Source organism: Diabrotica undecimpunctata, chromosome 7, assembly GCF_040954645.1.
Source record: "Diabrotica undecimpunctata isolate CICGRU chromosome 7, icDiaUnde3, whole genome shotgun sequence".
Classification (NCBI taxonomy): Eukaryota; Metazoa; Arthropoda; class Insecta; order Coleoptera; family Chrysomelidae; genus Diabrotica; species Diabrotica undecimpunctata.
The window spans coordinates 148177890-148466247 of NC_092809.1; the positions used below are offsets into that span (position 1 = coordinate 148177890).

General features: G+C 33.2%; 5 protein-coding genes across 7 annotated transcripts; 2 read left to right on the forward strand and 3 right to left on the reverse strand.

The window, feature by feature from the left end:
* Positions 1-19939: 19939 nt before the first annotated feature.
* On the reverse strand, positions 19940-80234 carry LOC140446023 (uncharacterized). The gene is made up of 6 exons (XM_072538525.1): positions 80089-80234; positions 73922-74074; positions 73723-73862; positions 67374-67568; positions 34397-34598; positions 19940-25335 (listed from the first exon to the last, which is right to left on the reverse strand). Exons 1-6 carry the CDS (start codon positions 80111-80113, stop codon positions 24440-24442), a joined length of 1611 nt encoding a protein of 536 aa, XP_072394626.1. The 5' UTR covers positions 80114-80234; the 3' UTR covers positions 19940-24439.
* A 4882-nt stretch (positions 80235-85116) lies between these two features.
* Positions 85117-175009, forward strand: S6kII (Ribosomal protein S6 kinase II). The gene is made up of 13 exons (XM_072538526.1): positions 85117-85287; positions 116157-116240; positions 137989-138126; positions 143287-143472; positions 143544-143747; positions 147352-147587; positions 150698-150916; positions 155842-156037; positions 161127-161297; positions 162666-162842; positions 165038-165259; positions 166899-167102; positions 174563-175009. The coding sequence occupies exons 1-13, from the start codon at positions 85234-85236 to the stop codon at positions 174713-174715; spliced, it is 2244 nt and encodes a 747-aa protein (XP_072394627.1). The 5' UTR covers positions 85117-85233; the 3' UTR covers positions 174716-175009.
* Positions 175010-196074: 21065 nt separating this feature from the next.
* On the reverse strand, positions 196075-197031 carry LOC140446666 (matrilysin-like). The gene has a single exon (XM_072539258.1). The coding sequence runs from the start codon at positions 197029-197031 to the stop codon at positions 196075-196077; it is 957 nt and encodes a 318-aa protein (XP_072395359.1).
* Positions 197032-220510: 23479 nt separating this feature from the next.
* On the forward strand, positions 220511-259732 carry LOC140446667 (uncharacterized). The gene is made up of 8 exons (XM_072539259.1): positions 220511-220642; positions 232596-233388; positions 238005-238722; positions 242062-242376; positions 243248-243445; positions 250199-250205; positions 250979-251771; positions 258930-259732. Exons 2-8 carry the CDS (start codon positions 232609-232611, stop codon positions 259647-259649), a joined length of 3531 nt encoding a protein of 1176 aa, XP_072395360.1. The 5' UTR covers positions 220511-220642; positions 232596-232608; the 3' UTR covers positions 259650-259732.
* A 5816-nt stretch (positions 259733-265548) lies between these two features.
* LOC140446025 (uncharacterized) lies at positions 265549-277644 on the reverse strand. Of its 3 annotated transcripts, none has more exons than XM_072538528.1 (3): positions 277521-277644; positions 269292-270062; positions 265549-266512 (listed from the first exon to the last, which is right to left on the reverse strand). In XM_072538528.1, the coding sequence occupies exons 2-3, from the start codon at positions 270054-270056 to the stop codon at positions 265754-265756; spliced, it is 1524 nt and encodes a 507-aa protein (XP_072394629.1). In that variant the 5' UTR covers positions 270057-270062; positions 277521-277644; the 3' UTR covers positions 265549-265753. The 3 variants fall into 3 exon arrangements, with proteins under 3 accessions (XP_072394629.1, XP_072394628.1, XP_072394630.1); XM_072538527.1 differs by lacking the exon at positions 277521-277644 and adding an exon at positions 277084-277240; XM_072538529.1 differs by lacking the exon at positions 277521-277644 and adding an exon at positions 276931-277031.
* Positions 277645-288358: the final 10714 nt, after the last annotated feature.

Consider the following 288358-nt stretch of genomic DNA (forward strand, 5'->3'; position numbering starts at 1 on the left):
TGTCGCAATATGGGGACATTCTTTGCCACACAGAAGTGAGATCGCTGAGTAAGGGTAAAGTTTTGGAACGTTTCTTCAGTATTCGACATGAGATTACTCTTTTTTGGCTACAAAGGATAAAGAGTTTCCTGATATTCATAATTTTAGTTGGTGGCTTAAAGTAGCGTTTCTCACTGATACAATGAGCATTATGAATGAAACATTGACCAAATTGCAAGGAGACTACAATAACATTGTAACTAAAATGATGAGTATTGTGTTTTCACTGGAGCAGAAGCTGAATACGTATATTGAAGAATTGGCAAATGAAGATTATTCCAGCTTTCCTTCGGTTAAAGCACTGTTTGATGAAAATCCAGATGAAAGTCAAGAGATTTCTACTGAAGTTGTTAGCAGACCTAAAGGATGAAATGTCTGTGAGGTTTAGTGACTTCAGGACGTTCCAAGAACCATTTCGCCTGGTGGAAAATAACAACAGCAAATGTAGCTCATCTTTCTATTTTTGGATAGGGAGCTAGGGATTTGAGAAATGAGTTAATTGATCTTCAGAATGATAGAGCTTAAAAGTATTTTTGAAGAAAAAAAGAAGGAAAAAGCTCACCATAAATTTTGGGAAGCAGTTGAAAATGACAAATTTCCTAACTTAATTGACTGTGCTCAGAAAATTTTATGTATTTTTGCAGCTACATAATATGTCTGTGACTCTACATTCAGTAAGGTGAAGTTCATAAAAAAACAAGTACATATCTAGACTAACTAGTGAGAACGTTGAAAACATTTTGAGAATTTCAGTTTCTTCTCAACCTGCTAACATAGATGCCATTCTAGAGAGCTGTGAAAGATTTCGCCCGTCAATTTCAAAGAATTAGCAAATTCAGGACTTGACATTCCTGGAGTCAAGTAAAAGACGTTTTCCTACTTTTTACATGCAAAACAGTCCATATAATTTATAATTATATTGTTTTTACGTAACTTGTAATAAACTTATGTTATAGTCATATAGTTTTAAAGTTATTTGGTTATTTCATACCACCACTTGTACTTGCGGCCCCGAGGAAAATTTAATTCAAACTATTAGGCTCTCAAAGAAATCCTAATGAGGATCCCTGGTATATAGGGTTGTTTCGTTTTTTTATGGTACACCCATTCCAGAACATGATCTCCATTTCTTCAGTACCTCACTCAGGTAGATTTTAAAGAGTGGTGGAGATACACTGCAGCTTTGTCTTACTCCCATATTTACCCTAAAATTGAACTGAACTGGTTGTTAATTTCTATTTTTGATCCAAGTGCGTTGTCGATGTATTGCTTTCATAAGTGTAATATTAATAGATGAGTTTCCCAGTACTTGACATAGCCTACATAAAGAAGAAAACGTTGGCAGGTACGAGAGGGCGACAATGCAAATGCAAGTGAAATGAGATGAGTGTCGACTGAGGTGTAGACGGACGGCGACAAACAGCAGACGGACAGCTCATCGCGGCTCTGCACTCCACTTGGATGCGACTCCAGCGAAGAGGCTGAAACAACGACGGTCAGAAGGTATGTATGTATACGTAGGAAGGAAAATATCTGGTTAGACAGAGGCAGACGTGGTGGTCGCATGAGTGCGAGAGACAAAAGCTGGTGTGTGATGACGAGCGAGTGTGAATCGGACAAAAGAAGGACATCGCGGAGAAGTTATGTTCTAACGGACAATCCCAACCCGATGCCCTAGTATGAGAGGAATGGGGTTTAGCTCGTCCCAGCCACAACGGAGTTACGGAGGGCAGGGAGGTCCGACCCAGAGCTAAGTTGGTCGAAGTGATTCTGAAAGGGTTTTTAGTTTTAGATAGCCAGCACTGTCACAGTGATAAAAAAAAGTCTACATAGGGGTATTTTATCATAAGTTTTCGTCTAGTCCACAAATAATAGATGAGTTGGTCTATCCCTAATTCTTCTTTTTTCACTTAGTTGCGTTAAAGTATAAATGTGGTCGATGCAAAATCGTCCAACTCAAAATCCACTTTACTATTCCAGTTCAAGAGGTCGATATTCGTTTTCGACTAGGATTTTCATAACTTTTCCGTACAATCTACTGAGAGTGCTGGTAACTGAGATTCAGCGGTATTTTTTGCAGTATATCTTATCCCCTTTTTTATAGATCGGTGTAATCAATCCTTCTTTCCAGCTTTTAGATATATTATCTCCATTTAGGTATCTATTAAAACGTTCTGTCAGCATATTAACAAGAATTGGGGTTGCATTTTTCTAAAGTTTATCGATAATTCCTTCTATTCATACACTCTTTTATTTTTCATGGTTTTTATGTTTGGGAGTTAGATAGTCTCCGATGTTTATTTCTGGTCCATGGATTTGGTATCTTCCGAGTGTTTGTTGGAGATATTCAGGTATGGACTCTTGTAGGTCTTTTGTGTAAGTAGTAACTTCCAAATACATTGATGGTTCGTAGTTTTGTTGTATTTATGTCATCCTTCCTTAGATTTCGTATGAATCTCCGAAGACTTGCTTTCACTTCCATGTTTGGTTTTATGTCTTATAACCATTCTTTAAAATTTCTTTTTTGATTGCGGTATTGGTTTTTGTCGTCTACTTCTTGGTGGGTAAGCCATTTGACAGGTGACTTACTTGGCCTCGATGTTATAGCCATTAGTAATGTTTTGAGTGAAGTTGTGATCTTTCTGTGCTATGACGATGTATATCTAACCTGCTATTATCTCTTTAGTATTGGTATATTCTTATTGCTAACTTCTTACTCTCTTTCAGCATTGGTAACCAGACCTTGCCACTTACACTTCATTTAGTAAGATGAAGACTGCTTCTTTGATTTTCCCCTCCGTATCTTTCATGACTACTTATGTATCTTTTCATTGGACTCTGTTCTCATTATCCCAGGCATGTTTGCATACTTGGTATTTGTCAAAGTCTCTGTTTTTAATGTATAATTCATCTCTCCTATGTGTTGTTGGGTTTGGTTTTTGGAAAGAATAGATCTCAGTGAGCATTTCTGGATCGATGCATTTTCATTGGAGCAAGTGTTTTAGGCTCTATCTTATATAGTGATTTGATAATCACCTTTTGGATATTTATGTTGTCGTTTGAGTGTAAAATTTAAATATTAGTGTTGATGTGGTTTGGTTTTATGTATACTAGGTTGCCTATTATGTGTCTTCTTTTGTGATTACCAGGACAAGAAAAGGAAGTGAATTATTGTTTTCTTGTTCCATTGTGAATTTGATTGATTTTTCGTTATGGTTGATGTCCACCAGAAATTGATTCAATGTTTCTGGTACATGAGGACAAATGAAGAACACATCATCTACATATCTCCACTATACTGTGGGTTTTTGGTCATGTTTGTACACAATATTTTTTTCAAATTCATCCATGAATATATCTGCTAATAATCGAGATCATGAAGAGTCCATGGCTAATTCAAAGTCTTGGTTTATAAAATTCGTTGTCTAATGGAAAATAGGTGTTGTCAGTGCATAATGTTAATAACTGCATTAAGTATAGCTGATACATTATAAGTATAGCTGAGAAAAACGTCAAAACAAATGTAAAATGTAATTCTCATTACATGCCACAAGAAAAAAAGTTTCATCAATAATCGTATAATGAAGTTAGGGCAAAAACATTATTAGTTCAGCTGTCAGATATTTAATCTCTAAAAATGAGACGAACAAAAAACTTTGCCACTTCTACCCCCGGACTTCAAAAAAGAAATGATCTTTTTCCTGTGGGGGGGTTTTGGTTGGGCCTTTGAATCCTTGGTTTGAGTACTTAAAATTTGTGAGTAAGAGTGTCGGAATAGTGACCTGGGGAGGGGGTGTTTAACCGCTAAAACTCTCCCTGGATGCGCCACTGGCCTATTAACAACAATTAAAATGGGTTTAAAGGTAAAGGGTGCAGCTTTCGTTTTGTATTATGCCGGAAATGAAGTATGTTTCTGTAAAGCTGTTGAAAATAAATAAACGTTGCGCGATTTTTGCAATTTTTTACGATTCTCATAACATTCATAAAATTTATCAGTTCCTTTTGATGATACTAAAGAAAAAGGAATAGTCAATGGAGTAGCATTAAACAATATAAGATATCCTGACGACACTTAGCGGCGACTTTGGGAGAATCTGCAACAACTAGTCGAACAATTGCATTTTCTTGTTAGTCAGTTAGTTAACAGTTAGTCTTAAAATAAAACTAAAGAAAATCAAATTTAAGGTGATAAGTTAATTATCGTCTTCTTGTTCGTAAACTTTACATTTAAAAACCAATTCATATAATAATAATAATCTAAAATGCCTTCCTGCTGGAATTTAAAAAGTTGTATTTTTTATATAAATTAAAACTCCAGTAAGATTGAAATACAATTTTGACATTTATTTATTTTAATATATAAAAAATAGCAATATTTTAAGAAATACAGTATTGACACATACATACTTCTTCTCATATCGCCGTCTCCTTTCGAAGGTTGGCGATGCAAATGGCAATTGTAGCTTTGGAAACTGCTGCGCGAAAGATCTCTGCGGATGAGCGGTCGAACCATCTCCTCAGGTCTTTCAGCCACGAGTTCTGGCGTCTTCCTACTGATCTTTTGCCCTCTACTTTTCCTTCCAGTATAACTTGAAGTAATTCATATCTTTCGCCTCTCAACACATGGCCCAAGTATTGCATTTTCCTCTCTTTGATTATTTTTAGTAATTCTTTTTGTTTACACATGCGACGAAGTACCTCAACATATTAGTAACTCTTTGTAACACATACATACAATTGACAATAAGTTCTTTTTCAAAATTTGCAATTAAAATATGCTTCCAATCTGTGTATCAATTTTTATGTATAAATCGAAAAACTTCTTTTCACATCAACAGAAGTTATTGGAGCATTTTTAAAATTGTTTTTGTTGGAAGCAGTAGTTCAAGATTTGGTACAGGATTACCTTGATAAACTTTCGCAACTTTTTCCAAAATAGAAAATCCTGAGTTTTTGTTTAAACCATATTGCAGTTTAATTCCTACAGGTATGCATACGATTCCTTTAACCATAAGAAAAGATTCCTTAACATGATTAATCAAATCGTTTGATTCACAAAGAGTTAAATTTTATTTTATAAGTTTTTGAAGTTATACTTCTATACGCGCATTCGACGTTGGAAATTTGTTCGGGAGTGAATCGGCAAAATCACTACATATGTAAGATATAGGTAAGAAAGAGACAGAAGATATATTTTCTCTCTCGAGGATAAAAATTGGCCTTTTGTAAATATATTTAATATTTATTAATATTAATATTATTTTTTTATTAATATTATTATCATGGTAAATTAAAAATATGCGTAAGTAAGTTATGTATATTGTCATTTTTAAATACTTGAATGAATATTGCATTTTAATTTGTATTGTATTATTGTATTGAATTATGTTGCAGTGTATTGTATTGTATTTTTACAATAATAACAAAATAAATAATGAATTTTACTGCAGAGTATGTGTAAATTTTTTTTGCATTCTACTCCTTTTATACATATATGAAAATAAAAATATACATTTTCATCAAAATATTGATTCAATCCTTCATTTACTATACTCCTATTACAGGTCAAATGTTGTTGTTTATATACAGCAAACGATGCACCATACACCCATGATACTATAACCAAAGAATATATAAGCGTCTATATTCTTTGCTATAATAAACAAGATACGCTCACTTGCCGTTCTAATTTTAATCGACTTTGCGCATGACGTCATAGCGAGATAAAGCTTTTGTGTGTATCTTATTTTAACGATGCATCATATGGCAACGTTGTTCCATTACTGTAATGAACAACTTCGAAACTTAAACTGTTAACGGTAAGTATACCTCGATGCCATATCTTACACTAAGAAGTCATAACTAGTTACTTTCTGTGAAACCGTCATTTGAAAATTAATAAGTAATTTATAAAATTATAGTGTATTTTTATGTATGAGAGAGTAATAAAACAATAAATTATGTATGCAAATCCCTAAACTGTTGATACGGGTGACTCAATGAAAAACAGATATTTGTCAACAAGTTTACAGAAGTATATAGGAAAACAATTTTAAATTGAGTATGACCACCAGGTATAAAGGTTGGAGCAGAATAGAATACAATAGTTGTGAGGTTTACTAATCCCTAAATAAGGTTGCCAGTGTCGGAGTGATGGAGGTTAACAGGTACTAATGAATTTGCAAGAAATGTAAGATGTTTATTTTATTGGTTATATATAACCAATAAAAGTTTAATAAGTACCTACCTATTTGCAAAATAAAGTTTAATTCTTTAGATAAAATAAAACGTTTTATTTTATCTGTTTGCAAAATAAAGTTTAATTCTTTGCCTATTTGCAAAATAAAGTTTAATTCTTTAGATAAAATAAAACGTTTTATTTTATCTGAAATGAGTGCATTCCACGAAGTAAGGGTTTCAACAATCAAACATTTAATTCTTTAATTCCAGGAATCTACGACAGTAATGACTAGATAATTACCTTCTAAACTTATTCCACAGAAAATGTGATAGTGTGTTTTTCCATTTTGTATATAGGAAGGTCCAAGTGGCGTATTCAAAATTCTTAACAGTTCACTAAAAGTAGGTACTTCAGTTGCAAGGTGCAGTTTATTGTGTATACTAGTGTTATGGAAAATTTGGAAGTGCCGTGTAAACGCCGAAAAATTGGTCCTCTAACAGTTAATGAAAAAACATCAATATTTAATTGTTTTAAATCATTTACAGACAAACGTTTATGTGAAAGTGTTGATGAGACCGTTGAGTTAGTTAGCAGTACACTTGGTGTTGGGAAATCTACGATTTACAGAGTTATTAAAGAAGAGAAATGTGGTAGTTTTCAAATGCCACGTAATGCTCCAGGGAAACCAAAATTTCAAATAGAATATCATTTTAAAGAAGGACTTCGACGGAAAGTGCATGAATTCTTCTTTAGACAAGAATTTCCAACATTGGATAAAGTTCTTGTCTCAGTTCGAGATGATAAGGATTACCCAGAAATGAGTCGAAGTACGTTATGGAAACTTTTAAAAGAAATAGGCTTCCGCTGGAAAAAGAATCCCAGAAAGTCTATTTTATTAGAAAGAAGCGATATTGTCATATGGAGAAGACATTTTCTAAGAACCATAAAGGAAATGAGAAACCAAAAAAGAAAAATATTTTATCTTGATGAAACATGGATCAACGAGGGTCATACACCAAATAAATTTTGGCAGGATGAAACTGTTACAAGTCAAAGGCACGCTTTTGTAAATAACTTATCTACTGGTTTAAACCCACCATCAGGAAAGGGACGCAGGCTGATAATAGTACACATTGGCAGTTCAGACGGTTTTGTTGAAGGTGGTTTATTAACTTTTGAATCAACTCGTACCGGTGACTACCATGAAGACATGAACGCTGATGTCTTTCAAGAATGGTTCGAACAAATGATAGATCTTCCTAAGAACTGTGTAATAGTAATGGATAATGCAAGTTATCACTCCAGACTTATAGAAGGACTGCCCACAACCAAGTGGTTAAAAAAAGACTTGCAGAATTGGCTGAGTTCAAAAAATATTACGTATCATCCCGGATCTATAAGAAAGGAACTTTATTCGTTGTGTGCCCTTCATAAAGAAAAATTTAAAAAATACGAAATTGATGAAATTGCCAAAAATCGTGGAATGACAGTACTTAGATCCCCACCATATCATTGTGAATTAAACCCGATTGAACTGGTATGGGCACAGATAAAGAGTGAAGTTTCAAGAAAAAATACCACTTTTAAAATTCATGATGTTAAACAGTTGTTTTTGGAGGCCGTAAATAATGTAAAACCTGAAAACTGGGAAAAGGCAGTAAATCACACTATTAAAGAAGAGGAAAAAATGTGGAAGCTGGACAATATTACTGATAAAATGATCGAGCCAGTTATTATAAATCTTGGTTCTGAAAGTTCATCTTCTGAATCTGATTTGGATTTGTAACAAGTAGCTGTAAGTTTTATATTAATATTTTTATTCATCTATTTAACATACCTTAGACGGTTTTAAAAACTCTTTTTCTCTTTTGTAATTTTTAAAAATTAAAAAAAAATGTGAATTTTTTAAAACCCTTTTTAATGTAGGCCAGTCAGTTCTAATATAGTGTGTGATAAAAGAGGTCACTTTTGTTTACATACACATAACACTTTATAACACTGAAATAATTAATTTATTTTTTACAATTATTCAAAGTAATTTTTCAATTAATCTTGAGCACGCCCATGGAGTGGTCGGAGCTACCAGTTAAAATTATGCTAATTACTCTCTCGTTCATAAAAATAAACTATAATTAAAGAAATATATGAATCTACGATTTGATTGTGTAAACATAAACTAAATATAAAAGGCCGGTAAAATGTAAAGAATTTGAACCATAAAGGAAAAGCGGGTCATACTTGAGACAATATCATTTAGACATTTATTTTACAATCTTTGTGATTTTTCTCTTGCGGATATTGTAATTATCTTTAATATTTTTATTTACAATTCGTATTTTAAAATACATTTTACATCTAAAAAAAGTAATTTTACATCTTTGCTAACATTTACATATGTTGCAGCTTCTATTAAGTTTTTTAAATATTTTTTTGTTATTTTTAATGTGTCGCCATTATAACTAAGAAAAATGTGTTCCAGTTAACTACATTTAGTTACAAATTCCAGTGTTGGTTTGAGTAAACCACCCTCAGAAACGTGGTTTACCCAAGTAAACGATTCATCGTTAGCGTCCGGAATATATCCAAGTATTTCTTTTTTTTTGTAACTTAAATGTAATGAAACCGGCTAAGTTTTCCAATCCATCCCATTCCAGGTCTTTTATATTCGAATTAAGAAAATCTTGATGACTGTCAATTAAATCTTCAGAGTTAATTTCTGTTTCACCGCTAGAAAGGTTTAGCGAGGACGCGAGGAAAAGATCTCTTCAGTGACAATTTCATAATTAATTATACTATTAGTAGTAATATTCCATTGTTTGTCAGGCAATCTCAGTAGTTTTTCTTTTAAACAATATTCAGCTTCTGTAAAATGTTTTGATCATATTCTCGCGGTTTCTACATTAAATTTGTCTCGCTGAAAACACTTGAAGACCCATACTTTACGCATTTGTTTGTCTCTAGGAAACACAAAAAACGACACTTCGAAAAAGTTCTACTTTTTTTTATTATAATTGTTTAAACAACCCACCACTGCACAATACATTATGGCAACCAAATAATTAGTCTTCTTTATAAAGTAGCTACAGGTAGTCGAGAGGAACTTGCGTACGATAAATAAATTAGTTGATATTAACACAGTAAACTGAATGTTTTCACCACAAAATTTATATAACAATATAATATACAAAGTCTTTACTACATCAATGAATAAATAAAAATATCATTCACTACGTTTTGAAGCACACAAGATAGCAACATTTAACTTGGCATTATTAAAGTTGTTCGGGCTTACGCCACAGGTGTGCGAGAGAGATGCAAGAACATGCGCGTTGACTTATCTTGTTAGTTATAGTATCATGCCATATACCTATATACCTCATTCTGTTTCTCTCTTACCTATAGTATTACATATGTAATGATTGTGCAGATTGGCTCCCATATAAATTTATAACGGCGAACGCGTGTATAAAAGTATAACTTCTACCGGCAGTCCCACTGGACTGCCACACCCGTTTTTTTATGCCCTCAACAAGAAATTTAAAATTAAAGCTTATGTATGACATATTTGAAGGATTTGACAGATATTCGAGAGCTGCTGAAGTGGAATCTGTTAGTTCTGTTAGAAACATATTCAGAATAAAAAATGCTTCTTGTAATCAAGTGCCCCATCACGTGATAATAGGTCTTTTTCTTATTTTTATTTAGACACGACTCCTGTCTGTTTTTCAATCTGCCTCCAGTAAGTTATCGTTCCATCGTTTACTTGGTCTCCCTACTGATCGTCTTCCTATTGGGAAACCGTCTCTTGCCATCTTTACTACTCTATTTAATGTCATTCGGTCACATTCTTCTCTTATATTTCTTATCCAGTTCTTGATGTTCTACACCTTGCATCTACGTCGTATATCTGTACTTCTAGCTCTGTCCCATAGTGTCTTACCATAAATTTTTTTAAGTGTTTTCATCTCTGCTGTTTCTAACATCCTTTTTGTCATCTCTGTGTCAGGTCTTGTTTCTGCCGCGTATATCATTATTGGTCTGATGACTATTTTGTAAATTCTGCCGTAAATAAATTAGGTGCAAAAAATACCCACAGTGGGCATATATTTTTTGAGTATTACCTATTATTTGTCTTAAAACCTTTTACCTTGTAATTAATTTTCACTTCATGATCTAGTGAGTTGACTGGTATCAACCGTATGATTTATCAACCTTTTTTTCGAGCAGAAATGTGTATGTTCCCTTAACGTGAAGTCCTCGTAACATTTCTAAAAATCCTCACATTTTTAAAATTTAGTATTTTCAACACGTAATCTAAAAGGTTATTAGACCTTGATATGTGGCTAGTTTCTACTACTTTTAAGATGTAAGCATTTAACACATTTTCAGTTTAACACTCAAAATTTTACCTTTTTGTAATAATTAAGTTAACGTGGAAATACTTACTTTCTAGGTTTTCACTGATGATGGTTTAATAGTGCCGAAATCGTTCTAAAACGTTTAATCCTTTTGGATAAAAGTAAAAAAATAAACCTTGTAAATAACAGGTTAACTTGTGTACTGCAACGGCATGACTCATAGCTCTTGTTAAAATCCATTACCTCTACCATTTAACATCAGAAGTTTTTACTTCATTGTAAGTATTTTAAGACTATGGTATACAGCCGACCACTGGAATTTTCCCTTTAACTTCGATATATCACCTCTAAATATTTAACCCTAAGGAAACCGGCATATACGTAGGCAAGTTTGTTTTATAAAAGGTGGTAGTTACAGTTTTGGTAATTGACAGTTGGAATCCATTGTCGATTAGCCAAGTAGTCAATAATTGACTACTATTCTATTATTTACGTTGATAATATTTTCACAGGAATCGATACTGTATAAAAGCTTACAGCCATTCGAAAAAACCAACTTCAACTATTTCATCTAACTATATGCCTATATTTATAAAACTTTTCATCACGCAGGTATTTTAGTATAAATATACATAGATATTCCGCGAAAAAATAATGCAAGCTAAAACTATTTTAACGCCGGACAGTAAAATCAATCTGAAACAGATCTTCCTGAACCTTCTTCAGTGATAAAAAAGGATGTCAGCAATACAACAACCAACAAGATAGCTTTGGATGAGCATTATAACACGTAAAGTAAAATAATGCAATAGTTAAAACATAACACAATCAACTCAAAATGCCGCTGTTAAAAATTTTGGAGTAACTAATGTGTTCACATAAATTTTTACCAGTATCCCATTATAACTAACAAATAATAGTATTTTCTCTTCGGCATCGTTTAGTTCAAAAGTATTGGAAACAATTTAGCCAACACGTTGAAAACAAAAAGTTATAACTAGACTAGGGCGTTTTTTTTTTGGGTGGTCTATTTTATTATATCGAATATATGTTCGGAATTGATTTACTTTAACTATTTCATTCCTATATAAAATTACTAATAACCGAGTAAAATACTACCCTTAGCTTGTGTTCCATGCTGGTGCCCCTACGTGCATGATTCTGAATAAACTCCACTCTAAAGGATAAACTTCTTACTAACGACTAACGCAGTTCCAATGCTGTTCATTATTTATAATTAGCTACTATTATTCTTGTAGGATTAGGACTTGAGCCAAGGGTCAAATAATAGATCAGGTAAATTCCATAAAATATTTGGGAACAAATATCAATAGTCAGTGTAATCCAAAAAAAGAAATCCTATCAAGAATCGAACAAGCAAGGAAAACATTTATGAGCATTAAAACATTTTTTACAAGATCAGACCTTAGTCTACAGCTTAGAATCCGAATGATCAGATGTTACGTTTTTTCTATCTTACTGTATGGCTGTGAAAGTTGGACAATGGACTCTGAAATAGAAAAAAGAATAGATGCCTTTGAGATGTATATATACAGACGAATGTTGAGGATTCCATGGGTACAAAGAGTTACTAATGTTGAGGTACTTCGTCGCATGTGTAAACAAAAAGAATTACTAAGAATAATCAAAGAGAGGAAAATGCAATACTTGGGTCATGTGCTGAGAGGCGAAAGATATGAATTACTTCAAGTTATACTGGAAGGAAAAGTACAGGGCAAAAGATCAGTAGGAAGACGCCAGAACTCGTGGCTGAAAGACCTGAGGAGATGGTTCGACCGCTCATCCGCAAATCTACCATTTGGATCGCCAACCTTCGAAAGGAGACGGCGCAATGAGAAGATTCTTGTATTATGAGGCAATATTTGCAATTATTAATTAATAGTACAATATTATGTTTTTTTAGTAACAATTCTTCAATTTTTTTACTAACAATTAATGTTCAAATTGTTGTATTTCGAAACTGTTCAAATAGTATGTAGGTACCTACTTACCTCTGTTTTTCTAACAACTTCTCGATAATTATCAGTTTATGGTTGCAGCAACTGGTGTTTACATATCATAAATCTATTATCCACTACGTATTATTATAGTATAATTACTTTAAATGTAATATAACAATTTTGAACTCATCATGTGCATGGGATACTTGTACGTATTTTAATAACTTGTCTGTTGCGGCTATCTATCTCAGATGACACCCCATGAAATAAGACAGTTTAAATTCAGGTCCGTTAAATTTTTAGGATAGGGAACTGTTTTATGGTTGATATGGGGTGTAAGCCTTATAGAGGTACTCAGTATATTTATAGGAAGGAACGGTTCCTTTTACCAGGTCGCAGACTATACACATGGAAATAGCCAATGCTATTCATTATTTATAATCAGCTATTATCATTGCATTAGAGGCAATATTTGAAATTTATAGTTCTTTTAGCAACAATTCTTATTAACGTTCAAACATTCTTCATTACATACTTCAATTGTTGTATTTCGAAGCTGTTATAATAATTATGTACCTACTCACCTCTATTATTCTAACAATTTCGATAATTATCAATTTATGGTTGCAGCAACTGGTGTTTCTTGTATTTACATATCATAAATATGTTATCCACTACTTATTATTAGAGTATAATTACTCAAATGTAGTATAAAAATTTTTTATTTTATAAATAACTTTTTTGTTCCGGCTCTCTCAGATGACGCCCTATGAAGTATGACAGTTCAAATCCAGGTTCGTTAAATTCTTATAATAGGGAACTAAGTGTTGTTTTACTATAAGTATATCATAATTAATGGTTTTATGGGGTTATAGAGGTACATAGTATATTTATAGGAAGGAAAGGCTCGTTTTACCAGCTCGCAGACTATACGCATAAAAATAGCGAAAGAAGTTGCAAATTAAAATATCCTACTATAATAATTAACAACAAAATAATAATAGAATGCATGATCAGATCCTACAATGGATATCCGTCAGATTTCTTAGTGCAGAATTGCAGATATATTTGTCAATCAGCCAGGAAGCGTGTCAGTAGCTGAGAAAGGGTGGGTATATAGTCAGTATATATATAGTTTTCTCAGAGTTATAAGTACATTATGTGTTAGAAGTATACAGGTGCCTTTGTATTTACCGATATATTGCTTTTGTTAAATATTGTTTAATTAAATAAAAATGGAAAAACCTAGTACTAGCAGGGAGAGTATAAATGTAAAAATTTCTCGCAAACAGTTTGGACTTGAAGCTAAAAGAATAGTGTCTAATGTGTAAGAGTATTTGAGAAAAATATTGTCTCAGGCGGAGGCAACAAGTCGTGAATGTATAACAGGAGTATCGTCATCCACTGTTTACAGAATTGCCCCTCAAAAACAACGCTCGGGTGAAGTTCAGGTCGCACAGACACACCTACGAGGTCGAAAACCAATTAAATTTAATGAACATAACAATTTAGAAATAAGACGAACAGTTCATTTTTACAGTTTTTATTTTAATAAATAAATTCCTAATCAATGCTGAACCTACTGTTAACAATGTGTGTTAAAGATATCTGCGTCATCTTTATGGACAATGCATCATACTGTAGTCGCCGGAGTGAACAAATTCCCACTTCAAACAGCCGAAAGGCTGAAATGCAAAAATGGCCCCCAGAAAAAATATTCCGTACTATGAAAATGAAGTTAGGGTAGAGTTGATATTGTTTAATGAAACAACATGGCCCTAATTATATCGATTACGTAGTGGATGGAATGGCTCGTGGTATTACTGTTTTAAGACTTCCACCATATCACTGCGAATTGAACCCGATTGAGCTAATCTGGGCACAAACAAAGGGTTATGAGGCACGTCCATCGAGCAAAAAGACAGAAGAGGGAATGTAAAGGTAGTGGGGGCAAAAATATTGTTAGACGGGAAGTGCCATTTTGAGAGGCCACATTAAACAAGGAAAGAGTCTCTTTCCTTGTTTAAGAAATCAAATTTAGTTGTCTAAGACACATTCTGAAAAATATTTTGTAGCTACTGTTTTATGACCTTATAAAAAAACATGAAATATTTTCGTAATTAAAGCAATCATTATATTAAAATTTTCAAACTTTGTACTACATAATTCCATTAGATAAATTAGTACCCCTACACCACTGTATGATTATTGTGAAGTGTTGTAAAATTTAAATTTGGCGCCTTTGCATTTCCGGATATATCCGCCATATTAAGAGGCCACTTGTATGAATTTTTTTCTCCTTTTCATAACGATTAGATTCCCTCTGTTGCCTTTTTGCTGGATGAACACGTCATAATGTAACTTTTAAAATTGAAGATGTGAAGCCTCTGCTAAATACTACTGTTGATGAGGTTACGCCATTAGTATGGCAGAATGCTATTTCCAATGTACGGAAGGTCGAAAAACTAATGTGGAAGTTAGAAGTTCATGTTGATACTATAATCGAACCCGTAGTGATTACGTTAACAGGCGATAACAGGAGTGATAGTGGAAGTAATGATAATCTTCCTTAAATAGACATACTAAGCTGTGAAAATTATTAAATGTAAGTACTAATAGAAGCCAAAAATATAATATATTATTAGTTCTCATGAAGCGAAGATTCTATAATTAGTGAATAGTAATATGATCTATTATTTCTACTATAAGCATGTCTTGGTGATTTCCAGGTGCCTTTGTGTATATATTTCCGAGCTAAGTTTTTTATTGACGCTTGTAAAACGAAATTATTTGCTTCGTTGCAGCAATGTGCTGATTAATCTGTTCTTACTTTATTTTGCTGTGTGCCATGTACCATGACTAATTCCACTATTAAATAAACAAACTCTGTTATTTGACACTCAACACAATACATGTATAACTTCTTGTAGATGTACCTATAACTTCTTCCAAATAAACACGTTTTGACATGTTTTTAGAAGACATTATGTACATACAGACCAAAACCAGCATCTGCGGTTGCTAGTAATTTTTCTATTGATAAACTAAATAATTGAATATCCTTCGGAAATAAAAAGAATATACTAATTTGAGTATCTTTAGGTATATAGTCGACTTCCGATCAGTCGAAACATAATTACTGTGAATGGGAACTTATTTTATCAACTAGATATGAGGCGTTGAGAACCAGAGCGGACAATGCTGTTGAAACATTAAATGGAGAAAACTAAGAATAACAAAAATTGGTATTTTAAAGAATTTTTTGTGGCTTACATAAAAGTGTTAAATTTTTTTAGTATGAAGCACTAGCAATAGTAGTGGGTATTTTGTAACGGATTGTCCAAGAAAATGTGTTTTTTTTTGTAATTTACAAAAATATTGTGGGTTGATCCGCTTTGGTATTTAGAAAATCTTCCATGCATGTAGAATAGTCCTATTAAAAAGAGACATAACTATGGAATAGCTTTATTGTTAGTTACGTAGAAATACAAAAGTATATAAATTTAATCCAAATCATCTCCTCGCAGTGAAATTTCGCCCTGAACAGTATCGGAGCATTTGAGATCTTTATAAAAGCCATGATAGACCGGTGGAATAAACTCGGTCAATTGCAACAGGTCTTTTTTTGCTGGAGTTATAACATTTCCATCAGGATATAAAATTGGTAATCTAGCCTTCAAACGATCCTTTGGTATATTCCTTTTTTTAATATTAAATTTTTGAAGTTGATGAAGATCACTTACACCATATTTAAAATAAATAATACAAGGATCATCTTTTTTTTAAACTAATGCTGTGAATTTTTAACCTCTCGACTTTCGTTACATCCAAGAGACTTTTCTATGTGCAGTATGTTTTTGCAAATTAGTTGTTAAAAAGAAATTTTCGGACCCAATTTCTATTACATGAAAAGGATTTATTCTTCACGAGGTGGAAATTACATTGATCCAATCTTTAGGATGAAAAATGTTGGGGTGATTTTTTTTATTTTTCTCGATTAGACCGAAGTCACGGTCACATGACATAAAGGAATGTCCACTAACTAAAAAGTTATGCTTTATTTCTAACTAGAAAGTCATCCGATTGCACCATATGAGTACACAGTAAAGCCATTTTAATATTTCTATTTTGACCACCGCAGCCATCGGAATACATGATTACTTTCTTGCTTCTAACATAATTTTTAATATAATGGATAAGACAGGAGTCGTCTTCCTGAGCTCCTCTAGACGTAACGGATTCATTCCATACATACATCGTAACTTCTCCAGACTAGATTGTGGACGCCCAGACAATACGTCCACAATTGCCTTTTATAATATGTTATTTCTGTCGATAACACTGGGGTGGGCAGTGTCTTCATCAAATCAAAGTGGTGTCGTCCTTATCTGTTATAAGTTTAGAATCTTGTACCATTGATTCTTTTAGCTGTTCTGCTTTTTTCAAGTGAAGCTCTTTTTTTCTTTGCAAGTTGTTTTCGTTGGTTTGTATTTGTCTTTCTACTAAATCGCATTTTCTACAAAAATCAACAATCGGAGCAGGAAAGTGTAAATCAAACTTTGTATTGAAAATGTTTCGAAATATGAACTCGGAAACAGGATCCTTTGTTGATTTCTTGTATTCATTAAAAGGAATACGAATGTTTAAATCAGGAGATAAATATTTTCTTTGTTTTGTGTCGTGCGAAATATATGATATGTATTTTTTCAATAAAATCACAAACTGCTTTAACAGTTTCGGGTGGGGTTTTATTAGCAGGCGGATGTCTTCCACATTGAGCTGTTGGTGGAATTAGATTGTTTTTTCTTCAACGTTCGATCAAGTTTACCATCGCTGACGTCCAGTACTTGCTTAAATAATATTTTGATGTCGTTGCCTTCATTGTTAGGTAAATAGTAATGTCGTGTGAAATTCTTGGATTTTCTCAAAACTTTATTATTTGAATAGTGACGTGCAACTCCTACTACTTTTACTTGCGAAAAAATAAATGCACTTTGCAAGTCGGTACTGGCAAGACCATAAAACTTTTTATTGATCTGTTCTTGACTTTCGGTGTTCAACAGCTTATGTCAATTTAGTTTGCAGCATGAATTTACTGGAGTATGTATTATGTTCGGAACAATCTTACCTTTAGTGCTTGTGTACTCTTTTCCGCTCGCCCGTAAAAACTTACGTTTGTTTTTCTTCCAGTTATTCTCGCAGCGTATGCGTTTCTTTGATTTTGGCTTGTCTTTCAGCTGTTCTGGACTTACATGTTGGGAGCTTATTTTAATATCACTTGCAGACTCCAACTCTGAAGGCACATATTCGTCCAAACTACCATTATCTTGGTAGTGTAAGGGTTCACTGTCAGAAAGTCACTGACAATTTAAAGGTTAAACTGGTATTCCCAGAAACCAAAGCGGACCATGCCATATAGTCCAGTCTGGCTCGCAAGTATTGTTGTCTTAAACAAAATGGACCATCCTAATATATGCTGCCATCTGTTGTAGAGTAGAGGAAATTCATATGGTCCACTCTGGAATTGAAGGAAAGTAAATGTTGGGTTTAAAACCAAACTGTTCTAAAATTTCACAATTTTGTGGGATGCTCCGTTCTGGTTCTCAACGCCTCATATAATGTATTATTTTTATTATTATAAGCAGAAATATAATATTCTACTGTTAAAATGTTAGGTGACTGCAAGGAAACACATTTTCTTACCCGCCGCCAATGATCGAATTCAAAATTTCCTAGAATTCATGAAGCGCAAGCGATTTCGGCTACATTTGACCACTTACGGCTGATTTTTGATTTATAGTTTCATTTCATATTTACCAGACTTTAGAATATTACCGATATTTCTTATTCTGTCCTTTTATGATTATTGGTTTTTTCCTCATTTATTGGCGGGTACATATTTGTTGATTCAATTGAAAAAGTAATAAACATTTCTTTGAAATTATATGTAAGAGGGACAGTTAAATCCAAATAATCTGCGTAGACCACGCTTTGAGATGATTTATTAAAAATATTTCCCAATTGTCTAATTTGGCGTCTCTTACCACTTTCTACAGGAGTGTATTAAAAAAAAAGAACACACCAACCCATTTTCCTGTTGTAGTCCGAGATGCGCTTCAAATCTTTGTAAATGTTCTCCATATATTTGTATTTTACACACAACTGTGTACATTGAAAGCCTCACCAGTCCAATTAGTTTGTCGGGAATATTAAATTCGCTTCATATTCTAGTATGATAAGCTGATCTAATATTAAATAAAAAATAAATTTAAAAACAGTAGAGAAATTGTTTATTTAAATTTTTCATTGCACATTATAGAAATTTGCTTTGGAATATTTACGAAAACTTTAAATTGTGTACAAATTTTGAGGTATAATGGCTAGGATAATTTTTTTATGGCATTTAACATAAGAAAAAATTCTAGCTGAAAAGTGAAAGCTCTTTTACCCAATGATACATTAGAAGAGACAATAAAATTTCTTAACAAAAGGGTTTGTATATACATACAGATCGTGCGGTTCATTTTATATATATTTCGTTAATTTTTTTAATAAAGCCTGATTCTGCAATATGCAATTCAAAAATTTAAGAGGCTCAACTTAATCAAATAATTTTTATTTAAATCTTTTTTACAAAATCAACAGGTTTTTCTGTACAATTAAACATTTCCATTGAAAATAATGTATACATATTTACATAATCTTTGGTTCAGTCTTGTCACTCTTAAATTTCTGAAATTAAGTTTCTAGATGTCACCTTTCAAAAAAAAAACTGAACAGATAATTTTAGGTAAATGTACCATTTCATTTAAATATTGTTCTAGCATTTCCGATCAAAATTCTGATAATGAAAACAAAAACTAATATCTTGATTGACCCAAGAAACATGCAGAGATTGTTAATTGGATGTTTTTTTTTTTTCATTATATTTATATAATAAAACAGTGAATTTGTGTAATAAAAAAAAATCATTAAGCATTGCTCATCCAAATTTTTACAATGTATTCAATCAATAAGCACGTTTTTACACTATAACGAAACTCTAAAAACAATAGAGTTGGACGTGTAAACAACATGTGAATTGTAAATTCTGTTTTAATTTGACAAATTACTGGTACATTCCCGAGTGTAAATAATATATAAATGCAAAGATTTAAAGGCATATTCAAATCTTCCATTTAACAAAAATTCAACAATCTTTTGAAAACCCAAAATATCTGTCCATTTACATTTGTATGATTGGCTATTAAAACAATATGCCTTCATTAGCAATAGAAGAATAATAGGTACGTGTCTACTTATAACATAAAATAAATAAAGTAAACATCTTATTTACATAATTACATTAATTTCGAGTTGATTTGTACGTGTCTAATGAAGATAATATTTTAAACATTCAGTTATTTGAACAACGAAGTTAACAATATATCCTAGAATACTTATTTATTCCTCATACAAATTATACAAAAATCAACAGTAATCTTTGATAAAAACCAAAACTATAGAAAATGTATAATACTAAAATATCTATAATTCCTAGGCTTTTGGCATCAATAACACGCTGTCAACATCGTTTAGTTGCAGATAACAACCGTCAAAAATGTCCTTGGTTAACCTACTTAGTCCAAAAATTAAGATAGACGATTATCTATACTGGTGAAGCATTTTAGGTTATTTACTTTCACGAAATCGGTTTGCTTTTCTCAGGTCGACGTGGAATTATGACCACCATAAAATAATACAGTCTTTGTAAACAAAAACAACGATGCATAGTAACAGATCTAAGTCAACGGTTAAAAAATTTAAAAATTAATTAACACCAAAGTAGGTACTTTCTGTTAAACATTCTTAAATATTAACACAAACAACCGTCTTAACCTGATCGCACGGCCATCTATTTGCATTACTTATTGCAATACACTGCTTTATAGTGTATAAATAATTTAGTGCTTTACATTAGTGGCCACAATTCTGGAAACTTTACAAAAATTATTGTTTTTCCAGCAAAACTCGTCTTATGATTGTGATTTATATAGTTTATCAATACAATTACATTTTTGTTTTGTTGTCTTATATTTCTGCTTAATATTTTATGTATTTCTCACTCTATAATAATTTACGTAATTATTTGATAAATATAAAAACGGATTCCAGCGAAACCCCGGAAATTCGAGATGACAACATCGGCAATATTATATCGCATCAGAGTTTCGCTAGTCAGTCAACGATGAGTGGCGTTATTTTGTCGTCCAATTGGAAGCGTTTAGTAACAAAGTTTCGTGCGACTTCCAATGTTATTAGTGACTAAGGACATTTTTTTAATTGCCGCGAGAGGAACACATCGTGTCGATTCAATGAAAATGGCTTACAGAAACCCAAAACGTGTTAGCTGGTCACCAGGAAAGTGATTACTTTGGTCACAAACGTGTTGACATTGACGTGTAAGGACATTGGTGATCATCATGGCCCATTTGACTCTATCTGTAGCCTTCTGGAAAGTTCTATTGACGTTTTCCCACTCCATTGTCTTAGATTCTTCAGCCAGGACGCGCGTCTTCTCCCCGGTCCTTTTTTGCCTTCCACTTTCCCTTGTATGACCAGCCGCATCAATTCGTATTTCTCGTTTTACCCTGCATAAAGACTTTTATACATATCGAGAAATAGCAAACAAATTGGGTGGTGGCGCCACAAAATCAAGTGTGCTGAAAGTTTGTAAACGTTATCATAACACTGGAACGACAGAATCAGCAAAAAGAACAGGTAGAAAACCGAAATTTAGTCAATACGATGAGCGCAGACGATACCGCCTGTCTTAAGAAGATCGTCATATATCCGCAAAAGACATTAATGCTATTGTCAAATCAAATGGCGTACAAGAAGACAGAAGGAAAATGGAGTAAGGTAATTTGGAGCAATATGTAGCAGTAATATGAAGCATACTGTGAGTGTCAAGGTATGGTCAATATTATTGCAAAAAATATCAGGAAGAAATGCTGCAAGCCAAACTACTGCCAACTATCAGAGATTTGTTTGAAGGGGATGCTCAACATTGTATCTTCCAGTAGGTTCGAGCGCTTTGTGTGCGCTATTATTCAAACCTGGTTTAGAGTTATTACACCAGAAGATTTGGCTCGTTTATTAGATTAAAGATTATCCCAGCAAATACTAATTTTCTTCATAACTATTCTGCTATTTTTTTTAAATATATTTACTAACGGCTGGTGTTTGATTAATTTTTAAATTTTTAACAAAACTAAATCGTTTGTAAAGTTTTCAAAAATTTTGGCCACTAGTATATATTCTGGTCCAAAGTTATATGAGAGCCGTGATTTGATTCCAATAAACAAGACAATAATATTGCTTGCGAAGCACAGTTTTCCAACTATTATAGAATAGACATGTACCTATCGAAATTTAGCATACAACAGTCAACAAATACCACAGTAACAATTATTTCATTAGCGTAGAGTTCAATTAGATCTCACTGAAAATATTTGGATTTGCCATTGTAAGTAAGAAACCATTTTCCACTGTAAGTAAGAAATGGAGTTTTAAAAAAGATACAAATATAAATCGTCTTATATTTCACATATTAACAACCTTCATATATGCAGCATTCAACTAATTGTTATTTATATATATATATATATATATATATATATATATATATATATATATATATATATATATATATATATATATATATATATATAAATGATCACTGATGTTTCCTAACCTAAGTAAATCCACGAAGCAACATTGCTGCTCTCCTACAATAGTTTTTTTCTTAGTCTGAAGATTTCAAAAAGACTAATGAAAACTCGTCAATTATAACTATTTTTATATTATCATTTTTCATAAATAATTGTTACTATGACTGTTGTTCAACAGCAACCTAATCTATAATCGATTTGACGAAAGTTTAAAATATCAACATATCCTCAGTATTACTACGTTAAAGATGAAATAAGGTATATCAAATCATTAATGAGCCTCAAATAAAACAATGACAATGTAAAATTGTTGCAAAATTCGATCTTTACTAAAGATTTATTTGTTTAATTTACTATTCATTAATAGTTGTTCAAAGAATTGCTACAATTTTCTGATGATAATATATTTACTAGCGCTGTCACTGCGCATGGACGCGGTGTTTGGGAGAGTATTTTATTGAGTTTGAGGTTATGTCAAAATAGCCGATTACAATCAACCGAGAAAATCACGTCACAACAATAATTAATTACTGGGAATAGAAAATTACTCACCAACGAATAACGTGAACCTTTATGTACTCAGAGGGAGTAGATTTTCTATTTTTATTTGTAAAAAAGTTAAATTTATGTGATTGTTTTTGTAAATGAACGATTACGGGAAAGTTACATTAAACATCAATCAAAAAAGGAAGATGGTATAGATGAAAATATAAATGCAGATCTGGACTCAACTGTACAAAATCAGATTACGTGGACTTTATTGACCTAACCAGTAAAATTTTGAATTTTGCAAGACTAGAAAAACTACTGATGGAAAGACCAGAAAAATGTTCCAATATATTTTTCCCAATGCAGATAAGTTTTTTAAATTGATTCTAGATGAAACAAATCAACATTCCGAAGCAATATACTTTGCTACATGTGATTAATAGTCTCGAATAGTAAGATAAAAGCCAATTGTTTCTGAATTCCATACCTTTCTAGGGTTACTGATCTACATAGGAATTTGGGCAAAAGTCGAATGTATGACTATTTGCAGATTAAGAGTTGGTCAAATGTTCTCCCGCAGTGTAAGTCAGTTTTGATTATTCTTAGAGCACTACATTCTGCTCGAAATCCTGCTGAAGTTGAAGAGCTCCAAGAAAGACTCTGTATCGGCGTAACAATGCTTTTGTGGCGAAAGAAATTTTTACACAGTTTATTGAGAACATAAGACAATAATATCGGATTAAGCTATACGTTACAACCGAATGTAATGGTGTGGTTTTACATATCCATGTATCCACATGATCAGATTATTAGTTAATTGGAAAATGCACCACTGCATTACACAATAAAGTGGAAACTAGAAAAGATAAAAATTAATTATGCCATTACGTCAATCGATAAGATTTCAAGCAATTTTTACAACGGATATTATGTATTTGATATATTCTAGAGACACACTTAAGGAATGCGAAAAATATTTGATATATTCTCGAGAGACACTGAAAGATAGAAGAAATACTGTATATGAGTGTACTAAATGCTTTGGGAAATCTAATCTCTTCATTCGGGCGAGCCCCTTTCTTATACATATAACAAAATTTTTGGCCAATTAAAAATAATAAAGTGATATATGGTTGAAATTTTTTTTTTAATTTTTTAACTGTTGGTCCTTTGTCTAGTGTTGTGTAAATGTATTATTTAATGTTTATGACATTCACCAAATTGTTGTATAGCCTATAATTTTGACGAAATCCCCCTGAAGATGCTCTAGGATCGAAAGTACTTGGACAAGATTTAATAAAAAACTGTGCTCGATATCTGCCTTTTATTTGGTTAAAGTTTAAAAATAATTTATTTATTAATTAGTATTTTAATAGGAAGTTTAAATTGATGTTGTGAAATTGTCCTTATTTCATCTTAATCATAATAAATACATACAATGATATATATTTGCCATTTTTGATATAAGCCACTGATTAAAATTTTAATTTTCTTACACTAATGAAGGATTAACTTCAAGTAAAACAAATTTATGAACATTTTTACAATAGCGTAACATCTAGATACCTATCTGCAAATAAATATAGCGACGACGCGGCACTAACAAATCTCTTTAAAACCTTAACAACCCCACCCATAAAAATAACAAACTGAAACATCAGTCTTACTAAGTTAAATATTAATAAATTAAAATATAATTTAAACTTTAAATATCTTTACTATTTTGTTAACCGATCTATTGCATATTGGACACCTCTTGATGGTGTGCAGAGTACGTTTCGCACATTTATAACAACAGCACTGATGACCGATGTTTGTATGTAAGAAGATACTGTCTTTTGGAGCTACATTACACATAATACAAAGTTCAGACGAAGACTGTACACTTTCAAAACTATTACTAACCTGTGAACTAATTTCAGAATTACTCTGACTACTTTCCGGAGACTTAGTCCTTGTTAAACACTCAGAACTATAACCTGAAGTTTTACTGCTTTCTTCAGAAGTCGATAGGGCTTTGTCTGAGAAGGATAAAGTTGTCGTTTGACTTAAAGATGCGCATGTATTTGTCGATGCTTGGCTTAGCGATATGTCATCGTGCGATGATTGACCCAAAAATGACAATTTATTGTCCGTTAGCGATAAACCATCGTGTGATGATTGACTAAAAGATGACAATTTATTGTCCGTTAGCGATAAACCATCGTGTGATGATTGACTAAAAGATGACAATTTATTGTCCGTTAGCGATAAACCATCGTGCGATGATTGACTCAAAGATGATAATTTATTGTCTATTTGTGTTTGAATTGACGAGATATCATCGTACGATGTTTGATTTAACGATGACAATTTACTTTCGGTTTGTGAAGAAGTAGAAATTTCCGTTATCCATTGACATGTACCACTTTTAGCTGAGTTTCTGCTTGACGGACGCGAACCGCGAGATTTGGGACAGGTATATTTACGTTTTTTAATTTCATAATCGGAAACACTGCTTTCTGATGCTTGTCGCTTACGTCGTAACTCTCGTTCATACTCCTTTGGCGCGCTGTCCTTCTTTAAGATATCTTTTACATCAGACAACGACGTACCTGTAGGCGAAACAAAATTTACAGTGATGTGATAGACAAACATTTCTCTTATCCTTACATATACATATGATGAAATATAACACATATGGTCCCATTTTCCAATAATATTCCAAATTATTTAGCTTTGATGGTAATGTGTGCTAAGTATCCTTTGACTATTCCGTATAAAAGAGTTTACACCTACTTGAACATTTATTCAGACTGACTTTAAAAAATCAACTTCAATATCCAGAACTTTATTTAAAAATGATATAATTTCCATTGTTTGATCACTTGTTTAGTTTTCGATTTCAATATTAATTGATTTGAATGTAATAACTTGTTTAGTATGAATTAATATTCATTAAATTTATAATTCTCTTAACTAAAGTTCAATTCTTAAATAAAATATTATATTAAATAATTTTTTAACTCCTACATAATATGTCGACAATGATTGTATTGTAATAGGTTCAAATATAATGTAATCTAATTATCAGTTTACCAATATATCCAGTTTTGTAAATAGGAAGACAATTAAAGACTAGGGTGCACTATAGCTGGTTGAAGTTAATATGTGATTTTGGGACCAAATATGAAAGACAGGAATAAACATAATTTGTTTAGTCATAAACTGAGATTTTTAAAACTAAATGACTTGTTATTTAGAAGTTAACAGTCAGAAAACTTAAATATTTAATATTTAAATTGGGTTATTGGTTTATTATCAAAGTTAGAAAATTGCATAAACCGGCCAAGTCCTGGCCTGACTGATTCTTGTACCACATTTTCGCTAATATTCGATATAAATTGTTGATATTAAAAAAAGAGACATTATTCTTCAAAATGGAGTAAGTGCTGATATTTTTATCTACTAACTGAATATACACATATCAGCCCAATCTGTAGGAAAAAAAACGTGCATTAAATAGGAATAACCTCCAAGTACATGCAACTCCAAATTGTTGGTTATAATTTTTTTAGTAAGTTAGCAATAGTTTATGCAAAATTAAGGATTGAAGGTCCAAAAATGTCAATTTTTCTCCATCTTTAATTTTTGAAATAACTTTTGTAAAAATTCTTTATTTATCCAAAAAGCATTATATATTGCAGCTCTTTCATTCCAAATCGAATGACACTTCGTAAGATCCGATCGGTCAATTCCTTTTCGAGATAAGTTTGAATGTGTATAAATAAAAATTCTTACTGTTTATAAATTTTGTAGGACCAGAACTTTTTTTTTAATAGAGATCTAATTCTAATCGGACTCTTTTCTCGGTCGATTATATTTTTAAGTAGGAATAAAAATATTTGCTCAAAAAAATCTTTCAACCCCTTATTGCTTTGAACTAGTGGTATCTTTTGAGTTATAAATTAATTAAGCTGCGGCGGTCCCCATACAGTACACATATTTTTAACTTATTGGTTCTTATAGCTGAAGTCAAGAAAAATATTTAAAAAAAAAGTATTTTACTTAGGTTCATCATCATCATGGCTCATTCACTCCTGGCGGAGTGTTTGCCGCCCTTTTGGGCTCTCTGATTCATTTATTGCGGAGAATGAGTCCGCTGTTGTTTTTTTTTATTATTATAGCAACGTGTGTGACTTGGCCCTGTCTACAATTTTCCTCCATTCTTTCCGGTCCTTACAGCGCTCTTTCCAATTGTAGATTCTCAGCTTCTTTATGTCTCGTAAGACTTGATCTCTCCATCTTGTTTTGGGTCTCCCCTTTGGTTTCTTTGTTGTTGGTCTCCATCCAGTTATTCGCTTTAGCGTAGAGTAGCAGCAAAGTGTATTGCATCTATTGTTGACTTACCTTCTCTGAATCCATGTTGGTATTCACCTATTTTTGTTCTAGTTTCTTTTTCTATTCTTTGTCTGATCAAATTAGTTAATATTTTGTACATTGTATTTAATAACGTGATTCCCCTGTAGTTAGTGCATTTCGTCTTGTCGCCTTTTTTAGGGATTGGTGTTATCAGACCACAATTCCAGTCGTTCGGCATGTGTTCTTCTTCCCATATTCGTTCTATTAGGTTGTGGATTCTGTGGGCTAGTTCCTCTCCCCCTTTCTTGAAGAACTCATTTATAATGTCGTCTGGTCCTGCTGCTTTCCTTGTCTTTAATCTGTTTATGGTCGCCAATACTTCGCTGTATGAGGGAGGCTTTGATTGTTCTCCATTCCTATTTTCTGCTTCTTCTTCATTTTCTGCGTTTTCAGCATCGTCTTTCTTTTTAAACAGTTCTCTATAGTGTGTTTCCCATTCCATTTTTCCAATATTTGTCGGTATCTCTTTTTTTCTCTGTGATTTTATGTATTTGTATAGTCTTGCATTGTCATTACTATTGGCATTGTCATTTCTTCTTTTTTGTTTTGCAGCATTTGTCTGACTCTTTCTTCTTCTCTTTATAGTGGAGGAGATCTTCTTGTTTCCCTGTGGCCACCCACCTGTGTCTTGCTTTGTCCTTGTCTTTACTAGCTTGCTCGCATTCTTCATCGTACCAATCCTTTCTTTTATTGTCTTCCATTAGTCCTATCGTCTCCTCTGCTGTTGTTAAGATACCATCTTTTATGTCTTCCCATGTTTTATCTATGTTCGATGGTTTTAGAACTAGTAATTTTTCTTCCAATTTAGTACAGAATTTTCTGTTTGCATTATCTGTATTTAGTTTCGACCGATTCCACCTCTTTCTTTTCTTTCTGTCGTTTTTATCTTTAAGTATCTTCAATTTCATGTCGCATATCACCAAAATGTGATCCGAATCAGCATTGGCTCCCCTGTAAGACCTTACATTCTGTAAAATTGTAAATTGTTCTCCATTTTTTTGAGATTAGGATGTGGTCTATTTGGTTTCCATCTGTTGTTCCAGGTATTAGCCACGTTACTTTGTGCTCTTTTTTGTGCTTTAATTGAGTGCTAATACTAAAAGTATTGGTTGCTGCTGTTAGATTACATATTCTGCTGCCATTGTTATTCTTATTTTGATGGATCGTTTCTTTTCCTGCGATTTCTCTGTTCGTGTCTTCTTTCCCTATCTTTGCGTTGAAGTCTCCTAACAGGATTAGTATGTCGTTCTATTCTTATTTTTCTATTTTTGTTTTTGCCTTATTTTGTTTTGTTTTTGCGTCTTTTCTTACAAAACAGTTTCATGTCCGTATTCATTGCCAACTCCGTTATACTGTCGCCGTCTTTTGTTAGTTTTTTGACGCCATTTTCATCAATTTCCTCTTGGATCTATATTATCAGATATGGGAGATCTGTCGTTTATTGTCCTAGCGTTACCCTTCTACTCTTCAGGTTTCTTCCAGTAATTTACATCTATGCCTTCTAGTTGCTCCAGTGAGAACGGTTCACCATACCATAAATACATAGTTCACATTAAAGCATTTTTAAGTCTTCTTCTTGATGTGCCTATCCGTTACGAATGTTGGCGATCATCATGGCAATCTTTATCTTATCTGCAGCATCGCGAAAAAGCTGCACAGATGTTGTATTGAACCAGATTCTGAGGTTCTTTAACTAAGATTTCTTCTTCCTGGACCTCGTTTTCCAAATATTTCTCCTTGCAGGATGGCTTGAAGGAGAGCATATCTGGATTCATTTAGCATCATACGTCCGAAGAATTGTAACTTTCGAGATTTGATAGTGGTCAGTACCTCTCGGTTCTTATTCATTCTTCTGAGGACCTCCTCATTTGTGACTCGGTCAGTCCACGGGATCTTAAGTATTCTCCGATATAGCCACATCTCAAATGCTTCCAGTTTGCTGCACATATCTTCGTTCAAGGTCCATGATCAACACCATAAAAAAGGACAGAGAAGACGTAGCATCGCAGAATTCTGAGTTTTGTATCAAGAGAGAGGTTGTGACTCTTGAAGAAAGCCCCCATCCGATTGAAGGTGGATCTAGCTTTTCCGATGCGTGCTCTAATCTCCTGGTTGTTGGTCCAATCTTCATTTATTATGGTGCCGAGGTAGTTGTAGTGCGTCACTCTTTCTACAGGGGATTGGTTGACGTAGAGTTGACCTTATGTTATCCTTTTTTTGCTAATTATCATAAGCTTTGTCTTCTTAACGTTTATATTGAGTCCATAGTGTTGACCGTAATACGTGATTTTGTTCATAAGAACTTGTAGGTCTTCTAAGTTGTCCGCAAAAACTATGGCGTCATCTGCATATCTGATGTTGTTTAGCCGGTAACCATTTAGTAGAATACCTTTTTCAGTTTCGTGCAAAGCTTCGATACATATTCTTTCAGAGTACAGATTAAAGATTAGAGGAGACAAAATACAGCCTTACCTCACTCAACGCATGATTTTTACATAGTCAGTGTGTTTACCTTCAACTCTGAGATTTGCTGTCTGATTCCAGTAAAGATTTCTAATTATTTTCAGATCTTGGTTATTAATTCCTGCTTTTTTTAATATTTGCATCATCTTGGCGTGATGTACTCGATCAAACGCTTTCTCGTAATCAAACAGACATGTGTATACGTTGCAGTTGACGTCTCTGCATCTCTGGAATGAGACTTGTACTGAGAACAAAGTCTCTCTAGTACCAACAGCATTTGTGAACCCAAACTTCTTCTTCTTCTTCTTCTTCATGTGCCTTGTCCGTTCCGAACGTTGGCAATCAACATGGCTATTCTGAATCTGAATAGTTCAGCAGATGACAATCCGAACCATTGCCGCAAGTTTTGGAGCCACGAATGTCTTCTCCTCCCTGGACCCCTTCTGCTGTCTATTTTCCCTTGAACGATCAGTTGTAGTACTCTATATTTATTATGTCTGATCCCAAACTGGTCGGGGAAATTTGACTTTCACACAGATTGTAGATTCTCTTTAGGAACAATTTTTTACGTACCTTCATAATATTGTACCCAAAAATGTTGATTTCATATAATAAAAATAATCAAAAAACACCATTTTTTACACCTTAGAAGTGCCATAAAAAATGGCACAGTTTGGAGTTGCAAACATTTGAAGGTTAGGTTAGGTTAAGAATGACCAGGCATTGCCCTTTATAGCGCTGTGCTGGTTTCAGAAATTCACTAATTAATGCCTAAAATCATTCATTTTTGTCCCTACATCTTGGACTACATGTTTTATGACTAATGATCACAAATGAAGCTTATACATACCTACATCATTTACGGATGTTGGATACTAATAAAAAGTGTCGTCCACACCTTTAAGTAGAATAAAAGACAAGAATATTGTGTCAGCATTTGAGGAAAATTGCGAAGCTGACATTACAATATATTATTTATATTTTATTCACACAAACAAATCTAGTATTTTAAAACTTTAAGTGCAAAAACTTAAGCGGATGACCTTCAAACCGGATAACCTTCATGACCGGCAAAGAAACTCAAATAGAATTCAAAATTCAATTTCCAGAATTTAAAAATTCTACAATTTTTTTTGGTTTCTTTAAATTTTTTGACTTGACCGGTCTATGCAATCATCTCTAAATTTTTAGTGTTTTATATATAATTAATATATTCAGTATAAATATTTTGATTATTTGCAGATTAGTTTTTCTAACAGAACGTGAATGTATACCTAAAAAATTGGTAAAAAGTTGAATTAAAGCGATTTTTAAAATGACGAATAATGATTATTAAAAACACATTGAAAACTATTTTTAAGTCAGATTTGTCACATAATTCAAATAAAATATTATTGTTTTGACTGTATAGAAATAGTTTTCACTGTTGAAAAACATGGAGGAAGAAAAATTATGAAATACAAGATTTCATAATTTTAAATAATGTTGAAGAAATCTTTGATAAGAAATCCACAGGAAACGTTTACTAACCTATATGTATTTTTGTTTTCTCCTTCTTACCTTTTGTATAACCAAGTTTTTTCCAGCACAAAAACATCCGTATGTCAGTTAAAACGTTCCTGTTTGTTTTTCTTTTCATTCCGCCAATACTTTAAATAAAATAAAAATTTGCACACACGATAAGATCTCGTTTGTCGAAATCATATTGGTATTTTCAGTTTCATCGTTAGTTTTAGGTAAGAATAATTTGTTCAAACTATCTCAATCCACAGCTATACATTACGTTTATCTGCTTGCAGTTAAATATATCGTTGATTAAGATATTATACCAAATGGTGTTCCGTTAATTTTATTTCTCCACGACCGTCAGTGATTTTATAGTTCCAAAATAATTTTTACAAGAGAACTCTAAATAAAGTAGTAGAACCCTAATCCTAATAAGGTTGACCACAATTGATAATTGGTATGATTTATTTTTGTAACAAAGGAAGACTGATAAATGCTTAAGTGTAAAATTCAATCATTAAATTTACAGAAGTAATGTAATGGTATATGCTACAGAAGAACCTCGACACAACACGAAAAATTAATAGCAATAGAGAAATGAATAGAATAGCAAATCTGACTTTAGTCTAAGAAGGTTAATGAAATGGAAGAGAAACCTAAATTCACAAATGCATAAGCTAAATCGATATATTATATTTTCATTACGTAATCAAAGCAACAAAACATACTGCATGTTATACAATTTAAAATAGACGATTTTGCTAGTAATCAATTTCCTTTCATCTGTGCAAATTTTTGCTTAATTTTAAGTTTGGTATTTCTTCAGTGTTGAAAACAAATTATCAAATATAATGGTTTTTCGGTACGGCATGCTCTGACATTTTCTAAATTATTTCATTTCTCATAAAAATAAATTAGTCAATCAGCTTCTTTGATTCGCAATATACTGATAAATACAATAAAGTCAATTTTCTGAAGCTGTTTTCTTGCGATACTTTCCGTTTTATTGGAATTATTTACAAATGTACTTAAGTACATGTAATATGTACTTAATATACAGGGTGTTTCAAAAGGTATGTTATAAATTAAATCACGCATTCCGGGGACAAAAATAAATTGATTGAATCCAACTTACCTTAGTACAAAAGTGTATACAAAAAAAGTTACAGCCCTTTGAAGTTACAAAATAAAAATACAACAAAATCTGAGCGCACAGAAAAATTTTAAGGGGGGTGTGCAGCCCTAAATCCCCCCAAACTTTTGAGTACGTTCAAATCAAATGAATTTTGTGGCATCATGAGTTTAACACATTATTTTTAAAACTTTTTTGCCTCTTATCACTTTTTCAAAAAACCAGTTTTTTCCTAGTTGGCCATAAAATTACAATTAGTTTCTACGGATACAATAATTACAAACAGTTCCATCAATAATAGTCAATAATTTGAAGCTATCATTTATTGCGTGAATAAAATTAATATTAAAAATTTTGATATTACAATGGCCTACACATTTCAGGAAATTGCAGGTATGCATTTAACTTTGGGTAAGTTGGATCAGATTAAATTATGATTTCAATAAACTATCGGGAATATCGTAGGTGAATGTCAAGGAAATAGTGCAGCAGCCGCAAGGCGTTATGCAGAAAAATACCCCAATCGAAATACACCCGATAGATGAGTATTTCTGACCATTGATCGTCATTTACGGGAAACGTGTACATTCCAACCGCAAGTTGCTGGCAATAGTGGTCGTCCAATAATGAATGCAACTGATGAAGATATTTTAGAAATCATCGAAGAAGTCCCTGAAACAAGTACAAGGGTTATAGCTGCTCAACTAAATGTTCCTCACGTAAGGGTTTGGAGGCGTTTGAAGGATCAGCTGCTTAAACCCTATCAGTTAACAACGGTTCAAGAGTTATTGGTTGAAGATTATCCTAAAATGATTGGATTTTGCGATTGGTTGTTAATGGAAAACACTCGAAATGTTAATTTTATTAGAAATATTTTGTTTACCGACGAGGCTACCTTCAGTAGAAATGGAATAACAAACCATCACAACGAGCACATTTGGGCCGACGAAAATCCTCACGTCAAAAAAACGACTCATCACCAAAGGACTTTCAAAGTTAATGTTTGGGTAGGAATTGTGGAAAACAATCTAATAGGCCCAGTATTTCTTCCCAACAATTTAAATTGTGATAATTATTTGCAGTTCTTGGCAAACGATTTACAAGACTATTTGGAAGAAGTGAAGATTGCAATAAGGCAAAATATGTGGTTTCTACAAGATGGCGCTCCACCGCATTACAGTAATGAAGTCTGGGAATACCTTTGCAGGCAATATAGTGGTCGGTGTATTGGAAGGGGTCGTGACGCACCTACTTCTTGGTCACCCAGAAGTTCAGGTTTAACCCCATGGACGTTTCCTTTTGGGGGTTTATGAAAGAGAAAGTGTATTCTGTAACAATATAGGACGAACAACAATTGAGGGTTAGAATAATTGAAGCTGCAAATCAATTTCATCAGAAAAATATGATTTTTCAGCGCATTCGGTTTTTCTTATTAAAACGATACCGAATGTGTATTGAAGAAAATGGAGGTCATTTTGAACATTTATTGTAATATCATATTTATAGAGGTTATAGACATTTTTTGTACTTGTTAATTCATTTAAGCCATTGATTTAGTTGCACGTAATTTTTTAAAGGTTAGTGAAAAGGGCCGGGAAGGAAAAAACTCAATAAAAATTGTTTTTTGAAAAAAATAATAAGAGGCAAAAAAGTTTTAAAAATAATGTGTTAAACTAATGATGCCACAAAATTCATTTGATTTGAAAGTACTCAAAAGTTTGGGGGTATTTAGAGCTGCACAGCTCCCTTAAAATTTTTCTGTGCGCTTAGATTTTGTTGTTTTTCTTTGTATGAAAAATGCTTTCAGAACAAGAAAGTAACGTGTCCATTTTTATTACAAAATGTCAAGTAGTTTAGGAGATAATGCAAAAAAACAATTTTTATTTTGTAACTTCAAAGGGCTGTAACTTTTTTTGTGTACTTTTGTACTAAGGTAAGTTGGATTCAATCAATTTATTTTTGTCCCCGGAATGCGTGATTTAATTTATGACAAACCTTTTTGAAACACCCTGTAGTAATAATACATTTGTAGTTAATTCCCAAAAAAATATCAAATAGTTAAAGACCTTAGTTATTCAATAGCAATATGTCCGAGGACGTACCGAAAAATGCATACCATCACCACATGCAATAAAAATATGTATAAAATTTACCTTGTTTTAAATGTATGTCCGGCACGATGATTTGTCCCAAATCCAGCGGAGGGCACTCCTGACTTGACCCAACACCAGAATCCTGAGACGATAATCCACTAAGGCAAAATCGTAAAGTATCTAGTTTCACCGGCGGTTCAGTAGCTTTCTTTCTCTGCTTGCGATTCCCCCTTGGTCGTGGAGGGTACATTTTTTTCCGGTCCTTTTAACATAAAAACAATGTTGAAAATCATATTTTTTTAACAAGAGCTGCTAAATACGGATTTTTTCTTTCAGGGTAAGACACATCAATAAATACTTGGAAATAATATATTAATCGTGATTTAGATATCTTCTATGAAATAATTAGTTCTCGTTAAGCAATAATTATATAGAATCGTTGTTCCTAAATTTGAACGTGTCAGTTTCAGGCATTCTTACTAATCGTGATCTTAATTGAGGATAAAATCGTTAACATATTACGTTTTATCTACTTTGTTGTACGGGATGGAAAGTTAGATATAAAAGATAGAACAAATCAAGAAGTTGGAACCATTGGAAATGTGGTGCTATAGACGGACGCTCAAAATAGTGTGGATTCAAAGAGTGCACATTGCCGAAGTGCTGAGTGTCAAAACGAGTGTCATTAAAACAATTAAATTGGTATACCTGGGCCGTATTATTGGGGGTGAGAAGTATGAAATGCTAAGACTTCTCATGCAAGGAAAGATCAAGGGTAAAAGAAACGTTGACCGAAGGAGGATTTCTTCAGTAGCTGCAACGGATAGCTATCATGATAACTAAGCTCCGAAAGGAAAAGGAACCACAAGAATTTTTACGCACAGTACGTAACTGAGGTACGTTATAAAATTACGTAGCCGTTAATTATTTGTTACAAAGTGTAGTAATCGATAAATAGGAAAAATACTATAAAAAAAGAAACTGCTATATATAAATACAAATTAATCCTATAAGATCTCGTTCACACGAGAGATAAAAAGGTTTTGCGTTAAAGTTGAAATGTGTGTGTGAGAGAGGAGGTTTGGCATTTATAAAAATCGTTTGCCACAGAAAAATTAAAACTTGATATGTTTCGTCATGAGCGTTTTAAAATCACTTCTATTATTTTTCGATTTTCGCTGCAGAAGGACGATACTGAACTTTGTTCATTTAAAATGTCTAGTGCCTGAAGGCGAACAAATGAATATGATTCCAAACAAACGGACAACTACTAATGGCATTTGTATAAAGGTAAGCGCGCACTTGTCCGGACCGGTCGGAACCGCAACGACGATCCGCAATTTAATATTTTTTGTATTCAAACGAATCAGCGCACATGATAAATGTTCTATTTCTTTTGTGAGATCAGATTTAAGTTCTTGATATTTTTCGTAACGCATTCCAAAGTATTGATAAAATTTGTGTTGATCAATTAAATCAAGAAAGAAAATAGCAAATTCAGTTTCTGTGTTTCGCTTTTTACAAATTTTCATGTATCCATTTATTACGCTTCCTTTTTGGAAGTTTATTTTGTTATTCCTCTTTCTCGCACAACAAACTAACAATAATAATTTTTAGATTTATCTTTCATCAAATATATAAATCGACTGGCTGTGCTGCTGTGATTTTGTCAATAAATGCGCTTTAATCATCAGTTGGCGCGGTATCCCTTCGTGAGTCCTGGCCTGCCTCAAAACGTTCTTCCATCCTTCCCTGTCTAGTGTCTGCCTTCTCCATCTCCTTACTCCATTCTTCCTTAGATTGTCCTGCACATCGTCCAGATATATGAGTTTAGGTCGCCCCCTTCTTCTTCCGGTCGGTCTATTTAGCACGGTTATTTTAGCAGGATCACTTTAGTCCCTCCGCATAACGTGGCCCACCAATCATAGATGGTTTCACCAATAACTGCATCACCAAAAATGCTCTTTATATCATTTAATGCCGGGTTGTAACGATTTGAAACCTTATACGAATCACCATTTAACTGTGTACCAACGTATGTATTTATAAGTACCGGCTAAAATAAGGGACGAAAAAAAAGATCGTATAAGATCTTTATCCTATCGCACAATCTCGATAGGTAAAGACAATTTGATAAGGATAGAGATAGAAGCGGTATTCCGTTTCAATAATGCATTGGCTTCGATTATGCGTACATAAGCTTAAGAAATAGCCATAGAGGTATGTGAATTCAAGATTACTTTGCTTAACACTTTAGATTGCTGCAATGGTTCCATACCATAAAAAAATCTAGGTCTCAATAGACAGAATTCGGTGTAAAAGATCGATAATTGATACTGTTGACACTATTGACTGAAAAAAATGATTTTATTTTAATTGTAATAAAACATATTAATAATATATCTAAATTGACTACAGCACACAGACTCTAAAGGTGCCGGTGAGGAATAGCATATTTGATATTATTATAGTCGGTATCTAACAGAGAAAGTATTCGAAAAAAAAAAAACGGGAAGTGGTACTCCAGGAGTGACCGAGGAGGGGAAGCATAGCTTTCTTATCGTCTACGCACGAAGCGATGGATTTTAATTTAATTTTAATTGATTTCAATTCAATTCGTTCCAGTTCGATTCCATTCGATTTAATTTTATTAAAATTTTATTTTATTCGATTAAATTCCATTCAATTCGATTCAATTCTATTCCATTCGATTCGATTTTATTCCTTTCGATTCGATTCGATACCATTTCCATTCGATTTCATTCCATTAGATTATTATTTTATCAATACGCATGGGACTGCGTTTATCTCTCACCTTGACCGTGTATCTTGCCAACTCTTCACGTGTATTATAAATTTGTCTCGCCAATTACCTTTGGGAAAGCCTTAAGTGCTTGGCCCACTAAACTAATTAGGTGGCGATCTTCGCAGCGACAAACATTCTGCTTCTTTGGAATTGAGAGTAAGATTGATTTCAGTTAATCTGATAATATTTTCCCAGTATTTTGAATGTTTTGTATAGTTTGTACAGGTGGTTAATGAATAAAGAGTTCAACTATTTTCACAATTACGTCATCTTGTCCAACAACCGTATTATTTTTTTAATTTAAGATCGCATACTCCCCTTCTGTGGTTCAGTTAGAAAAGATTTAGTATATTTGTTTGCCAGAGTTTGAATAATTCTTTGTGATCTTTAATGGTGTTGATGATTTTTATTATATTTGGGAAGTTTTTTTCTTGAATATGTTTTATTTGTATTTTTTATGGAAGTTGAAATAATTGGGTTTCGAAATATTAGTTGTTACTGCTTCGTCGTAGTTTTGAATTATGCATTTATTTTTGGTATTATTTTCTTTTTAACTGGTTTATTTTTTTGTATTCTTTTTCATTATGTTTTACATTTCTTCTTCCTTCCGCCATGTCTAGAATTTCTTTTTTCATCCAGCTAAACAATTAATTATATGTTAAATAAATAGAGAAACAAATCATATAATATGAGTGATCCTAGTTGGAAGAGATTTATTTTTTTTTGTTGAATTATCAGAAAATTAAACAGAAGTAACTGCTCTATAGCTACAAATAAATCGTATAAAACAGTTATTCTAAAGCTTTGATAAATTTTTATAACATTCAGAGTATCTTTAAAAACACAACGAATATTAAATAGGTAAAAAGTGGTAACTAACTGTTATAATGTATAATCTATAGTATAATATATATATATATATATATATATATATATATATATATATATATATATATATATATATATATATATATGGGTGTTCCTCCACTATTTGGAAATTTTCTGTACAAAACAGTCCCCTAAAGCAAATTTTATTAAATGGGAATGTTTGTTAATTAAATGAAGGGCAGAACAAGATTTGTATTTCTGGAACATACCAGGGGACTGTGTTTTGAGGTTCATTTATTTAAATATTCCATTATTAAATTACTAATATGCCGTGACGTGCCAAGAATACCTAATAATAAAGAGTTATTGATACAAAAAACTCAAAAATATTAATATTTATTACATAAAATTAGATTGGGACAGGGATTTTTCATTTAGTGGAGAATTACCCATATATAGTATCGTATAACAATTAAAAATTATTTAAATATTTAAATTAAGTAAAAATTAAACAATCAATTAATTGTGAATTAACTGTACCAAGGTAAGGTAACCGCTAAATAATTAAGAATAAATCGTCTAAATTGTAAAATCGAATAGATCCTGGATCCAAATGTAATTATTGTTTTTCTTTTGCCTTTTTGCTCAGGTCTCATAGAGCTAAACTGGAATAACTGCTCCTAGGTTAAACTTAGTTAAATAACTAAGTAAATTCTAAATTAAACTGTTAACAGTTAAAAAAGAACAGTAACCGTAAAATATTTAGGAAAAAATCCTATAAAACAATTATTGAGCTTAAGGTTAATGTATTAAAATTAAATGGGAAACCATCAGCATCAAAATCCGAGTTATTCACCCTCCATTGAAATATCCCCTACAAATGCAGGTGACAACCTAAAAAATCGATGCATGTGAAACCCAAAACAAGAATAGACTTGATATTTCCTAGAACACAATTTAAAAAAATATATAAATATCTTGTGACAGTTTTAGACATAATTCTTTCATTGTTTTGTTCCGTAACGGAATTGTAAAGAGTGATTCATTTAGAGGTACTTTTTTTGGTGGGGATTTTATTGGAGATCGTGCATGAATACTGTCAAACTGACATTTCGCTTTTGTTCAGTATTGTTTGACATTTCATGATGGCCCGGCACAGCGTCTAGAAATTATTAAGTTGTATTTTGAAAATGGGAGTTCCGTGAGGAATGTGTTTCGTAGGCTTAAAGCAATTTATGGTCTACATAATCGGCCTACCGAACGTACAATTCGCTTTACGATTAGTAAGTTTGAAACCCAGTTTTCATTGTTGGATAACACGCGACCAAATAGACCACATTCAGCACATACTGAAGAAAATATAGCGTTGGTAACGGATAGTGTACTCGAAAATAATGAAGAATCGATTCGTCGCCATTCTCAACAGCTTGGCTTGTTATATGCAACAACTTGGCGTATTTTACGTAAGGATCTTGGTTTAAAAGCATACAAAATTCAATTAGTGCAAGAGCTGAAGCCGACCGACCTTCCGAGTGGTCACCGTTTCAGTCGATGGTCTCTTGATAAGCTATCAGAAGATCCACTGTTTTCGAGAAAAATTTTGTTTTCAGATTAGGCCCATTTTTTGCTTAATGGGTACGTTAATAAACAAAATGCCCCTATTTGGGGTGATGAACAACCAAAAGAGGTTCAAGAGTTGTCATTACACCCTAAAAAAACAACTGTTTGGTGGGGTTTATGGGCTGTTGGCTGTTGGTGAGCTGGGAATTGTTGGTCCATATTTCTTTAAAACAGGCCGGCCAGAATGTTACTGTGAATGGAGACCGATATCGTGCCATGATAACGGACTATTTGGTACCTGAAATTTAAGATCGTGGTCTAGGCGACATTTGGTTCCAACAATATTGCGTTACTTGCCATACAGCTCATGAAAGCATGGCTTTACTGCGAGAACGATTCGGTGAACAAATTATTTCACGCTTTGGACCAGTGTGGCCGCCTAAATCCTGTGACATCGCACCTCTAGACTCTTTCTTTTGGGGCTACCTAAAGTCCAAAGTCTACATGAATAAATCAGATACGATTGAGGCAATTGGAGGCCAATATTACTCGAATCATTGGTGAAATATCAATCGAAATGCTGGAACGAATCATCGAGAATTGGAACTTCAGAATGAACCAACTTAATCGTAGTCATGGCCAACATTTATAAGAAGTAATTGTAAAGAATGGTTCTTTTGTATGATAATAAATATTTTCAAATAAAATTTATTTTTTTCATTGTTTATTCTTTTTGAAAAAAAAAAGTACCTCTAAATGAATCACCCTTTATAAACATACGTCAGCGAATATTGAAGGAATATCCGACAAAGAAAAATGGAATAATCAAACAGATATCTAAGCATTTATTGGATTTTATTATAGATAAAAATAAGAAACAACGACTCAAAAGAGAAAGTGTCTCTAATTTTATAATTTTAAAAGATATAAAACAACACATTTTTGTCGTATATTTAACAATACGAGGGTGTTATGTATTTTTTGCCTGCTAAAATATGTAGGATAAGTTAGAAATTCCACACCTGTCTCATAATATTGTACAACCAGTATGATCGAGTATGATTTTTTGGTATGGAATATCGTGGATTTCTCAACATGTGGCCCAAGTATGACTTCTTTAATTTACGGTGTTTACAAGTTGTCTATATGACTGCTCTTCCCAATACTTCTAATGCTCCAACTTCAGTCCTAGTCTGTTTTCACGGTGATGTACATCGGTTAGCCAAAAAAAGTACCGAATAAACTCTACACAAAATAGAATTAGGAGGAGAAAGTGGCAACAGCATTGTGCTTGTTAGCCTCACCATTTGAAAAGAAGGGAAAAAATGTTGACTGAAGAAATTATTCGTTGATCGTGTGAACTATTGTGAAACGAAGTTACTCAATGTCATTGACCGCAGAACGCTATGTTGGTCGTGTTTTCATACTTCGCATTCATTCAGCAGGTGTTATTGGGCTGTTTTCTGCGCACTTCGGTTCGCGTATTGGACCGTCGAATTTCAATACGAAGTCGGACCACGATTTTATGTCATATGCCTTTTTGTATACTGAAAATGTCATGAGATGAGCAAAAAAAAGGAAATTTAGAGTTAAACCAGGGTGCGTTTTTCTGAAAATCGAATTTTCCTAATTTTCAGCAACTTTTCCATGGTAAAATTTGTCATTTTAGCGACCTGTCTTTATTTTACAGATAACTTATTGTGAAAACCAACAAACTTTCAAATTGCATGGAGGAGAAAATCACGGACATTGACTTAAAAACATTACATTTTTATGTCATAATTAACACCAGTAGCCTTTGTGCCAAATATTAAAAAAAAAAAGAATCAATGCTCCTGTATCGATTCATAAAATAGCATAAGGGAGAAAAAAATTTGTTTTTCAAAAGAAAATTCAATTTTCACGAAAAGTTCCCCAGGAAACCACAGTTTTCACATATTTTACTCCCTTGATTATATCTTTCAGTACTCTCAAAGGCATAAGGCAAAAATCGTAGACGAGCTTCGTCGGAAATCCGACGATCTATATAGAGCAATACTGGTACCCCACAAAACGGAGACTATTTCTGTAAATATCAATAAATTCAGAGATTCCTTTACTGTTCATTACGGAAGGCGTGCAGTAGGTACTCAAGGTCAAGCGCTGACCGAGGAAAGTTTTGATCCGGATCCGACTTCCGAATCCTCTATTCACTCTCCCACACTGTCACCAGTCGGACGTTGGACCTTCGAATCGTCCCCGTCCCTATAAATGTTTAATCCAGCAAGCCCACTCACCCACGGTTCAAATTCGGAGGTTGGACCACAAGTCGGACTATATATCGGAACGTGAATGCCCCTCTTTAAATTCTTTAACGCGGTTTAATGTTTAAATATAACAATATTGATACACAAATGGCATATAGAGAAGTAACATTAAAATATGAAAACCACTATGTCTATCCGATCATTCTTGTACAGTATGTTTCAATGCTTTTTATGTTTGTTAAAAAAATTAAACGCACGTGAACCAAGAAAATCTCCACGATCAATTTAGTCATATACCGCAAGAAAAATAGGTCTAATATGAAGAAACCTGGAAGTAACAATACATATTAATATGAACGAAAATTGTTAATTGATAAAATGTAGCTTATAAAAAATCAACGAGATTGTTTTGTTAATTTTTGCTCTAAGCTCTACTACATAGTTATAATTCATTGAAGGAGAAAACTCAACATAGAATATCAGAAAAACGGTCAATTTTATTAGAAAAATTATGTATGATAAAAATAGGGTCAATTTCTATTTTTTTTTTCGTGAGAAAAACAACAATACTACCTTTACTATCTCTACCCTAATTGCAATTAAACGCTATCCATTTGAAATTGACTTTACTTAAGCATCAGTAATAGATCCAAAAGTTTTGAACAATCCCTTTTCCAAATAAGTATAAAGCTATCGAAGATACGTAATATTTTCTATATTATAACAAAAAGTTTATTTTACAGAAAATACTGTTATATAGCCAATTTTGGACACTTCGGCATGGAATAGATCTGAAATTATAGCGATTAATTCAAAAATTTCATCGATGCCTGATGATGGAAATCTGAGGTTATAGAATATTTTTACTGGGATACAGTGGGCTAAGTTTAAGATTAATTTATGGATATTGAAAGAAAATCAGTAACAAACGCTTAAAACATGAAAAGCACTGGAAAAGTTATTAACAAATGCTTGCAAGAGAATGCAGATACAATAAAAATTTCTCATAAACATAACAGCAACACGGGAATCCCAAGTAATATATTTATTGACACCGTGCTCACGTACGGTGCACACGTATATGAGTTCACAACTTCACAAATAAAAATTTCGACAAAAAAATCAGGAAAACAGAGTAGCCTTATGATAACGCATAAACCTTTTTAGCACTACAAAAATGTAAGGTGATAATTATCATGGTTTAATCGTGTAATTTCTCTGATACCGTCCTTCCTAATTGATGATGAAGCGCATTTTTGTGTTTCTATACATACGATACCCCTGGTATATAAAAGGAGTATCTGGGGTATACCATACCCCAGGTACTCCTTTTATTTCTATAAAGTCGAAAGTAGATGAAATAGCGCCTTCTGGCGTCTAGTAGTATTTTACCTTTCCAGGGAATACAGAATAAGAACAGAAAGAAAAGTTGGAAAACAGCCCTGCAGTGGTACGGGCATGGAACAAGAATGCCAGAGCACAGGAGGCAGGTGGCCGAAAATAATATGGGTTTGGGACCCGCCGGGAAGAAGACGGAGAAGAAAACATAGGAAATGATATGATAGATAAAGACCTCAGAGAAGGTGACTAGAGTTTTATGGAGGACAAAAACGACAAACTCATAATGGGAAAGCCGAAGAAGAGAGAAGAAGAAGAAATGTCATCTTTTATATGAAGCAAATCTGAATTAAACAAAATATTAAACGTGATGTTAATTTGAACGAAAATTTTTCTCGACCATTATAGCTATCGATGCATATGAATGCATCCTTGAATCATTACCTACTTGTAAATTTGTATGTAACCAAATTTAGACACAGTCATTGTAAGCAAATATATGATAACAAGTTTAAGTACCTGATACGGTTATTATTGGAATAATTAACAAAACAACAGTGTAATAATTATCTATGTGTACAAAAACAAGCCAAAACTTGTCTGTGCTTGTTAATAAACGAAATATTTCCCGTGACTCTTAACAATAGAAACTGTAATGAATGGACAACGCATCCATGTGTTTATCGTAGGGTGAATCACTTTACTGGGGAACGTAAATTATTCTTTTATACTATTATATACAGTATAAAGAGCAATTTAGATCGAATCGACAAAAATAATCTGAAAACTAAGGACTATAACGCTATAACATACATATGTTGTTATAACCGCTAAAATTGAGAGACAAAATTGAAATAAAGTAAATAAAAATAATTCTAAAGGATACTGGGTTAACTTTAAATTTATTATATTCTTCATATTTTGATTCATATCTAATTTTTAAAAATTATATTAATTAAAATATCTTCAGGATTAGTTTCTGTATCGGAGCGCCGGTAAGGTTAGGTTATGTTTAAATTTGAAGTAAAAAAAAAAAAGAAAAACAAAATTTAAAACAACAATTATTGTTATTATAGGCGAGCGACGAACCTCCAAAAACATGACTACGACTAACTCGTACCAAAACGGTACCAAGCAAATTTGGTACCAAAATGTTCGTAATATAAATTTGCAAAATTTTTCTTGATCAAATTTTTTGATTGGAATGGTAGAACATGTACTTAAATAAAATTAATTTGTAGTACCAATTTTTCATTAGAAAAAAAAATCAGACGAGTAGCAAACGATTTTTTTCAAAAAATCGCCATTTTGTATATAGTCAAAACTAAGGATTCCAATATATCTTACTTTTTGCCGAATTGTTCATAGTATATTTTGTCATACTGCGAGTTAAATATGTATTTCATTAAAATTATAAGATAAATAAATTTTTTTTGGTACCAAATTTACCCGGTAACCAAAGTTATCTGTTTATCAACTACTAAGCACTTAGTATAATAGTATAGCACGAAATAGTACATGTGATTATATAATAATAATTAGTAATAACATCTTGGGCTGACCCGGCCAGTCAGACAGTACTTACATGACATATAATGTTCCTGTTAAAACCATATTAATAATATATACAAATATGAAAAAATTGACCCAATTATCATTCAGAATTAGCAAAAATAAATAAGATATTAAACGAAAAAAATTTAAAAAATTCATATTAACCCGGCGTCTCCCAGGTGAAAAATGTGTGTATAATAACCCAAGTGAGGTATTATTGACCCCATTTAAAATTAATTGGAAAAACTGAACAAATATTTCGAACACGAATTTATTTTTTTAAATATCTTATTTGAATATCTAAGTTTTCATAACAAAAACACTAAATACATAAAAAAATCACAAACAAAAGATAATGATACAAAATAAGAGATTTTCCAAAAAAGTTTTTTCAAAAGGTTCAAATAAAAATATAAAAAAGCAGGGCATTGGATATCCAAGTTTGAAAAAAGTTAGGAGTCCCGGAACTGGATACATTCATCGCAAATGCGATGAAGGTGATCTGAACAATAAAAATTTTGGCATTGATCGCACGTTTGTTTAGTTTTCCGGTCAGATTTTCTGGAACACTTTTGACACCGTCCACGTCCCGTACGTTGCTTTTTCGGTGGAGCTTGGTCACTTTCTCCCAAAACTATTGTGGATCGTAAATATTTTGTAAGTCGCGGATTACTTGGCGTAACTAATGCTAATCCCAGACCTTCCAGGAATATACGACGTTTCTTTGAATAGTCACTAGTGTTTGTTCTGTAAATTACCTGGCTGTTGATTCCAGCTGTGTCCATTAGTGAAAAAAATATTCTTAGTGGCCACCTTCTACAATTTCGAGCTACACTGTAACTTCCTGTCAAATCATCCACCTATCAATCCGTCCTTTTGTAAAGTTATAGAAACTTTTTATTTCTGGTAAAAGTTTCTCGCCGGTAGATTTATCTATTTCATCATCGTGATGAAGTGATGATAATAAAATCACGTTTTTCCAATTTTTTGGTACAAAGGATACCATAGTTATGTGTTCCTGAAATCCAAATACCGAGGACTGTGGTTGTCTGTTCTTAATCTGTATAAATTCTGGGGGAATCTCTCGCTTGTTTTTCCTCATAGTTCCTACTGAAGTTAAACTATGTCGTTCACGCAAAATTTTCACAAGTTCGTAAGAGGTATACCAATTATCGAAAGTGATATTTCGATTTTTACCAGAAATTGTTGCTATCAGTCTTTGGACAATATCAATACGTTTATTGCTTATTTGGTACGGCCCATCTGGCTGGGTCCCTGCATAAATTTCCATTCTACTATGGACTGGAGTCTACTAGGGCCTGAATTTTTATCCCGTATTTCGCGGGCTTGTCCGGAATAAACTGAAGGAATGAGCAACGCCCACGAAAAGACTCTAACTTCTCGTCAATAGTCAAGTACTGTCTTGGTGAGTAAGCTTGTTGACAATTTGCGACAAATTTTCCAAAAACTGCCCTAATAGGAGCCAACTTATCAGACTGTTACCTTTCTTGTCGATTGTCTACATTATCGAAACGTAAGCACTACAATAAAAATGTAAATCTATTGGGTACCATCACTGAACAAAATATATTGATTCCTGTACCATTTGTTCGCCAAAGGTCTTTTAGATTACGATGACCATTTCTATATACACCCGCTAGGTAGAGGAGGCCAAATAATGCCTTTATTCCAACAATATTGGTCCTGCTACAATATGCTTTATCTTTGTAGGCTAACGCTTTTTTATCTATCAATACATTGGTGCAGACCGTGATACCTTCAAGCATTTCTTCATAAAAAAAGAAGCCAGCAATCTAAAAGAGTCTTAGCGTTTTTAGCATATGGTTTGGATCCTGGTAAGTTCGAAATTATGTTCTCTGCCCTCGTTCTAACTGCTTTATTAGTATGGTGTTTTCTCCATTTTGTTTTGGAAATCCTACCTAAATAATAAGGATATTTTTTATCTTCTTTTCGCTTATTTTCAGATTCCAATACTTCTAGTTCCTCAATTTCTTTATTTTGTTCACCATCAGACTGATTACTTATGTGATCAATTTCGTTTTTATCGTCGGAGTCCATAATTTCGTACTCATCTTCTTCGAGTTCCTGCCAAAGTGCCAATAGTTTGGCTTGTTCTTTTTCGTAATTCATTCTAGAGAAAAAAGTTTGTATGTACAACAAATAACGCCACGAATTAAGATTGTCTTAGTTACCTTGCGAATTAAAATTGTGTCTTCGTCACCCAGGTGGGGTCTAATCGGATTGCAGAACACTGTACTCACTTTGACGATCAACTTACAACTGAAATTGGTTCAGAATACCCAACGGCAACATGTTTTAGGAAGCTGTAGGCAACCAATAAAACAGCCGTGTATTAACCATAGAATTATGCTAGTTCTAAGTGTGTTGGGGGTACCATTGGACCCCACCTGGGTGACGCCGGGTTAAATATATTTATGAATACATTTCAAACAATAAATATAGATATTTTTAAATCTTGAATATATTGCCTGTGTGAAGAAGACTTACTCACAATCAATTTGCTATGCACCTTCAGGTCACCTTCGGTACATGTAGTAGTACATGTACCGTTGGTACCGGTACCGGTACATATAGTACATACAGTAATAAATAACACACATTTTCCTCTTCAATAAATATAAATAACTTTTAAATAATATAACACATCACATTTAATTTTCAACAAACAATTTACACAATACCTACATTCCTAGTCTAGTTGTTAACATCTTTTCGCCTCACGAACTTTCCCTTTATTTGTTAAATAGTTGCAGTAAAACCGATGATCACCTGTCAGCAGGTTACCATAACAGTTTTTTAACTGTTTTCTCAAACATTTAATAATAATCCTTGTATCGGCATGTAAGTAATATTTATTTATTTAATTTCAGTTTTACTAGATCGTTTTTCACTTAATTTTTAAATTCATATTTAATAATCACACACATAAAATATTGGCATAATTGCTGTATATTCTGTACCAGACAGCACCCTAATATGGGTTATCATATTTTCAGCATTTAGTTTACCATGTACCGTTGTCCTGAAGATGCATAGCAAATTATAGTATGCGAAACCGGTCGTTGGTGGTAAAATAAATTGATTGTGTGTAAGTCGTATTCCTATTTCTTTTTACCTGTAGATATTTTTATATGGGATTAACCCCCAATCGATTGTAAAGCCGGGATCTCACGGAACGTGAGCAGCGCTCTTCGTCGGTTCACGTCGGCGGAGAGAAATAGAAAATACATAATGTTGAAAAGAAAAGAGAGCACAGTTGACCCGCCACGTTACTGTGAAATTAATAAATATTTACTTTTTAATAAATTCACTCGACTTACCCCAAAATGTGATCGGACCATTCCGATGGAGCGTGTCCCCTCGAGTATCAAGTTTAGTCTGTTGTACACCACCAGTGTTAAAAATTTTAATAAGTGGGGTAATTTATACAATGATAAAAAATTCAGCACAATTTCGTCACACCTTTCCATAGTAAATTAAAATTACCAAAACACTGACCGTACCAGCCCCTAACTACGTCGGAAGGGTAACTACCAACTGTGCATCAGCTTCCAACCTTCCTTTGAATTGTGTCGATTTACCGACAAATGACGAGACTATCCGCGCCGACCATAAAGCGACAATTCTATCCTATTCCACGGATCGTAAACCACCAATATTGAGCTTAAATTTTGTCCTTTTCTATTATTTTCTATTTCCCTTCGAAAACTGTGAACCGATGAAGAACACCGCTCCACGTTCGGTAGCATCCCAGCTAAATTACATTTTATATTTGCTTTGATGTTTCGATTTCCAATCCGGAAAACTAAAGTCTAAAGAAAACAAACTTACACCAATACGTATTTAAATTATCATTCAAATCGCAACATAAATATCAAAAAGGAAATCGTCAAATCACTATATGATAAGGGCCAAAAATACCTGCTCCAACGTAAATGCACTTCAGGAAGAAACAAACCTGCTAATAGCGATTTTAATAAAAGAAAAAAATGATTATTTATTGCCACTCGTAAACAAAGAACTCCAGAAGATTAATAAAATGAAAAAAAAAAAAACATCAAAAACGATCCAGAAATGACCAGAAGAAATTTGGAGAGGACAGCAATGTCATATATAAAAGTCTTAAAATGACTAACTTTAAATATAAATAAATATTGGATGTAATGAATATAATGTTGAAAAGTTGTCAATTGTACAAACCCATCCAATAAAATTTCGAAAATCATTTCGAAATCATTTATTACGAAGTTTCCATGGCGGATTACGAGAAAATTATAGAATAGATTCGGATTACATTTACAGAAAACGTTCAACAAAAATTGGTGTGTCAACATATATGTTAACCATAAAGAATAAGTGATAAATAATATTTCCATTACATTTACAAAACAATCAATAAACATTAGGGCAGATATATAGAAGTACAGAAATTAATAGAAGAATTAGTTTAAATTGCCAATTGTTTATTATAAAGTAATATTTTGAAGTTTTGAGAAAAATACACGAAGCGAACTAATGGAATTCTTAATTCAACTCTAAATAATGAATAATCTTGTGTACACAATCTTCACTGGTTTATAATCTAGTGTTAATTTATTTTTATTTATCTTTCATTGAACTCGATTTCTCTTTACCAATATGTCCAAAATTCTAAGATTCTCCTTTTATCTAAACCAACTCGAAATTGAACTAGGTTTTCATGATACCAAATATTTTTTTTAATAATCATCCGAAAAATTCAAGCATTTTAACCTCAGGGGAGATTTTGCTTTGTGATTTTATTTATTTAGCACATGGCTTACATCACATAATAGATTATTCAATTTACATTCATGGGTTACACAAATTATATATTTTATTGACATTTCGGTTTCCATTAAGAAGTCTTTAGGGTTGCCTGTGTATGCCCTGCATGGACAGTCTTGTACTATTTAGTTGACAGTCTGTCTCGAAGAGCCACTATCACACGAAGCTGAGGGAAGTTTACTCTATCTGTAGAGGAAGCCGTAGCATCTTCAGCAGTTTGTATCGATTCAATTAAGTGTTGCCCAAATCTTGCGGGACGATCAAATCCGTCAGGTTATCTGTGATGTCCAGTACACTATGGTAGGGCAGAACTATTTTATATTCCGACTCTTCTTTCCATAGGATATTTAAGTCAAAATTGGATCGATACAGCATTTGAGCAGATTTCAGGTGAGGTAACCTGGAATAGAGTCTGTATCCAAGGGTATGGAAAATGTCTTTGTGAACTAGAAGTTAACGATTATCCATAATTTTGTTGTATTCTTTAACCCATGTATGTTCCCAGCGTAGATTGAGCGGAACGATGTTACTAAGGATAGATAGCCACATTGTGGGGGTGGGCATAATTGTGCCTGTTATCATACTCATTGTACAGTTTAGATGATTGTCGATCAGGTGGATTTGCTTGCTATTCAACCACACCTGTGCACAGTATTCTGCCATTGGATAGATAAGGTCAAGAGCGGAGAATCTTAAGGTTATGTTGTGGACCCCATCCAGTACAGCAGAGTTTCTATAATATGTTGTTGTGTTTTTAGTTGCTTTGTGGTAAAAAATTTCAACAAAATTGTTTTTTATGACATATTCAACCACTTAGTTATTACTAAAATTACCATTTTATACAATGTTCATATAGCACATACATGAACCTTCATATTCGTTGAGTATATTATAGTTCTATAAAGTTTCTGGTACTTTTGATGCTACGTGTACAGTAAAAGCTACTTTAATATTCTACATAATTTCTTCGAAATCGTTGGTTTTTGTGAAATCGATATAAATTGGTTTTGATTTTAGAGTCTATTTTGTACAAACTCCTCTATAATACTATCTTTTAGTTAGGTAATTGTTATTTACACAAACTCTAAATTAATTAGAGATATGAGCTTAATTTCTTTTTCTCTTTTATCACATGGATGTTAGCAATCACATTGGTGTTGATAGCTTCTCGTCGTTACCGCCCACTATGCAATATTCTTCAATCACGATGTCCTTTGATGTCCCTAAGTTCGCTTGTCTTGCAAAATTACATGAAGTCATTGCACATCACATGCTCTAAGCTTGATATCTTTTTGACTTTTTGATTTTCAAAGTGTGCAAAACATATGTCGTTAGGGGGTCCCTTACTAAACCTAAAGAGAATTTGGTAGGTATAAATAAGAGAAACAGGGTAACAAGCAAGTCTATTTTTAGGTTTGTCCTATTTGCTTCTTCGTTTTCTACCTGTTTTTTTTTTGTACATAATTATTTTTTATTGTCAATATTTATGTACATTAGATTAACGTTATTTTGCTACGCTTTTTCTCATATTATTTATTTTACAGTTTTACCCTGCGTCTCCAGATTTTATTGTTTCATTTATTACAATCATCGAGTTAGAATCTATGGAGAGGGCATCACGTGGCTAAAAACGACCTCACTTCGGCCATATTGTTAAGATTGTTTTGACACTTTTTACAGATCGTATGTGTTTGTTTACGTTTGTTGTTTTTCGAATATTTTTAGTTTTATAATACTTTTATAGAAACTGTAATAATATATTGTGATAGTGCATAATAATGGTTTCTTGTTCTCAACGTAGTTGTAGTAGCAGAAGCAATGTTAATAAAAAATCTTCAGGAATAACGTTCTACAGGTTAGTATAAAAATATGTAAAAAAAGTAATGGCCCGTACTTCAGAGAATAAATTAATAGTATTTGACTGTATTAATTTATCTTTATGTATGATATATCGTGTTTTTAGTGTTTACCGCGGGATAAATAAATCATAGTTTATTAAAAATGTATTGCATTTTTTTAGATTATGATTAAATCTTCTGAATAACTAGTCATATTTTTATAGTAGTTTTAATATTATTGAGTCCGGCCATGATCCCACCACCATATTGGTATCATCGTTAGCCACGCCTACCTACGCCGTTTTTAATACACACGTTAATATGCTCATAGCTTCTCCATAGATTCTAACTAGATGATTACAATGCAAATATTCATATTTTTCATGAAGACTCTTATGATTTACTTGTGTGTATCCATATCGTTTTTGTATCAATTGGCAAACGTTGTATTACCACGTTATTGGAGATTCCTTCATTTTCTGGTCTTTTCAAGCGTAATTTCGCATCATTCATCATTTTCTCCATTTATTTCTTCTTTTGCTGTTTCGTGTGATTATTTGATTAACCTTCTCAATTTCCTGTTTAAGGTCGCTTAGTTCCTTTTAGTGGCCTCTCTGTTCTTCTTTTGTATCTTTCACTATTTTTAATTTTTTAATTTGGCTATTTAGTGTTTGCATATTTGAATTATTTGGTGTAGTTTATTATCTTGATTGTGATTTTTGACTGGTGTTCACTTTTGCATTTGTTGAATACTCCTTCATGTTTATATGCGTATCTCTTCAGATATACAGTCATCCGAATCTTCCGATTTTGTTAGAAATAAAAAAAAAAGAATTCTCATTCCACCTGTACATTGGTGTTCTTGTTGTCAGCGATAAGATCACCTGTCCCACTCAACGCAGCTTTGCTTGCTTTTGCTGAAAACGATACTCTTAAGCAAAAATTAAGTTGTAGGTTATAGTTTCATTTTTTTTTAAGGAGAGCATAAAATTTAAATTAGTGGAGTGTTTATTAATAACCAATTTGGGTTAATTATTTTATAATTCTATTGTTATTCGGTTTGATTTGCGGAGTATAACTTACAGCTATTATTCACTGTACAGAGTTAAAGAGAAATCTTTTTATAACTTTATTTTTGCATATAAAATATTAAGTATCCATTACAGATTATAATCAATGTATAAAACATTTTAATATCTCTATTTAAATATCATATTTATTAATATTGTTCTCAAAACTTATTTAAATACATTATCAGAAATACATTCATTATTTAGATTTAATTAAAAAAGTGAAGAATGTTGGCAAAATTGGAATCTACATTCCCAATTGGATCAGACAGGTATTGGAATATCGGCAGTTGTGAAAGGAAGAAAATGCCATCACAATAAAATCAGATGAAACAAATCTTTGAAGAAACTACAATTAGTGTAATAAATAAAAACCATAACAAATATCAAATCGAACAATAAACAGTGGCCTCCAAGTTAGCAAACAGCAAAAGTCTTACTTACATCATCCTTGACTGCTCTACATCTGCGTTGGGAGATCAACGCGGCGTTATCAAACCTGATAAAACCGAAGATTTTACGACTTAATTTTCTATTTTCTTATGGTGCTTTCTAGGAACTTCATTTTTTTTCTACGCAGAATTTATCGCTGAATACTGCTGTACCATTTCCTCATTTGTAGCACATAACTTACCCAATGAAATGGTTGTTGAAATGGGAGTGTTTGATGCCATCTTTTTAAACGACCTGCTGTAGAAGACATTGACTTCTGCTGCTGCTGTTTTCTTATTTCCCTCTTGGCAATAAATTGTTTTTAAAGCATGGTTTGTTATGTTTATGTAAATATTTTATTCCCAATCCCGTTTTAATCCCCGTCTATATTTATATTATAGTTGAAGTTTTATTGCGCACATAATAAATGGAATTATATGGAACACATTTTTAGTACATTAGAAAAAAGTGATGGTTTAGAAAGTTCTGTATCATCACCTAACCTAAATGATATAATAGATATCATTTTTTTTTAGTCGATGAGACTGGTCAATAAATATGAATTTTTGTTTAGTCTAAAGTATTTTTTTTACAATATAGAAAAAATGGTGTCGCTGTAACGTACTAACCGGTTTGTTTGCCTTCAAGCGTAACACTGTCACAAGGTACAGGTCCAGAATTATTTTAAGCTGCTTAGATATCATTCCCATGAAATTTTTTGCATAATCACTTTGATGAGATACCCCAGGATAAGATTCATGAAAAATCCCATGCGAAAAGTAGCCCTAATTTAAACAATTTTTTCTATTAAATTGTAAAAATCAACTTTTGGTTCGAACAAAAAAGTCTCTTGCATTTTTTTCCCTTAAGTTGACCGTTTTCGAATTATAAACAATTTAAGGTACTATTATCGCCTAGAATTTTCAAAAAAATACATTTTTTGCATTTTTAGATTCCTTTCACCTTCAAAAATAACTCTAAAATATTATACAGAAATTTTATGTCAATCTGTCAATGTCAATGATCAAAACTTAATGCATTTTGTTTGTTTTGGTTTTCTCTATGATAGTTTACCCCAATTTGGCAAAACAAAAGGTCAATTTGTGAACAATTTTTTTAAATGTCCGCCATTTTGTTTTTTTTTTAGAATTTTCAATTTTTCTGGTAAATTATTACGTAAGGGCACTTCTTAAAACTTTTCTTTCTCGAATTTTATATTTCGCATTTGCTGTTCCAGAGATTAACTGTCCTCCATGGAGCAGTAAAATTTTTGGCGCCATCTTTAAAGTACAGGAACAACGAAAAATGTTTTATTAATAAAGTAAGATAAAAAAAAAAAACGTTGAAAATGTGTCATTTTTTAGCATTCTCGACGGTAATGTTACCTTAAACATTTTATGAAATCACCAAGTGCCTAAATTCAAGTTCAAATCTTCTTCTATCAGTTAGAGACGAAACTTTTGAGATGTAACATTGTTATTTAATTGTTGATGAAGTGCTTATGACAGATTAAAATAAGCGATATTGGGAGAGAATCCCAAAAAACACATGGAAAAATCTTCAATGATGTACCCTGTACAAAAAGAACAGAGGAACTGCTTTATATAGACAGAAAAAAATTGAGAACAGTAACATGAATGTTGACCGGGCATGCACCAGTTAGAGAATTCCTGAAGAAAATAGACATTAGCTGCAGATTGTGATAAGCAACTAGAAAGTATAAAGGTTGATTTAAAAATATTTCAAATTCATGAATCACTTTGTCTCATATTCAATCACGTATTAGGTTATATGTACATAACTTTTTCAATTTTGTAAAAAAATACTTTATACTATAGCATGAAATTTATATTTTTTGAGAAATCTCACAAAACTGCAAATACTTTGATACTTCCGATTAAACTTTTATTAATTTGGAAGAATATGAAAAAGCTTTAAAAAAAAGTGTTTCACATTATTCAACAATATTAAGGAGTATATTATGTATAACCTATTTTAAAATTTAATTGTGTGTCAAGCGATAATATCGTTTTCTATTCCGTATACAGTGAACGGCTAAATTATGGAATATTATCATTATTTCGAGAACCGTCGAGTTTTGAGGGAAATCCCGAAACAGGTCAATTTTTGTTATAAAATACCCATCTTATAACGTATATGGAGTAGGGATGACGTCACCGGTGTGGGTGTAGTGACATAACCGTTAATTTTTTAAATAGAAATTGGTATAATGCGACATTTCATTTGAAGGAGAATTTAATTCTCTATTTAACGACATTACATTTTTAACTAAATTATTTTTTTAAGGGTACAAAAACAATATTTTTTAATTTAAATTCAACTAAATTACAACTAATGATTTAATTCATAATGTACTTTAAAGTAACCAAATTATGCATAACAATTATTTTAAATTAAATGTTCGAAATGCCATCCATCGGTTTCTTGACAATATGCGAATCTACGGACACATTCATCAAGTACATTACGGATGACTTCTGGAATAATAATTAGACTCATGTCACGCCTAATTCTATCAAGTCCTGTAAGTTTTCGGGCCTATAGCCGTTCACTGTATAACTATTCATATTTCTTATAAAAACCGGCGCGGCGACTTAATCACATAAATTTTTCCGACAACTTTCATGGAAGGTTACTGTCAATAAAAAACGGATTTATATATAAAAAAAATATTCTTTCTTATATATCAAACTGTTTTTATCTAAAAATGTTTTTTTTTAATATTCATATGTTCTTTAAATTACTTCTCACGTCTAGCACGATTACTTTCTAGTTTAAAACATTGTGAGAATTAACACCCAGTTTCTTAGAACTAAATATTAAATTGTTTTGTATAAAAAAAAAACATTTAGCAATATTATGCATGGCGTATTAAAAGATTATATAATAGTTTTTTGTGTGTTAAAATTATCATAATCACCACATGTTAGTAGTTCTGTGACATTTTTTGCCATTAATGACATATAATGAAAGTTGCCAGAATTTTTTTTGTATCCTAGTCAGAACCCAGAATGCCAGAAGTAGCAAAAAAGGAAACCAATAAAATTGCTACAAAGTCGTGTTATTTTCCATGCCTGCTAGTATATTCAGAGCTACCAAGTTTTTACAATACTTACGAGAAGAAAAAAATTGGTCAACAGTATTTCATTGATTTTTATAATCTCCTATAAATCATAACCTTTGATATATTTTTAAATCAATAATTAGAAAGTGTGTCATACTCCTTGAGAGAGAAAAGTCACTGTTATAATAATATAAATAATAAATATATTGCGCGGCATAAGTTAGGGATATTGCTAATATAATAGTAATTGTACTACATTCTGCATCAATTATTTGTAAGTAAGCAATTAAAGAACCAGTTCGGGTTCACAAATGCTATGGGTACTAGAGAGGCTTTGTTCTCAGTACAAGTCTTATTCCAGAGATGTAGAGACGTCAACTGCGATGTATACGCATGTCTGGTTGCTTACGAGAAAGCGTTTGATCGAGTACAGCACGCCAAGATGATGCAAATACTAAAAGAAACAGGAATTACCAACCAAGATCTGAAAATAATTAGAAATCTTTACTGGAATCAGACAGCAAATCTCAGAGTTGAAGGTGAACGCACTGACTATGTGAAAATCATGCGTGGAGTGAGGCAAGGCTGTATTTTGTCTCCTCTAATCTTCAATACGTACTCTGAAAAAATATTTATCGAAGCTTTACACGAAATTGAAAAAGGTATTCTACTTAATGGTTACCGGTTAAACAACATCAGATATGCAGATGACATCATAGTATTTGCGGACAACTTTGAAGACCTACAAGTTCTTATGAACAAAATCACGTATTACAGTCAACAATATGGACTCAATATAAACGTTAAGAAGACAAAGCTTATGATAATTAGCAAGAAAAGGATAACAGAAGGTCAACTCTACGTCAACCAATCCCCTGTAGAAAGAGTAACGCACTACAACTACCTCGGCACCATAATACATGAAGAATGGACCAACAACCAGGAAATTAGAGCACGCATCGGAAAAGCTAGATCCACCTTCAATCGAATGGGAGCCTTCTTCAAGAGTCACAACCTCTCTCTTGAGACAAAAGTAAGAATGCTGCGATCCTTCTCTGTCCTTTTTTATGGTGTTAATTCGTGGACCTTGAACGAAGATATGTGCAGAAAACTGGAAGCATTTGAGATGTGGCCATATCGGAGAATGCTTAAGATCTCGTGGACTGACCGAGTCACAAATGAGGAGGTCCTCAGAAGAATGAATAAGAACCGAGAGGTACTGACCACCATCAAATCTCAAAAGTTACAGTTCTTCGGACATATTATGCGAAATGAATCCAGATATGCTCTCCTTCAAGCCATCCTGCAAGGAAAAATATTTGGAAAACGAGGTCCAGAAAGAAGAAGAGCATCTTGGTTAAAGAACCTCAGAATCTGGTTCAATACAACATCTGTGCAGCTTCTCTGCACTGCTGCAGATAAGATAAAGATTGCCATGATGATCGCCAACATTTGTAACGGATAGGCACATCAAGAAGAAGAATCAATTAAAAAAATTCAAGTATTGACAAAGCACATTTACAGCCATTTGAAAATGACCTTTGTTCTCTCAAAGGGGATAAACAAATAGAATTGTTTAAAAACTACTGGAGCGACATGAACCGAACTATAATAACTACATAAAAACTCACATTATGAAATGTGATTTAAATGTTTAATTTGCAATAACTTTTTTGTTTATAAACATTTTTCAATTCAAGAAAATCTCATTTTAAAGAGTAATTATTTTCAAGAAAGTAGTCAGTTGAAAGTTTTTTCACAATGTTGAAATGAATGAAAAAAGTCGCTTTTTTTCTTAAATTTCATGACGCAGTAAAAGTTTCGATAACCACGGGATAATAAGCCTTTTCTATTGACTTCTCCCAGATATTAGAGTTAAAAAATAGCATCCAGTAAATTTTCGATTTTTCAAGTGATTTTTCCGCTTCATTTCATAAACTAAAACCAACTTTATTTCTCTGAACAAAAAAAAAACAAAAGATTTGTTGTTTGTTAGTTGTTGACGAAGATAAGTGACTTAATTGACTGATACAGTTGTATAATTGTTGTATTATTGTTTAATCAGTAGCGCACCTAGAATTTGCCTCTGGGGGGGTTTTGGTTGGTCATCTAAATTTTTTTTTATGATGTTACCTCCATTTTGAGTCCTTAAAATGTGTAACAGTGTCGGAATAGGATTCTGGGGGGGGGGGGGTTTAACCCCACTGTGTTTAATATTTTGCTAATCCTAACTTATGCCTCATATGCAGTTTATATCACGTTTCTCTTCCATAAACGGCTATAATTTTATTTGGTGTTTTCTGGGAACTGGCATTATAATGATGTTTTGATTGAACTTGTTTGATTATTTTTCTAATCCCTTTGATCAATTTTAACAAATAAATTGTCAATGTCGGTTAGTGGCTCACGGTTCTCTAGGGATGGTTGAGACCTGTTAAATACAAACAAAAAAAACATACTAGTAGTCCAGTGTACCACAGTTTCCAGAATTCCATCAACATACACCGGTTTTCTTGAAATTTTAACAGTAGGTAATACCTTCACAATCAAAATCTACCCTATGCCGAAGTATGCTTTTATCCTGGGGGTGATATCCACCACAAATGGGTGTTAGGAACCTTTAAATAGAAAATATTCTTAAGAAACGATAGAAAAATACATTCTAAGCAAAGAATGTTTTATCGTTTTTTTTAAATCAATATTTCAAAAACTTTACGTTACTCATTCAAGATGAAAAGTACGTATTTAACGAAAAATGTTAAAAATTCAACATACAATGACAGTAAAACGGTAAATTTTACAGGAAAATGCATAGTACATTTTTAAAAGTACTTGAAAAAAGCATTAAAATGAGACTTTGTAGAACTCAGGGAGTTATGACGAAAATACGGTTGACTTCTATTTTTTATCAAATCAATTTACATTTTTGTATCAAAATTTACGTTTACATTTAAATTTAAATTTCAAAAATAACGTTTTTCTTTTCTTGTTTGATACAGAATCAAATCCCGGTATAACAATACGCATTCCGCAGCCCAACCGTAATAACAAACACGCGGACACAACCCTAGAAAAGAAATACGCAACAAAAATAAACTATAGCTATGCCACGCTCTGCATGATTCCACGCGACATGTCTGAACATGTACTAGCTCAGCAATAGTTTGGGGGCGGTAGGTCTATAATCTATAATCGAGAGATTGTGTCGCGCTCAAACAAAAAAAAAATCGATGAGATTTGAAAATCGCATTACTATCTACGGGTTTGCATAAGTCGAGGTATTACTGTAATATTAAAATGCCACAAGAAAACAATTCAGAACAATATTAGGATAGTGTGTATTACACTGAATTCACGAAAAAATAACTTATTTAAATTTAACTTGGTAAAAAGATAGCAGGATAATATAAATGATTTATCAAATTATATAAATATACTCGTAAATGATTTCTTCTTTTTTTTTAGTAAGGGATGATTTTTAATAGTTGGAAATTCGGAGTTAAAAAATATTTCGGTTAAACAATTAAAAAATTGCCAACTTAATATAAATAAAATATGTCAAATTCATTAAATTAATTTTTTTTTAGTGTTTACATTAACAAGGGAAGCTTTATTGGGGTTAAATATAAATAGTACCTTACAGAATCATACAACCTTAAGTCACCCTATAAATATTTTTCAAGTCATTAAATGCTTCAAGATAATATTTTATTTTTTTTGCAATAACGGGTAGATTTCACCCCTCAGAACAACAAACGCATACGGGCATCAGGTATATTTTGAAGTTAAGGGTAAATAGAGATTATACCATATTTTTACCCTGGTACACTGAAGTATAGCTATTCCGCCTAGTTTGATATTACTGTTGAATTGTGAATTAATGATATTTTTATTTAAATATTTATTTAATTTTTTCTTCATAAAAATATAAGTATCCAGTATCCAACAGATGGATTTTGTTAATAATAATGATAAGGAATTAATTTTCACCGGATTTTTATGCAGTTAAATGAACATACAAAACGAAATATTTTGTAAATCGTGAAACGAATGACACTTCCATCTCATGATAGATGACAAGTCTTTTTTGAATCAGGAATAATTTTCGCAAAAAGATATTTAATTAATAATGAACAAATTACCATGACTTACTACTACAACTTTCTAAAACTATTTTTTATAGAGCTTCAAAAAAACCTCCATGAGAAATTTAATATCACAAAAATGAATACCAAATTATAAATATTAGAATTAGGGATGACATCTAAAAACTTGGTAGCGCTGATATTAAATAAATTCTCTTACAAAAGTGTTACGAGTACAAAATATCTTGCAAAAAAATTGTAGGATGTAAAAAATATTAAAATGACAAAAATAATTTCTAAATTATACTAATTAATTAGTGTACATGTCAAGACCCTTTCGGGTTACACCACAAAACGTTTCCGGACTAACGTCTATCATCAGTGTATTATTACTTGGAATAAGTATTACCACTTTATTGAATGCAAAAGCAAAGGTTAAATTTTGACTAAGGTTGAAAAAGCAATGTGGTTAAATACTTACCATATATACATGAGTCAATCCACTAAATATCCCAGAAAAAAAACCTTGAAAAGTTACTAAATTTATTATATGTTACATTTTTGTTGAAAATATGTCTTGTTGTCCTGCATGGCAATGTAACACTCCCAATTGGGGCTGTTGCTGACCCTCAGATAATGATAATGATAAGTTCTAGATGGCAACTAATTAAAAGTTGTTGAGCGGATGCATGAAGAAAGCAGCCAATGTAACCTGTATGTGACACCAGCCAACAATGTGTTAAATGAATATGTTAAGAAATTTTAAAAGTGTTTAATCTATTGTTCCTTATCCTTATAACAGTAGCAAACATTAATATGTTTGGGTTGAAGTGTGGAATATACCCTGAAAATTATATTTAAACCTTGTGATGAAACTATTGTATGTTGATGAAAATGTTTGAATCTAGAGTAGCATCAATACATTTACCTAATGGGACAAGGATAAAAGAGATATTGATAAAGCCCTTTATGTTATAAATTAACATCTGGTACCCGGAAATTAGGAAGATGCATGTATGATGTTGAGTTATGAATTGACAAAGACAGCTGGTTGAACAATTTTGTGTATATATAGAGTTGGATGTAGAAACCTACTAAATAAAAGTATGGAAGAGTTATTTTGTAATATCGGGTTATTGTGTAATTTATCTTGAAATGTATGTTAGAAAATTGTATAATGATTATTGAGTTGGAATTGCATAAAGAAAATATTTGAGTTGTAAGTAGGCAAATATGCATACAAATACCTGCTGTATGTTTGTAATCAACATTTTGTACCTGAAAATTATATGGTAGGTATGTGTATGATGTGAAGATATTTATTGTTGATGATCGAGGATTAAACTATTTAATGTATGGATTGATTGAATATAGAAACCTAATAATGAGACAATTATAATTTAATGAGGAATATTTATTAGTTAATATATGGTAAGGTGAGATGTTGCTGAAGTATATATTTTGGATAGTAGTGAAATTGTATTATTACTGATGATGGACTTTTTAATCCGGAAACGGTCGGTGATGTAGCCCGAAAGGCTCTTTAATTATATACCTTTTACAAAGGATTTTTAAATAAAACTTTACCTACAGACCAAATCTAACAAAAAATGTCATCGAAATCATGTGATTATTTTAACAATATAATAGATATACGTTTTCACTGGATATAACGCCTTAAGAAGCAACAACACAAATGAGCATGAAACTAAAATATATAACCCTACACCCTCAAGCATCTCAAAACCACTTAAACCTATTATGTACTATAAAGCAAACAAAACAAACATCTGAAATATTAAATTAAATAAATTGAGAAATTGAAAAAAGCTAACGATTATCCTTTGATGTAATCAAATTTGGTATAGGAGTTTTTATAAAGCAGAACAAAACGAATAATGGAAGTAACAGAGTTAAAAATACTATCAAAGATAATCAGCAAAACTGAATAAATGCAAGATATTTCAAGTTACCACATGGGTACACAAAAAAAGAATAGAATGGAATAAACATATTGATTACCCCCTCACCCCACAAAGGTAATCTGTTGGTTATCTCTCTCACCACCCTACTACAAAGACAAGCTTCTTCTTCTTCTTCTTTTGGCATCATAACCCTGGATGGGTCTTTGCCTGTCTGGCTATGTCCTTCCATTCAGATCTCTCTTGTGCCCTTCTTCTCCATCGTCTTATGTTCATTGTTTTCAGGTCGTCTTCCACGTCATCCAACCATCTCGTTCTGGGCCTTCCTTTTTTTCGCCTTTTTATGGGCTTCCATTGTAACATTTTCTTTGTTGTTTTTGCATCGTTTTGTCTCTGCACATATCCCAGCCATGACAGTCTTTGACTTTTCACAAATCTTACAATGTCATAATCTTCATTTAACTCATTAACCTCGTCGTTTCTCCTGATTCTCCATGTGCCATCTTCCTCTTGTACCGGGCCATATACTTTCCTCAGTATTTTTCTCTCGAATGTCCTGAGTTGGGCTTCATCTTTTTTCGACATTACCCAAGTTTCACATCCATAGGTTACTACGGGTCTAATCAGTGTTCTGTAGATAGTCATTTTGGTTCTTTTGTCTAATAAAAATGTCTAACAAAGACAAGCACTTATAAATATAACAGGGGCCTTGAACAGTACAGGAACGGAATCTTTAGAAGCTATAACAGGTCCCCCTGCTAGAATTATATATTTCAGCGGTAGATTTTATGACCATACTGAGATTTAAAGCAAACAATACTTGGGGCCGAATTATGTATTGAATAAACACACAATATTACTGGGACTATACTTGAGGAATCCATCTTCATGATGAACTCAGTTATGACATCTGAACAAATCTTCTGAGAAGATTAACACAATTACACCATCTAGAAAACAAAAAGTCCCAAATATTAATGGGAACTTAATGTGGTTCACTGATGGGACCAAACTGCCCGTGGTATTGGCTCAGGAGTGTTTGCGCAGAAATGTAATTATACATCTTACCGCCTAGGTCAATACAGAACTTTGTTCCAGGTTGAAGTTTTTGCTTTGGTGGCCTAAATTGATGAAAAGTGAGGAACTGCAAAGATCTCCTAAACAATCTGGCAAAAGATAATAAAGTGTCTTTATTAAAGGTGCCAGGTCACGAAGGGGTGCATGGAAATGAACGAGCAGATTTGTCGGCAAAATAAGGCTCGAAAGAAACTCTTGTAGGGCCCGAACCTTTCTGTGGTACAAAAGTGCAAAACAAAAGAACAAGTTTTAGAAGCGGCTACTCATGGAATCATCAAAAGAAATGGAGAGCCACTCAAAGACCAATCCAGACTACAAAAATAATCAAGAATATTGATAAAAAAAAACTCTTTAACAATTTGATGAACCTCATGACATAAACGAGAGTTAAAAATGTTTAGAGATTAACGGGTCTCGTCTGAAATAAGAAGAAGAAGAAACATATTGATAGAATAGCGCAAAATAGAATAGTAAGAATATCTCTAGAGAGACTGATTGATTACAATTTTATCAAGGTCCCTACAAGTTTTGAACTTTTGGATATCTATACCTAGAGGCTAGTATTTATTTGAAAATGGGTTAGATTAAAATTAATATTCTAAAATATACTTTATAATAAATTATACAGAATAAGGAATAAAATACAATTATATCCAGACATATACTCATAGGGGAAGACCAGAAGCAATGAAATAAAGAATTACCTTCAGGTGTGATCAATCAACTACTGCCATGATCAATAACCGAAAAATTCTGAAATCCCAGAATGTGATTATATCCAAAATATAAGAACGATATTGTAAGATTCATAAATATGTAAATGATCATATCGTCGGTATACTGCGAAAACCAGGTAAATGTCGGAATACCGAAATCGAGAAAAAACGTTTTTAAAGTTTAGTTTTTTATTGTGAATTAAGTAGTCAGCTTGTTTTTGATATTAGGTGTTCTAGTGAAAGATGCATATATCTGAAATGATTTTCTATCATTAGTTTGAAAAAGTTGAGACACCTATCTGACATCTAAATAAATCAGTTACTGTTCAAATAACATATTTAACACAAATATAATAAACCAAGTATATTATTTTCCAGTTTTGTGATCGAGATATGAGGCTTTTACTAGTTAATAGCAATGTTTTAAGGTTATAGTAGATATTTATGACATTTAACTGGTTTTCCCTGAAAATTTTATTAACAGCTGTTTGTAGTTATAGTTATTATTTATATGAATGATAGGCAGTTTTATAGAAAAAACAAATTTATTTCAAATATAATAATAACAATACTATATATTATAATAATAAGAATATTATTATGAGGCTTCCTAGTCCGATTTGTCACTGAAAGCAGGCTCTGGCAAGATGTCTGATGTCTGTCACATCATTTCCCGTTTTCAAATTACGATACCACCCGTGATATTCCTCCAGTATCACTCCCTTATCACATAGCTGTACCAAATCTTTCTTTTTTGATATATTTATTGGCAAATGTGCATCATAAAGTCGCTTAAGTTCTTCAAGATTGCTTATATTAGTTGATAACTTGGCGTGCTTTTTTGTTGACTGCCGTTTAGTATCACCAAGGAAATAATTGAAGCTTATTGACATATCATAATTGAAATAGATTCTGTTTGTCTCTCCTTTGACGAATCTCATTCTTTTTATCTTCAACCACATTATTTTTTCGCCGTTTTGGTCTTTTGTACGGTTTTTAATTAAAGTGTGAGACAAATTTTTTGAGTCATAAAAGTCGTAGTATTTAAATTCTTTACATTTGTATGGTTCTATACATACTTTTTTATCATCAACCTTGATATTTTTAGTTCCTCTTGCATTTTGAAAAACAAACAAGTAATCTGGCATCCCATAGATAGATCTGTGTTTTTTAGCGGTTTCGATACTACTAATCATAGAGTCAACTCCATATAGGAATGTCCAGACTCTAAAAATTTGTGTAAGTAAGTATGCCATAATAGTAAGGCTGCAATATGCTGATTTCGATTCTGTCCTCCGCAGGTATCAGAAAGTAAACTTATTTCACTTACATATTCTGGAACACTTTTGATAAGTAGTGGACTATAATGCTTCCTATTTCAGAATTTCCTCGTCTACCGTTAATTTCTGACCAGGCAAAACAGTAAGCTGCATTTGGTAATGCGGCTTCATATAAACACAAATTGTAGACGCATAATTTTCGAGAATAATATAGTTGTCCAGTCAATCCACTTGGAATCTGTAGTACGGCCTGTAGATCGACAGTAATTGAAACAAAATCCCACTGTTCATTAGATCTTTTCTTATCATTTTGTTTTTTAAGATTACATACTTCTTTTCTTTTTTGATGTTCTCTGTAACTGTCTTTGATTCGATTTGTTAGTTCAATTAGCCCTATCATATTTATTACAAACTAAACATTTATCTTTTTTGGGAACAAAAAAGCTTAAATTATAGTCGTTAGAAAATATTATTCGATATGTAATTTCGCTAACACCTTCCAGTTTCTTCTATCCACAGTCATTATATAAAGTTGGTACATTTTTATTATACTTAAATTTTTGTCCAAATATCTACGCTTTCAACTTTGGCGAATATAATGTGGGCCCATGGTTGGAAAAGACTCAATATGAGCCTTCACGATTTTTCGGGGGTCACTGCTTGTTTTATTTGGCGGTGTATGTTTGCATGGCGTTGTCTTACAAAAAAATTTCTCACATACCTGTATGTCTTGACCATTCAAAGAAAAGTAACACTTTTTGGAAAATGCACGTGGTTTTTTTAAACATCAACAAACTGCAACGACTCTCTTTTGTGGCTCCATTTTAATACGTGCAATAAGACAATTTTTCTGGCCTATATATTCTAACTTCTAATAATCACGACATAGTCTTTGTCTGTAATCTTCGCTGAAATAACTGGCACATTTGTAAACGCACGCTGAACAATTAACTGGTTTTGGCAATTTTGCTGGTCTATTCTTTTTTTTTTATCTCATAAGGCAAACCCTTAGCACGCCTCCCTTTTGCGACATTTATTACCCATTCTTTGGAATTAGCTTTTCTATAACGTTTTAGTGGATGTACGTCTTTCCACTTTTTTCCTAGCCACAAATATAGAAGACAAGCAATTTTATTTAATAGTCTGCTTAATTTTAGCATAATCTTTTAACTTAACACCATTAAGATCATTTATGGTTTTAGCTTAGTAATCATTTCTAAATTTTATCTCAAACCGTTTTCAGGTAGAATGAAGTAAGTGTTACTTAAAGTTTTTTACTAGTCGATATGAAAGAGAAATTTTAATAAATCATACACGTAAAATATATTAAAGACACTTATCACCTTTTTACTGAATATGGTATACAGTAGTAGAAATATATTGTTGTACGGCATAATAATATATGTGGGCTTACTTTGTTTTACTTGCAACAGAACTTTAATTTTATGGAAGTAAGAAGCGATATATTGTTTTATTTGAAAACGAAAAATTGGTTAGGTGTAACTTATTTGTTTATTACATAAATTATCTGATGAATGGTAAGTCGTATCATTTATTGGGTTTTACCTGTATCTAGAGCGGAAAAAGCCGAGAATTTTGGTATACTTAACTCAATATTTCAAAATTTGTCATTTACCTGGTTTTCGCACTATACCGACGATATGTACATAATTGTAATATAATCACTTAGAAATAAAGATATTACTTTTAGAAAAAAAGGAAAATATGATTGTAGTTAAAAGAAAATTACATAACATTAGCAGAAACTGTACTAAACCATGCTTTTAATATTCTATAAGTTAGATATTTAGTTAGTTCTATAGCATACATAAAATCACAACCTTTACTTATTGGAAGCTGTAGTCTGCATATTTCTTATTTCATCATAATTATTTAACTAGATATATTACTCTTCGATAATTATTCAATTAGAAAATACAAAACAAGACAGCTGTTTATCTTACCAGTCAAAATCAGATTAATTAAAAAAAAAACAAAAAAAAATGTCTGCGTTTCCCACAAGTCCGATATAAAATATACTGATATATAATTTCTGAAAATTGTAGAATTATTTTTAAATCATGTCTAATAGTCTTACTAAAATGCCTCACAGTGATTGAATTTATTTCAATCATAGATTTTCTTGTATAATGTACCTATTAAATATTAATTTAAAAAATCTATCTAAAAATAATTTCACTTAGTAAAAATGTTCACTAAAAAATTGATGTGCCATTAAATATATATCTGTTAACATACTTACTTTTGAAATAATAGTAAACAGTAATTTAGTAACATAATAATTTGAGATTTATGAATATAAATCAAAATAAATTTTAAAAAATTAAATACCTGGAAACATTTTTCACAATATCTGAAGAGAGGATTGTCATTTATAGACTTGCATTGAATGCAAGTAGTAAATCCCAACCTAATTAGAGATGTATCAGCCAAGGAACTGTTATCAGATTCTTCACAATCCGTTATCCAAGTGTCAAGTGAAGAATCACACATAGCTTCAACTGCAGCAGCAAAAATAACTTGATCCTATAAAAATGAATGAATGAAATAAAACAAATGAATGAAACATGAATGAATGAATATAAGAAATTAGCATTAAGTAATATGGATAGTGATAAAGGACTTGCCCAAGATATAGTCATACATGCTACCCTTCAGCTAAACAGAGAGATGGTTTTGTAATAAAATTTCAGGTACTTCTTGTATTTTTTTTGGAAAATGAACACTAAATTTTTATATAGTCATCAAATAACTTTGACGCTATAGTCAAAACCATGTATAAAGACCGCTTTGGCAATTAATTCTGATAGCTTTATTAATAGTGGACCGAAGATGTGTTGTGTCAATCAGTGCTGCTCAACAAGTTTTCGGAATATCAGTGAACTAGAAGTGACGACTGCTTGTGGAACGCCATAAGATAAAGTAAAAATAAATATAAAACGCCACAAGATAAAGATTGAAAAAAAAAAGAATAAAACAAAATAGATAAAAAAAATAAAAAAGAGGGTTATAAAGAAATATTAAAAGTAAATATAAAATAAAAATATAGAAAAAACAATCACTAAGAGGATCTAAACCTCCGAGGTGTTAAATCGGATTTATGTCTTAGCTTAGTGAAAAAAAATATTACCATAAATGTATTTATTAGCATACTAAGTAAGTAAATATTTTTATTTGTAAGATGTATACACTATGTATTTCAGATGACGTATTTAATAACTAAATTATATTATACAGTAAAAGCCAAATAAAGTTGCGTGCACGTCACCAAGGTCGTAATTCTATTGTATGTGTGGCTACATTTCTATAGAAAAGTCTATGTTACTTTAGTTTGCTAAACAATCACTTCTAAAAATAACCCGATCAATAAAAAAACTTTTGTAACAAAATAATGTATATACAATATAGCTTTTTTGGATTTAGTAGACGTCCTTCATTGTAAAATGTTGTGTTAAAATGTTTAAGAAGAAACTACCAATTAATGACGGAGTATTAGTCACTACCAGAAATATTGTCATGTTGCCGCGTCGTTTGTTGAGTTTTCAATCAGTGTTCTGTGACTTTTGTACTCGTGGTATCATCGATTTTTGAGGTTATCTTGTGAAAAACATTTATTTATTTGTCAAAATGCCCAAACAGCTGAATAGTCGATGCAAAGAACTTGTGGCCTCATTAGTTAACTATTTTGAAGAAGAAAGGAATAATAATGGTCCTTTGTTACCCTTAAACGCTATGCAAGAGGTAATATGCGAATAAAATATTACTTTACTTTACAAAAATTTGTATTATTTTAGCGTGTAGCTACTGCTTTAAAAATCAGTGTAAGAACAGTAAGCAGCATATGTCAAATGCAGAAAAAAGGTGAACAGTTCGAATCACCAAAGAAAAAGCGTTGCACTAATAAACGAGTAACCAATACAACAACTTTAAATACAAGCTCTATTCGTGATACCATTTACAATATGTACCACAGAAGTAAGTATGATTATAACAAAAATAGACATTTAACATAATTTTATTTCTGTATGCTTTTAGAACAACACGTAACGGTTCAATCATTGTGATCCCAACTGAAAGATAAAGAATTATTTAATGGTAATACCAGTTCTTTAAAAATATTGCTCAAGGAACTTGGGTTTGAGTGGATGAAGGATAATCCACGACAAGGACTTATGGAATTACCTAACGTTGTTTGTAAAAGAGTACAATTCTTGAGAACTTATAAAGAACCCAAGGATGAAGGTATATACCAATTCGTATTTCTCGATGAAACTTGAATATTTCAAAATGGGATCATTGGTCACTCTTGACCAATCCTATACCTATACCTATCTTATTGTCATTTACTCAAAAAGGTAAATATATATAAGATTAGTATATAGATAGATATAGAATAAGATAGGTATTCTTGTCGTGTAAGCCGATCGTGACATCTCTGGGGGTTCTCGTCTTCGTGGTTATGTCTTCGGGTCGAAAATATATGTATAAATCGGTTCTTACATCTTATTTTGTTACAGCCAACTATTTACGGATTCACGGTTATTGATTAACAACATACATAGTTAACGATAATACGCGATTAACTTTGAATTCGTCTGGTGTGACTATTGGCTACGAGTAACTAGGATTACATATGTTTAATTACAATTAACGATTGACTAATGAACTATTATTATCGACCTTGATTCCTTGTCTAGCTACTTTTATGTTATATCAAGGCAATTGTTAGAAAAATAAGGTTCCATGAACACATATCACTGAAAAATGACTCATGTTATCTAAAAACTGTTATCCACAACGAAATATGTACTGCAGAAGTGATATTTGTGAAGATCCTATTACCATCAAATTCATCTTCTTCTTCAGCCTTAAGTAATCCAACTTTCGACATAGGCCTCCCCCAAATCAATCCAGCGTTTTCTATTTTGCGATACTTGCTTCCAGTTGTGTTCTCCGATCTTCTTAATATCATCAGCCCATCTCATTTGTGGTCTTCCTCTGCTTCTCTTTCCTACCCATGGTCTCCATTGTTGTATTTCGTGGTTCTATCTTTTATCCTTTAGTTGAGCATTGTGTCCTACGAAGCTCCATTTTAATTAGGCAGCATGTTCTCCTGCGTCCTTTAATTTGGTTTTGCTTCTAATCAATTTGTTTGTTTTTTTTGTCTATAAGTCTCACCCCGAGCATTGATCTTTCTATCGCTCTTTTGGTGAGTGTCCACGTCTGTGAACCATACGTGAGTATAGGGAGGATACACTGATCGTAAATTCTGGTTTTCAAATATTGTTCTATTTTAGTCCTTTTCAAGATTCAGCTCAGTTTTCCAAATTCTGCCTTGCTAACCTTATTCTTCTGGTAATTTCGGCAGTTTGATTTTCTTTGTTAACTTTCATTATCTGTCCCAGGTAGATGTATTCGCTTACTGTTTCTAAATTTATGTCGTTCAATGTTATTTCTCTAATGTTCTGTGTATTTGTCATTATTTTTGTTTTTTCCAAGTTCATCTTAAGACCTACTTTTTCCGAAGCTTGAAATCAAATTCATACTTGTCATCATATATTATGTTTTTGTTGAAGGTTAAAAATTAAATGATCCGTATTATTTAATATCTTAATAGGAATTACATAGTAGGTAAATCGTCATCAACAAAAATATTATTTAAAGCTACTATTATTATTATATTAAAATTATTATTCACTTTAAACCAATGTGCAAATGTAAACATCCCAGTAATATTAATAAATAAGACTGATTAAATGGTTTTTATTATTTAATTTTTAGTTTATTTAGTAATCTATTTATTAATTAGTTATTAGTATTTAGCATAGTATAGTAAACTGAATGAATACTATATTTAAAATGTCATTAACCATTCGCGGTAGGGGTGAATTTGTTTACAGGAAAGAACGGGTGGTGTCTAAGAGACAAACATTATGTATTTAAATATTTTACAACAAATGAAAACAAACAATTTTTTGTGATACAATTTCTATTGTCTACCTTCTCTTATAACATAAAACATATCAACATTTAGCAATTTTTCAACATAAACAAACAATTCTTTATTTGGAACTGATACAAGCAAACGTCAAAAAAACACAAAAATCGTAAATTTTTGGATATGTCTCTCAATCTTCAGAATTTTGTGTAACACAATATTGACACATTTGCAGTACATGTTCCAGTCAAAGCCATTTTTTGCAACAATATCTTGTTTTTCAATTTCGACAATATTAGCATCTTCCATGTTGTACACCGTCATTTGATTGTCGTGTGGCCACATCTGAACTCGTTAGACAAGTGCATGTTTTTCGCTAGAGAATTAATGTTTTCTTTAACTAAATCAAGACCAACATTTTTGAAATAAATGTTTTGTGCCAAATTTTCGACAGTATTGTTTGCGTTGTAAACTACATGCCCATTGATGCCGGTAATGTTTATTATGTTGTATAATATTATGTTTATTATATTTTTATTATTAATATTCTGCTGCTCCTGCTCACATTATAGGCAACTGATTTTTGATCAGCACAATCTACACAACCTTTTGTGATGTTATAAAATGTGATAATATTGGGTTAATTTTTTTCACTGTTTCGGAATCAATTCCATCATCTGTATGTAGGGAGGTGACAGCAAGAACCATTTTGCCTTTTTTTTTGGAATATGTGATACTAAGGTAATATTTTTCCCAAACCCAAACATTGAAGAATTTATTATTTGAAAAATTCCGGTAAAATATCTTTTCTGTTTTTTCTTATGGTAGCAACTAAAGTTATGTTATTGTCTTCTATAAGAATATGAACAAGAGGTATGGTGGTAAACCAATTATCAAATGTTTTGCGACCTGATCCTAATATTAAAGCACAAAAGCCTGAGTACCAAGTCTTCAGTTTTATTACTAATTGCGAAAGGTCCCCCTGGCTGCTTCCCTGCGTATATTTCTAAATTTGATATGTAAGATTTTCTTGAGTCATCATTGCAAATACCTTAATCCCATACTTGTTGCAGTTTTGTTTGGGATATAAACGCAAAATGAACATTTTCCCCTAAATGCATAGAGCATCTCATCTACTGTGACGTACTTTCCTAAGCTGTATTCCTACAATTACCAACAAATGTTTCCCACAGTTCTCGAATAGATGCCAAGTTATCAACATTGTTTCTTTAGTTGTGAGTGACGATATTGTCGAAACGTAGTGAATTAAGTAAAAAATGTCATTTTTATGTAAGAGATCACAGCCGCAAGTATGTCCACTTCCTTTCCGCCAGTTGACCAAAACTCCTTCCAGATATTGGCTTTAAAACTCCGACTAAAAGCAGCAAGCTAAAGATAACTTTCATTTCTGTTATATTCGTCAATTTGACGTCATAACAGTCTTTGTAACGAGGTACAACTGTAGAGATATAAATATTGGTATTTTCGACTATAATGTTATGTTCATCATGATCGTCAAAAAAAGATTGAAAAGTTTCTGTAGGTGTTCTAGCGTTTTCCACACTTTCTTTGGGACTAGGGAAATGTGAAATTATATTATGAATTTGAGTTTGTACTTGCTGATTTGGCACATCTTTATTCCATTTTGTGGTACCACCTTTTGTTGTATAATAAAGATGCCTATTAATACCTCTGCAGACGCTAGTGCTAGCCGAAATTTCTGGAGTATCTTCAAAATCTAACTCTTCTGTGTCACTTTCATGGTGTAATGTCTCATAGATGTCTGCTTCTTCGTCAGAAAAGCCTTTCTCTTCTAAATCATCATCCTCAGCTTCTACTTCATCATACAACTTCTGTAGTCTAACAATTTCTACTAAATAAGGATCCATTTTTGAAAGGAATAAAACTTTATACTTTCTAAAATAATTAAAAATTGTCTTAACAGAAGTTACAATACTAGTTTGAGTTAACATCTTCTTCCCGTGCCATATCAGAATTATCTGACGTTGGCGATTACCATTGCGAAGGCTTCTCGATCTTCTGCAATATGTTATCGTACCACTATCTTGAGTTAACGTACCGCTTCTCAATTCTGTAACTGCAAAGCTCAGGCAGTATCTCCTAGACACAAACTCCCAAACACTTGGAATCAAACTGTGGCCTCACGCAAATGCTACTGCATTGTAATTGATGCAGCTACACCCGTGCCTCAAAGGGTTAATAAAATAAATCTTATTGTGTCAATAAATTATATATAAAAATAAGCACTTAATTTGCTTTTAATAGAACAAAACCTAACATTCTTACTGAACATAAAAGATGGGAAATTAAATAATTTACTTTTCAAGTGATTAGAATTAAATATTAAAGTAATTGTTTGAGGCCCACTGATCATCACTTAATTGCATATCTGTTTCTAATATGGTTTTGACTTTATGAGTGACAAAAATAAAGCTATTTTTATATTAAATGCCTATCACCATACATCTGCATACTCCACCTACTAATGTTGTTGTGTATCTCTATAGAATAAGTATGGTAGATTAATGGTTTACTGATGTCTTATCTAACTCTGACTCACTTTTAATTTGACAAATATGTTGAGCTGATATGGCCCTAATCTCTCTCAACAATTTTACCCCACTTGCCATTTGCTATGGATTTTGATAAACTTCTCACTGAATTTATTAAACTACTTAAAAACTGAAAAATAATTATTTTAATAACTTGCAAGTTACTTACTTCTGAACCACTTGTAGACAAATCCAGTATATCATTTTCACTTCCAGATAGGCTAGCAACTTCATACTCAATCAAGTCATCATCATCGTCGTCATCATCTTCAGATCCGGAGTTAGTGTCAGTTGTATCTCTTGCAACATCTAAAATTAATTAATCAAACAACTAAGTATCTTCTACAGCAACAATTTCTGGAACATACCAGTTTCTTTTCCCTGAACACTATGAACACTCTCTGTATCCTCCTCTGAAGCTCTAGAACTTTCACTTGCGAGCCTGTAATAATAGTTCCTTGGTCTTTTCACCTCAATCTGCAAGTCTGCAGCTGTTTCACTCTTCCGCTTTCTCCATGACACTGAAAAATAAAATTTATGTTAGTGTTGCAAGTAATTAGTTCTCTTTTGTAGGTAACTATAAAATATATGATTATGCAAATTATTTAGGAATAATTTTAATGGGATTAAATATTAAGGAGATATCTACTAAACTGCAAAAGTTTTCAGTTACACTTTAAATATAAATCAGCTATTATATACACATATGTTATTGTTAATTATTGCCCTGATTATTCTATCTCAAGCTCTTCTATTTTTTCTTTACTCCTCTCTAACCACTTAGTTCTCCTCTCAGTCTCTAGTAAAAAAACACTTACAGCATACAAAACGTTTGCACTTCTTTTTTAATACTGATCTTGTAGTACTAAAATGTTATGATTATTGATGTTATGTTTTGTGGAATCAAAAATTTTGTAAAAATCGTAACATTTTATTTTGAGATTTTCACCACAAATGGTATTTCGAAAATAGCTTCCAATCTGAAGACCAAAACATCGTAAAACTCACAATTTTTAAATTGTGGTTAATTCAAAAATGTAGGTATAAAACATTTTTTAATATTAACATCACAATCAAACATAGTTTTTAAATCTTTTACTGTGAACTTTTTAACAAATACATATAATATTTAACAAAAGTTAAAAGAGATTTAAAAAATATGTGTGTAATTATCTAAATAAATAGGCAAAAACACTTATATTTTTGGTTTATAGTTTTAAATAAACTATAAAATGTCTGTTATTCAGAGCTTCATGGTTTCTGTTTGCAAGTTGTTTGTATAACATTGAATGTGAGTAAATTTTGACAGTACTGACTAGCTCAAGAATGAAAAGTTATATTGAGGTGCTGTACATTTTTACCTTGGGAGTATATGTTCCCCTTTCTGAGGGTAGAGATTATTAAATTGAAAATACCATACTCAGTGAATAAAGAAATTTTATGCAAACAATGTTTTATGAACATTTTTCTAGAATTAATGATTTTTAAGTAATTCATGACTGAATGTCTTGAATTTTCATCAAAAAATGCACATTTGGACAATTTCTCACAAATAACTCAAAATATTTTTACATCTTAAAGAAAACACAAAAATTAAGCTTCACAAATGCTTAATTAAGCTATCTACATAATTAAAGTAGATTGTTTTTTCTTTTTACTTTTTGTAGTTTAGATACCAAACAAATTATGCCTTATTAAAGGTAATTTTTTGTTCTCCATTAAATTAATTTGCACCTTCTTCTTCAGGTTTCTTATCCTACCTGAGGTTGGAAATTATCATCGCTATTTTAATTTTATTAGCCGCGCTTCTGAATAATTCTAATGAGCTGCAACCGAACCACTCTCTCAAATTTCTTAGCCAGGATATTTTGAGAAACAAGGGTTTCTCTTTCCTTGTATCTTCCCTTGCATAATTAACCTAAGTAATACATACTTCTCGACCCTCATTATATGACCCAGGTATTGAATCTTTCTAATTTTAACAGTTTTTATGACTTCACATTCTTTTTTCATTCTTTGTAACACCTTTATATTAGTTACTTTTTCAGTCCACTATATTCTGTGGATTCTCCTGTAGCACCACATCTCAAAGGAGTTTAATTTTTTGATTTCAGACTGTTTTATTGTCCACGCTTCCATGCTGTATAGTAAAGTAGAAAAATGTAACAACATAGCATTCTTGTGCAGATCTCTAGATTAGGGTTACAGTTGCAAAGTAAGTTCTTCAATTTTATGAACGTGTTTCTTGCCATTTCTATTCTAGATCTAATTTCTTCTGTTTGATCTCCATCTTCGGTTAGCCATGTTCCTAAATATTTATGTTGTTACTCTTTCGATCGTTGTATTATTGATGGTCGGGTTATCTACATTTTGTGGTTTTTTGAGAATATCATTGATTTCGTTTTCTTGATATTCATTTGCAGTCCGTACCTTTCACATGCATTGTATACATGTTGTATTATGTACTGTAGATCTTCCATGTCACTTGCAAATATGACTGTATCGACCGCACATCTAATATTATTAATGCTATTTCCGTTCACCAAAATACCTTCCACAATATCCAATAAAGCTTCTTCAAATATCACTTCACTGTAGACGTTAAATAAGAAGGGTGAAAGTATGCACCCTTGTCGAACTCCTCTAAGTTTACTTACTTCCTCTGTCAGTTCTCCTTCCGCCAGACATCGTTGTGTCAGAACATTGACTCCGAATAATGCTTCTCTAGTTCCTAGACCCTTTCTAAAACCCATCTGTGAATCACTTATTTCTTGTTCTAATTTCATGTGGATTCTGTATGTATGATTTTAAGGAAGGTTTTCAATGTGTGGCTCATTAATGCAATTGTCCAATAGTCATTGCAATCTTTAGCATTTGTGATTTTTGGAATTGTTACAAAAGTTGAGAGAAGCCATTCTTTGGGTATGTGTCCCGTCTTGTATATGGAGTTAAAAAGGTCTACCAAGACATCAATATTATCTTCAATAGTTCAATTGGTATATTATCGGGTCCTGGAGCTTTTCTACCTTTTGTGTGTTTTATGGCATAAATAACTTCCTCTTTCATTATCTCTGGTCCCGTGATTTCTCCATCAACTTCTAATTGTTCTACTTTTTGGTCATAAAATAGGTGTTCAATATATTCTTTCCATCTACGTAATTTGCCTTGCGTTTCAGTTATAATGGTACCATCTGCATTTGTTAATATCTTGATTGGTTTGTTATGATTTCCTGAAATCATTTCTTTAACCTTCTTATGAGTGTTGAAAGTGTCATACCTTGCCTCACATTCCTCAATTTCTTGACATTTAATGGACATCCATGTTTCCTTAGCTTGTTTTATTTTCTGTTTTATTTGTTTATTAATTTCTTGATATTTTCCGAAAACTAGTTTTTCTATAATAACATAAAAACTAAAAAAATATACACTTCTGGTCAAAAAAATTCAGAAACTTGCATTTTGTATGTTTTATTAAATTCTGTAAGTGTTAAGTAGTTTAAATGAGGAGGAAGTAAACATTAATAATAGAAATCGTTTATTTAAAACTCTAAAAAAGTAATAATAGGACAAATAAGTAACAAAAAAAAAGTACTAAGTGATGCAAAAAATTAACATTGTTCCAAAAATTAAACAAAAGAAAAAATAAAATTTTAATTGCCTACAGTTGGCTGTTCTTTAGGTTTAGTATCAGGTATTGCCTCCCATACATCTGTGGATGATTTCAATATGCCTAGGCATTTTGCAATAAGTTGCTGAATCTGTTCTTTTGGTATAGGTTCTCATTCTTCATTCAATGCTCTTTTAGCTCTTAAATTGTTTCTCTTTTTCATATTTTCCCTAAAATTTCCCATAAATGTTCTAATGGATTCATGTCAGGACTACAAACAGGCAAATCACACACTGGTATTTGGAGAGTATTTAGGTAGTCCATGACGATTCATGAATATGTGGACGCATATTATCCTTCATGAATAAGAAATTTCCCAAATGAAAGGACAAACACTGTTGTATGTATCTATGTGCTGTTAAGAGTTCCATGTTCCATGAAAATTAATTCGGTGCATCTGTTGAAAGAAATACCTAGCCATACCATAATACCCCCTCCGCCAAATGGTGATCTAGGTAAAACACAGTAAGATGCAAATCATTCTTTGGGTCTTCATATACTTTCGCGTCTGTCTGGAGATCGTAAGCAAAAACTGGACAGTTCAAAAATCATTACACAACACTCCATTACTAACAGTCCAGTCTGTGATCATTCATAAATCTCTTCCAGTTAGCTTGATGAGCTGCTGTTAATTTAGGGCATGCTAATGGCTTATGAGCACGAAAACCACTTTCATATGGGACTCTTCTTACAGTTTGTGCAGAAATATGAGTTCTTCAAGTTTCTAACAAAGGACTAGCGAAACTATTTGGCATTAAAGAGTGGTACTGTAAAGTGGAGGTTTTAAAAAACATTCATCACACTGATCTCTTCACCTTTTTCTGTCTGATCCTGGTCTGCTCGTATGTTCCCTAGTCTGATGTTAGTTTGTAGGAGCATCATGGAGGGTACTTTTATTCAACTGATATGCAATATAACATATACTGAGACCATCTTCATTTAATGCCACAACTTTGGCATTGTTTTCAGGAGTCATACTAACACAATTTGAAAAGACTAATGAACAGTGATTATTAGAGTTTAACAGAGTTTATTAGAATAAACCTGCAACTTATCGTAAATACAATAAAGATTGCAAAAAATCTGTAGCTAGTAGACAAGATAGAATATCATTTTTTGCCAAATGTCAAAATTTTGGTTCTATAGCGACGTGATCATTTAAAAATATTAAAAGAACAATTTTTATTCTTACGAATCAACATTTTTTTTTTGAATTTATTGTATAATTCTATTGCATTAAAACCACTACACAGTGACAAAATTAAAAAACATACAAAATGCAGGTATCTGGATTTTTTTACCAAGAGTGTATATTTATTTAAAATATGCAAAAATACAAAAATTTAGTTTTTCCTGAAATTTTTTTGAGGGATGAAAATTTAAGGTAATGCTATTAGATTAGAATTTGACTGGAGTGGGCCACCTATCCCCAGCAACTCCAAAAATTAGGGATTTGAAAAATATTGAAAACGCAGTCCTTTAGTACATATTTGCAATTACCACCAAATTGATAATTTTTGAACCAGCTGAAAAATTAAGGAAGGTATAAATGAAAAACTATTGACTTTTTGTAGTGAATTTTTTAGAGCACATATTTCCCCAATTTTGGAGGTATTTTATCCAGAATGTATAAATTTTGTATCTTAGTATAGACTTCTAATATAATTTGATATTTTTTTTGTTAGATTTTATAAAGAGTATCAGAAAGAATGGCTTTATAAAACTCTTTTTTAATTTCATATGCTAGGCAAATCTGCACATTTGAAAAATGATTTCTGACCTGTAAATTGAAATATCAATAAAGTATTTCCAATTGCTCAATTGTGGTTGATCCCTAATATACATTAATTACAAAAATAAAACACCAAATCAAATATTTTCATAACAATATTGAGATATGATATGTTGACAATTGAGAACATTTCTAATTTTTTTAACATTTTTAGAACTACTTGATTTGTCCACTTTATCAAAAAATGTAAAAATGTATTCTATCAGAAACAAATAACATGTCTAAGCAAGGGAGATGTAATTCCTAGTATCCCTTTATTCTTTATGACTATTAAAGGTAAACATTAAGAGAATTACCTTGATGAATTGTAAAATTGATACTTCTTTATTTTTAGCCTTGCTACAAAATCTGTTAATATTCTGCTTATTTATAAATATTTGGGGGACAGAAAAACAATAAATTCTGTTGGCACATACACAAATTCATCTTTTTAGGTATTATAATGTGCATTTACAGTATTATTAAATGGTTTTTTCTTTAAAAATGACTTATCTCTCAATCTATTAATCCTTTTCAACCATTTGATTTAATTTTTAAATACATTTAAAATCTATAAAATACATTGTAATGTTTGTTTATCAGTAGTTAAATTAAAGTCCAAATTTATTTTTGTTTTGTGTCATATAATAAAATTTAAAAAATTAATAAATGTTTACTGGTTACTTAAGACCACTCAACTATCAACTAAGAAATACATATACAAATAAAAACTAAAAAATAAATTTACAAATACAACACATTTTGCTCATTTAAATACCATGGGAGTTATTGACAGAATAAAATAAATGGTATTTTGTAACAAGTTGTCTCTGATAAGAGTGATACAAACTGGTGATACTATACTTGTGTCTCAGTTTGTAAACATTCTAAAATTAAGCCTAACATATTTCAGTGTATTTGCAATTTCTCGATTACTTTCAAATAAAATGTGGCTATATAACTAAAAGCATTCTATAATTTTCACGAGGTGTACCATCTAAGCAGCTGTAATATTACAAAAAGTTTACCCACCTCTAACCTAAGTATTCCTTTTTAAAATTAACCCTAATGATTGCTAGCAATTTTATTGAACTTACCATTACTTGTTACAGTTGCCGACATACTTATTTTGATACGAACACTCGAAAATAATTAAAAAATTCTGCCTTCTGTTCTAAATATTAAAGACCGACGCGACCAGACTTGTCTTCCACAATTCCACGAACATCGACGATAAACGAGAACGAGATACGCTCCGGAAATTCCTTACTGTCGATGTTGTCACGTCTTAATCGTAAATTCAGTAAGTTGGGGATAAATGTAAAAAACTATGTTTTTCATCTTTTTCAAAAAGCAATCTTTATTTTTAATTTTATATGTTTTCATTTTAGAATTGTCTTCAGCGCCTAAATAATAAATATCTTAAAAAATTAATATTCGATAATTTTACTTTAGTAGGTACGTAATATTCAGCTTAGAAAGATTAATGAAAGGGAAAATAGGAAAAATTTCGACATTCACATACCTTAAAATACCTTTTGTTTACTAAGCAATAATTAGAAATATATATTTATTTAATATAAGTATTCAGCAGTCAGAATGTAGGTGCTGCTAATATAAGCGTTTATAAGTTGTTAAATATTTTCTAAATTTAAAAGATATTTTTCAAAATAGTGTTTACCACTCTAAACCGTTTGTTAATGGGTACCAATCTAAACTTTTTACACAATATTTTATATGTAAATTGCTTTACTGATGTCTGGTAAGCATTAGATATTTATAAAATCATATATATCATATAGCATAATATAGGTATTATAATTACACATAATTTTATGTTTGTTCCCGATTTTGTTTAAGAATTATTGCTGTAGGTACACGGAAAGTAAGACAATCTGGCAACGTTACATGGGAGGTTGAGGTGTAGTATGTAGTAACAGTTGGTACTCGTACCGGACCTCAGAAATACCACTATAAGAAACCACAACATCTCAAAATTTATGCAACAATTTAAATCAGGGCCGCCCGAAATTAATTTTTTAGTAAACATTTAATAATACACCATATTATAATCTAAAATTTTATTTGGAAAAATAGAAAATGCCATTTAGGTGTATATATTTTAAAATGCTGATTTTGATTACATACCAAAATACAAGTTTCTGATTGGCAAACATGAATTTCCTTTAAATAGAGACGGATCTGCGATTTGTATACTCAAGTAGAGAGTGTTGAATAGAAGAATCTATTATGTAAAACGAATATTTGGAAAGCCAAATGAAGTAAAGTAATCGTTAATGAAAATAAGAAATACTCTATTTCATAAAATTTTCTATTTATATTACCTGACATCTGATTTGTATCTTCCTGTAAAATTTGTACCTATCATCTATCGGTGAACACGGAACATTTGTCGTGTTCTATGTCCACTTAATGGAGGCGATAGTAATACGCAGTTACGGATGAATTTACGAAAACTAGTTTCACTCCCTTTAGTTTGTTTTTGTAACTTACATGTACCTATGATAAATATACATTTATTTGCTCTATAGGTCTTGTAGGCCTCGGGCATACGTAAATGATTATCGTAATTAATTAACAAATAAAATTAATGAGTATGCTAAACATTTGTATTAAATTTATATTCAAACTAACCATGTGTCATTTGTATAACTAGTCTCTTTCTTCTTTTGGCGATTAGGCCTCTCAGTAAGATTAATTTACGCATCCTTCCATTATTAGTCATCTTAGTTTTTGTGTTTTATGTATGCCAGTAAAATAGGTTTCTTATACAGTTCTAGCAGCTTCTTGTTTTCCTCCGTCATCGTTAAATACCTAGATCAATTTCAATATTTTCCTTTCTTATCCTTCTCCATGTTTACATTATAACATTGCCTGGAGTAATTACTCTATAGATAGAGTAGCTCTGCTACGAATACTCGTTAAAGAAACAATGTATAGCTTCGGAACCGGATTGATACTATGAAGACGACCACGGCAAGAATTAATGACAAGCGAATAATATTAAAAAAACAGATTAGAATTAATACATGGAATATCAAATCGCTCAACTCAAGGGGCCAAGAAATAACAGCCCAAGTGCTGAAAGAGAATCAAATAGACATTTGAGTTCTACAGGAAACAAAAAAGGAAAAGAACAATCAAAATTAGGTGAAAATATACTAATTTACAGTTGAGTAGTAAAAGAAAACAGGACAAAACAAGGTATGGCCTTACTAATACACCAAAGGTACCAAAATCACATTAAAGAATGTCAATACATATCAAAAAGAATTGTAACAACAAAAATAAGAATGGAGAAGGAAGACCTGAATATCATCGGAGTATACAGCCCAGAAAATAACAAGCCTCAAAAACAAGGGAAAAGTTTTATGACGAATTACAACAAGTAGTAGATCAAGTCAGAGGGAAGATGGTGGATTTTTATATAAAATTGAGAAATTTTAACGCTCGAATAGGTAATCAAGCAATAATCAGAATTAATGAGATAAGAACTGATGATAAACTTCTGTACGAATAACGAACTTAGAATAAACAACACATTTTTTGACCACACAGACCAACATAAATAAAATATACATTTAATAACATCCGTGGACCAAGATATATTTTTTGTTATCTTGGGGTCCTATTATTTGTTCTACCGTTTCTATTATGCTGTTTTTTATGTTGTTCCATTGTATCTTCTCAGTTTCTGTCCTAATTCTTCAGTTGCTTTGTTGCTTTGTTTCTTGTGTTTTTAATTTATCTATATTTCATTTTTTTCTTTTTCTTTCCTTTTGCTATTAATAGTATATGATCAGTGTCCGCTTTTGCTCCTCTCTAAGATCTCACGTCTTGCAATGTTTGGGTCCATTTTTGCGAAATTAACATATGGTCTATTGATTGCCATCCGTTCTTCCCGGTATCATCTATCATCAACACTATCTTGTGTTCTCTTTTGTGTTTGTGTTTTGTACTGACTATATATGTATTTGTTACAGATGCTAGATTGCATATTTTTCCTCCATTACCATTTGTGCCTACATGTATTGTTACTTTGCTCTCTACATTTCGGTTATAATCTTCCCTTCCTACCTTTGCATTAGATGTCATTTCTGGGGATAAGAGTAAATCTTGAATATCTTGAATATGATATCTTTTACTTATTTGATAAGAGTACTTTATGAAAGAGTCTCCTCGATGTTAGAAGCAAAAATTAGACAATTTTAAGAAGCAAAATAATTTTAAGAGTTCTGGTAATGATTTTTGTTTGTACTGAAATAAAAAACATGGCTTTTATTTTACATTATTTCAGTGAAGTGGGAGCAGACATGACATAACCTATTCGGTTTCATACCCAAGTCAGTTTATGGATAAACCTACTAGTCAGTCTTAAAGTGCAATAAAAAATATATTGAGATATTTAAATGAAACTAAAACATGGCACTGAATCAGAGCATATTAAGGCCTAGGCAACATAGGCATTGCAATATTAAACAAATTAGATTTTTTGAAATCGCACTAATAACAAAATTATTACTCACTTAAATAATAAATGGAGTTTGATTGTACACAGATCGTTTTATAGATACCAAACTTTTTGTTTGCTATAATACCATCTTTAATAATTGATACTCTATAAAGTTTGGTAAAAGTTAATTTCTAATTTAAGTAGTATCAGTTACCTTAAAACCGTAATTATAAAGTGATTTATTAATGACTCTTTAACGACTCGTTAAGGACATACAACGAACTGATAAGAATTATTTCCGAGAATTTCTAGTCACTGGATTTCAAACGAGTTCGTAATTTAGTCTCATTATGTTGTCAACAAGAAAGGTGCTACCACGCGTATTAGAACTATTTTGTAGAATGGAGATGGTTAAGTGTAGTACGAGTAAACACAGATCAGATTGACACCAGAATCCAAAGGAATAGTTTATAATGTATTTAAATATATGCATATACTATTTCCTGAAGATAATCCAACCAGTATTAAACAACGTGTGAGTGAAGCTACTGGAGTATCTTACGTACAGTAGAAAGGATCATTCAACAAGCGAGTATGTTAACAAACGCAGAGTCAAATAATACACTAAAATTTCCAGCTACAACACTTGCTAAAGGGAAAGCAACCATGACAGACTTAAGGGAGTATGACAAACAGTTTATTAGAAATACCATTCATCGGTTTCATTAGAGTGAACGTTGTCGTGTATCATTGAAGCTTTTGAAGAAAAGGCTTGAAGAGGTGTACGAGTGGACTGGAAGTGTGAGTTCTCTCTACAGAATTGTGAAAGATATAGCCATAAGACCAGTTATGATGTACGGAATTAAATGTTGGACAGTTAAAAATAAAGAGGAACAACGAATACATGTGGCGGAAATGAGAATGTTTAGATGTATGAGTATAGTGACAAAAAGGATAAGATTAGGTATGAGTATTTATGGGGAAGTTTAGGGGTGGCACCAATTGTCGCCAAGATGAGAGAGCATGAGTTAAGATAGTTTGATCATGTTCAACTTTGAGATGTTAATCACCCAATACGAAGAATTGACGATCTGCGGGTTCCTGGAAGGAGTAGGACAGGAAGACTAAAAAAGACCTGGGGAGATACGCTTAGGCAGGATATGTCGGTAAAGGGGATTGTTATTGGCATGACCTAAGATAGAAACTTATAGAGAAACGTAATTAGGAAAGCTGAACTCGCATAGGAATAAAAGCAAAGAGAATGATGATGATGATTAACACTTAGCGCATATTATATCGACACAAATCAACACATTAACATTCACGGAGATAACCAAACAAAATTAATTAAAAAGCCAAATTTGTCTTGGAACTTGGATAGGCAGCATTTGGAAAAAGGATTGGAAAGGATGAAATTAACCAAACTGTTATTTTTACTTCGCTATATTTTTGCTAATACATATGTTATTTTTTATAGGAACTATCATTGTATTTTGTAACCAAATAAACGTCCAAAAAGTTATTTTGAGAAATATTTCAATACAGTTCTAAAACCTGATCCAATAAAAGATGGTATTTACCGTACGTCGGAGAAGTAGTTACTTCCATTTCTAATTTCCAATTCTAAACGTCACTTCCTACAGTAATAAATGTCAGTGTCAGTGAGAGACTTATTTTTTATGAATTTTCTGGCTTGTTCAGAATCAGAATCTTTCACATAACAACAGTGATGTGAAAAAATAATAAGTGTTTTAAATAAGAAACTACTATGCCGTTAGCAAATTCGGGTGAACCATGGCAAATTCATCACGCCGATTCAGAGGTAATTTGAAAAATATGTATTACTGGAGCTACCCTTTTTGTATAAACTCATCTTCAGTTTTATTTTGGTTTAAACGCACGCCTAGCATCAATTTTTTATGATTCTTTAACCGGTTTGTTCATTTTACAGCCTTTGGAGTATCCAGATCCCTAAGAATAGTGTCTGTACGTAAATTGTTTACGTTTTTTGCAACTTTTTGTAATCGCACCAAAAACATCATTTACTCTTGCTGCATGACATTTACTAAAGTATCATTTATATTGGACAAGTTTACTTGCTTTTAGCTAGCAAGAAAGGTACAATTTAAGTCAGTTTTGGCTGAAGGGGTGAATATACTCAAAAACTTTCCCCTGGTCAAGTAGATAAGTATTTGGCGAGTTTGCATTACCTGTTGCGCCTATTAGGCCTCAAAATATCCAAAACTATGACTATACTAATCTAATTTACCAAGCAGCTAATATGCCAGGAAGTAGCAAGAAAAATAATCCTAATAACCTTTCAACTAGAAATTATCTGCTGATGGAGTTGATTACATTATAGCATCTTGTGTATTTGTGGCTAGTACTGAGTAAATTCTTCCAATATAATTGTTCTTAAGTGTAATATAATAATATGAGCTTGAACTGGAGACCAGCTGAAATATATGTGTTTAGAAAAGCTTGAGAAATTTATGTGCTTTTATTTTCATTACTGGATTTAATTTACAATTGTTTAACAAGTAAATCCTTCAGTAGATAACCCCTACCTCTAAACAGATAATTTATATACTCTCATGCAATAAAGGTACACACATAATAATGTCTAGTAATATTTTACAATATATTTAATAATTTAAGCAACATTTATATTAATCCTTTGGTTGATGCTCCTTTTATACCCCCATGACTGTGCCCTGCAATTTTACTTAACTATTGTATTATTATTAACCATTATTTTGTATTTCTTTCTTAGTCTAGTTCATTTGTGGTGTTATTTTTAGGAATAAACACTGTAATAAAAACATTTTGAAACCTGGAGATACATGATTTGCCATTTTAGTTTTAATAGCTACTGTGGGCTAAAAATCTACTATGTAAGGACCCTACGCTTGTCACAGTAAATCCCAGATGTAAAAGGTTTTTGTGTCACACCAATCATTATCCCATATTATGCAGATAAACTCATTGGTATCATACCTAAAGGGGGTCATTGTATCAAACACATTGCTGACAAATTCCTGAGAAAAGTCTAAAGTAGGTGCAAGTTTGTGAATTAGTTTTGTTTTACTCTCTTTGAATTATCAATCTCTTGTAAATTCAACTATAAATCTTTTATTATCTTTGATGTCATTATCGTCAGTGGTGCTACAGCCGTAGTTGGGTCTCAACCTTCCCCAGTCTATTTTGCCAGTTGTTTCTGTTCATCGCCAACTGTTGCCAGTTTGCTGCGCTGATCTTTCTCACATGCTCATCCACATAATCCTTCCATCACAATCTTGGTCTAAGTCTATTCCTATTTCCTACTGCTGCCGCTAATAAGGTTCGTCTGGATGGGTAATTTTCATTTCATCTTGACACATATCCAGCCCATTTAAGCCAGTGAAGACTTACCCTGCAGGTTTCAAAGGTTTGTGTCAAATTGCCTTGTATTTGCACTCTGCAGAAAACTTTACTCATAGTTGTTTTTACAAGTCTTATTAATTAATGGGGTATGTTAAGTTTACTCATAGCTTCATATAATTTACATCTTAGGATACTATTGTACACTAACTTCAGTCCACAAAGAGATGAAAGATATCAATGTTAAATTCATTGGTTTTTTCTAAGATTTGACAGAGCACAAAAATCTGGTCAATTGTTGACCTACCTGGCCTAAAACCGCTTTGATATTCACTAAGGTGTTCTTCCACATACATACTTAAATGGCTGTACAGGGTATTGGAGAATATTTTGTATATTGTGTTCAGAAGAGTTATACCCCTATAATTTTTACATTCCAACAAATCTTCCTTTTTGTACAGTGGATATATGATTCCAGTGCACCATTCCTCTGGTATTTGTTTTTCTTCCCATACTTTGACTATTATGCTGTGAATTTGGTGCATAATGCTATGTTTGATGAGCTCTGCAGGGATACAGTCCAAGGAGGACTTGTTATTTTCCTTTTCAACATTGTGGGTGTTATTTTTTGGCCTTTGAGGTGACGCATCATTTTCCACTTTGGTACCAAGTAGTTCTTTGAAGTGCTCAACCCATCTGCTTTGTACTGTGTCACTGGTACTAACTATATGTCCATCTTTGTCCTTACACATCGTCAGCCATGGTTTGAATTATTTTCTTGTCTTCTTATTTATGATGTTATAGAACTTTCTAGTTTAATTTTTTCCCTTAAGTAATTGAAGCTCTTGCATGGTTTTCCAAGATCCTCTTTTTTTCTTCCATACACACTTTTTTGTCCTTCCTGAGTTCTTTGTATGTTTGCTCCTAATCTCGTGTTCTTCTTTGTTGCATTAGTTTTTCTTATATGCATATTTTTTTCTGTTAGTGATATCGTCACATTCATCTTCAAAGCAGCCATTGTGTGAAGTGGGTTTTTCTTGTCCTAGGACGTGATGTGTCACTTCTATAATTGTTCTTCTACATATATTCCATTGCTTGCTAGCTGTTAAATTCTCATCTATTACTAAATATATACATCCATTTGATTAGAGAAGTTACCTGGTTACTATTATGTTGTAATCTATTTGATTTTGTGTTGTTCCATCATGTGAAGTCCATGTTGTTTTATGGATATTCTTGTTATTGAAGTAGGTACTTCCAACGACCATGCCCTTTGCCCTTAGAAGCTGCAAATCCTATTATTTTATTTCTATTGTCGTTGGTGACGTCATGAGCACTTCATTTTCAGATTTCTTTTCCTATATTTGCATTAAGATCTCCAATTATGATCTTGATGTCGTTTCTGGAGCATTTGTCATATATGGTCTCTACTTTGTAATAGAAATGATCTTTGATCAATGTCTTCTATCTTGGATGTACTGGTTTGTATTTTCCACAATATTGTTAATTATCTTATCAGTAATAAATAGGTATATCACTTAAATTTTTTCCTCTATTTTCCAGTTTTTTAGAATTTGTTTTTGAGCCTGGCAAAATATCTATATGTTTTTAGCCTTGTTTTTAGACGAACAAAGTGCTTTACTTATTCAAATGCAGTAGAACTTCAATTAACTGTCATTTTTTGTTAACCATCAGTACTTACTGCAAAAACAAAATAAAAATTTATATCTGACTACACCTTTATTTCAAAATAATGGCCAAAGCCATTAAAATGGAGAAAAACTTAATAGGGACCCGCAATTTAAAGCTAGCATTAGATGGCTTCATAAATTAAAGATCCACCACAGAATTTATCAGCTTGACATCAGTGGATTAAACTTAGTGCAAGCAGTTTAGTTATTGATTCAGATATTATATACAAAAACCTTGATCATAAAAAATTTTAATATCAATGCTCTACCTGCCAATTAGTATTCCCAAAAGAGCAGTTGGATGGGTCAACTTATTTTTTGTGATTGGTTTTACAATTCTGAATAATCTTGAGTTTGTGCCTCATCTTAGAGCTCATTTGGCCAAAAAACATTTACCACAGAAATCATTATTGCTAATGAATAATACACTAACTCTGATTGTGAAATGAAAAGTGACTATGGCAAAATAAGAGGCCTCTTTGATCCAATGAATATAACTTCATTTGTACAACTTATGAACAAAGGCGTAATTAAAAATATGAAACACCATTATATGAATTATTTTATTGAAAGTATATTTTTATTGGATAATCAAAATCTGTAAATCCATTTGGGAAATCATAAACTATGAGGATGCTATATATGATGTGGCCAGTGCATGAATTTATCTTACAATGTCTAACCGAAAGAATGGATGGAATTAACTTGGTCTCAATGCAAAGCTAAAAAATTTGAGAAAATGGAAGCTGTCACTGTTGACGAAGTTATTTAGCATTATAATTGATTACCAAGCAGATCTGATGCCAGATGAAATAATGGGCAGATAGAATGTATGAATAGATTGGACAGAAGGTTCAAAATTGTAAGTGAAAATGAAGTTGTCACCAATGTAAGTGCCACAGAAAAAGAAGCTGGTGATTAAAGAAACTGATGATGTTAAGTGTTGAGTTAATGATGGAAAAGAAACTGTTAGCCACCCAGAGGCCCAAATAAAGTAGATAAATACCTCGTAAGTACATACAATAGTTTGAAAGTCAAGAAGAATGTAATTGGATGTAGAAGCAATATGGTTGCATTAAAAGCCTGTACACAGAAGAAAATGACAAACTAAATCATCCGGGTTTGGACTATCAATAATGAATCAAAAAATTAATAATTTCTCTCTTCTTTGTTGAGAGATTAGAGTCTACGTGTAGACTCTCTTTTCCGATGGTGGCGAAAATATATTCTCTCTTCTGACTTTGGCACTAAAGTCTCCTGCTATTATTTTGATGTCATTTTTTGGGCACTCATCGTACTCTCGGTCTAGTGCTTCATAGAACATGTCTTTTTCATCATCCTCTTTTTCTTCCGTTGGAGCATGGATGCTAATAATGCTAATATTAGCGAACTTCCCTTTAAGTCTTATTCGACATATCCTATAATCAATAGCTTCGAAATCGATTACACTATGTTTAACCTTGCTGCTTACAATAAATCCGGTATCAAATTCGTGTCGGGTAGGATCTCCACTGTAGTAAATATTGCAGTTATTTTTTTCCAGGATGCCTGAGCTAGTCCACCTCATTTCTTGTAAAGCAATGATATCTGCTTTGGCATTATTCATTTCTTGTATGAGCAGAGCCGTGTCTCCAGGCTGATAAAGGCTTCTTACGTTCCACGTGCAAAGTTTTAAATCATTATCCTTATTTCGTTTGCGAGTTCGTCGTAGGTGAGACAATCCGGTTTCTTTCTTTGTAGCTCTCATAACAAAAGGTTTTTTACAGGGTTGGGTAGTTAACCCAACGCCAAACCCCCTTTTCGGAGGGCCATTTCACCCGCTCTCGTCAGTTCCCGACCCAACTTTACACCCGGGTTGGATACCAGATCTCCAGTTGGGTTGCTCCAGGGGACACCAGCGTGAAGGTGAGAGTCGGATTTGAGTAGAAGAGGCTAGTTGGAGTAAACTGGAATCAACTCCATGTTTTCGCATTCTACCCCTTTATCCCCCGTTTTTCTAACTTACTGTGTATTTAGATCAACTTCTTCATTTGTTGTAGTTTCTGGTGTTTCCGGTTCTAGCGTCATTTATTCTTAATCTTTTTCTATGTGTTTTGGTTCTATTAGTTCCTTTACCTCCGTTCTTTGACCTCTTATAAAGCGCCATATTTTCTTTTGTAGACCATAAAAACCATGTTCGATTTCTTTCGAATTTCGAAAAACATTCCTAGTTTTTTTTATTATTCTTACAAGTGCATATTTTTCGTTTCCTATTGTCATGTAATTATTGTATCCTCGAGTGCCCTGTTAGACATGTATTTCAAGTAAGTTTTTAACAAAACCATAGAGTTCTTAGTCTTGGGAATGATTTAATTATATTTATATTTCTTTCACCAAGAACTTCCTTAGCTGAGGCTAAGATATTAGACTTAATTTTTGCTCAGCTTTCTTGGACTCCATCACTTTCTGTGATATAATGTTTCTGCTTCTTTTTGTTATTCTTTTTTGGAACAGGTATCTTGTGGAGTCATCCTGTAAACTTTTGACTTTTATCTTTGTGTATGTTTTTATTCAGATTTTGCACGATACTAATTTATGATCGCTTCCTATTTCTGCTGATGTTAGTGCTCTTACATCCAATGTTTGAGAGGGGTATAGCTCTCTATTTGAAAGAATATAGTCTATCATAGATATTTGTCCTCTAGTATTTTTAAAAGTGGATTTGTATTGTTTTTTATGAGGGAAAAATGTTAATTACATTATTAACAGGTATTTCATTTATGCTGCAAACTCCAGAAGATCTCCGTTTTCATTTATGATTTTTTAATTATATCACTGTTTTATTCCTGGAAATATATCTCACGGGCGTTAAAATCACGCATAATGATTATATACTCATTTGGGGTTTTGTTTATTACAGTTATTGCAGTCATGTTCACTTTATAGAGTTAGTGAACATGACGTAGCATGGAGCCCCCCCCCCCCCATCCCGCCATGATAAAGTCTGTCAGTTCTTAGACAGAACAAAACCTGATTGTAAAATTATTTATTTTGGAAGACATTGTCCATGTTAATTAAATTTCTTACAAAATTAGACGTTATCAATCAAATAAACATGAAATTAACTGCTGTTAAATGGTGAGAATACATAGGGCGTCTGTACTCGGTTCTAAAATGGATTTAAGTGTAACACAATAGCACGAATTAGTCCATAAAATATATTACTCCTTCTGGTTTACATATTTAACTAGACATATATGTAGTCATGAGAAGGTGCTTTTGTGATTTGGTCAGTTTATTAAGTAATGCGGTAATAATTAAGGAACAACTATTTATTAATTTAATTTATCAACTAATATAACAAATGAATATAATAGGGTATCGTTAGTTTCGATATATTTTTTTCTTAGTAAAATAAATAAAATAAGTATACCTACACAATTTTTTATATACAATATATTATAAGTCTGTATAATTAACTGTTAAGTGGCATGACTCTATTTCTGCAGTTAAAACCTTCTTAAGAACATTCATAATAAAGTAATGAGCTACAGTTCCCTCTAGTTTATCACTTTCGTTATTTTAATATATCTAATAACACATGTTCCTCTCATCTTACTTTAGATTTTCCTGATAAATCTGATCAAATCTTCCCCCTTAATTGTGTCGCTTATCTCGCTATTCATTCTCAGTTTTCTGTTTTCCATTCTTATTGGATCTATGATTATTCGCAAAATTTATTTATTTACTTATGAAGCGTATTGTCTTTGCTACATGTAACCTTTATTGTAATTGCCACTTTGTACATTTTCTGTTTTGTATTCCTGCTTAGGTTTCTTTCTTTCATTAGTTTGTTGTAGTTACATTAGGTTTTGTAGCCTCTCAGATACGCTTTGTTATTTCTGCGTTCTCTCATTTCTTACACTTACTATTGCTCCCAAGTATTTGAAGTGTTGAACTTAGATATGTAATTTTTCATTTTTATTATTGTAGTGTGCTCTTTTGCGAAAAATTTTATTTTTCCTAATTCTTAGTCCTCTTTTCCAAGCTTTTCTTAACTCTTTCTTACTGCTACTGTTCCTGACTATTGAAATGTCTAATGTCTACCGTATACATCAAGAAGTAAAGTAGAGGTCCCAAGATGGTGGGACCAAGAGGTCCCGTGAATGGCTTTGTCCGAAAACCAGTTGTTGATTTATTATTATTATTTTTATTATTATACAATGATATCGAGCCAAAGCAGAGCTTATGTGGCCCAAAGTACAAAATATTTGTAGGTACTAAACTAAATAATGTAATATAAAAAATTTTCTAACGAAGTAAAAATTAAAAATAAAAATAATATCCAAAATAATTAGTTCTTAGAAAAAGTTCTTTCAATAATAGCAAATTACAAAAAATCCAAAATTATACGAAGTATACATATGATTACAAAATTTATTCTAACGAAGAGAAAACATATAAAATATATCTTTACATTTATAACAGTTTTTATAAAAAATACAAATATTACACAGTTAACATAAGATTAGGTACAATGTCGTTAGTTTTGATCAAACTTGTTTTTGAAACTATTTAATCTATGTCATCACTTAAACTGTTCTATTTATCAAAAACTCGGTTAATTAAAGAGTTTTGTCTTTCAAGTAGTTTTAAAACATTCCTTTTTCAATTTATAGTTATAGTTATGACCTCTTAGTCTAGCATCTTCATTGATATTAAAAAAGTTTGTTGTTCCCCAAAAATCCCCTCTAAAAATTCTATAAGTAGATATGACATCGCCTCTTTCTTATTCATGAATTAATGGAGACAACTTAAGCTTTCTTAGTCGGGTTTCATAGTTTAATCTTCCATAATTAAAAGGTAGCTTACTAGCTTTTCGTTGTACTCCTATTAAATTATTGTTCCTTTGCAAATGGGATGACCATACTAACACTGCAAGTTCTAGGTGAGGTCTGACATAACTTTTATAGAGTTTCAAAAACAAGTTTGGAGACATTCTATTAAGAGCTTTTGATATACAGTATAAAGCAGAGTTTGCTTTACTTTGCTGTTTGAGTAGACCAACTTAATGTTTGGTTGATCATAACACCAAGATCATGAATGAACACTTATATGAAGATCCAAAAACTCAAAACCTCATCATACGAAAGTTTTTCTTCCTTACATCAAAGGTGTCACTGACAAAATCGACAAAATTCTTAAATCAAGAGGAATAAAGACAATATCTACCACCCAAGAGAAACTTTCATCTCTTTCCGATCAATCAAAGACAACATTCCAAATAAACAACAAGGAGTTTATGAAATTACTCGTGCAGACTGCCCCCGATCCTATATAGGCCAAACAAATCGTAGAATCCAAAATAGGATTTAGGAACATTCCATTTCTGTTCGCAATTCCGATTTAATTTTAGCTCTAGGTTAACACCATCTTCGAAAACTCTAGAACCGGTGCCCCCATCCGCTTCGATAAAACAAGAATTATCCGAGAAGCCATAGAAATTGAGAAAAGGACAAATTGTTTCAATAAAAGAGATGACGGCATACGGTTACCTTCGACATGGAGCCTATCATAAAGAAAATATCGTCAGCTCCACCCACCAATCAAAATCCTACTGTCAGAAATGTTCGCGAAACCTCCCGCGCCAATACCCACGCTAACCCCCACGCCAACCTCCACCCAAACCACGTCACCATCGACGGTATAAATGAACCGTCCTCTGTTCCCAGTAGCAGTAATTCATTGATTATTGATCAGTGTAGTAGTGTCTGAAGGCTCGGAAGACTGAGGCCTCGGAAGCACTGGAGAAGATATTAAAGAGGATGTCGAAAGCTCGGCGTAATGATAATCGAAGCGGGTCAACCCGGAAGAGCTAGGAGGGCCACTAGCCCTAGGTGGGTCTTGGCTGACTGTACATCTTTGTTCAAATTGGCTCGGTCTTCTGTCAATGTGTAGTCAAATAGGATGTTCATTTTTTAGATATCTGATTGGATGTTTTCTCCCCATCGCATTCTGGGACAACCAAGTGACGTTTTTGTCGTGGGAAGCATTTATACGATATTATTAAATCTACAGAATTCAATGAAAGAAAACATATACTAAAAAAAATTCATCGTATACCTTTTTTTTGTCTCCACTTTATTTACAATATGTTCTTAGAATACAAACGTAATGTAGAAAACGTAGAAAACGTAGAATACGTCAAAAAATACGTAAATATTTTGACTAATATTGCTAAGGACATGTAGGAATTTTCTCCAATGAGAAAATACCTTTAATATTAGTTTATAATACTACTATTTTAAACATATGTATTTATATAGTTATTATTATCTAACTAAATCTATTACCAAAGTCCGTTGGTTTGAGTTTGAATCGTTTTAAACGACGCACTTCACCTGGGGTTTCGTGTAGCTCACGCACTAGCACATTACCATGATCACTGGCTTTATAATTGTGTTTATCACTGTAACGTGTTATTTCTGTTTTCACCGATGATATTTTCAAGTCTCTCTCGATTAGATGATTGGGCACGTACCACGGGGCATCTGTTATTATGCGCAGGATGTTATTTTGAAATCTTTGGAAGATTTTAAGGTTTGGCTTACTAGCAGCATCTAGAGTTCTATTCCGTTTGTCTATACCGACTTTAGGATTGACTTGTAGATTAGGAGTTTATTTTCTATTTTTAGTCTGGATTTCCTGCCAATCAGCCAAAACAATTGGTGAAGTTTTGATCCTAATCCTAATTGTTTACGTTTTGTAAATATATGTGTTCTCCATGTCATAAGTTGATCCAAATGCATACCAAGGTACTTTACGTCATTGATTTGTTGAAGCTGTGTTCCGTTCTTTTCATTGTGAAGGTTACGTGCTTGGATTTGGCTTTATTTGCTTTCATTTTCCATTTGTTCAGCCAAAGTTCGATCTTGTAGGTTTTTCGTAGCGGTGACTGCATTTTGGTGTGATGCTAATAATACAGTAACATCCGCGAATGTAGCTACTGTTGTTGAGTGTATTTCTGGGAAATCCATGGTGTATAGTAGGTAAATTACAGGTCCAAGAACACTGCCTTGGAGCACACCTGATTCAACTGGGTACAAGTCTGTGCATTCCTCTTGGTGTCTAACTAGGAAGTATCTGGTAGTTAGATAAGATTCCAGAACACTATAGAATCTATGCGTTAGATGCTTTTTGATTGTATAGAGTAGGCCAGTGTTTCAGACCTTATTAGAAGCCTGATTTATATCCAGAAAGGCTGCGGAACATCATCGTCTATTTTCTAGATCGTTGACAGGTAATCAGGAATGATTTTTTTGTTTTCTAGGATGGGTTGATGATTTTTTTTAAGATTTCTAATGCTGTTATTTTCTTAACACCTGTTTCTGTAAGGGTCCATGTCTCTACTCCACATAGGAGAATGGAGAATACATAAACGACAACCATTATATTAACGCTCAGATTGCAAACAACATATTTCATTCTATAAAACATACTTTCTCATAATGGCTTTCTCAATTCAACACGAATATTGTTCTGAAGCTATTTTCTTGTGGCATCTTAAAGTAATTACTATTTAAATGGGAATAAGCCACAATTAAAGGTTAAAATAAATTTATTTACGTTTCAATTTTCACTTTAATCATCATCATCATGGCTTTACAACTCTGCGTGGCTCCTAGCCTCCTCAAGAATTTCGCTCCAGTCGTTATCCATCACCTTTCTCCGCCAAGCACGTATTCCCATAGTTCTTATGTCTTCATCGATGTTATCAAGGAACCTTGTTCTGGGTCTTCCTCTTCTCTGTTACTGGACATGAACTTCCAGATGAGTATTTTGATATCAGAATCATTTCCCATCAAATATCGCAGTTAAAAACTGCGCGCCAAAAACGCTAATAAAAAGCATTTCCTACTGTATGGCTGGTAACCCCTGAAGTACCTGAACTGGCATGCTAGGCAAAAACTCTTCACTTCCTCTTGTGCGCTCCTGTCGTCTACACACACACACACGCCACCTTCTACTTTCCCCTGATTCTTAATAGTCCACTACTCCTCAACAGTCACAATTGAGAAACCGACGTCTACCACACCCCCACTACTCCGACTAAAAAAAAGGAGTACTCCATTCCTTGAAGAGGTTCAGGCCTAAACAAGGTTAAAACCCAGGTAGCTAGCCTCTTCTCTGACAAATGAATCTATTATCAAGGAGCGTTTTTCTGGGTCATTTTGTTCCATCCTCATTACATGCCCTATCCACCTCAGACGTCCTATCTTAATATGTTTTACGATATCTGGTTCCTGGTATATTTTATAAGGTTCGAAGTTGTATCGTCTTCTAAACACTCCTTTGTCATTCACTGCTCCATAGATTCGCCTTAGTACTTTTCTTTTGAAACATCCTAACATATTGTTATTACTTTTTGTTAGAGTCCAGGTCTCTGACCCATTTTTACACGTTTTATTTTTGTATTTCTCAATATAATTGTGGATTTAACCCTTTCGATACTGTTGCCGTAAAAGTACGATTTTTATTTGCATCTTTGATGAGCGAGCGCCGTACTATGGCGCAAATTAATCTCCATTGTTCAGGTTCTGTCACCGTACATTTTTAATTATTTACATCTTTGAAGAGCTATAATCGTAATAGTACGTTCTACATTGTCCATCTTGCTTACTAGTACCGTTCATTACGTTACGATCCGCAAATACAGCATATTGATGCCGTACATACACGGCAGCACATCACTCACTCTATCGCCGTACTTTCTGAATACCGTTTTTTTCAAGTTTTACGAAAAAAAAATTCCGCTACTACGATAAAACGAATATAAACAAAATGTCGACAAACGAAAAACAATTCAACCACTTCAATATAAAGAATGTAAACTACGGAGGGGCCGTCTCTATCGCGAAGTGCACAATTTTCCCGGCCCCGTATATGAGCAACGCAACCGATACTTGGCCCGTAGCGAAAGGTAACCCTTTCGTAAAGAAGGAGATTGAGCCCAAAATAGCATCTGTTGGCCGTGCAAATTCTGCGGTTTATCTCTGCGGTAGTATTATTTCCAGTGTTAATCATTTGATATAGAAAACGTACGCGTACGTTTGAGAATTATCTTAACTCCAAATAGGGCAGGTTTGTTTGTTGACGTAGCCATTTAATCAAAAGTGAGCTTCATCGCTAAACGAAGTTCGCTTATGAAAATCGGAATCAACGCAATCTCGTTGTGGACCCACTCACCGAATCTACGAATCTACGCCTTGCTAGTTGATGATGTACCTTCAATTCTTGTGTGATTGAATGAGTTGGATTTTGTAAGCATGCAAAGCAAGATCTTTCCGCAAAATCTTCCATAAAGTGGATGGACACGTATCCAACTGCTGTGCACGATGGCAGATAGACTGATTCGGGTCTTCCTGTATGCCAAGCTGTACACCAGCAATAACGTCTTCTGTACGACGTGTCTGTGGATGCATATTATCATTTAGAATAAACGTGGTGCAAAAACTTTCCATGGTTAATCGAATTACTTGCTGTAATGGACTATTATGTTGACCATAAAATAGACGTAGTGCGCGATACGTATTTCGAACAGAACCACAATTTTCAAAATAAATTTGTACAATTGGAGGCGTTATTCGGGCGTCCAGTCTATTCATTATGAAATGCCAAACCGAACCTAACATAAATCACTTGACAGCTGTCAAAATAACCGACAGTTAAAAAAGTGTTACCATTTTTACCAACTTAAATTTCTATACCTCTAAAAAAGATCCTTTACTTTAGCTTCTCTATACGTATATTCATCTGCAGTTAATTTTTTTATTACTTTTATGGTCTGCTGAACATTGGCGGTATTATACTGTGATGATATTTATTATATCTCTTATAGTTTGCATAATACTCTATATTCTTGTTTTTCATATGGTGGTAAATATTGAGATGTTTTCTCCACTGAGCTAATTATGTCGAATTTTGGAATAGATGGATGAGTAACAGCAAAATTTAGACCCTTTGACAGTAATTAACTCTCCTTCGTAGTTATCGTATATAGTTATTTTTATGTATTGGTGTCAAATATCGTGTTGTCTATCCGGTCGATATTTACCTTGTGGTAGTACATTTGTTAAGCATGTCTTTTATCATTGTTTTCAATTTTTCCAATCAAAATTTTATCAGTTCTGTCGTAATATTACCTGGTTCAGTTGCTCTGTTGTTTTTTATTTTATTTTGATGGCTATTTTTATATTCGTTTCGATTTTCTTGTGTCATTTGTCACATGTTTCCCATTCTTCTTCTTTTATTAATTGTAAGCTGGATGTTTTGTTGTTTTTTGCAATGTTGTATATAAATTTTCATGATTCTATACTTTTGTTTCCTCGTAAGTGTGTTGATGTTCCATGCATTTTTTATCGAATGCTCTCCTCTTTTTTAAAATTATTCTATTGACTAAGTTCCTTTGTCTAACAAATTCCTGTATATCTTTTTCATTTTTTGAACTTTGTATTTTTGGTATAAGTACTTCCTTTTTTATTTTGACTTCGTTTTCTATTTTTTCTGTTCACCATAGACTTTCATTTACATATTTCATGTTTTCAGTTTGTCCCAACGCTTTGTGTGCTGCCTCATGTATCGATTATTTGATGTATTCCTGCATGTCTTTAATGTTTTCGTATACACGCCCCTTTAGTTTCCTGTCTAATCCTTATTGATACAGTATTCTGATGCTATTTTGATGAAGGTCTGATAAGTTGCATTTCACTATTTTATGGTGTTTATGGTTTCGATTTAGATTTTTTCTGTTTCTTTAGTTTGACTAGTAATATGTTTTGAAAGAGTGAAAGTTTCGGTTTTAACAGGTGGTGGTTTGATCCACATTCTGATTCTCTATATACACTTACATCTATTGTTTGAATTAATGACTTCTGTTGCATGATTATATAGTCAATAATTGCTTTTTGTTGTCTTGTTGGCTGTCTCCTTGTATACGTGTGCATTTCTTTATGTTTATAGAAGCCGTTCATTAGTCGAAGTTCGTATTCTGTACATGTCTATCTCTCTCTCTTCCGCATTTATCATGCACTGCGTTTTCACAATGTTATCCTACTATTTTAACTTTATTGGTTTTACCAATCTGGCTATTAAAATCATCTAGTATTATTTTCTCTCAGTTATTTTAATGTTTCGTTGATCGCTCTTCTCAATCCATCAAAAGTATATTTTTGTTTGGATTGTTTGGTGATCTGTGGGGCCATCTTTTTTTTTTTTTGAGTACCGTGACCAAATTAAGCTTGGGTAGCTTCCATGACTATTTTTTGATCTTGTTCCCGATCTTACGTTGTATTTAATACTGAATCTGCTAATAAGCCAGTCCGTTGATGAAGGTTTCTGAGCCGTGACTATTTCTTTCTACCAATTCTTCACTTTTTCCCTCCATCGTTCCGTTGAATGTTAACACCAACATCCAGTATCTGCTATCTCTCATTATATTCAAGGTTTCTCATAAGTGTGGGGACCTATATGTTTATAAATGCAAGTCTTCTTATCAGAACATTCATGTGTATCTTCATTATTTGTTCATTTATTATATCGAAGTTTGTGATGTTTCTCTTTTATTTCTGTTTTACTAGTATCGCTAGTCCTTTCAGTGTTCTCTATTATTTTGGTACTCCTCCGTAGATAAATAGATATTCTCTTAAGTCTCAATGTCCTTCTGATTTTTTGCGTAATTTCCGTCAGTGTTTCGAGGATGTCTAGTCAATTTTACAAAAACATATGGAGTGCGATCCATCGTCAGAACTCTTATTATGGAGAGCCAGTGAAGTTTTGTAGTGAGTTGTTCTTTCTATAGTCCAATTATCTGTCATGACTTGTCATGAATCATTGTTCATTTTTCATTCATCATTTTTAATGTCGAAATAGGTGAAATGTAAAATTTATCAATTAATTTCAATATTGTGTGTGTATGCAAATCAAATTACGGCACCTGTGATGATGAATTAATGCTGTTTCTTCCAGTGCACTGGATTGGTTTGGCAGCGTCTGTTTACACTTGGGGTGGATATTTTATACAAAACTGGACTGTCTAGCATACCGGTTATACTAATACTGAGTGCGCCAAAAATAGCTTCGCGTCCCTTAAGTATGCTAGGGCGGTGCCTATAGGACCGTATTAGTTTACGTATATAAGACATACACACACGTTACTTAAAGAATTAAATATAAAATGAAAATAATAAAAAATACTTAATACAAAAATAAAAATGAGTGTTTAGGGACGGAATATCCTCTATTCCTCCCCTTTTTTTGGCCTTTCACCGGCTGAATCAGGGGTAGAGGTATATTCTACGGTATCAGTGTTTTTTTCTTTCTGTTACTCATTTTTGGTGTAGATATCTTGGACAATATCAGCTCATGATCACTCCCTATCTCTGTCGATGTCAGTATTTCTACATCCAAGAACGATATAACTCCCTGTTCGATAGAATATTGTCTATCACAGATCATTATCTTCTTCCCTTTTCCTCTCCTCCTCTCTGCGCCTTTTACCCATCTTTCGTTCGCCATTCTTGTACCCTAACCATCCACCCATATCTTTTTGCTCTAATAATGTGGATCATTTCAGGTTTCCCGTACATCTAAGTTCTTATCCTACAAAGTTTTTTGTTATCCTTTACTCCGTCGCCAATTTTTTCTCAAAACACTTCGCTCCCAGATATCTCAGAAGCACTACCGTAAAGATCTGTGGGTTGGATTACCGTTCGGTATAGTCTCAGCTTTGTCGTTTTGGGTATGTTTTTTGCTTTTACTAATTTGTACAGTGCTTCAATGGTTCTCCTTCAGTGGAAATATTCCTTTTTGACGACTCTACTGGGGCTATGGTATGGCAGACATTATGTCAAAGTTTTCTTCCGGATAGCTGATTTGTAAGTAATCATATACAGGGTGAGTCATGAGGAACTTTACATACTTCTACCATATGTAGAGTCCCTCAGGGAGCATATCATGTGGCCACTAAAAAATGTCAACTCCTCTTCTTTATTAATTAACAGGGTGATTTGTGTAATTGACCATTTATTTCATTTTACTGTAGTGTTTATACGGCTCATTTGATTTTTTAAATTTTTGCATGATACAGTACACTACTATCAAGCATTCGACTGGTATTAGCTAAACTAAAAAATTCCAGGACTGGCTTTGGAAAAATTAATTTAGGGATTCGTATTAAATATTACACCCTGTATATATTTTTTTTAAAATGCAATAAGTGATTTTCAAACTACATAAATAGCCAATGAAAACGACATATGCGACAATGTTGTCGCACTTTTATTAAATTTTTAGTGAACGATCAAATCTTACCAAAAATAGAACAACCATAATGAAGTATCAAATTATAAGGTAATTAATTTAAACAAATGTTATAAATTTCAAACATTTTAATTGAAATGATAAACTCAGTCACTGCACAACAAAAAACAGTAACTACTAACAATAACGAAGAACAATTTAAAAAAAAAACTAAAAATATGTACATAGTTATGATAAACCCATAAATTAGAACTGGAAAAGATACAATAATGGTAACACAATAAAAATAATTCAAAATAGATTTTCGAAATGGAACCCTGCAGCCTGTGCACATTTTTGTTGCCGAATTGTTAATTGACGTATTGAAATACGGATACTCTGGGGATCGTTTCTAATAGTATTACAACAATGTATAATTCTATCAATTAATTGTTGTCGGTTATTAATATTCACTGCGTAAACTAGTTGCTTCAATCGTCCCCAAATATGGTAATCAACGGGATTGAAATCAGGGGATCTTGAAGGCCACGAAATAGGACCTGCACGTCCTATCCACCTGTTGCCATAAACATTATTGAGATGTTGTCTCACTGCCAGTAAAAAGTGTGGGGGTGCCCCATCATGCTAAAAATACATCCCTCGGATAGCAACGTTCGCGTTGGCAAGCAAATTCGGCAAAATATTTTGTAGAAAGTTCAAATAGACCTGCCCTGTTAAAGGACCATCAAAAAAGTGAGAACCTACTAATTGGTTATTTATGACACCAATCCACACGTTAACCGAAAACCTTAACTGAGAACGACGTTCTCGAATAGCATGGGGATTTTCTTCTGCCCACACATGTGAATTTTGTGAATTATTTATCCCGTCTCTGGTAAATTGGGCTTCATCTGTAAATAGTGTCCTGTATAGCGTTGGTCGATTATTGGTAATCCATCTACAAAATTCCAACCTATCGATCTCATCTCCAGCATGTAGTCTCTGAACCATTTGAATGTGATATGGGTATAGATCATTTTTTTGTAAGACTCTACTTACTTTTGATTGAGTAACATTGAGTTCTCGACTTACTTGTCTAGTGCTTATTGTAGGGTTCATAATAACGGCGTCCTTAATGTCATCTTCCTGCGCTTCATCTACATGTCGCTCTGTTGTTCCACTAGGAAAAGTGCCATTTTCTCGCAAATAATTAAAAACTGACCCAAATGTTGGATGACTGGGAATTCGACGATTAGGAAATCTCCTGCGATATTCTCTACTAGCAGCCCTACCATTCCCATTACAGAATCCATAAACAAATATTATGTCTGCATATTCTGTGGTCGAGAACTGATGTGGCATTTTGAACGAAAGTATCAAAAGCTCTACCAAAACTAACACAATGTACTAAACGTAGATATGACAGAAGAAATATGTATTCTTGTACACATAAATAACAATTGATAATGACAATAATGACAATGGGTATAAAATATCAAGAAACGTCAAACGGTCAACGCCAACCTTCATTTTAAACTTTTTTCGATTTATTTTTATTTAGTACAGTTGATGCAATGTATTATTATTTGACATAAAATTTTAATCATTTACAATCAACAAAAACTAACACATACAAGAGGTTTGACTTTTTAATCAATTTAATTTATTATTTATCGAAAATAATGCCCCAATACGATCTATGAGTAAAAATTTAAAATTGAAAAACAATTGATTCTATCGTAGAGATAATACAAAGTGACAGTAAAGATGTTAATTTTCTACGTATTAGATTATGTTGTAGGAACTCATTTTAATTAAAATGTTTGAAATTTATAACATTTGTTTAAATTAATACCTTATAATTTGATACTTCATTATGGTTGTTCTATTTTTGGTAAGATTTGATCGTTCACTTAAAATTTAATAAAAGTGCGACAACATTGTCGCATATGTCGTTTTCATTGGCTATTTATGTAGTTTGAAAATCACTTATTGCATTTTAAAAAAAATTTATACAGGGTGTAATATTTAATACGAATCCCTAAATTAATTTTTCCAAAGCCAGTCCTGGAATTTTTTAGTTTAGCTAATACCAGTCGAATGCTTGATAGTAGTGTACTGTATCATGCAAAAATTAAAAAAATCAAATGAGCCGTATAAACACTACAGTAAAATGAAATAAATGGTCAATTACACAAATCACCCTGTTAATTAATAAAGAAGAGGAGTTGACATTTTTTAGTGGCCACATGATATGCTCCCTGAGGGACTCTACATATGGTAAAAGTATGTAAAGTTTCTCATGACTCACCCTGTATACTGTTTTAATCCTAACATGGGATTCATGTATTATAAAAAATATGGAAAAAACTACTAGGTAAAATTTGCTATTCATATATCGCAATTGGGGTGCATAACTATAACGCATAACGGAAAATTAATATTTTTGATTATCTATTTCTTGCAGCAAGGTGGCAATGTGGTGGTTTTAGTCAAAATATCCTTATCAGCGTTTGTGATTATACTCCTAATTGTAATAACGATGTGGTTATTAATGTATCCCACAATGTTAGGGAAAACATGCTGACCACATCCTTTCGTATGGTGCAATAGTCATCTTACCGATAAATATCAAGCCCTTTAACCTCAGATTAAAAATTTATGAATAAAGTTGTACACATATAATTTAATAAAATTGGGGAATTTAAAAAAATATGGGATATTTCGTACCTGTAAATAACAGTTTATTCTCGTGTCTCAAATCCGATATATTATAGAATTTATAGAAGAAATACAATTCAAAATTTTAATAACAAATCAGTCGGTAGAGTAGGCCGTACTGTAGACCAGCGCGAAGTTCATATATATATATATATATATATATATATATATATATATATATATATATATATCGAGGGCTGAGAACCATAGGGTTCCAAGCGACAGTTTGTACAAAACTCGTTTTTTAACAGAAATCTATTGTTTTTTTAATTCTGCATAGAATGGTATTGAAAGTTCTGCGATTCGTTGACAGATAGCGCCACAATCAACAGTGAAATCTAGTTCCAAGCGCACGAAATGGTTTAAAGTTAGAACTATATGGTTCCATGTACTATAGTGAGAGTATTGGTGAAAGTTACATGTGAGTTTTATCAGTTAAAATTATCATTTTCTTGTTTACAATGTCCTCTATGTCCGAAAATGAATCTTGGGAGGATTATTGTAGCTCCGGTTCTGAATATCTTCCAGAAAAAGCCCATATATACTGTGCATTTACAGAAGAGTGATTCGGGCACACCACACTCTGATAAATAGCGGAAAGGGACCAAAGATCGCATTTCAAGCAAAGAAAATAATTTTCAATTTTCCATTATGTAGAAGCGCATTATTGCAGGAAAAATTAAAAAAAAAGATATCTAGACCCAACACTTAACGTACAAAAAAATGTATGAATTGTACATTAAAATGTGCAATGCAAACAATATACCTCCACAAAAGCTGTCGTTGTATAGACACATTTTTAATTTTGAGCATAATCTAGAGTTCTTGCAACCGAAAACGGATAGGTGTGACGTCTGCGAAGACTATAGATTGGCCAAAAAAGAGAAGAGGGTGCAGGCAGAAGAGCAACAGGCATATAATTCCCATATTAAAAAGAAATTGATAATGCGCCAAGAACGTGAAAATAACAAAAAAACAGAGAACTCAAACTGTGCCATTTATGTTTTGATCTGGAAAATGTCATAAATCTACCTAAATCTGAAGTCTATGTGCTGTTTTACAAACAGAAATTAAACGTATACAATCTGACAGCTCAGTTCTGTTGATTCAGAAGTTTACTGTGCAGTATGGCCAGAAACATTATGTGGGAGATCAGGCAATGATTTGTCTAGTGCCCTAATACAAATTTTAGGGAAAGTAGTTTTAAAACATCCAGAAATAAATGGGATAATCACGTGGAGTGATAGTTGTGTTCCTCAGAACAGGAACTCCCTGATTTCAGTAGCAATCACTGACTTCCTTAACAGACATCCTAATATCCAAATGGCAACTATGAAATACTCCATACCTGGTCATTCGTGCATACAGGTTGTCGATAATATCCACTCTCGCATAGAAAAAGCTATGAAGGTTACGAATATTTGGTCTCCACTAGCGTTTATTAGACTATTGTTAAAAGTCAACAAACGAAAGCCATTCTGTGTGATTAATATGAAAACAATACACTTTAAAAACTTCAAAAAGCAGCATCATTATACCAACATAATAAAATACCTTACACTAAAGTATGTCAACTACGTTTTGTGCAAGGAGACATGTTTACTTTTCAGTATAAGCTGAATGATCACAGCGCCGAATTTTCTACAGTCAATGTTAGTAAAGTTACCAGCAGTATTAGGTAGAAACAGAGAGTGATTCCCATAAATAATTCCACTGCTGACTTTGTAGTAGCTTCGGCCGATAACACAAAACCCAAATCTCTGACTGCGAAAAAGCTTGAGTATATTGAGTTTGCGTATAAATGGATGTCACTGGAAGATCAAAATTACATGAAATGTTTGATTTCTGAAACGAAACAGTTTATAAAAATAAAAGTTAATTTTCTACTCTTCGTTAATTTTCTTCTTCCTTTGATCCTTCCAACGTCATGGTATAGGCTATTATTGTTAAAGGCAATAAAGTCTACAATTATGACATAATATGTCATAATATGACATTTTTAAAACTTCAAATTTATTTAGGGACACAAAGTTCCAAGTACAGCTGTTACAGTGCCCTAAGGTTCCAAGTGCAAGTGTAACATTTTGAAAAAACCATGAAATTTGCATTTTATACCACAACGACAGCATTGTTTTAAGAATCACTGTGTTACCAAATCGTTAAACAATAATATATAACATATCTGACAAAGTACAATATTGTCAAAACCGTTTTATTTCACAGCAAACTTTAAAATTCGTCTCCTGAAAATTTTTGTAAATGTCGCTTGGAACCCTATGGTTTTCAGCCCTCGATATATATATATATATATATATATATATATATATATATATATATATATATATATATATATATATATCATTACTTCTCCTATCCATTCTTGTTACTCTGCAGCATCTTCTAATCAGTAACGTTGTCGGTATAGGATATCTTCAGGATTCGACGATAAAGTCACATTTCGAAAGTTTAAATTTTCTTGCAGGTAGTGTCTGTGAGAGTCCACCACTCAACTCTGTACAACAGTATAGCGAAGATATAACATCGTAGTAACCTGATTTATATGGGTATTGATAAATCATGGCATTTGAATAGCGTAGTAATTTTATGAAATGCAGATCTTGCTTTCTATATCCTACATTTAATTTCTAGTGAATGGTCACAATTTTCAGTGACGTTTCTGGTTAAATATCATTAAATAAAATGATTACCTATGTGGCCTTATTAAATAAAAACCACTTTAATAATAATGTATTTATTATAATAATTAATACAATTTTATTAATCTTAAGATTTCACTAATTATTTCATTTTTAATTTATTTAGGTATACTGATATTTATCTATCTATCTATCTATCTAATTAGCCTTCTTTGGTCCATCTTTGGACATAGGCCTCCCCAATCCTTTTCCATTCTTCTCTGTCTGTCGCTACAGTCATCCACCTAGAGCCCACGTGTATCTTGATATCATCTGCCCATCTCATTTGGGGCCTTCCTCTGCTTTGTTTATATTCCCACGGTCTCCAACTTATAAGAATTTTATTCCATCGGTCTTCTTTTTGTCTTATATTGTGACCGGCAAATCTTTATTTCAATTTTACAACCTCTTGTCTAACATCCCTCACTTTTGTTTTCTCTCTTATCCACTCGTTTCTCTTTTTATCCATTAGTCTTATGTGCAACATTTGTCCTGCCATTGCTCTTTGGGTTTTTATGATTTTGCCCATGTTTGCTTTTGTAAATCTCCACGTTTGGGAACCATAAGTGAGAACAGGGAGTACGCATTGATCGTATACTTTAGTCTTAAGATGCTGTGGATATCTTTTGTTTTTAAGAATGTAGCTTAGTTTGCGAAAATGCCGTCCATGCCAGTCTAACTCGTCTTTTTATTTCTGCTGTTTGGTTTTCTTTGTTGTTTTATAGTTTGACCCAGATAGATATATACTCCTGAACTTGTTCTATTTCATCTTGTCCATCCTCATTGTGATGTCTTCATCTGTATTTGTTATGATTTTGGTCTTGCTGTAATTCATATTAAGGCCTATCTTTCCAGCTTCTACATCCAGTTCTTTCGTCATTTCAAATAATTCTTCTTTTTTATCGGTTATCAATGCGATGTCATCATCGTACCTTAGATGGTTCAGGCATTGTCCACAAATTTTTATACCCTTTTCTTCCCATTCTAATCTTTTAAAAATATCTTCCAGAGCCTGATTGAAAAGTCTCGGTGATATTGTGTCACCCTGTCTCACGTCTCTATTTATTTGTATTGATTTTGTTCCTTCGTATACTTTAATTGTTGTTTTGGCTTCCTTATATATACTGGCTATTAGTTCCGTATATCTGTGGTCAATTCTGGTGTTAATCAAAGAACTTTTCACTGCCCAATGTTCGATACTGTCGAAAGCCTTTTCCAAATCTATGAACGCTATGTATAGAGGAATATGGTATTCATTTGCTCGTTCTATAAGTATTTTCATACTTAGTAAATGGTCACTTGTGCTGAATCCCTTTCTAAAACCAGCTTGTTCTTTCGACTGGTATCCGTCGAATTTTGTAGTCAATCTATTGGTTAAAATTTTTGTTAGGAGTTTATACATTACATTGAGGAGTGTTATAGGACGGTAGTTATCTGCTTTATCCCCTTTCTTGTGTAGGATAATGGTTACGGATTCCTTCCAGTTGTTAGGGATTCTTTTTTCTTTTAATATCTTGTTAATAAGGGAATGTAGAGTATTAATTACCACTTTTCCACCATATTTCAGCATCTCTGCAGTTATTCCATCTTTTCCAGGCGATTTGTTGTTTTTCATTTCTTTCAATGCCTTCTTTATTTCTGATTTGCTTATTTCTGGCTGTAGCTCTGAGTTGACATTTTTTATATTGGTTTTTCTTTTTCTGGTGGTTCCTTCTTTGATTTATATAATTCTGAGTAGAAATGATGGATTATATTTATGATGTCATCTTTAATGTTTGTTTCTAATCCGTTTACATCTTTTATTTTGTTTATTTCACCTAATTTCGGTCTTAAACATTTCATATTTTTGTTGTTCTGTATTACTTCTTCTATTTTTATTTCTTGTTCTTTTCTCTTATTTTCTCTTATCATTCTGCTTATTGTTTTATTGATTTCTACATATTCTATAGATTTCCTTTTGCCTGCTTCGTTCAGCTTCCTTCTTTTATCCATAAGCTTCTTTGTTTCTGTTGATATATAGTTGTTCTTTTTTAGATCTTCTTTTGCTATTTCTTTTCCTGATGTAATCATGGTTGTTGTAAGTATGTTGTCTATTTCGTCTATATCTTTATCATCTCTGTCTAATTTTTGGATAAGTTGTTCTTTTAATAGGTCTTTGTATATCTCTTTATATTGCCCTAGTTTGTTTCTATCTACTAGATCCCAGTTTCTAATTATTTTTCTTTTCATTTCATAGTTATCGTCAATACTAATTTTTGCTCTGACTATCCTGTGATCGCTATCTGTTGTGAATCTGTTAAGAACTGTTACATCTTTAATGATATATCGTTCCGTGGACAGTATGTAGTTGATCTCATTTTTTGTGAATCCATTAGGGCTTATCCATGTCTATTTTCGTTGGGGCTTCTTTTTGTAAAAGGAGTTCATTACGTATAGATGCTGTTCTTCTAGGTAGTTCATCAAAGTAGCACCTCTATCATTTCTCTGACCATACCCGAAATCTCCTATTTTAGTTTCTTCTTTGTTTAGTTTTCTACCCAGTTTGGCGTTGAAATCTCCAATTACTAGTGTAAGACGATTTTTATGTTCTTCCATAGCCTTTGATATATCTTCATAAAATAGTTCGATATCTTCGTCATCATAAGATGTCGTGGGGGCATATAAGTACCTGGATAATTTTAATTGATGTTCTTCTTATTTTAAGTATGATATAGGCGACACGATCTGATATACCTTTGATAGTTTTGACATGCTTACTTATAGCTTTATTTATTATAAATCCTACTCCAAATTTACTATTCTTTTCATTTCCTTTATAATATAGTAGATTACCGGATTTTAGCTGTATTCGGTTTTCTTACTAATGTTCATTTTTAGACCTATTGTTGAAGATACGTTTTCTAATTCTTGTAGCATTTGTTGTGCTTCGTAATAAGTATTATGTCGTCGGCAAAACGCAGATGATTGAGCATTTCTCCATCTATTTTTATTCCTCTATTTTCCCACTCTAGCATTTTAAAGGCGTATTCGAGGACCGTTATAAATAATTTAGGTGAGAGAGTGTCGCCCTGTCTCACACCTCGCTTGATATGAATTTCTCTGGTGGTATCATGTAGTTTTACACGCATTGTGACGTTTTGGTATAATATTTGTACTAGCTTTGTGAGCCGGTAATCTATCCTACTATTGTTCAGAGCAGTTATAATGCTGTCTAATTCCACAGTGTCGAAGGCTTTGTGAAAGTCTACGAAGATAAGTACCAGTGGTCTGTTATATTCTAGCACTTTTAAAGTAGCCAGGATGATATCCAAACTTCGCAGTGAAGTTGGTACCTGATGAAGTGAATGTGAGACGTACGGGAGAAAAGAGTTAGGTTCAAAAATTGGGAAGAGTAATGCAGCAGTTGACCAAGAATGGACAAAAATTGATCAATGTATCATCTGATATCTTTTCTGAGAGGATACTTCAACAAATAAAAGCTATAATCGAAGCTGAAAGTATTAGGACTCGAAACTATTGTTTTCTGTATGTTTCCAAAAATATATTAAACTCAGGATAGACTTTGGGGTGTCAACGTACAAGTGAAATTATTCAATATGTAATTCAATATCTGTTTTTTAATTAATTTGCATCCAGGAATTAGTAATATAGTTTTTTTTTTGAACCTATTCGCTATCCTTCCATTGTTGGATGTAGGTCTTCCCCAGTTCTCTCCATCTTTCCCTATCTTGAGCTGTTCTCTGCCATGTGGGACCTCCTTGTTTCCTGATGTCATCTTTCCACCTCATCTGTGGTCTGCCTCTTGATCTCTTTGCATTGTATGGACGCCACTTTCCGATGGCATTGTTCCATCGTCCGTCTTGGAGACGTTCATTGTGTCCAGCCCATTTCCATTTCAGTTTTGCTGCTTGTTCTATCGCGTCTACTGTCTTTGTTCTGGTTCTGATCCACTGGTTACATTTTCTATCTTTAAGTGATATACCCAACATTTGTCTCTCCATCGCTCTTTGTGCCTTCCTTGTCCTATCCAAATTGGCCTGTGTAAATGTCCATGTCTGTGCTCCGTAGGTGAGCACCGGTATTATACAGGAGTTATATACATTGCTTCGTAAGTATAGAGGGATTGTTTGATTTTTTAGAACGTAAGAAAGTTTGCCGAACGCTGCCCATCCCATTCTTACTCGTCTCGATATTTCGGCTGTTTGATTTTCTCTGTTAACTCTGATTGCTTGTCCTAGATAGATATACTCATTTACCTGTTCTATTTTTTCTGTTTGTATTTTTATTGCCTCTTGGTCTTCCGTGTTTGACATTACTTTTGTTTTGTTGAAGTTAATTTTTAGGCCTTTTTGCAGTGATTTTTCATAAAGTTCATTCAGCATTAATTCTAGTTCTTGTCGTTCCGAGGAGATCAGGAGTATATCATCCGCATATCTAAGGTGATTTAGGTACTTTCCGTTAATACATATTCCTCTGTTTTCCCAATCTGTTGATTTTATTATATCTTCGAGGGTCAAGGTAAACAGTTTAGGTGAAATTATATCGCCTTGTCGGACTCCTCGTTTAACTTTTATATTATCCGTTATTAATTTGTCGTCCAGAATTACGGTCATGGTTGCGTTTTGGTAAATATCATGTATCAATTGTCGGTATCTTGAATCTATGCTACTATTGACCAGAGTTTCTTCCACCGCCCAGTGTTCAATGCTGTCGAAAGCCTTTTCATAATCTACGAAAGTTAAGTACAGCGGAAGGTTGTATTCATTGGTTTGCTCAATTAAGATTTTAAGCGCATGTAGATGGTCGATTGTGCTGTATCCTTTCCTGAATCAGGCCTGTTCCACTGGTTGGTAGTTATCAAGTTTATAGATTAGTCGGTTGTTTATTATTCTTGTGAAGGTTTTATATATTTGTGACAAAAGGGAAATAGGACGGTAGTTGTTTAGGTCTGTTCGGTCTCCTTTCTTATGTATTAAGATTGTGTTGGCATTTCTCCATTGTTTAGGTATTTTACCTTCAAACAGACATTTGTTGAACAGTATTTTTAGCATTTTTTTATCGTGTCTCCTCCTTCTTTTACCAGTTCCGCCAGTATTTTGTCCTCACCGGCCGCTTTATTTCTTTTCATGTCGTTTATGGATTTTTCGATTTCATCTTCAGTTATTTCTGGTAATATCTCTGCGCCAACATTTTATATTTTCCTCCAGAGATTCTGTTTAGATGATAGTGGTGGGTCATTTTTAGAACTGTATAGGTCTGTGTAATATCTTGTTATCTCTGTGATTTTTACTATTTCTCCTAGATCTCTTTCTTCATTGTTCTCAGCTTTAAGCATGACTCGTTTTCTTTTTCCTATATTTGTCTTCATTGTTTTTAAACTTTTTTTCTTCTGTATGATTTTCTTAATGCGATCTTCTTGGTATTTCTTTAAATCTTCCTTTATCTGATAAAGATAAAGGAAGACAAAGGAGTAATATAGTTACCTAAGGTTATTCCTATTTTAATGGGAAAAAGCCACAATTGAAGTCACAATTGAAGGATATCGTTCTCAAAATACAAACATTAATTGATTGACTTGACTTTTATGTCAAAAATACTCAATTAACTTTACATTATATTCAAAACGTGATTGTATAAAATGTTATTTTATTTTATATTCCTTATTGTTAAAAACTTCACTCTTTCAAAAGTACGTTGGCGCCTAATGAACCCTGTTTTTTCAACTTATCGTCTCATCATTCTAAAAATGTCGTAAATCGTTTCATTTATGACGTTTTTTATATTTTCCTCACCAAATTTATTAAGCTAAAAATTTTCATTTGCACGATTCCTCGTTTAGTATTTAACTCGTGTTTAAATACTCCCACACTCAAAAACATTCTTAAGTCTAATTAATGCTCTTGACGATCGCATCACATCTCGAAGTACATTATGAAGTCCCCTAAGGTAATGAATTTCATGTTAATTAGCTTCGAAATGGTGTGGAATATTTTAATGAAGTTTGGAAACAGTTTTTTATAAATAAAGTCGATATACATTGTGAAGCAAACATTTTTTATTATCTGTCACCCAGTATCCACTGATTTGATACTGAAAAAAATTGGTCCCCTTGTTTTTTTATATCCCGTGTGTGTTTTTCAAATTATATTAGATACTCCTTTATAATAACGTCACTATCCTTCAAAAGGAAAAGAAACGTAACTACAAATGGAGAGTTTGTCATGGGAAAACTCAAACTATTAAAAATTAGCAACTTACATCTAGTCTAATAAATCTTACGATAGCTGAAAACAGTCACATAGGTATATGGTGACTGGACAGTGTGGACTGAGGAAGTACCTCTACAATGTAGGTAGGATGAATGAACCGTGGTTCATGGTGCAGGAAATACGAAATAGAAACTAATATACATGTTCTCTGAGAACGTGAAATGATACATGTTACATTTTGTTTTTGTTTTCATGGAAGTCGTGTGTTGTAAACCGGTATTTCTATTTCAGGATTTTGAAACCCATTGTTACCATTTGAACATTACCCATTACCCATAATGACTCGCAGTCATGCAACATAAGGTTGACTGTTTCAGGTCCTCGGCTTAGTGCAGTCTTCATGAATCAATCTCATTTTACGAAGGTGTACCTTGTCTGCCACATGCTCAGTAAGGAAATCCGTTATGACTCCGAGCTGATTTCTGCTTGTTTTCAGCATTACTACAGCCCTATTATACCGGATATGGTTTCCCAGTGAGAATTATGTTGCCTTTGGATCCAGGCTTTTTTCCGGTCGAGGACGATGTTGCCACCCTCACTGGAGACTGACTCGATGGGTCATTGCTTCTGAGAGAATAGTATAGACTTCCTCTCGGAAGTTGGTAATACCGTTTATGCACCTACTCTATACAAACGGTAGCCTATTTGGTCGTCAACGTCCGGGGTCCCCGGCCTTCACGACTCGGGGAGGGAATCCTCGTTATCTATTTGTGTTGACACGGATTCCTTGATGGGTAAGGGGTCCATGTTTTATCGGGTTCCCTGAACTTCGACTCCCGCCCACTGCGCATATGCATAGTGCTGTGAAAAATGTAATCCAAGTAGTGATGCCGCCTTCCCATTGCCGCCAACCAGCGATTCCATAAAGGAGGCACTGGTGTAACCGGCAAGGGGGTGGAATGGTTTTGCTAGCAAGTTGAAAGTACTGGAGTTGACCGCATCCGTCTCGTAAAATAGGACATTCGAACTTTTGTACATTAGAATAGTGTGTTGAGATTGGTAATGGACTGTTCTAATTGAGTCTTAGAATGGTGTCTGTGTGCCACGGCGATCCTGAATACTTTTGTGTCATTGTTATATTACCTAATCTGAAATTACTTGGTTTTTTAGCGACTCTTTGTTGGGAGGCGGGTAATGGTATTCCCCGAAGTCCCTTTTTATCCTCGGGTTTTTACCCCCGCATTCAATTTAGGTGGACTTGTCGTGGTTCACGTCTCAAAACCTATTTTTGCTTTCTTCATCCATTTTTGTTGAACTCCAGAGATGCGTTTTTGGATATCTGGCTCAGATCTCTTTCTCTCGGAATACCTTCTAACTGAGTAATTTAGGACGGAGACAGAATCCGCGACTAGAGTCGTTTCTGCGATCGTTCCCGTTGTGTTTGTATTTATAATCAAAATAGTTATTCAGTTCTAAGACTTCTTCTGAGCGATTCCTTATTATCTCGTTGTATATCTTTGTTCTCAAAACTTATCGTTTTTTATCCTAACTTAAACAAACAAATTCGTATAGAGGCATTATCCTGTTAGCATCTGCGTATAAAATCTTCGTCAATGTATTGTTTGAAAGACTTAATTTTACCGGATTTACTGCTGGAAAGTCAACTACACATCAAATTCAAGCACAGACAGATTCTAGAAAAGTCACTAGAATATAACATAGATACACATTATCTCTTCGTCGCCTGTGTCGCCCGTGTGTGTGGCAGTGTGACAAGAACTGCATTATATAATGCAATTATAGACTTTTGAATCCTACCTAAGTTAGTTAAGTTAACCCAACTAACAATGCAAAACGTAAGCTCATGCGTTAGAATTGAAGGAGAAAACTTTACGTTCTTTGACATTAATAATGGTCTAAGACAGGGGGACGCGCTGGCCTGTCTCCTCTTTAATATTGCCTTGGAAAAGGCAATCAAACAATTAAATTTTAGAATGAATGGAACTATTTTTAATAGATCGACGCAAATTCTCGCATTCACTGACGATATAGTTATAGTGGGCAGAAGTATGAGAGACATGGTGCAATGTTTTAGGAGCAAACGTGCCGTAAAGCTCAATATATACAAGACCTTAATAAGATTGGTTTTGATGTATGGGGCTGAAACGTGGACCTTATCTCAAAATAATGAAAGACTTATTGGTATTTTTGAGAGAAAAATTCTTACTTAGAAAGATTTTTGGGGCCGTAACTGAAAATGGACTATGGCGTTGAAGATACAACTTTGAACTATATTAGTTATACACCGATCCAGATATTGTAAAATTCGTTAAAGTGCAGAGACTTAGATCACGAATACACGAAGAGATTAACATTTTCAAAACCAGAGGGCACAAGAAGTACAAGACGTCCACGAAGGAGATGGATTGATGATGGAGAAGGAGACCTGCAGATTCTAAGGGCCAGAAGATGGAGGGAAGTTTTCAGGAATCGACATGAGTGTCGACTTCTTTGTGAGCAGGCCAAGATCCACAACAGATTGTCGAGCCACTTATAATGATGATGAATCAAAAAATGCTTTATATTTTTAAACATTTTAAAATATTTTATTATAACATATAACAATTTATAACGATAAAAACTGCTAAGAAACCATTAATTGATATAGAAAATTTTAATTTGAACAAGTATTATTTAAAATAACTATGAATAAATTTTAATGGATACTTATGTTTACAGTCGCAGTCTGGAGATGGTGACGATCCAAATTCTGCAGAAACGTCGGGTCTAAATGAAGGTGAACATGAAATCGAGCTTGGAGAGGTAAGTATAATACAGCTTTTTCTGTTCCTCAAATTACGTCACCCTTAATGATCTTGAATTTCTGTTAGTTTCTATAAGACGATATTTTGACAGTCTCCAATAATTTAATGAAGGCGTCTGTAAGTTTGTCCGCTCCGTAATATACAGTGATGTTAAAAAGTCCTGCATCACCTAAGCGCCTTATAGTTTTTGAGGTTTTTTGTATATTTTCGCTAATTCATTTTAAATTTGTGTTTGTAATTAGCATTATCGGTATACTTACTAATGTTTTTTTAATTACTAGCTCAAAATTCTGCAGAAAAGATTAAAATAATCTGATTGAAGGGATTTCTCATAATCCGAGAAAATTATGAGGTGATTATTAAGTCGTTAAAGTACTATTAAATTGAATCTTAATGACAAATTTGCCACATATTTTGACTATATAAACACTGTAGTTACCCTAACACATTTATTCGGTGTTTGATTTTTGATAAAAAGGTCAAAATGTCATCCCAGACCAAACAAACTAAATATTACTAACTAAAATTAAACTAAAATTACCGGACGAAAAGCGTTTTGAAATTATTTTTCACCATAAAAACGACAAATGTAGTCGCGAAATAGCATCCGCAGTAAACTGTAATCAATCTACAGTAATTAGAGTCATTAAGAAGTATGCTGAACAAGGAAAAATCGACGACAGACCGCGTAGTGGCAAACCAAAGAAAACTTCTGTTCGGGATGACGCTGCATTAAGAAGAACAAGTCTGACAGACAGAAGACTTAATTCCACTCAATTTACGAAGCTGTGGTCTGAATCTACAGGTGTAAGCGTATGCACTTCCACTGGGAGAAAAAGACTGCTTAGTTTTGGACTTAGAGGATTTAAGGCACGGAAGAAACCACTGCTTTCAGAAAAGCAAAGATTGCAATGTTTGAAATGGGCTAAGGAACATCGAATCTGGACAGCAGACCTGTGGCAGAGTATACTGTTTAGTGATGAATCCACTTTCAATATTAATAATCATGATGGAAATGCCTACGTCCTAAGCCCGGATCATACCTAACAATCGATGAGCAGCTACTGGGTTTTAGAGGAAGATGTCCTTTCCGGATGTATATCCCAACCAAGCCAGCCAAATATGGACTGAAAATAGTAATGCTGTGTGACGTAGGTACCAAATATATGTTCGATGCAGGATTCTTCTTCTTCTTCTTCTCGTAGCACTACAACCCGGGGTGGGTTTTGGCTGACTGCACAACTTGCATCCATCTTGAACGGTCGTCCATAATAGTTGGGTCAGTGGGCAGCCCCATTGTTCTTAGATCTGACCATATATTGTCTCTCCATCGCATACGTCCTAACGTCTTCTTCCTGTGGGGGCTTCCTCCCATATTAATTTGGCAAGGCGGTTATTAGGGAGTCTATGGACATGGCCAGCCCATCTAAGACGTTGGGATTTAATCTCTTGGACTATATCGCTCGCTCTATACATCTGCTTGACCTCAGCATTTGTTCTCATTCGGTATTGGTTGCTATTAATGTCGTTATAAGGCCCAAAGATTCTTCTGAGGATTTTCCTCTCAAAACATTTAAGTTTTCTTTCAGTTTCTTTGGTCAGGGTCCACATCTCACACCCATACATGAGCACCGGTCTAATCACCGTTTTATGTATTCTAATCTTTGATGTTCGTATTAGGCTTTTAGATTTAATAGTATTGTGGAGGCTGTACATACATCTGTTTGCTGCCTGAATTCTTCCTTTAATATCTTCCGCGATATCGTTATCTGCAGTGATTGTTGCTCCGAGATATTTAAAACTCTCCACTCTTTCAAAGTTATATGGGTCTATTGTCACATTTTGCCCTATTCTATCTCGTCCCTTTTTTCTGTTGATGCACATGTATTTGGTTTTCTCTTTGTTTACCCTTAAACCAGTTTTCTTTGCATCTACCTCCAATTTATTAAAAGTCTCCTTCACATTGGTGACAGTGTTTCCCACAATGTCAATGTCATCTGTGTATGCTAGTAGTAATTTTGGTCCATTTACTATCAGTAATTCTGTTTTAAGGTGTGCTGCTCTTACTACTTTCTCCAGGATGATATTAAAGAGGAGAGGTGACAGCGCATCTCATTGTTTCAGGCCATTGCTTATTTCGAAAGATTCTGAGAGTTTGTTACCTATCCGTACTCTGGATCTACAGCTATTCACACATAACTTAACAAGCTGGATAAGTTTTTTTGGAACTGAAAGTTCTGCCATTGCATTCCACATCTGATCCCTTTTAATGCTGTCGTACGCTTGCCGGTAATCTATGAAGAGATTATGGATAGTTCTATTGAATTCCCATCCTTTTTCAAGCAGCTGTCTTAGAGTAAAGATCTGATCTATGGTCGATCTATGTTTTCTGAAACCGGCTTGGTATTCCCCCATGAAATTTTCTACAAACGGTGTCAGCCTACTTAATAGGATATTTGATAAGATTTTATATGCCGTATTAAGTAGGGAGATGCCTCTATAATTAGAGCACTTGGTTTTGTCTCCCTTTTTATGAATGGGGATTATTACACTTTCGTGCCATTTGGTTGGTATTTTCTCTTCGTTCCATATAAGTGTTTTTAGTTTGTGTATTTGTCTATGTAGAGTTTCTCCTCCGTACTTAACGAATTCCGCAAGTATATTGTCAGAGTCTGGAGCTTTTCCGTTCTTCAATTTGTTAATTGCTTGCAATGTTTCATCTATTTTGGGGTCCTCTACCGGTAGGTCCACCCCAAAATATATATTTACTCCAAGTTCTTCCTCTTGATGTATGTTTAGTAAAGTCTTGAAATATTCTTGCCATATTTGGAGCAGTTCTGGAGCGATGCAGGATTGTATTTAGGAAAGGGAACTAAAACCAATGGAGTGCCTCTAGGAGAATATCATGTAAAACAATTAACTCAGGGTGTGTAACCGTAACATAAACATGGATAATTGGTTTACGTTCAAACGTTGTACGAAATTGGTCATTCCTTATTTTGCTTCAACGGTGAAAAACAATGGTATCCTATAAGACAAAAGTAAATAAGTCTGTGCTTCTTCTGTCAACAATCCACAACGGTCCAGTAAAATGTGATCCAACTGGAAAGCCAGATATCATTAAATTTTATAATGCAACCAAGTACGGAGTAGACAAATTTGACCAAATGTGCGGAAACATGAACATTCAGAAAAACAAGAAGATGGTCTCTTTGCCTGTTCTATGGCATGATAAATATAGCTTGCATAAACTCTTGGATAATTTATAATCATAACCAACGATAGCAGAAAAAAACCATCACCAGAAAAAAATTTATTGTAAATTGGCCAACTTTGAACGGCTCGGTAAAGTTGCTTATTGAAAATATTTTAAATCTGTAGCCGCAGCAAGAACGAATATGCCCTATTGTGTCAAAACGTGCCATGTGACAATTTTGTCCGTCTAAAAAACGTCGAATGACAACCCATCATTGCGAGCACTGCCGTCCATTTTGTAGTGAACATCGCGCCCTTTGTTGTCAGCAGTGTAGTTATAAAATTTAGAATTTATAATTTTTTTTTGTGATTTTTAGGTTTTAGAAACATCTCTTTGTTCAAAATAATTTGTAAAATTAAGATAAATAAAATACATTTTCAGTGACCACATTTTTTTTCTCAGTGTAGTAAATTTTATGATGGTTAGTGTAAATACAGGTAAAATAAGGTTAGTATTCTAGGGTTAAGGGATTAACTTGAAGAAACGCTGCCATGCATACTGTCCATTTCTTCCATTAAATTCAATCAGAAGAATTTAAAAAATATATAACTTAAAATATTTGAACCGAACATAAAAGATAAGATTAGATAAGGTATACGAATGAATAAATATTTAGAAATGAATAAATAAATTATTTACACACTTGTATAGAAAACTTGTTTTATATAAAAGTGTGTAAATAATTTGTTTTCGTAAAAATATTATGAACTATTCACATAATTGTATTTTTAGGAAATTTATATACCAGTCATATTACTTATAACATAAACTATAGATAATTCTTTGTCACGTCGATTTTTAAAGTGGTCTCTCCCATCAACAAAAATGTGATAAAAATTCACAATAACAAACATTAGATAACAAGTATTAATGATTCATTATCATATCGTTAATGTACATGTTCTTTGAATAAACAACAAATTCAGGTAAACATTTTGTATTATCTATATGTAGGCAATTTAATCTACGTATTTTACACTATCCATATAGGCGAGCAGCGCCCAAAAAGTGCTTTTGTTGTGGATAAACCTATAATTATCTGGCTTCAGGCAAATTTGGTACCGAAATTTTCGTACCAATAAAAATATGCAGAACTTTTCTAAGTACAATTTTTTGATTGAAGTTGAGGAACATATAAAGAAAAAAGTAAAACATTTGATTTTATAATTTTATCCCTCTCTCAGACGCACGCCTTAGACTTACGCCATTGGTCGCGCATATAAATTTTATCTAACAAACAATTTTTATGAAACAATTATGTTGAAAAATCTTTTATTACAAAAAGATTAGAACATAAAATGTACTCATAAACTAATGAAATGAATAAACAATAATATTTTGACATTTCCAATAGTTTAATTTTCCTCACAAGTTTTACATCTTAAACAAATGAACACCGTCTCATGTGTGTGTTCTTTACATAATGGCTTTTGACATCGATCACATTTATTCTTAGTGAATCAATTTGTTCGTATTGGACAGAAACCACATCTTGGTTTAGTCTGTACATTTTGTGCAATTTCGGCAATGTTGTTTTCCGTTCCGAAAATTGCACTAATCTTTTGCTAAAGGGGAATTGAAATGTTTGTCAAAGAAGCTCTTTTGCAAAGAAGCAGGGGCTCCAAGTCTGAGCCCTTCCTGCGGTTCTGAACGTCTAATCCTTTAGTAACCTTGTGGCCTCACAGAAAGTCACAAGTCTCTTTAAGGGTAACTCCCTCATTTGGCTTGGTTGCATAAAGGACAAACCTAGGATCTGCCACCTGTGATAGGCCAGTGACAGGCACTTCCAGAGGACATGTGAGGAGGTTTCCTCCTCCTCATTACAAAGACGGCACTGTGGGGCATCCACCAATTCAAGAAGATAAAGGTGCCTCCACAACTGGCCCAGGAGTCCTGGAACCTCCACAGAAGAAGCTCTTTGAGATTACCCCGACCAGTACTGAAGGGCCTCCAATCACAGGTTCCTCAACCCTCAGACCCCCTCAACCAGTATAAATATGTCATCGGCGTAGGCTTGCGCATACATACCTTATTCGGGCAGTCGCCGAAGAAAGCTGTTAACCCGCAGGCACCACAGCAGGGGGGACAAAATTCAAACTCCTCCATGAGAGCAACCACGAGATACCAACAATCGAACGCAACAACCGTTTCGGTACGCAGCTATCTGCCTCTGAGAAAATGAGGAACACAATTCATCAAGTTTATGGTTTGTAAAAGTAACAAACGGAAACAAAACGTAGTGTCTTTCACCAACGCAATGTTGCCATTTTTATTTATACGGTCATGTACGATTTTTAATACGTGTTATTATTTTGACCACATTAGAGGTCACATGATATTGTTCTGTATTCACTGCCTTCTTAAGCGTTTGTATTTTTATGCTGGATTTTATTATTATCATCCAGGAAACCGGGATAGATCTGCTGTAAATTGTAGATTTCTTACTAACAAACGAATAGAAAAAAATGCTTACCTCCCTTAAAATAAAAATAGTAAATTACTTCTCTTAAGAGTTATCCAGAATCTCTATTGGAATCAAAAAGCACGAGTGAGACTAAACAAATCAACCAACACAGAAGAATTTGAAATTTTAAGAGGGGTGCGACAGGGGTGTATTTTGTCTCCTATGCTCTTCAATCTCTATGTGGAGAACATTTTTGCAGAGGCACTGGAAGGCTCTGAGTGTGGAATAAAGGTAAACGGGTTCCCGATAAATAAAATTTGTTACGCCGACGACACCGCGATAATAACAGACAACGAACATGATATGCAGTTGATGTTAAATAAAATAAACACCGTAGGAAAAATATATGGCTTAAAGATAAATGCTGGAAAAACTAAATGCATGGCTATAAGAAAAAACGCACTTTTAAGAATACAACTGCAAGTAGATAATGCTCCGATCTATCAAGTGAAAACATTTAAATACTTGGGAATGATGATGAATGACCAATGGGATCCTCAACAAGAAATAAAATGCCGTACCGAACAAGCAAGACTTTTATCAAATTTAAACCGCTACTATGTAACCGCAATCTTTCCTTCAATCTCCGCTACAGGATGGTTAAATGCTATGTATGGTCCATATTGTTATCTTCTTCTTAAAGTGCCTATCCGTTCCGGATGTTGGCGATCATCACGGCTATCTTTACTTTGTTTATTGCAGCGCGTACCGGTTCAGTGGTAGTCGTGTTATACCACTTTCGTAAATTTTGAAGCCAGGAAATGCGTCTTCTTCCCGGTCCTCTCTTACCATTTACTTTCTCTTGAAGAATAGGCTGGAGAATATTGTTATACGGCATGGAAACATGGACGTTAAGAGTACCTTCCATTAATAAGTTGGAGGCCTTCGAAATGTGGACGTTGCGAAGAATGTTCCGCATACCATGGACAGATAGGGTGAGAAACAAGGAAGTCTTAAGAAAGGCAAATACTGAGAGAGAACTACTCAATTTGGTTAAGGTACGAAAAATTGGATACCTCGGCCATATTCTTAGAGGAAAAAAATACGCAATCCCTCAACTAATCATCCAGTGAAAGATTGAAGGCAAGAGAGAAGTAGGTCGCAAACAAATGTCGTAGCTAAAGAACTGGACAGACATAAATAACACTGGCGATCTTTAGCATGCCGCAAGAGACAGACGTCTGGCCTTAAGATAATTCGCCAACGCACTATAGGTGCACGGCACTATTTGAAGAAGAACTTCTCTTAATTTAATAATCGAGATATGAAGGTAAGTATAACAAGACAATATCGGGAGAAGAAGAGGCAATTATGTTTTGGTTACAATGGAAGGTATGTAGCTAGTGCACACTACCACTACTAAGTGATTTCAGAAAAAAAAATGTAAGAGAAAATCAATCTCATTTTTAAAAACAATAAGATTTTCCAAAAGAATAATATAACAATGGCATTAGTTAATTATCAAACTGTGGACGAAAAAAATAATAATTCATTCAAAAGTTCAGGAAAAATTATTATCTTTAGAAAGAAATTTGATTGAATTTATTTTTTTCGATGAATTTATTTCTAACATGGTCATATGGTCAGCTATATTTTAATGATGCTACGTTTTAATATTCTATTCGCATTACGGAGTCTGATATAGATCTTAATGGTAAATATCGACTTTTCACTGGACAATGCTTTTAATGTTGATGGATTAGCTCTATCACTTAATTCATTTGTGGAAACATGCCAAAAATAGAAATGTAAATCATAATAACAGTTCCAGCGTAGGTGAAATCTGTATTATTCTTCTTTTTTATTTCCAAACTGTAGTGATGGTTGTTTATTTTCATTTCATATTGATTATCCGAAATTGACACGTCTGTAGAGGGTGGCACAAAGTTGTAGTGTCAACAATTGAATGAGACAAAAGTACATTTTACACATATATGACAGAAATTGTTCTGTTAAATGTAAATAACAAAAATAATAGAATTAAATAAGAACATTTAACTAATATACGAGTATAATGTTTGTTTTCATGTATGTTTCAGAAATATTCGGCGTGTATCATCTCCACAAAGGAGGTTGGCAGTCAGCATGGTTATTCAAATGTTAGATGCCGCTGCTCTGAATAGTTGGGTTGATGTGCATCCGTAGTAATTCCGTACTATTCTCTCAAGTTACGCACCCATGAGATTCTTTTCATTTTTAGGGTTCTCTTGCTCTGGATTTTCTCTTATATAATCAATTAAAGCACGTTGTATCTCTTCCCATGCATAACATGCTCCATGCAGTTTTCTTGTTTTAATGTTTTTAATGATTTCTTCCATTCCTTACTTAATTCTTGCTTCAGGTATATCCTATACATATCCATAATTCGAATGCTTCCATTTTCTTAACAGTGGCTGCGTTGGGGATCTACGTTCAGGTCTGTTGTACAAAATATCTATCTTGCTACTGAAGTTTTTTAGTGTTTTTTCCATCCGAACCTTGACTTTGAAGTAATCGTTTGTGTAATTTATTATTGCGCCAAGGTAAGTGTAGATGCTTTCTTTATGTTTATTGATACTCCATATTCTTGTTCATTAATTCCTGAAGATACTGGAGACTGTCCTCCAATATAACAATGGTGTTCCATTGGTCTTTATTCCAGCTGTTTCCTCCTGGAGAGCTCTTTTCATCATTTATTCAGAATATACGTTCAAGAGTAGTAGCTATAATATAACAGTCTTTTAATTTAGATGTCTTTGATGAATACTCACTAATGTGAAACTGACGTAGAGAGTCTCTCGCGTACCCACAGTATTCAAATTGTGTTTCTTCTATTTGTATGTCAAGCTTTTGGTATACACGTTTGTGAGTGATTTTTAGGAAGTATGTTAGACATCGGACTAATGGTGCGGCAATCGCGGCAATTTTTGGGAGACAATTAATTTTGAAGTCAGCCATTCGTTGGATGTCAACCGATTGATAAATCTCATTAAAGAGCTAAAGTTATGAGTACCAGGGAATCACAAGTATTCATATTCCATTATTTTGAGGATGTTAATAGTAAATTCTTCTGGCCTAGGACATTGTTCATTTCGTGTGGTCTTTGACGTATATACTTCGTTCGTAATTTCTACACTTGTTTCTTTTTCGTCTACAGTTATGTGCTGTAGGTTGCCTCTGTCGTCTTCGAACAGCTCTCCAATTTATTCTTTTCATTGCCTTATTTTTTCCTCCGTAATATATATATACAAGGATTTCCACAGTTTTCACTGTATTCCTTCACTCAACCGTTTTCTCCAATTTTTCCTGTTTAGCCAGTCCCCTTCCTGTAGGTTTCTTCTACTCATTGCTTCGTCCACCTCATCTCTGAAAGATCTTCGGGGTCTGCCTCTCTTTCTTCTTCCTATCGGGCTCCACTCTGTTATTCTATTTATCCACCGATTTTGGTCTGCTCTTCTGACATGTCCGTACCAGGTTAACCTCTTCTGTTCGATGTAGTCTATTATGTCGGAGTTCATGCCCATTCTCCTCTTAATCTCCATGTTATTTATCCTATCTCTTCTTGTTACTCTGCAGCTTCTCCTTAGAAATTCCATCTCTGTTGCTCTTATTTTGTTTTTGGTTTTCTTATTTATTGTCCAATTTTCACACCCATAAGTGAGGATACTTCTTGTCATGGTATTATATATTTTTTTCTTTGTTTTCATGCTGATGTTCTTATCCCATAGTACCGGGTTCAATTTTCGTATGCAGTCTCTTGTTTGTCCTAGTCTATTTTTTATATCTTCCTCCGTTGTTCCTTTGTTTGATATTATGAAACCTAAATACTTATACTTGTCTGTTCCTTTGATTTGTTTACCTTCGTCTATTTCCAGCTGTTTTATTTCTGTATTCTCCGTTGTTAGGTATTCAGTTTTCTTTAGGTTTATTTCCATCCCATTCTTTGTATATTCCTGCTCCAGTTTTCTCATCATAAAACTGAGGTCATCCTCGTCTTGTGCGATCACTATTTGGTCGTCGGCAAAACTTAGCGTATATAGATATTCGTTCCTTACTGGTATACCCATTCCTTCGCACTTTCTTTTCCATGGTTTCAGGGTTTTTTCCAGGAATATTTTGAACAGGGTGGGGGATGTGGAGCAACCCTGTAGTAGTCCCTTTGTCGTCTTAAATGGACTGCATATTCTATTGCCCGTTTTGATAGCTACTTCGTTATTCTTGTAGAGTGCTTTTACCGCGTTTATTAATCTTCGTGGAACTTCGATGTTTTCCATTGCTTCCCATAGCTTGGTTCTAGGTATTGAGTCATATGCCTTCTTAAGATCAACAAAAGCCAGATGGACGGATCTATTTTTGGCCATTCTTTTTTCTATTAGTTGTTCGACCATGTAAATGTGATCTAAGCATGCTTTCCCCGCTGTGAAACCTGCCTGGTCTTCTCCGATTTTATCTTGTACATATATTTCTAATTTTTCCTTTATGGTCTTTCCATACAGTCTGCCTATAGACGATATAATGCTGATTCCCCGATAGTTTTCGCAGTTTTTTCTATTTCCTTTCTTGTATATTGATGTCATATATGCTTGGGTCCATCCTGCCGGTAAGTCTTCTCCATTCAGTGCTCTCTCAAACATTTTATGTATCATACGGAATAACTTTTCCGATCCGTTTTTTATCAATTCATTTGGTATTCCGCCGGGACCTTCTGCTTTTTTGTTCTTTAGAGTTTTGATCGTTCTTTTTACCTCTGCTAGGCTTAATTCGATTTCGTCATGTGTGTCTATTTCAGATTTCTATTCCGTCTATTTCTGATTGTCCGTAATCATTAAAGTATTCTAATTTTTATCCAAGTTCCCGGGCTGAATTACCTAGAGCCATAAGAGTATCTTATGAGTTATCTGTAACCTTTAATTTAATTATATAAAAACATAAGATTTGCAGACGATACTGGAATTGTAGCAGAAAATATAGAGTCCTTTTGGAAAGAATTAACAATGAAAACTAAAAGAAAAGGGATTGACAATGAATATGAATAAAACCAAATATATTGTGATCTCGAAAACCACTATCGACAACATACAACTGATACGTGAAGATAAACCTCTAAAGAGGGACCACAAATATAAATATCTGGAGAACACAATAGAAATAGAAGAAAAAAAAAAGATTTGTAAAATACAACTCAATGTTCATAAATAAGAAATTAGACTGCTTTATAATTTGGACTTTGAAATCCCAATCCATAAAAACATTAGAGGCATTCGAAATGTGGCTCTACAGACGCATTCTTAAAATTTTCTGGACAGCTAAAATCACAAATGAGGAAGAAAGACGCATTGGACACAATAGAAAATTTCTAAAAACGGTTAAAATAAGAAAAACGTGATACCTGAAACATACTTGGAAATGATATATACTCTAAATAAAGATCCAAGTTGCAATTATCGTCGCTGTAATTGTCGCTGCCTCTGGTCAATCCACCAATGCTTTTTAATGACCTCATCAGCACCTGCTTTATGTTCATGGCACTCCATATTCCAGATCATTTTTTAAATTTATTTCATTGTGCATTTACTAATTTACAATTTTTAAATCGAATACATCGTTGTAAATGAAAAGGCGAGATTGGGATACAAAAATGCTTTTGTAAGAATATTTACAAAATTTTATAGATATAGAAATAAAATTATTAAAAACAAATTATTTAGGATTTATTTTGTAGAAGAACAGAATAATGTTTTAATACTTACTTATTTTTTTTACTGTTTGTAAACTTTAACATTTTTAATTTGAGTTTTCTTTTACAATTTTCAAAACTTATTTGCTTATTAATATCTCGTAAGATTATGTAGCTTGGTTTACATGTACACCCTCCGTAACTTTGGAACCGTTCGTTTTGGAAGGATTATAGATCAGTTACTGAGGGTTTTTACCTCCGAATTCTTTATAACTGAATCGATTCATTTGAAATTTTGTGTGTTGGTAAATAATTACTCAAGGAACAAAAGTTATATAGTGCGCTTCCACCCTGGGGGTGTTTGCCACCCCTTTTCGAGGGTGGAAATATTTTCACTAAAAATAACCACGCTATTCGATAGAAAGACAAATTTCAAACAAAAAATGTAGTAAACATTTTTTTCGCTAGATCAATACTTTTTGAGTTATTCGCTGTTGAAAAGTGTCATTTTTCGTTAAAAACTCATATAATATTTTTAAAAGAGCTTGAAAAGACCTTTAAAATGAGTGGTGGTAAAAGTCCTTTGCACCAACTGTACGTGAGATACGATCAAAAAAACGATCTCAAATTTTTGTAAAAAAAAACGCAATAAAACTAACGTCATGTTCACTAGGATTGAAATAAATTGTTTTCTTTATAGAATTCACTTTATTTTAGTGTTTTTTGTATGATCCAAAAGTTTAGCCACTTTAGAATACCCAGTTTTTGAAAAAAGTATGATTACATTTTTTTTTTGTAAATATTAAAAAAAAAATCTTTTTTTTATAATAACTTCAAAATTATAAAAGATACGTAAAAGATGACATAATACAAAAAAATGGATTTTTTTTTCAACAAAAATTTTCATTTTTTAATTTTTTTTGTAGCTTAAAAATAACGGAGATATAGTTGGTTGAAGTTTGCTTTATAGCGCATGAACCACTGGTCTCCGACCCTTTGACCCTTCACCCTTTAAACATGAAGGACTTTAAAATGTTTTAACATTCCTATACTTATAGCCCGTTAAATTACCTGTAAAATCGTTTTTTTATGCATGTTGTAGCATCAAAATTAACCGAGTTATTGTAAAAAAAAAGGTTGCGAATCAGCGTGTGGCTGTCGGAGGCTGAGATTATTTTGCAATGCAACATGCGGAACATGCTGTGGGGACAATTGCCAAAATTGTCCTCCAGTAAACGAAGACCAATTGGACGGTGAAAATTATGATTCCGATGATGAATAGATATTCATTTATTTTATACCTCGTTTTATATAAATATTATTTATTTTAGTTTTTTGCAAAATAAAAAAATTGTAATATATTATAAACTAAACTTTTTCTATTTATGTCCATGTCTAAGTTAAGGATTTAAGGATTTTATTTTCATCAAAAGGGGTGCTTGTAAGGGTTGAAAAAAGTAGGCTCATTTTATAAGTAAAAAATTAATTTTTGTCTACAAACAATGCACTCTAAAAATGTTTCGAATCGTTAAAAATATTTTTTAATTCATTTTTGACAAAGGGGTTGGTTGTGAATGTTGAAATGTTGAAATTATAATAAAATGTTATTTTATAAGCAAGAAATTAATTTTTGTTTAGTAAAATGCATTCAAGAAATGTTTCAGACCAATAAAAATATATTAAAATTAAATTTTTAAAAAAGGGTTTGGTTGTGAGGGTTGAAATGTTGAAATTATAATAAAAAGTTATTTTATATGCAAAAAATTAATTTTCGTTAAATAAAATGCACTCAAGAAATGGTTCAAACCGATAAAAATATTTTTTAATTCATTTTTGTCATAAGGGTGGTTGTAAGGGTTGAAAATTTCCAATAAATAAAATATTATTGTATAGCTAGGGTATTAATTTTTATTTGTATTTAAATACATAATTGAAATGTCTCAAGCTGCTACTTTTTTTTCATATTATTTTTATAAACAGTATTAGCTTTTAAGGGTTTTTAAAGGGTTTTAAGGGTTGAAAATTGTGAATAATTAATTTTCATATTAGAGAACACATTACAATATTTACCTTATGCGAATAAACAAGATTTAAGTGCATAAAATAATTAAATCCGTGTTTTTCCCAGTTTCTTCAATAAGGGGTAGTTTTCACCCCTTAAAAACAAAAAGCGCACCTAGAGCGTGTATAACTTTTGAAGTGGAGGGTAAGATAAGCTTAATTTGAAATTTTCAAAGAAATCGATGCAGTTATAAAAAATTCGGAGGTATTACCATATTTTAAGCCTCAGTAACTGGATTATTATATATCGGACCTTTTTTGTTTCAAATTTAATCTAGAACATTTTTGTATAGAACATTGTTCACGCTAATCCGCATAGTTTTAGAAATATTGACGAAAAACGTAAAAAACTACCAATTTACCGACTCCCCCTTTCCCCCAAACCCGACGTCCAAAATGGTGTAACTTTTTACTGAACAATATATGAACCATGTAGAACAATTTGTTGTTCGAGAAAAAAATTTTACTTTGGATGTCGGGGTTAGGCCTTTTTTGGACCAATTGTATCATACTAGTAGTTTTTTCATAATATTAAAATGAATGAAAAAAAGTCGCTGTTTTTTGCTTAAATGTTCGAGACTCACGAGATGGAATGCCTTTTCTATTGACTTCTCCTAGATATTCCAGTTAAAAAATAGCGCTTAGTAATTTTTCGACTTTTCAAGTGCTTTGTCGGTTTCGTTTCCTGGGGTATATGTCCAAAGACAGTTATTACATAAAAGTTACTATTGTCTCGAAATTTGTAAAAAAAATAGTGATGCCTTTACTTTCTCCAGAAGTTTATAAATGGATAAATCTGTATAGTGAAAAATATTTTTAGAATATGCGCTTTAATTCTTTAGAATTTCGTTTAAGTAGGCTAGACTCTATAGAAGTCCGAAATCGATATATTTTGTCATATTCACACCATTCTCCGAGAATGTAACTTTGTGCCGCCTTATTAGGAAATTACATACAAAAATATGGTTAGTTGGTAGCATTAATGGCATATTTTATGTATTAAATTTCTATCGGTTTTTATTTGAAATAAAATTGTGGTCTGAAATTTTAGGTCTGGCGATTATTGATTTATACATTAAGTTATGAAATAATTTCGACAGTGAAGTCATGAACGTATCAATTTCTCTTTCATGAGGGTTAATTTCATCATCATCATGAGTGACATCACAGCTCGTAATGAGCCAAAGCGTTCTTCAGAACAATCCTCCATTCACTCCTGTCTCTGGTAACTCTTCTCCATGTTCCGACTCCAATAGATCTTAAATCTTGGTTAAAAATGATCAAAAAATGGTCTGGTCACAAAATTCTCTAGGTTGTCTTGACACCTAAGTCTCTTTTCTAACTGTTGCACCTTCCTTTCGCCTGATCACATGTCCTATCCATCTTAAGCGTGCTATCTTAATGAATTTTACAACGTCAGGTTCCCCAAAACATCTATACAACTCGAAGTTTTAACACCTACGTTACAAACCTTGCTGTTTTATTCCTCCATATATTCTTCTTGGGATTTTTCACTTGAAACGTTTAAGCAATTCTTGGTTATTCTGTGTAAGTGACCACATTTCTGCTTCATATGTTAGCACTGATCTTATTAGTGTTTTAAAGAGGACTATTTTAATTTTTCTGAGTAGTTGTGAGCCTATCTGTATTCTCAAGCCATAATAACACTTATTGTGTTATTATGACAAGCACTATTCTGTTAATTTCTTCGCTAATGTTGTTATCTTTAGTCAACAGCATCTAGATACATGAGGGCGCCCACATCTCTCGTTCTAAATAGTCAATTAGTATTCTTCTAGGTTGCTTGACCTAGTAGCCTAGTACAACAGGTCTTTTGGACATTTATATTTAGTCCCATTCTCAGTGCAGACGCCCTTAACGACCAGATTGCTTCGGCCAGAGAATCTGTGAACCTGGTTATGTCCACTTGTACATATTTGTAAAATATACTGCCATTCATATTAATTTGGGACTCTCGAATTACTTTTTATAGAGCAGTGTTAATTAAGGGACACGATAGTCCTTCACCCTGTCTTAGTCCATTTTTGCAATGGAATGGCCTTGAAAAATCGTTCTGTATGCTGACTGTACTCACTACTTCTGTGAGTGTAAGTTCAATTAGTTGAACAAGATGAGCGGTATTTGGGAATCCACCATAGCCAGTTTATATCCAAGTTTATATCTATTAACTAGTCGTACGCGGCTTTGAATTCCACAAATATGTGGTGAATGTCATGATTAAATGTTATGTATGGTCAGCCCTCTTACACCGTGACGAAGACTGGACCTTGAAAAAACCCACTATTAATCCCTTAAAGGCTTTTGACATGTGGTTCTTCATTCACTAATTAGAGTTATCCTTCGTCGGAAATATAGGACTTAACCATTTTTTGTCTCAGGTCTAAACTGAGATTATTATTTCAAAGAGATGTCTTGTCGAGAAAACATTAACCAATGTTGGGTACAAAATGCAACCTTGTCTAACTCCTTGTTGTATGGACATTTCGTCGGTGTAATTTTCTCTAAATTTTAAATAGCAGTTTGATTCCAGTACAGATTTTTATTGGCACGAATATCTTTGTCATCTATTCCTATATTTTTTAGTATCTGCATTAATTTTACATGCTATACTTTATCGAAAGCCTTTTCGAAGTCAACAAAGCATGCGAATACATCTTTTCTTTGATCACGCCATTTTTGTAATAGGATATTTAGCGTAAAAAGTGCCTCCCAGTATCGTTGTTTTGTGATGGTTGCGCTGGCCAAAATAAAAATGCTCATATTGTTCATGTTTTGTGCCATTGGCTTAAAAATGAGGCTCCAGAGAATGTACAGAAAATTCATGTAACCTTTCCGACTCGTGGCCACAGTTTTCTTCCAGCTGATCGAGCTTTTGGCCGTGTAAAAAAGCGCTTGAAAAAAACTGATACATACCATCATCTCGAGCGAAGAGTATGCTTCTATTTACGAGGAGTTTGGCTGTGTACAGAAACTGGGACAAGACTGGGCAATATACGATATCAAAAGCCTTGAAATGATTTGTCAAAAAATAAAAATAATCAGCCAAACCACACGCCTCATTATTAAGAAAATCAAAACAAGGGACCGGTATACTTATACTTCAACCAAAATAAAATGCTGCGCCGACTATAGGTTCGATAGTGGAACAGAAACTTTTAGAAACTTTGTAAAAACAAATCAAAATGATTTTCTTTGGGCTCTTTCCCAAATCCCACTATCTCATTCCGTGACTGAAGAGAAAAAAAGATGTCCTTCATTTATTGCAAACCCACTTTGGACAAAATTGGAAAGAGATCCCTGATCTTCATTGGTATATTAATGCTCTTCAACACAAAGTTACTAGTGATCCAGATCCAGAAACCCACAACTACCATGATGGCGAGTGTGATTGCTTAGAGGATGAGCCACAAAATGTTCACATCTAAATTTGTTGTACTCCTCATTTTTTTTTGTTTTAGTGGGTGCCGTTTAATATTTTTTATTTCAAGATATTGTTAGTTTGTTAGTTTGACAAAAGTTAATATCTCCCATCTTTTTTTACAAACCGCGATATCTCCAACAGACACATGGCTATATTTTGTTAATGCAAATCGATAAAAATAATGTTAATTAACGTTTTATTTCTCTAAATCTAACCTCAATTGATTACGTTCTCTGAAATTTCGAAAATTTTAGTACAACAGCTGCAGCACGTTTTTACGTATCCTGAAAATTTTTGAAAAGTGGATTTATGCAGTTTTGTAAAAAAGCTCCTCATATACAGGGTGGCGCACCGAAAACGAAACAGATGCATTTACTGGCAGATGATTCCTTAAAAAAAAAAACGCTTGGACCCGTCGATTTTGTTATCGAGGGGGAAACAAAATTGGCATAAAATCACATTAACATTTGCAGCCCCCTAAGCGGGGGTGGCACCATCCCTAAAATCTTAAATGGAAAGGGGGGTCGAATGATCCATCATTTAAAAGGTCTTTAAACTCCCTTTACAATGATGTAAAATTCATGTACTTCAATTCAGTAGTTTTGGAGATTTATTGATTTAAAGTTTAAATACATCATCGTAAGAGGAGATCAATACATAGCAGCAAAGTTGTTAAAAAATAAAGAATGAACTGACCTGTCAGCCGAGTAAATTTTGAAAATGACCACCATTACTTTCCATGCAATAATAAAGATTTTGCTGAAAACGTTGGCGGACATTTTGCAATATTTGAGGAGTAATTTGATGGCACTCATTCACAATTCTTTGTCGTAAATCTTCTAAGGATGTTGGCTGAGTAGCATAGATTTTGCTTTTTAAGTAACCCCACAAAAAGAAATCCAAAGGTGATAAATCTGGCGATCTTGGGGGCCCTTCAACGGCACCTCTTCTACCAATCCATTGACCTGGAAAGGTCTGATCTAAATAATGCCGAACTCTTAATCCGTAATGTGGTGGGGCACCATCCTGTTGGAACATCAACATATTCTCAACGTATCGACCATCATTCTGATTTTCAATTATATCTGTTAGCGCAAGATCTATGGCATTTTGCAGTAATTCCAAATACATTTCACCAGTCAAATTTCCAGGTAAGAAAAAAGGACCAACCAAATGATCGCCAAAAATGCCAGCCCAAACATTTAATTTTTGTGGCTGCTGTGTGTGTACCTCATGGTAAATTCTGGGATTAGAGTCCGACCAATATCGACAATTATGACGATTTACTTCGCCATTTAAAAAAAAGGAACATTCGTCGGAAAAGCAAATGTTAAATAAAAATTGTTCATCGTTTGTAATTCGTTCACTCATAACTTCACAAAATTCTAATCGCTTATCAAAATCGTCTTCATTAAGTTCTTGTACAAGGTGAATTTTATACGGATGAAAATTATGGGCCTTTAGAATCCGTTGGATAGTACGTCGACTAACACCACACGAAGTTTGCAATTTGCGGGTACTTAATGTATGATCTACAATAACTTGCCCTAAAACCCCCACTTCTGTTGCTTCGTTCCTTATAGGATTTTCAATATTACGTTTTTTATTGGCGACTGATCCAGTTTCCCGAAATTTAGCTACAAGTTCTAGAACATATTTTCGGTGCACATTATTGTTCTCATGTCGCTCATTAAAAATTTGTGCTGTTCTATTAGCGCACTGATTATTTCCGAAAAATATTTCAATAATTTCAACCCTTTCTGCCGTGGAATATACCATGGTTAATTTATGTATAAAGCAATAAATGATATTTTAACAACAAAGATTGGTCAAATCAATCGCAAACTAATGTACTATAGTATATTTGAAGAATAAGCTGGAGTAAATTCTCAGAATACTCATCTTCGAACCTCGAAATACATAGGCGTGCACATCTTCTAACTAAAACGTAATCTTAAAAGAAAAGTTTGCGTTAAATTTATTTGGATATTTAGAACAAAGTAATTAATCCAATCCAATACTGGTTTAAAATAAAAAGATACACATAAAAAGAATAAAAATTATATTATTTGTGAAACATACAGTTAATATAAAAGAATAAAATACAATAAATTATACTGGAACGTAAAATACATACACAAAAAATGTAAGTTTTTTTATATTCCTATTAATAAATAATAATATTCTTAATACTAATAATATTGGAAATAAGAATGAAAATTATATTAGCAATAAAAAATAAATAAAAAGTAAACAATGAAGTTGACGGTAATTAGTTCAAATGTAAAATAAACTTCTGAGCTACAGTTTAAAGTTAAGCTTCCTCATATTCCGTTTCAGACGAAGTGTTATCCGATCCGGGATGAATTATTATAGGTTCTATACTGCTATCTATTATATGATCAAGCTCCCACATATTTTTCTTAATATTTATAACGTGATCTAGTAACATCTGACAATTTAAAAGTTGTATTATTTCGAGCAACATTACCTTTAACTTCGGCCCATACTAATTCAATCGGATTTAGCTCGCAATGATACTGTGGTAGGCGAAGTATTTCAATTCCTGGTTTTTTGGCTATCTCCTCAATGACATATTTTTTATAATTTTGTTTATTAATTTTAGCAAGCTCTAATAATTTTGCTTTTGTCATTATATCGTCAAAGATTAAATTCTTAGAAGTTAACCACATTGCAATTTCATCTTTCCTCCATTGAGTAGTTGGTAAACATTCAACTAATCTAGAGTGGTAACTTGCATTGTACATCACAATAACTGAATTTTTAGGTATGAATTCAATCATCTGTTCGAAATATTCTTCAAAAACGTCCCCGTCATCTCTTCGTGATAATCACAGGTCTTTTTTGATTTAAACAAAAATAAACCCTCCTTAAGAAATCCATTCATACTACCTATATGGGTAACAATTAACCGTCGATCTTTACCTGTTGGTTCCTTGAAACCAGTTGAATATCCTTCCAGAAATGCTTGTCGACATGTTTTTATAGTTTTGTCTTTAAAACCCTTTTCCTACAAATGCAAAACTTTCCAAAGTTTGTCTCTACCCATTGTAAGTAAATCAGGATCGTCGCTAATGGCTTGTAACACTTTATCTAATGTTGGTCAAGTATCAAGTATTTGTTTGTTAAAAAAAATGAGTGGACCATTCTACGAATTACATTTTTGAAAAAGTCATCCACATTCACTTTCAACAATTTTGGTCTTCCTGGTCTCGGTTTGGGTGGCGTTATACCAGTTGATTTTTCCCCTTTTAAAATGTTATATACAGTTGATTTTGAATATCCCATTACTTTAGACGAAATTTCAACTATACTATCAACAGTATTGAAAGGATTGTATTGCTTAAAATAATTGTAAACATTAAGGATAACACTCTTTTCGTTAAGTGATAAATGATTCAACTTTTTTTTGAACTGGTGTATAATCACACGTTAATTCCATATTCTATAAAAAACAACTGTGCAAAAACTCTTGCAAAAAACAACTGTGTTAGATCTCTTCACTCGCTTATAATCGACTGAACAAAAATTTTCTGATATTAATGACCATAATTTAAAGACCATTAACCATTTTATTAATCATTGGTTTCCCAAACAAAATCGAAATTTATATTATTTAAGATACCGTTCACATTTATCAGAAGCTATCTTTCGCTAATCGACTTTTTCTATCTAAACTATCAAAAGACCATTAACTAAATACCTATGTATTTTAAGAGTTTCTTTATTTCTTGTTATTTAATGGGTCATTATCATACCGACAAAAACAACCATAAATAACGTAACTAAAATAAACAGATTTATATAAATATAATATGCTTTCAAAATGGTTTAAATATCTAACAAACCGAAACGAATAATGTAATACCCTTAAAGTACGCCTATGACCAGCTGAATCATCCCTAGCCTACACAGTTCTAACAATAGCAGGTATTTAAATTTTATGATAGTCCATGTGACATGGAAAAATTTCTATTTAAATAGTCAATCTTAACGTAAAATAAGCTAAAATATTGAAGTTTGTACGAAAAGCACACGTACTAAAATATGCTTAACAATTTAGTTTTTTTTCTGAGAATTTACTCCAGCTTATTCTTCAAATATACTATATTTCCTATTTAAAATAAGTATGTAGCATTCTCTACTTATCTTTCTTCAAGAAACAACTTTTTTTGTCACAAAGGACACTTCAATTGCTATTTTTATTATTAATAAACCATGGGCGTAGTAAATAAAAGCATTTACTTATCAAGAAAATGCTTTTACTCAAATTTCTTCTGAAAGAAGTACAAACTAATTTGATGTACCTATTAAAGTCTACTTTAAACTTTAAATCAATAAATCTCCAAAACTACTGAATTGAATACATGAATTTTACATCATTATAAAGGGAGTTGAAAGACCTTTCAAATAATGGATCATTCGACCCCCCTTTTCATTTAAGATTTTAGGGATGATGCCACCCCCGCTTAAGGGGCTGCAAATGTTAAAGTGATTTTATGCCAATTTTGTGTCCCCCTCGAAAACAAAATCGACGGGTCCGAGCGTTTTTTCAAAAAAGGAATCATCTGCCAGTAAATGCCTCTGTTTCGTTTTCGGTGCGCCACACTGTATAGTGCTTGTAAACAAAATAACGAAATTCCGAAATTTCACTTACAAAAAATAAAAATATTACCTGAAGTAAAATTTCCTTTCAGATCTATAACTTTGATTGAATGACATTCAGTAAATTTGTTGTATATTTCGAAAAAATTTAATTTATCAGGTATTAAATATAAATGAATAAAGTGCTGTCGACATCATAACAGTTACACGGGTTACTGACATACTTTCTTTATATTTTCAGTTGGTTCGAGATGGTCATGAAAGGGCAGATCCTTCTCAATTTGAGCTCCTCAAAGTTCTGGGTGAAGGATCCTTCGGGAAAGTATTTCTGGCACGTAAAGTAGTTGGTGCTGATGCTGGAACTTTATACGCTATGAAGGTAAATAATTTTCAGCTGAAAAAGCTATTTTATAAAATTTTAAAACTGAAAATATTGAGTTGGAGTTTATTTTATATTATACAAAAACTCTAGGGATAAATAAATAAATTCTTTATACTGTGCTCAATATATTTTTACATCAGTAGATAAGGTGTTACGGGAGGTATATTTTACTTGAAGTTAAATTAATTATACAGTGTGTCCAGGAACTCTCCTGACAAACGAAGACCGGAGATGCCTCAGAAAATTTTTAAGACAATTTAACCGAATTCGCCTAGTCCGAAAATGCTTCCTAAAGGAGCTAGAGAGAACTCTTTGAAGATGGCTACTTGCAATTAGTTTTTTTTTAATAACCTCCAGAAGGCTTCTATTTAGAAACGCAGAAACTGGTACGATTATTTATCCACCAGAGTTGAATCGATTCCGTTAATTGCTAATTTCTAGTACCGGTCATAGGCGTCTGTTTTGGGTAGGTCAATGGTTATTTTACCGCATAACTTTTTTGTCTTTAACTTTTAAGCATTTGTGATACTAGATTATTAGATTTTCAAGAATTCTAGTACTAAAAGGTACCCTTATTTTAAGTCGGTAGGTTACACTGTTTTCGAGAAAAATTGATTTGAAAATTTTTATTTTTAGTTTTTAAATAATTTTTATAAAAGTAATAATAATAAAAGTATAGCTTATTTTTTAAGGACAATTCATAAAGTCATCAAATATAGGGTGTTCCATAAGGAAAAATATAATTTTTAAGTAGGCACTGCACTTTTTGGGAGCACCCTGCATAATTCACATTATTTTTAAATTGCACCTGTTAATGCCCCTATATATTTCTATGAAGGGAAGAAATATATATATATATATATATATATATATATATATATATATAAGAAAAAGTAGTCCAAAGTTTTTTGACTATTTTGGAAAAAATATATGTAAATACTCTTTTCTTTTTGGGTGTGGTAGTCAATAAAAAATAGAGCTTTGCTAAGGCGTACTATTTATTCTGAATCCAAGCTTTCGGTGGTTTTTTGCCACCTTTATCAAGGTCTACAAAGAAAATTACTATGTTGTAACAATTTGAATGGTGCAAAAAAGGCTATAAAAAACTATAAAAAACTTACCCGAATGTAAGATTCGTGGCATAAACAACAACGTTAAATAACATGATAATACTGAAGTTGCAAATAAACTTAAAAATGTTACTATATTAAAAATGTCACAATCAGTGCCCTCAGCACAAAATAATTCTCCTCCAACAAGTGTGTATTTTTATTCCCTTCCATATATTCCGAAACTAACCGTTGAACTCACTAAGATTTTTAAAGACTTTAAGAATATCAAAATAGCTAACAAGAACATCAAAACCATACGTCAGCTGTATAGCAAAATAAAACAACCCCTAACCACTCTAGAGACTACAGATGTTGTTTCACGTCAATTTCACAATGTCCATCCACGTACATTGGTGAAACTGGAAGGAATCTGTCTAGCCGTATCATTTCTCATAAGAGTGATTGTAGATTAAACAAACCTACTTGTGCTTTGGCAGAGCATACTATCGATCTAGACCATAAGATAGATTTCAACAATGTAAAAATATTAGCCAGAGAGAAAAATAAATTTAAGAGACCTTTCTTAGAGATGGTACATATCAGCAAGAGTGATAATAACAATCTGAATAAAAGATCTGAGATCCAGAATCTTAGCAAAATTTACAATTTTATATTGACTTTTGACTGAGCTATTTTGCATCTGAGAGTTTTCTTTTTTTTTTTTCTTTTCTCTTTTTTAAAATTTCATTATTAATTGAATATTTTTGATCAAACTTCAGTTACTAATTCAGTTTTGTTTTGTTTGAGTTATTATTTTTTTCTAAACCTATTTACTAAATACTATTTTCTTTCGATTGCTTATGTTATAAATAACATTTTCAATTTCCCGCTTAATGTCAAGTTGGTAATACAGTTGGTAGTACTCAAAATTCATAAACAGTATTTTGTGAGACGTTATTTTCAAAGTTGTTTTTTGTATTTTCTTCAAACTATTTAAACAATAATTGTCCACCGACTTTCTCTTTCTGCTCGTGAAATGTGACTGAAATCAAGTTTGCAACGACGACTGTTTCAACATGTCGTCCCTCATTTTGCTTTTTAATTTTTAACGTATTTATTAATTTTAAAGTGTCTTTTAATAGTAACATTTTTAAGTTTATTTGCAACTTCAGTATTATCATGTTATTTAACGTTGTTGTTTATGCCACCAATCTTACATTCGGGTAAGTTTTTTATAGTTTTTTATAGCCTTTTTTGCACCATTCAAATTGTTACAACATAGTAATTTTCTTTGTAGACCTTGATAAAGGTGGCAAAAAACCACCGAAAGCTTGGATTCAGAATAAATAGTACGCCTTAGCAAAGCTCTATTTTTTATTGACTACCACACCCAAAAAGAAAAAAGTATTTACACACATATATATATATATATATATATATATATATATATATATATATATATATATATATATATATATATATATATATATACAGATTGAACGAATTTAAAACGGAACATACGAAATCAATGTATTTCGGCTCAACTCCGCTCTAGGTGGTTGGCCAACAAAAGGTTGTCAAATAATTATATTATAAAAATCCAATACTTCAGCGGGCTGCTGGATTCTGAATTCATTCAAGAACAAATCAAAACTCCACCCAAATAGGTTGCCTAGAATCACTGAAAAAACTAGACTACACAAGCAGTTATTATGCTGTCAAACCACTTATCGCTTCCTTATAGTCCAAGAGATAGAGCCGAAATTTTGAACTGATCAGTAATATGACATTTCTCTATTGAAATATATTCATTGTAACTGGGTTAAGACTTTGCCTTACAGGCGGACCCCCTCGTGGTACAGGGGGTGGCTATACAGGGATGAAGTTGTCATTTTTTTTTCGGAAAAATTAACGATCGATGATATGGCTGAAAATTTGCCCAGAGTAAGATCTTGGTATAACTAGACGAAATCCCAGGAAAGGGCGGACGCGAGAGTGGATACATAAGGGGTGGCGGACAGGGGTGAAGTTGCAATTTTTTGGGGAAAAATTAACGATAAGTAATATGTCCGCCATTTTCATGGTGATAATGTTTTTTTTTTTCAAACTAAAGTCATATTTACTTTACAAATCACATTTTTTTCTTAAATATAAATATTTTACGAATTAATTTTTAATTGAATAAATGTTTGATATTTGATATTTTAATAAATTAAAGTAATTTTATAATGTTAACTATTAAATATTTTTTGTATAACAAATAGTAATTTTACTTATTTTTTATTACAATAAAAAAGTTTTTAAATTTATATTGCATAAATAATGGTTGTTCAGATATAAGAAAAATTTGATTTATTATTACATTAATAATCAAATACAAAATATATTATTTCTATTTATCAATAGGTAAAATTCAATTTGTAGAATTCCTTTAACATTTTACAAATAATTATTAATCAAAATCAATTTAATAGTGGAATTATCAATTTTTTAAGTTTTGAAATTTACTTTGTAGATATTTTCAATATTTTTTTTAACTTTTAAATTGATTGAATTTTTTTTTCATTAGTTAATTATAATTTTACAAATTCTGTTTGGACATTAATTTTGCATCATTATTATTTTAAAATATTAAAATAATAATGATGCGCGTTCCATTTAGACCAGTAATTCTAGACGTATGCGCTAAATGTAATAAGTATCAAGATGCTTTTATCCAACTTGGTGAAACTGACTTCGATTGTAATGAAGTTTTTGAAACCTTAGAAACTTTCATATGTCACTTATATGGAACAGGACTGACGAGAACAATTCCAATAAGAAAAGTAAACGATGTCAGATTTTCACTATTTAACCGGCAGTATAAGTTGCATGATGTAAACGAGCCTTTTTAAAAAAAAAACTAAAAAATTTCGATGCTTCAAGCTTACCACCATGTCAAGATGAATTACACCAACATCTACTGCGAGCCCATTATATTTCAAATATTTGGACAAATGCTCATAAAAAAGTACCAACAGAATTGATTGTTGAAGAACATGGTTGGGCGTTTTAAGATGAAACATATAAATTCAAATGGTTTAGTGGACCTTAGATGCCAGAATCAGTTCGAGAAGTAGTGATTGAAAATGAAGAAGATAATGAATGTGATATTATTGAAAGTGAAAGTGACGAAGATGATGACTGTGATGACATCAATGAGAGTGAGAAAAATGACGAAATTTTTAAAGTTTTTCTAAATTTTTTTTTCTTATCGGAAAAATCGTTTGAAAATTTTTGGAAAAAAATCATGGTATAACTGACAGAAAATCGAAAGGATTCTCTAGAAAGGAGAAAACTCTACTTGACGCTTTTCAGAATAGTAACAGAAGTGAGCATACAAATCTTCAAATCAATCGGTATAAAAATATCATAATAAAATCAGTTTGAAAATTGTTACCGAGACCTAAAATGCGCAGGCAAGTGGTACATTTGACCCCGTTTTATGGCTCTCTGTACCAACCCAGCTGTCCGCTCTTTTGGATTTAGAGTTTTTAAGGGCTAAATAATGAGCCATGAAAATGGTGGACATATTACTTATCGTTAATTTTTCCCCAAAAAATTGCAATTTCACCCCTGTCCGCCACCCCTTATGTATCCACTCTCGCGTCCGCCCTTTGGGATTTCGTCTAGTTATACCAAGATCTTACTCTGGGCAAATTTTCAGCCATATTATCGATCGTTAATTTTTCCGAAAAAAATTACAACTTCATCCCTGTATAGCCACCCCCTGTACCACGAGGGGCGTCCGCCTGTAAGGCAAAGTCTTAACCCAGTTACAATGAATATATTCCAATAGAGAAATGCCATATTACTGATCATTCCAAAATTTCGGCTCTATCTCTCCGACTATTAGGCAAGCTCCTCTTTCCTTTAAAGGAGACAGATAGTTGAACGATATTTTATACAATGTCTATCACCAGGTATGGATTTATTTTTGTCCAAGTTTTATATTGGTCCACTATTTCAAATGCAGTTCAAACAGACATATATTAAATTGTATGTTCCGTTTTAAATTCGTTCAATCTATTATGGTATGTAATATGAAATATATTTTTATTTAAAGGTATTAAAGAAAGCTACTCTCAAAATTCGAGACCGCCATAGAACAAAGATGGAACGAAATATACTGGTGGACGTAGAACATCCGTTCATAGTCAAATTACATTACGCCTTTCAGACTGAAGGAAAACTTTATTTGGTTTTAGACTTCTTAAGAGGAGGGGATTTATTTTCTAGATTAAGTAAAGAGGTGAGTTTTTATTGTATATTTTTTTTTATAAAAGAAACTTTCTTATTTCTGAATAATAAAACTTTTTGTAGGTTATGTTTACTGAAGATGATGTAAAATTCTACCTGGCTGAATTAGCTTTAGCTTTAAACCATTTACACTCACTTGGAATTATTTATAGAGATCTCAAACCAGAAAATGTGTTATTAGATTCAGATGGCCATATAGCACTAACGGATTTTGGACTTTCCAAGTTACCTTTAGGAGAAGGAAAAGCGTACAGTTTCTGTGGGACGGTGAGTACAACTTAATATGTATGAACATGGAAATATTATCTTCTTTCTTAAGTAATCCTTAGTCCGTACCACGAATCAATTTGAAAACCTCTTCTGGTGTTTTATATATGGACGTGATCATTCTCTTAGTTCCGCTGTTAAAGTAACAGAAAGATCTCAGAAGAAGCCCAAAGGTAACAGAGTAAACATATCTTAGTCCTATTGAAAGAAGAAGAAAACAAGGTATTTTGCCCAGGAGGCATGAATGTATGAGATGTAGTTGGATCTCGTCGACAATTCTAGAGCCGAAAACAGATTCGGAGAAAGAAATGAAGGATTCTTAGCCAAGATTCCTACTTACTAGAGTAGTCAGGCTGCGCAACGCCATCTGCTTCAGATGACAGAAAATAGCCACTGGTAATATTTGAAAAAACATATTTATCATCAAGAAACGTTTTAGTCTTTGTTTCGTTTTTCTTCGTATTCTTATCATATTACTCGGGAGTTACAATCTGGCACTGTTGAATGGATGTTGGGAGAGTCACCTCTTGTGAGCTTTCCTTTGTCAGTCGTTGATTCCAAAAGATTTCCATTCATAGAAATAAAAATTTAAAACAAATTTCGATTCTTATCGAGAGTTTTTTACGAGGATTCGTGCAGCCAAAACCTTAATAGATAAATATGTAATGTATTTAGACTCATTATTAAAAGTTATGAACTCCTTTTTCAATAAAAAAACCAAGCAGAAAATGGACATGGATGAGCCCCGATAAAAAGACAAAGAATGAAATAGATTATATCTTAACGAAGAATAGAAACCTCGTAGAAGACGTATCAGTATTAAATCAGTTTGACCTAGGAAGCGATCATAGACTAATAAGAACAAAACTAATAATTAACAAAAAACTAGAAAGAAAAAGAATACATGAAAAAAGATACAAATGGACATCTGAAGAAATCAAAAATAGTGAATTTAATAAAAAGATAGCGCATGCATTAAATCAAGTTAGCATGCAGCAGATAAACTCCAATGATATTGATGATTTGAATAACCTTATTACCGAAACAGTGAATAAAAGCCTTCTGCAACTGAAAAAACCAAAAACAACATACAATGAATTAGACAAAGAAATATTACAACAAATAAAAAGAAGGAAGATCTTAAATAAATCTAACAAAAGGGGAACCGACGAATATAGAGAACTTAATAGGCAGATTAGAAAAGGAAGCAGACAACAAAAAAGAAAAGAAAACGAAAAATTAATAACAACAACTATTGAAAAAAATAAGAGTATGAAATGCCTCAGACCGACACTAGGACGACGTCAGATGATATCATTAATGGGAAAAGACGAAAATGAAATCACAACTAGAGAAAACATACTGACACGAATAGAAGAATTTTACACAGAACTTTACAGAACACATCAACAAGATGATGAGATGAGACCAGCACGGAAATTAATAAAAAATGTTGGATCAGAAATAATGCCAAAAGTAACAATTTCAGAGGTAACTACAGCATTGGAAAATATGAAGAGAAATAAAGCTGCAGGAGAAGATAATATTACCACAGATATGATATTAGAAGGAGGTAAGGAACTAATTGCAATTGTAACTAAGCTTGTGGACAGTTGTTTACATCAGGGCAAAGTCCCTAAGAGCTGGAACAACTCTAAAGTAATCTTATTACACAAGAAAGGTGATAGTCGAAAATTGGAAAACTACAGACCCATCAGCCTACTGTCACACCTGTTTAAAATACTCACCAAAGTCATAACTACTCGACTAACAAGGAAATTAGACGAATACCAACCATATGAACAGGCAGGTTTTAGAAAAGGCTATTCAACTTCCGATCACCTGTTAACCACAAAAATATTAATAGAAAAATGTAACGAATACAAGTTTCCAGTTTTCCTAGCATTTGTAGACTACGAAAAAGCTTTCGATACCATAGAACACACGGCCGTAATAAACGCAATGCAAAATTGTAGAATAGACAGCAGATATATTAACTTAATAAAAGAAACTATGAACCAAGCTACAGATACATACTACCTAAATGAAAATGAACACACGAACCCTGTACCATTAAACAGGGGAGTCAAACAGGGAGATATTTTATCACCCAAACTGTTCACCTTAGTTTTGGAGGACGTTTTTAAAAACCTAAATTGGAAATATAAGGGAATAAACATCAATGGCCGCTACCTCAGTAATCTACGATTTGCAGATGACATAATCCTGATAGCTACTGACCTACAAGAAATGCAAACCATGCTTTTAGAACTACATACCGAATCTTCTAAAATAGGACTGAAAATGAATTTAAACAAAACAAAAGTCATGCACTCCGAAGACACCGTGACAATAATAAACGATAAAGTTATAGAAAAAGTTGAAGAATATATATACTTAGGACAAAAAATAATACTAAATAGGGAAATTCAAACTGAAGAAATAAAGAGAAGAAAGTTAGCTTGGGCAGCATTCGGTAAACTGAACTATATACTCAGAAATCAACAAATTCAATTACATCTTAGACCTAAAGTTTTTGATGCATGCATTATTCCGATATTAACTTATGCGGCACAAACATGGACAATCACAAAAAAGAATATGAATATACTTAGAGTCACTCAACACGCGATGGAAAGAGCAATGCTAGGTATATCACTTAAGGACAAGAAAACAAACACATGAATAAGACAGAAAACCAAAGTCACCGATGTGGTGCAAAAATCATTAAAGTTGAAATGGGAATACGCTGGACATGTAGCTAGGAGCGATCTAAACAAATGGCACAGATCAATTTTAACCTGGAGACCATACCAACACAAAAGACCCAGAGGCAGACCTCCTATGAGATGGACAGATGATCTGAAAAGGACTGCCGGGAAAAATTGGCTACAAGTAGCGTACAATAAAAAACAATGGAAAGGAAGACTTGAAGAGGCTTATGTTCAGATGTGGACGTGAATGGCTAGACGAAGAAGAAAGAAGAAGATTAAAAGTTATGTGGGGGATAATTACAAAGCATTAAGTTTTCACTTCCGATTTCGAGAAAATTAGAAAAACAAGTTTAACCATGAACTATGATAGCTATATATTGTGTATTATAAATCATCTTACGTCAAGTGAGTTGTTAGGAAGATGCGTTTGAAGCCAATTGTGCTCTGTATCCACAGATTCTAATTCTTGTTTTTGTTTTTATTTTTATATAAAACTAAACTTTAAAAAATAACATATTATACCTTGAGTAATCTTGATAACTGATTCATCATCTACGTGAAAAAGAAAGAGAGAAAAATAATATGTAATATTTTACTTCAGGTTATGAAAATTAGAAAAATCATATCCATAAACTTTCTAATGAAAGTTTTATTGCCAGTTTTTTTATTTAAATTTTATAATAAGGAATGCCTGGAATTCGTACGCAATGTCATTTTATAACGTGTATTATTTACATTATGGAAAACGTGTACTAATGGACTCGATGTTCCGATTTGGTAATTATTATATTGTTTTTTAAAACAAATCGAATCTAATTTATACCAATAATTGTTATAATCTAGACATTGTAATACTAACTTAAAAAAAAATGATAAACATTAATTTTTAGGTTGAGTATATGGCGCCCGAGGTTGTCAACCGACAGGGACACACTTTCGCTGCCGATTGGTGGTCATTTGGTGTCTTGATGTATGAAATGCTAACAGGTGTTCTTCCGTTCCAAGGTGCCAATCGCCGAGAAACAATGAATCAAATTCTTAAAGCTAAACTAGGAATGCCTGCCAACCTTAGTCCCGAAGCTCAAAGTCTCTTGCGGGTTTTATTCAAGAGAAATCCAGCTAACAGGTAAAAGATAAATATACAATCTTAAGTGTTTTTATACCTGTTTGTATTTATAGCTTACTTAAGACAGAAGAAATTTTCAATTAATAGGTTACCTTTTGTGCGGGCGATGTCATTAGTTTCGAATTTAAATAAACAAGGTTTGTAACCCGGTCGATAGAGGCGCTGATAATCAAATTGTTTGCGCAATTCATACTATTCAACCAACAGAAATATGCTGATATTATGATCTTAATAATACACAGAAAACAATAACTTCGGAAATATAACCTTAGTCAACTCAGTTTTAAACATTTTACCAGTCATAGAACAGAATTAGGAATAAGATGCCATTACCTGAGCGGCAACGAGGATTTAGGCCTAATAGATCAACGGTGGAGTCAATATGTGTTATACGCCACCTGATAGAAAAGTCGAAAAAGCTCAACAATTTCTTGTTTTCCTGTTTGGTTTACCTTACCAATGCGTTGGAGAGGTTGCGGCCAAGTGAAGGTATCAAAATTCTTGCGCAGGGTTAACATGTATTATGAAATCAAAGATTTGTTAAAGAATCTAAAATGTGAAACAGAAGAGGATAAACAACTCTCAAAAGGTAGTCGTTGTATGGAATTATTTGCGTGTATTTAACTCAATCTCAAACTCTTAGATATAGTCGGTTCGCTATATTTACGCGGGTTTCGGATTAACAAAATTATGCTAATGACTCATTGATAACCAGTTGCAGTAAACGACTTCCCAGAAAATTAGGTAAAAACTGCATTAATGGTCATATTTTAAAATACATTAAAATAACATTAGGGTAGGTATAAATTTGTTACAATATTGCAGTTGAATTGATTCTTTGCCAGTGTTGACATTGTATGTTTGGTGGAAATATTTAAAAATGCCTAGACGTGTGTTAGATGTAGATAGTCTAATTTGTAGTGTACATAAGTATTTTACGGATGAAAAAGAAAATGGCGGTCCTTTAAAATCGGTAATGTCTGTTCAACAACGCGTATGTGATGCTCTAGGAATTAGTGAAACCAAACTAAGAGGAGTATTACAAAATCGCAATAATGAACGGCCGAAAGAAGATCACCGAAAAACTCTCCTATCATTGAAAACGAAAGATATTCCAGATGGAAAAAAATTTGAAATTCGTGATACAATTTATCGAATGCGAGCCAACAAGGAACATGTGACCTTAAATACAATTCTCTCGGAATTAAAAGATAGAAAATTTGACGAAATTGGCAGAACAAGTCTATGGCAAGTGATACATAATTTGGGTTTCAAATTTCAAAAGGAGGATAACAGAAGAGCCCTTTGTGAAAGAAATTCTGTTGTGCATAAAAGAATTAACTTTCTAAGAAAATATTCTAAATTAAAAGAAGAAAGGGCAAATTTTATATATTTAGACGAAACATGGATATTTTCTAGGGGTGCAACCAAGAGAATATGGCAAGATGATAACGTAAAGTCTATCAAACATACTGATGGAGAAGGGAAGCGACACATAATTTTACATGCAGGAGGGAAATCGGGTTTTATAGAAGGTGCTGATTTAATATTTTCATCTAAATCAAAATCAAGTGACTATCACGATAATATGGACACAGAAATGTTTGTAAAATGGTTACATGAAAAACTTCTCCCAGGTTTAAGTGAGCCCAGCGTAATTATTTTAGACAATGCACCTTACCATTCTGAAGTATTAAACAAAAGTCCAACGAATTCTTGGACTGTTAATAAAATCAAAGAATGGTTGACAAAGGAACATATACCATTTACACAACATATTTTAAAATCAGAATTATTACGCTTGGCAAATATCCACGCAAAACCAAAAACCTTTGTTGTGGATCAGATTATTGAAAGTTACGGTCATCAAGTTTTACGTCTGCCACCGTATCATTGCCAGTTTAATCGAATATATATGGGGAATAGCAAAACAATATTATGACAACCATATTGGGCCTAACGGTTATAGCGACGACGCAGTTCGGGAAACTTGGCGAAAGGCACTTTCAATTGTAACTCCAGAAGTGTGGTGCAACTGTATATTCAAGTGCGAGAAACTAATAGAAGATTGGTGGACTCGTGAAAATAAAATAAACGAAATAAGTCCAATCATAATAACAATTAATGGTGATGACAGTGATGATGATGACGATTATGATATTTTTGATGATAATGACTGATTTTCATTTTTGTTGGCAAGTTAAATTTTTTTATTTTTCATTAGAAATTCTCTCCATGGAACAAATATACATAGACCATATTTTCTGTGTGAAGTGTAATATAAAATTATTATTAGGTTTATATTAGCCACATTAGACTCCATTAATGAAGTAATTCTCCTTATTATACTGTCAATTATATAAAAGATTTTCCATTATTATTTAATTAAAAAAAGTTATGGATTATTTTTCATTTCAGTTGACCAGTTGATATTTCCCCAAAGAGCAGGTAATTAAAACTGGGTACTTACAATAAAATTGTCAATCCGAAACCCGCGTAAATATAGCGAACCGACTATATAAAATTTATCAGCAAAAACACGATTAGGTTATTATTATGGTCAAAGTCGCGAATGTGCATAGTTTTCAATTTGATATGTTGTGGTAGAATAGCTCGCGAAATGTAATTAGTTTTTAAGGTAAAACAGTGTTCCGATTCCAAATTATTTTTACCTTCTTCCCGACATTGGAGTGAAGTTTTCCAACACTACAGGCGCGATACAATTGTACGGTATGCCATTTATATTACCATTGAATAAAAATGTCGGACGAGATTTCTAGAAAAAAACAAATGAATTTTATCAAAATTTGGAATATTACAAAAAAAAAATAAATTGACATGTTCAAGAGTTTTCCATAGTGGGGAGTTAGTTCATAACTTTTTACACAGTCGACAGTCACCATTGAATCATTGACTATGAAATTACACATAGTTAATTTTTACACAGTTACCATTTTGGCAGAAGAGATATTGTCATATAATTTCATATAAAATAATTTTACAAGATGACGCCCGTTCGACATTTTGGAATGATTACGTAACTAAAACAGCAAACTGATTTTGATATATAAAATTATTAATAAATACTGATCCAACTTTTTACTTTATAGGTTATGTTCTGGACCAGGGGGAATTGAGGATTTAAAAAAGCATGAATTTTTTGCAACCATCGATTTTGAATCACTATTAGCAAGGAAGAAACGGCCTCCTTTCCAGCCGGCTGTGTGTGGTCCCGAAGACGCGTATTTCGATTCAGAGTTTACTAGCAAAACGCCAAAAGATTCACCTGGTGTGCCTGCGAGTGCAAATGCGCACGAGTTATTTAGAGGGTAAGGCTAATCTTTCTCACAAAATAGTGTGTTTCTATGTCTAGTAATAAATTCATCTGATCGTATGATCTATAGATATCATCATCATCGTCATAGCGTTAGTTCCGTACTATTGTAGAGTCCGCAGCTTTGATCAGTGCTCTTCACCTAGCTCGATCCAGTTCGTCGTCTGGCGTGGCATTGACAGTCTTAGGTGGCCGTCATGGTCGGGGTCCTTTATAGTTTAGCCCTTTCGCTGTTCTTGCCACGGAATTTTTGTCCCTATGAACTACATGTCTATATCAACTTAGTCGATTTTCCCGCATTTTGTTGTAATTGGCGCAACTCTCATTATTTTACTAGTATCTCCATTCTTGAAGTGATCACGGCCATGTATGTTGCGGATAACGGTTTTGTATACTTCTGCCTTGAGTCGATTGGGCATTCTACGATCGCGTAGAATGTCGATTGGGCTTCCATTTCCCGTAAACCTAAATGCCTACAATGCGACATTTTTCGAAGTCGCTCAAATGGCGAAATTGCCGACGAGCGCGAGCTTTTGGCATTTTAAATGTTTTGGGTAAATCAAAAACAATTCAAATTGACTAAAAATTACAAAAAAAAAACTAAAGTTAATTATACAGAAATAAATTTTATCTTTTTTGTTTTTGCGAAAAAAAAAAAAGAAAAAAACTGCAAAGAAATACTTTTGATCCAAATATATAACCGTATACAAAGTGTTGTATTTTTTTTGGTCCTCCGTTGGGATATTGTTCTGAAGCTATTTTCTTGTGGCATTTTAAAGTAATTACTATTTAAATGGGAATAAGCCACAATTAAAGGTTAAAGTACGTTTATTGACGTTTCAATTTCCACTTCGGAAATCGTTCTCAAAATACAAACAGTAAATTAAACAAATTTTGTTTTTTTGTTACTTAGTGAAAAATTCTTCTAATTTAATTTTATCTGACTCATCTATATTGACAATTCAAACATACATTATACATTTTAAAGTAGACGATAAAATAAATTGTCCCAGGAACGCAACTCAACAATATTGGCAATATCATTTTAAAGTCGTCTACTTTAAAATGTATAATGTATGTCTGAATTGTCAATATAGATGAGTCAGATAAAATTAAATTAGAAGAATTTTTCACTAAGTAACAAAAAAACAAAATTTGTTTAATTTACTAATGTTTGTATTTTGAGAAAGATTTCCGAAGTGGAAACTGAAACGTCAATAAACGTACTTTAACCTTTAATTGTGGCTTATTCCCATTTAAATAGTAATTACTCCGTTGGGATATACCGGAATTCCGGCAGTACCACTAATCCTGTACGATCCACTAATCCACTAATTAGGAAAAGAGGTAGCCTGGTTCTGTCCTCTGAAAATCCACTCTCATTACGCAGAAAATATCTGGCAAGCAAATGCTAAAATAATTAATTAAATACAGCTGATATAACAACTACATTCTTCTTAAAAAATAATTCCCCACCACTTGCAAAAGCATTTGTAACTTACAATGAACTTAAGGCAATTAATTCTCCTTATAATCCTATTTGGGAATCATTGGACATACCACACCTGACAAGTGTTCTATCTACAAACATTATTATTCCTAAATACCAAACTGAATTTTGTCATAATACTCTCAAGGAGATCTTAAGTAACTACTCAAATTACATTGCAATCTATACAGATGTGTCAAAATGAGTAACATGTACAACCAGTGTTTACTTTGTACCAAAAATAAGGACTAAAAAAGCATTTACTTTAAATAATCAATCCAGCATCTTTTCCGCTGAAGCATGTGCTATATATAAAGCCCTTGAATGTTGTTGTGAAAACCAATGGAGCAATCCAACAGTTACTAAAATGATCGGCTTTATCATATGATATTAAATTTGTATTGGTTAAGGAACATTCAGACATATTGGTTAATAGTATTGCGGATTCAATAGCTAAAAATCCACTAAAGCACTCAGATATATTTCCGAGAGGAAGATTGTGGTGGAAAATGGTGTGATGGTGGATGTAACGGCTGGGGTCCCGTAGGGCTCCGTCCTGGGTCCGACGTTGTGGAACCTAGCATACGACGGGGTCTTAAACTGCGAATATGGGGAGGGTGTGACCCCCTTCGCATTCGCGGACGACCTTGCTATGCTGGTGGCGGCACGGGACAGGGAGGAACTCTTGCTTCGGATTACGCGTGCGTGTGTACTAGTTGAGGATTGGATGAGTGAGCATGATCTTTCTTTCGCGGAGGATAAGACGGAGGCTGTAGTACTCAGAGGCTATAGAAAGAGAGATAGGGTGGAATTTGAGTGCGCGGGAACGAGAGTGGCGCCCAAAAAGTACGTTAAGTATCTTTACTCTCCACCAGTGTGGGAGTTGGGGGGAACATCTGAGGGGGGTGACCCGCAGAGCTATTCAGAGAATGGCTGCGCTGGGGAGGATAATGCCTAATATCGGTGGTCCCAAATCCGAAAGGAGAAGGGCGCTCCACGGTGTTGTGCAGTCTGTCGTCCTCTACGCGGCCCCAGTCTGGAGTGAGGCGGTAGAAATACCAACTTACAAGAGGCTCATGGTACGCGTGGACAGAACTAGTCTGCTGCGGGTAGCATGTGCCTACAGAACTGTGTCAGCTGCCGCTCTGTGGGTTATCACCGGCTGTGTTCGTTTACATGTACTAGTAGGTGAAAGGGCAAGGATTCACAGCCGTAGGGGGCGGAACATTGGAGAGCGAGAAATGAATGAGATAAGACTGGCCGAGAGATTAGTCTCAATTGGTCAGTGGCAACAGGAGTGGGAGGCAACACGTGATGTGGCGGAGTGGACGAAGTCACTAATCCCGAACCTTCGAAGCTGGGTGGACTGTGGGCATAGGCATCTGGATTATTATCTAACGCAAATGCTCACAGGCCATGGATGCTTCCGCAGCTACCTTTTCAGGTTGAGGAGGGCTCAGTCCGATCAGTGCCTTTACTGTGGTTTTTCGGATACTGTGATACACACGATGTTGGAATGTGAGCGTTGGGTGGATGAAAGAGATAAGTTTGTAAGAGAGTGTAACTGCAGAATCTTTGATTCCGTGAGAGAAATGGTGGAGAAAATGATGACGGATGAGTGGTGGTGGACACGGATCCACAAATTTATCAGGGAGCTGCTCTCTTCGAAAGAACGAGAGGAGAAGGAACTCGCAACAGACTTCTAAAACAAGCGAGAAGCACCTTGGTGGAGTTCGGACTGTCGCAGGCCGAAATAAGAGCAAATGGGAGACAGACGACGCGAGAGAGATGGCAGCCTCGCTAAGGCAGGAATTGAAAGTCCTTGGTGGTTCGTGCGGATGTAGTTTCCTCAATGAATGTGTCGGAGAAAGAATGGGAATCGGGCGATAGCAGGGCATCAGGAGAGATGTTTGCCTTAACCGGCCCTTCCATCCTGATTTCTGGCGTGACAGAGGAGAGGTTTTTAGTTGGACGCCGACCGTCTCGGAGTGGTGACGGGGCGAGATGTCAAAGGTCTAAATTCCTGGGGCATCTCGCCCTGGCACGGCTTCACTAGGGTATTAGGAACTCAACACTACCTGTGTGAGGCACAGGTGTCTGTATGCAGATTTTCCTTCTTCTCTTTAAAGATGTAAAAAAAAGCACTCAGATATATTGATTGAAGAATTTAACTCATGTGATCTCCTTGAATATGTAAAACAGCATATGAAATTTAAATGGGATAGACGTTGGATTCAGTTCGGTGAAACTACAGGAACTCATTTGTTTAAATTACAACCAACAGTGGCTGCGAACCAATTTTACAAAGTTTTTGCACTAAGTAGAAATACATTGTCGGCCATCCTAGGATAAAAAGTAGATCATAAATAATGTTTTCAGAAGCATCTACACAAAATAGGAGTTTTCCAACAGGCAGATGTGAGTCTGAAACTAGTATAACTGATCATAATAACATATTCTTTAACTGTCCCTTACATGTCAATGCAAATACGTGGCTACTTCAAGAATTGCTGAAAGCAGGTTTAAGGACGCCATTAAACTTAAATGTAGTATTAAGTGAAGATAATAAAAAAAAATTTAATTGATTATGGTATTTCAGCAAAAAATTAAAGTAAGGGTGTGAATAAAAAATTTGATCGTTTGAATGGATGTCCTTTGTATGTGTACCTATTTTTTGCCCACCTATCTAACCGTGGTTTATGTCTTGTGTGTTATAATTAGGTCGCTCTGAACCCCTGAGCATGAAAGTGTCCTCCCTGTACAATCCTGAATGAATGAATACTAATATTTGTATGTAATTACGTGGCTAAAAGTACTAAACCAAGGCTAAAATACAAAAAAAAAACAACTTCATGATATTACGATGTTTGCATCAGGTTAACGACTAAAAAGAAGTGAAACTAACCACGTGTGATAGACTTTCTTTTTTGTCTTCTATCTTATTCACCATTATGGGTGTGTTTTTTTGTTTTCCTCTTCTAGTAATTATTTTGCAGCACTACAAATGACTTTCTATAACCCCTCGTTAAAGTCTACGCGTTTCCATCTTCAATGTTATTTATTTTTGCAGTTACTCTCCATTCATAAAAAATCGTACCGACTCTTGTCTCAAGCTTTGAAAATTGTATTTGGGTGCCGTGAGCTCTTCTTCTTCTCGATGTTGGCTATCTTATGTCGTTTTCGATACGGAATGTATATACTGGCCTTTACCAGGAAATGCTCTGATCCACATTGGGGTCCTCTATGTACCCTTACGTCCTTAACCTTTACCCGCCCAACAATATGTAGGTTGAATGTATGCACAAGGGTGTATGCACTATCATTTTTAGTATCTTCTCCATATATCCTGTACTGTTTTTTTATTTTGAGATCAAAAAGCATCAAAATATAAGTTTTTCGATTAATAATTTATTATTTTCTATTTTTCTTAGATTTAGTTTTATAGCTCCGTGCCTATTGGAAAACGGAAATGTGCCAAAGAAAATGGAAACCCCAGTAAATTCAGTAAGAACAAGTGATCGAAATTTCTTTGATGACTACGTTCTATTAGACGTTATCGGAGGAGGTAGTTATAGCGTTTGTAAATTAGGTAGACATAAAACCACCGGACATCAATATGCTGTTAAGGTAAGGAAACATTTTTGCTGTATATTGTGTATTAATCGAAATCTGGGGTTTTAGTTCTATGGGATGAGATTTGCTGTTAGAGTTTTGTAAAAAAAATTATTTTTAGTTTTAAGTTTTTTATTTTACATTTTTAATATCTAATATTGGGCAAATTACATAAAAGATTTGTTTACGGATTATCGTCATATTTCTACGAACACTCTTGATCTGAATGGACCAAAAATATTGAAAAGTAAGGTGATAAAAGCTATAGATCAAACGAAAGATGGGAAAGCAACAGGATGCGATGAAATACCAGTCGAATTTTTAAAAGTTTTTGACGAGAACAACCTGAATGTAGTATTGGAACTGTTTAATAAAATATACTATACTGGTCAAATTTCATCGGACTGCTTGAAATCTACATTTGTGCCCCTTCCCAAGAAATCGAATTCTAAGACGTGTAGTGAATATTGCCTTATAAGTTTAATGAGTCACACCCTTAAAGTATTCTTGCGTATTATCCATTCCAGAATACGAGCAAAATTAGAACACAGCATAAGTAAAACACAGTTCGGTTTTAGATGCGGTTTTGGAACTCTAGAGCCTCTCTTTGCAATACAAGTCTTGATTCAAAAATGTCTGGATCAACAGAAAGATGTTTACGCGTATTTTATCGACTATGAGAAAGCATTCGATCAAACATGACAAACTCATAGAACTATTACATCTTACAGGACTTGACACTAAGGACATCCAGATTATAAAAAATCTATATTGGAATCAACAGCCCACATGAAGAATGGACATATGGTGAGTGAAAACGTAACCATTTCGAGAGGAATCAGACAGGGCTGTATTCTTTCGCCACTGCTTTTCGACCTTTACACGGATCAAATATTTCTAGAGGCACTGGAAGAGTACAACGAGGGCATCAAGATTAATGGCGTACCAATAACTAATTTTCTATATGCAGATGGTACTGTTATACTGGCCGATGACATCGAAGATTTACAGATGATGCTAAATAGAGTAAATACAACTGGCAACCAATTTGGACTGAAGATCAATAGAAAGAAAACTAAATTTATAGTGTTCAGTAAAAAGAACATTCAACATATCGACCTGAATATTGAAGCCGAACGTATTGAAAGAGTACACCGATTTAAATATCTGGGATATACAGTAAATGATAAGTGGGACCCAGACGTAGAGATTAAGATCCGAATTGAAATAGCAAGCTCCAAATGATAAAGCTCTTAAGCAACCGCCACCTAAGCGTTAACCTCCGATGGCGGCCACGAAATGTTACGTACTCTCTACGCTACTTTACGGAGTTGAAGGGTGGACGTTAACAACAGCAACTATAAAGAAGTTAGCGGCTCTAGAAATGTGGCTGTATCGACGCATACTGAGAATACCTTGGACAGACAGAGTGACCAACACAGAGGTATTAAGACGAATGGGTAAAGATGTGGAATTGTTAACAACTGTTAAAAGGAGGAAAGCGTGATACCTGGGCCATGTGTTCCGTAATGATAAGTACAGTCTGCTATAACTTATCGTGGAAGGCAAGATTGAAGGTAGAAGAGGTTTGGGCGGAAAGAAGAAATCCTGGCTGATAAACTTGCGAGAATGGTTTCAAATACCAGAAGCTGCGAACATAATACATGCGGCACAAAACAGAGAAACCTATCGTTTGATGGTCGCCAACCTTCGGTAGAAGACGGCACATAAATAAGAATATCTAATATAATAATAATCCTGATGATTTGCTTGACTTCGTTTTGATAAATTTCTACTGTTAGAACTACATCATACATTGTCACCTTGTGTTGTTAGACTGGAACTAATACGCTTTTCGGCGCGCATCGCCACACCATTTGACAGTTGTAATTGTCTGCTGAATGGACACTGAAAGTGTCCATTGTTGTATACCATTGTTTTAGAAATATATAAATATGCGACACTTCCGAACAATGGCTCTCAGTTATCAGACTAGTAGGCAAGTGCTAGTAGTAGTAGTAGTAGTTCGACAGCGGAGGTCGAACAGTGCAGACACGCTTTGGCAGGAGCGAGCATCATGGTGAATAGTTCTTACCAGAACTAAGGAGCGGAGACGATTCGTGAACCTTGTTATATTGTGAATAACAAAGCGAAGATTTCCAACGCGTAGAGGCGAAAGCGTAAATTCGGATGTGATTAAACCGAGAGGATTTGATTTTATTGAATTCTCTGTCACACTCTGAAGGAGCGAAAGTGGCGGGTTATCAGACCCGTCGAGACACTCACTATGCTTCGTCTGGGATGACACTGTGAGATAAAGAATTTTAGAATCTACATCTGGCAGCAACGGCCCCAGGACGAGTGAGGTGTGAAACTCAAGAGGATCTCTCTCTGGTTCTGACCTAGAGAGTGAGCAACCGCGAAAGGTACCTGGGAAGCACCCAGACTCTTACCACTTCCCCCTCCCCCCAACATACTTGATCATTCTTGGTAACCGCCCTGCCATAAAGCAAATCCACACCCCGATGGTAGTTTGTGCATAACAAACTACAACATTTTTGACACACTCCCACACGATCGATACGAGACCACAGACGAGATGGCAAACAGAAGAGGAGAAATGAGCGACGGGGACTTCAAACACCCAAAAAACAGGAAAGCCAGGAGAAAAGAAAAAGAGGACAGCAAAGGAAACTCAACAGACGACGAGACACCTAAGAGATCGGCAACAGCAAAGCGCTAAAGGCATAGCAGCGAGGACGAAAAGTCTGAGCTAACAACCTTGAGGATGCTCTTGAATGAAAATGACGAAGAAATCACGCTACTGAGGCAAAAAGTCTTAGAGCTACAAGATGCTGGAATCCCAGCAGGCCATCATAGGGCATATCAACAACAAGTTTGAAGAATTTATAACGGCTCCGAAAGGGAGCTATACAAAGGACACCTGGGAAAACCAGGCCAAAAAAGCTACAAAACTCACCAATACAGAGAGGTCTACGGGAACAATCCCAAAGACTAAAATCTCCACACCAGCAGAAAAGCCGAAAAAGAGAGACACTCATCCAAGCTAAAAACCTGGATGACTATAGGACAATGGTTAAACTAATCGAAGAGTTTAACAAAGCAAAACCGATACAGTGGATAGCCTTCCCTTTAGAAGAAGACATAAAACCGAGAATAGTTTTGAGAAGTCTATCCTCCAACACAAAGGCCACCGACATATATGATAACCTGAAACAGGAATATAATATTGACTGTGAATCAGTCAAAAATATGAAATCAAGGAAAAGCGGTAGGAGGAAGCTACCAATGTTTGTACTGACACTGGAGAAAGAGAATGTGATCACAAACCTGATGCACATGAAGATACATATAGAGGACATAAGAACTGGGCCCACACAGTGCTTTAATTGCCAAGGGTACCACCATGCGCAGAGAGCGTGCTTTAGGGCACCAAAATGTGTAAAGTGCGGCGAGGATCACCCCAGTAAGGAATGCCAGATGCCTCGCGATCAGAAGGCGAAGTGCGCCAACTGACAGGGACAACATCCGGCAAATTTCAGAGGATGTCCCAGATGTCCTACCTCGGGAAGACAACAAGCCCCGCAGGGAAGGCTACAGCAACAGACAAACGGACCGTCTTACGCGCAGGCAACAAAAGCACAACAGTACGAGAATAATACTATATTGATCTCGAAGCAACAGCAGGATGGACTAGTGAACTCAGTCAAAGAACTGGTCACTAGAATTGTCCACAAGGCGATATCGGACATCAAGTTAGCACTGTACTAAGGCAGGCTAACAGAGGTTACTTAAGGATAGGCTCCTGGAACGCAGGAGGCATAAGCACCAACAAGAACATCTTGGACGAACTGATCAACAGAAATGAAATGGATGCCGTGGCAATACAGGAAACAAAGCTCACGAACAGCATCAACATACAGTTTCATGGCTACGACATATATAGGAACGACAATACAGGAAGGAAGTACAGCAATTCTAGTCAAGAAGGGAATCAGACATATCAGAATCCTGACGCCAAAGCTCAACAACATGGAAGCTACAACAATTAGAGTACAAATGAGAGTACTCAGGATGAGTACTGATGCTCAGTACTGAGCAAGAACTCAGAATTACCTCCACCTACGTAAGACCTCAGGACATACTGATCGAAGAAGACTTGAATATGTTCCTAAATATACACGAACCCTCAATTATAATAGGAGACCTAAACGCAAGATCCCCTAGCTGGAATGATAAAGCTACGAACAGAAACGGAAGACTATTAAACCAATACATAGAAAACGACGACTATACCATGGCAATACTGACCCAATACATTATCCATGAAATGGACTTCCCACTCACATAGATATTGTAGTCGCTAGAAACCTATGACTTCAAACAGAAATCCAAACACTAAACGAAGATACAGCGGACCACAACCCTATCCTACTAGAACTAGGAACTTGGGAGGAAGAAAGTACAATTGAAAGAATCAAAAGAAAAACAAAGTGGACAAACTTCAAGAGACTTGCGAGCACTGGAATAAATATCGTCCCAGTGATAGACAACCCACAAGATATAGAGGATTGAGTCCTAGAGTTTGAAAATATCATTCAACAGGCACTACAGAAGAGGGCGTAGAGATGCACACGGGAAGATTTAAAAACATACCACAGGAAATAAAGGACTTGATCATAGAGCAAAGCAAACAGCGAGAAGGACAATGAACCAGGTGGACAAAAACAGGGCAAACGGACTAAATAGAGAGGCAAAACAGCACTAGAACAACACCGTCGTCAAAGCTGGGAAAACCACAATCGAGACATGGAAAAACAAGGCCCAAATATGCAAAATATTTGGAAGCTCCAAAGAATATTCAGAAAGGATAGAAAACCAATCCCTTCAATAGTCAGAGAAAAGTATAATGAAATATAAATATACTATTATATAGAAATATATTTTTAGTAAATATTTTATACAAGATCAAGACAAGATATATACAAGATCACATCAAAAAAATCGAAAATGTTCAAAATTTTGTTTTTTTTTTAAATTTTGTAATGATTTTTGTTGTAAACATATATATTTTTATTTTTAGATAATAAAAAAAACCTTATTTGACTGCCGAGAAGAGGTTGAAATTTTATTAAGATATGGTAAACATCCTGGTATAGTAACGTTAAAAACAGTATATGAAGATGTAACTTCAATTTATTTAGTACTTCAATTGCTTAAAGGAGGCGATTTATTAGATTGTATGATGACGAAAGTGAGTATGTTTTAGATTATTTCTTTTGTATCAAATATAAAACTATGTGTAATTGAATGGCCAAGTGGATGAAGCGGTTATGTTAACAAAAAACTATTTTCTAGTTTGGAATTTGATTTTATCCCCTAAAAGATTAAATATATTCTTTTTCTCGTAATTTAAATAGTTAATAGTAGTTTTCTTGCCATTACTGAAACATTCAGTAATACTGGATATCTTTAACACATGTTTACTAGCCATTATATGCCCAGATCTAAAAAATAAAAACAAAAACTATTACAACATTCAAAAAAACATTTATTTAATCACTCATTATGGCAATTTGATAGAAAGGTTTCCATAGAATGTTGTATTACGACTTAAACTACGAGAAAACTCGTATTTAGTATTAAGTATTTAACAGGATAAAATCATTGGCAACGGAAAAAGAATGAAACATTAATATAAATATTTTTCAACTTTGTAAATAAATTCAATTATTTATTGATTTGTTTCGAAATAAAACTGATAAAAAGAACAACAAAATACCTTGAACCTTAAAATACGAACATTCATAGTAAATATCTTAATCCCTTGATATTCTTACCGCACAAATTAACGAACTACAAATAATACCAATCGCACAGAATGAATGTTCATAATCAAAAGTCCTTATTTATTCTTCAAACAATTAAAAAACCAATATTTCCAATTTCTTATAGGACAAATACACACAAATTAGAATTTTTTAGAAAGGCTTTTAGAATCGCCGCCCATTCTGATATATTTGTTGTTATGCACTGCACTGATAGTGGACTTGTTAGTCCGAAAACGTTCTGTGATGTAACCCTACAGGGCAATATATATATATATATATATATATATATATATATATATATATATATATATATATATATATATATATATATATACATATATATATACCTTTTAAAAGATTTTTAAGTAAACGTTTTTATGGAATTTCATTTTTCTATTTTTCTTGTGGATTCTTATTTTTCTGATTTGTGTGTTAAATAACTCAATATCAAGGATTTAATGAATTCAATTATACCTGTGCGGGTATAGTGTAATCCCCGTGCAAAATATCTTATATAATATTAGTTTCAGGTTGTGAGATATAAGTACTCGAGAAAATAAAGATATATATCGAATGTTGCTTCATAGTTAATTCATTCATGTTTTTTGTTCCTTCGGGTACCTATGATAAATATTTAAGTTAGGCCTAATTACAAATATGAAAAATGTGAAGTGATAATAATTTTGGTAGCTATAAACTTATTTCTACTGGGCTGCATTCTCTATTATTTTTTATTGCTAATAAGAAATTGTTAATATCACTTAAAATAATCGTAGTATCTCTTGTTTTAGAAACGGCTCACCGAATTTGAAGCTGCTGCCATATTAAAAACTCTAGCTACAACAATCGCGTACTTACATGAAAACGGTGTAGTTCATAGAGATTTAAAGCCTGCAAATATTCTTTTTGCTTCAGAAGACTTCTCTCCTGAAAGCGTTACGATCTGTGATATGGGTTTCGCCAAACAGGTTTGTATGCTTGTATTGTTTGTATTAAGCACTCTAATCAACTGACTTTAATTATAATAAAGTGGTTATAATTGTGTAATTTAATCATGTCAGATAAAAACTCACATATTACGTGATGATCCTAATGTAAAATATAGTAGGAGTCTGTTACGACGTAGTAGGAGCGCAGTGGTTCTGTATTTCCTTCTTGAAAGTCTATAGCAAAGCAAATGCAATCATCTATTTCAGCCTGTGACCTCAACCTGTGATACATGCACCACTGGTGTACAAATCATTATTTGCGGTGGTACGCAAAAACAGCCAAAATCAGCATAGCATAAAATAACACAAAAAAAAATTAAAATAGTATTGTACGATACAAGTTCAGTAGGTAACTTTAAAACTAAAATACGGGAGAATTGTCGAAATGCCGATAACGCCGGCAACACTGATTGTGAAATCGCGGAGTAGTCTCCAATTGCCTTTAGTAAATTTAATAGGTATTTAACTTGATAAGTGACTAGATAAGTAAGTCTACATTTGTCGCGTACCTTGTTATTGTAATTATAAAGTAATGGATACATGGTTAAAGAGACCCGTAGAAACTGTAGAGGAATGTTCTGGAAATAAGCAAGTTCGGTACACTGCTCCCCTCTTGGATCTGAGCGTCCCGATCAGTAACTCTATATGTAGGCCCAGGATGGCGGAATCTACAGGACTCTCCAGCTCTGCATGAACCTCTCAGAAAGAAATAACAGTCTACTGTCTTTGAAAGACACGATCTCTTCGAGTTAATGCGGCACACAGTAATTCGTACGCCGGTTTCTCGGAAGATCACTTCAAGCATGCTTCTGACAATCTTCCAATCCAGATTTTCTAGTGCATGGCCTATCTTGGGTAAGGCCAAATTCTTGATGTCATGATTGCACACGATAGAGTTCTTTATTGTTCAACCTGATTATGGATGAAATAATAAAAAAAGTAAGAACTAAAAAAGGATACCAAATGTTAGAAAAATAACTTAAAATAATCTGTAATGCAGACGACGCAATACTACTCTCCCCAAGTGAAGACGATTTACAACGTATGTTGCACCAATTTAATATAACCGCCAGAAAATTTAACATGTTAATTTCCCCAAAAAAAGACAAAAATGCATGGTTACAACAGTAAATTTACTAAGATGTAAATTGTAGCTGGAAGGTCAGATAATAGAACAACTGATGGAGTTTAAATATCTAGGCATCACATTATCTCTCTATGGAAAGCTCAAAACTGAAGTGGAAGATTAAGTGAATAGAGCAAACAGAGCCGCACGCTGCCTGTATGAAACAATATGGAGAAATAAAAATATCGGAAAAGAAATGAAAAGCAGAATTTACAAAACAGCAGCAACAATTTACTAACAGCAGAGATGAAAACAGAAAAATTGATGGTAAGACACTATGGGAGAGAGCTAGAAGGACAGATATACGACGTAGATGCAAGGTGGAAAACATCAAAAACTGGGTAAGAAATAGAAGAGTAGAATGGAACGATCATATAAACCGAATGACAACAAATAGAGTAGTGAAGACTGCAAGAGACGGTTCCCCAATAGGAAGACCGCGAAAACGATGGAACAACTTACTAGAGGCACATTGAAAAACAGACTGAGTCATGTCTACATAAAAAGAAGAAGAAGAAGACCTGTTGCATTTCGAAAATACTTGGAAACTCGTGTTAGAATAGAATTACAAATAGCCCTGAGAATTTAATTTGAATTAAGAAGGGTTGTGGTTGGTATATTTATAGGATATAATCAATTATATAAATTAAAAACACCATAAAGGGCAGATTAACATTAAGACAAGCCTTTGACTAAATTGTTTTCGTACCAATAAATCATAACAACCTTTTTTTAGTAGTTCTTTATTTGTTTTCATTGAATTTATTTTGTTTAACTGTATTTTTAATCGTGATATTTGTATTTCTGTACATACTTTTACGACTTACGACTTAAACTTAACTTAAGTTCATTTAAAACAAATATTGTAGCCCAAAATCAACAAGTAAAATATGAAGTATCATATTTTTTGAAGCAAAGGATTTAAAACTATTACATCGGTATACAAAACTTATTTGAAATTAAGAGTGATGGTTTATTTTACTCTTTTATTTTTATGTTTTAAAACCATTAAATTAGTTAAAAATTAAATTCTTTCCTAAACTTTTAGTTAAGAGCTGAAAATGGACTTCTGATGACTCCCTGTTACACAGCCAACTACGTGGCCCCTGAAGTGTTAAAACGTCAAGGATATGACGCTGCATGTGATATATGGTCATTAGGAGTCGTATTGTATATAATGTTATCGGGAAAATGTCCTTTTAGTACAACACCTAACGACAGTCCAGAGAAGATATTACAGAGGATTGGTTCCGGTAAAGTAGATTTACAGGTAAATTACGTTTTGACATTTCTAAATGACATTTTGACATTCTAGGTGCACTCATTAATTATTGTTTTCGTTCGAATAAGATATGAAGATCTGCGAATAAGGACGAGTATTGCTGATATGTGGAACGCATAATGTTGGAAAATTCTCGAGAATGAAAAATCGGAGAATATTCTGGATATGGAGAATTTTCTGAGAATGAACCCTATGATGAGCTTAGGGATATTGTTGATAGATAGATAGGGATCAGATGAAATAGGGTATTAAGAATCATGAAACTATATACAAAATTATTATGAGACGAAACAACAGAAAACATAAAATTTATTTGATAAAAAAATTAAATTTTCTTCTTAACAGCAAATCATGGATGTGGTGATCTAACCGCCAGTTCAGTTATGGATTGATCTATGTTTAACAATTTTAAATTGGGAGCAATAAAAGTTACCTTACCAGCCCGTTCAGCAGTAAGCTGGTTTCTTTTAGAGGAGTGGATTAAACCATAACTGGATGAACGTAGATGTGTTGGCTGAAAAGCAGTTGATGAACTTTTCTTTTGATCCTTTTCAAATAATTGCCTCGCTCCCACCTGACATTTAACACATTTTACTATATGTTATTCTTGTTACATTTGGAAATTGGAATGGGATAGTGGTCACTCATATCTTGCTTCTAGCGTTAGTTTTCGTTGAACCTCATATAGGACTGTGTGAATTGAAATCGCCTAAAATAATACGAGTGTTGGGAATTTGTTGCAGTAGGTTATCAAAACCTCCTTGGTTTATAGTTTGATCTGGAGGTAAATATATGTTGCAAATATTGATTTTGTCTCAGTGTTTTGTCTGTATTTGTGTATTCTTGAAACTTAATACATGGTTGGAATCTTTAAAGTTGGTCCCTTCTAAACAAAGTATCACTGGGTTGATTTCAGAGATAATATGTTTTAGCATCTCGTAGCGACTGTAAAATCATTTATGTTTCATTGTATTATGGACGCCATTGCTTGTATTTACTATGTGTTTTTACGAGGAATCGAAAGAAGTGTTAGATTCTTCTTCTAGAAGTATCTTCATCGCTACCGGGTCCATTTTTAGTTGGTTCATGATCTTACGTCTTATTCTCGTACTTCTGTTTTTCATACTTCGACGGTCGATGTAATAAGGGTGAATTTTATATAATAGTTTTAAAATTCGTGAACTTTCCCGTATATGTTTTAACTAGGCTTAACGGATCTTTGTATCCTTTAACATTTTCAAAGAAATCGACGATTTCTGGACAAGGTAGACAAGGAAATTTCTGTAGTCAATTGTTTATCTATATAATTATTTTCATATTGTGTATTTTGTGCCACGTTATTGGTTAGAGGTTGGGAAAGTGTAGATTTTTCATGTATTTGTAGAGCTATCGTAGTAGGGATTGCATTTCGAGTGGTAGGAATGTTAGCATTGACAATATGACAATAAATTTTCTGGATGAATAGCGTCATTGAATATTGTAGTTTATTTCAAGATTTTTCAAAGACAAAATGCTCTGAGTATTTTAAAATAGGTGCTGTCAAAAATTCACCAAATGTGTTACGCTGAAAACGAGTACTTCTAAAATATAATATAGTTCAATAAAAAATTGTAATCCTGTTTTTCAGAGTGGAAGATTAGCCGAAATTAGTACTGAAGCCAAATTGCTCGTAACAGAAATGCTACATATATTACCCGAACGTCGTCCGACAGCTGCTCAGATAGTGAAACATTCGTGGGTGAAGCGTGCTTCAGCTTTGTATCACCAACATCACAAAAAACAACCCCACACGCCGGATACTGGCCCTGCAGCACAAGAACCTCATCTGAAGGTAAACTTTTTGTAATACTTTAACAATATGGTAGATTAATTTTGTTTTATTTGTTTATTATTATAAAGCTGATACTTTTCATTATAATTTTTTTTATTTATATAAAGTACTTCGAGAACTAAAGCCATTGGTACAGGAACAATAATATTAAATATATAATAAATAATGAGAACAAGATTAGAAAAGGAATCAGACAACAAAAAAGAAAAAGAAAACGAAAAATTAATAACAACAACTATTGAAAAAAATAAGAGTATGAAATGCCTCAGACCGACACTAGGACGACGTCAGATGATATCATTAATGGGAAAAGACGAAAATGAAATCACAACTAGAGAAAACATACTGACACGAATAGAAGACTTTTACACAGAACTTTACAGAACACATCAACAAAATGATGAGACGAGACCAGCACGGAAATTAATAAAAAATGTTGGATCAGAAATAATGCCAAAAGTAACAATTTCAGAGGTAACTACAGCATTGGAAAACATGAAGAGAAATAAAGCTGCAGGAGAAGATAGTATTACCACAGATATGATATTAGAAGGAGGTAAGGAACTAATTGCAATTGTAACTAAGCTTGTGGACAGTTGTTTATATCAGGACAAAGTCCCTAAGAGCTGGAACAACTCTAAAGTAATCTTATTACACAAGAATTGTCGAAAATTGGAAAACTACGGACCCATCAGCCTACTGTAACACCTGTTAAAAATACTCACCAAAGTCATAACTACTCGACTAACAAGGAAATTAGACAAATACCAACCATATGAACAGGCAGGTTTTAGAAAACGCTATTCAACTTCCGATCACCTGTTAACCACAAAAATATTAATAGAAAAATGTAACGAATACAAGTTTCCAGTTTTCCTAGCATTTGTAGACTACGAAAAAGCTTTCGATACCATAGAACACACGGCCGTAATAAACGCAATGCAAAATTGAAGAATAGACAGCAGATATATTAACTTAATAAAAGAAACTATGAACCAAGCTACAGCTACATACTACCTAAATGAAAATGAACACACGAACCCTGTACCATTAAACAGGGGAGTCAAACAGGGAGATACTTTATCACCCAAACTGTTCACCTTAGTTTTGGAGGACGTTTTTAAAAACCTAAATTGGAAATATAAGGGAATAAACATCAATGGCCGCTACCTCAGTAATCTACGATTTGCAGATGACATAATCCTGATAGCTACTGACCTACAAGAAATGCAAACCATGCTTTTTGAACTACATGCCGAATCTTCTAAAATAGGACCGAAAATGAATTTAAACAAAACAAAAGTCATGCACTCCGAAGACACCGTGACAATAATAAACGATAAAGTTATAGAAAAAGTTGAAGAATATATATACTTAGGTCAAAAAATAATACTAAATAGGGAAATTCAAACTGAACAAATAAAAAGAAGAAGAAAGTTAGCTTGGGCAGCATTCGGTAAATTGAACTATATACTCAGAAATCAACAAATTCAATTACATCTTAGATCTAAAGTTTTTGATGCATGCATTATTCCGATATTAACTTATGCGGCACAAACATGGACAATCACAAAAAAGAATATGAATATACTTAGAGTCACTCAACACGCGATGGAAAGAGCAATGCTAGGTATATCACTTAAGGACAAGAAAACAAACACATAGAAGACAGAAAACCAAAGTCACCGATGTGGTGCAAAAATCATTAAAGTTGAAATGGGAATACGCTGGACATGTAGCTAGGAGCGATCTAAACAAATGGCACATATCAATTTTAACCTGGAGACCATATTAACACAAAAGACCCAGAGGAAGACCTCCTATGAGATGGACAGATGATCTGAAAAGGACTGCCGGGAAAAATAGGCTACAAGTAGCGTACAATAAAAAACAATGGAAAGGAAGACTTGAAGAGGCTTATGTTCAGATGTGGACGTGAATGGCTAGACGAAGAAGAAGAAGAAGAAGAAATGAGAACAAAGTGGGCGGCCGTAGCTCAGCGGCAAGATACTGGCTTTGTAAGCCAGAGCGCACGAGTTCAAATCTCGGCACCAACAACGACATTTTCATTTCTAAAAATGATACGAGCCAGCCGCTCACCGTGCTTCGAAGGGTACATAAAGCCGTCGGTTTCCCTGCACTAGTGTGCATCGACACTAGCTAACAATCCGAAAGAATCTCCCCGGCAAAAAAAGCCATACGATATTATTATTATTATTAATGAGAACAAATACTAATTATATCACTTTAACTAATGTCTATTAAGTTAAATCTTGTGGTATAGTGGAGCGGTTTTTAGAAACTGTATAGTTTTTGTGATGTCTGTAGGGTTGTTGAGCATTGCCTAAGAGTAGGTTTCAAATCCAGTGCTTTATACAGATTGGTGAATTGTTTGTAGTCGGTGAGGATATGTTTTACAGTCAGGTAAACATTGCAATGGTGGCAAGTTGGACGAGTTCCAAAGGACATCAAGAAACCATGGGTAAGTTTGGTGTGATTAATTCAGAGTCTTCTAATAGTCGATGCTTCTCTTCTAATTAGTAATTCCAGGGAAAGATGACCAATAAACGGTTGGAGTTCATGAAGAGTTGTTTTGCTCTTTTGCCATAAGTTTTGCCAAGTATCCTCTACTGACTTTTTAAAAACGAGTTTGAGATTGTTAGCTAGTTGAATTGGACTGTATGTAGCCATATGAGAGAGACTGTTACGTCGTGGCAGAGAGATTTTGGTATCTGTCATGAATGTTTTGTACTAATGGGTGGTCTGTGAAAATTGTATTGACTGAATGGATAGACGAAAGGAAATCTGAACAAATGGCAATATGTCTGTTCTGACGGGAGATGCATTTAAAATCGAACAGAATACAATATAGTTCACCTCTGTAAACGCTACATGTTAAGGATAACCGAGATGATCTTACAAGTTCATGTTTAGTGGTTACTGCATAGCCAACACCAGTGGTAGTTTTAGAAGCATCGGTATAGAGAATTAAATCATATGATTTTTTTTGTATAATTTCTAAAAATGCTTTCTTTATAAGAATGTTAGAAGATTCATGTTTGTTAAAGATGGTGAGTGAGGTGTCTATTGAAGGCAGATTTTTAGCTCGAGAGGGAAACAAAGGTAGAGGAAATGAACTAGTCCGAAAGAGGTCAATATTTTAAGTAGTGGAAAAATTACTTGAAGTATACTCGGTTCGCTATTCCCAGTCCGAATTGTCTAGTGAATTTAGTAATTACTAGCGGACCAACTCGACATCGAGTTTTTTAGATGAAATTTTTATTTTGCGAGAAAAATTAAGAGATCAATACAAACAATATAAGCAAGAATATACATAACATTCATCAATAATAATGCAAGTAAAAAGTGTATTAAATATCACGAAATATTTCGTCGAAAACAATGTTTTTTGTTACAATGTTATCATTTAGCAGTTAATTTTGCATGCTGATCACGAATCCGGTGTTAGATTTGCTCTATCTTGACGTTTTATGCGCGTTTCGGGTCACTTCCGGTGTCGGATCGCAACCGGAAGTACATATTTAGATTCGTCTAGACGAGACCTTTCGATCCATATATACATTGTGGGGTCTAAAACTTAAAGTAAATTTTAACTTCCGGTCATCTCAAAACCGGAAGTAAATATTTGTACCAAAAGTATATCTTGACAATCTCATACGTAATACTAATAATATTCCGAAAAAATATTTTAATTATCTAGTATGGTTTTTGCACACGTACTCATAGCCAATATTAATAGTAAACACACTAAATAGTAAATAAAATAGAACTTTGCGAATTACCGACAATCAATATTATTTATCTGCACCATATAATAAATAGTTATGTTAAATTATAACAACTAAAATATATTTTTTAAATATATACTACCCAAAATTTGATGAGTTTAGTATACACTTCCACTATTTAGAATAATTCTTCTTTTTTTAAAGAAAGAAGTCTGCAATAGTAGGATACTTGAGCTATTAATACTGAGAAGTAGGAATTGTTGTGTTGTAGGTTTCCGACAATGAATCTGTCAAAATATGCCCTAACTAAGCGAATGGAGTATATAGTTTTTTTGATAAGGTGTTGGATATTGTTAGCGGGAGAAGTCGGCATTGTGATAATTGAGGGATGATGTGATTAAAGGGATTTGCGAATGTTGATGCAGCATACGAAAGTAGAAGAGATTGTCGTCGTAGGGTAAGAGGAAGTTCATTGGATTCACGGTACATACTCTCGATAGGACTAGTACGAAAAGCACCTAGACATAGACGGAGTGCGCTATTGTGAACAGAGTTTAATTAATTTATCTCAGATCGAGAGGCAAATGAATAGATAAAGCTACCGTAGTCGAGCTTAGATCGGATGAGGGCTCTATAGACTCTTGAATTGAGAGGTTTATTGAAAAACAATTGGTTTTAAGTTCAAAGATTTGATTCTTCCAATTTAATCTGGAGTCAAACATCAAACCGAGAATTTTACATTGATTAACAACAAGTGGAGAAATATTAAATAAAATCTGGGGTAAGGGAGTGAAAATCCTTCTGGAAAATTTTATTAATTTGATTTTGCTCTGAGAGAGTGATAATCCTAGTTCGTTAGATCTATCCTGAACTAGATTTGCTGCACTTTGTATAAGTTTACATGTGGTGGAACAGATTTACCATGGCAGTACATGATTAGGTCATCAGTGTATTGAAACATATTCGATGGGAGTAGGAAACGACCTGCAAATTTCGTTGATTGCAAGAATGAATAAAGTTAAATAAAGAGATTGAGAAAGTTTACCATTGGCAAGGACTTTAAAGGTTCATCCGGTTAGAAAGTTTTTTTTACAAATGAGAGAATATTACAATCTAAATTATAGTGAGAGAGATGATTGCTTTTCTGGAGATTAAATCAAATGCCCCTTCGAGGTCAAATATAGTTGCTACGACATCTTGTTGATTATTGATTGCTTGATAAATGTGTGTTTGAATAAGAACAAAGTTATCAAGAGTAGATCGATGACGTCGGATTGAGCGTCAAGAATAATAATACTTTCTAAGGAACCAAGTGAGTCTTTTATTTATCATTTTTTCAAGAAGTTTGCAGGTGGTACAAGTAAGAGAAATCGGACGAAAAGATTTTGGAGTTATAGAGGGTTGGTCGGGTTTTTTAATTGGAATTATTATAGAATTGCGCCAAATATCTGGGAATTTATGTGTGTTCCAGATAAAGTTATAAATTTCGAGAAGTTTGGAGAGAGTTGTATTGGAGAGATTTTTTAAAAATATATTATAAGGGATATTAACGAAACCAGCAGCAAATTTTCTACACGAACACAAGGCAAATTTTAGGCCATGTAAAAGTGAAATATTGAGTGTGTAAAGGATTGTGAGGGGAAGTCATATTACTTTTATTTTTATATGATATATGATATTTATTTACATGTCTCTATTAACATCTTTATCAACGTCTGTTTTGCCTTGCAATTTTTAGAAGGCTCAGATTAAGGCAGAAATCTGAATTGTGTTTCGAAACTATTTTACGGATTTATTATCAGATGTCGCTATTGCGTCCATTTCGAAGCCATTTTATTGTTGCTTCTTAAAGACAGAAAATATTTATTTTTCACGTTGAGAACGCCTATGAAGAGCTGTTCTGATGAGCCCTATTTGGGCGAAATACGCATAAACAGATATATAGACACTTTGTACGTGAAATCAAATCTTGACTGTCTTTTTCATCATATTACTTTTATTCAATTTGTCTTCCAAAATATTTAGCGAGTGTGTCGGAAATTAATTGGCTCTCAGAGGTAACTGTGTTATTGAAGATGATAGGAGGAATCTTAAGGTTAATTTTATTGCCTTGGATTTGTAAATTTTTGTTCCATAGTTGAGTGGGGTTTGCATTATGTGTTGGGAGGGAGGAAGTGTAATTTTGCCATGAGGATCTTTTGCTTTGTTTAATAATGAATTTGGATTTAGCTTTAAGTTATTTGTGTATTAGAAGATTTTCCTGGGTTTTGTTTCGCCGATATTTATTTAAAGCATTCTTGGATAAACGGATGGCATTATTACAGAGTTCCAACAGGGTACCATTTTGTGATTAGAAGAGATGGGTTTTTTACCGATCTGTAATTTGGCAGTAGTAAGTAAGCAATCGTTAAACAAATTTAGAGTGATGTTAATATCGTCTGTAATAGCTAAGGAAGATAATGATATTTCAGTTTTAGAATTAAATTTTAACCAATCAGCGTTTTTAAAGTTCCAGAAACTTCTAGTAGTGGTTTGCTTATTATAGGAGCTGGATATGATGATAGGAAAGTGGTTGCTATCATGTAGGTCATCAAAAACTTCCCAGGAGAGGGAAGGTGCAATTTTGGGCTCACAAAGGCTAAGATCAATTGCTGAAAATGATCCTGAAGAGATGTTAAAATGAGTATTAAGTCCAGTATTTAACAGAAAGGTGTCTGAACAATTTAAGTCGTTTTCAATAACATTGCCTTTATCAAAAGTACGAATGAGCCTCAAATTCTGTTATGGGCATTAAAGTCTTCTTCTTCTTCTTCTTCCTATGCCTTCCCTATTAACGAAGGTAATAGACCATATTTCTAAAAGTTTTTCTGTCTTTTGCAACGTGGAATAATTCGTCTACAGTCATGTTTGTCCAGTCTCGAATATTTCGAAGCCATGACTTCCTTTTTGTACCTATTCTGGCTACCTATTCTCTTTTTGTACCTATATATTGACTATATTTATCATTCCTCAGTATGTGTCCAAGGTATGCAGCCTTGCGTACTTTTATTGTTCTCAACAATTCACTGACCACCATCAAATCCCGAAAGTTACAGTTCTTCGGACATATGCGAAATTAATCCAGATATGCTTTCCTTCAAGCCATCCTGCAAGGAAAAATATTTGGAAAACGAGTTCCAGGAAGAAGAAGAACATCTTGGTTAAAGAACCTTAGAATCTGGTTCAATACAACATCTGTGCAGCTTTTCCGCACTGCTGCAGATAAGATAAAGATTGCCATGATGATCGCCAAAATTCGTAACGGATAGGCACATCAAGAAGAAGATGTAATCCCCTGTTGGTACTAAATATTCATTTTAAGTTGGTTAGAGCCCTGAATGTAATGAATGAAAGTATAGTTTCTTGTCAATCTACTGATTCTTCTGATACTAATGTTTACAATATATTTTTAGTTTACCTCTAGGCGAAGTACTATTTTGTTAACAAATGCAATAGGTCAATACATCATTAACAAATTCAAGTAGTCAAATACATTATCGTGGCTGAATGGATTAAGTTATCCAAAGCCATTAATTAAATAAAAAAAAAGTTTCACTAAAGAACGAGATTTTTATATTGATATTATTAGGGAGAGTAGTAATTGATATTAAGTTTAGTTTACTTTAGGAGGGTATTAAACATATATAATATTTTTTCTATTTAATATTTAAGGAGGCGGTCGCTGCAACCTTCAGAGCAATAGCAACTTCACCTCAAATAGCTCATCTCGGTCCTGTAGCCATGTCAGAACTGGCTAGGAGACGGTTTAGGGATAAGGCTCTAAATCGAGTAAGAGAATCCAGGAAAGAGGATTGCGTACCGTGAAAAGGTATTTCGGTTCAACAATTGTTTCATCAAACTAAACTTTGTTTTATGAATATGGTACACTTGAAATATTAAAAATGCATTTGAAAGATTAGGAAGCGTATTGAAGAGATTCACTTCGACTCTATTACTAGTACATTTTATGTGGCGCTTTTTTATTACTTCAGTTATTTGATTTCTTAATGTTCAATTAATACCACAATGATTGTATACAATAAACTAGTATTATACATTTTTATATAACTGTATACATGGTTCACAAGTACAAATAAACTACATCTGAATCCACATACATACGATGTTTTAATCTAGCTTGATGTTTGTCGACTAATTCTAATGTCTATTAGATTTGTTTTTCTATATTTATGCGCAGACATAAAATAAGCAAATCTTCTCCTTTCACTTGGGACAGTTATACGGAGTATGTCCCAAAAGTATCCGATCTTCGTTCACGACTTTATAATGTATTATTCGTCTCCATCTAGCTCGTGACATTCTAACAGCATTTAAAGTTTTAGAATTAAAAATTAGTCGCATGATGCTTTATCAAAAACTGTTGGGATGTTCCAATGCATTATGATAATAAAGAAACCAGTTGTCACTCGCTTGCCATTGTATTCGTGATGGACAACACCTTCACCGGTAATGATGGCAGCCGTAGCTCAACGGCTATGTTACTGGCTTAACAAGCTAGAGGGCCCGGGTTCAAATCCCGGCATCGACAAAATTTTCAATTTCTAATTAAACTGAGCTGCCACCGTGCTTCGGAGGGCACGCAAAGGACCTGAAAATCCTAACACTAGACCTTAGCCAGAAGGTTACACGAACTTAACTTTTTTTTACCGGTAATGATCTTTTTAACGATATTGTTATCATTGAATTCTTTTTTTGCTCACATGTAAGCATTTTTGGAATAAACTTATCATGCACGCGAGTCATTCACAAATTCTTGGTTAAAATTCTCCAAAATCAAGTGTTTGGAATTCGAAGACAGCTTTCTAAGTCGCGAATCATGCTTTTATCTATGTTTTGCTCATGATTCATCTCTAAAATACTTTTGCATCCACTGATTAGTTTCTGCTTAACGTTTTTCGAAGTTAAAACAAAACTTTAAATGCAACTGCGTTGTTCGGCTCTTTCCGTCATTTTCAGTGATAAGGAAATGTAAGGACGTAAAAAGACATTATAAAGAAAGCATTATATCGCATCCTTAGTAAAGTAAAGGCACAAATCAAAAATTTCTAATTTTGAGTTTTAGTCTGATATAGACATAAAATCTAATACTCTATCCAATGGCCTTGACAAAAAGCGAGAAAGATGAAATAGTGCGCGAGAAACCTATATGTGTCTCTTTTCAACTATGCGATTTTTCCACCCGCTCATCCTACTATATCGACGAATTCAGTGTCGTAGCAGTATTCGTCGACTGCAAACCGTTGTTGTGTTGTCATATTCAGCATTGTGCCATTGTGTGACGAAAACTCTGGTAAGTTTCACATTTTGTTTTTTTCTATTAAACTGATGTGTTTATTTTTATGCCGTTGTATTACAAAACTTACGGGTATAATGTGTGCGCATGTCAAATTGGTTCTGTATATTACAAATTAATCATTTATTTTCTACGTGTATTTTGAGTTATGTCTTTATGCTACAAAAACAAAACCACAGACTTGATGTCACGTAATGATTGTGCCTCTGTAAGATTTAAAATGTAATGAAATATTTATACATAATGTGAAAAACTACATACAATTTATTGCGTTGTTGCAGAATTATGGAATCACGAGCTCAAAAAATTATTAATCTTTTACATAAACGAGATGACCTGGTGACACTAAATCAAATAGCGGAACATGAAAATGTAAGTAGGTATAAAAATTTTCACATCTAAATGATTGAATTTTAATGCAATTGAGAATTGAACAACATTTAGATGCAGAGTATGTGGAGATAGCTATAAATTAAACCAAATATTTGCATTTGCAATAAGGATATGTAAAACGTTCTTCACCAACACGTTTGATATTACACAAAGAATGATTCGAACAGTTTTGCAGAAGATAAAAATACTGATGGCTACGTCGGTAATGATAATAGAGGAAAGCATCGAAGTCATAAAACATAAGCAGCCAGTCAGTAAGTGATATTACAGAGTTTATAAACTCAATCCCTCGAATAGAGTCTCATTATTTAAGAGCAGCCACCACCCGGTAGTACATTAGTAGCGGTAAAAGTATTCGTGATTTATATAGAGATTTTACAGAAATACAGAGATATAAAAGACAAGAAAGTGGCTCTACCACACTTTTTATGAAGTATTTACAACTAAATTTAACTTAGGATTTTTTTGAGCCCAAAAAAGATCAGTGTGATCTGTGTTTGCAGTTTAGCAATTTATCAGTGAGTCAAAGAGGTTAGATTGCAGAAAAAAATGAAAATCATTTAGAAGAAAAGAAATTGAGCCGATTAGAGAAAAATAGAGATCGAAGAAACGTTGAGGGGTATAATTTATGCGTTTTTTATGGTCTTCAAGCAACTATGCAAATTCCAAATGGTGAAACTTCATGTTTTTATTAAAACATGTCCAAAACAAAATAGCCAAAACAAAATAAGTCCAAACAAAACAGCTGCAATTTTACAATAAGTGAACTAAATAAGCTGACTGACGATAATGTCGATGATTGTAAAAGCTATGGAGACGTACATTGTTACTTTTGGAATGAGACCCAAGATAAGCGAGGTGCTGTGGAAATCGGAAGCTGCGTTCTTGATTACTTAAAAATTATGTCAGCAAAAGCGGGTAATCAAGAAATAAACGTGACATTCATTTCTGACAATTGTTGAGGCCAAAACAAAAACAGGTACTTAGCCTCGTTATACATGTTTGCCCTTTTTCTTCTTGTGCCACTCCTATCGGAGATTGGAAATCATCAAGGCTATCCTGACTTTGTTTACAGCTGACCTAAAGAGTTCATTTGTGGTACAGCCAAACCACTCCCTCAAATTAGGCAACCATGACATTCTTCTACGGCCTGGATTCCGTTTTCCTTCTATTTTTCCTTGCATTATATTTTGAAGTAATGCGTATTTATGTCCTCTCATCAGGTGACCCAAATATTCGAGTTTTCTTCGTTTGATCCTTGACAAAATTTCTGGGTCTTTTCCTATCCTTCGCATATTTGCCCTAACGAATATTATAAATTTAAAAACAATTACTCGCAAGTATCTGATATAAGGTTATACTCAGAACGAGGCAGATAACGTCCACAGCCTTATACAAAAACAAATAAACAGAGACTTAAAAATTGGATCTATTTATTCTCTTGTTCAATACATGACTGCAATAAAAAGAGCAAGGAAAACGGATACTCCTTTTATACAGTCGGATACAGTCCATAGTTTGACGTTTGATTTTTTTATGATATTAAAGGATTACATTATTGGGGATACAATTTTAATGTTGATGAAGGAAAAACAATGTCATTTGTAATAATATCAAAGTCTTACAAGTTCATAAAAGGGCAGCCCTTTTCGTTCTTCTATAAAACATCTTACAAGGATGAATTTAAAGAAATTTCTGTTCGAAATAAGAGAAAGAAGATGTTGAATAAAGAGATATCTATCCAAAAAGCGTATTTGGAGCCATTTGAGCTAAGTGATGCAAAAAAAAAAGGATCTGAAAGAGCTGATTAACAAGAAACTAATAGATCCGCTACTGACAATCATCAAATCTCGAAAGTTACAGTTCTTCGGACATATTATGCGAAATGAATCCAGATATGCTCTCCTTCAAGTCATCCTGCAAGGAAAAATATTTGGAAAACGAGGTCCAGGAAGAAGAATGGTTCAATACAACATCTGTGCAGCTTATTCGCGCTGCTGCAGATAAGATAAACATTGCCATGATATAGGTACATCAAGAAGAAGAAGAATAGATCCGCATTACGCTCACTACTGTGACAGAATGTTACAGTAATATTTTTGTAACTTTTCAAATAGTTTAACAAATAATATTAATACATATTTTCATTTCAAAATGATTCTCACAGTTATAAGATTTTTTTTCATAAATAGTTTTAGTATTTTAATGTTGAGACAAGAAAACTTCCAGACTAATGTAATGTTTAGTACCTTTTACAATCTTCTTTTTGTTATTTATCATCACACGGGCTATCAATGTATATAACACTATTTATTTCATAATATAATGCATTATTGTTCAATATGATACAAAAGTTAGACTATCAGGTAATCATACATCGACCGAATTTGATATAGACCAATATCTATCCGAAACATTTAGTAATATAACGGCTTATTTGGACAAGGGTAAGTTATATTATTTTTTTTTTGTAAAAAATATTATTTTTATTACTTTAAAAACATCTAACATTTAATACATGATCCACGGTGTTAGCTTAAACATTTTCAGAATTATATAATACACAGGCGTTATGTGATATGGCATTTTCTTAAAAATCCTAGCCACGCAAAACTTTAAATGCGATTTCCCAACATTTTACTTTTTTGAGTTGTGCCTATACCTTACTAAGGGTGCGATATTACCAAATATAGAGGAGAGTAGGGCATCACTCTTTGCCTCACTCTCGTCTATATACATGAAAAAAGTATATCTAAGTATAGTTAAAAGAATTATTTTTGGCAAACTCTAAAGAGGTCGTTTTACATCATGCTTAGGGTAAAATGACCCCGCCGATGAGGTAAAATGACTTCTATAATTATTTTGTACAGAAAAAGTAATAAAACATTTCTATTTACAAAAATCGCAAACATACAATTTCTGAGCGATTTACTGAATAATTCCGAGTAAAGTATACAGGCGGCGTTGTCTTCATCATCATCAAATCTCCTATTTTCTTTCTTTTCTTTAAACACCTTGCTGCTTACAGCTTTCCTAACCGTTTATGAAGTAGGTTTTGGTGTTTTTTGTTTTTATTTTATAAAAAAAATAGAGTGTAAACAGTTGATTCTTGCAAAAATCTTCAATTCTTTGTCTGATGAGGTTTCTGAAGTAGTGGATATATGTGTGTAGTTACACAGTTTCATTCTTTTAACGCCATCTTTTTGTTCTGAAGTGCTATTTATATTACGAAGTGCTTCGTACATAGATGGTGCTAGTAGTGCTGAATATAATAAAGATTAATGGCGGTTTTATGAAAATTATGAGAAATATGTTAGGGGACTATTTTACCCAACTTACCCTACACTCTCATCGATAACTGCGGTATACAACAATATCTTGAAGAGCTACTGATTACTCTCACTCTATGCGGGGGGCGCTAAAACGTTTGGGCACGAATTTATGAACTAAGGTCGGCTACTTCGACTATTTAGGACATAAAGTAAGTTAAGATTTAACGGATTCTCCTTTCTCTATTTATTAACACACATTTTAAGTAATTGAATATGTATTGTTGGCTTAAAACTAATTGAATTATATCAATATTTTTAGTTATAAATACAGAGCCGTAATTTCAAGTGTATTATTTCATAAATGAGCGTTCTTTTATTAGAATAGCAGAACATTTTATCAAAAACGTATTGTAATTGTGATAACTGCAAATTAAAGGTACGAAAGGTTTAAAGTACACCTAATTGTTTTCTTATTTCTAGTCTTTAAATAGGTTTAGTTTTAGACAAAAAATGACTATCAGTAAGTGCCAAATTAATAATTTAAATTCTTAAAGAGTTTATAGTTGTGGTTTTTAATTTTATATCGGTGTTTTTGCAAAACTCTTTGTTCCTACATACAATAGATGTTTCTGCGTGTCTAAAAACTTACCTCTATTTCAAACTTATTGTGACAGGTGGTAATTTATTAATTTATCTCATTAAACTATTCAATAATATATTTAACTGATACTCCACGTTAGTGTGACGTAACGCTTTAATGTTTATTTTAAAACACCTTATTTTGTTTCTACAGCAGTTTAATATGTTTACATCATATATTTGTGTTTGTATGTGGAAAAACTAATACAAAAAATGTTTTCAATTAAATTAAAATGTATCATCATCATCATCAGTGGCATTACAGCTCGTTATGAGCCAAAGCCTTCTTCAGAACAATCTTCCATTCGCCCCTTTCTCTGGCAACTCTTCTCCATGCTGTTACTCCAATGGATTTTAGATCATCCTCTATGTTATCTTGATACCTAAGTTTTGGTCTTCCTCTGGCTCGTCTTCCCACTGGTCCTCTTCGTTCGAAAATTTTTCTGATCGTGGCATCTTCATCTCGCCTAATTACATGTCTTATCCATCGAAGGCGTGCTAATTTAATACATTTTACAACGTCAGGTTCCCCAAAACTTCTGTATAACTCAAAGTTGTAGCACCTACGCCACAAACCCTGTTCTTGGACTCCTCCATATATTTTCCTTAGAATTTTTCTCTCGAAACGTTTAATCAATTCTTGGTCGTTCTGTGTAAGTGACCACGTTTCAGACCCGTCTGTTAACACTGACCTTATTAGTGTTTTATATATGGTAACTACTTTTATATTTTTATATATGGTAAATATGGTTTTATATATGGTAAATTTCTTCGCTGACATTGTTGTCTTTGGTCAGCAGCGAGCCCAGGTAGATGAAGGTGTCCACACCTTCCAGTTCCAGATCATCAATTAATAGTCTAGGTATCTGGTTGCCTGATCTAGTACAATACATATACTTGGTTTTCTGTGCGTTTATTTTTAAACCCATTCTAAGTGCAGACGCCCTTAGTGATCGAAATGCTTCGATCAGAGATTCTGTGGACCTAGCAATAATGTCTATGTCATCTGCATATCCGACCACTTGTACAGATTTATTAAAGATGGTGCCATTCGTATTAATATGGCACTCTCGAATTACTTTTGCTAGTGCAAGGTTAAATAAGAGACACGACAGTCCGTCTCCCTGTCTCAGTCCATTTTTACAATGGAGGGGTCTGGAAAAGTCGTTTTGGATTCTGACTACACTCTCTACGCCTGTGAGTGTAAGTTCCGTTAGTTGAACAAGATGAAGCGGCATTTGAAATTCCACCATAGGCTGTAGAAGTTTTTGTCTGTTGACTGAGTCGTATGCGGCTTTGAAATCCACGAATATGTGGTGGGTGTCGACTCCGAACTCAAGCGTGTTCTCAAGAATCTACCTGACTGTGAAGATTTGATCTGTTGTTGATTTATTGGGTCGGAAACCGCACTGGTAGTTCCCAAATATTTGTTCAGCATAGGGGATCAATCTTCTGTACAATACGTTGGACAATACTTTGTATGCCACGTTAAGTAGGGTGATGCCCCTATAATTATCACATACCATCATATCTCCTTTTTTGTGAAGAGGGTACATTACACCTAATTTCCAGTCCGCGGGCGTTTCCAACCTTTGCCAGATTTTGGTTACTAATTTATGCATATGTTTAAAAAGGGTGTCACCGCCATTCTTAAATAGTTCGGCAGGAAGATTGTCCAAACCGGGAGCTTTGTTATTTTTCAGTTTTGAAATGGCTTCTCTAATTTCTTCTTCGGTGGGGGGCGGCTCTTGAGCGTTTTCATCCATTTCAGGCAAAGTAATTTCTATTTGGTCTTCTTCACGACTATCGCTAAGCAGTTCTTCAAAATGATTCGCACACCTGTTTAGTATCTGTTCTTTGTCACTAATTATGGAACCATCTCTGTCTTTACATGCTGTTATTATGGGTTTGAATTGATTTCTGCAGCTGTTTATCTTCTGGTAGAATTTTCGCGAATCTTTTCTATTGTGGCGGTTAACAATCTCGTTTAGAGCGTTTTCGTATAACTCTTTCTTTTTCCTTCTAAACGTCCTTTTTTCTTCTCGTCATAAGATTTTCATAGTCTTCCAGGTTTGATCTAGTTCTGCGCTGCTGAAGTCTCTTATATGCTTCATTTTTCTGTTGGTTAATGGATCTACATTCTTCGTCAAATCAATCTTCGTTTATTTTAGCCTGGTTAGGTTTTAAAAAAACTTTAGCCGCTGTATGGATAGCTTCCTTGCATTTGGTCCAGTGTTCTTCTATACTTATATTTTCGTCAATTCTTGTCAGCTCTTCATTTAAAATTTTCCTGTAGTTATCCCTAGCGTCTTCAGACTTTAGCACATCAGTATTATATTTAGTAGATTTTGTGCTCTGGCCCTTCTTAGCGTTTGATATACGAGCCCTGAGTTTTGTTCTTACAAGGTAGTGGTCGGAGTCTATATTAGCACCTCTACATGCTCTTACATCTAGTACGTCCGAGAAATGGCGATTATCAATTAGTACATGGTCAATTTGGTTTTTTGTTTGACCGTCTGGTGATTGCCATGTGGCTTTGTGGATATTTTTGTGAGGAAAACATATACTTACTACCACCATTCCCAATGATGCTGCGAGTTCAATCAGACGTAAACCATTTTGGTTGCTGACAGCATGAAGACTATGCTCGCCGATCGTGGGTCGTTAAATAATCTCTTTGCCGACTTTAGCGTTAAAATCACCAATAATATTTTTTTTATCGTTGTTCTGACATTGTATCATACATTTTTTCATCGCTCAGAATTTTTTTTTTTTTTCGAAACAATACATTTTTGCGATAGTGGACCCTTAGGCCACCTAGGAAACGCCTTTGGCTAAAGGCGTTTCTTAATATATACTTTCGAGTGCCCAATCCCATATAAGAATTCGGCCTAGTGCACATTTTACCATATTATCCCGTTATAACCTTTGGAATCACTTTTGTTTCTAGCCACTTTTTATCTATTCTTGTGGCTATCGTCAGGACAACAATTTTTTATTACTTTTTCATTATTCTTAAAAAGTTAAGTCGAATATTCCCAATTTCGTGACTTTCCATTAATATATGCCTGTTTGTTTTGGTTTTGTGCCTTCTGAATCCCAATTGGTAGATTATTTTACACAGACTTCCTCCTCCACCCAAACAGCTAAATTTCTCTTGCAGATTTTTATGGAGGCGAGATTTTCGTGCACAATCCCAATTTATTATCATTCACTCTGCCACTTTTAGGTCGAAATTGTCCATGTTTGCTTTTGGAGACACTAAATTTAGTTATAGAACCATTATTGACCTCTTCTTTCATGAAATTATTTACATTAAACATTAAATATTATTTCATGATTTTGAGGATTCCAATTTTATGCTCCATAACGAATTAAAATCCATAAAGAGAATTTGTTGCTTCAACTGTACTTCGGATATACACTAAAACACGTCCGAAAACAAGCAGTTTGTTCCCAATCCTGGCCCATCAAAAACCACTGCACATCTCAAAGTCAAAGACAAAGTGGATTTGGGCATTCTATATTATTCGTTCACTTATTCTTATTCCTGATCTATTCTGAACAGTTCTTCGACTGTCCGTATTCCGGTCCATTCTAGAACAAATGATCCATGAACATCGTTCATGGCCAAAGTTATTGCAATAAAACGCTATATTAATGTCTTTGAAAGTGCCAGTATATCCACTACAAAAAAGTCCAAATAGTTGATATTTAGTAAATTTTTTATAGTCTTTTCGAAACCTTATTCTCTCATCAAAATGATCCGCAAATTGTTATGAAAAGTTATATGAAGTTTGAAATTAATACACATATTTCAAAACCGCAAGAACCTTAGAAATACAAATGCTCCAAAAACAAATGAATCATAAAAACATTATCTATTTTGGTTGAGTTTACAGAAAGTACAAGCTGAATATTTGGCCCAAATGTAAACCATGGAATAAAATTTTTCGGTTTGGCAGTGTTGGGGCGATTTATAATTCATATATTGTATGCTTCAAATATAAAGAGAGAAAGCTTTTAAAAAGTACATTTTGATTATACTATTTTATGAATTTTGCAATTTTTAATTTATATGAAACTTCTTCTTTATGTGCCGTCTTCTACCGAAGGTTGGCGACCATCAAACGATAGGTTTCTCTGTTTTGTGCCGCATGTATTATGTTCGCGGCTTCTGGTATTTGAAACCATTCTCTCAAATTTCTCAGTCAGGATTTCTTCTTTCTACCCAAACCTCTTCTACCTTTAATCTTGCCTTCCACGATAAGCTGTAGCAGACTGTACTTATCATTACGGAACACATGGCCCAGGTATGACGCTTTCCTCCTCTTAACAGTTGTTAACAATTCCATCTCTTTACCCATTCGTCTTAATACCTCTGTGTTGGTCACTCTGTCTGTCCAAGGTATTCTCAGTATGCGTCGATACAGTATATGAAATGAAACAATACAATATATGAAACAATAACGAGTAAATATTTGTCTCTTTCGGGATTAATTGCGAACGTATGCTGCAACCTGGCAACTGCTGATTTGACGATTGCCAAATCTATAACCAAATCTTTCAAAGGGCAATTGCCAAAAAAAATTTCTAATAACTAACTGCAATTAGTCTCCAAAGAAACAAATATTTAGTTATTCTTGTTTTATATAAATCAAAAATTGCAGAATTCATAACATTATATAAACAAAATGTACTTTTCAAAGGTTTATCTTTTTATATTTAAAGCGTACATCATCTACATTATAAAAACACGCCAACAGTGCTAAACCCAAATTTTTTGTTCCATGTTTGACATTTGCGGCTATAATCAGCTTGTACGTTCGGTAAATTCAACCCCTATTTTAATTACTGAATTTAATATAAAGTATTAAAAACGACTGCTAGAAGAAAAATAATAAATACTCCAACTATTTTACTTATGCAAAAACTAGTTCGACTTTGTCTTGCTATGAAAACGCACTGAAGAGAATTCAATATTTTCAGTAATTACTGATTTCATCGTTTCGTTCGTAGATTGACGTCACCAAATGAGTGTGCCAGGTTCAGGACATTTTGAACTCGGTCTTCCTACGTCAACAAAAAGTTACTGCGTAACGTTATGAATGATGTGGAATATGTATTATATAATTTGCAAATTAACAAATCTGTCTTATATTATAACTTAATAATTTTTCTGCAACTTTAAAACTACCCTTCGTACCTTCATTTTGTCTACTTTTAATAAAGATAATCCTTAAATCATAAAATTGAAAACATAAATATAACAATTTTTGTGTATTTACCTATCATTGTATACATTTATAAAATAAATAAAAAATACGGTTAAATAATTTTTTCATTTTATTTTTTTTTTCAAAATTTATTTTACTCTAATCCCTGTAAAATAATAGTACAAAATAAGAATAATAAAAGCAGGTGAAAACAGTGAATGATTGACGAGAATATGTGAATACAAACTCATACAGAAGCCGTTATGGGACGTTTATCATTTTTAAAATAATAGTTTTGTTCGCGGAGAGAGTCCCTGACTAGTTTTCGACAAGTTTTGCACCAGTTAGGGATTATTGTTGTCCACTCGCGCGATTAGTTATTAGTTTCCAACTTTAAATTCTCCGCGAACGATTTTCGGACATTTCTTACTGTTTCTAACCTCAAAACAGACCAAAGTTTCCTTAACTCTTAACCGGAAAGGTCACATTTTTGAAAACAAATGAAAAGGTCTGGTTCTGGTTTCTGGAACGTTCTAAATGTGGTAAACAACATATTCATCGTTAAGAGGTCTTTAATTTATCAAAAAACACAGTAAACTGCAAGTAAATATATTGAGTAAAAAAAATTGTCAAACATTGTATAAAAAACTAAAATTAAACTAAGTTTTTGAGTAGTAGATAACTGTTGAATTAAAAAAATGCAACTACATATAAAATATTAAAAAAAGATCAAGATTATGGTCTGCAATAATCACCGACTTTCCTATGTTCATATTCCCTCGTTTATTACACGAATTTTGGTTATTGTTATATTTTCTTGTATGAGAACACTGTACAAGACGAGTCAAACAAAAAACCTGACAGCGCGTGCGCTGACTAAAAATCCGCAGTCTAATCCTTAAACCCAATGGACCCGTTTCTGACTGATCATCAACCAGTCAAAAAAACTCCAGGAACATCAAAATTTCTGTCAAAATCCCGGATTTTTAATACCGCGAACGCTCAAAACGCAATTGCGCATGCGAATCAGTCAGAAACCAGTCATGGATTGTCTCCACGAACAAAATTAACAATTTTCCCTAGATATAACGCCATGTAATAACGTCATTGTTCTATACGCGTGGTGCTACAGGTATGATAAATTAGATGGATACCACTTCTGGAATGGGTTTCTAACAGTCCCGACTTGTAACCGATAGAGACTTTATGGCGCGAAATAAAAAAACCTTTGAGAAAACATCCTGCCACGTCCATCAACGAATTGAAGGAAAAATTGCAAGAAATATGGGATTCGTTTACATTAGAATTTTGTCAGAACTTGGTAAAAACTATGACTCGAAGAATTGTGGATTTTTTTTGTTAATATTAGATATTCTTTCAGCATTTAATAAAATTTGGTTCAGACAGACTTGTATAAAAAAATTCCAAATAGCAGAGAAACTCTTCTTCCTTTGTGTATTTATTTTAATTTATACAAATTCCTAGATAGAATGCAGTAGGATCTGGTTACCAATATTACAAGAAAAAATCAAGGAAAAAAAAGCCACTATTAGTAGGTCAATAACATATCGAAGATACATAATTTATGTTTTAAAACACACACACAGAGTTTTATATTAATATTCAGAGTAAATTAAATGTAAGGCCAAATACTTACTATGCCGGGATAGTAACATCAGTTTGTTTTGTTGGATTTTTGGATCATGAGAGAGTTTTACTTTCATCATTGGGTGTGGTTGTGTTTTTAAAGATAAATCACGTGGTATGATTTTTCATATGGGGGTGTTCTCAAGTTGAAATTGATTTCATGTAATCAAATGAAGTATCTTCAAATAAAGTCATTTCAGGAACGCCCCTCAAAAATATTGACTATATTGATATATTTTAAAATGGATAATATATGTCTGAATTATTAATATAAATGAGGCAGATAAAATTAAATTATTACAAAAAAAATTATTACCAAGTAGCAAAACAAGATGTGTTTAATTTGTATTTTGAAAACGATTTCCGAAGTGGAAATCGAAACGCAGAAATAAACTTATTTCAAAGTAAAATTGCAAATTTCAATGTTGTCTAAATTTTATTTTAAACTGAATTTGTAGTTTAATTTTCAATAAAAATAGTTAATAATAATAAAATACCACAAGAAAATAGCTTTTTTCAGATTAGAATGATTTGCTATGTTTAGTTTATGAAAATAAAATAATATATATCTGTTGAAATAATTACTAATAACATATAGAAGGTGCCACACGTTTGGAACAATGGCGTCGAAACTGGCATCAGATTTAAATTACACAAAAAAAAATTGTTTATTCAGATAAATAGCGATTTAAAGGATTATCTTACTCTTTGGTTGACTAGTAGAAAAATACTCTAGGTGTTCTAATTAAATTGTATTTTTATGTAAACTAAATGCATTGTGTCAAAATTCTAAATTATATAACGTCATTAAGAGTTTATTTGTGTTTGTTACAAGTACAGATTCATTGTTTGTTTAAGCATGTTTAATTTAGAGTTAATAAGGTTCTTTAGTTTAAAGTGTGCACATACATAAAGTACAATTGCCAATTTAGATTCATTTTTTCATAAAAAGGTACAGGGATCTTTTATTTTATATGTAACAATTACGTTCCATATGTTACGATGTTCATCGTTTCGTCATTGTTTTGTTGGCTACACCACTTGGACTTTATATTTTCTCTTTAAGATTAAATTGTAATATAGGTCCAATTTATATCTTGAATTAAATCAAAATAACCACAGGTTTAATTTTTACGTTTAAACTCGTAAGTCAAATTAGGTAAGAATATTAGGCTAATGAATAGAGGTTTTCAATAGAGGAATCACCCACCACGCACGAAATTAATTTTAAATTTAAATAACTAGCAAAAGTGAGTTGTCAACAAAGAGACTGTAGCAATAATGTCACAATCACTGCCTCTCGTCATATTGTTTCCTTTCTTTGATTTATTGTATTGTCGATGGGCAAGTGGCTTAATTTCATAATTTTAGGTTATGTGTTCTTAATGTATTTATTATTGTTTTCCAGCTTGCACAATTAAAGCATTCTCGATGTCTAGAAAGAAGACCACCAACCACCTACTTCTACATGTGGCTGCTATTTCCATTGCTCTTCCCACTGTGTCTATTGCAGATTTCTCTTTCCTAAACCCATATTGGTGTTCAGATATTCCTTCTTATACTGTTAATTCTTTTTTAAGATGAAAAAGACAGTCAAGATTTGATTTCAGGTACAAAGCGTCTATGTATCTGTTTATACGTATTTCGCCTTAATAAGGCTCATCAGAACAGCTATTCATAGGCGTTCTCAACGTGAAAAATAAATTTCCTGTCTTTAAGAAGCAACACTAAAATGGCTTCGAAACGGACGCAATAGCGACATCTGATAATAAATCCGTAAAATAGTTTCGAAACACAATTCAGATTTCTGCCTTAATCTGAGCCTTCTAAAATTGCAAGCCAAAGCAGACGTTGATAAAGATGTTAATAGAGACTCTTAATAGAGACACTCTTTTTTAAGAATATTTTTAATTAGTATTTCCAGAATCTTGCCTAATGTATTTAGTAGACATATTGGTAAAAGCCCCTTGCTCGTCGATTTCTTTTCCAGGTTTTAGAATGACTAACAAGTTGGACAGTTTTCATTCTTCAGGGAATATTTGTCTTCTTAGTAGATCATTCATGATTTCTTCAATCCTTTCAGATTTTTTTCTGTAATGATTTTGACGAGTTTTGGTAGAATTTTGCCTGGATCTGGTGCTTTTCCGGTTTTTAATGTGTTTTCTGTTTCCATAATTTCTTCTGTTGAAAACTCAGTTATTGGCGTTCCGGTTTGTACTAGTCTAAAATTAATTATCTCTCATTTTGGAAATAATTCCTCCCCTAATGACTTAATACAGCTTTCTTCAATTTTTTGAATTTTGCATTTTAATTTCTGACTGATTATGTTATATGCATCTTCCCAAATGTTCCCAATAGTTCATTCCATCATCTTTTTTTCTCTTTATTCATTTATTTTTCTAGTTCTTTCTTAAATGTTTTTAGGTTAGTTATTTGTTGAATATGGTCGGCTATTTGTTCTTCATGCTAGTTATTTAATCTTTTCGTGGCCTTCTGTGAAGTTTGCCGTTATTATTATTCTTTGTTTTTTTTTATCTTGAGTATAATTTGTTTGTGATAGGTAAAAATTTCCCCTTCCAGCACATCCCATTCCGCTACTTTCCTTCTGATTGTTGTCGTCGCTAGCGTGACATCTATATGAGTCTGGCGATCTGTATAGAATCTTTGATCAGGAACGAACTGAAGTTATGGTTATACATGAACAAAAATAATTTTCTGGATGTAACTAAAATCACCAAACCCAAAATGACTTAAAGCATTAGGATTTCTAGCTTGATTTGTGCCGACTACTATGTCTCTGATCTGTTACGTGCTCTGTGCTCATATAAATATAAATGAATTACGAGGTCAAGCACACACAAGGCACACACAAAGGTCAAGTCACAAGGCAATAAAATTTATTGTTTAATAGGTGGTAATAAATACTTTCTCCTCTTATAAATATCGGCTTGTCGTTAAGTACTGAAGTTCATGGCTAGGATAAATTCATTCTATAATATCCCTCCTAGCATAATTTTGGGATGCTCCCCATTGTACTGATTTAGAATTCAGGTCATCATCATCATCATCATCAATCAGCCCTGAGTTGTCCATTGTTGAACATAGGCCTCCTCTAGACAATAGAGGTCGTCGGTCCATCGCGTTGGGGGTCTTCCTCGGCTTCGCTTGTCAGCCCGTGGTCTCCACTCAAGCAATTTTTTTGTCCAACTGTCGTCTTTCATTCTTGCAACATGTCCTGCCCATCTCCATTTTTGCCTTGTAATATGTTCGATAATGTCTTCCACTCCGGTTCGTCTACGAACTTCCTCGTTTCTTATTCTATTTCTTAAGCTTATTCCAAGCATTGATGCTTGGAATAAGAATTCAGGTCACCCACCATAATTAGTTTTTTTATACCCGTAATCTGACTTGCAATTTCTTCTACAGTCCTTTTATATTCTCTTGGTTTGATATTTGGAAAGATATAGTTCGCCACAATGACGAACATTCCAAGGTCCAAAACCACATATCTTTATTTCCTTTTACATGTTTTAATGGCTGTCTCTTTATTGCTAATGTACATAGCAACGTCTTGTTTCTTATCAGCTATCCAATTTCCCTTTGTTGTTATTTTTTTGTTTGGTTTTGATACTGTTAGTATATCTGTCCCGGTTTCCTCCCCTCTTAATGTAAGTATATCTTGTGTCGCCCAACATCTCCCCAAATTTGCCTGTAAAATTCCAACCCCTTTAAAATCTACGATCGGGTTGAATTTGATGGTATATTTACCCCCTTTTTTGGGTTCCCTTTTTGTATTATCGCTATAATATTTGTTACACTCAGAAAAGTCTTCTGTTCTGTGATTCTTTTTACATATTCCACAATAAGATTCATTTTGACAGCTTTGAACATTTTGTCCTCCTTTCCAGCAATTTAAACATCTGTCTCCCCCTTTTTTATCCTTATCATTTGCTCTTGTATATCTTTTCAAGATTCTTTCACATAAAAAACTACTGCCCGTTGGTTTTTCGGTCACATTTATATTTCAACTATACATTTAAAAAATATTTTGAATATTTCTGAGTTTCTATTTTTAATAAACAGAAACGGTAATAAACGGACTAAATTATTTTTGTTGTGTCGAAATAAAATTAAAAAGAAATCAATCCTTCACTTTTGTGCGATCCGCCTGTGCGTCTCTCCGTCAGTGAATTAGTACAACCAAACCTATAACATAATTAAAAGTTATGCGGGAGAAAACTAGGAAACCAAAAGTTTTGCTTTCTCTAAAAACCAAAAAGATACATATAAATCTACTCGCAAACTATCATAGCTCGAGCAATTTTGATAAGAATCCTTATTAAGTAGCTATGTCTTGGCCGAGCTACTTTTATCGATCCATAAATGTTAATGTAATGTAAAAGTTAATATTGTTGCTTCTTAGAATTTAGTTTATTATGAATTGTATTAAACAATCAATAAACATGTACATGTAACAACATTCTTCCGTCTAAGTAAACTGTATCACTGTTTAATCAAACACTTATTGGTCAAACATAGTTATTAAATTGATTTTTATATATAGTAATTTAAATATTGTAACCTTTGTTCTGCAAGTTTTTAGGAACTCAAAACTTTTTTGAAGTTAAATAGAATATTTTGTATATTTTGCTCTTACCTACTTTTTTATTATGAGCAGTTTATATATATGAACTCAGATCAATCCATAAAAATATCAATACGTAAATCAAATACTCTTCTATCACTTTTCCAATGTGTGAATGTCTTTACTGTTATGACCAAATCCAATGCTTGCCAAATTACTTGCTCATCCTCCTCCATAGCCCAGTTGGAATAAGGTAAAGTAATAAATTACTGGGTACATATGAAAATATTTTTACTAAATAATGTTTAAAGAATTTTATTGTTATTGTATATAACAATAAAATAATAGTCTTATAAATCTATACATATAACTATAGATTTTAACACTAATCAGATCATTGTGGAAAATGGTATTAAATATGTTTTCTATTCTTAATAAGTAATTATGAACCTATTAAAATCCCATTATTTATTATGGCAGCCATTAAAAAGAAATTGTTTACTATCGATGTTTTTGCTAAAATTTCATTTCTTGAAATATGTACTAAAAATCTAATTTTGTGACGGAATTGTTGAAAATCTCTGATCGTATGTTGTTCGTACGGTTGCTGCCGTGAAGAGCAGCAACGTTGTCAAGAAAATTCTCATTTAGTTTGCATGGCCCTATCCTTCGTACACTACATCGCATGACTGAAATACGCTATAGTTGTCTAGCCCAATCAGAATATGTCCGGTTTCGTTCTACTGTCAGGGATAGTGCTCATGAAGGGTAAACCATAAGACCGCTTGGTTGTAAACTTGTTGAATAGTAAGTAGACTTTTTTGAAGAGCTGTACCATCAACTTGCTGTTGCAATTGATCTTATGAACCTGTTTTTTAACTAGAAATATTTTCTTCCATCTACAACAGCTTCTGGGAAATTTTGAAGTTAAACCGGTAATCCGATGTTGGCCAATAATTCTGGCTATTGTTCATCTTGAGCACTTTGTCCTTGATTACTGGCTAAGCGAAGTTGTTGAATTACTAAATTGCGTATATATTCTGAAATATCACTCATGTTGATCAAAACTAAATACAAATGAATCGATGTATGCAGAAACAACACATGTCCAAAAAACGAGTTTTTCAGGAGATGCAAAAAACATATTGTAAACGAAAATAGATTTTCGGTAAATTTGTTGGTTAAAAATAGTAAGTAAAGGTATTTTTAACACCCCACAATAATGATTTTAGTTTACAAATAAAAGTTGTAGTTTCTGTGATACATTTTTTTAAGCGGACATATGAGCTTTCTGCATAGCATTGATAAAATTAATAGATAAATTTAATTGTATTCATAAACCTTACAAAAAACTCTCGACAGTTAATTATTAGCAGTAGCAGTGAGAAGTATTAAATTATAAAATTCTTTGTATTGTTCTTTAACAAATACGGAACATTTTTTGATGTCCTCCATTTTTTTAATTTGATGGGCACTTTTCCTAATGGATAGGCAGGTTTCGACGGTAAAACGATACCAATTTTTCCAGGCTGTTATTGCTGAAATGTATGTTTGAAGGCGCCATCTATAAACTCGGAAGCAGCAACAATCCCCCTTTTTCCACTCTCGTAAATAAACTGTTAAAATTTACTGATACTGAAGTGTACTTTTGGAAGTACATTCCGGTTATTTGATGGACCGTAAAAATTCTATCGAATTTTCTTATGTTTGTTTCTCTTTACAGTTGCAAAATCCCTATCACAGGGGAAAGGAATGTCCTCTAACTGAAAAATATTGTATAATTTTCGAAAATCTAGCACTGTCCGTTAGAGAAAGGAGCATGCGAATGAGTGTGTATTTTTTATTTTGTCCCCAGCAGTTATCACTATATAAATGAAGTTCGTTTATATTGTCTGAAATTTCGTTTAAGTAACCCAAAAGAAACGAATAAATTTCATTACCGGTTGTTTTACCTTCTCCTTCATGGTAAATAAACATTCTATAGAGCGTTCCAAGTTAAGAAAATAACGTTAGGCTTATGGAGATCAGTGTTGCCAAAACTCTCAGGCATGCGGTTTACTAGATTGTCGATATATTTTTCGAATTTCCATTTTCAATTAACATTTAACTGTAAAGTCAGAATAACAACTGAAGAACCACAAAGCACAAAGCCTTATTATCATTATGTAATCTCAGAGAACGACATAAAATTGCTGACATATGTACACCGTATTATTTTAAGTTGCAATTAGTAATTAGATATATGCATTCCAAGCGGTCCGTTTATTTGCTTTTAAATCTTTAATAGCCGGCAAATTGCATGATTTAACTAAGCAATATTTTCTACTGATCATGTTTCTATGATTCATGGTATATGATATTCTTACCGAAAAACAAATAAACTGTCGTTACTATGATTAAAATAAGATAAAATAAAATTATCTTTTGTAAATAGGTACTATTTATTTAATTAAAATCATTTTCCGTACTTTTCATCTCTTGTTTCGAATGGGCACTTTTGGTCAATTACATTAGAAAACATTATAGCAGTATTTTCTTTGATATCGTGGATAGAGAAAACAGAGACTGTTAATTGTTGATAATAAAAGACCGAATGCTAGTACTAAGATGTTACAATTGTTGAAAAGACCGAATGCTAGTGCTAATATGTTACAAATGTTGGGACCATCACTTTTCTTTTTCAATTTGGTGTAAAATTTTTTACTCCGACGTTTATGGGCCATAAGTTCCGCCACTGCTGTTCCTTTGCCGGTGTCATATAAATTGGGGTCTTTTATCTTATTATTCAATGTCTCACAAGTTAAACAGACATCAATTTGTGGTCGACCAAATCTAAGAGAAAAGTGTTCTCTAAAAAATCTCGTGTAATAGGGATAAACTTATTTTTAACCCTTATTTAAATAAGTCAAACATTAGTTGAAGATTTAACTAACTGTCAAAGTATTTAATTTCTTGATTGGAATAATGACTGATGTTAATAGAAAAAGATTCTATATGCTGGCCAACGGCCGATTGAACATCTTCTCCTAATTTATTAAGACCACGCAGATTTTCCGAGAACAGCAAGATCTCTAAGTCTTCTAACTCGATTTATAGTAATAGCAAACACTGAACTAAAGGCATTAACAAACTTCAGTTCTAACAGTGCTTATATATATATATATATATATATATATATATATACATATATATATATATATATATATATATATATATATATATATATATATATATATATATAAGTAGATGATCAACACGGCCATGACTATCAGCATAGGGAAAACAATGTGTTAGAGAGAGACGTCGCAGTTCGTGACGGCCATGACTACCAGCATAGGGAAAACAATGTGTTAGAGAGAGACGTCGCATTTCGTGACGTACTGGCGACGTCCGAGCGCGGTGCGCGATCCTATTTTTAGGTGATTCGTACGGTGCGCGAACCAGATGTGCGGTCGGTACCTTAATTTTTTCACGCGTTGCATCGGGATCTCGTAGATATGAAGTGCGCGGCAGACCATTGGAATTTTGGAATTTAAATAAAACAAGATAAACAGTATAATTTTTTTATTAAAAGAACTATCACTAAGAAAGAACACAGCATTCTTTATTCGTATATAATTACAATTTTGTTTAACAAAGTTTTTAATTGTTTTAATAGGCCGTCTTCAGGGCAGGGTATCCCAAAAAGTTCCCAACTGAACGTTCCTGCTGCTACAACTTTACGTATGTATTCGCTGTACTTATAATAGGTATTGTTTTGAAAAAAGTAAATAAACCCATCCGTGTACCTGAATGCTGATGTTATTTTATCCGGTATTCCGGGGAACAGATAATTTATTGGACCACGGTTTAAGACATCTCCAGCTTCATTAAATTCAGTGAATGAATTATCATTGTACAATAAATATGTTTGACCGCTGTTTGTTTGAAATAAGGCATTTATTTTGGTTCTCGCAGGTATAGAAGGAAAAGTAAAACTTTTTTGAAGTTTTAAATTGGGGAAAGATGCAGCGTAATACCTATTATTGCTTACAGTTATTTAGTGTCCCTCGGAATTCTGAAAAACATGTGAAACTTGCGTAGACCTCAACTCCTTAGGGAGATAATCGGTAATTAATTCATCCATGTTTTGGAAGACGCATTTCATTTAAATCAAACTTCCATAAATATTTGTCAGACCCAACGTACATTCGATAATTTGGAAACTGTGGAGATGTGGCTAGAAACATAAAATCGGGATACTGAATTAGACATATGTTTTTTATTGCAGGTGTTTTCGGCAAATAGGCCCCGTTTTTTAGTTCAGGTGTATTCGGTACATAGCTCTTGGTTTGTGAAATTGTTTGCGCTTGCGTGACTGGTGTTGTTGTTGGTATCGAATGTTGTTCTGTTTGTCCATATAGTATGCTCGTTGCCTTTTTATCATCATCACCAAAACTTGGCACATCTTGTTGATACCAAGCATACATAATAGACGAATCACTATTACTATGTTCCAGTCCGAGGGAATGACCAATTTCATGCATTAGGACAGCCAAAAAATTGACTTCACCATCAGGAGCTCTACCATTTCCTACATACCACCGTTCATTAGCATCAAGATGAATTTCGGTACACTCACCGTTTGCGCTGGGATAGTATGCGTGGGCCAATACTTTTCCGGGACCATCGAAAGTAAATGAACATTTAGAGGTTCCTTGACAACTTGCTCGAAAATTATGATTATTTGGCACCACAGTTATAGTAATATCCGGCTTTGAAGAAGGTATTATTACTCGTTTAAACTTTAAATTAGATATTTTCTCCCATCTAGCGAAAGCTTCTGCAGCAAGATTTATATAACTAGGATTACTAATAGCTTGAGGAAAATACCAACTTAATTTCGTTTTATTCCACTTCGAATGAATTCCATAGTTATTGTCGCCAACAGAACATCGAGGCTTATTCATCAAATTCATAGTGTCATTATTTAATGTTCCGGTCACCGGAAGATTGTATCTTTCTTGAAATTCAACTAAGGCCACATCTACACTAGAAATAGCATTACTTGACGCATTTAGATATCCGAAACGCATTAGAAAAGAACTAGCATACTCCAGAGTGCTATTTTCTGCACACACAGTTACAGAGAGCAACAATAAGACATGTAAACAGACAAGCATCTTGGTTTATACTAATCCCCAAAATGTTTAATTAAGTTATTTATACAAATTATTAAGAAATATTTAAAGTAAAAACGTTGAAAATAACGATGAAAAATAAATGTTAGCAGAACATTTACATACCGCGTGCTGGGAATCTAATCTCAAAGTTATTTACGTAAATTATTAAGAAATAATTAAACGTTGAAAATAACGACGCAAAATAAATGATATCAGAAAATTGTATGATATCATGAAAAAAGGTAGCTGGTGGTAGTTTTCTACATGCGTAAATCCAGGTGTCTTGATGCTGCTGTAGATTCACCTCTCCCAGTTTCCACGTTTTGTTGTCAATATGCAGGATATCTAATTGTCTTGTAATTTGTTTAAAATCCTCATACGATTTAATGTCTTTCTTTAATTGATTAAGTCTTCTTTGAAATTCCATTACTCTATGTATGTATTCGAAGGGATTCATATTACTACTGAATATGTCCTATGTCGAATATTACGTTTTATGTCAAGCGACGCCTTGCGTTGCCTTGTCCTGCGTCGAATTTGACATTTCACGTCGAATGTCAGGTCATTCACGTTATTTCATGTCGAATGTCACGTCATTTCACGTGACATTTTACGCCGAATGTCACATTCTGCGTCAACTGCCACGTCCTGCGTCGAATGTCATGTTCTGTTAGGCACTATACGGGAAAGAAGACGAATTGCAAGTTACTATTAAACTTTGACAGAAGAATTAACAGTTGGCTTCTCTGTGCCACCAACGCTTTCATTTGACGTCTGTTAAACAGCCGCGCCCTTCATATCTACGAGATCCCGATGCAACGCGTGAAAAAATTAAGGTACCGACCGCACATCTGGTTCGCGCACCGTACGACCCACCTAAAAATAGGATCGCGCACCGCGCTCGGACGTCGCCAGTACGTCACGAAATGCGACGTCTCTCTCTAACACATTGTTTTCCCTATGCTGGTAGTCATGGCCGTCACGAACTGCGACTTCTCTCTCTAACACATTGTTTTCCCTATGCTGATAGTCATGGCCGTGTTGATCATCTACTTCGCTGGCCATTCAATATGTCCACGTCTTCCAATCCACCTGTTCGGAAAAATTTCGTTTAGGTACCTTCCAACATGTCCTAAAATACAGGGTGTTACATTTAAAAAAAGAGCCGATGACGTCATCACTGTAATGTGTATCACCTTGTATAATAAAATTTTATTGTAAAATGTAGAACATGTATATAATATTTAAAGGCAATGGACTTCGGTTTATTTCCAACATGAAGCCTAGCGCGCCGCCTCTGTATGTTGCAAACTTCTATTAGTCCTTGCAGAAATATATGTTGGTCACCTTTACAATCCAAAGAAAAAAATCATCTTAAATTTTCTTGCAATTCCTCGTTAGCAAATTTGTCAAAACATTTTCGTTTGCACCTAAAAAAAAGGAAAAATCAATAAATTAACATACGCGAAATTACTATGTAAGTAAAATTGCCTGCAAGGTGGACCTAACTGTTTACCAGGAATATTATCTCCCTTGTAATTTCTGTATGGTTCGCCCTTTGTACGTGACTTTTTTTTATAATATTTCGTTGCTAATTTTCAGTAACTGCTTTCCCCTTTTTGTGGGTAAGATAGTAACTTCGGTACTCGGTTCCATTTTATACTATTTTTAATAACAAATCACTTCAAACAAGAACTCAAAACAATCTACGTGTAACGACTATTTACGTAGATTATCCGATTGCACAGCTGTTGAAGCGCATACACATCTAATCTCTTACCAAGCAGGAACCACACATGTCCAGGGCTCATGTTGTTTCTGCTGATTACCAAATAAATATATCGTTGACTACCAGAAAAGTTAAATATGGACATGTGTTATTTTGCTGTAGTGCGATGTAATTACGTGTGTATACTCATATTCTTCCAAATCCAGATTTACGGAAAAATGGACATGTGTTGTTTCTGCATATAGCGATTCAAACGTAAACTATGAAAAACGATTCCTTTCTATACCTTACTTAAAATGTCGTTAACCATTTAGCAAAATAAAACAATGTAGTATGTACTGCGCATTTAATTAAATCAAGATAATTTGTTTTATATATTTATAAGCAAGTAATTTGGCAGATCTTATATAAATAATATAATATTGACTATTGTATTGAAATATAATATCTAAATCAACAACTTAACATTACAATATCTACTATAAAGAGAACTAAATGTTTGCTAAACTCTTTAAAGTGTGTACTTGTATAAAATAAAACCAATATCAACCACAGTTATATATGGAAAAGATACTCCATAATCTGCATCTAGTGTCTTTACACGAAAATTTTGTAGTTTGGATTTTGGTACAAATATTCTATCTAGGATCTTAAGTAGAGATAAATTTAGAAAAGTGGTAACTTGAACACCAATTTTATGATTCTTTGTACTATTACTAATTAGTTTGTATTATAAATGTCTGTTTTCTGGGTAAAGCTGAAAGTACGGTGTAATTATATTTAAATTATTATAGAAATAGCTGTCACATATGTGAAAAGTATCCACAATAGAGGAATGTTTCTATAAAAACCGCAAATAGTAATTCTTGATAATTTATGTCATTTTGATTAATTTTTTAAGAATATGATTTAGCGATATAATTAGATCAGGTTTTATCAATGGAACTGGCACAAATTAAATAAACAACCTGCAGATTTTTTCACATAAATTATAATCTAATAATTTGGGTACACAAACTAGGTAATAATCGGAGTATTAGAAAAAGTTTCCAGTAGCAAAAATTTAAAAGAATTTTACATGTCTTCGTTAATAACAAACATGAAAATAAAAATGTCATTGCGAAAAAGTATGTTATAACAAGAGAACGCTGAGATCACTTGTTTAATGGCTTCAAACATCTCTCTCAGATGTAGAATCGTTCTTGTAATAATATAAAATACGTTGGTTATATTTTGAACGACTGGCAGTGACTGAAAATTACTATACAACCAAGCATACGTGCTCATAGCCAATATTTAAACAAGAAAATATTCACATGCAGTTTATTAACAAAATAAAACTGCATCAATTAAAACAAAAGTTAATTTTTGAAATCTTATAGTAGTTTAATTAGTATTTACAAATGGAAAGTTTTTAATGAAGATTAATGAATATATTTTTCCATGCATTTCCATTGCTCAGGATTATTATCCTTTTTTAATGAAAAAAGCTGCAGCCGTAAGTTTATGTGGACTATTAATACTGAGAGGTAGAAATGTTTCTGTTGTATATTTTCCACAATGAATCCGCCAAAACATTTCCAAGTTGAGCAAAAGGACCATATAAATAAAAATAAATCGCCTAAATGTATGTACGATACATAAAATCTTATAATAACGATAATCCTCGTCGAAGAAAACGAAAACGCACAAAACCTGAGAGAAAAGAACAGTGTGAAGTACAGAAACAAAGTTTCGCTTTTGTAATACAATAGAAATGGTGATTGACGGTAATGCATGAATGACAATTATATCAATACTATAACATTTATTTTATTAATCATACTAATGGCTCCATATATATATATATATATATATATATATATATATATATATATATATATATATATATATATATATATATATATATATACAAGAAATACTGGATATTATTGACTGTCGATATAAACAAAAAACGCAGTTTATTAGGGCTGCAGTCAGTAGGTTTGGCCGGGATGTTATAGAAACACTCTTTTGACTTTTGGTCGAGCTTTCGGAATTCCTTTATTCCTTCTTCAAGACACTGTAATTAGAAAGAAAGTGTAAATGTTTACAACATATCTCAAATTGTCATTACAACTTACTAGTCGTTGAGATTATTTGTGTAAAGCTACGACACTCAACATTAAAAACACACATATAAAATATAACATTTAAAATAATGGACAAAATACATTTTAAAATTTAGTTGAAAAGTTAAAATTTTGTTCGTGACATCTTTTAATGGTGTGTTTTGACTGATCCATAGAGAACAGAAAAAAAAACAAAACAAAAATAGTGTGGTTTAAAAGGTAATTAGGAGTTCTTGCTATTATATTAATGGAAATAATATTAAACCTGTCTTGATAGTATGCAACATGTATTGTATACAGGTGTATTATGGTGTGTATATGTAAAAGTAAATCTTTATTTTATTTTTGATGTTTTGTCAGTAAGTAACAATAAATGTTGCTCAATTTATCTATGTCTGACTTTTTATTTATACAAGACGTATTAGATTTTATGAAACACATTTCCAAGAAAACACGTTTTGTATGGTTTTTTTCCTTTGCCAAAATACAGGAATCATCGAAATTAAATTCATGTTTTAGAGTTAATGCATGTTCTGTGAGCGCGCATGCGTTTATCTTTTTGGTTTTTATGTCGCTGCGATGTGATATTACTCTATTGTGAAAATTACGAGATGATTCTCCGATATACACGTTTTCACAATTGGCACACGGTATAGAATAAACAACATTCGACGACTCCTGTATTGTGAAAGGATCCTTTGTCTTTGTGTACAACTTCGATACCGTTTTCACATTCTTAGTTGCAATTTTTAAGCCACTAACTTTTTTGAAAATGTTCAATAGCTTAGGTGTGAGAACTGGAGTATAGGGTAGGCAACCATACGTTATTTTAGATTGTAGTAGCTTTGATGTGTTCTGTGTCAATGTCTGTGTCAGTTGTCGGACCTCATTCATCTCATTATTATGAAAATTTTGGTTATCAGAAAATTGCACAGGAAAAAGAGAACCAAAAATGAGTTTATTCAATAGCCCTGTAGGATAGGAGTTCTCTTGTAGTATAGATCTCAACTTTTTTAGTCCCTTGTCCCTGAACTCGATGTGTGATAAGTTGATAACCCTAGTTTTAAGGGCCAAAACCAAATTTGTTTTCATCTTAGATGGATGTTGAGAATAAAAGTTTATGAAACGGTTACTAAAACAAGGTTTACGATACCACTCCGTCCTTAGCATGCCATCACTGCCACGATGTATACGCATGTCTAAAAACGGAATCATATTGTCAGCTTCTCTCTCCACCTTAAACTTTAAGTGTTCACACTGGGCGTTAAAAGTGTTTAGAACATCAGTTACTTTGTTTTCAGGGACCGATAAGATCAAATCATCAACATATCGTTTGATAAAAGGTATGTGAAAAGGTATCTTTTCCTTACATGTTCTTATAAGTTCTTCCAATACAAAGTTACATAGTATGGGGGATATTTTGCTGCCCATTGGAGTGCCAAAAATTTGTTTAAAAAAATTACCATTAAACAAAAAGATGTTAGAGTCAAAAATGAATGTTAAAATTCTTATGAAATCATCTAAACTGATCTTGGTATGCAGAGAGATGCTGTTCCAGTTATTTTTGATGCTGTTGAGAATAGCATCTAGTGGTAGGTTTGTAAATAGTGACTTTCCTAATTACCTTTTAAACCACACTATTTTTGTTTTGTTTTTTTTCTGTTCTCTATGGATCAGTCAAAACACACCATTAAAAGATGTCACGAACAAAATTTTAACTTTTCAACTAAATTCGAGTGTCGTAGCTTTACACAAATAATCTCAACGATAGTAAGTTGTAATGACAATTTGAGATATGTTGTAAACATTTACACTTTCTTTCTAAATATATTGCAATTTAAAATAATGTAATAGAAAAACTTGTTTTTTACGTCTTTCCGCATAATTTTTTGATAATTATCTTTTACACAAACACAATTCCTGATAATACCAAACAAAACAAACAACGAATTAATTATCTAATTTTTGACAGTCGATCAGAATTTACGCGCGCGAATACATTTCGGCAATTCTTTTTTATTTATATAGGTTACAAAGAAAATTTTGGTTTCGCAGTCAATATCGCAACCAGAGACACAAAGAAAGTTTTGTGCCAACGTTTTGTGGCCTAATCCGTCTGTTAATTATATCGAGTCAAAAATGGTCAAGAAACGAATTTGCAGTGTTACCATTTATCTAGCATTTTAAAGAATCTAAAGACGAACTGGGTCTTCTTCTTGGCTAAATCTATAATGCAGACGAAAGTGGTCACATAATGGGAACCCAGAGCTTTCAAAAACATTTACCTGTCAGTTTACTACAAGAATCAATTTACCAAGTTTAGTCACGAGAGGGATATTTAGTGATTGGATCCATAAAGTCTTTGTCGCAGAAGTGAAGAAGTTTATGAAAAGATCCAACTTACGCATATAAGTTTTACTTCTACTTGACAATGCTCAAGGCTACCCAAATGAACAATAACATAAATCAAGTGATGAGTGATTGATCCAACCCATTTTCTTACCATCAAAATTATAAAAATAAATTGCTTATCCATATTATTTCTCAGCCTCAAACAATTTAATTTGAAGAATGTTCGATTCTCTCCCGCTCAAGCCTGGAGCTATTTCACCTGATTTAATCCAATTATCATGGAAAAAGTTATGAACTACAATGAATGAATGAAAAAAAAACACAGACCTATAAACAAGAAACAAAAAAATAGGATCCTGAAGATAATCTACCTATTTCCGATTGGTTTCAAAAGTTTATCAGAAAGGTGATTCGATACAGGTGAAGATTTAAATTCTTCATTTGAAGGGACCGAAGAAACAAGACAAAAGTTTGGTAGAAATATTGGATATTACGAAAAGTAAAACTCAGATACACAATTTAATTGTTTCAATAGCTGCATGACATTGACAGAAGAAAATGGCGTATCTACTAAAGATATTATATTTCTCCGAAACATACCAGCAAAGGTTAAAAAAGGACTACAAGCTGCTCAAAAGCAAACATCGATTAAGGGTTATTTTAAATAATGGCAACTATATCATTAGTTATATGTGAGATATGAGTTATGAGAAAACATGTAGAACATTAACACAAATACATACATTTTACTTATTATAAATTTTTATATACCATCCAGTAATCCGAATATATCAATAATCCGGTACCCTCTAGTTTTTAATAGCGCCGTTGTTACGTCCCTCCACATATATTCTTAGTTTTTTATTAATAATTTTTATTATTTTATTTTTATATTTAATTCTTTAATTAACGTGTGTGTATGTCTTGTCAATCGTGAATTAATACGGACCTGTACAGTCCGCCCCCCCTAAAAGTCTTAAGGGAGCAACGCTACGGGGCGACACGCACTTCAATCTTAGTTTAGACATAGTCTTGTATAGATCGGCGCGATAAACACCCCAGTATTTTGTGTAACCTGACCACGCGACCCTTTTGAGAAGATTCTGTTCCCGAGTCAACCCAGTGCACTGCGGAAGAAGAATTGTTACATCAACATCACAGGTACCGTAATTTGATTGCATACACACACAGTATTTATATTAATTGATAAATTTACATATAACTTATTTTCATATTAAAATTATGCCAGCACCTAAATAAACAATTATGAGTGAGTGTTTCTCTTATAGAATTTAAAGCTCATTCAGCCGTATTAGTGAGATTCTACTTGTACTAGTGTATGAGTATTTTGGTTATGTATATACCTACCAGTAATATTACTAAAATTAATGAAAAGTGTAGATATATTGAACCATCTGATAATCATTCTAGTTATCACAAAAACTTAATCAAAATGATGTACTTCAGGTATTAAGATAAAAGCCCGTTGCAAATCTTGCCTCATATTTCAGTATTTGTTTTTATTCATTTATTTTTACCGACAATAAAGGATTGTGGAAATGTTCCTCAAACATACTGTTTATGTTTAGTTTGTACTCCTTTCTATATATTTTTTATGATATTTATTATTTACAACTTAGTTTTTATTGCTAGTTAGTAAAAGGTGATTTTATGACCTTTTCCGCCTTAAAAAAAGGTGAAATGTCAATTTTATATGTAAAAAACATGTTGCCATAACTGTGCGTACATTCCTCTACAGAACAGAGACATTACACAAAGAGTTGTTGTAAAAACCGGATTTAAAAATACTGTTTTACTTGATTGTACCTTGTAACAAACGTCATTTTACCTCTTGCGCTATCTTACTTGTTATTTTAGTCGTTTTATATAAGCTAAAAACTTGCCATATATAAGGTTATATATAAGAAACAAGTATAAGTCAGGTAATAAAAAATTATTTAAATATTATTAAGGTAATGCCTAACCTGTACGTTACAATTTCTGATTAAATACAATAAAAAAGCTGAATTCCAAAAGTTTATGGCGAAAAATGCTGATGGCCAAAAATACAATAAAAAAGGATGAAGGCTTAAATATTACAAATTAGGAAAAAATATAAGTAAAGTTTACATCTTTTAGAACTGGAAGTTCTAAAACTTCTTTACAACTGGAAGTTGAAATTCTACTAATTTCTAAACAGCCTCTGGGATTCCATTTTTACGTGCAAAACTCGAAACCACCAAGTGAACTATGATTATAGTTCAGTCATGATTTAAGAACTATGGATTGTTTCATTACTTAATTATGCTATATGCTCTTATCCAGATGTGTTTTATTGAACAATTAACTATCAATCAGAAACGGTGGGCAGCCAATGTGTAACAATAAGAACTCCAACTTTCTTTCGGAGTCAATTGTTAAGGCTTCGTTCAGCTCAGTCTCTCAGGTGTGAGAGACTGAGCTGGACGTTAAAGCTCACGATATTAACTCATCATATTAAAAAGGATAAAAAGAGGTTTTAATATTAAATAAAAACAAAGCAAATCCTGCCTATAGCTTTACACAAATTTGAAATTGATACGTATGGCTTCATATGGTTGACCGGAACACTTGTTAATGGCTTCCGATGCTGGTTGGATGGATTGTATCTGAATGAATAGAATGGATAGAAGTTGATGGAGATGGCGGGGATTGGACCCGTTTTAGTTTCAAGTAGTTATTGAGTTCTGCATGGTGTCTGCTATGTTACTGCAGTTCTCATCCCATGTGTGGTACACCACGAGGCTTCTAGAAGTTCCGCCCAATAAGGGGAACAAGAAAATTTATTTAGGCCAAAAAATTAAAATGAGAAACCTTGTGTTAGCAACTGCGTACGTTTTAAAGATTTCCTTGTCATAGAAAAACAATTTTTTTGAAAGGACGTAGCTGATGGCAAGGATGATTAAATGAATATAATTATTATTAAAATAAACTAGTTAAAATGATTTAAATGAAGATCCTACAAGCATATAGAAAGGAGTAGTGAAGTTAAAAGAAATTCATGGGTTGGAGGTTATGTACAAAAAACGAGGTCTAATACATTATCAAAAAAGCACTGGATATTGGTGAAATACTAAATATAAAGAATTATCAACTTAACAAAAAGAAGAGATTTAAGTATATACATAGATTTTTGAGCAGAAACATTCGCTTAAGTAGATGAAAAATATTATAAAAACAAGTTTTTCTTTCTTTTGAAGCGAAAACTGACATGACAGAACGGAATTGCCAATTGACAAATATATTTTGTCGACTTGAGGTAGGGCATAGACATTTTATATAGGTCTATGGCATAGAATAGGTAAAAATAAGTGAAAGATTAAACAGAACATTTAGCTGATAAAAGAGTTGAGCGCCAACTATTTTTTGAATAAAAAGAGTAAAATAAAACAGTTAACTTACAATTGTATTGTAATTGTATACAATTTTTTTACAAAATTTTTTATAACTTTGACCAGCTTTATTTACGGCGCTAATCTCAAATCGTAAGTAACATCAACTTAGTTCAAATAGACTGTCAATTTTACATGTAAAACTATTTGTAGCTTATCCCTGATGATGTCGATGACTATCGACGAAATATTGGAATAATAAAGGAAAAAAGAGTACACTTAGCCTATCCTTTCAGCTGTTTTACAAATTATGATTATTATTTAGTGAAAATATATTTAAAATTGGGGTAAAAATTTTCATCTAGTACCGGAGGGAAATTAGTAGTAACAAAAATCAAATTATACGCAATAAATAAAAAAAATCTTGGTTTGATGTCTCTGTCGTTACGTATTGTTAATTACCTATGCGGAATTGTGCATATCAGTGTATTTAGAAATAAGGTATATATTTATTAAAGAAAGGGCCAAAAAACAAGATTCATTAATGTTTTTAGATTTTGAAAGTGAAAACAAAAACGACAATCATATCTACCATACAAATGTATCCATTTTTTTTTTAATTTACGCTTAGTTATATACAAAGCAATAAGTGAATCAGGGACACTAAACCGTATTCATTTTACAAATTCCCAATCGTCAATAGAACCACGTGTAAGCCAAACAGGGTCGTACTGATGTACGACCTATGTATCATATGATTTTTAAAAATATTTACTTTTGAAACTGCTAGTGTAAGAATTTCTTGAAATTTAATCATTATAATATTGCAATTAAACTAAACTCTAAAAAATAACACGACCAGTAAATAACTTAACAATAACTATAACATAAATATAACACAATATATTAACTTAAAAATCAACACGATACAATTTGAATTTAAAATGCTGGCAAGTTGGGATCTGTAACATGAGAATCTGTCTCGCTTAAGGTAATAAATTATATTTAATAGCCTCTTGACGAATGAGACGGCGAATATCAACTCGTGCTCATGTTTACTGATGGGAATTTGGTAAACGAATGAACTTTAAGCTTCAGTTTAGTTATCAATATTATACTTAAATAGGAAATATATGATCCAGTTTAAATTTGAAACTGCTTGTTTTAGTTGGATTTAATGCTGTGTACTGATATAGATTTATTTCAAAAACAAAAATATATTTTAATGTGAAAAAATTCGGTATCCACTTAGATTGACTTCTTCTTCTTTGTATGTTAGGCCTTAAGGCCTGTAGTTTTCGGTCTGATTTAGCAATATTTGCGAATTTGGCTGCCAGCTATCTCTCCATCTTTTAGGGGGTCTACCTTGTGGTCTTTACCTTCTGGTTTTCTACCTCCTACTATTCGGGCAAGTCTCTCTCTTCCCATTCTGTTAATGTGTTGGTTCCATTCTCGTCTTCTTTGCCGTTCCCATCTGACGATATCATGTACTTTACACATGTCTCTGATTAGGATTCTGTCTCTTAAAGTTTTACCTGCTATCGCCATCAGTGTTTTACATCTCTGTTGTTCTTAAGATTTTCTTTGTAATTGTTGTTTCTGCTCTTGTTTTTATAGCATAGGTTAATATCGGTCGTACACAAGTCTTATATAAATGCGTGTTTTTGCTGATATCCTCATGTTCTTATTTCTCCATATTACGTCTCGTAGGCATGCTGACACGTACGCTACTTTATTAACTTGTATGCGAGTTGGACCGCGTCACTAACACGCAAGTACTCCAAACTTTAGACAAAAGATGCGAAATTCTAAATGAGATAAAAACTAGAAAGATGGAATACTTGGGGCACATTGTGAGAGGTGAAAAGTACGAACTTTTAAGAAATATCATGCAGGGCAAAATTAAGGGCAAAAGAAGTGTGGGAAGAAGAAAAATATCGTGGCTTCGTAATCTACGTGAATGGTTCGGGTGTAGTTCGATTGAACTTTTTAGGCGCGCTGCTAACAAAGTCGCAGTGGCCATGATGATTTCCAATCTCCGATAGGAGTGGCACGAGAAGAAGAAGATGCGAGTTCCTTTGGAGATGCTTCCATAATACGATATTTGCTTTCTCAGATAGTTGAATTTCGATTATTGAATTATTGATCAATAACGAGGGACTTTGTTTTTAGTGCTGATATTTTCAGGTTAAACTTTTCTGCGTTAGCTTCCAAAGCGTGGACGATTCGTTGTAAGTCATCTTCATTATTGGATATTATTACTGCATTATCTGCGTAGCATAGAATCTTTATTGCTCTGTTGCCCATTTTGTACCCTGTTCCTGACTTTTTTACTTCTATTTGTTTGTCCATTATCAAATTAAACAATAAAGGGCTCAAGCTGTCACCCTGTCTTATTCCTGATGATATTAAATGTTGACTTTCTCCGTTAGTTCGGTTCATATTTTTATTCTTGTTTTGTGATCAGAGTTAATATCTTTTATTATCTGTGGTATAGTGGCTGTTACAGTCTCTCTGTGTAAAAGTTAAGTTAAATCGAAGGCTTTAGTAAGGTCGATAAAACACATGAATGCAGGTGTATTAAATTCTACTGATTTCTCTCCTATTTGTCTTATTATGAATATGGCATCTACAGTTGATCTTTTTTTGCTGCTGACCGAAACAATTCGTAGCTGCTACAGCTATACCATTCCCGTAGATTCTTTAGCCAGGAGTTTCGTCTTCTTCCTATGGACCTTTTTCCTGCTATTTTCCCTTGCATAATTATTCGAAGCAGTTCATATCTTTCGCCTCTTGTAATGTGTCCCAAGTATTGGAGTTTTCGTTTTTTGATCGTAAATATGACTTCCTTTTCTTTATTCATTCTTCTCAAGACCTCGACATTTGTGACTCTCTCGGTCCATGATATTCTCAGGATTCTGCGATACATCCACAGTTGAAATGCCTCTAATATTAACGTTATTAACTAATGTATAATTATTCACATGGTTATTTTACTATCTTTTAAAAACATAACTAATAAATCATACACTGCTCTCGAGTCTAATGATAATAGGTACTGAAGGTTCCAAGGGGCTAATATATTGTGTTTGTGTAAATTATTTATTAATCTGGATGAAGTTATAATATTTCTGGGGCAACTGAAAAATATATGATCTAGGTTTCCTTCTTCTGTACAAAATTCACATTGATCATTATCTAAAACCTTAAGTTTAAATAAATGTTTGGGGTAACAAGCGTGCCCAAATCTCAGTTTTATGATCGTGGTAACATATTTTCTAGGTACATTAAAAAACTTATACCAAGGAGTTTTAGGAATATCTGTTTGAAGAGAAGTGTATCTATTTGGGCTAACAATGGAATATTCCTTCCATATATTATCCCACCTTTGGTATAATCTTAATTTTAAGGAAGCCAGAAAGTCGCAGGCCGTGATTTTATACGAAGTTTCTCTACCAGACATAATACTTTCTCTTGCTAATTGGTCTACATGTTCGTTATTTTCCAAACCTATATGTGCTTTAATCCAAACAAAAAGTACATTTTTGCCCCTTGTTACTAACTTTTGTTTGATATCCTTAATTTTGTAAATATAAGGGCAACTGTACGTATTTGGCAATCCCGGTTTCCCAATAGAGGTCAAAACTGATAAAGAATCTGATAATATCACTATATGGTCCGAGTTACTTTCTGTTGCATAAAGTAAGGCCTCATATATTGCAAGAGCTTCTGCTGTAAAATTATAGATCTGGGAGTTCAACTTAAATGTGCGCTCTATTCGTTCCAATGGAATAAAAAAAGCGCATCCAGTGCCGTTTGATGATTTGGAGGCATCGGTATATATAACGACGGAGTTTTCGAATTCTGATAATATTGAGTGAATAATCTTTCTATTTATGTGTATACTGTCACTATATTTTGGTACCATGATATCTGCATTTGAACCATGATATGTTGCATATGAGATGTTTTGAAGTGTATACGTAGCTTTATCTATCTCTTTTAATGCTTCCATATTATGTTGCAAAGCTTCGCAGACTAAAGGCGATTTCTTTTTTTCCCAGTATTTAGTAGACAAATCATAGCAATTCAGAGTGATGAGCTTTGTGTATAACGATTGATTTTTTATATATGTCTTTACCAGAAATTTTTCGGTCAGGAAGTTTCGTCTGATATTTAAAGGTGGTTCCAAGGCTTCCAAATACAAGGGTTGAATTGGTGTGGACATCATAGCACCTAAACATGTACGTAGAGCTGAATTGTGTATTACGTTAATTTTATTTAACAATACATTACTGGCTGATCCATAAAATATGCTTCCGTAATCCAAAATGGAGCGAATATACGCTCTGTAGAATAATAAATTTACGTCTACATCAGCACCCCACCACGTTTTATTAATTGATTTAAGGAAATTTATTCCCTTGTTGCATTTGTTTAACATATTCTCAATGTGATCCTTCCAAGTCAAATGTTTGTCAAGCAATATTTCGCATATTTGATACTTTTTAATTATTTTCTCAACAAGTATCTCTATCAACGTAATAGTTCGATAGCTAGATGGGTCATTTTTGTCCCCTTTTTTGTGTGTAGGGATCGTTATACTTGATTTTCATTCCTTTGGTATGCATTTCATTTCAAGGATTTTTTGGAATAGATTAATATTTTTTGTTAATGCTCTTCCTTCATATTTTAGTAGTTCATTCGTAATCGTATGCGGACCTGGGGCTTTTCGGTTTTTTAATCTTCCTATATTGTTTATTACCTCTTCTTATGTTATTGTTACTAGCTCGTCTTCTGCCTATCCATCTTCTTCATCGATCTCTCTATCTTCGTCCTTGTAAAGTTGCCTCTATATACTTTTTCCATCATTCTCCTTGTATACTGTTAATGTTGTTATACATGTTAATAGCTTTTTTTCTTCCCTTCACCATCTTCCACACCTTTCGTTATGCACCGTATAAATCACGTTCCATTTCTTTTATGAAATGGATTGACTATGTTCTAATATTTATCTACGTAGAGTCTTCCTATGTCATGCTCTGTCTATGTACCTCCTGTATGGTGGTTAGGTTCACGTAGAAAACTTCCTATTTATTATAAGGCTCTGATATCTGCTTATAACAAGATGTATTCTATTTAATACAGTTTTTGCACAGTTCTTATGTAGACAAGCGCTAATTTATATGGCTTAAATGTTTCTCACCAAGTTTGGTTACGCATCTTTTATTATTTTCGGATGTGGCATGTGGACTGGCAATTCATTTACTTTTGTTGTTGATTTATACTTGAAACGACACAATTTGTTTCATTCTGTGACATTTGTTCTATAGTTGAAATTAAGTATATTTAAAAAATAACTTAGAAAATCTTTAACGGAACTTTTTTTTTCTTTCTTTTATTCTTTTTCTTGCGGGAAATCGGAAGTGGGTCGCGAGATGAGTTGACTTGTGTTGTTTAGTGGGTGGAGTTTAGAAGAAGAATGTTAAAGAGGCAAAAGCCTGAGAAATTATGTCTGTCTACATGCTTAACCGCTCAGAGGATGAAGTTCTAAGTATTCGAATTATTGGAGATGACTCAAGATAAACTTGGAGATATTGGATCCGGCTTCGAATTGTAGAATGTTAGCCAATTGGTAAATGTGTATGTTTATGGATATCATGTCTTTTGTTCATCATTTTTCTTTCAGTTGCTGTATTCGATAATAATAGGCGTTGTGTATATTTTTTACGTATGTAGGAGCGTCCGGTGGTGGTTTCTCTCTAATTTACCTCTTGAGAGTGCTCCCATGAGAGTGGCTGTTTTTCTTATCCTGTTTGGGATATTTTTGACATCAGTGCTCTCGTTTAGCATCTTGGAAAATTCGAGCTAAAATAGGACACGGATGGGTTGAAGTTAGACCTTTTTCCATGCAGTGGTATTTGGTTATCATTCTCAAGATGGTTACAAATTCTTCTTCTTCTTCAAGTGCCGTCTCCATCAATGGAGGTTAGCGGTTATGGTGGCAAACGTTTGTCTATCTTCAGCTGTTCTTAAGAGTTCCTCAAATCCAAGTCCTGTCCAGTTTCTGATATTACGTAACCAGGACAATTTTTTTCTTCCAATTCCTCGCTTTCCTTCTATTTTGCCTTTTATTATCAACTGAGGGATGTAGTATTTCTCGTTGCGCAACAAATGCCCTAAATAACTGGTTTTTCTTCTTTTGACTGTTCTCAATAGTTCTTTTTCTAAATTGAGTCTCGCTAGTACTTCTTCATTTGTTTTCCGTGCTGTCCAAGGAATTTTTAAAATTCTACGGTACACCCACATTTCAAATGCCTCGATTCTATTCAGGCTCTTTATTTTTAAAGTCCATGTTTCGACTCCGTAGAGAAGAACAGACCAGATAAAACATTTTACAAGTTTTAATCTCAATTTAATATTTATATGTGTATCGCAGAATAGAACGCGCATCTTAAAGAAACTATCCCTAGCTTGAGCAATTCTCGCTTTAATTTCTTGTTCTGGGTCCAGCTTGCAATTAATCCAACAGCCAAGGTATTTGTATTGGTTTACCTGTTCTAAAATATTCCCATTTATTTTTATAGGTAAGGGGATATTCTGTTTTCTTTGGATCACCATTACTTTTGTTTTTTTTTCGTTGATCTTCATTCCAAACTCTCGACAAGCATCCTTAAGGTGGTCTATAACCCTCTGTAAGTTTGTGTCTGTATCAGCCAGTAGGACAGTGTCATCTGCATATCTTATGCTAGATATTGGTTCTCCATTAATTTTTATTCCTGTGGAAAGGTTTTCCAAGGCTTGCTTGAATAGTAGTTCCGAGTAAAGATTGAACAGCATAGGGGACAGTATGCATCCTTGCCTTACTCCTTTATTTATACTAATATTTCTAGATGTATGATCGTCGATCCTAATCTTGGCACTCTGCCTCCAATATAAGTTCTTAATTAGTCGGAGATCTTTGCTATCCAAGTTGATGCTCTGCAAGGAATTTAACATTTTATTATGGTTTACGCGATCAAATGCCTTTTCAAAGTCTACAAAACATAGAAAGACATCCTTTTGTTGGTCGTAACACTTCTGCAGCAGTACTTGTAATGAAAACAAGGCCTCTCTGGTCCCCATTCCGGCTCTGAATCCAAATTTATCGTATCCAACTTCTTTTTCACACCTTTTGTATACCCTATTGTGAAGTATTTTTAATAGAATTTTAAGCATTTGGCTCATAAGACTTATTAATCTAAAATCTGCGCATCGCCTGGAGTTATTACTTTCGATCAATTTAAGTATTTCAGGATAAACTTCATCAGGTCCAGGGCTTTTATTGGTCTTTAATTGTTTAATGGCATATTCCACTTCGACTTTTAGAATTGGTGGGCTTTCAGTGACATTATTTATTGTAATGTCTATTCTTTCATCTCGGAACAGCTGTTGTATAAATTTTTCCCATTCTTCTATTTTATCTTTGGTGTTATGAATTAACTCTCCGTTGTTATTTACCAGTGGGCAATGTTGTTTTTTGTGGATGAATGAAAATTCTTTCACCTTCTTGTACATATTAAAGTAATCATGTCTATGTTCTAATTCTTCTATTTCTTTACATTTTTCTTCGAGCCATTTCTCTTTTGATTCTTTTATTTTCCTTCTTATTTCTGTATTTAATCGTTTGTAATCGCTTGTGTTCTTATTTTTGTATTTCCTCCTTTCGTCTATCATCTTTAAATAGCTGGTGTCATCCAGTCTTTTTTTGCCATTAATCGTGTATTTGGAATTTCTTCCCTTGCAGAATTGACGAGGATGGATTTTATTTGTTGCCAAGTTGTATTTATATTTTGGATATTTATTTGGGTTCGGTCTATTTCTGAGAGTTTTTCATTTAGTTTTACAGTGGTTACAAATTATTAACTCATTATTGACTTAAGGTGCATCTGAGCTTTATCGAATACTGAACGTTCCGATACTCTGAAGAGGTCCAGCGGACAACAGAGCTATGTAATCAGCATACAGAAGTATGGCATTAGGGTAGAGTAGAACGCGGTTATATACTGTGTATAATATTGGGACTCCTGCTTGAGAATTGAATGGTGTAAAGAGTTTGTCAGTGACCTTAACACAGAACTATTCGATCAGAAAGATATCAATTAAGAATTTTCAAAAACGGAATTGGCAGTCCAGTCTGATGGAGTTTCTCGATAGATCTGGATCACAGACTTAATCGAATGTCTTCTGGCTATCTAGGAAGGTATCGATTGTATATCTGTAGTCTTCATTGATGGTTTGTGAAACTAAGGTTGCTGCTTTAATCAATGCGCTATGTTAAACATAACAACATAAGTTTTAATTTCTGAAACTTTTATGCATTTGATTTATAGTGAAATTAATTTTGTTTTATTGTTACTACAATGCCATATTGCCGGTTGTACAAAAACGAAATTGTCTTTGATTAGTCTACAATTTTATTTACAATTCTCTAATTATTAAAATCGTAACATCATTCGACAAAGTTAAAATATAAAAGTTGAAGCAGGTAACTATACATTAGTTTTTTTCTTCTAGTGCTGATTTGGGTAATTCTTTCTTTTTCTTCATATTTTTTGTTAAAAGAGAATACAGACAATATAAAATAAGTACATTCTTATTAAAATATAAAATAATTAAAATTAATATAATTCTTACAATCAGTTTGACAATTTAACATAAATTATTTAACAGAAAACCGCGCAAGGAATTGGACAACAAGACCTATTTTTCAGATGTGACGCAACTTTCTTCGGTGGTAGGGTTTATGAATTTTTCCTTTATATTCATATATATATATATATATATATATATATATATATATATATATATGTATATATCTATATATTATTAAGATTTAGATAACTAAACAAATTAATTTTTCTTAGTGTAGATATTTTGCTAATCAGTTTCGTCAGGAGCACAAGAGATGGGAAAAAAATAAATACACCTTGAAGCGTTAAAACATACAATCGGCGTATAATATTAATAATATTATAAAATACATTAAACGGTTTCTTGACCCCTTCTTTATTTTCTTAAAAAATTGTAGACTACTATGTATATTTTTTCACTTTCTAAGTCTTTCTCACATACTTTTGTAATATTATTGTTTTATTTGTATATATGTTTATGCTTTGTATTCAATGTTGACAATAAAAAAAACGTCAAAGTGAGCCTAAATTTATTTATTATATTTAAATTAAAATTCAAAGTTTTTCAAAATTACAATGAATTTCCTATTTATACATCTTATTGCAAATATTCTAAATTATCTTTTTAAAATTTTCCACAAAATACTATATAAGCAGTTGAGAAATGGCTAAAAATATCTCCTATCGGAAGTCAATCAATTTCCACAGTTCTTCGGCACCAATTGCATCTTTAGCCCTTAAATAGCGTCGATGCGCACTAGCCCAGTGGGACCGAGGGCTTTACGTGTCCTCCACAGCAAAGTGACGGCTCATATAATTTTTAGAAATGGAAAATTTCGTTGTCGGTGCCGAGAATTTAATTACTGCGTTCCAGTTTGATATGAAAGTATCTTAGCCATTGAGCTGTGGGTAAACTTTGCGAATGAATATAATAAAAAATAGACTGTTGATATTGTGAGCGCCTGTGGTAGGGTGCAGCCTTTAGTCGATCCCAATAATATGCCTAAGCGTTCCATGAGCCGTACCCACGTCCCCGAGAAAGAGACTGATGAAACAATTATCAGGATTCCCCTAAGGAAACAAAATCAAGACCTTAAGACGGACGAACGGTTTTTAAAAATAGAAAGATCGGGGACGATGTCCAAATTCTAGTCTTCACAATCGATGAACACTACAAAGCATTGAGGGCTCATACAAGGTATGTATTACGTATATATCATAGAAATTTATCTATCAAAATCATCAGAGACCTCCATGTCTGCGATCAGAATCCTGAAGGCGAACCCCCAACATAGTAGAACTTCGACAGAACTTACTGTTACTATGAGAAGGTACCCAAGAAAAAGAAAAAGATACATGGAATCAGTAGACTTGTATATAGCAAAAAAAAAAGAAACAAATTGACACCCTAAGAAAATCTACTAAAAGATGGAAACGACGAGCAACAACATTAAACGCATTGGTGAAATCATTAAAAGAAAAACTGTATGTTACAGAAAATGCTGAATCTGTGTTATTGGTAAGTTTTCTTTCACATATTCCATAAAGAACGAAATTAAATTATTATTATATTCTTTTATTTTTGTATTTTTTATTGTTTTAGGCCTCTTTACCAGAATCAGCCAAAGCATTGTTTCATCGATTTTTAAAGGGTGCCAAATGTGCCAAATATTCTCCAGAATTAAGGTCATTTGCACTGGCTTTAAATTTGTATTCAGCAAAAGCCTATGATTTTGTAAGAAGAGCTTTTAATAATTCGTTACCACACCCATCAACCATAACAAAATGGTACCAAACTGTTGATGGCGCACCCGGATTTTCCAAAGAAGCTTTAAATGCTTTGAAAAACAAAGCTGAAGAAGCAGGGGAGCAAAATAAAACACTTGTGTGTAATTTAGTGCTGGACGAAATGTCTATTCGTAAGCAAGTAAATTAGATGGGAAAAAATTTATTGGCTCTGTAGATTTTGGTACAGATATGGAATCTGATAATATACCAGAAGCAAAAGAGGCACTGGTGTTTATGTTAGTAGCCTTAAATGACAATTTTAAAGTGCCAGTTGCATATTTTTTAATTGACAGTTTTTGTGGATCAGAAAAAGCATCCTTAGTAAATCTTTGCTTAAATTTATTTATGATTCAGGCATAAAAGTCTATTCATTAACTTTTGATGGTGCTGCCAACAATTTATCGATGGCCAATGCATTGATTTTATTTAACTCCTATTTGTACCTTCCTATAAAGAGGATGGTAAACGACTTTTCAAAATTATATTTAGGTTGCAAAGCATCTGGTACTATTTCCAAATCTAGGTAATTTTTAATTATCTCTCCAGATTTGATTCAGGTATCCTTTTGTCCTGCTTCCTGACATCTTATCTACCTTCAGTATGCTCCTATATTCACATCCTTCTCCATCCATATATGTAATGAAGAGAGATCAAGCATGACTTCTATGAGGCGGTTAAGGTAGTCAACATTGCTCGTGTTATGAAAAAGCATGCTTGTAGTTGAAGCTTATTCAGCTTCTATTAAGTGGTCTTTTGTTGTTATTTAAACTACCATATAAGTGCGCCATACGTAATCATAGATCTGACTAGTCATATTCGCTCCGTGCGTGACTGACGCGACACCTACCGCCTTCATCTGACAGTTTTGGACCTACCAATTTTCAGGTTAAACATATGACATTAAATACATGCGAAATTGACAATTATTAATAATTAACTTTTTAATTATATTTTTTCAGTTTATGTACAAAATAAATGTAGTATTAAAAACTGGGTTTCTCAAAGTTCATCATAATATATCTTTTCAACCATAAACGGAAAAAAAGGGGAAAATCTAGTATGTACTGGCAAATCAAGTTTTTCATGTGAAAGAGCATATATTTAAAAAAAGTAACAGTAAAAGTTATGATATAAAAGCTAAAGTCATCAGGCACTCTGCAGTTAGCTTGAAGCCTTATAAAATATCATTTAAGGTAAATTATTTAAATTTTTCCTATTTCAATTGCATAAAAATGAAGTTATGTGATATTTACTTTTTCATATTAATAGCACGGATCCATCTTTTTCTTTTCTCTAATTTATATGTAATCTTTGGGAACCTATAAAAACTACACTTACTATTTTTGCTATTATTAGCACAATTAAATACGCAATATGTATTTGCACACATTTTTGATAAAATTTATGCGTAAAACCCCAAATTTTCCCACATACTCTTCGACATGTAGAAGGGAAACCTTTGCTTTGTTGGTTATTCTTTCCAACTGGGCGTTACATGTACGCTGCTTATCTAATATTACTCCTAGATGTTTTACTAAGATTGATAGAGAATTTTTCCATGTCATACTACCTACTAAGGATATTTAATGTTCTTTGGAGTGTGCTGGAAAGAAAATTACCATATTTTCCACTTACCATAATTACTACATTATCCCTATAGTCATGTACTTCTTCCCCCGTGTGCGTTAAGAAGTGACATCAAGTGATCCACCAGGAGTGACCAGAGGAGGGGAGAAAGCACTCCCCCCTGTGGACACCCTTAGCAGTTTTGGCCAAAATCTCTCCTTGCACCTTTGTGACAATCTTCTATTCGCTCAACAATATATTTTCCAGCAATGCTTTGATCCAGTTACACATAGTAACATGCATTGATAGTGGATCTTTTTGATAGGGCATTATTAAATGTGCCTTCTAAATATTCTCTCCATTATTAATTGAGTTACTGATATTCTGAACTACTTTGTCCACTGCTGTTTCTGTTGATTTCCTTCTTTATATGCATGCTGGTTGCCATTGAGAGAATCGCCCCTTAAAGATCTTTCCTTAATATGTCTATCAAGATTTTTTTCTGTTGCCTTCAACAAAAATGATGTAAGACTGATCGCACTGTGCGATTTAGTCAGGGCATTATCTTGTCCTATTTTGTATATTCACACCACCATTACAATTATAGAAGTCTTTGGTATACAACTTATTTATAACATATTGTATCTTTATATACAACATATTGTATGTCTTAGAAAATAATTGAAACTGTATTTATTACGATGTGTGCATTAATGCGTTAATTAAATTACTAATTATGTTGTAAATGTTTTATGATGTATTTCTTTTGTAAAGATTTTGATAAAAATTTATAATTGATTTGATGTTTTTTTTTTGTTTGTTTTTAATTCATTACATCAAAACACGAAATTAGAATTCAAAAGTTTGTTGTTTGTTTGCACTCCTACTATTAATTTCCTTCCTTATTCCTTAATATAAACTTCAAAACTTGCTACATATAAGGACATTATTGCAACAATGAAAAGCACCAGGAACTGATAAAAACTGAATTAATAAAAAATTAAGAAGACAATTTGATGCACTGGATTCTTAAACTAATAAAAAATACAGGAAACTCCGAAAGTATACTGATGTAGTGGAGAAAGGGTCATCTAATAACGATATTAAAAAAGGAGACCGAAGGAACTAAAGACGAATCATGTTACTGAACACCACATACAAAATATTGTCAAGCATATTGGGAAATAGATAAATTTCCGAAAATACACTAGGGCAAGATCCGCTAGGCTTCAGAAAAAAGAAAATCAACCATAGATGCCAACACAGCTGATTGAAAAGTGATATGAACGTGATATAAATTTTCACTTACTATTTATAGACTTCTAGCAATCTTTCGACTCTCTAAATAGACTCGCAATTCTTAATAGAAATTCAAACCTGATTAGATTTATTTATCAAAATTTCCTTCACACTAAATAATAATCAATAGTCCTTAATACAATTTAAAAAATGAGAATTTTTAATCTTTAGGCAAAACTTCAATATTTCCTGTTGGTAAAATGATTAAAATTCAGGTAATGTACTTTACAAACATTATAAAAATATTTTTTTCTCTTATAGACGAGAACAAAAAAAAAATCATAAATATTTAATTTTAATTAAAAAAATAATTATTGTCATTAAATTATAAATGAGCACGCCGCTGTTCTGGTAAACATACCTTCAAACTTGAGCGGAGATCTTTAGGACACCCGATTATATAGCGAGATACGGGACTACAAAGAATATTGCTGCTTAGTCTAAAGTCTGTATATATACTATATTATTTATCTATGGTCTAAAAGTCTAAAGTCTATATATTATATGTCATTATATCCCACCCAGGGGCCATCAACTTGTTGACTATTTTTGATTGTTCTTTGCAGATAAAAGCAAAATAATTTTAAATTGTGTTCAGCTTCTGAAGTATAAAGTACTAAGTAATATCTGAAAACGGTAAATATTTCATTTGTTTCATTATTAAATTTTATCTACTATAAAAATAATGTTATAAAGATGAATACTATCCAACATTTTATTACTCCACATCTATTTTTAATATTGTCAGTGTATTTTTTTTAAATAAAACATCTTAGAGGTTTAGAGAAATATATCCAATATATTTTGAGAACTTCTGGTATTAGTAATATCCTTATAAAAGTTTGATTTTTTAGCAATTATCATACTTTCTATTTTTAATTATATCAGGGGAAGTACAAGTAAATGTTTCCTAGAGAATATAATATAGAAAATATTTTATATTTATGTTAATGCTATTTATCTCTTATCTTAATATATTTTTGGTAATAATATATATATATATATATATATATATATATATATATATATATAGATATATATATATATATATTATATTTATATATTCCCTAATTTTTTTGTCTCACTTTGATTGAATACATTTGTTTTTCAATGTTAGCTTTTGACATAAAAATGGAAGTTCATACTGTAAATTCAGAAGATTTATAGATAGACAATTTTGTTCCCAAATTTTGCATACTATAACTTGCTTACTATAACTGTATTCCATACAATAAATTAGCCTTGGGTTAGAAGTTTATTTGCTTTGGGGAGAAATATTTGTTCTTCGCTGGGTTCAATGGTTACAAATATGGGCATTAAACATTTCTTCAAATAATAGCAATAATTCATAATTAAATGCAAAAAAATCGAATAATGCATAGTAAAGTATGTATAATATGGGAATATGGATTTGTACTTTAACTGTTGCAATATATGAACATAGTATACTTATTTATTTTTTTTTTATTATATGCGAGTCTTCTACAGCTGGCGCCGCTTCTCGCATCCTAATTTCCAGCGTTTTCTGTCGAAGCAATCTTCAGTTGTTAAATCTCTGGCGGTCATTGCATCGTCGACATCGTCTCTCCAGGATCGTCTTGGTCTACCTCGTTTTCTTCTAGTTGGCGGAGTCCATTCTTCTATTTTTTTTGGCCATCTATTTTCAGGCATTCTCTGAAGGTGTCCATACCAGTTATATCTTTTGGCTTCGATTGTGTCTATTATGTCTAGATCGATTTCCATTTCTCTCCGAATATCTTCGTTTCTCACCCTATCAAGTCTAGTGAGCTGGCAACATCGTCTCCAGTAGTTCATTTCCATGGCCTTAATTTTTGATTTGTTTCTTTGTTTTATTTCCCAGAGTTCGGCGTTGTACAGCCCAATACTTTCTATTATTGTTTTATAGATTCTTCTTTTATTTTCTTTTGTTATTTTTTTATTCCATAATAGTCCGTGTAGCTGTCTGGTAGCTGATCTTGCTTGGCCAATCCTGGAGTGTATTTCTTCGCTACTTCCTGCTTTTGATGTTATTTGGACTCCCAAGTATTTGAAATTGTCTGTTGGTTTTATAGTTCCCATTTCGATTTGTAGGCTTTCTGGTTTTTCTCCTACAACTAAGTACTCAGTTTTTTGTATATTAATTGTGAGGCCCCATTTGGTATACTCATCTTCCAGTTTTCTAAGCATGTAGCCTACATCACTCTCGTCTTCAGCTAGAATGGCTTGGTCGTCAGCGAAGTGTATCGTGTACAATCTATCATCTCCGATTGGGATGCCCATATTGCAGCACTTTCTTCTCCACACTGAGAGTGCCTCATTTAGATATATTTTGAAGAGTGTAGGTGCTATGCAGTAGCCTTGCTTTAGGCCCTTACTAATAGGAATTTCTCTAGTTAATCTATTTCCAGTTTTAATATTTGCCGTCATATTTTTGTAGAGTTGTTGTACTGCTTGTATATTTTTTTTGCTTATTCCTTGTTTTTCCATTGCTACCCAAAGCATTGAAAGTGGTACACTATCGTATGCCTTTGTCAGATCTATAAAGACTATATGAGTTGAAAGGTTGTGGGCTAATCTTTTCTCGATAACTTGCTTTAGAGAGAATATACTGTCCATACAGGATCTGCCTGCACGAAAGCCATTCTGTTCTTCAACATCTGTCATCTCTTTTTCAATTTTGTTTTTTATTATTTTTCCATACATTCTTGAGAGTGAATTTATGACACTTAGCCCCATGTAGTTTGAACAATTCTTTCTATCTCCTTTTTTGTAGATGTTGTTAATATGTGCTTTTGTCCACTCCGGTGGTAAGTCGTGTCCATTATAGAATAAGGTGAAGACATACGCCAGTAATTCCCGTAATACTTGTGGGCTGTGTTTTAATAATTCATTTGGTATACCTTGTGGTCCGCATGACTTCCGATTTTTTAGAGTTTGTATTGCATTCTCGACTTCCTGTACTGTTATTTCATCGTCTTCACTGAATTCCAGTTCATATGTTGTTGAACTGATGTTCGTGAATTGAGGTCTTGTTTCGGTCAAAAGTTGTGAGTAGTGTTCGATCTTTCTTTTATTAAATCTATTCTACTCGTTTCTTTTCTGTTTGTTCTCAGATTTTTTACCGTTTTCCATGCTTCCCTTGATCTTGTTGACCCTATATATTTGTTGAGTTCTTCGCATTTACTTTCCCAGGAAATATTTTTTGCTTTAGTTACTAAATTTTTTACTTCTCTGTTTGATCTTGAATATGTTCGTATACATTATTGATATACCTATTTTAATAAGATAAGCGATACATACATACCTATTTTAATTTTGGTATAGGAAAAAGACTACTGTAACTACTTTGGACTTTTTGGGTTTATTCTCTGGGACTTCTGTATAGGGAATAAAACATGAATGACAAAGATCCCCTGAAAGGTAATTTTAATAAAGGCAACTGTTTCGAGGATAACATTGTACATCGAGATATTAATACGAGTTTACGTGTAAACAATAAAAATAATATTTATGTCATATATGTTTAAATAAAATAATTCAAACCTACCTATGTATTTGGGACTGTTTTATGTTTGTGTTGGGTATTTGCAATTAATATTTAGTATTACTTCCAATGAAATTGAGTGGAAAAGTAACCGATGTAAATGAATATGATCAAAATGTTATTGAAATTAGTATGGTTGGTTTTAATTGTACAAAATTTAATTAAAATATTTTAACATTGTCAATAGTCGAGTTTAAAAAATACTTCACTTTATTCCCAGCCACCTTACAGTAAAACATGATTTAGTCCCTTTTGTTGATACATTCTATACTGAGGAGACTCTCTTCAAAATTATTAATTCTAATATACCTATTAAAAGAAGTAAAATATATGACTATATCTATCCAACAAGATGCGATAGTGCCAGTAAACAACAAAATATATGTGTAAAGGGTTATAAATATTTTAAGTGGCTGCTATTTAGTGCTTTCTCTGCCTTCAGATCTGTATTACGAAAATTAAGTGATTTATTTACACTTACAAAGTCGACAGTAATTGTTTTCTTAGGTCATTCATTTGGAAACAAATATTTAGTATACAATTTTTGTTTGTATTTTTAAAGCAAATGCTAATATTAAATCAACTGACAACAATGTACACATTTGAACAGCTTTAACTTCCGTAAAATTAGTATTGGAAGAGATGTCGAACAATAAAGATGCATCCACAGCCATAGGTGGATGATACTCCTGCTATCGGGCTGTTGTTTTCAATCCATGTATTGAAAAAACATGAAAAATGTGCACATAAATTTTGCAATGCATAAATAATTACCATTGACGATTAAAATACCTTTTTTTTTCAAACACTTTATATTTTGTGTTTCTATTTCTGTTAATCAGTCTGATGAAGTTAGATTAAAATAATAAATCAAACTTAAGGCAAATGTATGTTACGCATTATTCTTATAAATAAGGTTTAAAAATTATAATTGAGATTAATGGGATAATTATGAAAATAATTACGAACAAACGAGGCTTAGATGCCAACAAAATCGTTCAACTTTTGTTTTGTAGCTAACTGGAACTGTCACTATCATACTACCACCAATTTCTATAATCAATGGTTCAACAATGACCTCAATAATATTATGAAGTTCCCAGAACTTTTTTTCTACTGTATTCTGCACAAGTTTTACACAGTTTTTCTTTTTCTCCAGGGTATTGTTGCTAAGGGCATCATTTAAAAGGATTTTGACATCTGCAAATTTGAAAGTCTTGGCAGCAACAAAATTTTTAGCTTCAGCACAATAGGATTGAGCTTACAGTGGTAGGGTTGCAGACGTAAAACAGTTTCATTTTGTGCTTTCGACACTTCATCAATAACATATTCAGTATTAAGCGGTGCCACTAATTGTAAGAGTTCAACCTTAAGCATGTCGTTTCGTTGACTTACACATTAGATTTTGTATGTCCTGCATTTACTCACGTTTCATCTAAATAATAAATTTTCCTGTTTTCCTCCCAAAATTTTTTAATGGATTTTAAAAAATAAAATTGATGTACTATTCTTCATATAATCGGTTTTATCGAAATTGTCCATGTTGTCCTTCTGTACTTTTCTTTTCCCTAATAATTCAGCTCTTAATATATAACGCTTTTTCCGAACTACTAAATGTACGTAATTTTTACCTCCTTTTTTAAGAAAATTCTTTCGCAGAATCTGTGGAACTCGAGATTATTTGTAAAACTATAAACTAGACCGCAAAACTGTAAGTTGTGTGAAAAAATGATTAGCACACAGAGTGATTACTAGACTTCGGCAAATATGCAAATAAAAATGTAGAAAATATGCGCATAAATATGCACGTGTTTACCCGAAAATATGCAAATATTTTACAAAATATGCATACAAATAAATAAAAAAATCGTAAAATAGTAACAATTTTATTTAAAAAAAAAGTGTACATAACTAAATATTTCCTACTATTCATTAAGATTTACATTTTTATTTTAAGTAACTACATCATTTTTAAGTATGAATAAACTTATTTAGAATTATGGTAACAATAAATGACCAAGTGGTGTTCAAAATTTTCTAACAAAAACTTGTGGCTTCTGTCTGAGTACATATATTTATATATGGAAAAACTTCGTTCAACATCAACTGATGTAACGGGAGCATTTTTCAAACTAACCAAAACATTTGGTTCTAAATTAATTGTTTCCGAAATATTTCCAGCTAGAACACTGACTACTTCAGAAAGAATATGGTAACCTTTATTTTTTTCCATAGTAGCTTCAAATTTTTTTAAAATATCTTTTCCAATATTACCTCTAACGTTCCGACAACATGACGGAAATTCTTTTATTAATGCTGTACTTTCAAACAATGACAGTTTTGGTGATTCTAACTGAGTAATTGTTTTTTGAACAAAACTAAAATTTGATTTTATAAATGAAAGTTCTTGTTGAAGCAAGTTACTCTGAAAAGTTTGTTTAGAATCCAAAAGAGATTGGGAACTTTCATCTGTTAACGTATCAATTATGTTCTTTATTTTAACAAAATGATCTGCATAAAAATTAGCTGCTTCTAACCATGTTCCCCATCGCGTTAAAATAGGTTGTGGTGGAAGAGGAATGTTAGGTAGCATTTCTTTATAAAGTTGAATTCTTATAGGAGATTTAAGAAATACTTTTTTGACACTGGATATCATGGTATTTACAAGAGGAAACTTTTTTCGTATTTCCTCTGCAACTCTGTTTAATCCATGCGCTACACAAGTAACATGTATTAAATCTGGGAAAAATATTTTTAAATTTTGTCCTGCTTTCACCATATAAGGAGCAGCATCCGATAAAATAAGCAGTAATATATTAGAAGGAATAGTTGTCGGAAGAAAAAAAGTTGCTAATGTTTCTTGTATAAAACGCGAAATTGTTAAAGCATTTGTTTTCTCAAGTTGCTGGCATGAAATAAGATGAGATTTTGGTAAGGTATCTTCTTTAAGAACACCAATCAATAAATGAGCAATATACTTTCCTGAGGAATCAGTGGTTTCGTCTACAGATATGTAAAAATAATTATCTGCAATTTCTTCCTTAATATTAATTAACACCGACGAGTATAGCCCGTTCACATTATTTCTTCTTAGAGACCGATCACTTGGAACATTAAGTTTGCAATATTTTTTTAGAAACGAACTAAAATTTACATTTGCTAATTTTGAAAGCGGTATGTTTGCAGACACTAATGCGCGACACAAGTCTTCATTAAAAGTTTCTTGCTCATCTAATTTTTTTGAAGTAGATTGGAAACATTTAGCCATTGAAGTTTGATGTTTTCCTCCTATTTTTCCTTTTTTTGCAATGTGTGAAGCAGTTCTCACATGTTGGTCTATCTGAAATTTCTTCTCACATGCTATCTATAAATAAAAATAAAAACCTTTATTTTAACCCAACCTTTAAAATATAAAAATATACAAGGTGTTTTTGGTTAATCAAATAACTGGTTTGAAAAAAAAACACTCGCTAAGTGTTTTAAATGCAGTATTAATCCACAAATTAGTTTTTGTTACTAACCATTAGTACATCATATAACTTATTTTAAAATTCAACAAAAGTTTTTTTTTTGTTAATTCAATTACAATAAAAATAATTGTGTTTTAGAATAGCTGACTTCATAAAAAAAAGTAAAGGTGAAAAATTTTTCTAAATACACACCATTGTATTGTACCATGGACAATTTTTTCTCACTAAAGGAAGCTATTTTTCATTTAAAAACAACCTATGAGTACTAAATTTCAAGTAAATACGTTTATTGGTTTTAAAGTTATTGTTGTTATTAACTAAAAGAATTTAATTTTTTTTAATTTTAACACCCTGTATCTCGAAAAGTAAATAAGTTTGACCCCTCATTAACTATATCATTTTGTTCAATTTTTCGAGAAGTATCTACAGTCAAACGTTGTAAGTGTCATTTGGAAACACCCTGTATGTATGAAATATTAGATATTTAATAGAAAATATTAGATACTTACAATTTTGCCACAGACTGAACAGTAGATTTTTTCCATATCCATAGACAGCTCTTTATAAGGTTTAATCCAAGTTGAAGCACTGGTTGTTTTAGGCATTATAAAATCATAATCTTCCTTTTTGTTACGCACAACGAGTGTTTACGCTTTGAATATCAAAACAAAAATGATTTACAAATCTGAGCATCAAATTAGAAATGTTTAGGTACCTAATTCAAAAACTGGGAGATTTTGTAAAATCCCTAAATTAGGAACAAAACTATTAGCCGTTTACCTGCTGTTAAGATACAATAAATTGTAGATAGATTTGGGGATTAGATCATAAAATGCAAATGAGCGAACCCTTAGCGATTATCCAATAACTGAATGCCTCAGTGACCGAGACTTTCTAAGAATGTTGAGGGCTACTTAAATTGATCTTCTTTGAAATTGTAAATGTTTTGTACCTGTAGAGATTACGTACTTAGATCATTTCTTGATTAAAATGACTACAAAATTTTATACAAGAATTGAAATAAATTGGTATGTTTAAAAATTTTCAAATACAGTATAAAAATCTGAACTTTTATGCACTTTATGCAAACTTTTATACAAATATGCCAAAATATGCAATATTTGCATAAAATATGCACAATATGCAAAATTTGCAATATGCATATTTGCCGAAGTCTAGTGATTACCTTCTTAATAAATACAAACGCAGACTATTTTATAAGAAGTATAAACACGCAATAAATTTGATTAAACACGTCGATATGTGCAATCACCATGAAAGGTATTTATCATTTCTGAACTTAGACTTAGACAGGATCATCGAGCAAAAAGATAAAAGAGGGAATGTAAAGGTAGTGGGGACAAAAATATTGTTAGACAGGAAGTGCCATCTTGAGAGGCCACATTAAACAAGGAAAGAGAGGCTCTTTCCTTATTTAAGAAATCAAATTTAGTTGGATTATGTTATTGCTGATGTTATTGTTTGTCCCAACTGTCACATGAAAGATTATTTGTATTTATATTGAAGTATTTTAACAATTGTTTCACATTTTAGACTATTATTGTTATTATTTGATTAAAACTTTATTGTGTTCTAGTGTTAAAAAAGTATTTTAAGTTATTAAAGTTTTCTTTGTTCTTTAGAGTTTTGATCGTTCTTTTTACCTCAGCTAGGCTTAATTCGATTTCGTCATGTGTGTAGATTTCTATTCCGTCTATTTCTGATTCTTTGAATTCGGGGCGATCTTCGGTTAGCAATTTTTTATAGTATTCTTGCCATTCGTTTTCTTTGATTTGACCGATCTTGATTTTCTCTGTCTTATTTCTTTGGAGCGACCTTAAGATGCGCCATGACTCTGAATTTCTCGTTCCTCCTATGTGCTGTTCTATCTCTGTGCATGTTTTTTCTAATCTTTCATTTTTTTCATTTGCCACTTTTCTTTTCACTTCTTTATTTTTTTTCCTGTATAGTTCCAAGTCCTCATAGTTTTTTCTGTTCAGGTATTTTATATGGAGTTCTTTTTTCTCTTCTATGCATGTTAGTGTGTCTTCGGTTAATTTCGTAGTTTGGTGGGTGTATTTTTGGTCCACTTCTCCAAGAGCTTCTAGGGCTGCTGTCTTCATGCAGGTTTTTATGTGTTCGTATGTTTGTTTGAACACCCAATGGCAAGATATGGGCATCAATATAGATGGAGAAAGATTAAATCATCTGAGGTTTGCAGATGATGTCGTATTAATCGCAGATAACTTACAGGATACGGTTTCTATGCTACATTCGCTTAAAAGTCTGTCTGAAAGAGCAGGATTAAAGATAAACTTTGAGAAAACTAAACTTATGACAAATCTCGTAATGAGTGGAAATATAACTATCGACAATAATACCATACAACAAACAGACACTTACAAATATCTGGGACACGAGATCAAAATAAACAGAGACAATCAAACAAATGAAATACAGAGGCGAATAGGCCTGACATGGGCAGCATTTGGCAAACTAAGCCATATTCTAAAAAGTTCAATTCCCATGTGTCTCAAGCGAAAAGTTTATAACCAATGTGTTTTGCCTGTACAAACTTATGGAGCAGAGACTTTAACACTCACGCAGAAATCTGCGAATAAACTAAGAGTTACACAACGAGCCATGGAACGTGCAATGCTGAATGTGAGCCTCCGAGACCACATAACAAACCGACAAATCAGGCAAAGATCAGGAGTTCAAGACGTCATCGAAAGAACCACGAGACTTAAGTGGAACTGGGCAGGACACTTAGCCAGAACACAAGATGAACGATAGACAAGACGAATTATGGAATGGAGGCCCAGAAATTATAAAAGAAGCCGAGGACGACCACCGACTAGATGGACCGACGACATAAAAAGAGTAGCGGGAAACTGGCTACAAGCGGCCCAGTGTAGAGAACACTGGAAAGAGCTGAGAGAGGCCTATGTCCAGCAGTGGACGGGATTGGCTGATTGATGATGATGTTTGTTCTATTGATTCATACCGAAACTCTTCTAGCTTTTGGTCCAATCTTCGCTTATGTAGGTCTTTTATTGAGTCTTCTTCTAATAAATTGATTTTGAATTTCTTTTCTTGTGTTGAGCACGTATTGACAGGTGTAGCCGGAGCCGTAACTTGGTCAGACTCTCCCTGGGTCGGTTTCTGTTGGGTCCATATGAAGGGGAATTCCATCCAAGCGATTACTAGTTTGTGATCTGTGCCGCATTCTGCGCCTCGCTTTACTCTCACGTCTTTTATTTTTATCGAGCTTTTTATTTCGCATAGCTCAATCAATCTCTCCCCGTTATCTCTCCCCAATCAAACTGCCGATAATAAAAAATTACCTGTACAGGTATGTCAGGTATCGGCAAATTTTGCATATAATCCATGGAGATTCCTAGTATCTCGTCCGTCTCTGAAGAAAGTTTTTTAATCTGCTCTAGTTTTTTATAAAATTTCTTAGCCCTATTTTTGTGAACCAATAGTTCTGCAACAGCAACTCGTTTTGCAATGTTGTTGAGAGTGGTACTTTTAACTTTCTGGCCAAGTTCTTCACAAGCAGAACATACATCAACTTGAGGACGACCAAAAGAGTATGTTAAATTTTCATGAAAATACTTCAAATTAAAACTCTATTTCACTTTAGATTCCGGAATTTTTTCAATAAACATTTTATGCATTTGTTTGACATCCAAAGTAGCAGGTAAATACTTTTTTAATATATTAGCATAATGGACGTCCTTTACAATAAACGATTGTATGTGCTCACGTATTTGAAAGCACAATTCATCTGGTATTAAATTATGCCTAAATTTAACAGATTTACCGCTATTATCTCTTGAAGTGGATCCAGTCACTAGTCGGTGGCATAATCTTCTGACATGCTTTTCGCCAACACCACATAAACTTAAGAAAGCTTTCTTACCTCCTTACTTACGTACTCCTTTTAAACAAAAATGAAACAAAAAATTATTGGGTCTCTCGATACGTTTAATGGCATTCTGAGATTTTCTCATTTTCTTAATGGGAGTTACTTCGATCATATTTTGTAAGTATGAGTTTTGTGGGTTTTTGTCATCAAAGTCATGTAACGACGTAAACGACGCATTCTTGTCCATTTCCGAAAAATGTTCACAACACTTCTTGCGAGAAGTACAGTCGATTCCAGTTTTTCGCGCCATAACTTGTTTTCCCACGTGATTAATATGGGCTTGGTCCTTAACTTTAGCCTTCTTAATAACTTCACTTTTACACAGGGCCCGATTCATAATACCTGAGGGAGCCTTATAAATGGCTCCCTACATGAGAGGGTTGGAAATCTTTTGATTCCAAGCCTTACTTCAAAGGACTTGTGAATGGATGTATCCCCATAGGTTTGGTTCTTCAGTGACCGTTGAAGGATAAGGATTGTTAATGTGAGCAAATATAACTCCAGAGAAATAAAATCACCTTTAGTTTATCGACTTATAATTAACTATTTTTAGAGTAAAGAAGCCTCAATACGGACGTAGCTGACAGTACAATATCAAATAATTCTTTCTTTATCACACGTAAAAGAGAAAACCGTATTTATGAGAAAAATGCCCGATTTCGGCGTAGAGAAATATTTTATATATGAATTGAGAGTGTTTTAAAATGCACATGCTTCAAGGGCGGTGTGTGAGAACGAACTAATAAAATACTACTTGATGCGTAAAAGTGTAGATTACGCCTCTTGTATTTAGGTGTGAAAACTATATAAGAGGCTGTGGCGCCATTAAGTCGGCTATCCCGAGCAAACTTGATATTAGTGAATATTTTACTTATTCTACACTAAGAAAAGTGTAAAGAACTATATTTTTATTTTATATTTTAAAATGATATGTTCATTTCTGGAACAATACCTTTCTTTCGTTTCCTTTGTTTATTTTCAATAATGACACTGGTTTCACTATCAGATCTACTCATTTTTGTATAAACAATACACAATGGAACCTAATCGTACTAAAGATAATCGTCAACAGATCTAGTCTAGAGGTCTAGGAAACTAGGAAGGTCCGCGACCGTAACCACTAAATCACATGTCCGGCGCGCGCAGTTTGTTTAGAAAACGCCACATCTCCGGAAAAGTGGCATTTTCGAAATAAACGGAGAAATACGCCTGTCAAGATTAATAGTAACGAACAGCGGAGATGTGGCGTTTTCACGTGTAATAAAGCTTAAATCATATTCTGGACAAAATGGCGAAGTTAACTCAATTTGTAAAATTAATGGAGATGTGGCCTTTTCGAAATAACCGATTCAATTACCGGTTTTATCAGGACAACGATACAAAATACTCGTCACATCGAGTTCCTACTTGGTTCCTTTATAATTGCCGAAATGTCATTAAAACACAAGTCCCTTTACCAGATTTGAACGTTATTGAAAATTTGTGGTAGACATTAAAAAATAAAGTAAATAGTTCCCCAATATTAAATAAAAATAAATTGAAAGTAAAAATTACTGAAGCTTGGGACACAATTTCCCCAAAGTACACTAGAAAGTTGGTCGAAAGAATTATTATTTTTATTGTTTTTTTTTTTGTTTTTAGATTTTTAATCAGTATGTCCGTAACTTCAAATTATATACCAACAGAGGTTTTGCCTAACCTTCTCTGTGCACAATGCCAAAGAGTTCTTTCTCGATTTCCAGTCTATTGCTATCCAAAGGGCGCTAGCTGTGGTCGTTGCAAATGCCCTGAAAAAGGGATACGAAATGAAGCTTATGAAGCCGTGGCACAAAATATAAAATTCCCCTGTTGCAACAACGAATATGGATGTCTTGAAAACCTATTTCCTAAAGACATGGAAAGACATGAAGATTCATGTAGTTTCAGAAAGTATCAATGTCCAATTATTACAAATACAACATGTGATTGGAAAGGCTCTGTTAATGATTTATTAGACCACTTTTCTCAGAAACATAAAATGTTTATTCTTAGTGAACATCCTTTTGAGGTGGACTTTGTTAATAGTCACGACGAAAATTATCTTTTGCCTTATGGAGAAGAATTATATTTAGTTAATCGTTTGAGCGATTCATGGAGACAAACATTTTTTTGTACAGTCTCTTATATTGGTAATGACCTAGATGAAGATGTTTCTTACAAACTAATTTTAGAAAATGGAAATAGGTCTTGTGCGCATGAAATCCAAAAAAAAATTAATGTAACGACACCACTTGAAAAAACTGACTTGATGAATATTTTAAATGATCCTACTTCAATAGTAGTCAGAATTGAAATTTTCAAAGAGGATGATAAAAAAATAGAGTTTAGTGATACTGATGATGAAGAGTCAAGTAATAACATGAATGATAATCTCCTAAAGATAGTAGAATGCCCGGTAAGTTTTGTCTTTATTTTGTAAAATAAAAAGATTTTAATCATTTAGCATTTTAAAAAAGACGTAGAACATTTTAGGAATGAAAACAATGTAATATGCTTAGATACAGGTATACTCGGTTGGTTGATCCTAGTCTCAACTGTGTAGTAAATTTACTGATTATTTTTTGCTATGTTGGTTAAATTTTGACCAACTAATAGTGGATGGAAAAAATATTCACATACAGTTTGTTTAAATTCAAATATGGTTGTATAATATGGCTGTATTCACCCGATCCATTTATCTTACCAGAGCTATCGAAGGAATAGTTCGTGTTAATTTAATTACTATTAATTCGTAATGGTAAATTATTTGTTGAATCCCCACACAGTTTATCCTTATTTTTATGTATTTTTTCGTTTGTCATATTTTATTGAACATAGGCAATCGTGAGCACTATTTAGATTTAGTCTACAGCCCTTTTGAAACGTGTTGTTCTGCTGGTTCCATAGCATGGTCGTAACTTCTATAGGAAAGAAATTCTGCAACGATCTGAGCTCATTTTATCACCAAACTGTTTTACTTAGTGTTTTGCATTGCTCACTGTACGAGTATGTGCGAAGAATTCTCATTTGTTTATTTGCTTGGGGCTCTGTCGATTCATGAAATCCTCAGTATGCACCTGTAGGTCCACACGTCAAAGACTTCCAGTTTCTTACACATGGCATCCTTAAGTGTCCATGCTTGGGCTTTATACATTTGAGAATACGAGTCCACAAACGTATGTTTGTAGTTCCATAAACGTATGTTTATAAAAGTGGATCGAACTTGTTCTATTTAGGACCTTATATCTTGAATGTGGTCCCCGTTTTAATTAAGTGCGAGGCCAAATGTTTGTATTACTGAACGCCTCTTATGGACTGTCCGCCAAATTCCAAAAACACCTAATACATTCTTTTGCTTGTTTACGGTAGCAACTTTCAACAATCTTTTTAATGTTCAACTCTCTTTACTCTTGTACGCACGCAGTTTAACAGGCCTTGCATGCCTTCGCTAGAAGTACAATATCATCTAAGTATATAAAATTATTTATAACTGTACCGTTAGGGGTTATACCTTTCATATAATAATATTTCTGTACAGTACAATTTGAATATCTATCTAACTTTTAAGCTGTTATTTTCCTGTATAGTACATTTAATATTATCGGTTTTAAATTTCCTTAAATCTCTCCCGATTGCCTTCGAAACAGTTTTATTCATTTCTCTTAGAGTGTGGCTGTCTGCATTCTTATCGCTTCTCATTTGTCTTCTTTGATCTAGTAGCGTTTCATTATATGGACTTATTTTACTATCTGATTTTCTTTTCGGACAGTGCACTCGGTGACTTTCTTGTAAGGCGTTTATGATGCAATTATTCAAGTCCTTAAGATCGTTCTCGGAGGTTTCATGCAGTAGTAGCTTATTGTTGATATCTGTCTGATATTGGTTGATATCTAATGGGGGTGTTCAGATACCATGAGATTTATTTTTAATCATTATGTTTCTTTCTCTTTTTGTGTTGATTTGGACTTCCGCTCGTATCATTCTGTGGTCACTGCTTGTGGTGAACTTGTTGAGTACTGTTACATCTTTAATTATTTGTTTTTTGTCACTTATGATGTAGTCTATTTCGTTCCTTGTTCTACCGTGACTGTAATTACGGTCCTGTAATATATCGAAAATTCTACCTGGCGCTGTATAAATGATTTACTAGCGATATTTTTCTGGAATTTCGGGTGAAAGCCCTGACTCGGTTTTCAGTGTAATGGACACGCAAAATCTAGAAATTACCATCTAATTATATTTAATATTATTAATACCTCTATGGAAGGTTGTCACACCATCTTTTGCGCGGTCGTCCAATACTTCTGCCGATTGCTGACTTATCTCTTGCTATTTTGACGACACGGTCTCCTCCATTCTGTTTATGTGGTTATTCTGTTCTTTTTTTTTCTATTTTGTGTCCATTCATTTATAGACTGTACGTTACATTTTCTTCTAATGTCTTCACTTCTCTTTCCATCTCTCAGCGTATTTCCTGTAATTTATCTCAGTACTCTCATCTCTGCCGTTTCCAGTAGTCATTATTGGTCTTATAATGGCTTTATAAATTCTTGATTTCATCTCAGGGTCAATGTGTCTGTTTCGCCATATAGTGTTATTAAGGCATCCTGCCAGTCTATTTGCTTTTTGTACTTGATCTCTCACTTCTTTGTCCAGGTCTCCATAGCTAGACAGTGTAATTCCCAGGCATTTTATTTCTATTATTTGTTCAATACTGATGCCATTAATTTCTATTTTACATCTGGTTGATTCGTTCAACAGTTTGATAAACCAAATGCTAAGTGACAGACTTTTCCAAGTACACCTAAATGGGAAAAACAGTAAGTTCAGAAACCTGCAAAACGCCTTACCACAAGGGTCAGTTATGTCTCCTGTTCTTTTTAATATTTGTACGTCAGATGTACCAACTACCACCTCGCGCCAATTTATTTATGCCGATGACATGGCTTTGGGTGCAAAAGAAGACATAAAAATCGCCGAAACCACCATAGAAGCAGATCTAAACACTGCTAACAGATACTTTAAGAAATGGGGCCTACAACCAAACCCATCGAAGACTGAAGTAACAGTTTTCCATCCTAACAACCACAAGGCAAATTACAGACTAAACATAGAATGCGATGGAATCATTCTAAAGCACAGTTTGAACCCAAAATACCTCGTTGTAACTCTAGATCGTACCCTAACATTTAAACAACATTTGGAAAACACTTAAAACTGCAAAAATAAAGACCCGCAATAACATTATTCAGAAATTAACAAATACATCATGGGGGACCAATGCAGAACGAGCGCGCTGTCGTTAGTATATCCTACTGCAGAATATTGCGCTCCTATGTGGCTAAACAGTCATCACACAAACGTCATAGATACCCAGTTAAACCAAACAATGAGGCACATAACGGGAACTATAAAGCACACACCAACCCAATGGGTTCCAGTTTTAAGCAACATCGCTCCACCAGCAACAAGACGACTAACCGCACTCAACACCCTATTTCAAAAAGGCCAACAAAACCCATCACTACCGATAAATACAGATATCGCTGAGCTAGACCAAAGAGAGTTAAGACTGAAATCCAGACATCCACCTACTAGAACTGCTACAAGATTGACTGATTTCACTATTGAGGAGCACTGGATGGGCGAATGGAATCCAGATGCCAGAAATGCTAATCTCATAGAAAACCCTACAATTAAACCAGACGGCTTTTCTCTTCCTCGTCATGAATGGTGCAACCTTAATAGAATACGAGTTGGTCATGGAGTTTGTAACAAGTCTCTGAACCAGTGGGGTATAAATGCCAGTCCGGGATGTGACAATTGCAGCGCTGTTGAACAAACAATTAACCACATCGTCTTCGAGTGCCCAGCCACCAAGTTCGCTGGCAGTCTTCAAGAAATCCACCAACTCACTCCCAAGGCAAGAGATTGGCTTCGAGGCTGTAACCTTTGACTTTAATAATTTTTATTTTATATTTTCTATGTTTGTGTTTTCTTATTTATTATTGTTATTATCATTATTTTTTTAATGGAAAACTGCAATGTGTAAAGTTAAAAGAATTTAATATGACAATCTCATCTCAGAAAACTAAAACAATAGTAGTCGGCACAGAACCAACCAGATATTAGTGACTGTCGATATTCACGATTAACCATTTACCTAAATGTAATTCCCACTAAGATGTTAAATAATACCAAGTCATTTAATTTTTAACAAAATTTAACAAAAATGTAATATATGATGACAAGTATAAATTTGATGGTAATATGTCATTCACAGATATCGCCGATGATATGTGTGTATGGAACATTATTCCTTTTTCTAATAACAATATGTTCCTGCAAAGGCGTAACTGTGATAAACCTACATTATACGTTACAAAAAATTAAACAAAAATCATTAAAACATGTTTGTTAATAAATTCACTGTATAAATAGCATAATAGTCCGATAGGCACAGCAGAGCATTAAAATATTATACATAAAGATTTTGTAACAGATATCTTCGCTTATTTGCTCTACTATAGAAATAAACTTATCAGCATTAAATGGTAAAGCGTATTTGATAAAATTACTGTCTACACTACCTTAGACAACTCTCCTTGTCTAAGGATATAACGATAGAAAACTGTAATGTATGTTAGGGTTTGAAAATATTACAGAGTCATCATGTAGAAATCTACAATTAAGTTAAAAAATTTACCACAGCAGCATGCCGCAATAGAGCCATCCCTAGGATCAGAAACAAATTAATATAGGGTCGTGCACATCAACCTTAAGGCGGTGATCCAGCGTTTGAAGTTAAGTTTTCATGCGATTAGCGAAGTGTTTATCTTGTAAAGGGATATACGATAGTTTATAGTTAGTTGTTTTTTTTGTATATGAGTGTTTAAATAAAATTAGTTAAACTGCGTATCTCACGTAATTCCTGAACCCACAGAAAAACATAACAATATATTTCATCATATTTTATACAAATTGTCTATGCATACATGTTTGTGATGTATTGATGATATTTTTTTGTTTTAGATTTGTTTTGAATATATGGCACCCCCTATTCATCAGTGTATCACAGGTCACAGTATATGCCCCAAATGCAAAGAAATTGTTAAAGAGTGTCCTACTTGTAAACAAGGATTTGGTAACACTCAAAATTATGCACTTGTTGAAATTATGCAGCATCTCAATTATCCTTGTAAGAACAAGAACTGTAAGTTTTTAGGGAAATATACAGATATTAAGCAGCATGAAGCCACATGTGTCTATTCGCCGTTCAGTTGTCCATTAAAAGAACATCTTGGTTGTGATGAAAAAATACCATTCGATCAACTTTATGAGCACATTGCAAATAACCATTCTGAGAATTTATTACAGATGGACATTGTGGCAATACCTTTTTTTTGGAAAACTGAATTGGTATTATTCGATGATATTCTTGAAGAAAGTTTTATTATCAAATTCAGGAAGAAACTGTTCAGGCTATATTTTTTATATAAAGATAATATATTTTATTTTACTGTACAATTAATCGGCCCTTCCGAAGATAGTTCCAAATACCAATTTGAAATAGATATTTTAGATAATGCCTGTGGCAGGCATAGGGCGTATATGACTAATTGTTGTGGTCCTATGAGCAGTTTTGACGCCGCCTTCGATAACGAAAAAGCAGTTATTAAATTTACTGGGGACCAGATTACGAGACTGATCAAAAGTGAGTTATGTTTCAGGGTTAGAATATCTACAAACTAAAATGCTGTGAATCATTTTTACTCTATTTTTGAATTGTATAATTAGTTTAAAGCTAATAAATATTATTGATGATATAGACTTTACAGTGTTTTTCAATCAGTTAATTAAAATATTTACAATACACTAGTGTTAAATGTTTAAACACAAATACAATGCAGTCGTACATACGAAGACTTAGAATATATGACAAGAAGCTTGATTGAACAAAAAGGGGATAAAAGGTAAATCTGAAAAACAACGAGTAAATTTACATTCGAAGGCAACAGATAAACTTAAAACTAAACAATGGACAAGTAGGGCCAATTCTAGGGAGTCGGCCGCCCTTGTGCCATCGAGCAAAAAAACGATGTCTTTTTTTTGTCTTTTTGCTTGATGCCTTGTGCACAGACCTAATATGCCGTCCCCTGTACAAAATGTTTCATATTAAAAATACAAAACAATAGTATTTAGTCAAAAAATACAATCTAATAACAAAAAGTACTTAAGCATAAATCTCGTGAAATGAAAAGTATATAAATCTACAAATACTACCTAATACCATCATCATCATCATCAATGGCGCTACAACTCTTCGTGAGTCTTTGCCGCGTTTACTATTGCCTTCCATGTTTGTCGGTCTTGTGCCAGTAATTCCCATTGTCGCACTCCCATTTTTTCTAGATCTTCTTCGACTGCATCTTTCCACCTTTTTCTAGGCCGCCCTACAGACCTTCTTCCCTCTGGCCTTTCCCAGAACACATTGTTAATAAGGCGATTGTCGTTACTGCGTATCACATGCCCTGCCCATCTGAGTCTATTGGCCTTTATATATCTGACTAGATTTTCTTTTCCGAATAGAGACTCTAGCTCGTTATTGTATTTGCCCCTCCATTCATTTGTCACGCTGTCTCTGCAAGGGCCATATATCATTCGAAGAATTTTACGTTCCCACACCAGCAATTTATTTATTTCTCTTTTTGTTAGCGTCCATGTTTCGCTTCCATACGCGACTGCTGGTCGTATTATGGTCTTATATATCCGGATTTTTGTGTCTCGTGAAAGAAGTTTTGACTTTTTAGATGTTGCATTGCAAAGAAAGATCTGTTTCCTGCCATTATTCTCGTTTCAACTTCTCGCTCTAATTTGTTGTCATTTGTGATTGTTGCTCCTAGATATTTAAATTCTTTAACCACTTCGAAGTTGTGATCATTTATAGTAATGGTTTGCCTTATTCGCAGTCGTTCTTGTTTTGAGACGACCATGTATTTTGGTTTGTCTTCATTTATTTTTAGACCGATGTTTAATGCAGCTTCTTCAAAGCTCGAGAAAATATCCTTAATTTCTAATGTTGATTGTGCTACTGCGTCTACGTCATCGGCAAAGGCGAGTATGATTTTTGCTCCCCGAGCAGTTATGTCTGGTTTGATTTTTGGATATATTTTTCGCATGACATATTCGAAGGCCAGGTTAAACAACAATGGGGACAACGGATATCCCTGTCTCAGTCCAGAATTTACGCAGAAAGCATTTGATATTTCTCCCCCTATTCTAATTTGTGCAAAAGAGTTACTTACACACATTTGTGTTACCGCAGCTAGTTTCTTGGGTACGCCGAGCTCGATCATTGCCTTCCATAATGTTGCACGATTAATTGAATTATAAGCCTGTTTGAAGTCTATAAAAATCTGATGCACGTCGTGATTATATTCCCAATACTTTTCAAGCATTTGTCTTATTGTAAATATTTGATCAATAGTCGATCTGCCAGGCCTGAAACCACACTGGTAGTCACCAACTATTTCTTCGTATGCGTATGGTACTAATCTTTTTAATAATATCGAAGCCAATATTTTATATGTAGTGTTGATTAGTGAGATTCCTCTGTAATTCATGCATGATTGCTTTTTTCCTTTCTTGTGTATTGGTACAATAATATACTCGGTTCGCTATCTCCAGTCCGCACTGTCTAGTGAATTTAGTAATTATTTTTTTGCGAAGTTAGTTACTTTTTGACAGACTCGAAGTGGCTGGAAATTACAATACAACCAAGCACACGTACTTATAGCCAATATTAATAGTAAACAAACTAAATAGTATATAAAATAGAACTTTACAAATTACCAACAATCAATATTTATTTGTTTGCACCATATATAATAAATAGTTATGTTAAATTATAACAACTAAAATATATATTTTAAATATATGGCGGGTGTTGGGGAAAAGTGATATAAGTCGAAAAATGTAAAAAATGAGTTAAACATAGATACCACTTTCAAATGCATGTATCTTTGATAGGGTGAAGTGATATAAGTCAATTTAATAGGCAAGCAGGTGTTATTTGTTTGCGTTACATGATATAAGTATTTTTAATATCATTTAATATAGTGAAAAATGTTATAAATATTCTAGTACTATTTGTTTTGCCTCCATTTGCCAGACAGGAAAAAAAATTATAGAGAAAACTGAAATAAGTCTAGTTATAATAGTCTTCCCTATATAATTTTATGATTAATATTTGTGAATAGTGATACAAGTGCAAATATATCAAAAGTTATTGGTAAAATATGATTGTAAATAAAGGTATATGTAAAAATATATCACTATTCTCATTAAAAAATATAGGGAAACACATTATATGTTGACATATCACAAATGTTTTAACTCCAAAATTGAAAACTGATGATATATGTTGAGATATACTAGAAGTTAGGGCAATAGAAATTTAAACTGTGCAGTTTTAGGTCGACTTACCTCGCTTTTCCCTATTAAAATAATGACCGCTTTGTTCCCGCTCAAATGACAATCTGTCATTTGTGGTTTAGTACTGCACGTGTGTTACTGTTGGTTTTATCCTCTTTTGTTTTGACCTTTTAAATGAGCTTTAAGTATTCGAGAGAAATGTAATAAGTAGTGTAGTGATAGTATACCTCACCTAGTTGTAATATAACATCAATTCCTGTTCGAGATTATTTAGTAATAGCCGTGAGAAATAAAAATTAGAGGTTATGGCATCTCAAAGAAGCAAATTGATTTTCAATTGATTTGCTGTTGTATTTTTGCGTAAAAGTTTTCTAGATGCAACTCAACTATAACTTGGTGAATATGCCTATTGTTTTTGGTTAACTTTAACCAGTGGCGTTACTTTAATTTGTATCTCTAAATACATACTCAATTCCAATTTCAGATTTCTTATCATTTTATACATAAAATAATATATTTTCGGTTTTCTCTAGAGGTGACCGAATTTCCATAAAAAGTAAAAACCAATTTTGGCGTGACAATTTCATTTTTCTGGAAAAAAAATTGACAAAATTTATTAGTTTTTCAAAAATTTGATATTAATCTGGGTTTTTAGATGAAAATTCCATGATGGGCAATGCGGGTGTTTTCCTTGAAGAACCTGTCTTAGCAGATGAAGATAATATATCAAGTCCTGAACCTTCACTGTCCTTCTGTGAACCGAATGTTCGAAAGACTTTGGAAGAAGTTATTGATCAAGTATGTGGGATTGATGACGACGACAAAGGTTATCTGGAATATCCAGGTAACGAGGAGGCGTTTGATAATAGTGACGCGGACCCAGATTATATACAAGAAAGTGATACTGACTCCGATAATGACATCACAAAGAAAAAGCTGCAAAAAATACAACAGCACTTATTGCACATGAGTCAGGAAGAGAAATCTTAAAAAATAAACCTTGGCGAAAATCGCTAAAAAATGAAACTAGGCTAATTCGTGAGGAACGAAAGCAGAACAGAAACCTTGGGTTATCGTACACCACGAACAGTGGGAAGGTTATAAAAGCACGGACATGTCAGGAGCTATTAAGTTGCCGCTGAAAATGCAAAGATAGGATAACTGAAGAAAAACGACAGGAAATTTTCAAAGAATATTGGTCTTTAGCGAGCTTTAACAAACGCGTGTCTTTTATAGCTAGGCTTATAACAACAGACGGAAAGAAAACCACAAAACGTAAATTAGAAAACAAAAAACATAGAAATACGCTTCTGAAGAATACAAAAAATGGCTACCTCACGAGAAAACCCCAGTATCGAAATTCAAATATCAAGAAGTATTCCATTCCATGGAAATAAAAATCAAACAGCCTAAAAAGGATACCTGCGCTACATGCGATAAATATCATATACTCCTGAAAACAACTAAAGATGCACAAAAAATGCAATAAATTCAAAATCTTCTTGATAATCACCAACAAGAAGCATCAAACGCTTATGAGGCTAAGCGTATAGATAAAAATACTGCGTTAGAAAATGAATCAAAAATCATTTATACGTTTGATTTGCAACAGTGTCTCCCCACACCTGATCTTTAGACTTCAATAGCATTTTATAAAACGCAGTTGTGGACCTTTAATTTAACATTATATAGATTTAATGATAATCAAGCAATGTGTTTTATGTGGCATGAGGGCGTAGCTGGACGGGGTGCAAATCAGATTGCGTCATGCTTATACAAGCAGATTTCACATATTTCACCTGAAATAAAAGAGATCTCCTTATATTCTGATACGTGTGCAGGACAAAACAAGAACTCTTTTCTACCTGCAATGTTCATGATGGTTTTAAAAGAAAATCCCAATCTATCATACATTAACCACAAATTTCTCGTTCCTAGTCACACCCACATGGAGTGTGATTCAGATCACGCAATCATAGAGAAAAAAAAAGAAAAGATATCCATGTTCGATAAAACACCCAAGAGACTGGATGAATTTGGTAAGATTATGTGGAAATAAGCGAACTTTTTTAGTTACTGAAATGTGCAGATCGGATTTTCTTGAGTTTTCTTCTTTGTATAAGAATGTCCTTCAACAAAGAAAAATTTACAACTTAGGAGAAAAAGTCATGTGGAAACAAATGAAATGGTTGAGATTTTCACAGAATCCTGGTGTCCTTGAATACAAAAGTAGCTTAAATGTAGACGAACCATTTAAAAGCATATGTTTTTTAAGAAAAGGTAATACGTGGCCTAAAAACATAAAAATTCCTCTGTCATATAAAGGTCCCAATCCAATAAACATCGATAAAAAAAAAGAACTTGGTAGAGCTATTGCCTTAGATTTCAGAAACCTTTCATGATTTTTATAGAAATTTAACTACGAAGGAGGATATACCAAATATGTTACCCGAGGATGAAAATAGTAGTGACGAGGAGAGTGTACACACAGAAATTGAAATTTTTACAAATTAAATAAGCTTTTACGTTGTATTTGACCATAAATGTACCCCCTTAAGTAAACATAAAACTTTTCAGTTTCACATTTTTTTTTGTTAATAATTGTGAAAAGTGATATAAGTCATATTTTTTTAAAAAAATTGTACAACTAGGTCCTTTTTACTAGTAGATCTATTTTAATCCAACAAATTCAAAGCCATTTCCAAAAATTGTTTAACGAAAATACCTTATTTGTATCCGTAACAATAATATTAAATTTGAAAAAACTATAATTGCGTTTTTCTCGAAACTTAAAATTTAGACTTATACCACTCTTCTCCAACACCCGCCATATACTACCCAAAATGTTATGAGTTTAGTATACACTTCCACTATTTAGAATAATTCTTCTTTTTTTTTTTATTTATTTAACTGCTATGTCTTTATTTAATTTATAATGTCTTTACTAATTTATTATATTGTTCCTACTTTAATTTATTAAAAAGCACGATAATTTATATTAATTTATTTAACTAATAAATTAGATTAGTCATAATATTTACAGTTTAGGGTCAGAATTTATCGTAACATTGCCCCCTCTTAAAAGATGGTTCCTCCTGGAACCTTGTCGGGACTGGAACCGGAACGGTATGCTGGTATCGGCAACTAGACCCTCTTTTACAACTTCCAGTTGTATAAAAATGACAAGGGACGGTTTTCTCTCCGCACCAGTAACTATGCGGATTGCAACAGACTAACACCTGGACTTCGGTGTCTTTGAAGATCTCCTCCACCATATTTCGGATAACCCTCCAATCTAATTGGCAGCACTCCAACTTTGGCATGGCTAACTTTTGCACGTCGGACTCTAGTACGTGCTCTCTCAATTGAAGTAAGGCTTCCCATACATCTCGGTAGGTAGGTTGGTCACGGGCAGTGTCTTTTGTTACCAGGTAGAAAAGGTAACGTGATGCATCTTGAAGTTTCAAGGTTTTACCGGGAGCTGGCACTTGGCATTGAAGTTCTGCAACTCGACCAAACTTCCTTCGAAAGACGGATGCCAACCCTGGTGCGTCTTTGATACTGGCCGGGATGGTAAGGGCCAGCGAGTAGTCATCGGTCTTTACCGGTACCTCCATAGGCACCCATGAATTCCTCAAACGTGAGGTCAGACACATCTTGGACTTGGTTTACTTCCACTTCTTCATCTACGTCGTGGTCACCTTCGAAAGACGCCAGCCGGTTATGGTGTACTATCATCGGCTTTCCCCTCAGAATCTTGCTTATTCGGTAGATGACATCGTTGATCTTCTCCATGATGAGGTATGGACCTTCCCAAAACTGCTGCAATTTGGGAGAACAACCTTTTCGCTTCTTGGGATTATACAGCCAGACTTTGTCGTTCTTCTTAAAGCAACCCTTTTCGGCTTGTGTATCGTACCGTTTCTTCATTTGGTCCCTAGCGATCTGAAGGTGGGAACGGACCAACTCATGTACATTGTCCATTCTTCTTCGTAATTCGATCACATAATCTTCACCTGCTACATCTTCTCCAGGTCGACACCCAAACTCTAGATCACAAGGTAGTCGCATTTCGCGTCCGAATAGGACTCTGGCTGGTGTCTGGCCCGTTGATTCGTTAACAGCAGATCTGTAGGCCATTGTGAAGAACGGAAGGTATTGGTCCCAGTCTCGCTGATGATCGGACACCATCTTTGTCAAATACTTGCCAACTGTCCTATTCATTCGTTCTACCATACCATCCGATTGCGGATGATACGCGGTAGTTCTTGTTTTCTTCATGCCTAGTCTATCACATATTCCTTGGAATAGATCACTTTCGAAGTTCCAGCCTTGGTCACTATGGATCTCCAAATCCAAGGCACTCCAAATCGGCTGATATATTCTTGGATCAACTTATCTGCAACGGTGGCGGCCTTCTGGTCTGGAAGTGCGTAAATCTCGACCCACTTAGTAAAGTAATCCATTACTACCAACATATACTTTCCTCCATTTTCATTTTCTGGAAACGGCCCAGCGATGTCCAAAGCTATTCTTTCAAACGGGCTTCCAACATTATATTGTCTCATAGGAGCTCTCCTTTTTCGGTAAGGCCCGTTACTCGTAGCACAAATAGTACATTTCTTACACCAGTCTTTTACGTCGTCGGAACTGGTCATCCAATAAAACCGTTCCCGAATTCGCTGAAGGGTTTTCTTTACACCAAAATACCCTCCTGATGGACTGTCGTGTAACTGACGAAGTACTTCGGCTATTCTGCTCTTTGGGATCACCAACTGTCTTCTCTTCTCTGAACCGTCATCATTTTCCAGGACTTGTTTGATCAAGCCATCTTCGATGATAAATGAGTCCCACTGGGCCCAATACGTCTTAACTACTGAGCATAGGTTTGATATTTCTTGCCAAGGTGGTCGACGGTTTTCCTCTTTCCATTTTCGGATTTTCTGTATAACTGGATCTCTCTCTTGTTCTTCCCTTATCTTAGTAGGCGTCCAGTCGTCGTTGACCATCGTCGTTCTTAGCACTGCTGCTTCCTTGGATTCCGTTTTGTTGCAGTGGGAACACTCCGCTGGGCATGGCCTTCTGGAAAGAGAATCAGCGTTTCTGTGGCTAACTCCGGCCCGGTGCTCAATCTTAAAATCGTATTCTTGGAGTCGTTCGATCCACCTGGCTATCTGACCCTCTGGATTCTTAAACTGCATCAACCACTTAAGGGCGGCTGGTCGGTTCGGATTAAAAACTTCCTTCCATAGAGGTATTGATAAAAGTGCTCTACTGATTTCACTACTGCTAGAAGTTTTCTTCTCGTGACACAATAATTCCGCTCAGGTTTTGAAAGAACTTTACTAAAATATCCGAGGACTCGTTCCTGTCCTCTCTGAGACAGCACTCCTCCAATTCCCACATTACTTGCATCTGTATCTAAGATGAACTCTCCTTCTGGCAGTGGATACCCTAAAATTGGTGCTGTTATTAAATGCTTTTTCAAGGTCTCAAAGGCATTTTGGCAGTCTGTATCCCAGTGGTAATCTCTTGCTTGATCCGTAAGTCGCGTTAATGGCTTAGCGATATCTGCAAACTTCTTAATAAACCTTCGGTAGTAAGTACATAGTCCAAGAAATCTTCTCACTTGGTGTTTGTCAGTTGGTTTTGGCCATTCCTTAATGAAATCGATTTTTCCCTTATCCACGGCCACTCCTTCTTTACTGACTATATGACCCAGATAATTGACTTGAAATAGCTGGTACTTCTTGGGGTTTAGCATCAATTGGACAGCTTTAAATAAATTGGGCATACATGCATTGGGCTGCGATAAATGAAATCTGTGAGTCATTACTACAGGTTGTTACGGAAAATGATTACTGTTTTATGATTTAAACTGTTAACAAATGGCATGTGTCAGATAAGATGTAAGATTCGACGTATGCTTGCTATCAATTTTCTCTCCTGATTGTGGCGTGCTGACAGAGAGAGAGAGAGAGAGAGAGATTCAATATTTTTTTACTGATGGCCCCAAACTTTATTTACGGCCAACATTTACAAGGAGTCCGTATATTGTACCGTTTTTTAAATAAAACAAGCGGTTCTAATTTATATAAATATATTTATTTATAAATTTACAGCACGATAATATTTTATTTACTAACTCAACTCATAACAGCGCTGCATATAAGTATGTACCAAAAGTATTATTCTAGAATCATCTGGAGTAGTCCATCTCTAGACTTCCCGTCAGAAGCTTGAGAATGCCATCGTTTAATATGCGATCAAAAGCAATAAGATATTTAAAGATGAATACTTTAAAATTACCAAAAAAGAAAAAGTAAATAGTTTTAAAACAGTGGGTAGAAGTAAATATTAAAATGTCAGTATAAATAATAAAGTTAAAAAGACATCTGTTGTAATCTGGCAACTGGTGGTTTAAGGGTTCTGACACTATTGCCAAATCTATCCGCTAACCTAACCTATCAAAGGGTCAAAAAATGTTCTAATAATTAACGCTGGATCAGAGATAATCTCTGCGCTGGATTTATGGTTTAATGGACTGTAGACGTAGACGCACTTGAGACGTAACAAACGAACTGTAAATATTATCTTAATTTATAAATCGATGGAGTGGAATTTTTGCGCGTGAGTAGAAATAGTGGCTAGAGTTGGTATCATGATACTATGATATCCCCTTATTATTTATTATTATTTTATAAATTATTAACTTACCGTCCATTGTAACAAATAATCAACAGAATTCGAATATGTTGATAAACAACTTTAGAAAATGGAGGGCGGGGCACTTTTTCTGAGTGGGTTGACAGCACAAAATACTTCCTTATGATTGGCCAGACGCAAGTAAAGTAACGCACTGTAAGAGATGAAAGTTGGCCAAACGTCCGTCTCACTTACGTTACGTTCTGTCATGCGTTTACGTTCATTTATAAATGAGAGTACACAAAATTATATGTTGATCTTTTTCCAGTGCGGCTATGTTTATAGTCCGTCAATTCAAAAATAAATCCAGCTTAACTACAATTAATATAAAAAAAATAATTGTTAATTCATTCGTATTTTATATAAGTTATCAAGTTGCAGAATCCATAAAATAATATAATAAAAATGTACGTTTTAAATGGTTTCTTTCTCTCTTGATATTTGAAGCAAATAACATAAGTAATCATTATAAGGACATGGCAACACTGCCAACGCAATATTTCATTCTGTGAAACTTAATTGACAGCTCATTTGAGGCTATCTTCATTGGGACTAAATGTGAAAAACGTCTACATCTATTTTATCCTACGGATTATTGTACTATCTTACATTCTATTAAACACGAAATTAACAAAGTAGAAAATAATAATATATTGGACGATTTTCACATTTGGTCCCATTGAAGATAGCTATAATTGAGCTGTCAATTAAAGTTTATAGAATGAAATGTTGGCACTTGACTGTGTTGCCATGTTTTTTTAATAAATCGGGAAATAGCATGTGATTTATAATTAAAGCCTACAACATATACATTATAAAGACATGACAACACAGTCAAACGTCAAAAATTTGTTTTGTGAATTTAATTCACAGCTCCTTTGTAGCTATCTTCAATGGGACCAAATGTGAAAATCGTCCTAATATATTTAGTAATTTTTTGTAAAAGAAACAAACGATGACAAATAAACAAACTATAGGCCAAACAGCTATATGCTACATGTCACATGTCATGTCATATCACCTCACCTGGCCAATCACCTGGCCACATACCAACTTGTTGACTGTTTTTTTATTTTTCTTTGTAGATAAAAGCAAAATAATTTGAAGTTGTGTTCAGCATCTGAAGTATAAAATATTATTGTACTAAGTAATACTTGAAAACGGTAAATATATCATTTGTTTCATTATTAAATTTTATATACTATAAAAATAATGTATGTATAAATAATGAATGTATGTATAAATAAAAAAAAATAAGATAAATAATATCCAACATTTTATCATTTTATTACTCAGACATCTATTTTTAATACTGTCAGTGTATTTTTTTTTAAATAAAACATCTTAGAGGTTTAGAGAAAGATATCCAATATATTTTAAGAAATTCTGGTATTAGTGATATCCTTATAAAAGTTTGATTTATTAGCAATTATCATACTTTCTGTTTTTAGTTATATCAGGGGAAGTACATGTTTCCTGGAGAATATAATATAGAAAATATTTTATGTTAATGTTATTTATCTCTTATCTTAATATATTTTTTTTAATGTTCCTCATATTGTTGCCTATATTCAAATACTGCTACTTACATTAAATTGGTCCTTCTATAAAGGGAAAAATTCAAAATAAGGAAAGGACTACCATAATGACTATTTTGAACAAAATATATTTATATATTCCGTAATTTTTTTCTCTCACTTTGATGGAATACATTTGTGTCTTTTTGACATAAAAATGGAAGTTCATACTGTAAATTCAGAAGATTTTTGAAACTGGTGAATTATAGATAGTTTGTTCCCAAATTTTGCATACTATAACTTACAATAAATTAGCCTTGGGTCAGAAATTTATTTGCATTGGGGAGAAACAGTTGTATTCTAAAATAATTAATGACTGAAATGAACACACATTCCAAAACCATTAATGCAAATCTATTCCCATAAGCAGCATGAGGTATTTTCAATTGTTTCAAAAACTCTAAAACACTAAAAAAATTTAATGTAGCTACCTTTTCAATCTCACATATAGATGAAAATTATAAAGCTTATTAATAATAAATTATTTTTCTTTTCTAATAAATTTTGCAGAGTGCAAGTAAATGATAAGGAAACAACAGTTTCAATGGGTTCAATGGTTACAAATATGGGCATTAAAGATTTCTTCAAATAATAGCAATAATTCATAATTAAATTCTTAGCGAATTGGTTTCTAGTACTCATACAGAGTATATCAGAATAAAAAGGAAAAGACCTAATAGGCCTCCTCAGAACGGCTTTCACAATCGCTCTGTCTTAACTGATCTTAACTGTCTACTCTATATGAGTACTAGAAACTAATTCGCTAAGAATTTTGCTTAGTTGAGGAGATATGTTGTGGAATGCAATTTTTAGATTCCCCATGTCTCTAATAACATCTTTATCAACGTCTGTTTTGCCTTGCAATTCTTAGAAGGCACAGATTAAAGCAAAATTCTGAATTTGGTTTCGAAAATTAGTTTACGGATTTTAATATCAGATGTCGCTATTTACGTCTATACGAAGCCATGTTAGAGTTGCTTCCTAAGGCAGAAAAGATTTATTTTCACGTTCATAGCGACTGTGAAAGCCGTTCTGAAGAGACCTATTAGGCCGAAATATGTATAAGTGGATGCACAGGCGCCCTGTACATGAAATGAAATCTTAACTGTCTTTTCCTTTATATATATATATATATATATATATATATATATATATATATATATATATAATATATATATATATATATATATATATATATATATATATATATATATATATATATATATATATATATGTAATTAATTTTAAATGAAAGAATTATTCTTTTTACTGATTTTTTTTTGTTTTTAGATTTTTAATCAGTATGTCCGTAACTTCAAATTATATACCAACAGAGGTTTTGCCTAACCTTCTCTGTGCACAATGCCAAAGAGTTCTTTCTCGATTTCCAGTCTATTGCTATCCAAAGGGCTCTAGCTGTGGTCGTTGCAAATACCCTGAAAAAGGGATACGAAATGAAGCTTATGAAGCAGTGGCACAAAATATAAAATTCCCCTGTTGCAACAACGAATATGGATGTCTTGAAAATCTATTTCCTAAAGACATGGAAAGACATGAAGATTCATGTAGTTTCAGAAAGTATCAATGTCCAATGAATACAAATACAACATGTGATTGGAAAGGCTCTGTTAATGATTTATTAGACCACTTTTCTCAGAAACATAAAATGTTTATTCTTAGTGAACATCCTTTTGAGGTGGACTTTGTCAATAGTCACAACGAAAATTATCTTTTGCCTTATGGAGAAGAATTATATTTAGTTAATCGTTCAAGCGATCCAAAGAGACAACTATTTTTTTGTACAGTCTCTTATATTGGTAATGACCTAGATGAAGATGTTTCCTACAAACTAATTTTGGAAAATGGAAATAGGTCTTGTGCGCATGAAATCCAAAATAAAATTAATTTAACGACACCACTTGAAAAAACTGACTTGAAGAATATTTTAAATGATCCTACTTCAATAGTAGCCAGAATTGAAATTTTCAAAGAGGATGATGAAGAAATAGAGTTTAGTGATACTGATGATGAAGAGTCAAGTAATAACATGAATGATATTCTCCTAAAGGAAGTAGAATGCCTGGTAAGTTTTGTCTTTATTTTGTAAAATAAAAAGATTTTAATCATTTAGCATTTTAAAAAAGATGTAGAACATTTTAGGAATGAAAACAATGTAACATGCTTAGATACAGGTATACTCGGTTGGTTGATCTTAGTCCCAACTGTGTACTAAATTTACTGATTATTTTTTGCTACGTTGGTTAAATTTTGACTAACTAACAGTGGATGGAAAAAATATTCACATACAGTTTGTCTAAATTCAAATATGGTTGTATAAATTAATCATTACATTTTTCCTCCCCTGTATTCACCCGATCCATTTATCTTACCAGAGCTATCGAAGGAATAGTTCGTGTTAATTTAATTACTATTAATTCGTAATGGTACATAATTTGTTGAATCCGCACACAGTTTATCCTTATTTTTATGTATTTTTTCGTTTTTAGTTTGTCATATTTTATTGAACATAGGCAATCGTGAGCACTATTTAGACTTAGTCTACAGCCCTTTTGAAACGTGTTGTTCTGTTGGTTCCATAGCATGGTCGTAACTTCTATAGGAAAGAAATTCTGCAACGATCTGGGCTCATTTTATCACCAAACTGTTGTACTTAGTGTTTTGCATTACTCAGTGTACGAGTATGTGCGAAGAATTCTCATTTGTTTATTTGCGTGGGGGCTCTGTCGATTCATGAAATCCTCAGTATGCACCTGTAGGTCCCCACGTCAAAGACTTCCAGTTTCTTACACATGACATCCTTAAGTGTCCATGCTTGGACTTTATACATTTGAGAATACGAGTCCATAAACGTATGTTTGTAGTTCCATAAACGTATGTTTATAAAAGTGGATCGAACTTGTTCTATTTAGGGCCTTATATCTTGAATGTGGTCTCCGTTTTAATTAAGTGCGAGGCCAAATGTTTGTGTTACTGAACGCCTCTTATGGACTGTCCGGCAAATTCCAAAAACACCTAATACATTCTTTTGCTTGTTTACGGTAGCAACTTTCAACAATTTTTTTAATGTTCAACTCTCTTTACTCTTGTACGCACGCAGTTTAACAGGCCTTGCATGCCTTCGCTAGAAGTACAATATCATCTAAGTATATAAAATTATTTATAACTGTACCGTTAGGGGTAATACCTTTCGTATAATAATATTTCTGTAAAGTACAATTTGAATATCTATCTAACTTTTAAGCTGTTATTTTCCTGTATAGTACGTTTAATATTATCGGTTTTAAATTTCCTTAAATCTCTCCTGATTGCCTTCGAAACAGTTTTATTCATTTCTCTTAGAGTGTGGCTGTCTGCATTCTTATCGCTTCTCATTTGTCTTCTTTGATCTAGTAGCGTTTCATTATATGGACTTATTTTACTATCTGATTTTCTTTTAGGACAGTGCACCCGGTGACTTTCTTGTAAGGCGTTTATGATGCAATTATTCAAGTCCTTAAGGTCGTTCTCGGAGGTTTCATGCAGTAGTAGCTTATTGTTGATATGTGCCTGATATTGGTTGATATCTAATGGGGGTGTCCAGATACCATGAGATTTATTTTTAATCATTGTTTTTTTCTCTTTTGTCACTGCTTGTGGTGAACTTGTTGGAGTACTGTTACATCTTTAATTATTTGTTTTTTGTCACTTATGATGTAGTCGATTTCGTTCCTTGTTCTACTGTGACTGTAATTATTACGGTCCTGTAATATCTCGAAAATTCTACCTGGCGCTGTATAAATGATTTACTAGCGATATTTTTCTGGAATTTCGGGTGAAAGCCCTGACTCGGTTTTCAGTGTAATGGACACGCAAAATCTAGAAATTACAATCTAATTATATTTAATATTATTAATACATCTATGGAAGGTTGTCACACCATCTTTTGCGCGGTCGTCCAATACTTCTGCCGATTGGTAACTTATCTCTTACTATTTTGAAGACACGGGTCTACTCTATTCTGCTTATGTGGTTATTCCATTATTTTTTTTTTCTATTTTGTGTCCATTCATTTATAGACTGTACGTTACATTTTCTTCTAATGTCTTCACTTCTCTTTCCATCTCTCAGCGTATTTCCTGTAATTTATCTCAGTACTCTCATCTCTGCCGTTTCCAGTAGTCAGTATTGGTCTTATACTGGCTTTATAAATTCTTGATTTCATCTCAGGGTCAATGCGTCTGTTTCGCCATATAGTGTTATTAAGGCATCCTGCTAGTTTATTTGCTTTTTGTACTTGATCTCTCACTTCTTTGTCTAGGTCTCCATAGCTAGACAGTTTAATTCCCAGGCATTTTATTTCTATTATTTGTTCAATTATAGAACGGAACTTATAGAAGCTACAAAAGCTGTGTATAAAGAAAATAAAGTGTCCAATAAAATGGGAACAAGAATCATAGGAGACTTCACCACAACAAAAGGGCTCCTGCAGGGTTGTTCCACATCTCCAACCCTATTCAAAATATACTTAGAGAAAGCCTTGACTACATGGAAAAGAAAATGCGAAGGCATGGGAGTACCGGTACGGAACGAATACCTATATACATTAAGTTTTGCACACGATCAAGTAGTGATTGCACAAGACCAAGACGACCTCAGCTACATGATGAAGAAACTACAAGAAGAATATACCAAGGCTGGCCTAGATATTAACCTCGCGAAAACAGAGTACCTATCTACAAGTGAAGAAGACATAGAAGATCTACAGATTGATGACAACGTAACAATCAAAGGAAAGGATAAATTCAAATACCTGGGGTTTATAATCACGAAAAAGGCAACAACAGAGGAAGAAATTACACAAAGATTAGGACAAACAAGAACAGCAATCCGACAACTTAACTCAGTGTGGTGGGATAGACACCTAAATATGAAGACAAAAACGCAGATTTATAAAACATTAGTGCAAAGTAATATGACATATGGGGCTGAAAATTGGATCATAAACAAGAAAAACAGCAGTAAGATAGTAGCAACAGAGATGGAATACCTGCGAAGATGCTGCAGAGTAACAAGAATGGATAGGAGAAGTAATGACGAAATAAAGCAAAGAACATCAATAGAAACAGACATACTAACATATATAGAACAAAAAAGACTAAAGTGGTATGGACATGTAAGAAGAACTAGCGACAGCAGATGGATAAAGAGAATAACCGAATGGAGCCCTATAGGAAGGAGGAAAAGAGGACGACCCCGAAAATCCTGGAGGAACGAAGTAGACGACGCCATGAGTAAGAGAGGACTAAACGATGGAGAATGGAACAACAGAGAGAGATGGAAACGGTTGAGCGAGGGAAGGCAGTGAATACTGTAGAATCCCTAAATATATATATATATATATATATATATATATATATATATATATTTGTTCAATACTGATGCCATCAATTTCTATTTTACATCTGGTTGATTCGTTCAACAGTTTGATAAACCAAATGCTAAGTGACAGACTTTTCCAAGTACCCCTAAATGGGAAAAACAGTAAGTTCACAAACCTGCAAAACGCCTTACCACAAGAGTCAGTTATGTCTCCTGTTCTTTTTAATATTTACACGTCAGATGTACCAACTACCACCTCGCAGTCAATGTTTTGGTGACATTTATTGTTATTTACTGACAAAACATCAAAAATAAAATAAAGATTTACTTTTACATACACACCATAATACATCTGCATGCAAAACTTCGTATTTCACTTAATTCCTGAACCCACAGAAAAACGTAACAATATATCGTCGCCTGAGAATTATACTGTTCTATATCCACTTTTTGGCAGTTTGGAGTTATATACATAGAAATTTTTGTAAAAATTAGCTTGTTCTATATCCATTGAAATGATGATAATATTCAGAACCAATTAAAAGTTTTCAGTAACATTTAGTTCTATATCCCGTATGCCTCAAAATATTTTTAAAATTATTTTGTTCTATATCCTCTTTAACTTTTAGAATAAATACGTTACTAGAATTATAGTGTTCTATATCCATTACGCATAATGTGCTTAATACCGGACTGTACGTGTATGTACATCATGGCATGTTGGTAAATGATCTATTGTTTTTTGTAAAAAGTGAATAGTAAGAAAATGTATTTAAACTAAATAGTAGTGGGTATTCCTGAAACAATTTAAGTAAGTACGTTTAATATTATTGTGTTGATTTAATCATCCTTATTAAACGAATTTGCAATATTACCTAACCTCAAAATTTTCATAGACACGGATATTTTATTGAATAAAATGTAGTTAAACCTATTCAAATCAATAAAAAATCTTGATAATTATTATAAAAAGAAATATGTTACACATTATTATGTATTTGTAACTATTAAATTACTAATACGGGTTGTATGTGTTTTGATATGAATAGAGTAGTACAGGGGTGGATTAGCAATGGATTAGCATGAATGTTTCAGAAAGTAATGTGGTCATATTTCAAATTCGTTCCTTTTAATTTTGTAATTTTGATTCAAATTGCATGTGTTTCTTACTACATTGATATTTAAATCAATTTCTTTTTGCAGTTTATAATGAGTGCAAAACTTTCACCGTCGCCAACAAGGCCTTCTTCATGTCCTAGTGACGTTTGGAAGTAAGCTTACATTAAATTTTTTGAGAAATAATACCACTAAATAATATCTTATTTTAGCTCTTTGTGGCATATTATCGAAGAGGATGTCGAAAACGACAAAGAAAACATTAGTAAAGAAACATCTCAAGATAAGCACGGACCTAAAGCGACACCAAATGAAGGAAAAGTTGTTGTTTTACAAATGGTTACTTTAAACACTATGGATACACAAAATTTACAATTTAGCACACTGCAAGAAGTAGACGCATTGGCAAAAAACTATGAAGAAAAAGAAAATAATCTTCAATTACAAAAGTTACCTGAGAGTCAAATTGAGATGGCAGAGGAAGAAGAGTATCTTAACGAAGAAGTTAATAAACCTGCGGTGATTAGTCGAAAACGAAAAAGAAGACCATCAGATTGGAAACAAAATATAAGAAAACATAAACGACAATCTGGACAAGAATATGTTGATACAATGAAGCGGACCAGGGAAAAGAAATCTGTGAAAATAGAGACATGTCGATCTGAAAATTGTGTACTACAGTGTACTGCTAAAATTACTCCTGACGAAAGAGATACAATTCATAGACAGTTTTGGTCTCTTAATGATGACAAAAAGAATCAGTAAGAAAAAGAACAAACAATGAAACCAGCAAAAAAACATTTTCATATCAATATTTTTTTTATGTATGTGGAGTTAAAATAAGAGTTTGCCAACATTACTTTTTTAATACATTAAATATTAGTAAACAGAGGATTTACTACTTTTTTAAAAGTGTAAAAGATGATGTTAGATGCATTGTTCGTTCCCCTATTCGTGGCAGGCATCAGAAGAAAACTATCACCGAGGGAAAAAAACAAAAAGTACGAGAACATATTAACTCTTTTCAAAGAGTCGACTCTCACTATTGTCGACAGAGTTCTACCAGACAATATTTGGAAAGAAATTTAAATTTACAAAAAATGTATGATCTATACAAAACTCAAGAATCAGAACCAGTCAAATATCATATGTATCGGACAATATTCAATACTGAATTTAATTTGACATTCTTTTGTCCCAAGAAAGATATATGTGATAAGTGTGCAGCATATAATTCTCTTACTAATCCGACTGAAGCAGATATTTTAAAATTTGAAACTCACAAGAAAAATAAAGATTTGGTACATCAGGAAAAAAACCGAGACAAATTTATATCCTCCGAGGGCAAATGTGTTGGTGTTTTATGTTTTGATCTGCAAAAAGTTTTTTCGCTACCAAAATCTAACGTAAGCAATTTTTATTATAAAACAAAATTTTCTTCTTATAATTTAACTGCTCATTTCGACAAAACTAAGATCGTATATAATGCCTTATGGCATGAAATGATTTCTGGTAGAAGCGGACTTCATATTTCTTGTGCTTTGATTAAAATACTTAAAAAAGTAGTACTAGATAATCCTGCACTTGAAAAATTAATTTTATGGTCAGACAGCTGTGTACCTCAAAATAAAAATTCAATAATGACATTTGCTTTGCAACATTTTTTGCAATCCAATTCTTCAGGTCAGATAAAAATAATAGAACAGAAATTTGGTGAACCGGGTCACAGCTGTGTACAAGAAGTCGATGCAGCTCATAGTTTAGAAAGATTTGTAAAAAATGTAGATATTTGGAGCCCCGTAAGTTTGTTAAAAATTTTAACGAAGATTCCAAACTCGTGGAAAATGAAATTTAAATTTTTTCAAATGATCACTGCAGATTATAAAAATTACCAAGCAGAATCAGAAAAATTATCCTATCGAAACGTACCTTACACTAAAGTGAAACATCTGATATACGAAAAAGAATTTCCTTTAATCATAAAATATGGTGAACTATATGAAGGGCCACTTAAGGAAATTAAACTGGAAAACGTTAAAAAAACGCGACGTCAAATACATAATAATTTACCAGAAGTGCTGCAACTCGTTAATTTAACACCAAAATTACCTGAATTAAAGAAAAAGCATCTCGAAGAGATGATACCGTTCATGCTGGAAGTTGATAAAGAGTTTTACAATGTTGTTTTGAAGCACAATTCAAGTATCATGTGCAACAAAGAAAAACACAAGAAATAGACAAATAAGGAAAGTAGCGAGAAATAGAAGATTATTGTTTTTTTAGTACACCTAATAATTGTATTTTTGTTTAAGTTACGGTCATATATTTAATAAATTTTGGTTTTTATTTGATAATTTGTCGTTACCACCAATAAAACATTTTAAGAATTAGTTAGTTCTATATCCACTATACATGTTCTATATCCCAAATATTTCAGTTAAATGTTCCTTTTGTTCTATATCCAAATAAATTTTTCCGTATTACATGTTAATGTTGTTTTAATTGGCAATAATAAAGCACTATAACAAAAAGTAATTTAATATGCAAACAGTGATCATGATCTGTAAAACAATTTTTCAATAATATCAAAAATATTTTACATTAAATTTAAAAACGCTCTCCTGTAAAATTGAGTTTTAGGAGATGGAACAGTATAATTCTCAGGCGACGATATTTCATCATATTTTATACAAATTGACTATGCATACATGTTTGTGATGTATTGATGATTTTGTTTTTGTTTTAGGTTTGTTTTGAATATATGGTACCCCCTATTCATCAATGTATCACAGGTCACAGTATATGCCTCAAATGCAAAGAAATTGTTAAAGAGTGTCCTACTTGTAAACAAGGATTTGGTAACACTCAAAATTATGCACTTGTTCAAATTATGCAGCATCTCAATTATCCTTGTAAGAACAAGAAATGTAAGTTTTTAGGGAAATATACAGATATTAAGCAGCATGAAGCCACATGTATCTATTCTCCGTTCAGTTGTCCATTAAATGAACATCTTGATTGTGATGAAAAAATACCATTCGATCAACTTTATGAGCATATTGCAAATAACCATTCTGAGAATTTATTACAGATGGACATTGTGGCAATACCTTTTTTTTGGAAAACTGAATTGGTATTATTCGATGATATTCTTGAAGAAAGTTTTATTATCAAATTCAGGAAGAAACTGTTCAGGCTATATTTTTTATATAAAGATAATATATTTTATTTTACTGTACAATTAATCGGCCCTTCGGAAGATAGTTCCAAATACCAATTTGAAATAGATATTTTAGATAATGCCTGTGGCAGGCATAGGGCGTATATGACTAATTGTTGTGGTCCTATGAGCAGTTTTGACGCCGCCTTCGATAACGAAAAAGCAGTTATTAAATTTACTGGGGACCAGATTACGAGACTGATCAAAAGTGAGTTATGTTTCAGGGTTAGAATATCTACAAACTAAAATGCTGTGAATCATTTTTACTCTATTTTTGAATTGTATAATTAGTTTAAAGCTAATAAATATTATTGATGATATAGACTTTACAGTGTTTTTCAATCAATGAATGTTTAAACACAAATACAATGCAATCGTACATACGAAGACTTAGAATATATGACAAGAAGCTTGATTGAACAAAATGGGGATAAAAGGTAAATCTGAAAAACAATGAGTAAATTTGCATTCGAAGGCAACAGTTAAACTTAAAACTAAACAATGGACAAGTAAGGCCGATTCTAGGGAGTCGGCCGCCCTTGTGCCATCAAAAAGACGATGTCTTTTTTTTGTCTTTTTGCTCATGCCTTGTGCACAGACCTAATGTGCCGTCCCCTGTATAGAATGTTTCATATTAAAAATACAAAACAACAGTATTTAGTCAAAAAATACAATCTAATAACAAAAAGTACTTAAGCATAAATCTCGTGAAATGAAAAGTATATAAATCTACAAATATTACCTAATTCTTTCTTCTTTAGGTACCTTCTCCTCTAAGGAGGTTGGTAATCATCACAGCTATTTTCACTTTTGAGATTGCAGCTCTGAACAAGTCGACGGAATTGCAATTATACCACTTTCTCAGATTGTTGAGCTAGGAGATGCGACTAATGTCTAGAGCCTGAGCCGCGTAATGTAGGTTGCCTATTATGAATTTGAATCGGGAAAATTACTGACTTACGCATGCATGACGTCCGACATCGGATAATCATTTTTTACTCAAATAGATGTTATAATAATTATTTCTCTTCTAAAAACGGATTGTTATTAGAACAGGCAATTTTAGTTCTATCATATAATGATTTAATGACTCCCTTTTTAACATTTATGTTGGGATTTGATTTATAATTTAGATATATGTTCATATACGCAACAAAAAATATTAAAAGCCAGAGCTTTTCGAGGAACTAACCATCATTTAATAAATAATTTTTATATAACTGTGCTGAATAATGTATTTCGAAACGGAGAAATTATTCATTTATTGATATTACAAAGAAAAGGTCTCTAAAACGTTTTTAAGCAAGCCAAAAAAAGCACATTACTACGCATGAATGAATCAAATATGTAGCACCTTTTTTGTAGATGTATTATTCAAAAACAAACTGAAGTTATTACTATAAACAGGGATCTGTATATCTGGGGCTATGCTTAACTTAAATAAAACAACGATTAGATAAAAAAAAAATCACAAATTTCATTAAAATTATCTTTATTTTTTAAATGTTAATATAATTTGGTACATTGATTTGTATAATACGTAATATTTTCTAAGTAAGTTTTTATATAAATAAATAGTCTATATATAAATGTACCATTAGATGAAACTGTGAAAACAATTTAGGACTAAATTACAAAATGATAGATTAACAACTAGAGCCAAATTAAATGTGTCAGCTATAACGGAACTGTTGACATTATCTACTGACAACACTTATTTTCATCTAAACAAAAATTTTTGGGCTGTGCTTTAAATCCATTATTAGCTAATATATTGATGGAAAATTTCAAAACAAATATTACTAATCAAAATTTAAAGTCCACAATACGTTGGAAATATGTAGATGATCTGTTGGACACACTTCTGATTAATATAAATAAAAGATAAAAAGGAGGAGTCAATAAAACTTACAATGGAAAAGAAATAAAATAAATCGTTGCCTTTTCTGGATGTTTTAATCTCAAACAAAAATAGTGGATATGGGACTCATGTATACAAAAACCAACACATATGAACATATATCTAAATTATAAATCAAATCATAACATAAATGTTTAAAAGGGAGTCATTAAATCATTATATGATAGAACTAAAATCGCTTGTTGTAATGACAATTCGTTTTGAAAGAAAAATAATGATTAACATCTATTTTAGTCAAAAATGATTATCCGATGTCGGACGTCATGCGTAAGTCTGTCAGTAATTTCCCCGATTCAAATTCATAATAGGCAACCTACATTACGCGGCTCAGAGTAGTGGGCATCGAGCAAAAAGACAAAGACTTTTTGCTCGATGGTAGTGGGTCAGGCTCTAGACATTAGTGGAGATGCGTCTTCTTCCAATACTTCGTTTTCCCTGCATTATGGTTTGTAGCAACACATATTTATCCCCACTTATAACGTGGCCGAGATATTGTAACTTTCTTATCTTAATCGTATTCATGATTTCCATTTCCTTTGTCATCTTTCTGAGGACCTCAACATTTGTTATTCGGTCTACCCAACTTATTTTTAATATTCTTCGGTAAGTCCACATCTCGAATGCTTCAAGTCGATCGCTCACCTCTTTCTTTAAGGTACAGGCCTCCACCCCATACAGCAGCACCGAAAACACATATGAACGTAATATTCTTATTTTGAGTTGCAAACTAAGGTCTCTACTGCATAATACTTTTCTCATCTTATTAAATGTTGCTCTAGCTTGTCCAATTCTCATTTTTATTTCTTCTGTATACTCTTTATTTTCATTAATAATTGTATTTGTATTTTTTTACTTTTTCTATTGGAACCCCTCTTATGTTTAAAATGTCTTGTTGTTGTGTTTTGGGAATTGTCATAAATTTTGTTTTATTAGCATTAAGCGTTAGTCCGCTTTCCTCACTAGCATTTACTACATTATCTAAAAGTGTCTGTAGATCTTGTATATTCTCTGCAATTAGTATAGTATCATCGGCATATCTGATATTGTTGATGGGTCTGCCGTTGACTTTTATTCCAATTGTTACATTTTCGAGTGATTTTTTAATTATTTCTTCCGAATATAGATTGAACAATAAGGGGGAGAGTATGCAACCTTGCCTTACGCCTCTTTTTGTCTCTACTTCCTCCGAAAGTTCTTTGCCTACTCTGACTTTTGCTGTTTGGTTAAAGTAGAGGTGAGTTATTATTCTTAAGTCTTTTTTGTCAATGTGTTTATCTTTAAGTAACTGTATAAGACGGTTGTGTCGGACCTTATCGAACGCCTTATTGTAATCAATAAAACAAACATAGAGTGGTTGGTTTACATCCATACATCTTTGCATGAGGACGTTAAATCCAAATACTGCCTCTCGTGTACCCATGGCATTCCTAAATCCAAATTGGGTTTCAGTGACGTCTTGTTCCACTTTTCTGAAAATTCTTAAATGGATAATTTTTAAGAATATTTTTAGTGTGTGACTCATTATATGTATGTAATAAATGTTGATTTGAGCCAATCTCTCGGAATAATACCCGTATTATATAAGTCTACTAATACATTGATCTGATCTTCTGATATTAATTTAATTATTTCAGTTGGAATTGTGTCAGGCCCCGCAGTTTTATCAGATTTTGCCAGATTTATTGCATGTATTATTTCATCCTTAGTTATATTTAGATCTATATCATGTTCATCGCAATCGTTCATGCTATCTTGTTGTGTCCTGTCGTCCTCAAACAATTCTTGGACGTATTCTCTCCATCTGTTTAGTTTGCCTATGATATCAGATATTATTTTACCATACGTATCAACCAGGGTGTTACTATTGTTGGACCGTCTTATACCTGCTAATACCGTATAAGTTTTTTGTGCAATTCAAAACTGTCATGATTTCTCTGGAGTTCTTCTATCTCTGATCATTTGTCGTTGTACCACTTCTCTTTAGCTGCCCGTATTTTTATCTTGATCTCCTTGCGTGTGCTGGAACACGCGCTGACCTAGTGAAATTTGTTATGTAATCAAAAGCTTTGTTGATATTGTGTACAAATTATATTAGTAAAACATTATTATATAAACAAACGCGCGTGAGTTAAATAGCTGGAAAATAACGGGAGTAGATCATTATTATTATTATTAAGAATTAAGAGTGAACAGTCGAAGCTAGTGTTATCATCCGTCAACTGGGTACTCTCTCTATTACTGTACTTAGAGAACCAATAAAGTAATTATGAGTATCCAGTGAGTTCGAGTTAACCAACCCCAGGCAGGTGGTAAACTACCCCTAGAGTTCTACTATATGGAATATAAAACATTATTATACACTGCAAACGAGGCAATACTTATTACAGAATCTCTGTGGATGTGTATACATCACATTAAACAAAAAACGAATTGTGTGTAGGGCGGATAATTGAAAATTAAGTCTACTATTATTGTAGACAAGAGATTGGAGTCAAGAAATAATTTTCGTTACTATGGAGGTCTTTACATTATTACTACTACTATCGGTTTACAGCGTTCTCCGACGCCTTCCGACTCCTAACCGCCATTCTTCTCTATTCAGCCATAGGCCTGGAGGGATTTCTCTTTCCTCTAGTTCTTTTTCAATTCCCTCTCTCCAGCTTTTTCTCGGCCTTCCTCTTTTCCTTCTCCCTTGTGTCCACGTCAAAATCTGTTTTGGAATCCTGTCATCTGGCATTCTCTGTACATGGCCGTACCATATTAACTGTTTTGTTTTTATGTCATCAACTATTGTATGCTTGACTCCCATCATTTCACGTATTCTCTCATTTGGTATCCGATCTCTTCTTGATTTTCCTGCTGCTCTTCTCCAGAAGTCCATTTCTGTTGCTAGTAACAGTTTCTCTGTTCTTTGTTTCATTTGCCAAACTTCGCTGCCATATGTGATTACACTTTTAAGTATGGTGTTGTATATGAGTTGTTTGTTCGCTTTAGATATTGTTTGGTCCCACAGAATTCCGTTCATCATGGATATGGCTTTTCTACCCTGTATGTTTCTGTCTTTTATAGCAGCATCGAGTGTTCCATCTTGAGTTATCTTCATACCCAGGTACTTGTATTCATCACAGTTTCTAATTTCTACCCCATCGTCTAATATAATGGGCTGTTTTGTCCCTCCAATACACATGGCTTCAGTTTTCTTAATGTTGACTTCGAGACCCCATTTGTTATATTCTTCTATTAGCTTCCGAGTCATGTAACTCAAGTCGTCATGATCCTGAGCAATCAGTATTTGGTCATCAGCGAAACATAAGGTGTACAGTGTAGTCTCGTCATTGAGAGGAATTCCCATGCCATTACATTTTCTTTTCCACAGCTTGAGTGCTTGTTCAAGATAAATTTTGAAAAGGGTAGGCGAAATACAGCAACCCTGCTTTAGTCCTTTCGTGACCTTAAATCCTTCAGATATCCTTGATCCAGTTTTAATTTTTGCAGTCGTTCCATTATACAGACTTTGGACTGCTTTGATGAGACCATGCTTAATGCTGGTTTGCTGTAGGGTTGACCATAATTTACTTAGGGGTACACTGTCATATGCTTTTTGTAAGTCTACGTACATCAGGTGAACTTCTTTATTGACGGCTGATGTTTTTTCAATAACTTGCGTAATAGAGTACAGTTGGTCTACTGTGGATCGCCCAGCTCTAAAACCAGCTTGTTCCTCTGCTTCGTAATCTCTATAGTCATTTTCTATTTTGTTCTTAATAAGTTTCCCATACATCCTACTTATTGTGCTGTTTACCGCAATTCCTCTGTAATTTTCACACTGATCCTTGCTGCCCTTTTTGTGGATAGTTGACATGATAGATAATTTCCACTCTTTTGGTAATTCGGCTCCATTCAAGCAGTCTTGAAAGAGTTTTCTTAACTGTTCTTGGAGTTTGTCTGTACCGGCTTTCACTTTACATTATTTACACTCTTTACATTATTATGGTCTGAAAATATTGTATGCCTCAATGTCTTTTCTCTCAACATTATGTCCTGAACAATTGGGGCAACACAACACTAATGCAACCAAAGTACAGTATTACCCCACACTCGCTTACATTTTAGTGTATAGGCCTGGATCCCGTTGTAAGGACTGCTCTGTAATAACCACACCATTATTTGATCATAAATCATGGATGGTAGGTGTAATTATTGGGTTAATAATGAAAATACCAGTTTTATAGATGAGATTATTTAATGATTTTTTTATAAAAATACATATAAATTTAAAATTAGTTTGGTTATTACGATTACGTATATTAATGATAAGTGAAAAAATAAATGGAATATCCCGATTAGTTATTTGCACATTTTACTATATAGGATTTTCTTTACCAAACAAATTAACAAATACAAAGGTAAAATATACATTTAAAGGTATTTAGCCCTTAATGATTCTGATTCTTAAGTTAATAACATCCGAATAAAAACCATTAATTTGTTCTAGATAAATTTTAACACATTTGTCATCTTGAAAGCGTTCATCCAGAGATGTAAGTGCTGAAACTAAACCCACATTAAAGCATTTTCTCTTTAATCCGCTTAAGTCAATTACATCGGCCTCAAATCTATACTTTTTAGCATCTGTGGATCGTCCAATAATCTGGACACACAAATAAAGCTTTTGCTTGCCATAATTATAATGAAATTGGAAAATCTTCTTCTCGTATTTTATTATGTAAGTCTTCATTGTTTGGTCATTAAAAGGTATAGAGATTTGATCGGATTTTAAGATGAATTCATTATGATTATTATCGATATGGTCAAATAATTTTGAATGACTGCCTTCCCAGTCACAATTGGCGGTGTCTTTTAGCGGACAAATGAATGGTCCAAATTCGCAGCAAATTTCGTGATCTCGTATTTCAGTTGAAATACAGGAATACGTACAGCCAGCTTTATGATACTTACAAGGATAAATTAACAACTCTATCATTTTTTCTAAAGTAAAGTTCCGAGTTTCATGAATAGCTACTCGACAAAGAGCACATTTGTTCTCAATTTTTATCTTACATTTTTCACAATAACTATGGCCGTTAGCGCATTGGTATATAGGCGGAAGCATAAAATCTAAACAAACAGGACACTCCATATTCGCAAGAAGTGCCCAGATTATATTTGGATTTTGTCTAGCAGCAGCCTGAAACAATAAAAAAGAATATATGAAAACATATTAATCACATCATATGTATCAATCAAGAGTGTAACTTTTGTATTAACATCAACTTAATAATTTATACGTTTATATTAGAAGACTAACTGACAATATATACGTTGTCCTGTCTTAGCTATATGAGTGAAAAAATTAATAGAGTCTGATGAAATCGTAGGCTTCCACGGCCAGAGCCAGAATTATAGTTTATTCGTCTTCCGGGTTTGGACCGTGTCATTTGTGAGTGACCCAAAAGTGGGTTCATCTCGACGTTTCGCTACAATTGTATGTAGCTTCTTCAGGAAAACAAAAAAAGAAAAAAAAAGACAGGAAGATGGGTAGTTAGCAACGGTAACTCAGTTACTCAACGCAACCAGAGGCGAATACTAACTACCAAGATGGGCATTTGGTCACAGTAACTCAACTACTTAACGCAGCCAGAGGTGAAAACCAAATGCCAGGACAGGGATTCACGTCCAACAGCTCAGAACACTAACGCGTCGAGAGGCGGGGAGTGAATCCGACGATTACTCCGCTACCGCTCTATTTATAGTCGCGGTGACCTGTCGTGTCGGGACGTATCGGCACACTCCGTGGCGCGAACGTCAAGAAGCGCGCGCTGGCCAATCATGTGGCTGCATCGTGGTAGCGGGACCGGACGGCGGCTCTAGACTGAGATTCCAGATGGGAGACAAGTAGTATCCTTCCTCTCGATTGATATGTGGATTTTTTCGGATCTCTAGAGATTCGCGGATTTTCCTGGAATAAAAGAAGGGGCTCTTAGAAATAATATGGGTTTTTCGAACAATATGGAATGACCGGTTTCTTGGCAGTGTTCTGCAACTGCAGAATGGGAGAAAAGACCTGATCGAATGCATCTTTGATGCTCTTGAATCCGAGTTTTGACGGAACGACCAGTTTCGCCAATATACACTTGTCCACATGAACAAGGAATAGAATAGACACCACAGGAAGATAGGAAACATCGTAAGATACATAAAAGCCAATAGATTAAGATGGGCAGGCCACGTGGTACGGAGTGATGACGACAGACTGATTAGCAATGTGTTTTGGGAAAGACCAGATGGTAGAAGATCGACAGGAAGGCCTAGAAAAAGGTGGAAAGACGCAGTCAGGGAAGACCTGGAGAAGATGGAAGTAAGGCCATGGGAAATAATAGCACAGGATCGGAATCAATGGAAGGAAATAGTAAACGCGGCAAAAACTCATGAAGAGCTGTAAAAGCCAATGATGATGATGTGTGGTCATATAACTTTTAAAATATGTACTTTCATATTATCGGATGTGGATTAAAGTCAGGTTTGATGCAGAATGTGGTCGAAATAGAAGGCTAAGAAATTTGGGAATTGAGTTAATATAAGAATAAATGGGATTCAGAGCCTCGACGTCAGGTTTACACTCATATTCAGTCTGCAGTTGCCAAATACGGCATCTCTAAAGATCTAGTAGCTGTTTTATCGGTGCACCAAAACCTAGGGACAGTGTTTTCTCTGTTATTTACCGACAAAATGTCTCGAAATTTGGACACGTTATTCGAAATTATGTTGCTTTTAAAATGATGGTTTTACTTTTTTTATTTTTTTTTGAAACTTCTGTTGAAAAATTGGATTATACTGTTTTCAGAGTCATTTTTGAATCCATCATTTGAAAGAGTTATTTTTTCTGTAATCGTTGATTTTTTTTCACCTTTCCGTGTCCAGTAATAATCGAGAAAAGCGTGTTCCAATTTGAAGAAAATTGCTAAAAAATACTAAAATCTAATAGTGAAACGTGTTACTCATCATTGGAGCTTAGTTTCATCGTTATCGCCTTCGTGACGTCAAATCTCATGAACGTACGGTCAGTTAGTTCGTGGCAAAACTAATTTGAATGGAGAATACTGCATTTGTTGTCATTAAACCACCCGTCGGCCAGCGCCACTGAGTAAAGGTGGTCTGGTGTAAGCAGCGTAGAAAAGTAAGTGATACACCCATTTCAAATCGCAGTGTGCTTTAACTGCTAAAACAGCCTTAAGTAACGCTGTAGACAAAATGACGTAAAATTCGCCTTTTTTGTAGCAAAATATAATCATATGCACTCATTAATCACGACAGTCAAAGCCGCTGCAATTTCCATGTCGGACATGCTGACGTTGACTCTAGAGAGAACATATTGATATCGCCCCAATACTCAACCCAATGTGTGGATGCCTCACCGAACGTGCGTGAGAACACAGTTGAGTTGACCCAACATTGGCTCCCATGTGTGGAGCCGGCCTTATAGTATCATGGTATAATATATAGGTACATCTATGTAAATCTATATACATATATTATAAAATATACATCTATATGCTGACTTCTGTTTTTTATCGATAACTATAATATAACTTGATAAATAACGTTATTTCAACATATTTGAATGTTTGTGTTTGGTTTGGTTTATATAACGATGACACATGCTTTGACATATTATCTATGAACTGATCCAACATTTTTATCAAAAAGAAAGATAATTTTAAAAAAGAATATAAGATAAACAGAAAGATAAGATTTAAAAATCGTATGTATCAGTTATACAGGGTGTAAATCAATCGATCTCGATACCGATATACGATTAGACATCTGATTTAATTAAATATTGCACTAGCGGTCAAGTGTTTCAAGAAATATATAATTTTTTTACGTATTGACAAATTAAAACTAACTTTTTCTGGTTCAAATACATACAAACGTTTAAAATTATACAGTAACAAAAAGTTTCTTACGTTTTCTTCTATTGGAATTTCCTCTATTTCTGTTGTAGACTCCTCCGCCTTTACTATTTCAATATTTACAATGACAGAATCTGGATCTTGTAGTTTTTGTTTAACAGTTTCAATTGTTAACTGAGTACTATTTAGCCGTTGTTCACTGCTTGTATTTTTCTGAGGGCATGTAAAGAAAAAGTTTTTATTGCTGCTAACAATCCTCAAGAAATAGTTAAAGGTATCAGATTTTTCGGTGACATTCATATGTTCAATGGAACAGGAAAATACACCTTTCCGGGCATCAACTTCTTTTTTAACATTAAATATTTCATTACCATGGGAAAGAAGTAAACATTCTTCTAGAGAGTAAACAAAATTAATTTCAAAGCTAGGTTCTTTCAGTAACAGATTTGTATGTTCACTGGAGAAATGTTCGACTATGTCAGTACGAAGTCCTTTCCAAGTGCAGTTGGAATAATTTTTAGATGGACAATCAAATCTTCTGAATTCGCAGTAAAGTTCATGGTACTCGAGTTGAGCCGGCACGAGATTATCTTTACAACCAGATTCACCAAATCTACATGGAAATGGAAAAAACTGAGCGATACTTTCATAAGCTTCATCTCGTACAAACTTATCGTCTTCTGCTATTTTACATCTACCACATACGGCGCCAGTACCATCATCTTTTGTGTAGATTGGAAATACCGAAAGAAAATTGCGGCATCTAATACACACAAGTGTTTTCAATACATCAGCTGGTATAGGCAAGCTTGACGTCATGTTTACCTAAAACACAAAATAAAATATAACTAAATATATTACTTACATACTAAATATTTATTACACAGCATGAACGTCATCAAAGAAGAAATCTCGGATAACATGTAAGTTAAGAAACAGGAAAGACCCAGTATAGAATTACTTTTTCAGGAAATCGTAAATTAGTCAAGTCATCCGAAGTCACGCGTCGTAACTGATCAAAAGTAGCCGGAATTACGTGTCAATCATGAATTCTCGGAAATTTTGAATTCGATCGAATTGAATTGAATTCGAATATGTTTTTTCCTTGCTGGTCACATTGTAACAATAGAATATTATATTTCTGCGTATAATAATAAAAATGATATATTAAACCTAGTTTATAAAATAAGTTTTTATTCGCATTAAAAATGGATTCCATACAGTCTTGGATAATCCGATCACAGATAAGTGGGAATTGGCTATATATCTAAAGAAGTAAAATACTCAAATTAGTATATTCTGTATATTTCAGAAGTATCTGAAAGCAGAAATCTGAATTTGTTTCGAAACTATCTTACCGATTTTTCTATCAGATGTCGCTATTGCGTCCATAACGAAGCCATTTTATTGTTGCTTCCTAATAAGATAGAGAAGATTATTTTTCACGTTAAGAACGGCTATGAATAACTGTTCTGATGAGACTTATTAAGTCGAAATACGTATCAACAGATACATAGACGCTTTGTACGTGAAATCAAATCTTTGCTGTCTTTTTCATTTCATTATATTTAATTATTTAGTCTATCAATAGAAAGAGTACTAGCAAACGCAGATGCTTGTATGGTCTGTATGTTCATAATGACTTCTAAAAACGTGCGAAAACCTGTTTATTTGAAACAAGTTATGCATCGAGCCATGCTTTACATGAACCATACTGTTACAAATAACAAATACAATCCTCCCCGCAACTGAGCCTGAGTGTGACCATCATATTTAGTACAAAACAACGTTTTTAGTAGGTTTTTCAATTTTTAATAGGAAAGAAATCTTTAGTACAGTTATATTAAAAAAAAAGGGTACAAGTATTAGAAAGAGAAGTTAACGTCATCCTATTTGTGTAAAACCGGCTGGGATTTTTGGAGGTTATCAAATGTCACAGGTTATTAAAAATATAAATCATTGGCGTTGAGCATTAATTAGACGAAACCATTTATTCAACAATTATATAAAGAATAATTTTAATGACTGTTACAAACATAATTTAGTATTTGGTGATATAACCGTCTGCTTCTATAACTTTATTTAGTCTATTTGGCATACTTTGACTTATATTAGATATCATATTTGGATCAAGATCTTCCCAGCACTCTAAGATTGTATCCCACAATTGATCTGAATTTTGTGGCATAAAATTTCTTTTATATATTTTTTTAACAATTATGCCCCAAATGTTTTCAATTGGATTTATATCTGGACTGTGCGCAGGCCATGGCAATACTTCCAGGTTTTGCGTTTGAAACCAATTCCTTACGGCATAGGCAGTGTGGACTGAACAATTATCTTGTTGATATATAAAAGTATTATTAGGATACAATTGCTCAATAGAAGGGAGCATTACGTGTTCCAAAACGTTAATGTAATTGTCGGCAGTAAATCTTCCCTCTAATCGCCAACAAACACCAGGTCCATGTATACTAATCCAACCCCATACATTTACAGAAAAACGTCCAGATTTATTATGAGAGTGAATATATCGTTCTTCAAACCTAGTATTGGCTGGACGATAAACACGGATTTGACCGTTATAGGTCGACTGAAAAGTCTTTTCATCAGTAAAAATGACGTTGTTCCAAAATTGTGGGTTGCGGTAAATATAGTTTAGTGCAAATATTACTCTTGCTTGCCGATGTTCAACAGTTTTCAAATTTCTATTATAGAAATTTGCTAGCGCACGAATTGACCATCCTTCTTCCAGTTTCGTAATTATTTGAGCCTTTTCAATCTCACTTAAATGACGAGGCATATTAATTTTTTATTGTACGTAACGTTAAACCTTCTATTAAATTAAACGTCTTTGACGTCTATGAGTTGCATTTTTGATCACTTATGACATTTGATAACCTCCAAAAATCCCAGCCGGTTTTACACAAATAGGATGACGTTACCTTCTCTTTCTAGTTAGTTAGTAAAAGATACCCATCACACGGATTCCGCTATGAATAGGAAGATATTGTATGTTTATGTTAGACGAATAACTGAACGAACTCATATCGATAATAGATTAGAGGAAAGGCACCAAATTTGAGTTTTTTTGAAAAAACAAATATACTTAAAACAGAACATTACAGAAAAACATATATTTTTGCAAAAAAATACATTTAATTTTTTTGCGAGATTTACTGGGTATCCAAATTTGAGACGGATACCCCGATTTGAGAGACTATTCAAAAAAACCCTTTCCTTCGCAGAAATGGCAAATAAATGTGCTGGACTTTATTTCTCAACAGTCTTCATGTGCCCACCTGCCACACGGGTAACACTTTGCCCATTGTTTGCCGTATCTCTCGTCGGAAAATTTTATAATGGATAATTTATTTGAAGAACTATCTTTTCTTGATCCACGGAAAGCTGCATTTGAAGATTTTTTTAGTCTTTATTCTCTTCTTTCTACATTGCCTAACTTATTTAATGAAACTCCAATACAATATAATTAAAGCATTAAACCATTTTTTTGCAATAACGCATGCGTAGTATCATTTGGTTTGGTAGTTTTTAGTAGATTTTCGACCTGGTTGTTGGTAGATTCTCTAAAAAATATATGGTCACACTGTCGTATTCAGTAGTAAACAAAACAAAATCAAGATTCGAAGTTTATTTCTGAGAAAAACTTAATTCTCTTGAGTGTCAAAATAACCGAGTTGATTTATTTAATAGCGGAATTAATCAATGTCCTGACCTTATAGTCGACATGTGTTTACACAGCAAAATAAGGACAACAGATGAATCAACAGCTGAATCAGCAGCTAAATCAACGATTGCTGCAACTACGCAACGAAGCAAATAGTTTCATTTTACAAGCGTTAAGTTTCGTCTAAATAATAGATTTTTCTATTTTGTTCACGGAACTGACATTCCTGTTGTATTTGGCATAAGCAAACTCCAATTTGTGTAAATGCTTACGCACAGTGGGAGTGATTCCCACAGATTGTCGCAATACCTAAAAAACATAATGGGAGAAAATGCTCAGAATATCGATTAATTAGCCTAATGAGCCACACTCTTAAAATTTTCCTAAGAATACTCACAACAGAATTAGACGCAAATGCGAAGATCTCGAAGATATCCAATTTGGTTTTAGAAATGCTATGGGAACCAGGGAGGCACTTTTTGCGCTTAACATCCTATTACAAAAATGCCGTGACCAAACAAAAAATGTATTTGCATGTTTCGTGGATTTCGAAAAAGCATTCGATAAAGTACAGCATGTAAAATTAATGCAAATACTGAAAAATATTGGAATAGATGACAAGGATATTCGTGTCATTAAAAATTTGTACTGGAATCAAACTGCTATCGTAAAAATTGGAGATAACTACACCGATGAAATCTCCATACAACGAGGAGTCAGACAAGGTTGGATTTTGTCGCCAACATTGTTCAATGTTTACTCGGACCAGTTATTTAAAAAGGCACTTGAGAGACAACCATATGGAATAAAAATCAACGGGGAACTACTTAATGTGATTATATATATGCAGACGATACAGTAAGTCTTTCAGATAATATTAAAGGTCTCCAAATCCTGCTTGATCGTATTCACGAGGTAGTAGAGGAAATGGGCATAAAAATAAACTCAAACAAAACCAAATTTTTAGTGTTTAGTCGTGACCCACATCCCGATGCAAAGCTTCAATTAAACGGAGTCCAAGTTGAGAAAGTCCACAAAATGACATATTTGGGAACTGTGATAACGGACCAACTAGATCCAGACATAAAAATAAAACGTAGAATAGTAATGACTAAAACTACTTTTATGAAAATGAAGTCATTGCTTTGCAATAATCATCTTAGTTTAGAACTAAGACAAAGAATGGTTGTTATGACCGAAAAACACAGTTATATGAATGAGATATGTAATAACTACGGCATAAGGAATGAACGTCAAAAAAACCAAATATATGATCTTCAGTACGAATCCAATACATGACCTTAAGTATCGCAATAAACGGTACCCAACTCGAAAAAGTAAGCGAATACAAATACTTGGAAACCCTCATAAATGAAACAGGTGACCAAAGTTACGAGATAAAAAGACATATTGAAATTGCCAGGTCTATCTTTATAAAAATGAAAAAATTATTTTGTAATCGTGATATTAGTATTCAGCTACGAACTAGAATGTTAAAATGCTATGTATTCAGTACTTTGCTTTACAGTGTTGAGACATGGACTCTTAAAACAGAAGAATGTTAAAAATCTTGAAAGCTTTGAGATGTGGTGCTACCGCCATATACTAAAAATAAGTTGGGTGGATAAAATTACAAATGAAGAGGTAATATGCAGAATAAATAACGATCCAGAAGTTACACTGAATATAAAAAAGAGAAAACTTGAATACTTTGGCCACCTGATGAAAGGATAAAAGTACACATTCCTACAAAATATAATGCACGGAAAAATCCAAAGACGCAGAAATCCAGGACGTAGAAGAATGTCCTGGATGAGAAATTTAAGAGAGTGGTTTGGCTGTACCACTAACGAATTATTCAAAATAGCAGTAAATAAAATTAGAATTGCCCTAATGATATCCAATCTCCGATAGGAGAGGCACTCAAATAAGAAGAAGAAGAGTTTATTATCAGAATATAAATTTCCAAAAGAGGTAATACGCAGAATAAATAACGATCCAGAAATTATACTGAATATAAAAAAGAGAAAACTTGAATACTTTGGCCACCTGATGAGAGGACAAAAGTACACATTCCTACAAAATATAATGCAAGGAAAAATCCAAGGACGCAGAAATCCAGGCCGTAGAAGAATGTCCTGGATGAGAAATTTAAGAGACTGGTTTGGCTGTACCACTAACTAATTATTCAAAACAGCAGTAAATAAAATTAGAATTGCCCTAATGATATCCAATCTCCGATAGGAGAGGCACTCAAAGAAGAAGAAGAAGAAAAAGAAGAGTTTATTTATCACATCATTCAATTTTAAATTCAACTGTAGCTATATATGGCAGTCCATGCCATGGCCTCCCGACTGGACAAAATCTGTAATAACGACAATACATAAAAAGGCAGCTTCCATAAATGTGACAACTATAGAACCATCCAGCAACATAATTTTTAAATAAAACTGTATTTATTTTAAATAAGACTAGTCATTACAGTCTTATTATCATCACTTGAAGTAATTAAATTTGCAAGATTTATAGTACTAGGGCATGTATAAATTTACAGTCCCAGAGACCTATGTTAGCAATTATGTTTAAATAATTCATATTAGCACCGAAAGGATTTTGATTCAGAAATCAGTAAGAGAAAAAGAGAAAATAAGAATGTGAACAGCATCAAAAGTGTAATTCAATTCACACAGATGAATAATTGGAAAATAATCGCTGGCAAGACTCTTAAGACCAGGGCAGAAGAACGAATAAATCTGAAATGTATCTGAAATATATAATATAGTCAGGAGAGGGCATAATAGCATTCTTTTTGGTAAAAACATATTATAAATCATGTGGTAAAACTATATTATGTAAAGCAATAAATTGGTACTAGTAGTAGTCAGTAATAAAATCAATACCTCTCCAAAGACAGTTACATAACTGGCAATTGTTGCAGGAAATGGTATTCTAATGACAGAACAAAATAATAGATTTAATAATAAATGAAGACAACCATAAAGAAAAATGCATTGATAATTATGAAAGATATAATGGCATATTATATTAATAATATAACAGAAAGAAGTGTACGAACAGTATTATGAAACTATAATATACACTATGTGCATTGGTGCCACCTTATCTTGGTAAAAACTGTTATATTTAATCTTTAACCTGATACAATTTCGAATTAGAAAATCATAATGCTTTTTACTAACAAATAATTTTAAATACCTAGGTATACCAATTACTTAGAACTTATATTCAGGAATTTCAGAATATAAATTTCCGATGAGTTTGCAAATTGACTTCAAAAGTCCATGTAAAGTCAGATACAAATTAATAAATCATAATATTAATCGTAAAAATTGTTTAGCATAAAAATATATAATAATTATATTAAACAGCCAACTTAGCCAAATTTACAAAAAGTAATAATAATTGTAACAATAAAAAATTAAAATTATTAATAATACAATAATTTCTAAAGTAGGTAAATAGAATATTCAGACGTTCTGAATAATGTGGAAACTACTCACTTACAACAAAATAGGGCAAACTACTGTAATAACCCTTTCAAACAAACAGCATAGATAGGAAACATTTTCAAATATATGTTTTTTATTAATTAAAATTAATATTACCACACAGATTTGCAAACCATGTCTTTAAAAACTATGTGCATAATACCTCCCAGTTTTTATATTTTGTGTAAAAAATTTCAAGCAAAAATATTCCATAAAATTTATACTGAAGTTGCAACCATCATACATGTACACCTTGTATAAAGTGCAATATGCAAACCATGTTTTTAAAAACATTGTGCATAATACCTCCCAGTTTTTATATTTTGTGTAAAAAATTTCAAGCAAAAATATTCCATAAAATTTATACTGAAGTTGCTACCACCATACATGTACACCTTGTATAAAGTGCAATATGCAAGAAAATAAATTATATGTGAATAAACAATCCCTGACCAAAATACTGAGAAAAGGTTTAGATTCTAGATTAAAAACATACCTAAATTGTAAGGGGAGAGACAACTATGTAAATACCAATGACCAGATTTTCATGTGAAGTACCCAAACAAGGGTGACTGTGAAAATATACTTAAAAACTAAAGTACATATTTAAGGTAATAAGTAATAATATTTGTTCAAAATAATTTCTTACCTTCTTTTTTGTATTAATCACCAAATATCAACTAAACGTTTTTACAACAGAACTTTTTAATTATTAGGAACACAAATTCACTATGAGTATGAGACAAAGATAACGATAACAAGAAAGAACCCAGAACAACACCACAAGTAGATGTAGATAAAGTGAGTTAGGCAATTTTTCACGAATGTTTTTTAACGAACGCATTTTATCAACAAACCAAGTTATTGATGCAGTAATAAATTAAAAGTATAGACACATGAGACAACAATGTAAATACCAAATACTCTCCTACACTCCTACATATCTTTGGTAAAGTGCTAAATAATAAATAATACCAATGACCAGTTTTTCATGTGAAGTACCCAATATTGAAAACAAGGGTGGCTATGAAAAGATACAAACTAAAGTATTTAAGATAAATATATTTGTTCAAAATAATTTCTTACCTATTTTTTTATATTGATCAAGAAATATCAAGTTAGTGTTTTTTTACAATCGAACTTTTTAATTATTTAGTCATAGTCATTAACATGAAACACAAATTCACTAAGAGACAACAGAACAGACAACAGATAAATAAAAAAAATCCAGAAACCAGAAGTAGATAAAGTTAGTTAGGCAATTTTTCACGAACGTTTTTTAAATAACGTATATTATTAACAAACCAACGCAGTAATAAATTTAAAAAATATACACATATTAGTTATAGAATTTTGAAGGCAGATAGTCTTTTGATAGAAAAAAAATGTGTAGGATGTAGAACCTACTTAACTGTACCACAAAACAAATAACAATTGCTTTCTTATTCTGTGACTGTAGTATGACGTAAAATTACGTCATTGGAGATAGAGATAGTCTGATCAGAGATATGTATATCTCTGAGTCTGATGAACTACTGATGTTTGACAGTTTGTTGTGTTGTTTGATGGTTGTTTGCCTCGGATTGTTTTGTCATAGACATATAAGCTGTCGGTTGAGTTTACCGGTTTACCGAAAGTATAAGCTGATTATAGCCGTAAATGTCAAACATGGAACAAAAAATTTCGGTGTAGCAGTGTTGGCATGTTTTTATAATGTAGATGCTGTATACTTCAAATATAAAAAGATAAAGCGTTAGAAACGTACAATATTGTTTATATTATGTTATGAATTCTGCCATTTTTGGTTTATATAAAATTATATATTTATTTCTTTGGAGATTAATTGCAGTTAATTATCAGAAATTTTTTTAGCAATTAGCCTTTGATAGATTAGGGGATAGATTTGGCAATCGTCAAATCATCAGTTGCCAGATTACAAAAGTTGTTTGCAATTAATCTCGAAAGAGACAAATATCTACTCGTTATTGCTTGATATAAATTAAAAATTGCAGAATTCATAAAATAGTATAATCAAAATGTACTTTTTAAAAGATTTATCTCTTTATATTTGAAGCTTACAACTTGTGCGTTACAAAAACATGCCAACACTGCCAAACCGAAATATTTTTGACATTTGCGGCTATATTCAGCTTATACTTTCGGTAAACTCAACCGAGCACTCAACTAAAATGAATAATAATCAATATTTTTTGATAATATTAAATATTCTTGAAGTTTTTGTGTTTAGGGACGAAATTATCCTGTTATCCATCAAGTTGCAAATGCAATTATTTGGAATGTGTTATACCAATCCCCTTATTCCGACATTTAATTTAGAGAACATTTCCCTGTGCCCAGAATTATTTTCAAAGTAAAATTTTATAATAATAAAATAATCATGTCTATATTCTTATACATTTACAGAGACTGATTAATTGTACATCGACATTGTACTGACCATATTAATCAATTGGAAATAAAATAATTCCAATGGAAAAAAAATTATATTTACTGGATATAAGACTTGATAAGACTTTCAGTCAAATAATTATGGAATTAGGACGCCGGATTCCACAATACATCAGATGTAATATGCAAAATCGTGTACAAACTGCAAATATAAGGACACAAATGTTTAATCATTTAATAGGCATTTACCATGGTTATGAGAAACCAAAATTTGCAAATGAATGTTTGATTGATTTTGTAATAGAGGCTGTTTTTTTATTAGATAGTTTAAGCTAAAATAATTAAGCATGGATGATCAAGTTTGTGGGGTAGTTAGATTACTGTTACATGTTGATTTATATTTTAGGATAATGAACTTTCCAAAATTGGTGAGACGAATTTGTTAGGAGAAGCCTTAAGAAGCTGATCTGCAATAAAATTGAAGGAAAATATAGTTGGCTAGGGAAAAAGCAATATAAAGCTTTTGAAGACGCACATATAGCTCTGATTTTAAGAGGTTCGTAACTTGTAAACATAAATCAATTTAAGGTACATTTTAGAATTTACACTATCACTTAAGTGGCCACATATAGCCGATGCAGCATATCTGTGTCTTATATGTAATTTAGATGGCAAAATTTACCAAGTCACAAATGTTCAGGTCTGGCTACGAGATTGCTTTAAGAACTACAGCTAGCTATATTAGATGAAGGTTGGCCGTATATTTTATTTATACACTGTTATTTTTGTTTTTTTTAAGTATCAAAGTGTAATTACTGCTCATTTGGTCATTAGAAATAAATACCAATGGTTGGGTTGGTATTCTAGTTCAGGTGAGATTCATTAAAACCAAAGCACTTGAAATCCATGTGTTTAATTTTATGCCTTTGAATGATGATTTATTCACAATAAGCAAAGTATAAGGAACTACATCTGAAATTAGTTTGTTCAATTTATGAATGTACATTAATTTTGTTTTCAGATGATGCATGGAAAAACTCCAAAACCAGCGTTGCCATGGGGAAGGCAATTGAAACTTGATAATGAAATATCTGAGAAGATCTAAAGAGAGGGCAGATAAAATTTAATTTGCATGTTGTATTAGCAAATATGATAATTTTGTAATGGTTAAATTGCGTGGTTGGTGGACAGAAAGGGACAGTCAATTTTTGAGACATTTTTATTTATCAAAAATAGGTACCTAAAAATTTATCTGCTGAAATAAAACAGACAAAGTTCCATATTAAGTATTGATCTTTTTCATACTTATGATTTCAACTTTAAAACTCATTAATTGACTTGTCTGCTTTTAATTGCCTGCCACACAATTGTAAGGGAAATCAGAATGGGAAGGGATAAGGGAAGTTGAATGGTTCTGTTTTTAGAGAACCACAGTTTCAACGATTTTACCAATTTCTTTAGCAGTACTCGCAATCCTTCTTTTTTCTGTGTAGACAAGTGTAGTCAAAGATCCCATATCAGTCACAGCCATATTCACTCTTTAACTATTAAAATTTGTGACATTCTAGCATGCTTACAGTGTCTTAATACCAATAAAGGTCTTGGTCCAGACGGAATATCTTAACTTATTTTTAAGAAATTGTGCATTCTTTTTATGTAGGCCTCTATGGCTTAATTTTACTATATTTCTGACTGAGGGTCCCTTTTCATCACAATTTATTTATTGATTTTATCCTTAACTCATTGATTCTTAATTATCGTTCCATTATAATTCTTTCTGCTATTCCTAAAATTTTTGAGGCTTTACTGATTGATTTTTTGACAGTAAATCTGAAGAATCAGCTTCATACTGGTCAGCATGGTTTTACTGTCTAGTCGTTCAACTTCTACTAATTTACACTGATTATGTTATAATTGCATTAAAAAACATTTTTTATGTCAATTAGATTTATACTACTTGTCTACAAGCATCTACTGTTTTTCTAAATTATGTAGACCTTATTCTTATTTTGGTATAATCAATTTCTTGAATCTGGATTCTCTCACCAGAAGAGTTACCTTTCAATCTTTATTTTTAAGGTTTTTTATAAAATAATCAATCTCCTGAATTGCTTCACCTAGTTTGTTTTCATATTCCTCCTCATTCACTGCGTTAGAATTTACATTTCCATGTTCCTTACCACAGAACTAATAGGTATGGTCTGAATCTTCTGTATCAATAGCTTTAGGTACTATTTGAAGCACTAAAATGCAAAATGATACTTTTTATAAATGTGTACTTATTTATTTTATTCGTGTATATTTTATTTTTATCTGTAATTTTGTGTATATTTCTATAATGTTGCATTTTTGTATAATTTTGACAGTGAATTTGTTCCATTTCATTCCATTTGTTATTAATAAATAAATATAAATATATGTAGGTAATAATAAATGTAAGGTCCTTTAAATATGTGTATGTTTTATTACCCAAAATGACTTTATATTCCTATAATGTTGCATTTTTGTATAATTTTGACAGTGGATTTGTCCCGTTTGTTAATAATAAATAAATATAAATAAATGTAAGTTCCATTAAACATTTACGTTTTATTTCCCAAAATACATTCCTAATATGCACAGGATGACGCCACTTTTAGTAATTTATACAATGGTGTTGACGTCAGTGGCGCACCCAGAATTTGTATTAGGGGGGGGGGGGGGTTTTGAAATTTTTTTATGCTACCTCCATGTTGAGTCCCTACAATTTGGGTTTTGGTTTAATTTAAAGTACTAAAGATAGCAGTTCGAAAGATTCAGGTATCTATTATCCTACCTACCAACTAAAACCACCCTCTCTTACTTATGCGCAGTTGACTGTCGCACGTACCGTACTCCGAAAGTGGGATGGCCACTGTAAGGCTGACGACATTTTTGGAACACTCCCTTCTCTTATCTAGATCTTATCTATTGTTCTGAAGCTATTTCCTTGTGGCATTTTAAAGTAATTACTATTTTAATGGGAATAAGATAAAATTGAAGGTTAAAATAAGGTTATTGACGTTTGACATTAATCGAACTTGTAAATACAATACATTTTGAAGACGGCTATCGCCGTATTCCCGTTCTCCTCCGGGAATCCTCCCGGTGCAAGGCATGCTCCTCCTCCAAACCTGTCGATTCTATCGCTCTTCTAATTCCTTCATTTCAAGAGCGTTGAGGTCTACCTCTTTTTTTTTCTTCCAGGGGCTTCGATTTGTGAAGTTTTTGGGGCCAACGTTTGTCAGACATTCTCAATTGATGTCCAAACCATTTTGAACCTCTTCTTTCTATTCTGTCAATGACCGTTTCTGTAGCATTCATGTTATTTCTTATAGATTCGTTAGTCTTCCTTTCCTGCCTTGATATTCTAGCCCTTCTTCTCAAATAATCCATTTCAACGGTCAACAATCTTCTCTTCAGGTCTGCATTAATTGTCCATACTTCAGAACCATAGAACAAAGAACTGATTCAACCATGGTTTGCCCTATTCTTTTTTTGTTCCTTTTGGAAATGTGGTGATCCCACCATAAGGAGTTCAGACATCCTACAATTTTACGTCCCTGATTACTTCGTGTTTAATTTCGATTTCTCCCAAGCCGTTCTTAGCAATGAGTGGATCTAAATATTTAAATTTTTTCACTTGTTTGATTTCCACGTCCTCGTCTATCAACACTTCAAACCTTGCATCTGAACTGATAATTAAGTAAATTTTCTGTTTTCTTCATGCTGACTTGCAACCCCCATTTTAAATATTCTCTCTATAGACACTTTATCATAAATTCTAGATCATAAGAATCTTGAGCTAGGATGACTTGGTCATCCGCAAAGTTTAGGGAGAACAGTACGTCATTTCCTATGGGGATTCCCATTCCCTGGCAGTGGTTTTTCCAATTTTGGAGGGCTGCCTCAATATATAAATTAAACAGTAAGGGTGACATACTGCATCCTTGTTTTAGTCCTTTAGTTTCTTTTATTGGCTCTGATAGTCTATATCCGATTTTTAGGTAAATAGTGTTATCCCTGTATACTTCTGTGATTATTCCTTAAAGGTATGGACTAATGTCGAGTTTTTGTTAAGCTTGCCACAATTTAAGTCTTGGAACTGTATTATACGCCTTTTCTAGGTCGATGAAGGCTAGATGTACTTCTGTACCAACCGCTATTCTTTTTTATATTAATTGTTGGAGTATAAACAAGTTATCAGTGCAAGATCAAAGATCAAAAATTCAAACGTCAATAAACTTATTTTAACCTTCAATTGCTACTTATTCCCATTAAAATAGTAATTAGATCTTATCTCTGTCATTAGCCCGGTTGGTATTTCTCTTCTTCTTCTTTCTTTTTAATGACTGCTTGGATGTAATTGTGAACACTATTCCATCCCTCCGTATTTCCCGTCATCTTTACGATCATCTCTTACAGTCACAGGGTTCATACCTATTTCTTTATACATTCTGTTTCTCTCCACTGTACATCTATTACACTCCAGCATTGTGTGAGTAACAGTGTCGGAATATTCGCAGTATAGGCATTTATCTGCATCTGTCTTTCTGAACCTATGAAGATACGCCCTAAAACAGACAATCTACCCAGTCCCTTAGGGTCGGGATTAGCATCTTTGTCCACTGAGCAACATCTTCCTTGTTGTTCCACTCTTCTTGCCATTTTTCCATTGATCTTTCCCTTTCTTTTTTTTATAGCTGTTGTCAAATGCTTTCTTCTCCCATAGAGATGTCTCTTTTCTTTTCTACTGCTCTAACACATGCAGAGGAACACAACCCGTGATAGTCCACAAGGCCGCCGCAGATACAGTCCTGTAGGCGCATGCTACTCGCAACAGACTCGTTCTGTCTAATTTTTTATAAGCCTAATATTAGGTATCTATATCTAAATATAATGAAAAATATTATTACTTATTGCGTCTTCTTCTTCTTCGTCTAGCCATTCACGTCCACATCTGAACATAAGCCTCTTCAAGTCTTCCTTTCCATTGTTTTTTATTGTACGCTACTTGTAGCCAATTTTTCCCGGCAGTCCTTTTCAGATCATCTGTCCATCTCATAGGAGGTCTGCCTCTGGGTCTTTTGTGTTGGTATGGTCTCCAGGTTAAAATTGATCTGTGCCATTTGTTTAGATCGCTCCTAGCTACATGTCCAGCGTATTCCCATTTCAACTTTAATGATTTTTGCACCACATCGGTGACATTGGTTTTCTGTCTTATCCATGTGTTTGTTTTCTTGTCCTTAAGTGATATACCTAGCATTGCTCTTTCCATCGCGTGTTGAGTGACTTTAAGTATATTCATATTCTTTTTTGTGATTGTCCATGTTTGTGCCGCATAAGTTAATATCGGAATAATGCATGCATCAAAAACTTTAGATCTAAGATGTAATTGAATTTGTTGATTTCTGAGTATATAGTTCAGTTTACCGAATGCTGCCCAAGCTAACTTTCTTCTTCTTTTTATTTCTTCAGTTTGAATTTCCCTATTTAGTATTATTTTTTGTCCTAAGTATATATATTCTTCAACTTTTTCTATAACTTTATCGTTTATTATTGTCACGGTGTCTTCGGAGTGCATGACTTTTGTTGTTTAAATTCATTTCATTCAATTATTGCGTATTTATACAATAATTATTGTATTCTACATATTTAAAGTGGTAATTTAATTATTCAATCAGCGTTTTGGATTTTTTGTATTGTGTGTGAAAGACAAGTTACATTTTTCTACTATTCTTTATATATTGTTTACTTTATATGCCCTGGGGGGGGGGGGGTTTAACCCCCCAAACCCCCCCTGGGTGCGCCACAGGTTGACGTCTAATTTACATCCTCAGCGCTAAAATAGACGTCCGAAAACATCATAAAAGTCCATCTAGTAAGTCCTCCGGACGTATTATGGACGTTCGATTAAGGTCCAATTAACGTTCCGGTACGTCCATGGGACGTTCGGCGCAGCGACATTCGGACTAATATAGGACGTTAAATGGACGTACTTGGGACCAAAGCGGACGTTCGAGGGACGTCCTTAAAGTCCGTGAGAGACGTACTATGGACGTCCATTGGACGTACGTGTGCTATTAGGGAAGTTCTACCTAGTTTTACCTATAAGTTGTTTTTGATTGTTTATTGCAACCATTTAAATTTTGATAATTATTTGCACCTATGAGTTAAAGTTTATTCATATCGCCAGGGCTATCAAAGGAACTATTGTTGATGTTAATTTAATAATTATTAATTATCGTAATAGTTCATTGTTTGTTTAATTCGCCACTATATCTTTTTTCATAATGTAGGCTTCTAATTAACATTGTTTATGTTGCACTTCGCTCAGCTTATTGTTTTTTATTTAATAACTTCATTGAATATTGTTTTCAATACCAAAAAATTCCATTTGTTTCACGAAGCGAATTAAAATCACCCTCTATACATTTTCGGTTTATCTGTATTTAATATATCCAGGAGTAAGTGAACCATATTATTAATGGTCGGAAAGCTGTCTTCATAAAACGCAATATATGAAAAATCACCTCACAGCGTATAAGACAAATAAGCAATTTATTTTTTGTCTCGAATTTCATTTATCATTACCAGCAAAGCAGTGCTTTATAATAAAATATTAATAAAGTCATATATTCCACGCCTTTCAGGCTTGTCTCACTGAAGGATTTTGACCCGGCTGTAAAATTTGAAAATTCATAATACATATATTTATAATACTCTTGGCACCGACAAAATAATAAGGAAAGTAGCAGGCCTTAATAATAATAATAAAAAAACACAGTTATTTTATATTACCTCTTATAAGTAGAGTAACTCTAATAAGTTCCAAAACGGATGATTATATTTTAACCTACTTTTAACATAATGCAACAGAAAAAATTTAAAAAAGTTGATCTTCCCTTTGCCTGTGGATCTGTGGAACTGTAGTACTTTAATCGAGTATAAAAATATGAAATAAGTTTCTTTATTAGTTCTATAATTTAAAGTCATTGTCTCTAAGGTCTCCTTCAGTTTGTATTATCGTTGATTATGGTCTTTACATATACATAAGGAATGCTTCTGGATTCTACCGTTTTTTGAAGTCGAGATTGGCACTTTTGCCCAGTTTTTCACTTCGTCATTCTTAGAGATTGCAATATGTGAAGGAATCCAAACAAAGATAATATTTATTTCTTAATTTGCAGTTGTTTTCAGTAGTAATATCCCTAGGACATTGATAAAAGACGAGATAATTTCATGACAATCGAAAGCTCGTTCCTTGGTAACAGCACGAAGCCGAAGGCTGAGTGCTGTTACCAAGCAACGAGCTTGAGAAATTTGTCATGAAATTATGAGGCATTCATCAATGTCCGAGGGATATTCGGCGGATAATTTTTCTAAAAAAAAATCATAACTCAACATAACGAAACAGTTATTTATTAAAAGTACAGTTAGTGAAAGTACAATTATTATTAAAATTTAAGTTAACATTAGATTCGTTGTTGTTCTCTACTATAGAACATCTATTACCACGCATAATATTTATAATCTTATTGTGGTGTTCTTGATCGAGATTCAAGTATGGTTTTATAGAATTCTGATTGCCATGACCATAAACTTGAGCAATTGTTGTTCTTCTACACCACTTTTTGCTAATTCGCTAACAGCAGTTGATCTATTCGAGTGATTTGTTATCTTTTTCTCCTTTACATTTAAGCCAATTGCTTCAGCAGAAGATTTAGTCCATCCACTCATTGTATTTCTTCCAACAGGTACATTATCGTACCATTTGTCAGTTTCATTTTTCCAGTGTCGATTTGGTTTTAAGAACAGTCGTGGTGAGGTAATATTGTCGCCTCGTTTTGATATCAGTTTATGAAAAAGACGTACAGGGCATCTTTGTCTCTCACTATTGATAACCAACCATTTACTACTTGCACAGCTTTTAGAACCACCTTGGTACGTTTTACTGAATACCGGATTGTATTCAATGCGATTTGTTGGAGTGTCATCGTTATTTTTCTCGATTTGAAAAAAATCCACCAGACAAGCAACTGCCTCTCCTTCTCGCCACGCTAATTCTACAGCAGCAATATTATTTTGTTAATTTCAGACCAATTTAACGAAACTGAACTGGCCTTACGTTTACATGGATCTGCTTGTAGTTTCTTCCTGATTGCATCGCGGGCATCTCGGGCTGGTTTAAACACTATATTGTTAAACGGGTCAATCATAATATTATAGTCATTATAGTACTTTTCTTGCAATAGTTTGCACGAAACGTTCCACATTGTCTTCACCGTTGCCTCTTTGAATTCGTCCCCGTTTTTCTTTCTCATATTGACGGCACAATCTTTTAGTATCAACGCCAATTCTTCTAAGATTCTATGTTCATTCAACTCATATTCCCGTCCGCAGCAAAATTCCATGAATATTCCCCAAATATATTTGTGACTGTTATTTCTGGGAATTTTTTCTTTGATTAGCGCATTTATACTTCGAACTTCAAAATGACGAAATTTAAATGGCGTTAGAACAGTCGAAAAATTATCATTATAATGAATCATCCCTGATTTGTCCATTATTGAACATAGGCCTCCTCTAGATATTTCCATCTATTTATATTCTGTGCTTCTGCTATCCAATTGGTCTCAATTCTTTTGAGGTCGTAGGTCCATCGCCGGCTTTGCTATTTGCCTGTCGTCCGCCCAAAGGCACGGCGTGCCTTTGGCAGTTGTTTTAATGCTGATATAATACTGCTTGGCGTGGATATACGTTTTGTAAAGATCTCACGAAATATTAGGACTTACAGCGTTTCTGATGTGACGTTTTACTCTAAAGTAACTACTCCTAGCTAGAAACTACTCGAGTTGAGCTAGGTAAATGGATGTGGAAATAGATGATGGATTATAATTTTTGTTTCATTAAAATTTCATAAATATACACTAAGACACTTTGTACATTACATTCTTTTAAAATGTTTAACGATTTGCTAAATCGTCAAAAAATCAAACCTAATCTAATTTAGAACTGACACATGTCATGTATAAAGTCAATGTGCTACGATCTGCCCCGCACTAGTTCTGTGTTTATATTTTTTGCTCCACTGGCGGTACTGCCCAAATTTAGCTACGGTGTCCTGCAATTTTTGCCTGCGATATGGGTCGTTCCGCGCCGGTCATCTCCAAGTACCGACGTTCAGTAAATTGTACGCGTCTTCTGCCACTTTGCTCTCCCATCTTTTACACTGCCCTTCTTTTGTCTTCTACTCTGCGTTTTACTTTCTAGAGCTCTTCTCGACAATCTCTCATCATTCATCCCCACTACATGACCAGCCCATTGCAGTCTCCACAGTCTTGCGAATTCTGAGATAGGTGTGTCTTTGAACAGTTGACACAGTTTAAGATTATATCTAAGTAGTTCTCCATATCACATTTTTAGTGGTTGGTCCAAAGATCTTTAGAATTTTTCTTTCGAAAACTTTTAATTTTCTGTTTGTGTGTTTTGCCATC

Coding starts and splice junctions, on each gene's coding strand:
- LOC140446025 (XM_072538528.1), bottom strand. CDS start 270,056: ATGACGTCAAGCTTGCCTATACCAGCTGATGTATTGAAAACACTTGTG. Junction 266,513..269,291: donor AAATTCCAATAGAAGAAAAC/GTAAGAAACTTT, acceptor TTATTGTTTCAG/GCTGCTGCTAGACAAAATCC.
- S6kII (XM_072538526.1), top strand. CDS start 85,234: ATGCCGTTAGCAAATTCGGGTGAACCATGGCAAATTCATCACGCCGAT. Junction 116,241..137,988: donor ATGAAATCGAGCTTGGAGAG/GTAAGTATAATA, acceptor TTATATTTTCAG/TTGGTTCGAGATGGTCATGA. Junction 138,127..143,286: donor GAACTTTATACGCTATGAAG/GTAAATAATTTT, acceptor TTTTATTTAAAG/GTATTAAAGAAAGCTACTCT.
- LOC140446023 (XM_072538525.1), bottom strand. CDS start 80,113: ATGTCGGCAACTGTAACAAGTAATG. Junction 74,075..80,088: donor GGCAACTGTAACAAGTAATG/GTAAGTTCAATA, acceptor TTTATTTTTCAG/TGTCATGGAGAAAGCGGAAG. Junction 25,336..34,396: donor GGACATACATTTAAAACAAG/GTAAATTTTATA, acceptor TTTCGCCTACAG/GTACGTCGTTGTCTGATGTA.
- LOC140446666 (XM_072539258.1), bottom strand. CDS start 197,031: ATGCGTTTCGGATATCTAAATGCGTCAAGTAATGCTATTTCTAGTGTA.
- LOC140446667 (XM_072539259.1), top strand. CDS start 232,609: ATGTCCGTAACTTCAAATTATATACCAACAGAGGTTTTGCCTAACCTT. Junction 238,723..242,061: donor GGTTAGAATATCTACAAACT/AAAATGCTGTGA, acceptor CTGGGTTTTTAG/ATGAAAATTCCATGATGGGC. Junction 251,772..258,929: donor TAAAGGAAGTAGAATGCCTG/GTAAGTTTTGTC, acceptor TTTTTGTTTTAG/GTTTGTTTTGAATATATGGT.